At 37.1% G+C, this 278,330-nt stretch overlaps 37 protein-coding genes and 2 non-coding genes across 59 annotated transcripts in view; 18 read left to right on the top strand and 21 right to left on the bottom strand.

Annotated features, from left to right (window-relative positions):
• The window catches only part of LOC140777436 (la-related protein 1A-like), a 9,819-nt gene extending 5,402 nt beyond the window's left edge, over positions 1–4,417 (top strand). The window contains exons 9-15 of the mRNA XM_073121547.1: positions 1,413–1,517; positions 1,716–2,059; positions 2,162–2,305; positions 2,424–2,487; positions 2,973–3,118; positions 3,255–3,359; positions 3,954–4,417. Coding sequence (XP_072977648.1) covers positions 1,413–1,517; positions 1,716–2,059; positions 2,162–2,305; positions 2,424–2,487; positions 2,973–3,118; positions 3,255–3,359; positions 3,954–4,104 — 1,059 coding nt within the window. The 3' untranslated portion in view covers positions 4,105–4,417. The remainder of the gene's footprint in view (positions 1–1,412; positions 1,518–1,715; positions 2,060–2,161; positions 2,306–2,423; positions 2,488–2,972; positions 3,119–3,254; positions 3,360–3,953) is intronic.
• A 7,929-nt stretch (positions 4,418–12,346) lies between these two features.
• LOC140778360 (octanoyltransferase LIP2, mitochondrial) lies at positions 12,347–14,952 on the top strand. Of its 2 annotated transcripts, none has more exons than XM_073123033.1 (2): positions 12,347–12,513; positions 13,969–14,952. In XM_073123033.1, exon 2 carries the CDS (start codon positions 13,998–14,000, stop codon positions 14,691–14,693), a length of 696 nt encoding a protein of 231 aa, XP_072979134.1. In that variant the 5' UTR covers positions 12,347–12,513; positions 13,969–13,997; the 3' UTR covers positions 14,694–14,952. The 2 variants fall into 2 exon arrangements, with proteins under 2 accessions (XP_072979134.1, XP_072979133.1); XM_073123032.1 differs by having other exon boundaries at positions 12,349–12,513; positions 13,975–14,952.
• A 3,186-nt stretch (positions 14,953–18,138) lies between these two features.
• Positions 18,139–20,004, bottom strand: LOC140779762 (F-box protein At4g18380-like). The gene is made up of 2 exons (XM_073125010.1): positions 19,789–20,004; positions 18,139–19,510 (listed from the first exon to the last, which is right to left on the bottom strand). The coding sequence occupies exon 2, from the start codon at positions 19,432–19,434 to the stop codon at positions 18,367–18,369; it is 1,068 nt and encodes a 355-aa protein (XP_072981111.1). The 5' UTR covers positions 19,435–19,510; positions 19,789–20,004; the 3' UTR covers positions 18,139–18,366.
• A 5,256-nt stretch (positions 20,005–25,260) lies between these two features.
• Positions 25,261–25,332, bottom strand: TRNAP-UGG (transfer RNA proline (anticodon UGG)). Its single transcript has one exon. It is a non-coding gene; the product is annotated as a tRNA-Pro (tRNA).
• A 350-nt stretch (positions 25,333–25,682) lies between these two features.
• LOC140778413 (uncharacterized) lies at positions 25,683–37,901 on the bottom strand. The gene is made up of 14 exons (XM_073123112.1): positions 37,854–37,901; positions 37,655–37,749; positions 37,464–37,530; positions 36,761–36,871; positions 35,037–35,232; positions 33,709–33,794; positions 33,195–33,390; positions 31,925–32,036; positions 30,938–31,062; positions 30,599–30,805; positions 30,400–30,509; positions 27,791–27,920; positions 26,533–26,682; positions 25,683–26,268 (listed from the first exon to the last, which is right to left on the bottom strand). Exons 2-14 carry the CDS (start codon positions 37,743–37,745, stop codon positions 26,047–26,049), a joined length of 1,803 nt encoding a protein of 600 aa, XP_072979213.1. The 5' UTR covers positions 37,746–37,749; positions 37,854–37,901; the 3' UTR covers positions 25,683–26,046.
• Positions 37,902–41,683: 3,782 nt separating this feature from the next.
• Positions 41,684–45,327, top strand: LOC140777923 (E3 ubiquitin-protein ligase At4g11680-like). The gene is made up of 4 exons (XM_073122348.1): positions 41,684–42,218; positions 42,530–42,649; positions 43,515–43,800; positions 44,611–45,327. The coding sequence occupies exons 1-4, from the start codon at positions 41,773–41,775 to the stop codon at positions 44,770–44,772; spliced, it is 1,014 nt and encodes a 337-aa protein (XP_072978449.1). The 5' UTR covers positions 41,684–41,772; the 3' UTR covers positions 44,773–45,327.
• Positions 45,328–45,478: 151 nt separating this feature from the next.
• On the bottom strand, positions 45,479–47,883 carry LOC140777924 (calmodulin-7). The gene is made up of 2 exons (XM_073122349.1): positions 47,683–47,883; positions 45,479–46,141 (listed from the first exon to the last, which is right to left on the bottom strand). The coding sequence occupies exons 1-2, from the start codon at positions 47,756–47,758 to the stop codon at positions 45,768–45,770; spliced, it is 450 nt and encodes a 149-aa protein (XP_072978450.1). The 5' UTR covers positions 47,759–47,883; the 3' UTR covers positions 45,479–45,767.
• Positions 47,884–49,236: 1,353 nt separating this feature from the next.
• Positions 49,237–57,553, bottom strand: LOC140778282 (probable peptide/nitrate transporter At3g43790). Of its 2 annotated transcripts, XM_073122921.1 has the most exons (18): positions 57,155–57,553; positions 56,748–56,788; positions 55,678–55,738; positions 55,467–55,569; positions 55,241–55,343; positions 55,099–55,152; positions 54,931–54,993; positions 54,625–54,674; positions 54,458–54,533; positions 52,441–52,650; positions 52,000–52,087; positions 51,540–51,625; positions 51,343–51,450; positions 51,211–51,255; positions 50,781–50,869; positions 50,086–50,129; positions 49,576–49,671; positions 49,237–49,457 (listed from the first exon to the last, which is right to left on the bottom strand). In XM_073122921.1, the coding sequence occupies exons 1-17, from the start codon at positions 57,297–57,299 to the stop codon at positions 49,580–49,582; spliced, it is 1,458 nt and encodes a 485-aa protein (XP_072979022.1). In that variant the 5' UTR covers positions 57,300–57,553; the 3' UTR covers positions 49,237–49,457; positions 49,576–49,579. The 2 variants fall into 2 exon arrangements, with proteins under 2 accessions (XP_072979022.1, XP_072979021.1); XM_073122920.1 differs by lacking the exon at positions 49,237–49,457 and having other exon boundaries at positions 49,553–49,671; positions 57,155–57,552.
• A 2,463-nt stretch (positions 57,554–60,016) lies between these two features.
• Positions 60,017–64,808, bottom strand: LOC140778431 (uncharacterized). Of its 2 annotated transcripts, none has more exons than XM_073123136.1 (2): positions 63,314–64,808; positions 60,017–60,398 (listed from the first exon to the last, which is right to left on the bottom strand). In XM_073123136.1, the coding sequence occupies exon 1, from the start codon at positions 64,689–64,691 to the stop codon at positions 63,321–63,323; it is 1,371 nt and encodes a 456-aa protein (XP_072979237.1). In that variant the 5' UTR covers positions 64,692–64,808; the 3' UTR covers positions 60,017–60,398; positions 63,314–63,320. The 2 variants fall into 2 exon arrangements, with proteins under 2 accessions (XP_072979237.1, XP_072979238.1); XM_073123137.1 differs by having other exon boundaries at positions 60,017–60,355.
• Positions 64,809–66,868: 2,060 nt separating this feature from the next.
• Positions 66,869–76,215, top strand: LOC140779785 (uncharacterized). The gene is made up of 12 exons (XM_073125043.1): positions 66,869–67,047; positions 67,136–67,176; positions 67,260–67,360; positions 67,445–67,519; positions 68,330–68,412; positions 69,834–69,885; positions 71,650–71,742; positions 72,499–72,567; positions 72,660–72,761; positions 72,993–73,061; positions 74,028–74,084; positions 75,691–76,215. Exons 1-12 carry the CDS (start codon positions 66,977–66,979, stop codon positions 75,775–75,777), a joined length of 900 nt encoding a protein of 299 aa, XP_072981144.1. The 5' UTR covers positions 66,869–66,976; the 3' UTR covers positions 75,778–76,215.
• Positions 76,216–77,315: 1,100 nt separating this feature from the next.
• LOC140777710 (uncharacterized) lies at positions 77,316–81,198 on the bottom strand. The gene is made up of 6 exons (XM_073122012.1): positions 81,007–81,198; positions 80,858–80,914; positions 79,249–79,402; positions 78,921–79,018; positions 78,760–78,825; positions 77,316–77,644 (listed from the first exon to the last, which is right to left on the bottom strand). Exons 1-6 carry the CDS (start codon positions 81,124–81,126, stop codon positions 77,606–77,608), a joined length of 534 nt encoding a protein of 177 aa, XP_072978113.1. The 5' UTR covers positions 81,127–81,198; the 3' UTR covers positions 77,316–77,605.
• Positions 81,199–81,422: 224 nt separating this feature from the next.
• On the top strand, positions 81,423–86,237 carry LOC140777709 (uncharacterized). Its single transcript, XM_073122011.1, has 2 exons — positions 81,423–81,572; positions 84,192–86,237. The coding sequence occupies exon 2, from the start codon at positions 84,215–84,217 to the stop codon at positions 85,859–85,861; it is 1,647 nt and encodes a 548-aa protein (XP_072978112.1). The 5' UTR covers positions 81,423–81,572; positions 84,192–84,214; the 3' UTR covers positions 85,862–86,237.
• Positions 86,238–89,697: 3,460 nt separating this feature from the next.
• Positions 89,698–91,812, top strand: LOC140779246 (putative E3 ubiquitin-protein ligase RF298). The gene is made up of 2 exons (XM_073124252.1): positions 89,698–91,029; positions 91,339–91,812. Exons 1-2 carry the CDS (start codon positions 89,698–89,700, stop codon positions 91,810–91,812), a joined length of 1,806 nt encoding a protein of 601 aa, XP_072980353.1.
• A 733-nt stretch (positions 91,813–92,545) lies between these two features.
• Positions 92,546–97,483, top strand: LOC140779129 (probable prolyl 4-hydroxylase 4). Its single transcript, XM_073124109.1, has 7 exons — positions 92,546–92,776; positions 92,859–92,916; positions 93,021–93,125; positions 94,249–94,306; positions 96,505–96,680; positions 96,881–96,950; positions 97,037–97,483. The coding sequence occupies exons 1-7, from the start codon at positions 92,622–92,624 to the stop codon at positions 97,330–97,332; spliced, it is 918 nt and encodes a 305-aa protein (XP_072980210.1). The 5' UTR covers positions 92,546–92,621; the 3' UTR covers positions 97,333–97,483.
• Positions 97,484–98,891: 1,408 nt separating this feature from the next.
• Positions 98,892–107,619, bottom strand: LOC140779219 (nucleoside hydrolase 3-like). Its single transcript, XM_073124216.1, has 12 exons — positions 107,410–107,619; positions 106,392–106,571; positions 106,044–106,154; positions 104,884–105,216; positions 103,558–103,734; positions 103,134–103,421; positions 102,703–102,825; positions 101,821–102,018; positions 101,278–101,513; positions 99,970–100,174; positions 99,539–99,844; positions 98,892–99,386 (listed from the first exon to the last, which is right to left on the bottom strand). Exons 1-12 carry the CDS (start codon positions 107,593–107,595, stop codon positions 99,090–99,092), a joined length of 2,640 nt encoding a protein of 879 aa, XP_072980317.1. The 5' UTR covers positions 107,596–107,619; the 3' UTR covers positions 98,892–99,089.
• Positions 107,620–113,690: 6,071 nt separating this feature from the next.
• LOC140778369 (uncharacterized) lies at positions 113,691–115,441 on the top strand. Its single transcript, XM_073123043.1, has one exon. The coding sequence runs from the start codon at positions 114,002–114,004 to the stop codon at positions 115,211–115,213; it is 1,212 nt and encodes a 403-aa protein (XP_072979144.1). The 5' UTR covers positions 113,691–114,001; the 3' UTR covers positions 115,214–115,441.
• A 1,317-nt stretch (positions 115,442–116,758) lies between these two features.
• On the top strand, positions 116,759–123,859 carry LOC140777263 (serine/arginine-rich SC35-like splicing factor SCL28). Of its 5 annotated transcripts, XM_073121260.1 has the most exons (8): positions 116,820–116,838; positions 116,871–117,064; positions 118,341–118,418; positions 119,369–119,533; positions 119,633–119,700; positions 119,824–119,863; positions 123,291–123,464; positions 123,539–123,859. In XM_073121260.1, exons 2-8 carry the CDS (start codon positions 116,883–116,885, stop codon positions 123,546–123,548), a joined length of 717 nt encoding a protein of 238 aa, XP_072977361.1. In that variant the 5' UTR covers positions 116,820–116,838; positions 116,871–116,882; the 3' UTR covers positions 123,549–123,859. The 5 variants fall into 5 exon arrangements, 3 of the variants coding, with proteins under 3 accessions (XP_072977362.1, XP_072977363.1, XP_072977361.1); XR_012106991.1 differs by lacking the exon at positions 123,539–123,859 and adding an exon at positions 122,383–122,545 and having other exon boundaries at positions 116,759–117,064; positions 122,728–123,398; XR_012106992.1 differs by lacking the exon at positions 123,539–123,859 and adding an exon at positions 122,383–123,184 and having other exon boundaries at positions 116,759–117,064; positions 123,291–123,398.
• Positions 123,860–123,995: 136 nt separating this feature from the next.
• On the top strand, positions 123,996–127,032 carry LOC140777262 (phosphatidylinositol 4-kinase gamma 1-like). The gene is made up of 2 exons (XM_073121259.1): positions 123,996–124,831; positions 125,068–127,032. The coding sequence occupies exon 2, from the start codon at positions 125,201–125,203 to the stop codon at positions 126,776–126,778; it is 1,578 nt and encodes a 525-aa protein (XP_072977360.1). The 5' UTR covers positions 123,996–124,831; positions 125,068–125,200; the 3' UTR covers positions 126,779–127,032.
• A 370-nt stretch (positions 127,033–127,402) lies between these two features.
• LOC140777573 (uncharacterized) lies at positions 127,403–132,536 on the bottom strand. Of its 2 annotated transcripts, none has more exons than XM_073121778.1 (2): positions 132,379–132,536; positions 127,403–129,427 (listed from the first exon to the last, which is right to left on the bottom strand). In XM_073121778.1, the coding sequence occupies exon 2, from the start codon at positions 129,396–129,398 to the stop codon at positions 127,503–127,505; it is 1,896 nt and encodes a 631-aa protein (XP_072977879.1). In that variant the 5' UTR covers positions 129,399–129,427; positions 132,379–132,536; the 3' UTR covers positions 127,403–127,502. The 2 variants fall into 2 exon arrangements, with proteins under 2 accessions (XP_072977879.1, XP_072977880.1); XM_073121779.1 differs by lacking the exon at positions 132,379–132,536 and adding an exon at positions 131,361–132,371.
• A 3,088-nt stretch (positions 132,537–135,624) lies between these two features.
• LOC140779566 (cysteine proteinase inhibitor 12-like) lies at positions 135,625–140,644 on the top strand. The gene is made up of 4 exons (XM_073124686.1): positions 135,625–135,848; positions 135,931–136,153; positions 139,955–140,100; positions 140,271–140,644. Exons 1-4 carry the CDS (start codon positions 135,663–135,665, stop codon positions 140,424–140,426), a joined length of 711 nt encoding a protein of 236 aa, XP_072980787.1. The 5' UTR covers positions 135,625–135,662; the 3' UTR covers positions 140,427–140,644.
• A 5,106-nt stretch (positions 140,645–145,750) lies between these two features.
• On the top strand, positions 145,751–147,033 carry LOC140777743 (strigolactones hydrolase CXE15-like). Its single transcript, XM_073122073.1, has one exon. The coding sequence runs from the start codon at positions 145,867–145,869 to the stop codon at positions 146,893–146,895; it is 1,029 nt and encodes a 342-aa protein (XP_072978174.1). The 5' UTR covers positions 145,751–145,866; the 3' UTR covers positions 146,896–147,033.
• A 396-nt stretch (positions 147,034–147,429) lies between these two features.
• LOC140777744 (transcription factor MYBC1-like) lies at positions 147,430–150,938 on the bottom strand. 3 transcript variants are annotated; one of them, XM_073122076.1, is made up of 2 exons: positions 149,821–150,938; positions 147,430–147,562 (listed from the first exon to the last, which is right to left on the bottom strand). In XM_073122076.1, exon 1 carries the CDS (start codon positions 150,711–150,713, stop codon positions 149,826–149,828), a length of 888 nt encoding a protein of 295 aa, XP_072978177.1. In that variant the 5' UTR covers positions 150,714–150,938; the 3' UTR covers positions 147,430–147,562; positions 149,821–149,825. The 3 variants fall into 3 exon arrangements, with proteins under 3 accessions (XP_072978177.1, XP_072978176.1, XP_072978175.1); XM_073122075.1 differs by lacking the exon at positions 147,430–147,562 and adding an exon at positions 147,840–148,407; XM_073122074.1 differs by lacking the exon at positions 147,430–147,562 and adding an exon at positions 148,770–149,232.
• A 1,454-nt stretch (positions 150,939–152,392) lies between these two features.
• LOC140778606 (UDP-glycosyltransferase 87A2-like) lies at positions 152,393–154,027 on the top strand. The gene is made up of 2 exons (XM_073123403.1): positions 152,393–152,876; positions 153,095–154,027. The coding sequence occupies exons 1-2, from the start codon at positions 152,414–152,416 to the stop codon at positions 153,997–153,999; spliced, it is 1,368 nt and encodes a 455-aa protein (XP_072979504.1). The 5' UTR covers positions 152,393–152,413; the 3' UTR covers positions 154,000–154,027.
• An 88-nt stretch (positions 154,028–154,115) lies between these two features.
• LOC140778607 (G2/mitotic-specific cyclin S13-7-like) lies at positions 154,116–157,100 on the bottom strand. 2 transcript variants are annotated; one of them, XM_073123404.1, is made up of 10 exons: positions 156,848–157,100; positions 156,166–156,274; positions 156,024–156,059; positions 155,882–155,945; positions 155,579–155,791; positions 155,374–155,499; positions 155,035–155,283; positions 154,774–154,932; positions 154,512–154,690; positions 154,116–154,427 (listed from the first exon to the last, which is right to left on the bottom strand). In XM_073123404.1, the coding sequence occupies exons 1-10, from the start codon at positions 156,891–156,893 to the stop codon at positions 154,268–154,270; spliced, it is 1,341 nt and encodes a 446-aa protein (XP_072979505.1). In that variant the 5' UTR covers positions 156,894–157,100; the 3' UTR covers positions 154,116–154,267. The 2 variants fall into 2 exon arrangements, with proteins under 2 accessions (XP_072979505.1, XP_072979506.1); XM_073123405.1 differs by having other exon boundaries at positions 155,579–155,788.
• Positions 157,101–158,179: 1,079 nt separating this feature from the next.
• LOC140778310 (gamma carbonic anhydrase 1, mitochondrial) lies at positions 158,180–164,689 on the top strand. The gene is made up of 5 exons (XM_073122953.1): positions 158,180–158,412; positions 161,157–161,300; positions 163,127–163,252; positions 163,563–163,714; positions 164,192–164,689. Exons 1-5 carry the CDS (start codon positions 158,298–158,300, stop codon positions 164,459–164,461), a joined length of 807 nt encoding a protein of 268 aa, XP_072979054.1. The 5' UTR covers positions 158,180–158,297; the 3' UTR covers positions 164,462–164,689.
• Positions 164,690–166,937: 2,248 nt separating this feature from the next.
• LOC140779450 (tubulin beta-5 chain) lies at positions 166,938–169,966 on the top strand. The gene is made up of 4 exons (XM_073124514.1): positions 166,938–167,092; positions 167,425–167,825; positions 168,109–168,378; positions 169,062–169,966. Exons 2-4 carry the CDS (start codon positions 167,432–167,434, stop codon positions 169,742–169,744), a joined length of 1,347 nt encoding a protein of 448 aa, XP_072980615.1. The 5' UTR covers positions 166,938–167,092; positions 167,425–167,431; the 3' UTR covers positions 169,745–169,966.
• A 1,228-nt stretch (positions 169,967–171,194) lies between these two features.
• LOC140779286 (uncharacterized) lies at positions 171,195–176,160 on the top strand. Its single transcript, XM_073124303.1, has 6 exons — positions 171,195–171,374; positions 171,944–171,994; positions 172,072–172,138; positions 174,174–174,214; positions 175,436–175,495; positions 175,576–176,160. The coding sequence occupies exons 1-6, from the start codon at positions 171,309–171,311 to the stop codon at positions 175,633–175,635; spliced, it is 345 nt and encodes a 114-aa protein (XP_072980404.1). The 5' UTR covers positions 171,195–171,308; the 3' UTR covers positions 175,636–176,160.
• Positions 176,161–176,862: 702 nt separating this feature from the next.
• LOC140779287 (10 kDa chaperonin, mitochondrial-like) lies at positions 176,863–179,211 on the bottom strand. The gene is made up of 3 exons (XM_073124304.1): positions 179,051–179,211; positions 177,696–177,835; positions 176,863–177,069 (listed from the first exon to the last, which is right to left on the bottom strand). The coding sequence occupies exons 1-3, from the start codon at positions 179,153–179,155 to the stop codon at positions 177,021–177,023; spliced, it is 294 nt and encodes a 97-aa protein (XP_072980405.1). The 5' UTR covers positions 179,156–179,211; the 3' UTR covers positions 176,863–177,020.
• A 601-nt stretch (positions 179,212–179,812) lies between these two features.
• On the bottom strand, positions 179,813–188,742 carry LOC140778852 (hydroxymethylglutaryl-CoA lyase, mitochondrial-like). Of its 6 annotated transcripts, XM_073123738.1 has the most exons (11): positions 188,713–188,728; positions 188,536–188,570; positions 188,322–188,423; positions 187,756–188,084; positions 186,484–186,658; positions 185,928–186,107; positions 185,251–185,331; positions 184,996–185,159; positions 182,423–182,559; positions 180,481–180,596; positions 179,813–180,398 (listed from the first exon to the last, which is right to left on the bottom strand). In XM_073123738.1, exons 4-11 carry the CDS (start codon positions 188,016–188,018, stop codon positions 180,150–180,152), a joined length of 1,365 nt encoding a protein of 454 aa, XP_072979839.1. In that variant the 5' UTR covers positions 188,019–188,084; positions 188,322–188,423; positions 188,536–188,570; positions 188,713–188,728; the 3' UTR covers positions 179,813–180,149. The 6 variants fall into 6 exon arrangements, with proteins under 6 accessions (XP_072979839.1, XP_072979840.1, XP_072979838.1 ...); XM_073123739.1 differs by lacking the exon at positions 188,536–188,570 and having other exon boundaries at positions 188,713–188,737; XM_073123737.1 differs by lacking the exon at positions 188,713–188,728 and having other exon boundaries at positions 188,536–188,706.
• A 68-nt stretch (positions 188,743–188,810) lies between these two features.
• TRNAA-AGC (transfer RNA alanine (anticodon AGC)) lies at positions 188,811–188,883 on the bottom strand. The gene has a single exon. It is a non-coding gene; the product is annotated as a tRNA-Ala (tRNA).
• Positions 188,884–190,167: 1,284 nt separating this feature from the next.
• LOC140779238 (protein MIZU-KUSSEI 1-like) lies at positions 190,168–190,925 on the bottom strand. The gene has a single exon (XM_073124239.1). It carries the CDS (start codon positions 190,921–190,923, stop codon positions 190,168–190,170), a length of 756 nt encoding a protein of 251 aa, XP_072980340.1. The 5' UTR covers positions 190,924–190,925.
• A 744-nt stretch (positions 190,926–191,669) lies between these two features.
• Positions 191,670–195,497, bottom strand: LOC140777170 (NADH dehydrogenase [ubiquinone] 1 alpha subcomplex subunit 6). Its single transcript, XM_073121099.1, has 2 exons — positions 195,173–195,497; positions 191,670–192,107 (listed from the first exon to the last, which is right to left on the bottom strand). The coding sequence occupies exons 1-2, from the start codon at positions 195,383–195,385 to the stop codon at positions 191,922–191,924; spliced, it is 399 nt and encodes a 132-aa protein (XP_072977200.1). The 5' UTR covers positions 195,386–195,497; the 3' UTR covers positions 191,670–191,921.
• A 1,551-nt stretch (positions 195,498–197,048) lies between these two features.
• LOC140778860 (DNA gyrase subunit B, chloroplastic/mitochondrial-like) lies at positions 197,049–219,755 on the bottom strand. The gene is made up of 21 exons (XM_073123752.1): positions 219,507–219,755; positions 219,289–219,412; positions 218,547–218,627; positions 218,321–218,434; positions 217,933–217,989; positions 217,165–217,266; positions 212,032–212,182; positions 211,866–211,942; positions 211,114–211,221; positions 209,618–209,688; positions 207,995–208,136; positions 204,534–204,632; positions 204,266–204,394; positions 203,972–204,086; positions 202,132–202,199; positions 199,547–199,660; positions 199,363–199,479; positions 199,193–199,246; positions 198,998–199,103; positions 197,821–197,951; positions 197,049–197,673 (listed from the first exon to the last, which is right to left on the bottom strand). The coding sequence occupies exons 1-21, from the start codon at positions 219,653–219,655 to the stop codon at positions 197,605–197,607; spliced, it is 2,178 nt and encodes a 725-aa protein (XP_072979853.1). The 5' UTR covers positions 219,656–219,755; the 3' UTR covers positions 197,049–197,604.
• A 946-nt stretch (positions 219,756–220,701) lies between these two features.
• On the bottom strand, positions 220,702–233,177 carry LOC140778861 (transcription factor TGA2.2-like). Its single transcript, XM_073123754.1, has 11 exons — positions 232,813–233,177; positions 230,338–230,441; positions 229,780–229,853; positions 229,489–229,683; positions 223,966–224,043; positions 223,827–223,886; positions 222,543–222,620; positions 222,376–222,427; positions 221,985–222,256; positions 221,533–221,778; positions 220,702–221,171 (listed from the first exon to the last, which is right to left on the bottom strand). The coding sequence occupies exons 2-11, from the start codon at positions 230,420–230,422 to the stop codon at positions 221,025–221,027; spliced, it is 1,287 nt and encodes a 428-aa protein (XP_072979855.1). The 5' UTR covers positions 230,423–230,441; positions 232,813–233,177; the 3' UTR covers positions 220,702–221,024.
• A 9,942-nt stretch (positions 233,178–243,119) lies between these two features.
• LOC140779752 (EID1-like F-box protein 3) lies at positions 243,120–245,738 on the top strand. Of its 2 annotated transcripts, XR_012107395.1 has the most exons (4): positions 243,120–244,264; positions 244,947–245,026; positions 245,108–245,360; positions 245,603–245,738. XR_012107395.1 is itself a non-coding variant. In XM_073124994.1 (3 exons), the coding sequence occupies exons 1-3, from the start codon at positions 243,459–243,461 to the stop codon at positions 245,146–245,148; spliced, it is 927 nt and encodes a 308-aa protein (XP_072981095.1). In that variant the 5' UTR covers positions 243,120–243,458; the 3' UTR covers positions 245,149–245,513. The 2 variants fall into 2 exon arrangements, 1 of the variants encoding a protein (XP_072981095.1); XM_073124994.1 differs by lacking the exon at positions 245,603–245,738 and having other exon boundaries at positions 245,108–245,513.
• Positions 245,739–245,772: 34 nt separating this feature from the next.
• Positions 245,773–248,924, bottom strand: LOC140779753 (uncharacterized). The gene is made up of 6 exons (XM_073124995.1): positions 248,776–248,924; positions 248,435–248,659; positions 247,460–247,768; positions 246,975–247,136; positions 246,198–246,281; positions 245,773–246,062 (listed from the first exon to the last, which is right to left on the bottom strand). The coding sequence occupies exons 1-6, from the start codon at positions 248,803–248,805 to the stop codon at positions 245,955–245,957; spliced, it is 918 nt and encodes a 305-aa protein (XP_072981096.1). The 5' UTR covers positions 248,806–248,924; the 3' UTR covers positions 245,773–245,954.
• A 725-nt stretch (positions 248,925–249,649) lies between these two features.
• On the bottom strand, positions 249,650–255,012 carry LOC140779754 (peroxiredoxin-2F, mitochondrial). 2 transcript variants are annotated; one of them, XM_073124997.1, is made up of 5 exons: positions 254,898–255,012; positions 254,648–254,867; positions 253,593–253,751; positions 253,105–253,199; positions 249,650–249,944 (listed from the first exon to the last, which is right to left on the bottom strand). In XM_073124997.1, coding segments are annotated over exons 1-5 (582 nt in total). In that variant the 5' UTR covers positions 254,900–255,012; the 3' UTR covers positions 249,650–249,838. The 2 variants fall into 2 exon arrangements, with proteins under 2 accessions (XP_072981098.1, XP_072981097.1); XM_073124996.1 differs by having other exon boundaries at positions 254,648–254,899.
• A 132-nt stretch (positions 255,013–255,144) lies between these two features.
• LOC140779751 (protein EFFECTOR OF TRANSCRIPTION 2-like) lies at positions 255,145–259,404 on the top strand. Of its 2 annotated transcripts, XM_073124992.1 has the most exons (4): positions 255,145–255,322; positions 255,445–255,544; positions 255,644–255,816; positions 258,157–259,404. In XM_073124992.1, the coding sequence occupies exons 1-4, from the start codon at positions 255,254–255,256 to the stop codon at positions 259,093–259,095; spliced, it is 1,281 nt and encodes a 426-aa protein (XP_072981093.1). In that variant the 5' UTR covers positions 255,145–255,253; the 3' UTR covers positions 259,096–259,404. The 2 variants fall into 2 exon arrangements, with proteins under 2 accessions (XP_072981093.1, XP_072981092.1); XM_073124991.1 differs by having other exon boundaries at positions 255,146–255,322; positions 255,445–255,816; positions 258,157–259,403.
• Positions 259,405–261,692: 2,288 nt separating this feature from the next.
• On the bottom strand, positions 261,693–271,949 carry LOC140777842 (SUMO-activating enzyme subunit 2-like). Of its 2 annotated transcripts, none has more exons than XM_073122227.1 (11): positions 271,771–271,948; positions 271,586–271,675; positions 270,350–270,433; positions 270,015–270,233; positions 267,431–267,532; positions 264,691–265,140; positions 264,375–264,604; positions 264,119–264,212; positions 263,852–264,034; positions 263,583–263,680; positions 261,693–262,389 (listed from the first exon to the last, which is right to left on the bottom strand). In XM_073122227.1, exons 1-11 carry the CDS (start codon positions 271,801–271,803, stop codon positions 262,005–262,007), a joined length of 1,968 nt encoding a protein of 655 aa, XP_072978328.1. In that variant the 5' UTR covers positions 271,804–271,948; the 3' UTR covers positions 261,693–262,004. The 2 variants fall into 2 exon arrangements, with proteins under 2 accessions (XP_072978328.1, XP_072978329.1); XM_073122228.1 differs by lacking the exon at positions 261,693–262,389 and adding an exon at positions 263,014–263,153 and having other exon boundaries at positions 271,771–271,949.
• Positions 271,950–278,330: the final 6,381 nt, after the last annotated feature.

The following is a 278,330-nucleotide window of genomic DNA, read 5'->3' as shown; positions in this document are numbered from 1 at the left end:
CTCAAAAATTTGGTGTGATTGTGGAGCAAGTTCATCTGAGCTATGTAATGGAAAATAGATTCTTGCTTTCTGTAAATTGATTCGCCATAATAGGACAAAACTTAATACTTTGTTATGAGTTTCATTATAGATGAAAATAAGTTAGCTATGAGAAATCTTTCAGGTCTTATGATGCATTTGATTTGATGAGACACTTCTATTGCCTTTTTGGGATGATCTGAATGAAAGATAATGAGTGGCTTTATGTAAAGAACTTAAAGAATGCTAGCTCGGGGGGGAATTCTTTATTCCTTCTCCTTTGCATCAGCAGCTTAATAGCATTGGTGGTTGCAGCAATGATCCCTTGTAAACTGCGATTTTTGTTTTACCCGTCATTATCATTGTCAGGGAATCATGTCAATGAGACTATTTTCAACAGAATGTTTTTTTAGGACCCCTTTTATATCTTCATGAAGCCATGATCAACCCATCACATGCAACATGGTCAGTCAGATAGGTTGGTGATCTTGCTTGACGGTATTCTTTGCCTCAGTATGGTTTTCTCCATTTAAATCCAACACTAATGGCTGGCACATGCTGTGCATACTGCTACGCCACATGTCTCTAGAGTTTGGTCTATTACCAGCAGAATGCACACTATACAATTTTAAAGAGATCCTACTTAAATAGAAATTATATGTTTACCATATCTTTTGAACCTCACATATGTCCTCACATTTTGAGGATCTTACATGTGCCGCTTCACAAGATGGGTGTTAGGGAGGTATGGGTGTTATAAGTACTGCTTGAGTTGGACTTTTCGTGTAAGAGAAATAGAATTATAGAGGATAGAACAATTATGCATCATTATTTAATTTTGATTCTGTTACCAAATTACTTAATGCTTCAGGGAAAGAATTAATTATTGACAAGTAGTTACTTTTAGATAATAATATTTATACGCTTCCATGGGCGGAACTACATACAAGAGAACGGGGCCATGGGCCCCCTTTACATTTCAAATTTTAGTGCTATTTTTTCAGCTAAGACCTTATACAATTTAAAATTATATATACATTATTGGGCCCCCTCTAAAAGTGAAGTCTGGCTCTGACTTTGATCAGATCCATGGACTTGAAAACAATGTCTTTGAAGGGTTATATGGGTTTCTTTTAGCCTTTTGTCCATTTCGAATTTATATTTATTCAATTATTTCTCTGGTGAATTTCTGTTATTTTATTATCTCTGTGTCAAATAATGCCATTGAGCTTGCTAGAGATTATTAAATTGTTATTTAAAACCCAGATTTCTTGGATAAGAGTGATTTTTGAATTCATTACTTATTAGGCAATGATTAGTCACACTTTAAAATATTTTATTGTTTATAAGTTTGTTTCTTAAGCTGATTATTCTTTTCATGTGAGAGCTGGCAGGATATCATGATAGAAAAAGATGATCAAACAAACTCAAGGGAATCAGGATCTATTTCCACTGAGGTTGCATCTGCTATCAATGATGGCTTGTACTTTTATGAGCAGGTGATGGCATGCTGTCATCTATAAGAAGTGTACATCTTTTGGCTTTGTCTACCTTGTGTACATTGATGCACTATTGGTGCATCTTTCCTTCGTTTATCTTCACCTTTTGCCATTTCCTTGGAAAACACTAGTTTAAGCTCATTAGAGTTATCTGATGCTTTTGTATTTAATATTTGTCTGATTCTATTCTGCTGGCAGGAGTTGCGATCCAAATACTCTAATATTGAAAGAAATAATTGTGGAACAGAGATGAGGGATAAAATTTCTAAACCGTTTACTGTAGCAAACCCCTTTGTGAGCTCCGAGAATAACACAGTATTTGCTGTAAATAATGATGGCTGTGAAGAGACTGCACAAGCTGTTTCTAGAAGGCGACAAAATAAATGCAACAGCAAGATGCATGCCATACAAAAACAGCGTCTGTTTCCAAGTAACTTTAGAAGTCATAACAATGGCCATAATTGTCATGGCATTGTATCAGAAAGTCCCCCAAGCAACTCAGTTGGTTTTTTCTTTGGGTCGACTCCGCCTGAAAATTATGGGTTAGATTAAGTTTTTATTTTTGGACTTTATTGATACATTTATCTGATTCTTCTTTTCTCAAACAAATTGTCAGTTGTTTTGTTTTTTTACTCCTTTTGCAGTATTATATCTTCGAAGTTGGGCGGTTCTCCTAATGGTACTCTTTCAGGGAGCAGCCCACCTGTGGGATCAATGCTAAAACCTTTTCCACCATTTCATAATCCAAGCCATCAGCTTTTAGAGGAAAATAAATTTAAGCAGCAGAAGTAGATAACTTTGTCACCTTTTAGAATCATACCCATAATTTAGCTTTCTTTATTGCAAGTATTCTATATTTTATTTTGACCTTGTGAACTGAACTTGTTCCATTATTCATTTATGAAGGTACCTGAAGTTTCACAAGCGATGTCTCAATGACCGCAAAAAATTAGGAATTGGTTGCAGTCAGGTAAGTTAGAAGTTACTGATACTGTACGATGCTTCTTTTTTTTCTTTCGCGGAGAAATAGTCAAAACTCAGCAATATATTTAACATATTATTGTGATAAGTTAGTGAGTTTGCTAGAAGAATAAATTTTCTGGAGAACTAGTTTATTTAAGTGCATTGTTCTGCATACTATCTTGCTAGCTTGCTACCTAAGTTATGTCTTCTCTCCCCAACATTTAGGAGTTTGTAATGCCCTTTCATTTCTAAGGTGTATTAACTTCAACCTTTTTAGGTCTTCACACTGTATATTTCTGTTTATCTTTTATTTATTTTGAAAAAGCCATACGATTCACTTTCATTTCGAAACAAAACCCTTGCATCAACCATTAGGTTGGTGTATATTTCTACTTGACCTCTTGAATACTGCACCTCGTCCTTCTGTTGAAGTGGTGGGTGTATGTCTACTTATTTTTGTGTTACTTGAAGGATTCATTGCTTGACATGCAGGAAATGAACACATTATATCATTTTTGGTCATACTTCCTGAGATTCATGTTTAACAAATCTATGTACAATGAGTTCCGTAAGCTGGCACTAGAAGATGCAGCAGCTAACTACAACTATGGACTTGAGTGTCTCTTCAGATTTTACAGGTATTCATGTCATCTTCCTTTTTTCCAACATCTGAACCCGTAAGAAGGTGCAGGAAATTTACTTTTGGTTCACTGGTTGCTTCACGCACATCTGCTTTGAACTTAATTTTTTTTTTTCTTCTATATTGTTTTCCAGTTATGGGTTAGAGAAAAAATTTAAACAAAAATTATATGAAGATTTCGAGCAGCTTACGCTGGAGTTCTACCATAAGGGCAATATTTATGGCCTTGAGAAATACTGGTAATGTCCCCTACTAAAGTTGGGTTAATTTACTTTTCCAGTTTTACATTTAGCTTTATTATAATGCTCTTGGTATGCTTTCCTTTTTCCCTGTCTTAGTCTTGGGTCAGTTATAGATCTTGGTGTCTTATACGCTGAAGATAATTGTTATATTTTTAGGCTCAAAATGAAATTATACACCAGTAAGTTTTCTACTTTTATGCTTTTTGCAACAACAATCTGCTTAATCATGTTTTTGTGCAGTATATGACAATTATTACGTAATTGCGGCAATAATGCATCCAAGAGTGCACAACTACTCCAAAATTTTCAAGTAATATTGGTTGCTTATGCCATTTAGACTTCTAGAAAGACTAGCACTTAGTAGGATGATATAGGTCTCTTACTGTTGCTTCTCACTAATATAAACATTGCAGGGCGTAGCACAATAGCTTCACCAATCAATTCATAGGCTTCTATAGCTGTCACACTCAAATTCTTTGCCAGTCTTTAATATGCTTCACCACTAGCTGATGACTAGAGTTGATACATGTTTAAGTAATGATGATACTTTTCTTCTTTACTCCTTTTTTACTCGCACTGTTTACTCTTCAGGGCATTTCATCATTTTCGAGAGATGCGGGACACCTATAAACCTCTACAGAAGCATCCGGAGTTAGAAAGGCTACTTAGGGAAGAGTATCGAAGCTTGGAGGATTTCCAGAACAAAGGAAAAGATGGACAAGGCTGCAGAGAAAGAGAATAGCCCCAGTGGCAGCAACAGTTCAAATGAAAAAATGAGATAACTCCACTGTTTGTACGATTGCAGTTCTTTGCCTGGAAAGTAGTAACGCAAATTTGTCTGCAATATCATCTTCGGATGGTTTTTACCGGAAAGAAAATTTTGTTTGGTGTAGAGGGGGGTTTGTGTATCTGTGCAGATTTTGAGTCTGCCAGTAGTAGTTGTGGCTGTCAGGAAATTTTTTTCCCACCATCTCAGATTTGTACATAACATAATAATGACTGAATCTGGAATTGTGGAAATAGACTAATAATAATGATTCAAGTTGGTTCTGCTATTATAATTTCTTACAATTTAAAGGTGAATTCTCCTTTATCATCTTGTTTCTATCTTCCATGAAATTAAGTGAGCGTATTTGTCGGCTTGGAGCTGGTTCATTCTTTGTATTAACTGTGCTTAGCAAGTGATCAATCACTTGTTTATGGGTCATCTTTCTAAGATTGTCAAGCTTGCGATGTTACTGAATTATATCTTCTTTTTAAGCTTACTCACCTGTCAGTAATTCCAAGGTTGGTTAACCACGGCCGAGTGCTTGTATTTGCTGCCTGAATTGTTGTTGAGTATGAATGTACTTATTGATCTTTAATCCTTGCTCATACATTATACCACTTTTATACTTATATTTATGTTTTTGTTACTAAATCTATTTCTGTATTTCTGACTAAAGCCAGATAGATCTTTTGTCCAATTTAATATAATTCTTATCTAAATTATTAAAATATTTCTTTATTCTTATTAGACAAACTAATTGGGAGGAAAAAGTAATTTGGGTATTTCTATAGTTTTATTTTATTTTATTTGTTATATTTTATATAAACTAGACATTTTAATAATCTGGATGTCAAATCTAGCTGTCTTGTTTTAGTCAGAAGTATCAGGACTGTTTTATTTAAAAGAAAACTTATATAGAGACTTAAGAGTGACATAAGTACAAAAAGTTGAATAGTATTTAACCCAACATTCTTCAGTAGCATTCATCAAAGTAAGCTACATAAAAGAGAAACCATCAAACCACTATTGCACACCAGTTCACCTTCATATTTAGCAACAACTTGGAGAGAAATCTTAATACATCTAACATCTCTTATTAGGACCTTGCAAGCTACAGCACCAAGATTAACATATTCCTTCTCACAGACATTGATTCTATCGATGCATCTGTTTGTTGAGCACAAAGAATTAAACAGTTCAAAGTTTCCCGCAATTAACAGCATCTGCCGCTATCCATTGCAATTCTGGAAGCAAAATGAAATTATGACAGGAACAAACAGTCATTTGTAACTCAATATTCTGGGAATCCAACACGATGCCTTTCGGAGCCTTGTGCTCCTCATTGGGTTGCCCTTCTCATCTGAATCACTATCAGAGGTTGGCTCAGAATCAGATGAATCAGATGGTGAGCTACACCTTCCATGCCGTCTCTTCTTCTGCTTCCTTCTCCTCCTCTCTTTCTGAACCTGATGAACTGTAACTTGAACGACGTTCAGACCAATAGTCCGTCCCCAGTCCTGATCAGAATCAGTACCAGATCGGTGCTTTTCTCTTATATGTAATTGCAACATATAACAACTTAGCCCACAATTGTTTATACAGGATTCCAAAGGCTCGTCTATTGAAAACTCTACTTACTGAGTAGCAGAAAACAAGGGCGTGAGCATTACAAGGAAGAAAGAAAATGAACACCTCCAAGTATAGCAAAAGAAAAAGAGTAAGTGGCTAACCCTCAATCATTGCCCCACTTGCCTGCAGATCTTAAGACCTACACCCTTTGCCTTTGTCCCTTGCACTCACTACTGTATGTAATGCACACGGAAGATCTAGAGAAGCAAATAGCGTCCATTTACGCAAGTAATCAACTTTTCTCTATCTATATTACAAGACAAAATCTCTCAAACAGCCTCTCAAGCCTCTCTCTTGCATGATCATGCTTGGGATTTCAGAATCATTTTCAGCCTCTCAAGTGTGGACTTTTTTGGGCAATAATAAATGGTTCGACATGGCAATGATTTGTATGTGATCCTACTGCAAGGGAAAGAAAGGACTACAATTACTCAAAAAAGGATAGCACAATGTCAGTGTCTTTATCAACTGAACCTTACCCATCTTTTCAAATATTTCTAACCAAATTATTCTCTGAAAAAAAGAAGGAACAATAACCAAGATCCTCGATAGATTTCTCATTGACTGGAGGCTAGACCTCTTTTCACTTACAACGAGTTAAAAGTGGTGCCTCTAAAAGGCTAACCAAGCAACGATCTTTCAAGATATTATGTTCGACGAATTTGAAGCTAAAATCGCAGATTTTTGCAGTTAGACACTAATCAAGGCATGATATTTAACTAATTTGATGCCAAAAATCGCAAACCTCTGAAGCTCGAGCACCAGGTAACTCTCAAGAAGTATCTAATACGTATTTTAAGAACCGGCCGCCAGGGGGTGGAAGGTGACGACAAAGATTTGAAGCTGAAGCTGCTGGATTACTAGTAAATCCTAGTCTTAAAAGGAACATATTCCTTCGTCTTAGATGTTATTATATGTTTATCCAATATCTGATACCAGTGCATCATCAAAGTTTCGTGAATGCTTTAGGCCTCCTACGAAGACTAGGAGTGACAATTCCTGACCAGATTCAATTACCTGATTTAAACATGAAGGTTTTAAATCGATCTGAGTTTAATACAATCAAGTTCTGGTCATAAGTGAGTTAACTAGTTCTAACTCGATTGTTAAACAATTCCTTTCATTACTTCAAACAGATTATGACCTGACTAATTTGTTTAACACGAAAAAAAGTCTACTTATTACTTCTTGTTTATTACCTAAATAATTTAAATAAATATAAATAACCTATGTAATTTGATTATCCGTTTAATGACTAATGTAACTCATTTAATATAAATGAGTATGTGTCTGCTTCTAATATTCCAATTGATAATAAATAGTTTGTGTTCTAGTTGTCTTCAACTCAGAGCCCACCCATTTGCCACCCCTAACCATGATCAATAGGTAGGGCAATTTGTATGAAGAAAGATATTATAGTTAGGGATATTAATAGTTCTGAGCTCCTCAGTTTTCGAATGACAAATTTAGACTCTTTTACGTATTTAATATTTGTTAAAAATATAGATTTAGATGCATGCCTTAATACGATTTAAATTATACATAAACACGTTGTAAAAAAAAGTACGTGAAAAGAAAATGGTAAATACTAATAAACAACGTGTGAGTAAAGAAAGAAGCATGCAAGAGGATGTAATGCATGCATTTAAAACCCCAACCCCCACCCAGTCGTACTCATATAAGCCATCAAGACCGGACCCAAATCGTTGTCGCCGTCCATGTCGGCGAGCTCCGCCGTCGCCGCCGCCGCCGCCGCCTCTGGAGCCACCAAGCAGTCGCGGCAAAGGGGACACGTCATCCCCCGGTGCTCCATCCACCTATCCAAGCATGGCCTATGAAACATATGCTTACATCTCAGCTCTCTTATCTCTTCTCCTTCCTCTATCCCGCAAAGGCAAAAGATGCACTCCGCTTGCTCCTTTCCCTCTTCCAACCCATGCTTATAGTACTTCCGATGGCCGGCGATTAATCCGGCGTCGGAACGTTTTTGTTTTTCTAAGTATCTTCTTCCGTGGCATCGGATGATCGATGTCGCTAAGCGAGTGAGGGATTCGGTTATCACAACCAGGAGGAGCAGACAAGGGACTGTGAGGGTTGAGAGGAGTAGATATAGTAACATCTTTGCTATATCCATGTCTGCATATATAAATCTAGTACCCAAGATGAGAAGAAGAAGAAGAAGAAGAAGAAGAAGAAGAAGAAGAAGAAGAAGAAGAAGAAGAAGAAGAAGAAGAAGAAGAAGAAGAAGAAGAAGAAGAAGAAGAAGAAGAAGAAGGTAGCAGTGAAGTGAAGGATGCATAACGAGTCGGGGGGGGGGAGATTTTATAGTGTTGAATTCATGTAGTAAAATAAGTGACAAAAAAATCTCATCTTTATTTTTTAATCGTAATTAATTAGCTTACCGGTTACTCTAAAATTTAAGGTTTTAATTATATTTTAATTCATCAAAATGTATCTTCTTAGCTGCTCTAAAAACTTAAGCCCATAAAATAACGTGATCTGATCCATTGGCCAACTTGGAGGATTTATTTCTTCTTCTTTTCTCTCCTTTTAATTTGCTGACTACTTGACTTTTAGCAGCCACATGAGGAGGACAGGTCAAATTTCATAAATCCATATCAATTCCATACTCGAAAACTTTAAAATATTATTAATTTGGTCCTTGTGGATATTTGCTTATGGATTCCAAAAATAAATGCATAAAGGTCACGTCCATCAGCTTTTACAAATCTATATTATATAATCACCTCAACTTGCTTGCTCAGCTGAGTGAGTGGCATACTTTGACTTCGTTGTGCTCTTCAATGAAAGGGACCCACATATAAGACTATATATATATATATATATACATGTGTGTGTGTCTGCGTGCATGTATGTATTTATTACTTGACTGGAAATTCTCTCTTGTAATGAATTCAGAAAACAAATAAGAGATGGGTGTATTAGATAGCATTTATTTAACAAATTGAGCCAATCTGTTAACATCTGTTATTTTAATGACATATAGATAATAGATCTTTTACTTACTTGATTACTTCACTCTTTTGATTACTTTCTTTATCTTTTCAACAAGATATATATACGTGTAATAATTTATTAGCAAGCAAATGTAATGTAACACTTGGGCATAGGTTAGTTTAGTGAGTGAAACATATGATTTAGCTGTGTTTCCATTTCACAAAATAATTATTAGAGTGTGGGCAAGTGTATGCCTTTCTCTTCTTCTTCTTTCTTTTTAACTTGTTAATGGAAATTTCTCATGAGGCCCCACCTAACTGTAACAATAAAAGCAGGCCAAGTAGTCAATCCTAACATAATGGCAGCCCATGCGAAAGGGTTATATAGAGAAGGAAGTTGGCTGTTGCACCACTCGAAGAGCCAAAGAGTAGTTCTTTTGTTTGTTTGTTTATTATTATTTTACTTTATAAATTAATTCACGGTAGAGGAGTATTTTTGTAGTTTAAGTATAATCTTATAAGTCAAAAAGTTAGTCAAACATAATTGAAAGATATTGGCTGCACTTTGGTCCAAAGCACACCAGAGTTTAGTATTTGTTCTCCTTTTTTTATATATATATTGTGGCACATGAGGACTTTAGTCAGGGTGATGGCATATCTAAAATATGGTCAACTGCATTGCTCTTTCAGCATTCACCATGATGAGAAGAAGTTTGACCTCATTTACCTCAGAGATGTAGATATGTTCATGGCATGAGAGAGAGGGACCCACCCTTGTATCCTCCACCAGTTGACCAACATAAATATAGACATAAATGCAATGTGAGAAAAAAGAGGTCTTGATAAGATTGGAGTAATTCCCTCTTCGAGTTTTGGACAAAATCAGGTAGGGAGATGAGATGGGTGACAAGTCTGAAGTTGATAATTATTGCAAAAGAATTGCAACTTAGCAACACCCACCCTTGATAGCTTTTTGGATACTTTTCCCTTGTCTGTTGGAGGAGGGGAGCTTAGTTGTGACTAGTTGATGGGTCTTTAAAAATAATGCAACTTGGTCATGGCATTTAATATTGCCAACTGACAAAGGCCATGATAGGAGAAGCTCCACACTAACAGAATGCGGAAATCTATCTCTCCACGAGAGAGAGAGAGAGAGAGAGAGAGAGAGAGAGAGAGAGAGAGAGAGAGAGAGAGAGAGAGAGAGAGAGAGAGAGAGAGAGAGAGAGAGAGAGAGATTTAATGATTTTAATGGTCTATGTTCAGCACTAGAGCTCAAATTAAACGGAGCCAGAGTTGCATATCAAATAACTCTACTTAATAAGTGCATGCATGACTTCAAATATTAAAATTCTGATCCTTGGAGTTAACACTACTAAGCATTTTGTTTTTTCTTTCTGAAAAATACTGTAGACAGATAATTCATTGAGCTTCACTGAAAGATTACAACATGATAAATAATAAAAGAAGGGGAGATAGGATAGCATTTTGAAATGAGTTTCGCTCTTGGCTGAATTACAGACTGACCAACAATTAATCCAATGTATTAGTATGTATACTAGTACTTATGCAAAAAAATAAAACGGAGGGGATATGACATCGACCGTAGAACAAGCCTCCCTCTTGGTTTACTAAGATTGCCCTGTAAAGAAGACCCAGCTGCATGAGGCTAGGATTCAGAGCATTTCTCAACAAAGGGTCGGCGTCATATGACTTTCACTAGCTAAAATAGACCCAACATGCACACAGGCTGATCAAACCATTCGAACAACTTCGATCATGACACCAAATCAGATTTGACCTCTAATGGAACCTTACTTGACAACGGCTGGCACTGTAGTAGGGCCCAATATGGCATGACTACCACCTAACAACTACCATGGTGGATCCATATAGGTGAAAACGGGTCGGATTAACTCTGACCCGACCCGCTATCCGACCCGACTCGGATCGGATTCGGATAAAAAATTTCTATCCGATTCGGATACGGATAGAATTTTTGAAAAAAATTTCGATACGGGTCGGATATATTTTTCGGATTCGGATACGGATATTGGATATCCGTTTACCCGCATATTTTTTTAAATGATTTACAGTTTTTAGTTTGCTTATTTAAATAGTAAATATTAATATTGTTACTAATAATATTTTATATATTATTTATAGAGATTAATTTTTCTAATTTTATATATTTGACATACAAAAAAATTATTTGTTGTAAAACTCTTAATAATTTTGTGTTAATTATATCTAAATAAAATATTATAATTATTTTAAATTTAATTAATATTCGTTTAAAATCTGATCCTTTATCCGAAAATTATCCGTATCTGTTTAGTTAGGATATTGTTTTAAATTTTACTATCCGTCCAATATCCGTATCTGGACTAAAAATATGAATCCGGATATAGGTTGAGCAATATCCGATCCATATCCGATCCGTTTTCACCCCTATGGATCCACCACCGACAGCAATCGCAGCAAAGGAGGCTCGACAAAGGGTGTGGCATGGCAGGGCGGGGCGGGGTGGGGATGGTGACGGTGGAGGGAGACCGACTAGGTCGCGGCCTTAAGCTTCGACAAGCTAGAGGCGGCAGCAACCATCTCGGCACGAGGGAGGCAACAGAGATGGAGCAGGGGCCAGGGACTGCCATTAGCAAAACCAGAGGGGGAACGACTGGAAAGGAGGTTGTGCCATTGAGTACGAGCTTCCGGTGGATGGGGCGAGCAAAGGGCCAAGGGAGCTTTCATCGAAGATGGGCGAGAAGAGGGCAACGCTGGAGATTAGCAAAGTTAGGGACTGTAGAGGTCCGAAGTAGGAGAAGGAGGAGGTGTTTGGCTTGGCCTAGGTAGTTCGGCTCCGCCACCCACTCATTCTACTAGCTTCTAACCCGACAAGGAAGGGGAGAAAAGAAGTGGAGGGGCCGGCGTAGAAAGAATTTGAGGTTAACATTACGAAGTAGCAAGGTACTTTTTGTGTTAGAAGAACTTATGATACATTTGAATTTAGATTCACTCAAAACCTTTTAGATGTCTATAATGTTTGAGGAAAGAGTAAGAAAAAAAAAACATTCTCATCCTGTCCTGATAGTTTTGCCACAGAAAGAATTGTTCATTAGGAATTCTTGTAATACTTCCAGGCAAATTTAATCAAGTTACTACCTCATCCAAGAATATCTAACAAGGACTAAACGCAAATTAATTCATGATAGATACTCCATTAGATGACTCCTGTAAAATTGCTTACATTCCATGGCATAGCAGACGCAAAAACCCATTTATTGAACCACCAAAATATGTAGTTTTTAATCCATTAATTATTGAGCATACTTTCTAGAAAGGCTTTCCACTCATATCACCAGCTACACTTACTTTAGTCTTAGTGCTGACAACTTCCTCTTTAAACATTTTTATTATTAATTTTTTTGGTGATAAAAAGTCTGCGGACTAGATGATTGCTTTGACGATGTTCTAACTCGCCTACCAACTCACTCTCACGGTGATCCAACGACAATGATTTCCTTGACCAAAACTAAGTCCGCATGTATAGCTCAAAGGTTTGAATTAATTTAGACTTAGAAATTCAAAATTAACTTTAAAATTAATTCGTTTGATTTTATAATTTGGCTTCGATCAATTCAAGCTTGATTCCGGTCGATAAGCTCGGTCAACTCGGCCACACACCCACGCATACACATTCCCTCTTCTTCTCCTCTGCTCTGCGACGCCGCCCCCGCCCCCGCCTCCATCAACCCTGGGTCGAGATGCCGCTGGCGAACGCTACCCTCCCCTCTCTGCGGTGCGTTCTCTCTCTTTACTTCTCTATCTTTTCTCTTAGCCAAGTTTCGCCACCGTCGATGCCTCTTTCTTCCCCACCCCGACCGCCTCGGCTCTAATGGTCTCCGCCGCCACCCTCAGCTGCCGCCTGTCCCCTGCGTTTACCTCTTCTCCCCTCTTCGCCCTTCTCTGTCAGCGAGAGAAATTAGAATCTAGAGGCCGATTTGTTGTTTTAGTCCGATTCACGTGATTCGCAGTAAAGTTCTGAAAACTTGCTAAAAGATCGGATTTTCTTTTTCGTCACACAGTTCTCATATGCACAAATCCGTATGTCGAGTTCTCTTTGTACATTTTAGGTTGGTATGAGAATAATTTGGATCACGCATTCAAGTACTGTTTCTAAATTGAAATCTTTATATATGGAATATGGTAGTAAGTTTGATGGGATTGATAAATCTGGTTAGCATCTGAAGACTCTTCACTATTTATTTTGAGCTTTCTTCCTTCTCATGGACAATTTTGGTAATCAGTACTTATAGGAGTGCTTCCGCCGCAATGAATTGAATTGGGTGTTCCAATTTCCAAGGAATGAGGCTACCTCCAATTCTTGGATCTTGATGGATCATTACATGCAGTCTTAACTCTATTGATCAAGAAGCATAACTCAAACCTCTGACTATGTCTTTCATGTTACATTAGGTACTATCTTAGTAAATAGTAATGCATGGAAAGATTAGTCCTTTAATTCCGTTTTGATAAAAATGTTGGTAGCAAGTTCAGTTGTTCTGAGCTTGATACTGTGAGTTACTTTGATGTCTCTCTCATGATAGTGGATGAAAGTAGTTAAATGATTTTCCTTCGTTCCTTACAAAGAAGTTACATTGTTTACTCTATTAGTTGTGTTTAATCCAACGTTTTTAACTGCCTTGTCTATTTATTTGTATATACATGCTATGCCTAGTTTAATAATGATACAAAATGACAGGGTGTTTTCTTATCCTATTCTTTTTCTTCCTATGAGAGGTTACACAGTATATATAGATAAAATAGACATTGCATCTTGGTGTATCTTAGCATATATGTTAATAAGCATTTATTTTGAGGGACATGTATAAGTAAATATCCTTCTTTTCTTTTAATTTATGCTTTTGGCATTATCATGGATTATATGATGGTCGAATCTTTTGATTAATGTTTCCTTTCCCGCATGTGATTGTTTAAAAGATCTAGCCCGACTAATTGTGGAAGATGGAGTTTGGTTTGATTTAAATCTCTCCATATGCAATTTCATATATATATATATATTCTAGCTATTCTTGATAACATTACTTTACACCATGTTCCTCCCCACTTTATCTGAAATAAATGTTTTGCTCAGCCACTGTGAAATTGTGTTCTTGTGTACAGATTAATGCATTGCACCAGATACAACATGATGCAGCACTTAATTAATATTGCTTGAAATTCTTGTGACAAGGAACAGGTGCATGGACTAAATCGCAAGAAATGACAATAAAAAGGAGCCTTGAGGTCTGGAAGATGGGAATTGTCAATTACTTAGATGCGCTCAAGCTCCAGGAAAGGCTTTTTGCTGATAGAAAAGCTGGTAAAATAGCAGATATGGTATTATCTCTTCAACATCCTCCTACTTACACACTCGGGAAACGGCGAACATATCACAACTTGTTAGTAGCCGAAGCAGACCTCAAGTCCATGGGTGCTGAGCTTCACTATACAGAGAGAGGAGGAGACATAACATATCACGGTCCAAGACAAGCTATCCTTTATCCCATTTTTAATCTTAGGGACATTGGATTTGGTGCACGGAAGTATGTTGAAGGCCTTGAATCTGTGATGATCAATGTAGCCTCTTTATATGGTGTGAAAGCTCATCCAGGTAAGACAGGTGAAACTGGTGTCTGGGTTGGAGATAGAAAGATTGGTGCTATTGGTGTAAGAATATCTTCAGGCATCACTTGTCATGGATTGGCTTTTAATATTGATCCTGACCTGGACTATTTTAAGCACATTGTTCCTTGTGGTATCGCGGACAAAGGGGTAACATCATTGAGACGTGAAACAGACACAGAACTTCCATCTGATGAAGTGATCCATGAACAGCTCATTCAGTCCTTCCTCGAAATTTTTCGTTTCAGCGACATCAAATGGAAACATGATTCATCATGTTTAAACACTAACTAGGTTAAGTGAGATCGCAGGCATTGGCATTATTTTGCCAGTCTATAATCGCAATTGCTTTTACCCCTTGTGATTGTTATTCACTTTGATAATAAAATATTGAAGATTTTCTTGTACTACTTCTTTAAGGACTTCAAACTTTTTCCATCTCTGTAGTGAAACAACTTGGTTCTTTGGTACTAATTTGACCACAATGGTCATGAATTGTACTTTCTAAGACATTGTTACTTCCTCACAGAATTTACAGACAACTTCCACGCTCTGGCTTTGGCGTGTACTGCTAAATGGAAGAATTTGCTAGAGCTTGTTCAATGCTGGAGACCGCAATGGTCTTCAAATCAGTTTAATTTGGTTTGATTGGGCAGAGAAGATTAGTATCATGTGCTGCTACTACTAATTGCATTGAATGGTTAGCAAGTGAATTCAGCAGGGTTCTCTTGGGAATGTTATGGGAATATAGAGTTGAACTATGGACAGCTCAATTTCTATGGCATTTCTGAAATCAAATGAATTATTTCAGTTGCTAAAAATTCATTTCATCAATTTGTCTGATTATACCTAATTTACAATGAGAATTTTTTATTTTAGGTCTGCCTCTACTGGTTATTCGACTCTTTTTTTTTTCTTTTCTTTTCTTTTATGCAAGAAACCACCTTATGTTCATATCACAAGAAATATACTTAGTATATTACTTTTTACAACTTAATTGACTGTATATGGTACTTTCTCTTAAAAAATAGAATGCCTTTAGTTGGATCTTCTTCTCCTCAAAAAGACAGGGCATTTATCGGTATCTAGAAAAAGATCACATCGATTACACTTCCATCATAAAATTTATGAGAGGTAGTTTTTGTTCAGTTATAGGTGAGAAAGGAGTCATTTTTCTCTCAGGTAACCTTTTACATAGTTGGCAATATGCTTGACTTAGATGCACACTTTTAACTCCTACCCTGCTCCAGATCTTTAACTGCTACTGCTCTAGAAAAGCCTGAGGGAGTAGGTAAATTCTGGAATGAACTGAAAGTCTTTTGGTCATGCCAACCAGAATGGCGACTTTTTCCTGGCTTTTGGAAAAGTTGCTTGTGGGACTCTAAATTAATGTGCCTAGTATTGGGGCAAGAAAGGGATGGACAATTAGGTTTTCACCTGAAGAAGGAAAGCATGTAAGGCTTGAAAGGCTTATTACAATATCAAACACTAAGAACTTGGGTTTATGCTATAAAATTCTTAATAGAAAAACAAAAATCACAGGATCATCATCATATTACACCTCTTGAGTTGTTGAGGGTTCACATTTCTAGTCTATGCAGTAATTCTCTGAATCCTGATATAAAAAAAGTTTGATGTTTGATGACTACTTTTAGTACATTAAGGGCCTTATTATCCATCATAATGATTGTTCTTAGCAGACCAGATAAAAGAAAATGAATATTCTAAACAATCTCCTTTTTCTTTCTAATTACATCTGCTTTCTTATAGTATACTTGTTCTTCCAACCCCAGTTTGATAACCTGGATTCTTACACAATCATGGCAAGAATTATAATACATAGAAAGATATCTGGTACTAGTGTGGCCACCTTTAAAAGCCACTTCTTTCTTTACTACATTATGACAACAAATTGAACTCTAATAATATCAGCAAATGGGTCATTGGATAAAAGGCCTACCCATAATGAAGAAAAGTAACTTGCCTCATCTGAAACTTCCAAATGCACCCCAACATCCTATACTCTTCATTGAGGTGGGGTATGGAATGCCTGCTAAAGGAAAGACATCACTTCTCCACTTAGAACTTTGGTGGCATCCCCATCCATAAAGAAGCAGAGACAAAAAAAGGGAGTGGCAAGTGCCATAAAACTGATGCTAAAGGTTGTCTGGTCACCAACCTGAATGAGGACCATAAACTTTTTCTGGTAATCTACTTGAGAAAGAAAGGTGATCCTCTGAAGTGCACTTGTGTGGGCTGTTGCCTTCTTCCTATCCTACTTATAACTTTCTCCTTTGTCCTCTGCACTGCTAGGCGCTAGCTTTTGCTTTTGCTTTTGCTATGCTCTGATGAGTCCCCACAAGCCGCCATAGTCCCTAAACTTTGTAATGAAACTGTTGATGGGCCTATGGAGAATAGTTAAGTTGGCCTTCTGAATTACTGCCTTAGCCTAAATTTCATATATAAGGAGTCTTCAGTAGACTATTCTAAAAATTTAAGCTGTTATATATCTTCTATATATATAGTGATAAGGTTTGGAGAGTTAATTACTCTACAATGGTTTCTTTTAAATATTTTCTTCCCCAATTTTTCTACAGAAAGGATGCACTACTACATGAATATATTTCCTTTTTTGTCCTCTTGTGAGTTGTGAGGAAGATAAGATAGACTACATCAGCATCAGATTACTATTGAAGAAAGCCTTGCTAACTTTGATCAATTCAATCTCCTGGCCCACATTCTAGAATAGTAGTAAGACCAATAGAGGAATTCATAAATTATAGGCAAACATAGCTGTTAACTGTAGTCTTTGCCTTAAAAAAGATCCATTCAAATAAGTAGTCTGAATCCTTCCAATAAAAGTATCCATTGATAGGAACAAAGGAAAAATATAATTGCCAAATTACCCACAATTTCTTTTTAAACACTGTGATCCAAATCCTTTGAAATAATCCAATAGCACATATGTTTTTCCATTAAATGTCACATTCGATCGTATCAGCCATGACACGAGCTCTGCTGCATTAAAGATCCCCACATTGCAACCTAATCGGCCTTATCTTAGCTGTCTCTGTAGCTATCACATGTATAATCTGCTTAATAAATCACATTTGCACGTTCATTAGTCCCCTAAACTTTCAATATTAGTCATCCATATCACCAAGTGATATAGTCTCATTAATTGTGGTTCTAGCTGTTTCTCATTATACTACCATATTAGTTGTTAGCAACTTAATTTATTGTTGCTTATAGCCCGTTACATGAAATGCAGTTTAAGATAATGTCATTACGCGTGGATTAGCACGCACACAGAGGAATCAAACCATGTGTAATTGTCTTAATTTTGTCATTGCCAGAGCAAACAAGGTCCAGATAGAGAGATTAAATTTCGTAATCAGTATCTTAAAAGGAATTAAGGGGAGGTCAAAATGTTCTAAATGCTAAATCTGTAAATGTTCCAGCAGCCGAACTGAGTTCTTTGAAGCCTGATAAATGTCATCTGTGCCAATTGCAAATAAAGAATAAGAATAGCATAGATCAGAAGGAATTCTATTCCAGCAGAGATGAGAGATTGTTTTCAGTGCTCCAGAGTTACAATTCAAGGATGTTATAACCTTTATGATATCTACTGGGTTGGCTAATGTTAAACATTGAAAAGAAATGAGATTGGAGATATGCAAGATCCATGATTATTGCAGCTACTATTTGCAACCAAATAGGAAAAACCAAAGACATATCATGGGAGATGGAGAAGTATTCCATCCATGCGTGATATATATATAAAATTGAAACTATCCATATTACTTCTGTACAGAATACTAGAAAGTAACAAAAGATAAAACAGACTACAACATCACAGACCTCAAGTGTTGCAGAAGTTGGATTCTGCTGCAGGTTCCAGAAATGAGAGCAAAACAGGAACCCTGCTAGCTAAACTAGAGAGATCTGCATCAAGAAGCTACATGATCTAGAATCCATTCATCTCTAAGAGGTAGGTCCGCCGCTTGACCAGTGCCTTCACAGCTGCTCTGAATGGGCCGTCAAAGGCTCCAGTAACAAGAGTTTCTACCTCCTTCTTGCTACTATTGCCACCACTACCACCCTCACCTGCGGGCTTGATCGCAACAAGTGTAGCACCCTGCATTTTCATCCCCTCAGGCAGCTCCAAGTATGGAGCATACCTAAGCTTCATGTTGGAAGCTGGCACTTGAGTCCTATTGGATGATGCCGAAGCTGCCAATGGTTTCTCTCTGAATTCCTTCAGCTGCTCCGCCCCCATGGTCAGGGTTCCTTGCCCATCGGCGTCCGTCAAAATCAAGCTCCTCAACGTCGGATGCTCCTTAATTATCTGCCGGAGAAGATAGTGCCTTGTGGAAGCAGCAATTAAGGAGCTAATGGTCCAGACTACGCGCAACTTTAGCCCTCCATTCGTGTAGAACGACTCCGGGATGCTCCCGTTATTATCTTCCCCAGGAGAAGGTTCCTGATGGGAAGGAGCCGGTTTTCGATCGACAGGAGTACCACCCAAAACGATGCAGCTCTGAAGGGTGCTTCCGAACTCTGCCCTCCATTTCAAGAAGACCCCATCCTCCGTTCCAACATCACCGGCCGGGAGCTCGATCCTCAGATTGCGGACATGAGTGAAGTTCTTCAGGACTTGGGCCGGGGAGTGGTGCGAAAGTTGGGGGAGGAGTGCTTTGTTACCCCCATTGGTGCTCTGGAGTTGGCTGAAGGGTTTCAACAGGGTGGAGAGCATGAACTTGAGGAAATTGGAGATGAGGCTCCTCGGCTTCGGCGCCAGGTTCAGGGCATCATCCGGGTCGCCGTCGGTAGCGACGACGCGGTCGATCTTGACATAGACGTCGTGGACGAGTGGGACGAGGGAATTGAAGCGCTTGGAGACGGCGGAGCAGCGGCCGAGCGACCGGACATCGGTGAGCTTGTTAAAGATGACGAGAACTATGGAATCCGGAATCCGGTCAAATTGGTCTTGGAAAAGAAACGGGTCTGCGTGTATTCTGGATTTCGATTGCATTTTGGGTAGTAAAATTCCCGAACAGTAGATCTTACTTCCAGATGCCGACACAAGGTGGAAACTTTCCAGGAGATAACTGCAAACGCACACCATAAGCTAAAGGTAAACAACACTGATCAATTGTAACAAAATTTTAAACTCGTATCCACAACCAACAAACCAAAACCGAAAAAGAAGAAAACTTTCCGCACAAATCAAGAGAGTGAACAGACAAAGAACCATTTTTTTAACCGATACTATTCGTAAACTCGATCTTTTCACCCCGAAAAGAATCTCACGAAGCAACAAGTAGACATAACAACACCATCCCAGCACAAAGAAACAGCAAATTAGCACAGGATTCAGACTATTTACCTACGAAATCGCCCTCAAAATCTCAAGATCCTTCGGCAGAGGATCCTCCGAATCGGATCCTGGAGCTCCCAAAGCACGCAAAAAGAAGAACTTTGAACTAGGGTTTCTGCACTTCAATTGATCGAGAAGAGGGAATTTAGGGTTTTCGACAACAGATCTCCTGATCTCTTTATAAATCTCCAAAGATATGTTGGGAAACGGAGAGAGAGAGAGATAGAGAGAGAGAGAGAGACCGGTACGCAGCTCTAAATATACCATTTCTTCGTCTACTTTAGGACATTAACGGCGCCGTCAGATTTAAGTCCAATAAGGACGGCAACAGATTGACGTCGTTCCGTCAGCCGTTAAGGTTGGCCGAATACGACAGGTGGCGACTTGTCGGAGAGACTTGGTTTCGGCGGTGTATACGTATTCGATGTGTACACGAGAAAAATGGACTCCAAATGTGACTCGGTCCAAGATCGATTCCTCCCTGTTCTTTTTTTATTTATTTAATCTTCGTTATATTTTATCTAGACTTAAAGAGTCATGCTAGGTCCAACTACTGCTAATTGCATGCATACATACATACATACATACATACATACATACATACACACACACATACATAAAAATATAAGAAAATTATTTAATATCGGTTACTACCAGATCTAACATTAGCTTCAATTATTTAACAACGTCACTAACAACTCTTAATTTTTTTTTAATGATGATAATACTTCCGTACCAACTACTCTCTCTCTCTCTCTTCAGTGATTACTTCAACACAAGGTTAGCATAATATATGGTTTGTGAATGCATGCATGATGCATGCACACCACCAAGAAGATGATCAACTTGTGGGGAAATTTAGCTAAGTTGAATCCAATTCCAGTTTGGCTTCCAATAAGATATCTTATCCAATTCAGATCCAGGTCAGATGGCAATCAAAAGATCGAGGTAGGTAGGTAGGTTCAGTTTCATGCAATGCTGTTTTGAGTCCAGTTTCTTCCTCACAGAACTGGAACTCTGGAATAGTGGTAGGAAACAATGACTCAGTGAGCCAGACATGAGCTTTGATATCCTCCATTTCCTTATTAAGATTCTTCTGATGTAAGGGAAGCCTGGAAAGAGGTTGACCAAACCTTAGTCTATTAATTTGCACACGAATTCTGAAGGTAAGCTCTTTCTTAATCTGTCGATTCTAAGGAATATCAGATCGAAGGCATCAACTTCTGAAGAAAAACAAGATTTGAAAGATTGAAAAACTCTTAAAATTTTCATTAAGAAGATAAACTAAATTAAACTGAACAACTCTTTGGCCACATGCCTAGGTAACTATTTATAGACTAATAAATGACTCAAAAGTACCCTAATCCGAGGTAAAGACGAACTTTGCATTTATGAATAGTTTCTAACTAGGCTCATAAAATTATAGTTTAACTAAGCATACTAGAATAAGGGAATCAAATTCCAAGTTCTAGACAAATAATATAAGCAAAACAAAATTTTCCTTAAAGAAATAAAATTATTAATTACGAGGCCTAAACGATAGAATTTGGTCGAGATATTTCTCGAATCATAACAATCTTTTTTTTGCTTCCATTTGGAGTACAAAATCTTGTTCAAATTCGAATTCATGATAATTTGCATTCATACTAAGAGTAAAATTTAATGTTTGATTTCTGATCAATATCTCTTAAATAAATGAGTAGACTAGATTTTTAATCTTGAATCCTTTTGCATAGACTAAAATGTCTATTTTCCATCCTCCATCAGAATCTCAATAACAGTTTTGCAGTGCCGATGGATGGTAGTTACACTGTTTAATTTAACAGTCGAAGCTATTGGATGGCATAGATTAAAATTATAAAAAAAAATTATACTGTATCAAGAACAGTTTACTCTTAGTCTATTCTATGAGTAGCTTACGGACTGATAGAAAGAAAAGAAAAAAACAAGAGGCAGACAAGTATTACACGCCATAGAAGGCCTACCAATTATATAACAAATTCAACGACAATGATGGGAGAGAAGAGTTTTATACTTAACAAATCCTACAATATCGTAGATCATACATCAGCAGCTGCATTTTAGAAAGAAATATATATATATAGTTTTTAGTTTACAAATTCTACAAAATTAAAAGTCTTCTCAAAGGTTAAGACGAAGTCATATAAGAGCTTTGTTTACAGTATTAATTTCTCCTTTAATCCTATAAATATTGTATATATATATATATATCTTATAACACATAAAACTACACTGCCCCTCATCAGTACCTCAATATACAGAGAGGATGATATATATACTATGACCAATTTGTAGGCACATTATTTGATCCGAAAGGTTCCAAACTGTTGTCGGTGTTAAACTTTCTTTTCACTCAGACCAGATGCGTGCTTATCTCCTTGGGGAGAGGGGGTTTTGACACTGTCGTCAGAATGGAAATTTCTTTGTCGCCAACTTGATATATAGGTAACATGAATTGACCCATGCAAGGAATCTGGCGTGCAAGTGCAAGGAATGTCTACCCAGCAATTAGTAGCATAACGACACAGTGGTGTTGATCACCATCCCAGTCAGCAGCGATGTATATTTCCATTGCATTGCATTGCTTTGCATTACATAGGGCCCTACGGGGACAACTAACACACGCTTTCGGCTTTTGTCGATGGAATATATATGATTTTTATCGACTTCTTATAGGGTATGGTTGCAGAAGCTGAGGAGAGCAAGTTTTGGCTTCTCGAATGCACTCATGAACGATCGATGATCAATTGAATGGTTGATTCTAATAAATGCAAAAGTTTTGGCGGAGAATGGGTCTACATGTATAGGTTATTATTGTGTTAATTGATACACATCTATCAGAATTTGTTATGTTAAAATATATGTTAGATTTTTATCTTGTAAATATGAGGGGGAAATGTATTATATAAACTACAATATTAAGCTGTAAAGTTAGTTTTACTGAAATTGTTTTTATTGAATTGGCAGCCCTTAATGTGATGCTAAAAAATAATGGCTGCATGAAATTCATGCATACGAGGCTACTGATGATCTCCCATTTTGAAGAAATTGATTATAGTAATTGAAACATTTGACACTTTGAGTTGCACCGACCCTAACTTTGCTAGGGTTTTGGTAGCCAGATTAGTCTGAAGCTTATAGCGATCAAGGCAGTGTATTTTATTGTGGAGTACAATGAAAGAGACAATCTTGAGAGAGAGCCAAGTAGACCGACAAAAGATACAAAGTGGGTGCCACCTCCGGTGGGACGAATCAAGATCAACACAGATGAGGTGTTCTCTGATAGTGAATAGTAAGGTGGTGCAGGTGCAGTCATTAGGAATGCAGAGGGCCAGCAAGTGAAGGTGATTGCCAAAGTTACAGCTAAAGATTTCCAACTCTTTAGTAAAGCCTAAGCTGTGTTGCTGGGTCTCGGAGAAGGCTAGGGCATTGGAGCGAGAGCCATTATTAGAACATATGTAAAAGCATTGGTTAAGATTTTGAAAGGTGAAAAAAAGGTCCTTTTGAGACTTTGGAGAATAATAGTGGACCACAGATACCTGATAAGGGGCAGGCACACAAGATGTGAGGGCAATAGAGCAGTGGACTGGATAAGCCTAATTAGGATGTCAAATTGTCAATAGTATAGACCCAAGTAATAATGCTCCTCCGCCAAAGGAGTTTGAGGCCATTCTCTATCATGATAAAGGAGAGTTAAATGTGGTCTCAAAATTTTGTGACCTCTAGTTGATTCTCAGCTCATCTAATGGAAAAAAAAAAAAAGAAGAGGATTTTAGTTTTGTTTTTATTTTCTTAGGTTATGTCTTTATTGCATATTTGTGGTGTGGAGTCTACTGTGGTATTGTAGGAACCAGAGGATGTGGATCCTCTTATTGGTGCAGGAAAGCCTTGAAGCCATAAGAAGATAGATCAAATCTCAATCAATTGATTCTTTTTCTTTATATTTTTTTAAAAAAAAACTCATCTAGTTGTTGTATTTCTGTATGGGCATGTCAGTTTCTATCTATTTAGATGCTATTCAGTGAAGCGTGGGCTTTAAGGATGGGACTGCAGAAGGTGTGGTTTCCAGGAGACATCATAGTCAGAAAGTTTGATATGCCAGGGATCATCATTCACTCTATTAGTTATTGAAGATATTTACACCATTGTACCTCATTTTGATGAAATTTCTTTTATTCAAATTTATACAGAGGCTAATCAGTAGATTGGCTATCTAATCATGCTTATAATCTTAATCAAACCAATTTTCTGGGTGTATACTTCGCTGACCATCCTGACAGCATCTTCTCCTAGAATAGGTTGGGGGTGTTCTTTTGAGAGGGTTTTGTAATGGCTACTTAGCTATCTTTATCTAAATACTAATCTAAAAAAGACAGGCATTTCATATAATCAATCTTAGACACTCACCTAATTAGCTAATTAACCTTCTTGGATTGCAAAGATTATGTCAAATAATCTTCGTTTTGTCAATTGTTTGGCATTTTTCTCCTGATTAACTTTTAAGAAAGAAGGTTTTCCAGGCTGGGAAAGAAAAAGAAAACCCACCTTTAGAGCATCTTTAACCATATACTAAATCTCTAAAATATGGAGCCCAATTGTTTCAATGGAGCTCTATATTGGGTTCTAAGCCCAATCAGAGTTTTTAGAGCCTATAAAGTTCTACACCATTTGTTGTTAATTATATTTATTTTAATACACTAATTAATTATTTAAACATTCAAACTAAACCTACTATTAAATTATTCTAGAAAATTTTAAATGTTAAATTAAATACTAAATATATTTTTAGTCTTATTTTAAATATCTCAATGGGAGCTCTCCAACCAAATATTTTTTGTTAAAAATTAAATTAATATCACTAACATGATTAAATTTATATATTTATATTATTTAAATAATAATAATAAAAGATGGCGGCTTTTGTTCTTTTCTTGGACAAGCCATGTGAGAACACCTACATGCATTAAACCACGGCGTGGGAACAAAGGTGGCAACTGGGAGTTGGGATTGATATTGATGTTCTTAGTAAATGGCACTTCAAGCTGTCTCTCTCTCCCTGCAATCATACTCCTCTGTAGAGTTTTAGTGGCAGACAAAGCATTAAAGGAAAGAAACATAGGAGCAGTGCATACTAATTAATGGTGAACTAACTGTACATGCAAACCATGATATAGATGCTTTCCTCTCTTTTCTTGTACAAGAACACATTGAGTTGGGTGTGCTGGTGCTCTTTTTGCTCTGCTATAGATGTGGGTCATATATAAAGAGAGAGAAAAGAAAAAGGTTGTATTGATGTAGGTCGCATTATCCTTTTTTATTCTTGTTGAGAGGTTATTTAGTAGCTTGTGTTGACTCTGGAAAAGAAGAACGATAATAGACTTTGTTCAAAAATAAATTACCCTCAATTTGTAGGATGTAATTAAAAAATAAAGGACAATGTTAACGGGAGTTTTTCAAAATGGGGTGTTGCGAGAATCGAACTCGCGACCTCTTGCACCCAAAGCAAGAATCATACCACTAGACCAAACACCCTATTTATTCAAATTTTGGATTATTTAGATATAATAATATAAATTAAGTTTATGTTTAATTTCTTGATAGAGGAATTATCAATGGATAAGTTTTCAGACTTTTTAGTAGAAAGTTTAAAACGCTGTTGATGAAAACGAATGACTCATCGAAAGTTGTTTCTTGCTTGCACTTGTACCCTTCCAATTAGATTACATATTTTTTCTATTAACTTCCGAAAGAATAAAGTCAATTTGCAGACAAGTTCAGGAATGAGATGCACACTGTCTCGGGTGTAACCACCACCGATATAAAGTGAGATGACTTGACGAGATCGATGGGCATTTCAGATGAAAGGCATCAATAAAGCAGAGTCAACTCCAATTATAGAACGCATTAAGAGATATTTTTCGACAAAGTTCGCAAGGTTCAGTTAAAATTTAGAAGAAGCTAACACAGAAGAAAAAAGAAACATTCCCGCAGATTCACGATTGTTTACATGTGCAAAGTTCCTTTAATGCCTCACTTTCTCATATTCAAGTATATGACAGGACTTCAGTTCTGAAAAATAAACTGGCATCAATCTTATCCCTTCACTAGCAAAATCAGAAAAGGAATAGAAGCAGGAGAGGCAACATGAGCAAAGCCCATAAATTATCATGCCAAACTAGTGATGAAATTGAACAGCAAGGAGTGAGGAGATAATCTTTTCCATCCCGTACCAAAATCAATGGACATCTATCGCCATAATCTGCTAAATAAGCCCTTCTTGTCTTTCTTCATTCTATTCTCCAAAGACGGAAACTCGATAGAGTTGTAGGCGATGTCAAGTACAATAGGATTGCAAGGAACTGACTGGAATAAAGGAGGGAAGCGATCTATATATGGAGTGCTCTTTGAGTTTGGATCACCCAGAACTGATTCATAAACATCAAGTCTTTCCAAGAGGAACTTCTCTTCCTGAAAAATGAGCCAGCCACAAATGTAAATAGAAGTTGTAAACACCTGATGTACAGATAACCTGAACATCATATGCAATTTTCAGTACTAAAATGAAATTCTGCACTTGGGTAACTGATCAAGTTTGGTCAGAAAAATTTCGTTGCCATCACATATGACCATCCAGATAGAATCAATAGCTTGTTTGCAGTCACCACAATAAAAAAAGAACATCTTCACTAATATATTTGCTATATTAGTTGTTTGTGCATCCTAGGTAAGTACCTTCTTTCCTTCTCCATTCAACGATAAAGTTGAGACTCCTTTAGAAAGTCTTTCAGGAATCTTCTCCTCCTCCATAATCCCTGCTGCGTGTTCTATACAACTGTTGGCTCTACAATTGTCAGATAGAGCCTTAAGCTCTTTGAGTAATGCCTGCAAAGATAAGGTTAGAAACTTCTTTAACTATGAGAAATTCTTAGGTGATGTGAACAGAAAAGTGAAAGGTAACCTACCTGTATCAGGAATTAATGACGTATGCGTTGAACACCAAAAAAAGAAAAAGATCTATTCAGCTTGTTTATACTTTATATTATGCATCAAACAATCCCTTCTGCTATTGAAATAGCCACATAGTTTTAAGCACTGAGCCTCTTATTTATAACTATGGCATCAACCCTTTATTTATTCTTTCATTGTTATAATTAATTGAGAAAAGAAAAGGAACCAACAACCAGAAGTCAGAATGATTATACTCATTCAATGTTGTAAGAGATCTCCGTTGTTTTCTTAAAAGATGAAAGTGCAATTAAAAATATTGAGTGCTGGTATATGCAGTAAGCTGAAAACTTAATAAATGCAAAGACTAAAAGATAACAATCATTTTCTTGTAAAAGAGAACTGGACAGACTAGCTAGAATTGTCGAAAACTCATTATGCCTCCAAAATCAAGCAATGGATCTTGGAAAATGCTCTTTACTTTCTACTAAACGTCAAAACACTACGCCTCCAAATGTTAAGTAAAACATTCTAGCCTTGTATCCACTTTATAAGCCTCAATAAAAAAATAATTTGCTTTTGATGGACAAGGTCATGATCTTTTAACAGATGAACCATTTAGAAAGCTGAATGCCTCAATAACTTATCTGTCAATGGAGAAAGAACAAAAGGAATAATAATTAAAGGCAAAGGTGTAAGTCAATCAGTGTAGACAAAAATTAACAAAGCTGAAGTAATTTTCTAGAACCACATTTCCATGTTACCCAATAAAAAAAAATCTCGTCAGCTTTGTCAAGCATGCTACAGTGGCCTTGCATAGCAAGTGTTCCATCATGCCATCCCAATAACTTACATTTAGGAAAAGGGAACTTCTTTTTCTACCTTTCTCTGACTTATACATGTTGCTTTTTAAGCCCTTTTTATCATTGTATCATCTATCATACTGATGAAAGTAATTATTTTCTATCTAGGTCATGTGTCAACAGAATAAACACGTATAGCACAACAGATTGCATGACAAATTAGCAGTTAGTATATAACATACCTTATCAGGATTATTTGTCATCTGAAGTTTTTTAGAAGCAATGTCCACAAGAGAGTGAGCATGGCAAAATAAGGCATATGCTTCAGTTCTTTTTCCAGCAGAACTATAGGATTTAGCAACATAGAAGCACCTACAACATTTTCAAAGATAAGTCTAACGCCAATCATATGTCATGAATTGTGATGAGGTTTTGCATACAATGTTGGACCAAGCACGACATAATAGGAAAGGAAAAACAATGATCAAGATAATTATAGAGCTTGGATAAAAATGCAACGGGTCTCTTTATGAGTTAAACATGAGCATGATGTCCATTGTATCCTAATTGTCCATGCAAGGTTTTGCTACTAATTTTTCCTCCATATTTACGATGTATTATAACTAACTATATGCTGAAAGACTAGTAATTGCAGATGAAAACTTGCTAAGCACTGCATCCTTTTTATAATGGTTATTGTTCTTGATACTTCAAAAAAGATATATAAGAGAAAATTTAAGCGACGCATTTGAAAGTTCATGCAATAAAGCATTTTAAGATAATCCTCATCTTATGTCAGATTATGATCCATGGCATATCAAGTATATAAAAAGAAGAGAGCATTTTTTTTAAAGTTGATATTTCAGCAAATATAAGATAAATAACTCTGAAGTGAATTAGATTTCACCAATGTATTGAAAAGCGGAAAAGGCGGCCGCCATGGCAAGGCGGCGCACCGGCCGCCCCGCCACTCCGCCTGGCACTCGTAGAAGGCGGTTTGCCGCATTGGCGGGCCGCCTGAGCGCCAAAAGGCGCTAGCAGGCCGCGCGGCCCGATAAGGCGGGTTGGCGCTTCGGCCCGCCAAACCCGCCTTAGCGGGTTTTTCTATAGTGGATCGGATTATCCAATATCCACTAAAAAAACTTAACCAATACCATTAACCATTAATATTTCTTCTCTCTCTCGCTGCTCGCTGCGCCCTCTCTCTCTCTCACTAAAATCCCTAAATCCCTAATCTCTCTCTCGTTGCGCCCTCTCTCTCTCTCGTTGTGCCCTCTCTCTCTCGCTGCGCCCTCTCTCTCACTGCGCCCACTCTCGCTGCGTCCGCTCTCGCTGCGCCTGCTCTCGTTGCAGAGGTATGGGCCCCTCTCTCTCTCTTTCACACACAATCTCACTCTCTCCTTCTCTCTCTATCTCTCACTCCTCTCTCACAGTTTCACTGTCTCACACCGAAGTAGTTAATTTTTTTTTTAATTTTCAATTCTGTCTAAAGTAGGTAAATCTTAATCTATTAGTTACTTAGTGATTATCTGATAATAATGATAATATGTTCGTTAATTAGTTAATCACTTCATCTGTTAATGATGGTTAATTACTTAATTCAGAAATTAATTTAGTAATTATCTGATAATATATTTTTTAGTTTTTCTTCTAATCTTCTTCACAATTATCTTCTAATCTTCTTCACAATTAGAAGAAGATTAGAAGATGGCCTTTATGTTATAATTGTGAACTTGTTATGAACTTGATAATTTTGAATTTTTGATTATATGTTATTTGTTATGGACCTTATAATTTTGATATGTTTTATCATATTATTTTGTTATGATTGTGAACTTGTTGCTAGGAACTTATGGTTGTGATAATTTTGAATTTTGAATCTTTGATTATGTATTTATAGTTGTGAATTGTGGTAATGTTATTGTGGTTGTGAATTGTGATTATGTTATTATGGTTTAGAACTTGTTGCTATTTATGTATTTATGTTATTATGGTTGTGAATTTGTGATTATGTATATTATATATGTTTATTTATTTATTTATAATTTTTTATATTAAAAATGCTAGACCGCCTTGTCACCCGCCTTGTCGCCCGCCTTCCGCCTAGGCGCTAGGCGGTGGGGTGACCGCCCGCCATCCGCGGCCACCTTTCAAAACATTGGATTTCACAAAGTAGAAGTATGATATCTCAGGACTCAAAATAAATCACAGCATTATATAGATATTACCAGTCAAATCATAAAAAGGGAGAGAAAAAATAAGGCCAACTCAGGTAAACACTAATCAGATCAATTTCAGAACGAAGTGAATATTGAATAAGATACTTATCAATTCATCTGTCGATAGGAGAAAGAATTTCATGAGCTTAAAAGATAAAGGAAAACAAGAAACAAACACCCTTTCATGCCAATCCTAAACAAAGAAGGAAATTTTGCTTCAGGAACCTGTCTGACGGTTGTAACTAACACATGCACACATGCATTCATGCATATCACATTATCACCCATAGATGACAGCAGTAATCAGAGACTCAGAGTAAGAGCAGAAAAGGAAAAATTGTTCTTTCAGAGATCTTGTTCTCTAACAAAGTGTAGTTATCTATTATCAATAATGAACTACTCAAATTCAATGCAGTCATAGTGGTGGATGGGGGCAGAGATGACGGAGCACAAGTAGCAAACAGTTATTAGAGGGTAAAGCTAATAAGTATAAAAACGGATGATGTCATGACTATTACACATTTACACTTACGATGATATGCAGAGAAAAGATAAAGAGACTTAATCATTGGGTAATGGTAAGTAGCAAGTCCTAAAATGAATCAAAATTTCCAAGAGCAAAGATAACAAACCTTTCTGCTCGAAATATCAAGCCCTTAAGAATGTATTCTTCAGCAAATGCGACTTCTTCAGCATTCCTATCCCTACCTGAGCTAACCAAATCGGAAAGATCTGTTGTATTCTGCCAATATTAAAGATGTAAAATAAAACAATGCATGCAGAAGGGGAACAAGTACTAGATGAACAGATCTCAAATGCATAGAAGAATACCTGTATTAAAAGATCATATAAACGGACAAGCTCTTCTGGCTTCGTAATCTTTTCACCCTTATCATCTCGATTCTTTGTGGATTTACTTTTAGCAATAGTAACTAGCAACTGATTACGCTCTATTGTTCTTTGTCCTAGTACAGCACTAACAGCCTTATCAAGGCCATTGAGATCATCCTTTACATTCTCATTATTGCTTGCAGCAACCTAAAATTGCAAACAACATTGGCAAGAAAATTGTATAAGATATTGTCCTCATCGATTCCTTTGTAAAAAATAATTACTGCACCAACAATCATGTTTAACACAAAATTTTCCTGTTTCATAACAGTCGCATACCAAGTCATTACGAATGCAGGTCCTAGCATCATGATATGCAGAAAAAATTTTGTCAAACATGACAAGTTTTTTCTCTGCTGGAAGCGAATCTGCTGAACCATGTAGATCTTTCTCCAGCTCCTGAGCTGATCATATTTCCCAAGTAAGCAAAAAATTATAAAAGAAATAGATATTATGAAAGCCAAGTGCAATGTTAAAAAAGTAAAAGGTATAATAACAGACTAAATAATGTATTCTGATTCAAACAATAACCAAATTATTTACAACCCAATTGCAATCCTATGCCCATAGGTAATCAGATCATTGCAAAATATGGCTGAACCATTGATAAAATTCATGCTTATCAGTAGCCTGAAAGGAAGTCACCTCAAAGATGCCAATGAGTGCATACAACCCTACAAGGATGAATGAACATGGATGCATGATATCCGACAATATGAGTGCACAATTGAGTGGACCTATATGTGTTAAGTGCATGTACATACAGATATATTCACAAAGCAAGCACAGAGAACTATAAAAAGGTAGTTTACACCACATAAAACAAAAGGTCGAGAAAGAATGAACATCCTGAAAATCATAAGATTCTAGACAACTTAATACTTTTGAGATAAATATACTCCATTCTATTATGAATGTGTCACTAAATATCAGAAACAAAATGACTAGTATCCAACCATCGATAAAGAAATAGATCTGCAATTCTGCATGGATCAATGATCAATTTAATATTCACAACAAAGTTAAAGCTGAAAAAAAATCTCCAATTATTCAGACCTAACATGAAGCACAGAAATCCTTGGCATCTTGCAAATCGTCAGATCAAAAGTGACTATCTTTTTAAGAATACCAATGGTGTCATGAACAAAAACATTCCAAATCTTTGTAAGTAGTATGCTAGTAGCATTAAGATCTGAACATGAAAGGTCTACATTACACTCTTCTTTTCATAAAAACTCCATCAAATTATGAATAAAAAACACAAACCTTTCAGAATGGAGACACGTGTCTTGGCATTATTGATAGGAAAACTATGACCAAGCCAGTAAAACTCTGTCATGGATGCTGCCTGGTGTGATCTTGCCTCAGCCATAACTGCCTGAAATTTACAATAAAGATAACTTCAAAATATAATATCTTAAGATCACGATGACATCTTTCAAGCACCCTTGATTTTAATTCAAAAGCACTTTAAAATATCATTTTGTCATGTGTACGGACACTTTTAAAATATCCTTATGTCATGGAATATTGAGAGCAATGTTTTAAAAGGCGGTCGCGAATTGCCAACGGTCACACCAGCGCATAACGTCTAGGTGGAAGGCAAGCGCCAAGGTGTATGCCAAAGTGGTCCAACATTTTTTAATATATAAGCTGTCCAATTGTTCTCTCATGTCACATCATATCTCATCACTCTTTTTTTTTCACCAGTGATAAGAGAGGGTGACACCCCCCTTTATAATCTTATTTCTTTCACTTCCATACTATATTACACTTCCCAATCTCTCATACCTCCCCATCTCCCTCAACTACAACAAATCTCTCTCACTTCCTCTCCTCAACTTCCATGTTGCTCTCTCCGTCTCTCGCCCACCTCAACATCTCCCAAAATGGGTCGGGCGCTTGCCATCGCTCAAGAGAGAAAGAAAGGAGACAACACACTCCAACACCATAGTAGGCCACCCGGCCTGCTAGGTGACAAGGTGGACCGCCAAGACATCCCCGTCAAACATTTTCCAACCATATTCCAAGTTTGTTGGGTGGCTGGTGAGCTACCCAGTCAGAGCAGCCGCCTCCAGCACCTTCCAAAATACTAACTGAGAGTGTCCACATGCATGTGTATATGCATCTCTCTCTCTCTCTCTCACACACACACACACACACATGCATGTGGACACTAGTGTCTCTCATTAGGGCCTGCCTGAAGCTAAACTAGAGGCTTTCTAGTGTTGGAAGGTTAAGCCCTCAATAAGCAAAACCCCAGAGCCATGTGTTGGCCCTGTCTGTAAATGATGAAGTATGCAAAATCATAATTTCATAAATTTGTGCAAAACGCACCATAATCCCTAAAAGTGTTCACCTAAGAACAAGTGAAACATATAGGAGTCCAAATGCACAAGCAGTAAGATGTTACCTAGCCTAAATGTGAAGATCATTATCCTATATACTTGGAGTTTTATTTAAGATAAAACTCATTTATGAGATAACATCTTTTGGCTAAACAGGTAGAGCTTTTAGTACCAGGAAAAGAAAATACCTCCAATTTTGCTTTGAAAAGGTCCAAGGCAGGCCCCTCCATTTCTCCAATGTCTAGAAGTTCAGAAGCTTGTAATTTTGACTCACCAGCTTTGTGTAAACAGTACCTGATGCTTGGTTCGAGTTCTTCAACACGCTCGCGGCATAAAACTTGATTTTCTATTGTGCCATACTTCCCAAGCTCTTCATAGACAGCCCTGTGAACAAAAATATGTAAGTCAACAGTAGATTTACCTGCAGAAGACATGCAGTGAGAAAATGATTTTTGGGGCTAATGGTGAAAATTTTCCACAAACAATAGGAGAATTCTAGAGACCAACTATGCTAATGTCCAAATAAACAGAAAAAAGAAGAAGAAAAAGAAACAGCACACTCTGATTGAGGACTTCGTCATCAAAGGGTTCTCTAGAGGGCAACAGCTCTCAGTATCAACAGTAACATAAAGTGCAGACATACTTAGATGCAAAATAAGTTAAGCATCCATGTGAAGCAAGTATGCGAGGCCAAAAATATACCTGGCATTCTTGAAATTCATTAATGCCATTCCCCAGTTCTGATCTTGCTCAAATAACAAAGTTCCTTTCATATAGGAAGCATATGCCTGCACATCAAAAGCCATAGTTTGCTTAGGAAAATTTTATTTCTTAAAATTAGATCCAAGATAAAAGAAAGAGAAATTAAGTAGAACCAAATTCTATGACATATCGTATCAGTCAAAATCTGCTAAGACTAAATTTATACAACAAAATATGATGAATTAATAATAGGATTACAATAACAGAAGAAAAAAAAATCACAGAAGGTTCAAGTAGATACATGCACAGGCATAAAAACATATCCACATGATTCTTGCATGACTAACACTCTAACAGTCTAACACTTGTGGCTAAACTAAACCACAGTGGAATTTACCACTATATATGATGGACGAAAATCCAAAATATTCGTCCATGATCTGCGGCAAAACTCATTAATCTCCTATTTGAGATATCTATTAATAAGTTCATAAAAATATTCACTTCCATTTGCTCCTTAGCATAGAATATGAGTATGGAACTTTGTCCTATAAAGATTTCATAGATATAACCGAAACGCAAGTTCCTTAAAACAGTTATTTATTTTCACTATGGAAACGAGCACAGTAGATCCTTAAGAACCAATCACCACAGCAAACATAATGGCTTACGAAAAGCAATGTATTGCCAGTAAACTTGTCAAGTGAATAATCGGTTATAGCCATGTTAGCAATCTGAACTTGTTCAGACACTTAGAAGTACCAAACCAACTAAGGGTAGTTTGATCACTTTAAATCTTAACCTCTAAGCATGCTGAACATTTGGAATCTGGGACATTTCTTTGCACCTGAAAATTTGTAACTAAACCATGCCCTTGCTTAAGACACACAAAGGGTGAGACTTCAACCAATATCAAGCTCATCACATGAATCTTTGGGCTCTTTGATGACACACAATATCCTAAGTAGAGACAAAAATGAAAAGAAAAAAAAAACTCGTTTTACCGGTGATAAGGTCTCCAAGTACTTGAGCACTACATTTAATAGTTTATTATGTTGTATTCCATGCGCTCAGACACAATAAACTAGTAAGTGCTCCATGAGAAACAACTTAGACATTCTGTCTAAACCTAACAGAGTTACATATGCAAGAACATAATCTAATTTAGAACCATCAATTAGCCTTTTCTAAAAAAAATAAGGAAAGGACATCATTACAATATCATATCAAACAATGAAAATATTTCAAAAATGTCAGCAAAGTTGTTTGATACAGAGAGACAGATGCAACAATGAAGGTAGACACAATTGAGTAGTTAAAATAAATACCTCTGCTTCTAGAGAAGTTCTGGAGTCTCCTTTGGCAGCACATAACTGGGAAAAGAGTGTAGCCCACTTAACTGCCTTCCTCAATCTACCAAGCAAGTAGATGCGTTGCCGTGCATTTGGTCCATCAGCTAATTGTCTCTTTTCCATGGCATGGCTCCATGCTCTTTCAGCCATATAAAGAACTATATGGAGAAACCTGCGCCAATACATGATGCATGAGCAAGAATATTTGTATCTCTCCATCAGCACTTAACTAGTGTACTACTATATTGGCAAATAAACAGCTTCTGATAGATCAGATCCTATGATAACAATTTACAACTAAAATTTCTTAGCAGTTATATTGGACAGAGACTGAGTATACTTTGCCAAGTTAATACTTAGTAGTGCAAAAATGAGATCTGCCCCAAGCATCTGAAAAAAAAAAAAGCAAGCAAACGAAACTATAAATGGACAATTTTTCTTGTCTAGCATAAGTTCTTCAATTTTATGATGCAAAATGAGCTACATTGCATCACAAGAATCTAACATTCTTTACCTTGCAGTAGATTGCAGGTAGACAATACATTTTTTATAAAAACTAATGATCGTAGCCTGAAATAAGGAAATAATTGGTAGATAAGTGCTCTTGAAAGTTTTAGAACCAGAGCTGTAAATATGCTTTAAATATATAATCTGAAGCAGCAGGACTGCTAACAATCTTTTATAGAGAAGGTAGACTGATTTATGGGTTCAGCAAGATGATAATTTAGAGTGGGCTACTCCTCGAAAGCCAATAGCAACAGAAGTTTCTCTTATTCCATTTAATTCTATTTCCTTCACAAAGTTTATTGGTTCTAAGAACCTACCTTCTGGCTAAAGTTGTTAGTACAGGCTTTACACTTCTGCACAATTTTACTTGATTTCATTTATTAATCCAGTTTATTAGAGAAAAAAAAAACAGAAAAGAGTGCCAAGTCAAGACAAAATCAGTTTATGGAGCAATTCCCTATCATGTCAGACAAAAGTTAACATTTTGCATATCCAAAAACAAACCAAAGACAAAGTTAGTTAGATCGTAATAGAGTTCTTTTTCTTCATTTGCAAATAAAACCATACCATTTTTTAAAGTCTACAGAACACAAAATAGACAAAGGTCATTATTGAAGTATCAAAATCTGGATAAGCAAATCATGAAGCATAGATACCCAAACAAACTAAAAGAAATTTTTTCTTCCGATCAAGAAGTAATGTCTTGCAGCAAAAATTTGCACCTTAGGCTTAAACTTTAAAGGGGAAAAGAAAAATAAGAGAAGAATTACTTTTGTTTCTTGGAGAGAAAGTCAAAGAACAGACATTTCTTAAAAAACACCTATCTAAATACAGCTAGATTCTTAAAGAATGATTGGTGCTACATCCTGCACTGGAGAAGCTAGAATTATCCTTTGTCTGGAATCAGCATATGTATACTCAGGCACACATAGTCATACAGGATCTCTGTGACAACGTAAATATCAAGACAATTTCAGAGGATTCCAGTTAAAAATCAATTAACATAAGCATAGGATTCCCATGCTACTTTAATCATCTTTATTCATGTATCTTATGGCAGTTCTTTTGAGGGTTTTAGCATACATTAATCAGAGAATAATCATACAGGAGTTACAAAACAACTTAGGCATCACAAAGTACAGTTACAGAACATGACCAGCTGAAAATGTTGGGCCTTTGAAAGTGATACATACCTCACTTCTGTGATGGTTGACTCAGTAATGGCCTTCCGAGTAAATTTACCACGACCATGAGTAAACTTCAGTGACTTGTACAGCCTTCTCAATCTCGCAGTACAGTATCTCCTGAAAGCAATCAGATGCTTTAAGAGAAAGTTGCACATATAAGAAGTGCCACAGAGTCCATAGTAAGGGAATAAGAGGATATAAGTGGTTTGAAGTTTCACCTTAGAGGCTTAGACATATCAGTAACAGCTGAAACTCATTGGTTAAGGCCAAAACTATTAAAATTTTTTGTTTTGACATTTATTTCATATGACAATAGGCTAAAACCATTCTATTTCGGACTAATTATTCTTTTAGGGGTCAAAACTGAAACTTTGAACCATTATAACAAAATTAAAACTAGCAATGCGTTGTCCAGACACCTATCCAGATGCAACCCATATATCCTCAAAATGTATTAATTACTGTCGCAAATGTAATATGTGTGTGTGTATATATATATATATATATATATATATATATATTCACATTGCGAGCAGGATATCTTAGTGTAATCCAGACCAACAAATCAAGGTAGACACAAAGGCTTCTGATCCAGACTAATAGAGAGTTATAGACTTATAGTTAAAGAGACGAGATGGCAAATCTGTATAGACCATATACGCAACCGAAAACTTCTCCTAACATTACATGTAATAAGAGGGAGAGATACCTATATCTCGTATAATCTCGATGCCTCAATCCGTGCTGCATCTGCGCTGACTTGAGAAGCTGCAACACTGCGAAATCCACAAGAATCAAGGCCAATTTACGGAACTACATAAGCAAGCTATGCCTTAAATTCGATTAAAATAACAAGAAAAAAACAAAATCACGAAGACACGAAAAGTAATAGGAAATAACCATTGATCGAGAATTTGGGAGCGATCTGCTCGACAGCGACGGACTTGGCATCGTCAATCTCCATCCCCGATGGACCGTTTCCTTTCGACATTGATCTTTAGATCGATCGAAAGAGGCCGGCGAAAGAAATCAAAAGAAAGCTCGAATTAAAGCAGATCTAGAGTGGAAATCTAGGGTTTTAGCGGAGCAAGAGCCTTACCCGTTATGCCAGGAGATGCCGATTGCCGAGCGAGAAAGAGAGCGATATATGAGAGCTCGTTTAGGATTGTCAGATATAAGATCGTGCGGCTATGACTCTTCAGAGCCTCGAGATTCACGAATGAGCATGATCTGTTAATTTGTAATAATAATTTATTTAGGAGCTATTTGGTTAAAGAGTTTTTCTATACACTGTATTTAATCTAAAAATTATTGTTTAATTAGGTGCACCAAATTCTTTTCTCTACTCTCCTCTAATTAAATACTTGTTTACTAAATACGTCGTTATAAAATATAACTAATGAACATGTGTTTAGCAAGTACAATGTTATGAAATACAACCAGATGACCCCTTAGTGCACTTAAAACGTAAAGCAATACTAAATATCAAACCGAAGCATATACAAATTATAATTGTTTACTCGAAGGTGTTAGATCAGAGATAACTCCTCCTTTTCTTTAGATTGGGATGCTAATTTTTGCCTTTGAATTTTGATAAACTATTTTTGTATTGGCTAGCTAACTGGGTAAATACAAAAAAAGAGTCATAATTACACTTAGTCCCCCGAATTATTATATTTTCATGCATATTATACACTCCCTAAACTTTTTTTATTAATTCATATAAAATCTCTGAAATAAGAAAAACATCCATATAGACCTATTGGAATAAGAAAAGAAAGTAATTATATGAACTCTTTGAATTAAGAATTTTTTTAGGTCAATATGTCGATATGGTTAAAATAAAGTTAAGATGTGTACATGAAAAATAGTTATAGTTTAAGAGAAATATATGTAATTACATCTAAAAAAAATTTCCTCTTGCACCTGGGCCATGTTGGTTGACTCGAATCAAGGCAAGCTTGGCTTAAGTCTGCATCCAACTTGGCTTAGATTGAGCACAATGCTTTGAGCCAAATTAGAAGTAATCATTGGAGCGACAATCTACTCATGAGTGAGTCAAGTCGGGCCGAGCTAGAATAGTCTAACTCGTTACCGTCCATCGGCTCGTGAGAACACAGGTTAGTCGGGCCAGGCTGGGTTTAATGGGCAATTTGGGTGAGATGCTAAATAATCCATCATTATTCCTCCATGGCTCCATCATCATCTTAGTTTTTGACTTTATCTCCGAATTATTGGCCACTAAGACCAAGCATGGAAATGGGCTAGACAACAATGGCAATAAATCCAAATCAGTGGTCGAAGGTCGCAACGGCAGCTAGGATTTGGGTGATTGTCGTTGATGGAGATAAAAAAAATTAGGAAGAAGTAGAGAGAGAAAGGAGTAGAGAGAGAAAATATGGAAGGAGTAGGGAGCCGTGAGTGATATCTGGAGCAGCGAAAGTGGAGGTGCTTTTTTGTTGCAGTTTTCGCCCTTATGTTCTGCTCACTTCTTGTCCCCTCAGCTAGCTAGCCGTGATCTGTGGCGGGACATGGAGAGATCTAAAGAGATCTGTGGCGGTATCTATGAAGACTTGTTGATTTGTTTTAGGTTTTGGAGTTGCTCTTTATGGAGATTTGTGAGGACGTCAATGAGAATGGAAAGAATGATTTGGTTGGAAAGAAGAAAAGGATTCTTCTCTTCTATTTTTCCCCCATTAGCCCTCTACACTATGCAGTCAACAGACCCAACTTCCTTTATTTTTATTGATTATATAGTAATGGATTGTGGACCTGTGGGCTGTGGCCTAGCTATGGTTTCGGGTTAGGCCGATCGGCGGTGTACCGGGTAGGGCCAACGAGCAAGCGACTAGGCTAGGCCGGGCGAGCAAATGGCTAGCCCGTGCTGCTTACGGACAATTGGAGCTTAGGCTGGGTCGAATTAGGCTCAAAATGGGTCCGGACTAGGCTTAGCAGGTCCAAACCGAGATAGGCCAGGTTGGGCATGGGCAAGTTGGGCCATATGATCACTTCTAAGCCAAAAGTAAGGATTGATTTAGCAAATAGAAATGATGAACTCGGGCTCTCTATGGACCGCATTATCTCTATCATAATTCCTATGTTAACTCTTCAAAACATCTACGAGGGAATAGACACAAAAGGCAATGATAGTTAACTACTAACAACTAAAATAGTAAATGGACTAGTCTTCTTTAAATGTCGGTGTTTTGTGTTTTCTTCCTCCTCTCTAGTAGATGTATTTCTCTTGTCGCCTCTAACAAACTCCTACTCTCCTCTCTAGTAGAGGTATTTCTTCATTGCCGTCCTCTCCCTCCTTAATCACTAATTCTTTTGCTTGTGAACCCTTACTATGTGCTATCCTTTCATGATAAAAAAAACTAGAGAAGATTAAGATGCCCAACCCGATTACTTATTTGGGTTAGGCTAAGCTTGACTCAAGCCTAACTTTGGCCTGTTAAGCTCAAGTCTAATATGAAAATACGCAACATAGGAAAGACCCTACCTTCATACACATATGCTTGTCCTAAATATTAAGCCACACATATATAAGTATGAACTAAAATCATAATTCAATGGGCTTTTGCCCACTCATCCCAACTTCGACAAGTCCAGTAGGCCTTTGCCCACTTATCCCAACTTCCATAAGTTATCTTTTAACGGGTTTCTTACAAGTCTAAGCCAGACATGCTCGTCTTGTGTTTCCCATATTAATTCTCTCTTATCTAAGTAGAGATCCGCCAAACAAGCCTATAGACATGTTTGAAAGTTAACAAACGATCTCATCTCATCTACCTAATTGTTAATTTATTTTATATGCTTAAAAACAGCTTCCCAACAACTCCCCAATCACCTTCCATAGACTTTGAATTTAGAATTCTAGTACGTGGTGGAAGTTGTTTGTGTAGATGTTAAGTTAATTTTTTTCCTTTTAAGTTAATAATTATTGAACTAAAAACATTTGCATGGCTGTCACCAGACCTCCTTGCAAGAAGAAGATATCTCCTGCTACAAGGCTAAACATCATGCAAGATTTCAAACTACCCTCGATTCGTTGGCGACCACGTCTAGGGATATAATTGGGTCAAATTCAATCGGTTGTATAAAATAAAATCGAGTCAAAAGAATATTTAAAAATAAATAAATTAATTTGGAGCACATTGTATTTAGACTGCCTCTATTTCATAAATTCTTCTATAAGCAAAGTATCAAATGGAGAGTTTTAAACATGCATAAATTACATTGTTTCGTAATTTACATACAATAGAAAAACAAAATTAAATAAATTTTTATATACATAGAAGCGAGATGTAAGTTAAATAAAATTAAATAAAGAAATCTCTCTTTCTGACATAACTTGAGTGAATACCAACTCATGATTTGAAGTTTCGTCCAATAATATCAATTAGAACCACTCTAATTTTCGTCCAAAATTTATATTTGATAATGAAAAATGATTGTCATGAAAAGAAAATTTAAAATAAGTTAAAAATTAATAAAACTCTTGAGATTAATTGAGAAATTAATTTTAGTTAGGGTAATCAAGGATCCAAATAATCTTCTCGAAATAATATCATACTAACAAGATACTCCTAAATAAAAAATAAAAAAAATTAAAAATCCAACCTCAAATATTATTGCCAACTTTCTTTCTATGAAGCTGGCGATGCCAGCTAAAACTAATCCGCGTTTGAAGAACTCTCCCTTATTAGAAAACTGACATTTGTCCATACGTCATTAACCAAGAAGTCGTATGCTCGAAATCCAGGGTACAGGACACCCGACATTCGTACCTGAAGGAGATTTCTACTTAAAAAACTAATGAGAAGCTGCCAGGTACCGGTGCGACGAGTTTTTCTACGTTTCGCTTTGCAGAGAATCCGCTCCCCCGAAACCAAATCCCAGCCCCTAGTACCTCTCTTTCTCTGAAAACCCCTCCTAATTTAACGATATACAAACTCCAAACAAGTGAACGATCCTCTCCTTCGTCCTCCTTCCGCAATCCTCCATTCCCAGCTCTAATGGAGGATTCCAGTTCCGATCCCTCTCCTAGAACACCGCGGCGTTTGTTAGCCGCCACTGCCCCTCTCCTCCTCAACCACCACCTCCACCTCTTCCGCGGCGGTGGCGCCGGAGCTAGGTCATGGCTGCGGCCGGCGGATACACCGGCGGAGGAGAGGCACTACGACTGGGGATACTCGAAGCCGGTCGTCGTCCTCGACCTCGCGTGGAATTTGGTGTTCGTGCTCGTGGCGGTGTCGGTGCTGCTCTCGACGGCGAGGGAGAAGCCCTCGACGCCGATTAGGGCTTGGGTGTTTGGGTACACGATCCAGTGCTTGATGCACGCGGGGTTTGTTTGCTTTGAGTATAGGAGAAGGGAGAGGCGGAGGAGAGCGAGGATGGGGAGTACAATGGAGGTGGATGTGGACGTGGAAGAGGATGAATTGGAGGATTGCCACGAGAGCAGGTAGTCTCATTTCCTAAAGTTTTCGTTTTTACCATCTATGTTTTAGCCTTAGTGCGAGAGAAAAAGAAACCTATCTTTTTTGTGTGTATATTTACGTCTGACGACTCCTTTTTCAAGTATATTTACAGAAGAGGGGTGGGATGGGAATCCTCCACTGGGGAGGGTTATAGAGGATTGGATATGGGAGAGGAGGAATTGAGCTGGGATTGGATTGTTGGCTTTGTCATTTGTTAAATTAGGGTGGGTTGTCAGATGAATATTATATATTTTTAATGGAACTGACCTTTTGTACATATTGGTCCCCATTGCAGATCCCTGAAGAAATTGGAATCTCTGAATGCCATGATATCATTCCTCTGGTGGCTTCTGGGGTTTTATTGGATTGTTCTTGGCGGGCAAGCACTTCTACAAGATGCCCCACATCTCTACTGGTATGTCAGTAACAATTCCAGGGAGTTGTATAACTAAAATTAATACGAGTGACGTTGAATAAATGGACTGCCTGAATATTGAGAAAAACCTAGAGAGGATATAAATTGATAAATAGAAACCGACAATCCAACCATGCACTGATCAGAACTTTTGGACTATGACATCAACTTACAAAAGGATTACTTTCATAGTAATGTATTTTGTCCAAAAGCATGATGTTTTGGTTAATTTGAGCTTTCCACGATATATCCACAATATATAGTTTATACACAATGCAACAAGGTGGGAAAGAGGGAACAAATTGAGCAAGGGAAGAAGGAACCTTCTCTTAATTCAAAGTTGCACAGGTGATATGAGTCATGTGACATATAATGGAACAGTAAAACAGAAGCCTTGATTCTCCTAGCCCCAAAAATTAATGATTAACCACACTGGGATGAAATCGATTATCCACAATGCATAAAGAAGATAGCAACCAAAAATCATGTGTTTTTGGAGATTCTTTACTTATGTGTATATCTAAATTAGAAAATTTGAAGGTATCATGCATTTTCTTATGCTTGTCTGTCAAAAGGGATTTTGCTATTGAACAGTTAGGTATTTTAGATTGTTTTCAGCCAACTGGTGCTCCATTATAAAGATACAAACTCAACTCTCTCTCTGGTGTGTGCGTGTGTGTGTGTGTAGAAACGCTGACTTTCTCTTAAAAGGGTATTCATGAAATTGTTTGCTGGATATTCCTTTTACAGAAAGAGTACTTGCTCCTATCCCGTTGTTACAGATTAATAAATATGTCCTTTTTACTTGTTTGTCCATATGGCTTCTCTTGATATTTTAGAGAGCTCTCTTTTGGGCAATGCGCAGGTTAGCAGTGGTGTTCTTGGCATTTGATGTGTTCTTTGCAATATTTTGCGTCATCCTGGCTTGCATAGTCGGTATAGCTCTATGCTGTTGCTTGCCATGTATCCTACTATTTTTGTCAGCTGTGACCAGCCAAGGAGCATCAGATGTTGATCTCAGCTCTCTTCCTAGATTCCGATTCCACCAGGACAACCAACCAGGAAACTTTGCTCTGAGGGAGCATGAGATTGTAGTAACATTAGATAACCAGGAAACTGCCGATGATCTTGCACTTCCTCTTGAAGATTCGGTACATTTTACTCTATACTCAGTAAATTCTGTTAGAATGCAGTCTTTTATTTGCAGGTTTCTTCTGCTTTATTTCTTTTTTCTTCATTATATGGAATTGGTTTACTTTGAAATTTCATACGGATTTAACCCCATGCAGAGAACTTGAGAGAGCGCGAAATTGACCATTAATATAGGCTATGGATGGTTAACTTTTTCTGGTCATATATAAGCTGATAATATATTTTATTTATCCAGTAATGGCCGAGCAAATACCAGAAAATATAACTATAAGCTCATCTCAAGCTAACTATCAGAAAAGATAACTATATGCTCACCTTATCCACAATCATTTGACCACTGTGCTCTATCTTGTAATATAATTATGTGCTTATATTATCTGTAGTCTTTCACATAATTGTTTGGTCATCTGACCACCTAAATTAAACCAATCAGCCATTTAGTATTGTCAAAGCACATAGATAATGCAATGGCTACTATTTATCGAAAAAAAGAAAATTGCAATGACTACTAAATAAGTTCCTAAAGTGGCAAAATATCTATAGCTCTAACCAACAATGACATGATGTTATTGCTGTTATCTTGTTCAACTGTTGTTCAGGTGAACCGTTTGTCACCAGTAGAGTTGACGTTGAAGCTTATGATGTATGTTGCTGCATCATTTTGCCCAGTTCTTTACCCTCTGTGCAGTCACTCGCAATTGCTGTTATGACAACTTCAATTGCGTATTTGTGAATTGAAGTTATTGAGAGATAAAATAGCTTCTGTTATATGCTGGTAGATTTTCCAACCCTTTAATCTGCTTTTGTAGGAATGCTGCATTTGCCTTAACCAGTATGAAGATGATGCAGAGTTGCACGTACTACCCTGCAACCACCATTTCCACTCAAGATGCATCGTCAAATGGCTCCGGATCAACGCAACATGCCCGCTCTGCAAATACAATATTCTTGAAGGCGATGAACTTGTCTAGTGTGGGATTTATGGTCTGAACCCAGTGGCAGCTTACTTAATAGTTTCTCGCATTCTTTCTGACTACAAATCTCATGATCCCTCAAGTGCATCACAGTCAGACACCTGGGAGTTTTGTATATTCCTCTTCTTTTCTTTTCTTTCTTTTTTCTGACAGCCCAACTTGGGATTCACACGTTTTGATCTTTATAAAAGAGGGATTTCGGGAAATTTTCTGCAAACATCTTTGGAACAAAACTCTCTTCAGCCCCTCAATGTTGGTGTACATTGGTTCATTTTCTTAGGAGAGTCGTGGATCCTTCTCAGCAATCAATTGGGCAATTTTCGCAACCAACACATACCAGAATTGCCTGACTACAAGGAGTGGTAAGATCCAATTGTCTATATGGTCTGCCGGAGAAGCCCAACTAAGTCGGAACTTTGGGCTCGAATTATGAAATTTAAGAAGGCTATTTTCATATGCCAAGATTTGACAACATAATATAATATGCAATCGACTAAACATTGACCATGCCATCCGCCAGCCGCTTTTGACCACCTGGCAAGTAAAATCTAAACTAGAAAAGGTAGAAGAATCTTGGAAGGCAAACCTACCTGTATCAGAGAATAAATGGAGAAAATGAACGGTCCATAGAACCACATGATAGCATTTCAATCATATGATACAAAAGCAGATAGCAGCAGAAATATATTGTAAGCACTATAAAGAAAAGAAGTGATCCACCGAATTTGAAGTCAAGCAGGACGTTCATTGTTCAATGGTAGCACGAAAGAACAAAAGAGATAGGACAACAGATAGATCCAAGCAAAAAACCAAACATCAACAAGGAAAACAAGCATGACAGATACACAAAGGATGGATGAACAGTGTGATTTAACACAGAATAGAGATAACAAGGCGACGTCATCCTTTCTTTTATCTTCCAGAAGAGGAAATAGATATGCAGTTTGTAGATCAGCCATGAGATTTCCTCGTTTTTAAAGTTACATGGTGGCTCACTTGGCCATCATGACTTTAACAAACTCCTCATAGTTGATCTGGCCATCGCCATCGACGTCGGCTTCACGGATCATCTCATCAACCTCCTCGTCTGTCAGCTTCTCACCAAGGTTGGTCATGACATGGCGAAGTTCAGCAGCAGAGATGAAGCCATTCTGATCCTTGTCGAACACTCGGAAGGCCTCTTTTAGCTCTTCTTCTGAGTCAGTATCTTTCATCTTGCGGGCCATCAGGTTGAGGAACTCCGGGAAGTCGATAGTTCCATTTCCATCAGCATCCACCTCATTTATCATATCCTGAAGTTCCGCCTCCGTTGGATTCTGACCCAGCGAGCGCATCACAGTTCCCAGCTCCTTAGTTGTGATGCAACCTGTTGATGGAACACATTTTAATTTCCAAAGGCAAGTGCATACCTCATGATTTTGGTCAGTTCACAGATCAAATATTAATCTACTGTTCCTAATAGTCAACAAATGACTCAGGCATAACAAATGAAGGTTCATGGAATTTAAAAGTTGTTATGTTAGTGTGTGTGTGTGTGTTTTGGGGCTGGAACGAATTCCTGCAGTGATAGTTTCTCCAAAACAAGACTTTTTTTTCATCCTGGCAGGCCAAGCAGACAGAAAGTCAATCATCCCCAGAGACAATCTAACAGTTGCTGCAAACCATGTACAGTGAGGAATCCCCTCTGCAAATACTACTCTATTAAAAATATGCAGAACTTATCTCAGGTCGAAGAAAATTAACTGACAACTGGATGATCATAAAGTGCCCCTTAAGGAAAGAATCAAGAAGCACTAAATTGTTGCAAGTAAACAGCTAAACTTTGAAGCACTCAACACATTTATGCAAACACCTAAATAAATGGCATCCAGATTCCAGAATTAATAATTAGCTTCCTGCAAACAATGCTTCTTGAGTATGCTGTTATGCTAAGATCACCCTATTAGCCAGATTCCACTGCCTTCTCCCCCTCTCAGGGTTATAAAATCCTTGATATTGTGTCTTACAAATTCTCTATTTCCTTAAATCTGCTACCACATTCCGATTCACTAAACTAAACCTTTCCTTTTGGACAAAGTTACAAACATTTCGCTGGTCCAAAATATTGTGAGAACCCTTAAACATCACCTATTACATCTGATTGTCACTGCAAGGTATCCTACTCTTGTATATACACCAAAGGTAGCAGATATGCAACATGTTGCATAAAAACAACAACCGGAAAGCATTAAGACTCTTTTAGTAGTTTCTTGACAAAAGTTCAACAATAACTATTAAATACCTCATGCAGCCCTCCTCCTTTCTTGTCTCGAAATATTGAGCATAAAAAGGAAACTTGGAAAAGCATTACAAACATTGATTAATATTTAACGATAGAAATGACTATAATGGAAACTTTAAAAAAGTAAACAACAGAAAATACCCAATCATTATGGAATGCAACATTATCATGACTCATATGGCATTTGACCATGATCTATAGAACAATGAGATCCCTGCTATATGTGACTATATCATCAAAGAAGATGAAATAGATAGAGTAATAGATCGAGCATGAGTATACGAATCACCTATCATGATCTGCCATTTTCCGCAAATATCTCTAATCAACAGCCTAAAACATATTAAAAAAAAGAACTTTGCAGAAAACAACTAAACTTAATCGGAAAGAGAAAGGAGAACAAGAATGCTATAGAATCTAACAGCACGACCCAAAGTTGACACATTCAAGCATGAACAATCCGATCCATAAGATCCGTCGGATCATCCACTACATCGCAATCAACGGTATGTACGCGAAATTAGATCAACGACCAGATCGGGTCACAAAGGTCAAACGGTACCCCAAGAGATGCACGATAGAGATCTAGATCTAGAAACAGAGGAGTTAAATCGAGAGATCCTGACCGTCTCCGTCCTTGTCGAACAAGCTGAAAGCCTCCTTGAACTCGGAGATCTGGTCATCTGTGAGCTGATCCACCATGGCGCCTCGGAGATCGTGCAAGAGAAGGAGCGAAAGGAGAAGAAGAAGAAGAATAAGAGAGGAATAGAGAACAAAGGGAGGAGAGGAGTGATTTGTGCCCCCGGGTCCGGGAATTCCACAACCGCTTTATAGGGACGATCGCGTTTTTAACGGCGCCCATCGCGATCACACGCTGCGGTTTAATCGCCATCTTTTATCCGGATTGTCGAATTTACCCCCTTACTATTTCCATAATGACCGTTAAGGACGGGAAAAATGGAATAATAAGCAAGATAATTTCGGCTTTAATAAATAAATTTTGGTTCATGTTTCTCAATAGATGATTATATCCGTGTTTTAAATATAGATAAATATTTTGTCATAATAAAATACACATAATTTACATATGCAATACATATTATAATTTATTATTATAAATTAAAAATTAAATATAATTAAATTCTAAATGCAGCTGTTATTAGTTTTCGTATCTCTACGCTGTAAGAAAATTTATCAAGTTAATTATATTTTATTTTTTTTACTTTGGATTAAAATTACTTTAGTTATACATTTTATTTCGTATTACTTTGCTCCGTGCACTTTTAACTATTAGGTCTTCATTTACTAATTTAAATAAATAAATATCACTTTTGACTCTTTATACTTTTATTTTGTATTACCAAGTCACTAACTTTCTAATTGAGAGTATATATGTTTATTTAACAAAAGTAGGGCCATTTAAATCATATTGCCATCTTTCCCAGGTAAGTAGATCACAATTTTTAAAACGCTAATTAGTTCAGAATTTTTTTATCACTAGATAATAAATTTTTTATTATTGAAAGATTAAATTAAAAATATATATATATATATAAAACGTTGATCAGTTTAGTATTTTAGGACTAGATAAAAATTCTAATTAATCAGCATTTTTACTTAGAGATAAATATTAATTAGTTCAGTATTTTTTATTAAGACTACATAAATTAAACCCTAATTAATAATAATTTTGAGGAATAATTTATTTTAATAAAAATAAATTAGAACGGGGCTAATTTGGTCAAAAACTCCCATGATTTCTCCCTGTATATAGAAGGAATGGGTAAGGTAATGAATCCTTGTCCTTGGTAAAGAGACTTAAATAAAGAGGATATATATGCGGCAAATCCTGGCCAAGTCTCTGTCATGCAGCTTCCAGTTGTACTTAGGACCACAAAGATACTTTGTCTTGTCTAGTGATCGATCGATCTGGTCGGCGGAAAAAGTATAACTTTATCTTATTTACTTTTATAGGATAATTAGACAACTTGAATAATGTAATCAATTTAATTGGGACACTATTAAATTTTTAGTCTTCTCCAAAACAAAACAAGTCCCAATGTAGAAAAGAAAAGGACTCTTTTTTTGGAAATGTCATTGCCACAAGTAGGCAGTCTTACCATGCCAAGTAGTGGAATACCAGAGAAGAAGGCTGAAGCTACTCTGAGCACTCACCAGAAAAGGGCAAAAAGAAAAAGAAAAGAGAATATGAATCTAATTCTTTTGATAACAAAGTTAAAGATAAAGAGAAAGTATTGTGGAACAGGAGGAATGTTCATAGAAGTGGTACATTGTAGAAAACCAACAGAGCTGATGTTAAGGGCTGCTGGCTGGCTTGAGTTGTGTAAGTTGATATTTCTAGCTTGTGATAAGCCTTCAAATGCATCCATCCTAATTGCATCTGAAGTTTCGAGGCAAAAGAAAAGCAAAATAAGAAGGAAAAAAAAAAAACCTCAGATGAAAGGAGAAGATACAATCAAGCAACTACACTTGAGCTGAGCAGCAGATCTGCGTATTACTAGTTCAGAAGGCGGGTTTAGTCAGAAATTGTTTGCAGGTCAATAAAAGGGCGAATAGCCCGACAACGTTTAAGACGAAGAAAACCATATGATCGCCTGCATAAATAATATTGAGAAGATATCAGTCAAAGTTACCAAAGAAATTCAAACATTTTCAGAAATATGTTAGGTTTGAAAAGAAAAGGAGAGTTCAATTCAAACATTTTCTGAGTAAAATTCCAAACCAGAATTTGAATCCAAAATTTCTATCAAGTTATAACATCTAGTATCAGGTATCAAGACTATATCATATTGCAAGGATCAAAATAGAGTTGGAAACTCCCCTATCAACTTTGGTGAGTAAAAGTATTTCTTGTTAGCCTGTAATTGTATGGTTGATGAGGTTCCTTACCAATTAACATCACTTGCAAATTTATGAGATACTACATTCAACTACAGTCATTACGCTCACCAATAACTAACATCAAAAGGTACAGTATTCTCGAATAAGCAGAGTTGTCCGTAAAATACCTGGTAAAACAGAAGCTTTTTGACGCTTTTGAGCCCATGAAAATCTGCAAGAACATGTAAAGTAATAAAGAGCATAATCAACCAGAATATCTAGTGTGCAGGAAACGTCCCATGAAAAAATTTGAAAATATTTCATTAAGAGAAATAACTGTTTCGTGATGTAGTGTGCATTGGCAACTCAAGGTTCCAAAAATACAGAATAAAAGTTCAGGATAAAACATGTCCACATACTAACATTTCTCCATAAAATACAAAATGAATCATAATGAGTGATTTGTAGATCATTTCAATGTGTTCTTCTTTAGTTCTCGACAAGGTAATATAATGTTGGTGTCATAACTTTAGTTGGATGTCTAAATTGTACAGACGACTTTGAATCTTCAAAAAGAATATCTTGCTTGTAGTTTGACTTAAAAAGGTATAAAGATTTTAGTGCATGCAAATGAGTGAGATACTGCTAAAAGCTAAAGAACACTGGAATTAAAGAACATTGGAATTCAAGTTTGACAATAAGACTACAATGTATCAGCAAATAAAAGCTAAAGAACACTGGAATTTATTGCGTGGTATGCTGGAAACCTTGACTATACACCCTGAATTATTGATAATAACAAAATTATATGATGTGTCACCACTATTATCATGTACTAGAAACATGTCGTACTTCAAATAATATAGATTGCTTATTTACTTACAGTGCCCCTCCACCTGCTGGAGCAGCAGCTTTAAAAAGAGACATTGCAGTTATGGAGATACCATTAGCAGCGCCTCTTTGGTCCTGAGGCTGTTAACGTCTTAAATGGTTAGAGAATAAAATTGTCTGTAATAATGTAATATACAGAAACGAATAAGAAGAGAAAGGGCATGTGTGCTAAGCACAATGCAAGTAGCTAGTATTGGCACTTCCTGGTGAGCCAAAAAAGAGCCCAAAAGGAAGCCAAAGAAGTAAGCAAATAGTAATAAAGGAAGAGCCGTCTAGGTGAGCTATCAAAGGATAGGTGTGTCTATCGCTTCTCAACTGCACAACCCTTCCCTGATCACTCTAATAAAGATCCCCGGGTGAAATGAGACACCCATATCATATTAAATAACATAATATTGATATAAGAACAGGAAGATAAGTACCACAGCATTGTTCTGCAGAATATTGCATCCCGTGATGATGGTTACCTGGTCATATTTAAAACCACATGCCTATTCAATTATATTTAAATCCAGTGTTGGAAAAACAAAGTGTGGAGATGAACTTGCACTCACAGAGAAAACATTCTTCATAAAAGATGCAATGTTCACTACCAATTGAAGTGTAAACCCAGAAAGTTCAGCCATAAATGGATAACTGACAAGAAGTGGTATAGTTAAGACCTGCATATCAAAATATGCAATATATGAAAGAATTCATTTTTCATATTTAAGTTGAACGAGAGAAATTACGAAGAGAAATTGATGCCTACCGCTGCCAGGCGGATTGATGCAATGGGTCCTAGGCATTTTGCAACAGGTGGATAAAGAAAAATCTGATAAAGTAGAAGACTAAAACCTAACAATGAATATCAAGTTAGAATAACAATGTCACTCACATGGAAAGATTTCACCAGAACATCCTTTGATCTTGTGAATATGATATTACAGCATTATAATATATATGCTAATGATAGAAAGCTTGTGATTCTTTGTTGATTCAATTGTCAAAGTGAAATTATGCAACCCATATCCAGTTCTACCACTAGACTAGGTTCAACTTGATAGCTAGTGCTCAGTTTGATCAGAAAAAGACTAAGCACAATCCAGTCACATACACACACGCGCGCACACGCACATGCACACACACACACACACACACAATAAGCATTCTCCGATGCAGGTATCAACTTGAATTTAGCTATGAACAGATGCGAGTATCATCTGGAATACCTGAGATAGCAAGAACCTCTCCAACATCCTCAGATGAAAAGCTTAATCCTCCATATCTTTTACTGCTCACAGCCCACAGAGAGAATATCTGTATTAATTAGCTGATTGTAAGTAGTAGAAAAAAAATGACAGTATCAATGTTTTTTTTTAAAGAAAAAAGATCATCAAATGACTATAATTGTAGTTTTGAGGGAATTAAGGTTCTCATGAATATCTATAAGATAATCAGATTCAAGAAACTAATTACTTTTCAAAGAAAGATTTTTATTAATTATTCAATATTTAAAATTATAGAAAACAATTCCTCGTTATTGCTATGGTGTTGCAACATGGTAAACATAGAGACCATCATAAAGGGGGCACAAATGCACCTAAGAATCCAGGTGGATCAATTCAAGGAGAAGATCATGAGAAAACATACTTAGAACAAAGTAATACTACCTCAGAATAAGCCATTTCGTGAAGAGAGAAAACACAGTAAACAATGATCGCTGACATTAATGTCCAATTTGTTAATAAGTGCTTCTTAGAAACAGATTTGGTTTCACCAGATAATTTGTCATTTTCTTTAAATTTTGGGCCACTTAATGATGCCTCGAGAGACTCGATTGACCTATCTCGCAATTCATTAGGGTGCATGTGCAAAGTCTCCTGCAAAATTGATAAAGATAGTTATTAACATATAATGGTTGAGCAATGAAAAAAGAATTCTTCAGTCCATGAAGTTAGAATATTAAGAAAATATAACTACTATTAATGCATGATATACATTGTTGGTTTGCCATCCAACAACTTAAGCTTTTGAGCCAATTAGTTATATGACATTACATGAGAGCTAGAATTTGTGAGTTCAATATTATCAAAGCCCATTTAGTCACTGTTTTCTAGAATACATTCTGGTGCAATGCGGAGCCGTGCATTCCCCTATTTAGCATTTGTCCACGTGCAATATATAGAGGCAAAATGAGAGGGGCCATGTTCAGGCATGATATGCATTATTGTTCATCATCTAACAATTGAAGTTTTTAGATCAACTAGTTATTTAACAACAGTATAATAGAAAAGGTGATAAAAGGAGAGTCTGGAGAAGAATTTTTTGCTTCAACTTTTGGATTTTTGAATCATGCAGAATCAATGGAGTTGAGTAGAGATAGTTATGCAAGTTAACAGATATTTAGCATCCCTTGTATCACAGGATATGGCTACTATATGAGCACACGTTCATTTTGGCCATAGACGCCTGCATATCCTGTGAATGGAGTAAGGATCTATTACCTCTACATCCTTACCCGTGTCATGATTTCTCTTCCTCTCACTCTCAAAAGCACCTTCTACCTCAGTAAAATCACTAATCCATAACAATTCACAAGGACTCATTAGTAATAAAAAAGAATATATATCATAGAGAAGATATTGATCATTCTGTCAAAAGAGTCCTCACAATTTGTCTTCGCATATGGAAGAGTCGACACTTCTTGACATTCAATTGTACATGGCAAGGCATGGTAACAAAGTCCCCCAAAAAACAAAGTGTCATACCTGAACTAAACAAATCGCTACTCCACAATCACAAGCGACTGTCCTTTGTAGGAAGTCTCTAATTTCTATATAATGATTGGCCCTTATTGGAAGAGATAGGAGATTTTCCACCTTCCTTGATTGGTATTCTAATCATTATCTGTTAGAGTCTTACAGTAAACTTCATTTGAATGTCTTGACATATCCATATGTGGAAGGAGATGTGGTAACACAACTGGTCTCGCTTTGAATTGGCAACTGTTATTTCTTTCTGACTTTATACCACATGCAGCTTCACATGCTTATTCCAAATACCTTGATTTGATTTATGCTAACTCGGTACATTTAACTGGTTTCTTTGTGCCATATTTGATGACCAACAAACAGGTCAGGAAAAAATTCATTTACAGTAGAAGCTGAGAATGTCATTCTTGGTAGTGACAAACAATTGAGGGGGATCCATAAAGAAGAGATCTTATAGGATAACTGTGATTTACTTCTTTCTTTTTTTACTGAGTAGATATTCCTCTCCTCTTGTGTAATATGCTAAAGGAAGATATGCCAAAGGAAAACCAATCATTTTTTTCCTTTCTGATAATAAATACAAATATGTCTACGTGAAAGGACTTTGGTATGCACGATTCAAGTGTACCAACAGTCCTTTCTAAGTATTTTCTCATCAGAAGCTCATTAAGCAAATGGAACACTCTTAAAAAGTTGTGAAGGGCAGTTAATCAAACACCTAGACAGAGACATCCCCCAAGACTTGCCTGGTTAAGAAATGTTCAAACCCCTTTACAAGGGATTCCTATATAGAAGCTCATATAAATAAGTATATACAAGAATTCCATACCTCTTGATATGAAATGGCAGGGGTATCAATTTTGATAAAAGAAATGAACAAACATTATAAAATAATACAAGGATAATCTATACTCACCGGAAGCCAAAAACAGGCTATGAAAGCACCAACTGCAAATATTGATATACAAAGGCACGGTAGAAAGTATGGAAACCTACAATGGATTGCAACAAGATATCTCAGCACAACGACTGATTAATTGATCAGAAAATTGAATTAGCAAACAAAAAAAAAGCATACTTTACCTCCCAAACAATGACTTCTCAGAAAATAAATCTGGGTATTTCTCTGCAGGCTACTACAAAAAAGAACATTAATTAAGCTTATGCAATTAATTGAAGATAAATATGGATATACAAAAGCTCCTTTCCAAATATATACATATATAATTTTCTAATATCTTCTTTCAGGAAATCCTTTGTTCGTCACATAGAAACTCATTTCAGACTATAAAGAATAACATATAAGAAAGAAGGAAAATTGCAATTTTTTACATGTCTGATAGTGCAATTATGTAAGCTTCCTGTAAAATAGGTCAAAATGATCATCACCTGTGCAAGAAAACCACCAATAGCTGGACCAACAATCAAGCCTATGCCACGTGATGAACTAACCTAAAATAATTTTATTCAACAATTTTGCTTGTTAATATATGAAACTGCATAAAAGAAAAAAGTTGTGCACAGAAATGAGGAATAGCAATGAAGTAAGCTTCTTACAAGTGACAATCCTAGAGCCTGGTGTTCTTTTCGGCATACTTCTGAAGCATAAGCCTGAAATCAATAGAAAAGGCCTACCATAAGGCACTTGAAAGTGAAAAGCTGTAACAATCTTTCGTTATCTACATTCAGTAGCAATTACCTTTATTGGTCCAAGTATGCCACATAAAAACCCCAGGAGTGCTCTTGTGGTGATTGCCATCCAATAACTTGTACTAAGCCCAAAGAGACTATTGAAAATAATTCTGAAACATCATCCCCAAAATCATTAAATTAGGGAAAGCAACACAGCATATAACTAACTTATTACCCTCTATGAAAAGCATCCATATGTTATAATTAGCAAACATTGTGTCAGACAGACTTACACAGAAAGAATACTAATCACTATAACTGGTTTCCTTCCATATTTATCAGCAACCATTCCCCAGAATACAGAAGATAATGCTCTCCCAAACATATATGAAGATCCTTGGATAGGATGGAGATGATATTAGTATGTGATATAGGTGAAAGAAGAGAAATTCATAATATACGGAGAGAAGAATAAATGTACTCAATCAAATGCAAGAAACTTACCCACAAAGCCTGCATAAAATCCAATGTCTTCTTCTTGTTTAGCAATATGCAAGTCGCGTATCTGTTTCATCATTGCAAACAGCCGATGTTATCAACCCAACATTAGCATAAGAACTTAACTGTTTTCTATCAATTATATAAATATCAGGTAAGTACATGCTATTGCTATTAGAAAGCTATATCACTTCATAACATTTTTCAATTCCTTTTGAGAAATACTGGAAACTTATGGTATCCCAATTAGATCATAAATCTCCACTAAGGTTTGTTGAACTCTCAATCTCACAGTGAAGAACCCGGTGTCTCAATGACCGGTATCCTGTCAAGAGACCTCTATCACTTCACATCTTATCCAATCTGCATCATCAATATCATTTTCAGGAGCCCATTACCTCCACCTATGATCACCAAAAGCGTCCTACTACCTCAACTGTCACCTCATTCATCAACTCATCTAGGCAATGTCATTGACATGAGAGGCTATGCAGAAACAAGTGTCATAAATTATTTTTTCAGACTCCAAGATTTGGTGGTAGTAATCAATGGGAAACACATTGGAGGAGCAACATGAAAGGTAAACGGTGTAGAAAGTGGTACTCATGCTGGAATGAATAGGAGATGCAATTTTATTTATTTAGTTATTTTGCTTAGGCACAAAAAAGAATAGATAACATTGTTTGGTTTATTATTAACTCAAATAGAATTAGGGATCTCAATTTCTCAGCTTAAATGCCGTAGAGATGCAAAAGTGGTCCTTTTGACAAATACATGTACTAGAGGCTAGAACTACTCTCATCAAGGTGAAAAAAGTGTGCTCTATCACACTATCACATTCATTATCTAATCATTACAACACTGTAAAGATTTGCTTGATTATTACTTTTTAAATAGAGAAGAAGAGAAGTCAACTAGGACAACCATTTTTACTCCGATCAGCCACTCTACTAAAGATAAAATAAAATACCAACTTCACATCAGTCCAACATCTTTAATTGTACTAACTACTAAGTAAATCCAAAATAGCAATAAAATACGAATTGTAAAACTTAGTTGACTGGAATTGCACGTACCATGAAATACAAGAACGGGAACAATGATTGGATTGGTAACGCTGACAAAAAAAAAAAACAAGCAGACAAATAACCCTACGTTAGTAATAATGTGACAGAAACTGTACCGGGAAAGTAGTCAAACAAAAGCATAACAACAACAAGCATAGCAGTGAAAACTTTTTGCAAAAAGGTCTAATATTTTCCGTGTGCACAAAAGAGGAAGGACGAAAACATTTGTGTATCGATTTAAAACACCCTCTCTGTCCCATATGTTGCTCTAGTTCTTCAACAATCTTGCTCTAGCGAAGCACAGGTAGTATTTGTAACAATGTCACGCAGACCGACCACCCATAAAACCAGGCAAAACGCATTAAAATCGATGAAACAAAACAAACCCAGGTGAGAAATGATAAGAGTTCTCTCACTAGAACAAAGAGTGACGAGCCATATGTAGAAGAACTCCTTGTAAGGTGTCCCAGTATGGGTCTCGTTCCTCTTATCCTGCTTGCAACCTGGGCAATTCTCATAGTACACCTTCTTCAACAGCAAAGGACTCGAATCTGCCGCCATTGCAACCAAAGACCCAGGTGGAGCTTGGGTATGAAACTATCAAATAAGCCTCGATTTGGAGACAAATGGGTCATAGGAAGAAGAACTCAATTCGATTCTCTTCTTTACTTTGCAAGTTGAAACAGACCCGAGTTCGGCGACGTCACTCCGTGCGTCACGGAAGGTGGAAAGAAGTGTCGTGCTCCTGCCGCTTCGCGATCCAAGGAATGCGGAGTGTTTTCCTTTCGCTTTCGCTCTGTCTTTTTTCGATGAAATTTTGCTTTCGCTTTCCCTTTGTCCTCCTCCTTACGTTTAATAGAGACAAAAGGAGACCTTTCCGGATCCTCTCCAGCACCGATTGCAGCAAATTGCTGCATCATTAGTACTAAGTTATAATAAGAAATTTACCCGTAACAACCCCACATTTGAGAGTTTTCGACCAAAATAGCCTCATTTTTAGAAAATTTTACCGAAATAGACTACCCTCAAACTTATTTATCAAATGGGATCTAATTCACCGTAGCCCTAATAAAAACGCTGAACTAATCAATGTTTTTAAAAAAGCTATTATCGCCGGATAATTTATTCGCTAAATTGCTAAAAGACTAAGTTAAAAGAATTTATATACATAAAATGATAAACAGATCAACGTTTTAGGACCAGATAAAAATGCTAAACTGATCAGCGTTTTTACCCAAGAATAAAAATGCTAAACTGATCAGTGTTTTTATTACGGCTACAATAAATTAGACCTCATTTAGTAAATAAGTTTGATGGTAGTCTATTCTGGTAAAAAAGTTTTGAAAGAGGGCTAGTTCGGTCAAAAATTCCACATTTGACAAAGTCCATGTTTTAGGATTAGGATTCAGTGCCCACCCTATTCGCACTAAATAATGATACACCTGTGATCTAAATTATCATATGCATGCATATCTAATGGTGTGCTCGATCAATTTTACAAATTTATAATAAGGAGAATCGGTAAACACATCAATCATGAGCATCTAATTATTATTATTCCCCGGAACATAGGATGCATAACGAATAATGATTGTGCAATATACATTAGCGCATGATAGAACCTTTGAGTTTATTATATTATATCGGTAAAAGATATTCCATAATTTAGATATTTACTATAATGTTTATTATGTGTGATGCATATCTCCCGTTGTTATTTCTTTCTCGAAAGAAAATAAAAAGTCAAGTTAATATAGGCGTGACTCTTTATTAAAAAGATAACTGTTATGCGTATAAACACTTCATAAATATTCTACAAATAAGATGATACCACGGTAATCATCGTAAATTATTTGTAATCATAGCATTAGATTGGTTGGATTAATGAATCATTGCGATCTGAAACCATATACATACAGCGGTCTAGTGAAAAATTCACAAAATACTAATCTTAATATCAGAGGGAAATTCATACTTGGGCAAAGCGGCACTTCCTTGTCTTATTAGGGGCTCATTTTCAAAAGAATTGATACAATTTAAAGAGCTTCAGTAGCATCAAACCCACCTTTATAATTATCTCGTCTTTTTTCATGTACCCTTTAGAATGATGGGATTTTGTTTGACATGGCTGATGCAGTATGCTCTTCTACAATAGAGGTAAATTCACAGTTTAAAATCTACAGAAAAAGAATGAGGAAACATTAAATTTCTCTAGCATAAGAATTGATATAAAAAAACATGGAGATAATTACAATTTAGATGACTTAATTTTGAGGGTGGTAGGTGATTTGACCCAAGTACGCGGTGTTAGGTAGCCATGATATAATGCTAGTGAATTTCCCCGAATCTGCCACTCCCACTCTCGCCCGTCTACATCTTGAATAACAACAACAAGCAATCACCAAACTTAAAACAGAAATGCAACTGTTGTGCAATCATTACTTACAGAAAGTCATATTGACCACCAATCTCTTGGAGATAATCTCTTCTGCTTGTGTTGAATAAGAATAAACTTATTTCCATAGAAATAATCATTTAGGTCTGTACTAGTCTACTCCTCTCTTCCATTTAATATTTTTATATGTATTAATTACGATTTTACTATTAAAAGACACAACTTCAATTAAGCTATCAATCTTAATCACCAACTTTTGACTTATTCTAGTACCTTCGTTATAAATAATATTTTTATTTATTTATTAAACTATTATTTTAATTTTATATCACATCAAATATAATTATTCGTTTATTACACACTGTACTAATATATAACTAAACACTAAAATAATTTGCACTGATATAAACTCTCTCATATTAATATAAAGAATTAAAATAACAATACTAATATTGTGTATTCTAAGTATAAAGACTAATAAATGAAAAGCTTTTTGACTCCCCGCTGGGTCAGTGCCGGTGGCTTCTCTAGAGAGAGCGAAACTAGGTGAGGCTATGTAAAGACTAATAATCATCCTCCTTTCAGCGATAGCCACTTTCTTCACTTTATTATACCTTTATAATTTTTTAGTAAAAATATAACCAGGTCCGGCCTACTTCTCTTTTTTAATAAAAAGAAAAGGTTCCCTCAGTCAAAAGTATATCTCCCCTTTTTGACCTCTTGCAAAGTAACTGCTATCAAAATGCTCGTAAAAGATGGTGCTGACTCTAGAAAATATTCACTGGATGGCTATAGATTTCCCGCATTAGCACCAAGAACACGTATAACTCATGAGCATCATTCAACACCACTAGAGTTATTATACAAATAGCAAAAGATCACGAGACAGCAAATTTAAATATAAGAACCTTCAAACTAACATATTCTATCATGAAGTAGAAGAAGATAGTTTGAATCTTTGTAATAAAATGAATCCAATGTGCAAACATAGAATGCTTCAATCTACAATGGCAAACCTACTCTCAGATTTCGTGCTTTTCCAGAGTCTTCTGTGTTCTGTGCATATACTTTGATATCATAGGCTTCCATCTTTCCGATGAGATAAAAATGAGTAAGATAGTTTTACTAGCATAGCCTTATCAAGTGTAGAGCCCGGTACCTTTTTAATTCTTAAGTACTTGCAAAGAAGGGAGAATCTTGCCTCATGCGCACTGTCCTTTTTCTGATACCAACAGTAAGACATGAAACTATCTTCATGGGTCGAACTGCCAATCAAAAATAGTATTGACTTGTAGTTTGTTTTCATACAAAGTGGACTGGTAAGCTGATGATCATGATGAGGTACAATACAATAGAAGAATAATAAAGACTAAAGCCAAGTAGAACAGTTTATGTTAAGAGCCCATTCAAATTTAAGGTCTCAACAACCAACGGAGATGGACATTGTAACAAGTACACCTGAACTGATAAACTTGGTCCTCTATGAGACAACTAAGTTCAACAGGAATCACACAAGAGTAGATTAATAGAAACCTCTAGTGAAATACCCACCAGTATCCATAACCCAACAGATAAAGTATATTACATAGTCCGTTTTAGGATTTGGCGACTTACCCATTCAGTGACTTTGGCACTGGACGTCCCCAAAATGGGTACTATCAGGACGGGTGAATTAGAGACAAACGTCTATTGGCATTCTCTATGCAAATAACACGGTACAAATTGTAAACTTTTCACATCAGTTTGACCAGCCATCATCTAGTCCAACAAGTAAAGAATTGTCACCAAGCATAATTACTAACATGCCGATCTTTAAATACTGAAAAATCGATTTCCTTGTGTAGAATTGACATTTTTAGGTCAAATATATAATTAGAATTTACATGCATGATGTTAATATCATTTTCATCGAAGATTGTGACTCACAATCTAAGATCATTCAATCAGAATCAAAATGACCCTAAGGCTATAGATCCTATTCTCGAGTCTGTACAGAAAGTAGAGTAGATTTTAATTGTTTTCTCTTCATAATTTGGTACACCTGTTGATCAAAAGGTCTAACTTGGCCATGTCTACAAGTATGATGCTCATGACTCATGCTTTCATGTGATAACTCATTATTGAGAAATCACCAATTATATAAATTACAAGGTCCTTTATGCCTTGTGGAATCCTTCATTATTTTGATACTATAAGCTAATCAAAAAGAGTTCCATAGCCTTAAACCCCGGACCTGATTGAATCGAGCAGGCAGTTGCCATCTATTCTTATTGTCACTGTTTGACAATATAAAAACCGAAAGCTCTGCCCTCACTCTCTACCCATCCAAGAGATGAAAGAGCAGAGGCCATTGGTATACCTTCCACTCATGACTTGGGGTCTCATGATCACTAGCTAGTATGCTTATTTCTCATGCCTTTCTTTGTTCACAATCCATCGCAAACATGGTGACCATCAAAGATTTACAACCCCACTCAATCTTAACAAAATTACTAACTAGAAGTGGTGATGCCAATACTAAAATTTAATGATTAAATCAGTCAAATTGAAGGCATATATCACCAGTTTACTACTAGCATATTCAACTTTCAGAAGATGACATCATAGCTAGGAAAATATCACAAGATTTCAAGATATCACATAGCATGGCCCACTCACCCTCATGTTCGAAACTCTACCACACCAATTCCTTTGTGCTTAATAAATACTTTGCTAACTCAAAAAGTATTATTCTTCCAGTGCTTTAACATGTTCTTACCTCTGGAAATCATCAGGTTATTCTCCAAAACCTAACCCCTTCCTTCCCAACAAACACCACCATGCACAAATGTAGCATGCTGGCTGACTCAACCGCAGGCCCGTAGACCTCAAGGTCATAAAGTGATAAAAGTACTCATCTGCGGGCTCACAGTAGAGGCAGACAGCTCATAGGATGCAGCAAGTGTCAACACGGCTTCTAACAGTGTCCTCCCTCACCGCGTCCCTCCTTACGTACTCTCTCGCCCACCTTCCTCCCTCTTTTCACTCCACAATTCCTAAATTTCCAAACATAAAACACCTAAACTCACGTAACCACTTTAGAAAAAACACCTAGAGTAATCACTTGGATGCCATCCAAAATTTATGAATTTTGAATGCCTCGGATTCTAAATCTAAAGCATCCAAACAAGCGCTTCACAGATTTAGGTGAAGCACCCCAAATGGCCAAAATATAACCTATCACAGGGGAGTGAAAGAAAGGGAAATAGGGACCCCCTCTAAAAGGTTTGATCCATCTTCTGTTCTTTTAGGCATGCCATGGGCTCAATTTAATTGAAAGATAAAAAAAAGCTATGTGATAAACTGCTACACCAGCAGTAACTTACTAAAGATAAATAATGGATTCAATATAATCTCAGTCATACACTCATGTAAAACAAGTGAAAGATTTAAATTGAACCATTCTCAGAAAACACGTCTATCGTTATTTGGATGACCTGGAACACAATTCTACTGCCTCAGTACCTTGTTAGCCAACCAGGCTTTCCTCCGGTTTGACTCAGAACCAATGGTGCATCATGACATGAAAGACCGAGAAAAGTAAAACACTAGCTTGTAATATCAACATTTGTGATTTGTCCAACCCAATAAGAAAAAACAAACAGTAGTATCTAAATATGATATCCACCTTAGTAACCCATTTTATTCTAACAAAATCCAACTTTACAAGTTCCAATAAAATCTCTAAAGAATCTCAAGAATTAGTATTATACAAGATAGAACGGAGAAATCACCTAGTCAAGAAAATAATAGCTCTTGCAACTTTATATGCAATATTAAAGCCTAAACATATTATATACATACTTGGGATAAGTGGAGCTAACATCATAGCTGCATAATTTCTAGATGAAGAAAATTTCGAAAAGGCGAACAATTAAAAGTTTGAAATATCTAGCTATCCCATGATAAAAGTAACAACCACATATCAAATATAGGCATAGAATACAATCATATTAAGCATCATAAATTCAGGGATAATTGAACAAGGAGACACATGGAACTTGAATATGTCAATCTCTACAGTTTTAATATTCACATTAAAGAGCAGCATTACGAAAGCAACTTTTATTGGCAATGCAGCACTCACTCACAAAAGAAACAGAAAATAATGTTTAACGTGCAATAACCAAAGTCTTCATACCATCAATTCAAGGCTTAGCAGGCTCATCATCGTCTTCAATATCCCAACTCAGATCCTCATCATCTTCAGTGACACTCAGTCGTTTGCTCAGATCCACCCTAACAGGAGGGCTCAAACTCGAAACACCTTCTTTCTTTTCATCATTTTCCCCGAGATCCTCAATCTCATCCCATTCGAGATCTTCTTCCTCTGGCATAGGAGATTGGCTAGACACCACAGGAATATCACTACCCTTTCTTGACTTTCCGTCATCTGCACTCCCTTCCTGCATTGCAGTATCACCCGACTTGGAGGTCAACTCCTCAGAATTTGACTCAATAGTCTCAGCTTTCCCTGTTGATGATGGTACTGCTTTATCAGCTGTTGCCTCTGAAATTTGTAAGTTTTCAAATTGAGACACCTCAGCAGGTTTCTTATCCTCCTCTGTAGGCTCAGAATTTGTAACAAGTTCCCTCTTTATTACTTCTATCTTTTCTGTTTCTTCTGTCTCCACTTCCTTCTTCACATCACCCTCCTCATCATCATCAACCTCCCAGCTCAAATCCTCCTCATCCTCCTCCCTTGAAATCACCCGTCTAACAAGCTTTTCCCGAGCATCCTCTGCCAGCTTGAGCTTATGAACCTTATAAAAATACCGAGTCCAGAAGGTATCATAATCCACCACGCTGGGCACAAATTTCTCCACAAACCCCTCCACTGTCCCATTCTCGTAGCACAAGATCTCGATCTCCTCCTCCTTCTCCGCCAATTCGAAACCAGATCTCCACTTCTTGAAATCCTCGGCGTCCTCCGGATCCTCTGTGAAGGTGACCGGATCGGACTGGAGCGCGAGGACCTGTGCCTCAAACCGGGTGTACCGCCTCCCGGGGGCATGTGGCTGCGATGAGGGATCGGAATCCGAGGCAGCGTCGGGAGAGTCAATGGATAAAAGGGCTTCCTTTCCATGCGAGATGACCTCCGCAGTGCCGCGCCACACTGTGCTGCCGAGATCGTCAATGGCCTGGCCAACGGATTCGAGGGACTCCTGGGCCGCTGAGGCGCCGGCCTCGAGGGAAACGGGAAGGTCGCGGACGGCGCGGGTGGCAACTTCCTTGATCGCCGCCGTCTCTTTCTTCAGGCCCGATCCGAACTCCTCGAGATCGCGGCGATAGGTCTGGATCACCGACTCAGACTTGGACGCGACCGTCTTGATGAGTCCACCCAAGCTCCACCCTATGCCAGTGCTAACGCCGGAGGACGAAGGCTTAGGACTGTCCGTCGCGGTAGGGGCTTCTCCCTCCGATCCACCGTCTTCTTCTTCTTCTTCTTCTTCCGGTGGATAGTTATGGCTGGGATCGGGAGCTTCTTCCGCCGAGAAGACGGACTTGAAGAAGTCCATGGAGAAGAAATCAGGGATAGCGATAGGGTTAGGGTTTGAGGATGCGAGGGGAGAGGAGGAAGAAGAGAGAAGCGAGGATAGTCGGGAACGATAAACGATTAATTATAACACTCTTTATCGAGTAAACAATGGGGCTCGAAATAGCAACTGCTTTGGGTCTCGTTTGCGGGTTCAGATTCAAGGTGACAATAGCTAATTGAGAAGGAAGTACGAAATGGACGGTGATGATGACTGTATAGGTTAATTGACCCAATGTCTGTTCACGGATCCTCTTCTCTGGCCAATACGGATCGGGTTCACAGGATCCATTTAGTGAGTAATTGTATTTATGGCTTAACCCTACCTATTGTGTTATATGTTGTTAAACATAGATAAACATTCTCCTTTTGACTTACATTAGTCAATTGAAAAAAATAATCCTTTGTTTTTAGAAATTTCTCCTATTTATGAAGTTTGATATATTACGTATATCTAAAAAAAATTAGATAACAATCAAAATATGAAAAGTTTAAAACGGTTGCATAATTAAATTGAGTAATATTATGTAGACTATAATCATCGTTTTTGTACATATACCTCATAAATTTCTTTTTAGGTTAATTACACTAACACTCCCTCTTTGAAACTATACTTGATTTTCACGGATACCCCTAAACATTTTTAGGTTATAATGTCCTTTTCAAACTTTGAAAAAATTTCAATATCATCCGACCGTTACTCTACTGTCAAGAAAATTGGGCGAATCGATTTACGTGGTAGTTATATTAGAATACATCAACTACAAAATAACCCAGATACCCTCATTGGTGGGAAAGAACTTAATGTCATTTTGATCCAATAATAATAGACGAATATACCCTCCCTTTCTCTTCTTCATCTTCCCTCCATGTTATCTCACTCTTTCCTTCCCTCCCTTCTTCTCTTCCTCTCTTTTTCTCGACAATGCTATTGCCCACAACGATGACGACACATGAGTAGGAGGCGATAGTTCGGTGGAGCAGTGATCGGGTGCCACGGAGTGACGCTCTATTCACGACAGTGGCAACCCCTCTTCGTTCTCTCCCTCCCTCCTTTCCCTTTTTCTGACGATGCTACCACCCACGACAACGACGACGCATGCAGGATAACCACAACGGGGAGGTGGCGATGCGGTGGAGCAACGATCAGGTGCCACGAGACGACACTCTATTAACTAGTGGTGATCCATTTCAACAACATCAACGGGTCAAAGGATGATGAGGACAACGGTAGCAATGCTCTACTCTCCCTCCTCGACAACGCTACCACCCACAACGACGGCACACGGTGAAGCAGCAATCGGTGCCATGGTAGTGGCGCTCTATTCACGGCACCTCCCTCTATGTCCACACCACCATGTCCACTTTGCCACGGAGTAGGTGCCTTTACATGACCCGAGTAGATCCAACACGGCAATCCTTCTAGAGAATTGCACTGTCGCCGTGGCCCTCCTCTAGGTTCTAGCGTTGGCCTTGCCCCAAAACTACTTGAGCTCATTGTCGATTGGAAAACCGTGGCATCCTTGGTGCACTTGTTGGAGTCATGACGACTTGATCTGAGGATGAGAGAGAGTGGGAGGCGGATGGTTGGGTTTGCTAAAGGAGGATAATAGGGCGTTAAAAAAAACTATAAGTTAGTTAAGGGTATTTAAGTAATTTCATAATTATATATTTTTTTGTTGGCTAAATCGATGAGCTTGTTAACTTATTAGGGGTATAGTTGGTCATTACGCGTTTTTTGTCACCGTCATTACTTGTTTAATTTTATTCTAAAGTTTAAGGGTGAAACTGTAACTCACAAAAATTTAGGAGGTCTTTGTAAAAACCGGATATAGTTGAGGAGTTGTTCTTAACCCATTCTTTTTATTAGGAACATTTTATGACCCAATTTTTTTAAATTTTGTTTAGGAGTCCAAATACATTTTTTTTTAAAATTTAAAAGATATATGTGAATATATATTTTTTTAGTCTATGAGAGTCTAAATGAGTAATAATAAAAAAAAAATCCTATCCTGATTAAAATTACAAGAACATTAAATATCACAAATAAATTTTTTTTTTGGCTCACAAATATAACTTTTGTGGGCATTTTAATTTTAGCCGAACAAAACCAAAAATATTCTTGCCATAATTAAATAAGTAAAACCCTTCGTCGCCAGCTCTCAGCAGTCATCTCCATTTCCATTCGAGGGTTTTAGGTTTACTTCCAAAGCTTTTAATTCCAACAAACACGCTTCCCTTAACCGTGTGAATCGAAGAACCACACCAATGGCGTTCTCTCGCTTCGGATCTCTTCCGCGTCTCCATCGGGTTTTCCAACCTCGACCTCTCCCATCCATGTAAACGGTTTCTCTCTTCCAACTCTCTGATTAAATCAACCAAATTTGTTAACTTATTTGATCGCTAACTTCTTTTGAGTTGCTTTAGATCTGGTCATTCTTCAATATTTCTGGACTCGGGTCTCAAAGGTCAAGCATCAATCAAGGTTTAGTTCATTTGCTATTAGATTACTCTTTTCTTCTTTTGATGAAGAAATTATGTTATCCCAAAGGATTCTGTCACCAACGAGGCGGCATGAATTCCCCCTGTGGTATCAGCAGCATCTTTTGTAGGAGTGCGAACGATTCGTTGACTTTAGTGCATTCCGTGAAGGTAATGTCATTTCATTGGTTTGATTGCATGATTTGGATCATGGAGGATTCGACTATGTAATTAAGTGTGGTTCTTGGTTTTCAGGTCTTGGAACTGGCAATTCATTTGAGTGGCGCTAGGTCGATGTCAACTTCGAAAGTGCCAGTTGGGGCACGGAAGGTGAGTCCCATAGTCATGTCGTTTGGGAGAATGAAACTGACATTTTTTTTAGGTGTGGATATAATTCACATCATGGTTAGTGAAGTATGCTTAATTTTTGGGAAGGAATGTAAACGACACAGAATCAGTACTAGCTAAAGTAAAGTGAAGCTCAGGCCATGCATCCAGCGTATCTTAGTTTGTACTTAGTCTGCTACTGTATGATCCATATATTATGGTTCATGGTTGTTGATGCCCTGCATATTCCAATGGTTAGGTCTTTTGTTTTCAACTAGTGATTGCCTTCCTTTATGGGCCGTCTTATTTTGTCGCCTTCTAGTTGAGTTCTCCTTCTCAATCACCTGGTTGTGTTGATTTATTGTATTTCCTTTTCTTTCTTTTTTTAAATTTGTGAACTATCAATTACCAATCTGTCAACAGCTGTTCTATACATTTTGTCTTTGCTGGTTTACTTAGTTGCTAAGAAATTTGATGGGGGAGTTATGGATCATAAAATCAGCATTTTTTATTTTCAATTTGTCATTGTATAATTGATGAACAAAGATTGGCAACTTATATGCAATTTAAAATAATAAGTACATAATCCTCTTCTTTAGGCACTATATAGTATATATATATATATCATGTTATGATAAATTAGGGTAAAACTGTTATTAGGATTGAGGGGACATTTATGTTAGTTGCAATATCTTGGCCTTTTCATCAGCTTATTTATTTGATGAAATCTGTTTGTAATGATCAAAGTCTGTGTAAATCTATAATTTTGAATGATTAGCTCAGCCAGAATATTGTACTTGTTGATATATGTAGGTGGGTTTGAAAGTGACTATGCTGAGCCCAGGATTTGTCTATGAGCCATATAAGCCTCGTGAATCTATTCCATTTTGGAAAAGGTAGATCACCAATCTTTTACTCCTTTGATGAAATATATCCAATCTGATGTTAGATCGTCTTGCAAAAGATTTAATAACCAATTTTGAAGACTTTTTCAAAATAAGGTGTCAAATTCTCTTAATAACCATTAAATGTAATGCTTACCTAGTTGGCCTAATGAGTTCAATGAAGAGCTTGACAGGCATCATAGAGGTGTGTCAAGGCTTGTACAATTCCATGCACCTTGAGGATTGTTGTACAAGTGCTATCACAAGAGTCTAGCCACTATTCTTATGAAAATTGTGAACAACTACAGGTATCACATAGAATGGCAGGAGATCTAGGCTCCTTTTATATTTATTTGTTTCTTATTTAGAGAAAAATGAAAATGAAATGGAACACAATGCTTGTGTGTATATAATCTGCACAGGTTTCTACTTCTGAGAGAAGAAACTTAATAGATAGAATAATTTAGGCCCCGCTTGGATTGCGGTTAAGGGAAAATCTAGAGTAGTTGTTCTAATTTCTTATTCTTAAAATTGCATCTCTAATCTAGAGTAGGTAGTTTGATGTTTGATTGTAAACTAGAATAATAGTGTAAGAAATACTTTTGATATGACATAAAGTTAAGATAAAAGTACAAATAAGAAGTGAAAATTGATTCAAATACCTTTGACTTGACATATAAATTTAAATTAAAGTGCTCTTATTTTTTGTAGGTATACAATGCATACTTGAGTGAGAAATGAATTGTGGGTGGTAGGAGAGAGGAGATGGGTGAAAAAATTGAGTGAGAATTTTTGGTTTATAAAATGAGATAGGTGGATAGTAGAAGTGAGAAGAGAGTATTTTTGTAATTATGTTAGTCAAATCAAGTGTAAAACTGTAAGTAATTGAGTTTATGTGGAATAATTTGAATATATTTCTAATCTATAGTAGGGATAATTTGGTGTTTGATTACAATTTAGTTCCTTAATCTATAATAGTAAAAAAGATGACCTAGAACCAAATGGGGGCCTTAGGCTCATTTCTCCGGGTAGATAGAATAGAGCCATTTTTTGGTTTTATGCTCATTTTAATGCTTAAACATAATATTTAGTTGTCTACAGACTTCTCTCTCTCTCTCAATCTGAAGTCTATTAGTTCTGATATGGTAAACTAAAAACAGAGATTGGATCCTTTGTGGAAATAATAATCATTAGGTGCTCCTATATGCTCGAAAACACTTTTCCGTTGCATTCTCTTTTCTTGATTTTACTAACGCATCCATATCGTCATTATTAAAAGAAAATAGTTTTTATTTTTAATATGTGATGTAGTGAGCTGAGTCTGTCTTTAATTAGATAGCTCCCCTAAAATATTTATTTCTATGCTTTCCTCTTTGTTGAACTCATTTCTTCTAATATAATTGTCATTATATTAATTGTTTTGTTCTAATCAGATGGTTTACACCAAGTGGTTGGAGGAGAACTAAGGAGGATATTATACTGGAGGTACTTATTTGTTTGTTGAGTGAAAGATTAGTGCACCCAGAATGCAGGTTTTGTTATATATTCCCTCTCGACATTGATAATTTACTTATTCCAACCATTCTTTACATTTTTCAACTGTGTTGAGTCTAGTGATTGTTGATTGTATTATTTACTATTCTGTGAGGCCAAGCTTCTTTAGATAAATTTCTATTCGTATTGAAAGTTTTATGTATTATTACAAGATGGCATTGTCCACACCTGTAGTGGTGCTTTTGGCTATGTTGTTATTTCTGAATTTTGCTGTCCATTCACACAAGTAGTTCTATACTTATGACTTCTATCTAACTAGTGTTTATGAAATAGCAAGACAATTATAACAACTTCCTTCATACAAATTTCTATTTTTCATATTCATTTTCATATTCAAGTTTGAGACTGGAGCCTTATCTCTCCAGCATGAGGGCTGGGTATCTAGTAATGATATATAAGGCTGCGTACATTTTGTTTTCCTAGACCTGCATTGGAAGGAAATCTTGTGCATTGGACAAGGGCACATGGCTAAGGATGCGTAACATATTATTTGGCTCTACCTTTTCCAATGAATTGCTAGGCATTAACAAAGAAATAAATGTATAGATAAATACAAGGTGTTATTTCATTCCCTCAGGCAACCACTTTTGCTTATTTCATTCCTTCTTAACAGTAAGGCAGTGATTTGATAAACTTTTCCGAAGATCTAAAGTTCTGTTAGCTGGTTCTAACTTTAAGTATATAAGAAAAGTTCTACTCGCTTCTCCCTCCGCTGATTTAGCTCATTGGAATGGTAAGCAATTGTTTTCTTATCTGTAAGTTGAGGGAGGCAACCCTTGTAATAGAGTGCTTGGTTGTGGTCTAGTCCTAACCTGTCAGTAAAATGTTTGGCCTGAGAATCCCACATGACCAGATGTCCACATCAACCCTCAATAATAAACCAAGTAAGATCCCCATAATCCTTCGTGATAATTCTGGAGGTGCAAAGGACTCTCGGTTCATATTCGAATCTGAGGTGACGATGAAAGGAATATTTTTTGATGTAGTTCGAGGTAAGTGGTTCCTGAAAAAGAATCTTATGGTGCAATGTTTAGGGCAGAGAAGGGTCACTGTCAAGGATTCATAAGAATTACTAGCAAAGTAAGATGCTGGCCTGGAACAAGGGGTTGTTTGTTTCTTTCTCTCCACTCTATTTTTTCATCAGCTGACCTTTATTGCCAAGTTATTTCAAGCCCTAAAGCTGTTAAAAGCTAAAGTGTGAAAAAATATCAATCTGTCTCCAACATGTGCTTATCTACAACACTGCTACCAATGCCAAAGTTCTTTGAAGTTGCCCTTAAAAATTTAAAACCCTTTTAATGTTGTGGCAGAGTAAGGAGTCATTTTCTTGTGAATTAGTAATTAACCCTACTTTTCAACCCTATTAATTGGCATGGAAAAATATTCTATTTGCAAATCCTAAAATTTGATTTTTGCTAATTTGCAATACAATATATAGTGTCTGTATTAGATGTTACTTGAATTATTAAGTCTGAAGTTTGACTATGAAGAATTTGCTATGAGACAAACAACTATAGTCATCACATGTGATTTCCGGAGTTTGAACAAGTACTTTAATGTATAGGGTGAGTTATGTATGATTCAATTGCCAACGGATGCTTATATCCAGTCTCAAATGATAGGATAATTGTACTTATTGCGGCTGGCTCTGATATCAGCATTGAGCAGCTTGTTAAGCTTTCATCTTTCTTGCAGATGAAGAGTGCGTATGCCATTACAAGGTTGAGGAAAGTAACTGGCTATACGAAAAAGCTATTCTACCAACACGCTATCAGGATGTATAAGGAGGTATGACTCAACATATTGTTGCTGAAGTACATGAAATATTTATCTACAGTTGTTTGAAATATAACCTATTATGATCTTTTATCCTGATAGTTAACGTCATCTTGAGCTTTTGATTCCTTGTGTAGTGATGTATATATTGGATTCGGTAAAGATCTTGCTTCTTACCTTATTCACTCTCTTGTAATTGGTTGTGGTGTTAATTCTGGAAAGATTGCCTCTACCGAAACATTCCTGTGTCTTCGTGACTGTCCAGTCCAGCAGTCCACTGTTTCTCTTGGGTCCATGTGATTTCACACATATGACGTTTCTTTGAAGGACCTTCGGATGTGTTTACTAGGTGACTATCATTGCTTAGTTCCTGTCATGCTAAAGATGGGCCATTGCTCAGTCTGTAGTCACTTTGCAGTTGGATAACTGGTAACTAAGATAGCTGGTTCTTATCATGCTTCAGCTTCCTTTATGTGTCAACTAGACTAACATCAAGCCACCATCATTTTCATCTGGTGTTGCACTATTGCCTTGCTTTGGGGTGCTATCTCTCCAAAAATTGTGAATATACTATTTATATGCGGATAATGTGCTCCTTTAGATATCTCGACAAATTAGTTCGAAGTATTGCCCTGAACATTTGCATTCTTCCTACTGTAGATATATTATTGTCATCCACTATCTTGTTATGATTGATCCAATATCTGATTTTGTGCTCAAAACACTTCTATGTTGGATGATTCTATTTTTCGTTCCATATCTTTTCAGATCAACACTCTAATGGCCAATGGAGATGTGTCACCTCTTAGGAAAGTTGCTACAGAGAGGATGTATTCCGTAAGCTTTATTCTCTCTTATAGTAATCTGTATTCATTGGAATTTCGCTCTTCATTTCTCATTCTTTTCCATCGTCTATAATTTGATGAAAGACCCTCAAGAATGAAATAAAGCGAAGGGAATCAATGTGGAGCTCGGTTTATTGGGAACTAGTTGAACCTGTTGTGAGTATTCGGACATTGCGTGCACGCATGGTAAGAAGTCTTTTTAAGTAATTTGTATACAAATTACCTGCAACTATACAAATTTTAAATTTGTAAAAGGAAAAGCCCCATAAAACATATGATACAGACAAGTAAATGGATTATGTATGAATGTGGTTCATACTGAACATCTAAAATGTTATCAAAGAGTGGATTAGTTCTTTCCTGCTTGCTCTCTCAGTCAGTTGATTTATTTATTTATCATTGTTTCCTTTCTGGCAGATTGGCATAGATAAGAACAATCTTGATAAAGCTTTTGTACAGCTTACAATTGAATTTACTACGAAGCAGGTATGATCTGCAGTACTTTTGGCACTGTAAGACTTTTCTTTTTTGTGTGCACAATGATACAACATAGTACACACAATCATGTTATATTAGGTGCATGAGATGAGCTTTGTGCCATTATTTTAGATCTGGTATTCTTTCTTGTTCTTTGTTTTAATCATTTTGCTCCTAATGAGGTCCATACACTCTATCCTCTGTGGTGAAAGGACAATCACCTTCCTTTACCTAGTTGTAGAAGCTGGTTTTGAGATATGAACTAGGAATCACCATGGCAAGTATGCTAACACGTGCTAGTCGGCGTGCACCATGCTAGAGCCTTCATGGCACCAATTCCAGGGACTGGCAATATAAGGTTATAAAATTGTTTTTTTTAAGGCTAGTCATGAAGATTGCATGTCCATCTTTGTTTTGCACATGCTAATCACGCCAATTACAGATTTTTCTGGTATCCTACCATACCATAAACCAGTAAAGCCATACACAAAAAGCAAAATTCAAGCTAGCTAGCTCTCAGTAAGCATTGCATCTAATCAATCTTCTTATTCTCTGTTGTTGAGCACTCCATCTTGAGTTGAGTTATCCTGTGGCTACGAGCTATGCTAATTTGCTCAGCCTGCTTTGAGGCTCTGTCATGGTTGTTGATTCTTGCAGCTACTTGACTCTAGAATTCTAGATAAGGGATCACATTACCTTGAAATTTTGACCTACTCAAGGGGAATATGAACTATTAGGCTGTCTGTGTTATTAGCAAATATTTGATACAGTTTCTTAATTTAGATCAGCTCACCTGGCATTATTTAGGATATATTCAAAAACTGACAAAAGTCAGTCTTGCTGTTTTAATTTTCTTTTCTCCTTTATCTGTTAGCATTGATTTGATCAAGTTGCTAATAATAGAATAAGCCTTTTAGCCCTTCATATTAGATGTTACTCATTGGAACACTAATTAGCTGCACATTTTCTCTGCAGAAGTTTGAAGCCTACGATGCAAAAGGGTCTGTTGTCTCAGGAGATAAAACGAAAGAGGTTCATATATACTCTTCCTATGTTTCGAGTCAAATTAATGTTTTACAAGTTTGTTCTTGTGGATACTTTACTTTTTCACTTTTGTAAACTATAGAGAGTTCCACATCTTATTTTTCTGGCAATTGCTTAGGTATAAGCTTAGGTTACTTTACTATTTTGCTGTTTGACAGTACCTTCATTAATGCTAAAATTGTTGATCTAGTCTAGCTCTCATTATTTGCTGGTTTTAACTCTGCATCTGGAACAAGATACCATTGTTAAAATTGAAACAATGCTTAGGGAGGAAGCACTGGTTTGGAGATTATATTTCTCTATGTAGCATTTTGTAGAAAGTCATGCAATGAGATGATAGCTTGTAGTTGTAACTTGTTTTCATCATATTCATAGTGTAATAATAATAAATCATGTCAATGAGCAGAATTCTGATATGTGGAAGTAGAAAGATATTCTTGGACTTGTGAGAAGAATTACTGCAAGTCAATTTCTGTCGCTCTTCCTTAATCTAAACATTTGCATACTCTTCTTGGATTATTCACTCCGTCTCTTTTTCCCAAAGATCTTGCTTAAAAATTGTGGGACCTTCCAGCATGATAATGCTGGAATCCATTTTAAAATAATACAAAGTTAAGGTTATGTAGCACTGTAGCCATCTTGATTTTAGACTATCATTGAAAAGTAATAGTTTGCCTGTATATTCTTTGATTTTTGTTCTCTTTTTTCTATTTTAAATATCTATCCTTTTATCTTTTATTTGTTCTACTGTAAATTGAATTCCACCTATGTGTTTCTCTTATCCCTTATCTAGATTGGACCCATTTTATCCTAAAATCTTATCCCAACTGAACTGGAATTAACTGAAAGTGATGAGCCCCTCAGAATGTGGTTCCTATTGGTGTAGGATTTGAGTTAGTATTACTCTCATTTTTATTTTTTATTTTTATTTATACCTTTTCTTCATGGAACACAGTAAACATTCGATCATGAAACATAGTAAACATTCAAGGTCATTTTGCTTTTGAATCCCAACCTCCTTAATTTATATTTCCTACAACTTTGTTCTACTCTTACAAGGTGCAGGAAAAGCTATCCAAATCTTATTAGTTTTACTGATTAATGTTGTCCACCAGCCCAGACTAACATCCTTCAATGCTGGACACAGCTTGCCACTCCTGTTCCAACTACTTTCCACTGTTGCTATGTGCTGACCCGTTATGTGTGGTCTCAAATCTTTTAAACTATTTCAAAGTATGATTGCTATAACTTCTTTTGCATCCAGAGGCTACGGATCATTTCCGCATAAGAAACTTTTTGGAATTTGGTTGCTTGATTTTTGTGATACAGGACAAAGCTTTGCATGTGTGACAAATCTTCAGAACTGGTTCTTTTCAATTCTTCGCTTCTCTGATGGCATTGTGGCATCTGTTTAGCTTACGTGTGTTTTGAATGAGATTTGCGCACCCATTATTTCCTCTTTCAATTGTAATTTGGCATAATGTTTAGGACATATTTCTATAAGTAACTTGGCACAGAACATTTTTGCAACATCATGCACCTAATAAAGTTCTGATTATGTGTCTAACTGGATAAGACAATATTTTATATGCAGGTACTTGTAAAAGACATTTGGGTGTTTGAGAGATCTCTCTTTCATCCTGGAGCAGACTGGCGTCTTTGCGCAAGGATTTTGTTATAGCCTTATAGGTTCTCTGCAGGCATATGCCACTGATTTATCTAAAAGGCAAATTGATGCTCATATCTGCAAGTCGCAACGTCACATGGATGCGGGGAGTTATACTGGAGGATGACAGCAACTTTTTTCATGCCAATTTATAGAAACCTCTTTAAAAACTGCAGGCAATAAGGAGAAAGATGATTTTAATGAACAATTATAGAGTTTCTGTTCAATGTATTTGTCATATCCTTCCTTCTCTCCAATGATAAAGTAGGTTTGCTGTAAATTTTTGTTTTGGACAGCAGCTCATTTTCTTTACGCATTAATGAGCATGAGCAAGACACAGGTCAATTGTTTCTTAGGAAATTCTTGATTAATTTATGCTGTATGAACATGATCAGAAGATGCTACTGCGTCAGTGCCCTTTTTTCTCTGAAACAAATTGATGCGTCTATTTTAATTTATGATGCAATCATTACATAATATTGAGATTTATTTTCTATTGGCATTGATGTCATAGTTCTTATTTTAGATTAAGAAAAAAGTTGATCCAGGCTCCTACTGAATACGTATGAAGAACAAGACTTGCAATAACGCTTCCAACTGCTTTGAAGTTACTGGATTCCGGAGAAACTCAAAAGAAGTTAAAGGTGGCATTTGGATGTGGTATGGTGTTTGAATGTTCATTTTTAAAGTTAAATAAGTTAGCTTAAATTAGTTTAGTCTAATACAGTGTTTGAATGTAAATCAGTATAGTTGTGTATTAATTATTAAAATGATGTATTTTCAAGTGTGAAATAATACTTGTATTGTGTTGTTTAAATAATGGATGAAAGATGAGAAAGAGAAGGATTACTGAACTGCTGCGCTCAGTGTATATCAAACGGATTAATGTTCATGTACAGTACTTTTACCTGGCGTTACCTCTGGGTAGGTTAAATTTGCAGAATGTGAAGCAGCACATATATTTGAGTGAACATTCTTTTAATGTGAAGTGAAGCAGCACATAGTGCGGTATGAGATTTCTTGTAACGAAATTTGTCCCTCCAGATTGGTAATTATAGCTTTATTTCAAAGGGATTTATCAGATTATTCGTTCACCTTACGGAACAATAAGCACGTAACAGTTTTCTGAGATCTACTTTTTAATTTATTCACCTAAAATAGATAATATCTAAATTAAAAAATATTTAATGGGTCTATTTTATTTTGATTATAGTCCTAACTAAAAATACTTAACTTGTAAGCGTTTTTATTGAGACGATGCACCAAACAAGCTATCAACCATCAGATTTCGATGCACCAAACAAGCTCGATCTTTTCCGGGGAAAAAGGAGATCAATTTAATCATGGGAAAATGATGTTCTCAAAATGTGTCAGCTCTTGTTAACATGATTCCCGAAATCATGCATCACTACCATTGACGGTTTAAAATTTTGGCCTTTCAATTCAAATAGACATTAGGAATCTTCGGAATTATGATACCGGCAATACATTTGTGCCTGCAATCAATAGATTTCCACTGTGGTAGAAAAGAAATCACAACGTATAAATTAAACTGGAAATAAAAATCACTCCCAACTTGACCTTCATTGTAGCTATATATGGAACTGAAATGGTTTACAAAGATGCATAACAACTTTGCTATCAGAAGAAATACAGTAAAAAGGTTTAGTAGATTGTCTACCTGTCTCTGAATAATCTAAAATATATGGACTGTATAAATAGGGCATAAGATAAGCATAAACTCTGTTAAATTATCTGATATGAAGTACTCTTAATGTTTAAGCACCAGCAATAGCCCCCAAGTTCCAAAATTTCAAACAATTTGAACATGCCAATGGTGACATCAGCGGATTGGAAGACCCCCACCAGAATACTCCACTTCCTGAAAAAGGTAGCACACGTTCATAAGCTAGGTATCCAAATCTATCAAATGCAGCAGTGTCATCACAAAAGGTTCATAAATTTATCCAAATGCATGGAACATAGCTCAATAAGATTATCAGGCAGATACATATGTATGAATACCAACATGTTTGACAGCATGCTACAAGTGATACTGAGTAGTCGCTGCTTTTCTATTCTTTTATTACATACATAAAAAGATTTACTTGCTTACAGTGACATTATATCTCCAACATTTAATGCAGTAAAATAAAGAATGCTTTTACATAGTCAGGTGAGGAAATGTGGGAGGAGTGTGATTTGAACTGCACATCTTATTTTGGTTAGTAGAGACTATTGCCTTTTAGTGAGACATGTTAACTGATGATATTTGTGGGTTTTATGACACTTGGATATCAATGTCAACCTATGATTTAGTGAGAAAACGGAGTGCCCAAACTATTTTGTGTGCATGGTAGATACTCTTAGATGCTGATGTAATTTTACACTTTATATATGACAGCTAGGACTCTCCTTCTCACACCTCTTGGGATTCTATGATATTCCCTTGCCAGGATATCAGACTAGAGGATCCATATAACTTTCTAGATATCAAGAGTGTTGCCAGCTTGTATTAGGGAGACACACTAAAGGAGACTTAGTGGCCCCTTATCAAGAAAATGAGAAGCTCAAAGTGATAGTTGTTTTGCACATCATCTCTGCGATGATCTGTAGTAAAATGAAGGAAGGCTTTTATCTTAATATTTAGTTAATCTCTTTCATTTTTGAGCAGCCTTGGTTATCAACATATCTTATTAAAAGTTAACACAAGATACATACAATGAATAAATTAATGCAAAACATTACTCTCAGCATGCTAATGCAATTAGAAATAACAAATCTGTTCTAATCTTGTAAGAAACAGATGATATTACTTTTCCCATATTCTTCAAAAACAACACAACAGATAAATGCAATAATTTAGAATATTAGCTGACTTCTCATTATGTTGAATGATGAATATATATTTTCTTATTTTAACTTCAGAAAGAGCAACATAAAAGCTAAAATATATGGGAGAAACAGAAATAGGCCTGCTAATAAACCGAGTCATACTTGAGCAGGAGCTAGAGAGGAAACCCAATCTGATGCATGAGTTGGGAGAAGACCCAAAGTGTTCAGCTATCAAACAAAGCAAGAATTTGTTAAGAAGAAAAAGGTTAACAAAATTTAAAGAAAGTGAGTAGTCAATTCATTTTTTATTTAGCATAGCTTACCTTCCACACACCTAAAGTCAGCGCAGCCAAGTTAAGGGCAATAAAGAGCAGCTTAGGTGCAAGGGTATCAACCTTTGAATCCTTGTACGGTTCAAAAACTGCCAGAAACATAAAAAGGAAAGACATGATAACACTACCTACATAAGGAGCATAAAACAACACTCCATAACATCATAGACGACCAATTATTAGAAAAAAAAGGCACAAAAAATATTAAATGTGGTTAAAGAAATGTATGCACATAAAAGAATAGCACTGGAAAGGTAAATCTACTGTTTCTGATGCATGAATTACCAACAATAATTGACATAGAAGTGTGGTACCATACCCTTTCCAACACCTTGAAGGGCACTTATTGGTTGCCAAAGTGCTGAGAATGTGATGCCAATACTGAATAAATGCACCGTACTTCCAGCCATCCACATCATGAAGCCCATCATCAGCAGGTTCTTAAAAGGAGCTTGTGCCACTTCCCAGGCTTTCTTCATATGGACAAAATATGGGGAGATTTATCAACATGATGAATGTAGATAATGCAAATCAATTCAATGGAAATGCAATTAGCACTTGAAAAGATCGAAAGAGTGCCACTAAATTGATACTAAAAACACTCAGAGGAGATTACCTCGGAGTATGTACCTATGCCGTTCAAATTTTAACAACAGAAACTGCAAACATTTTAATATGTAGGCATGCTCAAGGTGATCAGTGAAAGTTGAAAAGAATTCAAGGTGACAAAAGAAAAAAGTCATTGTACTAACTCTATTATCCACTTCAAGCTAAATAATTTTCCTCAACCCTTGTGGCACCAAATTTTCAGTATCATCTTTAACATATCAGAGGAAAGATACAAATATATGCTAACACAAATGAGCTGTTACCATCTTCCACAATTTCTACTGTCCACCCACCCAATAGACTGGCTCTGAATGGATAACAAACCATGAATGAAGTACAATTTTCACATTTGGTCTTCAATCTAGTTGCAACCGTCTAGAACTTGTACTAGATTATTAGCCAAGACAACTCTAGGCCATAGAGGAATTCATCATGAAATCAACAGCACAAATTGGCTAGTATGGTGATTTACCAAATTGGTTGCACCGTTGCAATTCATTATTTGTCTTATGATTCTTATCTCTAAGGTGTAGCTAGCTCAAAGAGCAAAATGACCGAACAATAGGATAGACAATGGAAAAGGACAGTAGGAAAAATCTTAGATTAGGTCCTGGAATACCAGGAAGTTTCTGAATGTGGATTCAATTTTGATGGCTTTCCACTATATCACGCTGGGTATAGAATCATAATTTACATTTAATATAGACACAGTGTCTAATATGATTTTAAGCGAGCAAAACATATACCAGGGGACTATCTATATATCTAATGGAACTCCTAGTGAAGCTAAATTTATTGCAAAGAATTAAATTTCATTTTAAATCATTATCTGAGGAAAGTAAACAATGTCGCACAACTATGTTTCGGCGGACAAAGTGAAACCAATTTTTCTTTTTATATAATGCAAGATCAAATACTTCATCTTAACCTTCAAAATCCCAAAGAAAATTTATAAAACATTTATTATTCAATCAAATATCATAGTTATCCGTTTGCAAAATCATAAACCAAGAATAGAAATCATTGTTTAATTGCAAATATGAAATGTAAATCTATTCTTTTAAGCTATATTTATGGAGCTTTGTAGCATGTATCCATCTTAACCTCTTCTTAAGTAATATTATACTTCGATCACGTCCCTCTGAGGCTCTGACCCGACGGCCTAGGCATTCACATAACAATTACTTAAAATTACTTAATCAGTACATAAAATGAGACGAAAAAAATCGCATAATAAATTCTACATAATAAAATGGAAAAGAAAAAGAAGATTTTTGAACCAAATCAACCATTAAGAAGGTGCTCAAAAGCTCTAGTACCTGCGATTTCCACGCCGCCTCCGCGTCCTTCCTCTGACGGCTCGTACTTGCGTCATCCTACAAGTTGAAGAAAAGGATCTACATTCTTCGTATAAATCCTTAGAAAGAGATCGAGATCGACATAGAGAGAGAAGAGAGGAGAAGAGTACGAGATCGAGGGCGGATCGATTGAAACCAAGTGGATCGGGGATGTCAGAATTGTTGTTGGAGGAGGAGTTCTCGCCGAATTCCACTGCCCATCGCCGTGCCAAACCCTTGCCCTTCTCCATCGCTTCGAGAGGAGGAGGTTTCGTCACTTCCGATCGAGCGAAAAAGGTCTTTAGATCTTTCCTAGTATATAATATAATTACCATTATGGGCTATGGCGTATAAATAGGCGTCAAACACCATCCGGCTCGATAACCCAAACCCGACCCGGATCCAAAATGGATCGTTAGTTTTTGGGCCCACTCTGGCCCAAATCCAATAGGCTCTGATTGGAGTCAATCCCCACCATCCACTTCATCCTCACGGATCTTGGCGCTCGAGAGGTACTGTGGCATTAATTATTTGGGCCATTTCACCATCGTGGTACTAATCGGACGGTCTGTACTCTCTCCTGTTCTAACCCTAACCAATCCTTTCGTTGGTAAATTCGAACTCCGCCTCCATTCTCCCGCTCCTCTCCCACACGGCGACGACCCCTCTTTCGCTCTCTCTCTCTCTGTTAATCCCGGTAAGTTTCTCTCTTTTATCTTGTTCTTGCTTCGTAGAGTAGGAAGTTTGATTCGGTGGAATAGATTTGCTAGATAAGATAATGTGGAGTAAAGGAGCAACCTTCACTTGCAGAATAGGTTCCTAGATAACTTCCAGTTTGTCGGTAGTGATGCTACTCTTGATCTGCACTTTAAATTTCAAAATTTGTGTAGTGCCTTTCGAGGCAATCACCGTCAGATTTGACATGATATTACAGCGTGTTCACAATGCAACACTGTGGATCTGGCAAAATTCTTGGCATAGAAATATCAGGGAAGAGAGAATGAAACAGAGTTCCTTATGGAGTGGATTTTGAGATTTAAAAGCTATCCTTAAAGTTGGGGAATGTTATAGAGTACTTCAGGAAAGGTGTTTTGCTAATGGTTGTCTCAAGTCCTCATTTCTTGAAGACGTCCGAGGTTTTGTGGAAAATTTGCAATATTTGGGGCAATGTGTTAGACAACTGAGAAATGATGCTAAGGAAGTTGTGGTTTTACAAAGAGAGAATTTAATTATTAGAGTGGAGTTTGAAGAAAAAGGTGTAATGTCATTTTATAATTTGCTATTGTCTGGACTCCGGAGTGACTGTATATCACAAGGTTGATAGTAATATGAAACTAAAGTTATTTATATGCCATCTTATTGTGTTAAATAAATTACCAAATAAAATGGATTTTGCAATACTGATCCTTATGTTGTTTCTGATTAGCTAATTATTATTATTATTATTATTATTATTATTATTATTATTATTATTATTATTATTAATTTTTAATTATAGAATTCTCAAGCACTATATTTGTATTTTTCTTGATATAATCTTTATGTTGTTTTTCAAGCTACCTCTCGCATTCCTCATTTATCATGGATCGGAATGGCTGTTAAAAAATATAATAGTATGTGTGTAGAGGCGGAGTTTGATTTTGGCTATTTGGTTGCCCCCAAAAAGATGGTACTAGTTGCTCATTGTTGTTGGCATGCTGACTACGGATGAATTATACTATTATATTCGTTTTTAGGATTAGGCTAGCTAATTGTGCTTATGCGTCATACTGGATGCTACCTGATGCAAGAAATTTATATTAGAACTACTGGACATTGAAACTTTTAACTAGTATCCTTGAATACAGACTTGTAAGTATCTTGAATACTGTGTCTTTGAATTCTGATGGCCTAATAGGATCTGCTAATTTTGTTGGTTGGATTGTTATTATCATGTTCCTGTTATGATGCTTTGTCTCCATTTTGTTGCTTATAATTGCCAAGTCCTGGTTTTCTTGCTTACCCCTCTTATATTTTTTCAGTGATCTTTATCATTCTTTATAAGAGATTATTTCTTTTTCCCAGTTTTGTCATTTTCAGAATTTCAGCAAAATAGATTATGCTGTTTGAAATGCCAGTTACTCATATTTAATATGTTCTGTTATCTTTCTTGCACTACCCTGTTCTTGCATTCATCACCCTCATGTTAGCTTGGTGATTGAAGATCCATCGCGCAAAGGCTTCAAGAATTTATTTAACACTTTTGTGGTGGCCTTGGTTTATTTGATCCACCATCTTATGCACAAGATCATCTTATATTTTCTTATTTGCAATTTTTGACTGTGTAGTTCATTTTAGAGGTTTGTACATGCAAAGGTTATCCCATTGTTGGGCTCTCTTGTATATTTAAATCTCTTGAATTTTTCAAATATAAGGTACTACAATCATTAGACCTCAAACATTTAGTTGCAATTATATGCCCATTTATTCTCACCCTATTGACTTGTCATTCTGTCGTAATGGCGGAGTATGTGTTATTTACTTACTTTATATGCTCTAGCATCATTTTACCTTTGTCTGTAACCCTAAAACCTAAAACAAAGTTGAAAATTCAATGTCTGAGCAACTTCTCTATTCATTAGTCATTACAAACATGACGGAAATAGGTATAGGTAGACTTCTTCATTAGAAAGGAAGGTTCAAACTTGGAATGGGTAGGTGTGAACCCTGTAAAATTCAGTTGAGAGTATCAATGTTGAAAATTTTATGCTTATTCATAAATCATATTTTGAGTTTTTGGCTAATATAAACTTTCAAGATATATCAGTTTACAGTTGACCTTATATAGTCACTAGAATGAGGTATAATTCATAATAGAAGGTGCCTTTGATGTTGTATTGCTTGGGGTTTATATTTGCACAACCATCTTATACACCTGATTCGTGATCTTGGGTTTGCCTCATTGAAAAGATTAGTGTTGTGTAGACATTGTTTCTTTTATGTTCACTAACTCCTTAGATATTCTTCATTTAATAGTTAATACAATGTTGATTAGTTGATAATAATACCATATTGACCACATATTCTAAAAGAGAGAGACAAAGTGAAATTCAAGTGGAATAGATTTCTTTTCCTTTTCTATTTTCCATTTAGTTATTACAGATTTGGTGTCCAGGATTTGCTGCTTTCTATTTGCTTGCATATATTAAAAACTTGTGCTAGTTCTGCATAAGCTTTTCTTTTACTTATATATTTCCGTAACTAGTGTAATGGCTTCTGTTTTCACATTATCATCCGGTATCATATGTTTTCTAATAGTAATTATGCAACTCTGCAGGATAAGAATTATCGATATTTAATATGGAAACTGCTACTCAAAAATTTCAACCCCGCACATTCTCAATCAAATTGTGGCCTCCTAGTGAGACGACAAGATTGATGCTTGTGGAGAGGATGACTAAAAACCTTTCATCGGAGTCGATATTTTCTAGGAAATATGGCCTTTTGAGTGAGGAAGAGGCTACTGAGAATGCTAAACGGATTGAGGAAGCATGCTTTGATTCTGCAAATGAACATTTCATGAAAGAGCCTGATGGGGATGGGAGTTCTGCTGTTCAGCTGTATGCCAAGGAAACCAGCAAGCTCATTCTGGAAGTGCTAAAGAGAGGTCCAAGGCCTAGAGAGGATACAGAAGCAAGTGTAGTCAATAAGTCCGTTGTCCTTGGTAAAACTGTTTTTGATATTTCTGGTGGTCGTCGGGCTTTTATTGATGCTGAGGAAGCCAAGGAAGTACTTGCTCCACTTACGGAAGAAGGGAACTCATATTCAAAGATTTGTCTTAGCAACAGGAGCTTCGGTATTGATGCAGCTCGTGTTGCTGCACCTGTCCTTGCATCTCTTAGAAAGCAGCTGACAGAGGTAGACCTCTCAGATTTTATTGCAGGAAGGGCTGAAGATGAAGCTCTTGAAGTTATGCGGATATTCTCATTAGCTCTGGAAGGGTGTGTACTGAAGTACCTCAACCTCTCTGACAATGCATTAGGTGAGAAAGGTGTCAGGGCATTCGAGGCACTCCTAAGGTCACAGAATAGCTTGGAAGAGCTTTACTTGATAAATGATGGTATATCTGAGGAAGCTGCAAAAGCTTTATGCGAACTTATCCCATCAACAGATAAGCTTAAGACCCTCCATTTCCATAACAATATGACAGGAGATGAGGGTGCAACTGCAATTGCTGAGGTACTTAAGCACTCTCCTCTACTAGAAAACTTCAGGTGTTCGTCAACAAGGGTGGGCTCCGATGGTGGAACTGCTCTGGCCCAGGCATTGGGGATCTGTACTCACATGAAGAAGCTTGATCTTCGAGACAACTTGTTTGGCGTGGAAGCTGGGATTGCCCTGAGTAGATCTCTTGAAAATCTTGTTGGTATTACTGAAATTTATCTTAGCTATCTTAATTTAGAAGATGAGGGGGCCATAGCAATTATCAATGCTCTCAAACAGTCTGTTCCTTCACTGGAAGTCCTTGAGATTGCTGGAAATGAGATAACAACTAAAGCTGCTCCAGCACTGTCCGAGTGCGTGGCTGCCAAGAAGTCCCTTACGAAGCTTATCCTGTCTGAGAATGAACTGAAGGATGATGGTGCAATTATAATTGGCAAAGCTCTTGAGAGTCACACACAACTCAAGGAATTTGATTTCAGCAACAATATGATAAGGAGGGTTGGAGCTAGGTGCTTGGCTCAGGCGGTCTCAAATAAGCCCAATTTTGTGCTCTTGAACATCAATGGGAACGCCATATCTGATGAAGGCATTGATGAGGTAAAGGAGATTCTGAAGGCTGGTAAGAACTCATTGGATGTGCTTGGGCCGTTGGACGAGAATGATGTTGAAGGTGAAGGTGAAGAGGAGGAAGAAGAGGCTGAAGGGGGGGAGGAAGGCAGTGCTGAAGAGGATGGTGGTGAATTAGAGTCAAAACTTCAGCATCTCAATGTTGAGCAGGACTAATGGATTAATTAGGTTCAAGTATTTGAATCTGTTTCAGCTTTTTCTTAGGGTAACACTTGTAACACATATCTGGCTCTGCTATTTACTGAGCTGTGAGTCAAGCTGCTGGTGGAGCTTGGCAATCTATCTCTGTACTTGGTAACCTCTGTTACTACTATTTCGTGCCTGTCCTTTATTGTTGGCTTATAACTTTGCTCCTGCCCCTATGATTCTTAGATTTGTATCATTGGGAAAACATTTGGGTAGAACCTGTTGCTCTCCTTGTACGCTTGTTGATGAATGCTTTGTTTGCAAATTACCAGATTAGGGTTAGTTTCTCCTTTTGATAGGGGCACCATGTTGCCAGTTATTATAATAGCAAGCTTAAACTCAACAGATGGCTTTTTACATTATTATCGCATGATTAACATTGTTGGTCCATTAGCTGCAACTAGAGTTATCTGTTCATATCTATCATCCATCTGTATGCCAATGTTACTGCTGTTTCTAGAGTTTTACTCTAAGAGCAGTTCCTTCAAAAGAAAGACTAATATATTGTTAAATCTATCTACAAGTGGGAAAGGTGCTTGAAGCATAAGAGATCTATCACGTAAAAAAGTTCATATGTGCTACAGACAAGCAAAAGTAGTATACTGCACTGAAGAATCTTACATGTTCTCATACATATGAGTGCATTACTTCTTTTATTGGTATATTCAGTACATGTCAGCATGTAGACTTGCATAACATATACATATACAAAAATCCTTACAAAAAACTGCCTACTATGGTGTGTCCTCATTATCTGCACTGGGATTATAAAGGATCTCTAAAACTAGTCAAGACTTGCAATCCTTCAATCCCTGATTATATAATGACTATTCTATTATGGCATACCATTACTAGAAGCAAAATAGGTTAATTGCAAGCAATATTGTAGCTTAATCCGTATAAACTTGTAGGACTTTTGATCTATTTCAGTAACAATAGCTTTGCTATCCCACGACATTAAATATTCATTATATCTATATCAACTATAACATGAAAAGGTTTCCCACATTGGGTGATCATCAGTATCAATAGCGAGCTAAATGCAGGCAGAGAAATGGCCTTCAAGGACAATGGATGTCTGACATGTTTGCCACATGGTTGAAGTGCATCAAGGCGACAAATTGTCGGTCATTATCTCCGCAAAATCCAGTACTACTGAACTAGATAGTCTTATAATCATTACAAGTATAACACACTTCAATTACTATATCCCAAGTGTGCGGAGGCGACAAATTTGTCGGTCGCTATCACTACAAAATCTAATACTACTGGACTAGATGCTCTCATAATTTTTACAAGTATAACAAACTTCAATTACTATTATTCCCATGAATGTGAAGGCGACAAAATTATCGGTTGTTATCGCCACAAAATCTAATACTACTAAACTAGATGCTATCATAATATTTGCAAGTATAACAAACTTGAATTACTATTATCCCATGAATGCGAAGGTGACAAAATTGTTGGTTGTTATGGGCACAAAATCTAATACTAGTGAACTAGATACTCTCATACTTTTTGCCAAGTATAACAAACTGGAATTACTATTATCCCATGAATGCGAAGGCAACAAAATTGTCGGTTGTTATCGCCACAAAACCTAATACTACTGAACTAGATGTTCTCATAATTTTTGCAAGTATAACAAACTTCAATTACTACTATCCCATGAATGCGAAGGCGACAAAATTATCGATTGTTATCGCCACAAAATCTAATACTATTAGACTAGATGCTCACATAATATTTGCAAGTATAACAAACTTGATTTACTATTAACCTATGAATTTGAAAGCGACAAAATTGTCGGTTGTTATCGCCACAAAATCTAATACTACTGAACTAGATACTCTCATAATTTTTGCTAAGTATAACAAACTTCAATTACTATTATCCCATGAATGCAAAGGCAACAAAATTGTCAATTGTTATCGTCACAAAACCTAATACTACTGAACTAGATGCTCTCATAACTTTTGCAAGTATAACAAACTTCAATTACTATTATCCCATGAATGCGAAGGCGACAAAACTTTCGATTGTTATCGCCACAAAATCTAATACTATTGAATTAGATACTCTCATGATTTTTGCTAAGTATAACAAACTTGAATTACTATTATCCCATGAATGCGAAGGTGACAAAATTGTCGGTTGTTATTGCCACAAAATCTAATACTACTGAACTAGATGCTCTCATAATTTTTGCAACTATAACAAACTTCAATTACTATTATGCCATGAATGCGAAGGCAGCAAAATTGCTGGTTGTTATTGCCACAAAATCTAGCACAAAAGGTACAATAATAGCATTTTACTTTAATAAGATCTTGCACCACTGATCTAGGAAAGCTCATAATCTTTGCAACTACAACAAGCTTCAATCACTTTTATCACAATTTGAACAAAGATCTGAAGATCTAAGTGTCCATTGAGGTGTATTCCTCTAATCAAAACTGACAGATAGTACCCGAAGTGTTACATACATAGGGAAAGACTGAGCCAAAGGGTGCAGGTAATTTTTTGCTTGTGTAACTGCCTAAAGAAGGATGGACTGCCACCAAATTGTGAAGGTGTAACTCCAACCTTGGACGTATCAATGCTATCTTGGAATTTTCCCACCAACGAATGCCATTAGTCAGTAGAAAGATAGAAGCAACGGCACAGCGTTGCATGGAAGAAATGCTACAAGACCTTTTCAGGAGAGGATAACTGAAGTTAATTCAAATATGTCTCACGCTCCTCACACTCACTGCCTCACTAGTAACGCACATAGAGCTCAGACAAGAAAAGAAATTAAAGTGCCACAGCACTTACCTCATATATATCCCATACATTGAAGAAAATTAGAAACAACTTGGCTAACAACCTTCTGTATTTCTTTGAATAATAGGCAGTAAGATAAGATGGCATTAAATGTAGTTAGTAAGCTTTTTCGCACTGCACTGAAGATTCTATTTACTGCTTTGCGCATAAAGTTTTTCCTAACTTAACTTTGGCTTTTACTAGGAAACAGTGGTCATATACATTGGTTGTTGTGCCCCCAGGTTCTATATAAATCCCTCCATGTCTTGCACCAGAACTCCACAGCCAAATTGAGGGAGAGAAAAATAGATAGTGAGGGAAGTGAGAGACCCAATTTATCAAAAAAAAAAAAAAAAGAAGTGAGAGACCCAAGTGTGTTCTTCTCTAGTGCTTCTTCTGATCTTGTCTTGGTGGCCTTCTTATAGCTATAGTAAGCACTAGATCTACCTGGTAAACCCTAATATGTGATTTTCTATCAAGCAGGGAGGAAGAGGAAGCCCACTTCTTTCTGATACTGATCACCTTCTTTTGTTCTTTCTTTTCATATCTGGTCTCTTTCAAAAAAAACATTTTTTTTATTTATTTTTTTCTCCCTGTTTTAGATTGAAAGGCAGTCATGAGTACTGATCATCAATTTTGGTGATCTAGAATTTGAGATATATACATATCTTGTCTTGTTTATGTATTCATGTGGTTCTTCATGCTAGTAGAATTTCTGTAACTTTACCCTCCCTCTTTCTATATTTTCTTCTCCTGTTTTAGAGCTGAGATGTTCGTTGGAGTGTTAATCTTTCTTCTTCTCTTTTCACCGAGGATTTAATTTTTCGTTTAGCGTCTTTACCGCGTTAGAAGTACTGATATGTTTTTTTTTATAATAAACCTTTGCTGATTAGTCATGCTGATCTAATATGTTTTTTTTTTAACCCCTCAATGCATGATATATATGTAGGTCGATATATTTATCATAAATCTTCAGGAAGTTGTAGCAGCTTGTACTAATGGATGCTACAAGTGGCAACTCACCATCTTCACCTATCCCTACTGAAGAAAATAAGAACAAGAACAAGGGTAAGATGGAAGATGATCCACCTTCCCAAGACGTGAATGGTCCTAATTCCATAACCGATACACTCGACGGATGTCCCTTTTGCGAGTCGCGCCCGATTGAAGAGTTGCTCAACAAATATAACATCAATGCATATGCAAGAGTCTGCCGTGACTGCAGGTCTGTCATCAATAGACTTAAGAAGGAACTCAATTTGGAGGACATATTGGACTACCAGTGGTACGGCAACACAAGAACCGAGCTCGAGAAGATCATCCTGATTCACTTGCATTATATATACTCGAGCGCCATCAAAAGGATTACTTCTTATGGCTACACCCAAGTAGTGGCGACGAATGCTGTATTGGTAACTTGCAATTCTTCCGATTGCGAGGACCCCGGTTCAAGCGTCGCGGAGAAGGCGCTGCGGTATCTGGCAAGCGGGCAAAAAGTTGATACATCTGAGCGAGAGAATGCTGCTGAAGAATTGAAGGTTCTGGTCAAGGAGGTGTTGGATAACATGGTTAGCGAGGTTAAGGAGCTGCAGCCTTTCCTTGGCACTGGAGATGCAATGTGGTTGTTGCTACTCCATGACATGAATCTTTCCAAGACAAGGTCGGCCTGCCTCTATCCTGCTGAAGATCATGTTAGTGCCAAATTGAGGCAAGAACTGAAGAAGAGGCTTCCTCAACTCTATGCTGCTGCGTCGATACCTAGTACTAATCCATCATATAGTACAGATGAAGAGGAGGATAGGGAGGAGGATAGGGAGAAGAAAGCTAAGGTACTATTAGAGATGCAGGAATTGCGAGATCAGGTGCAAGATTCAATGGACTGGCTCTGGGAGAAGATTATCCAGGTGACGCAAAGGCTTAGGGAGGACAAACCGGAGCTCCACACACTAAGGAAACAAAGAGAGGAAGCGCAACGTCAAAATGAGAAGGAAAACTTCTTTGAAGATTCCAAAAATTGGAGCTCCGCCGAGCTTGAGAAGGCAAGACGCATGTGCTACGCCGAAGAAGAACGTCTTCGAGGCGTCATGCGCTGGATCGAGGCAGAGAGGAGTAAGATGAAGAAGGAACTCATCTCGGCCAAAGAACGCGACGCAGGATTTGCAGCAGGCTGTCAGGAAGCTTTGTTGAAGGAGATGAAGTATACCAAGGCGATAGAGTCTTTGGAGAGGTACAATGGGAAGCTGCAGGAGGAGCTAAGTGATCTAAAGCTCAAATCTTCAGAGCTGCTGCCACAACTCTCGTCGTTTAGGAAGTGCCAAATCAAACTTGAGGTACAATTTGCATGCCATTACTTTTCTTTTGTTATTCGCAGATTATATAATATGGATCATATATCATGTGCTAAATTAGTGAAGAGGGAACAAAAGAAGACACTCCTATATGGCACAATATATAATCTAACTTTTTTTTATAAGTCCTATGTCATTATTCTCATTTTACTTCATATTATTTTTATTATTGTTATTACATCATTTCATAATCACCTTCCCTTTCCAATCTTTGGATCTTCTATATGCATATAAATATGGAAAATATGAGTTGTTAGATAAAGTATATTTAATTTGAGTGTCTGTTTACAGGCTAAATGGAAGAAGGAGAACAAACTTAAGGAGTCTGCACTACTGCAAGCTGATGCTAAAAGAAAAGAACATGACAAGATACTAGTCTCAGCGCAACTGAAAGAAGAAGCTTTCAGGTTACAGAATGAAGCTAACTGGAAAAAATACCGCGACGACACCGAGAAGCTCGAAGCCCAAATCTGGAGCTCACTGGTGAACTTATGGAAAAATACTACACTTGAATGGGAGGCAGGAGATGCTAGTGTCGATAGTGAGATCATCGATTCTCAAGAACTGGGAAACAAGACTACCGCGCGCGATCTGGAGTGCGTGATGTGCTTGGCTGAGGAGGTCTCAGTTGTCTTCCTCCCTTGCGCTCACCAAGTCGTTTGCATTACATGCAATGAACAGCATGAGAAGAATGGTTTGAGGGAGTGCCCCTCTTGCAGGACTCCAATCCAGCGAAGGATAATAGCAAGGTCTGCAAGTACTTAATTACTATCAAGAAACCTATGCCTAGTTTGTGTGGAGGTTTGCAGTAGTCCATGTTTCAGTTGGAGTGCGTCTAAATTTTATGTTTCAGTAAGTCATGTAGAAAAACTATGCTCAGTTTAGTGTGCAAATTTGCAGTCTAAAGTCTTTATGTTTCAGTGACAATGGGTAAGTTCTAGTCTATGTAATAAAGGTGTCGGAGTTTGTAATATGTATTTCTAGTTTGAAGTACAAGTATGTGTTATGTTTGGTCAATTATATGCATAATAGACTCCAAGCTTTGTGTGCAGCAGGTGCATATGTTCATTCTAAACTATAGAGGGGAGAATTAATGCACATTCAAAACTAAAAAATTATATATAGTGTTTATAGGAATAACATTAGTTATGCATGTTTTTCTATCTCGAGTGAGAGTGAGAGTGAGACTGAGAGAAAGAGTGAGAGTAAGAGTAAGAGGGATGATAAAATTATTAGAACTACTTTCCTTATGAGAATGTACATAAACCCTGTATTTGTATTTAATACCTATCCACTAAACAAAAGAGACATAATTTTCACATTCATCACAAATAAAAAATAAATAAATAAAAATTATTGCATCCCTTCTCTAATCTCTTATTTCTCAAATTGTATTGGGCCGGGTCTGGCCCAACTGGGCCCATGGATCCGAACCAATCGTCCCCTTCTTTGAACAACCTTTTGCTGGCACGCTCTTTGTCTGTTCTTTTCTGTGTTCTTTTATCGGCCATTTAGAAGTTTCTCTTTCTACGCCCTCCCGGATAGGGATCTACCGCGACTTCAAGAGAGAACAAATGGTAATTCATATGCTCCAACCTAGGGTTGGGGTTTCGATTCGTCTGCTTCTTCTCTTCTCCTCCCTCCTTGGAGAAACCTTTATCTCGATTGCTGACTCTTCCGTCGCCGTCGTCTACCCCAACAGATCGAAGCAGCTCTCCTCGAAACCAAGGTGTCGTCTTTCTCCTCCACCTCCTCCCAAATCCGATTCGTTGCTTATTTCTTCTTTGTTTGGATCTGAAACGTTGACGCAGAGCTTTCGTCTACGAAGGTTTCCTTACGGAGGAAGAGTGCGATCATTTGATATCCCTTGTGAGTATAAGTCTCTGCGAGATGGATCCCTTTTTCTTTTTTGGTTCGTCTTTGGATATGGATCGAGTTTCTTGATTATTCTTGAGGGAACTCAATGTTGATAGGCTAAATCGGAGCTGAAGAGATCGGCGGTGGCTGATAATTTGTCAGGGAAAAGCACGCTGAGCGATGTCCGGACTAGCTCCGGGATGTTCATCAGGAAAGGGAAGGTGTGATCTTGCCCTTCAATGTTGGTTCTTTTTTATAATCTTGTAGCGTTATTAGGTTTATAAAGTATATAATTTTGGGTACTCCAAATTGAAGAGGATTTGCAACGGCACAATTTGGAGAAACTTTTTTCTTACAGTGATTAATGGTTTTTGTGCTGATGGGTATATCCTTTATTCCGGTAAGCTAGGCATAGCATCACTTATTTCATCACATTGAAGAAGCATGCTCATTTTAATGAGCATGACATCTAATGTGAGATGATAACCATTCTCATAGCAAAATCTATGATCTTTCTCACTAGTCTAGCCTGTCTAGAGTATAGACTGTAAAGACCTTTAAGTTTTGCTCATGGTCTATGAGCTTAAACTGCAACTATTAACAATTTAACATAGAGACTCTACTGGCTGATTAACCTTAATGGTTTTCATGGGAAGCCTCTTTCTTGCTGATTTTCCAACCATCATAAATTTGCACCAATCTTTCTAGAGAATTGATGTTAGGTCAAGTGAGCACAAAAGTTCATGTAGGCAACCTTTTTAAACTAGGTTGTGCTCCAAGTGAATCTATATAGTTGAGAATAAACTTGATTGATGATGTAATGATCATCATCTTTTCTTTATCTGATGATATTTCTATAATTCCCAAAGAGGCTTTTCTCAAATTTGTATTACCAATAATAAGTATCTAGAGTGTATAATCAGTGGGTAGAAAATCAAGAAACAGTATGGGTCTTTATGCGTGGAGGTGGGAAGAGAAGTAAAGATATGGGTAGGGAATAATTACATAGGAGAATGCAATTACTGGTTAACTTCTCAGTATGTTATCATTTTTCTTGCAAAATGTTGGTGCTTCAAAAGTATAATTTTGCAATGATGAATCTGCATTGGTACTGTGTAACCTTCTCTTGAAACATTTTATGTGCTTCACTTTTCCAATTTCCACATAAGGATGCTTAAAAATACTAGAGGAGATTGAGTAGGCCTAAGCATTTCAATGTGAATAGCAATTTACATTTATTTACTTTATATATATATATATATATATCCTCCAGTTGTTAGTTTCTTTAAGCCTTTTCTAACAGATGATTCCTTTGTTTAACATTCTCTATGTCAAATGTTGTAGGACCCAATTGTTGCTGCTATAGAGGACAAGATAGCTGCATGGACATTTCTTCCAAAAGGTGTTCTACTAACATTTTGAAAATTAAGGATATGATTTGAGTAAAAGCAAGTGTACATTTAGGAAAGTCAACACTTTCTTCTCAGCAAATTTAGGTTGTAATATTAGTCTATTATTCTTTCCAAGTACTTTCTTGATGGTTTTATTTTCTCTTGGTGGTATTACTGTTAATTTTCATTAATCTAACGAAAAGAACATTTGGAATAACAAATCATCGACTGCTATAGTACTATAGATAATACCTACAGTACTGTGTTATGCCATTGGGGTTTGGCATAGTATGACAAATTGTGTCAAGCTGATGCATGCTGTAATATGGAAAGGAACATGAATACCAACAAGGTCCGTGAGGACAGGGAGAATGATCATTTGTCCAAAAAGACTTTTAGTTGTATTGTAATGAGGGTTAATTAGGATGCATGTTTTGAATACGCAATTGGCTACCTATGTTAACTTTTCTACAAATAAGATCCTTAGTCTTATTAGAGATACACTCATGTATTGATATAAAGATTACAGACTCTAGACTTGTCTGCGGCACTCTCTCGACAAAATTTACCATTATTTACATTTTTTTAGCTTGTTACAATGGTTTGATATTGAGATGAGCAAAATTGAAGATAAAATATCCGACGAATATCATCGTAAATCATAGTGGCAGGTGGATTACTGAGATGTCTAACCAATGTTTGTGGGAAAAACAAGAGTGAAAGATGTCCAACAAGTGTACAAACTGACATAATAACTCTATGTACAACACTGCATTTTTAAGAAAATAGTTTGTTTAACATCATACTATAACCATTATTGCGTTGGTTCATCAGCATAGCTTGTGGATAAGGTTTTCTCCTTCTTGCTGATTAGTTCTCCAGCCCACTAATTTTTTCATGCATCTGATATTTAAATAGAATATGCTTGCACTTATCAGAGATTACAATGAGTTATACTGTTTTTGCCAGAGAGGCCAACAGTAGATACACGCTTCTTATCCTAATTTTATTGCTTCAAAATTTTCTTTCTGCGACTGTTTTATAGAGTCTGATTACTTGGAAATTATTATGAGCATATATCTCTGGTTTGTGATGAATTGAAAGAAAGTATACCTTTAAGATTTTGAGAAACTCTTTTGAATTTTGATGATTCTGATAGATTGACAAACTGAAGAGAAAAAGACAGTTCTAGTACAATTGTGGAACATTGCTTGTGCACTCTTAGTTGCATTAGTTTCATAGCTATCCCATGCCCGGATAGAAGTAAACACTTGTATCAGGTTGCTATAATGGCGAATGTGGAACCTTTTTTTGTCAGAAATATGAGAAAAATCTTTAGAGAGTACGCTTTGCTAGGCTCCCAGTTTATCTAACATTATATCCTGACTGGTAGAAGATGGCTCCTATAGCAAATCAGTTTGATTTGTTATACACTTATATGCTCTCGGCTTAACTACACAGAATTACATGTATATGAAAATCTATTGTTATCTGGTGGACTTTCATTTTCGTTTCTGGACTTTCATTTTCGTTTCTGTTTAAACACCTAGGACTAAGTGCTTAGGTTTGTACCATCTTTGCAATGTATAAGTATGAAGCTTTTCTAAATTATTTTCTCATTCTATTGTTTTTTATCTGCCCATCCCTTTTCTTAACTTCTCTTCATTTTTTTGATGCTATATTTGACACCTCAGGCATGTTTTTCCCCTATATTAGCATACATATTTAGTATTCAAAATAAGTCGGCTTAATGACGATCACTTTCACTATAAGAACTTGTGCTTTAACTTCTTATTCTTTCCAGAATCTTTTTCAGTATCCTTTCTTGTCTGATATTCAATCCACAACATATCCCAAAGATTCTGAATAAAATTTAGCTGTCCCTATCTCAATATGTACGAAAAGGAGCTGGGTGGCAGGAGTTTTTCTTCTTTAATCATATCATTACTACCGACATAAGCAATACTGAAGGTGAGACATAAGATTGTAAAAGTAACTCTACTGGAGCCTGTAGTACTGTATAGCAAGATTCTAAAATAAATTGGATGATCTCAAGTGCTTTTGTTGATATGAGTTCCAATATATGATCATATTACATTATATTTTTCTATTTGATGCCTTAATACACTTGAAAATTGGCAAGGTCTGATATTGTACTAGCTGTACAAAAGCTTTTTCTAATGATTTCATGTGTTTTAATAATTTTCAGAAAATGGTGAAGATATCCAAGTCCTAAGATATGAGCATGGACAGAAATATGATCCCCACTACGATTACTTCTCGGACAAGGTTAATACTGTTCGTGGTGGTCATCGTATTGCTACAGTACTTTTGTACCTAAGTGATGTGGCAAAAGGTGGTGAAACTGTGTTTCCTTCAGCTGAGGTTAGTATAACTAGGAGAATATCATTCAAACGTGATACACTATTCATATTTGCCATGTCAAATTGTAAGATCGCAGTCCTTGTTTTTGGTTCTTCTATTGATCAAGGACATGCCTTTTCTCTTAGTTTTCCTTTTCAGTTCCCTTTTTGCCCTGGGGTTTCACTACTTAACAATTGTCAATTTTGACATGTCATAAATAGGAATCCTCACGTCATAGAAAGCATGCCAAAGATGATACTTTGTCGGAATGCGGTCAGCATGGAATTGCAGGTGACTAGGAATAATCAGATCCTCTCCCATATGATACATTAATATAATTGAATAGATTGCTCATTCTCTCCAACTGGCTATTTCAGTAAAACCACGCAAAGGTGATGCACTTCTTTTCTTCAGCCTTCACCCAGATGCTACAACAGACCCAAAAAGCCTTCATGCGGGATGCCCTGTCATAGAGGGTGAGAAGTGGTCTGCTACAAAGTGGATCAGAGTGGCATCATTTGACAAGGTATATCAAAGCCCGGGCAATTGCACAGATAACAATGAAAGTTGTGCAAGGTGGGCTGCTGCTGGAGAGTGCACAAAGAATCCGGAGTATATGGTGGGAACTGCAGACTTGCATGGTTTCTGTCGGAGGAGCTGTAATGTGTGCTAGTAGTCGAATTCTTCCGGACTGGAACACCCTACTGTTGCATAGAATCTGATGCGGTTCTTTGCTGCATGTTATGTATTTTCTTGTAGTGCCTTGGCACAACCAGAGTATACCAGGTTTCTCATATCTTAACATATTGCTGGTCTTATCTTCATCAATTTGTCTCCTGCAAATTTTTTGCCTCCCTTTCAACTTGGTGATGTAACAGCGTTGAAATCCACAAAGGGCTTTTGTTGAATTGACACGGAAGAGGGATTTCTCTTTCTCTTTTTTTTCTTGACAAATGATGCATGTTAAGAGGATCCATCCACAGTTGTTTATGTAATTTGTCTATGTTGCACTTGTAAGAGGATGGCCTATGCCTTAATTTTTGGAATTCATACTGGGGCTTATAATATCTTCATTTTGATGTATTCATGCAAATTGATGCATCTGATATTTACTGGGGCTCTTTTTTTTCTTTTCTTACTTTAAAAAAAACCACCTACGTATACTGTATGCTGAGATTTAAGCTCCCTTTCACTTCGAGTAGGAATAGTGTTTTTTTTTTGTGGTTTTTTGAATAAGCTTGGGAAGTAGCAATAGGTTTTATTTAGAATAAGCTTCATGTTATTGTGCAGTAATTAAACAACAATTTAATTTCGTCTGGTATACTAATTTATTATTCTCTTTCATACAAATTTTAAAAATTAATTTAATAACAATATGAAATTACTATTTCTTCATATTAAACAACACCTAAGGGTGTTTTTATCATTTGATTTAAAATATCACCTTCTCAATATAAATTCACTATGTTTTATTATTTTATTATTAATTTTATATTATATTAAATATAATTATTACTCTTTATACTAATATCAACTAAACAATATAATAGCTTATATTAGTATTAGTTCTTTTCTTTTGATATTAAAATTTGAAATACTTTTTTTAGACTTGACCTTATTTCACAATTGAACGAAGTCTTAAGTTTTTATTTTTGTTTCAAAATAAAGAATAAAAAATAAAAGATCATGTTTGAATGTCCATTTGATTCATCAATCCGCCACCTGCTGCTAGTTTACTAAAATATTGTGAACCATTTTTCCTGTCAAACAAACCTATATCATAGAAATCAACTCATAATAGGCTTTATACCAATAATTGCCACCCAAAGTTATCCTTAATACACCTGTAGTACAATGTTAAACTATCAGAACACCTCAAGTCTTCTTTCAGTCTGATCTTGATCAAACCTTGAAACTATGGTTTTAAAGATTTGGTTGCTGTAATCTAATGGAGGAGCATGGTAAAGTTATAGACCACAATGCATGGTGAAGTGCGAAAACTTACTAGTCTTTACGCCTGACCTGGTATGGATCTTTCAGGGACTGATCCCAAGTAGATTCCTCAGAAAACCAAGATCAAATTGCAAACAGATTGATGAGCTTCAATCACATGATAAAGAAATGATCTCGTCATCTGCAATGACAGCTTATTTGGATAGCAAGAATTATCATACAACTGGATATGTTCATATATATCCCTTTGGCAAACCAAATGCCCATGAAGGAAGAAGATAACTGAAAACTTCACCAGAACACTGGTTTATTTTCTTCTTATTGATTTTGATGCATCTGTACAGGTAGGTATGTTTAAGTAATTGATTGGTAAATGAAGATAACATTATAGGAGACAATTATATGATTCTCTTCTGACATTACAGGTCATAACCTGTTGATGTTGACAAAGAATCCATTATTTCTTTTCTGTATTTTTCACTGAGAATATTTGCGACGCTCCTTATTCCACATCTTTATCTGTTCATCGAAACTTCCAATCACAGCGGACTGCTTCTCATCACCTAATAAAGTTGCAAATTGAGTGTAATATTCTTGGCTATCAAAAGAATCCAATATCTTCACTAATTTTCCATGACTGCTGTCAATTATGATCTGTCCATCCTTGTCCATGCCATTGATCACAACACTAATCGGCTGTACTAACACCGTTGCATTTAGGTTTGAACTTTTGACCAAGAAAACTGCACCAAGGAGCTCCCCCAGGAATACATCCTGGAGATGCACCAAAATATGGATAGTTAGTAAACTTAACACTATAAACCAAAGGAGAAAACATGCATTTAGGGAAATGTCTTTTATCTTCTGAAAAGAAAATAATAAAATGATTGTGCATTTATATAAATAATCAGAATTTGGTCATTTACCATATTTTGGTAGGCTTGGCTCTTTTGCTGAAGGTCATGCATCAATGACAGCAAGCGATTTGCAAACAGTGATTCAGGAGTGTTATCGTTAATCTGTAAAGTTTGAAGCATTGTACTAAATGAAGTCACTTTTCTCTGAGCAGCAAGGGGAACAAGTGTGATATCTAGACCTGACTCTATTACGGTCTTCGCAGCTAGGGGATCAAGAAAGAAGTTAAACTCAGAATATTTGTTTGATGGAACAGTAAACACATTCCCTTCTTCGCTACTTCCATTTATGATATGGCCACCAACTATGTAAACATTCTGCATATAAGGTAATAAGACAAATAAGGTGATGAAATCCATTCACTGATTCCTATAGAATCCATTACAACAAATATTACACGTTTATAACATATGAACTGCATGGAACCCAAAGAGTAACTGACCTTTATTATAGAACTTGCAGTATTATCTGAGAGAATAATATTGGCCAAATTAGTTAAAGGTCCATTTGTTAAGACAGTTATCTTGTCACTTGGAGTAAGTTTGCTTGTAATGGATTTCCAAACTTCAAAAGCCAAGGGCTGCCTAAGTTTAGGACGAGCAGTATTCCTTGGGGCTCCAAATTTCATCAAATTTTCAGCTGTATACCTGGTCACAAGTCAAAATAGTTACAATGATAGCACAGGGTTTGTTATATAAACATTGTCATATTGTCTGTTAATGTATTCTTTTGTTAACCATGTAACAAGAGGAAAAACTCTCAACTCTTTCTCATAGAGAAGATTTATATATACATGTATAATGTGGTAGATTACCCCTCAGGTATAACATTAAGAATAAATTAACATTGTTAAAGAGTAATCTTTCATGATGAATATGTAAGAGAAAGCAGCTCATCTCAGAGCAAAAACACCTTAGAGAAAATCAACTTCCCCTAAATGTGAAATACCCTATGCACAAAGCCATGAAGGAATATAATTTGAAAAAGAGTATGATTTCAAGAATTTCAGAAACCAGGAAGAGTTCACAACAAGAATGTTGTATTGATGTAAATTTTTGCAGATAAGTTGATTAATCATTAATGTCATTTTGTTGAGCTACCAATGATATGCAAAGTCTAGCACAGTTTGTTTAGAGGTTGAAATTCCAATCTTGAAGCCACAATCACCCAAATTTATTTTCACTCTATGAAGTAGCTATCAATATGAAATTTGGCCAGAGAGTGCAACCTTAGCCCAACAAAGCACAGCAACAAAACTGGGCAGATTTTGAGGACTTATCTGGTTGACAGTAATATCAGTTATATGACAGAAACTAGGCCGAAAAGCAATTAAATAAGCAAATAGTCCCTCCTTGAATCACCATGAACATTCTGTGCTTGAAATTCAACTGTATTATAGGAAAATAAGGTAAGACAAATTTAGAGGAACAGCCAGAAATGTCCTAATAATTAAATAAACTTCTTAATAGGGGCTTGCCATTGAACCTGTAGTCATTACCACTTATATCCCACCTTTGCCACCTTTAAGCTCATGCAAGCAGGTGTCAAGTAAATATGTTTATTTACCAAGTATTACAGAAAATAATCAAAATTATTATGTGAAGAACAAGATAGAAATATATTAGTGCTCTTTGATAAAAGGATTTCACTTTATGGATGAAGCAGTTAATTAATGTTATTTAGTCCATTATTTTCATTAACTAACCAAGAGTCAGTAAATAGAATACAATAGATATTATTAAAGCTATACCTTCTGGGGCTTCTTGGCAGGTCTCGAGCGAGTCCATAAAGTGTATCTGAGTCAATAAGTCCGCCACTACCCTGAGGAATAGCTTTAACATACTCGCAGCCAAGGTGTGGAGTGCCCAGTGCAGTAACATTACCAAGACCAACAGGAATGTCATCACGGCCCATCATATGTAGAACATCATAAACTATGTCTATAGTTGCAGCATTTGCCCAACCATTGCCACTGACCAGTATTCCCTGCAGGAGAATCACATATGGATACCTATGAAGGAAAAGTAAAAACTACAGAAAGAAAATGGGAAACACAAATTTGTGCATGCAAAGGGAGTAGATGCCCTGTCAAAGATTCTAGTAGCATGATGGGGCTTTGATTTCATTAGCCTCCACACTGCTCAGAACTCCATTCATGTGTAGGCGAATGCGGCATCCATGAAAAAGGTGCTATCTACCTGACCTATAAACTAGCTTCGCACACCACATTGCTCTTACATGAGGTAATACCATAATAGGATTGTCAAACAAGCATAAGAATGTAGCAATCTACCTTGAGATCTATACTTTCCACAGGTGCTTTCAGGAGGTACATAAGGGCAAGAAAGTCTCCAGCACTCATATCCATGTCAAACACAACAGGAATTCCTCTAGTTTGATTTGTAAAATCAGGTTCATAGAAGATCTCAGTGTAATGCCGAAACTGCTTAGCAAAATTAAAACGCCCAGAGTGCTGTGGGAGATTTAAAACCTGCATCCATTATTGGTAATATTCATTATTTTAAATAAGAGTTAACAAAATCCTTCGAGAAAAGAAATGCAGAAAGCCAGAAACCTAATATATGTTTGGTAAACACTTAAAAACAAATAATAAGAATATTTTTAAGATCAAATTAAACAAAAAGAATGGGAAATTTTGACTCATAGATTTCTTAAGGATAAAGCATCATAATATACTTTCTTCTACACTCTACCAAGAAGCTAGATATACATGAATATCATAAGATGCTACCAGTGAATAACAACTAGATAATGTCATTCATCGTCAACTATACAGACCATATAAAGGAACATTTTTCCATATTCAAGTAACTTAGGAAAACTGGAAAAGGATAAGATCTGGGTTGCAAAAGAGCAACTTTACCAACACTAGGAAAGCTAGTACTAAGTGGGTGCCAAGCAAAATACTTGGAATCAAGCAGTATATGCCTGGATCTTGCCCAGAACCTGCTTAGTATTGAGCGGCACGCCCAATACTGAGTTCTACAGAAGGGTGCCTTTGGCACCTCAAATATTGGTCAGGCATGTGCATGTGTTAACTTGCACAACCATCCTTAGCGCATGGCCTCCATTAGATAAAAAGAAAAGTAAACCTTACTTGTAATTGTATACTACTCATACTATAAGGAATAAAAACAGGAAGCAAAATGCTTACCTCCAGAAAACTATTGAAAAATTCTCTATCCAGTGGGCTGTCAACATCTTCATTAGGTTTTGCTTTGCTTGCAACAAGAACTCTGACCGAGTCCAGACCTGTTAGTTCCTTGGTGTATCCATCCTGATTGCATACATAGATCTCTCGAATTATTACAGAGGATAGATTATTCCAAGATTAAGACGAAAAGGTAGATATTATCAGAATCAAGCAAACAAATATTTTCTCCTACTAAAAGGGCAATTTTACTTACATTGTTCACTACAGTATCTAATAAAAAATATATATTTCTTACAATTTTTCTGTCATTATGTATTATTGTAGTTTAACTTGTTTCCACTTGGTTTAAAAATCGTTTGTGCGATCTAATAAATACTTTCAAACAGTAGCTGCAGCTGTGAAATGTAAGGTTAAACTAACTATTGTGATACCTCACATTGCCCTTTCACACTTCCATTCACAAAGCAAAATGGGTCTTGAACTCCAGTCTGAACATGACCACTATGTATGCTGCCCTTTTGTAAATTGAACTTTGGAATTGAACGTCCATCAAAAAATGGATTCGAGCCATCATTTATACCGTATGGTTTATTTGAGGTAACTACAGTTATGTTCAAGTAATGCATCTCAGCAAATTCATTATCACCAAGAGGTTTATCACCGTTGCGTATGATTGAGAGGGCTACACCAGCAAGAAAAGAGTCCCACATAAAATAGCTCTGCATTTGATCAAAAGAAGAGAATTTATTAATAACAGAAGGATATCATGAGAGTTACATTGAAGTTGGTAATGCGCTGTACTTGTGATTAGTCACCCTTAGGAAAAAAAATTGGACATCATGCTGTCATACTTACCGTGTAGAAGTCATCATTGAACCACGTGTCACGAATAATTTTCAATGACTGGAAGCAGTATTGTGCCTCATATGTATGCTGATGTTGTTCGAATGACAGAAAGAACTGTTCATTTATTGGGATTGTATTGGTTGCATCAAGGGGGACAAGGGTTATTGGAAGGTCAGAATGAAAAACCTACAGAAAAAAAAAGATAGAGCTCAGACAACTCGAGATGGATCCTTCAGCAAGTAAAACACATAAACACAACAATCTAAGAAACCTATAAAATGCTCTGGCATCACAGCAAGCAATTGAGTATCTTTAGATATGTCAGCTAGTTATGCAAAAAGAATGTGACCTTTTCTACCATCCTGTCTGGAACCTCATTCCAATTAACTGGGTTGTTTACATGAACTATTTGTCTTCTTTCACATTTCAATCCATATCGATTTCATCTTCAGTTCTTCAAGTGCATATGTAACAACCAATTTATAACAAAAGAAAGAAGCGGTGTCACAGCACAAGGCTCCTACTGAATGGATTCCAGGGAGGGTATGATGTATGCAGCCTTACTACCATCTAAGGAGCCGTTATTTCCCTGACTTGAGCCTTATAGCAGGAGGCAAATCTCAAGTCTTAAACATCACACTAAGTGAATATGACATGGAAAATCTGTGATTACATGGAGATCTACATTTCATTCTCAAGTAATGTTTGCAGATGATTAGCTTGAGATTGCATAGCATATAACTATCTTGTTATAGCATGGATATGATAAGCTTAAATCCAGAATAGGTGCATAAGTAAATTACAGGAACTGGATATCATGGTATAAAATATTCATGAGATTTTTCTAGGGCACCCCTAAAACACAATACAGCTTCTATAAGTTTAACTGGAGATTCGTGTAATAACCTAAAGCACAATATTCATGTGAAAACTATTCTTCAATTAAGTACTTGATTAAGTAGCATGTGAAAATTGTTCTATCAAATTCTCATCAAAATACAGATTTAGCATAGAAGTTAGATCTACTGAGTTTGCTTCGACAATGTATATTTGTCTACTGAACGTGAAAAGTAAACAGCACTGTCACTGTCATACATATAATCATATATACATGCATGCAGACCTAACCTGTTGGGAAACAGCCAAACACAAATACATATATGATAAAGGGAGAAAAGGAGATAAAGAAGATAAAAGTCAATTAGGAACTTGAGAACATATATAACCCAGCAAGTGAACAGCACTAGGAAAAGCTCCTGTGTGGTTTCATACACAAATGGTGAAGAAGACTATATGTTCAAATATAGTTATGCAGTTTATTCGTATGCAATATACCTGATATGCAGCAAAAGGATCTGAAAATATGTTGAATTCAGCATATGGGTTGCTGGTGTATCCAGTAAACAAGTTACCCTTGTCACCGCATTGTTGAGGCTGGCAAGTGGTGCTGTTCTTGGGGCAACAACCTGTGGGATTTTCTGACCTAATCCCGCCACCCATAATATAGATGTGCTCAACATTTCTCTTCAATTGCGGATTAGTCATGAGAAAAAGAGCGAAATTTGTATGTGATCCAGTTAGAAAAACAGTAGTAGGGCCTTTTGATATTGTATCTTTCATTACTTGCTGCACTGTGGGTTGTAGAAGTGGGATATATCTCCTTCTACCCTGTTTTCAGAACATAAATATGCAGCTGAATAGATGATGATAAATAGATAAAATCAACAGGTGAAAAACACAGTTCACCTAAAGTGCCAGATTTCAAGCTTGATTCACAAATCTACTCATGATGCAAAAAAGAAGAAAAGTCTAAATAGTCAATTTGGATGGAAAGCAATGAGACCACCAAAAAAGATAATCAGTCAGACACTTAGCATTGTAAGGAATAAATGGCCCTAATTTGAAGTATATACTTGTTAACTTATTTCAGAGATCTAATTCTATGCAACCAAATGGTGCACCATAAACAAAACTAGGTGGAAAAGAACAAAACTGACAGCCATCCACTAATCCACCCAAAGTATTTTTGTTGACAGTATAGCATCAGTAGGAAAAATGTTTCTAATCTGGGAACTGTTGTTCTAAATGAACACACTCATATCTCGCACAATAGTGTAAGCTATGGATTTCTGAGAGGATATGCAGATCCATATCTCAGTTCTCTGTAGTTATATGACATGAAAGCTGTTTTGATGCCTTTATTAGAAGGAAAGGATATTTGCCATAGCCTATCTGGCATTCACCAGTATTTTTAATTCTTATAGCACCAGAGTTGGTCTAATAAGTGAAGATAGAATACCAATTACCAAAATATTTACCCCTACAAATTAATCAAATATATATGTGGAAGAAAACTCGTTCCATTGGCATAGGACCTATTGACAGTCATATACTCATATTATGTTTACTTCCAATAGGCAGCATGGGGATTGGTCTAATATTTGAACATACAAGACCAAACTACTTATCTCTACAAATTAATCAGAACAGTATACCTGTGGAAGAAAGGTCCTTCGGATTCCATAATTTGTGTCGATGTCCAATCGCCCAAATCTTCCTTTTGGAATAGCTTGTCTATAACGACAGTTGCCAGTTGTTGACATGCCCTAAGAAACATCTTAATGTTAGCATGCAGATTTCTAAACAGAAAGTTATACGACTAGATAAAATATAGTGCAACTAAAACAAGTATGATCAGTGGTATTTAAAGTGTTATTATGTACATACATGAATTCAAAATTCAGACAGAGTGTAATGGAACAAGAAAACCTATACGAGCGAACTGTATAAAATTGCAAACATATGTAGAACTCCTATAACAGAAGAGGGATGGTTCTCTTGACCTGCTCAATTAGAGGGAGATATCCACCAACATCTGGAAATATAGTACCATCATCTGATATACCACCATCACCTCCAACTCCAACAAGAATGTCATCACGATTCATCATGTATAGCATATCATATATGTGATTAACAGCATGCCCAGCATCAGACCATGAATTTGCACTAATAGTAATTGCCTGTTATGAAGAGAAATAGGATAAAGTGAAATATATTTACAAATTCAAGGAAAATAAGAACTAACTAATAAAGTAGTTAATCAGCAGTTGAGTTCGTAACACATGTAACCATACTATCCTAGGTACGCAATCATTTCAGTTAGCAGATTTTGTAATAGGTCCACTATTTGTTTTAGCAATGCTTTTCGTTGAACAGAATTTGTGATGGGCCTCTTACTCCTTTTGGAAATTCTTTTTCTTAATTCTATCAATACAATCAGAGAAATAACCATGTAATTCTTTATGGAATTCTCCGTTGTGTTACATCTTTCCTTGTATGTATAGATAGACAATTAGACATACTATTAGTTCTTCCCTATACCATACGAGTACTTGGAGACAGCTTGTAAGTTTCTTCAGTGGGAAAATATCATAATATATTATGCATCCAGAACTGCTAGAACAATGCTTCATTCTTTGACATTCATGCAGTATGCTATTAAATAATTTAATACTATATTGTATGAAATCTTCTAGCACAAACTACGGGACAAGAAGAAGTCAAGGAAAAAAGGCAAGGAATTTTCGGCACCACCTCCATAAAGGGAAAAAAGAATTCAACCATTAACCAAACAAAGCGATGTTAAAAGTTGGCAAAAGCTATAAGATATCATTATGATTGCCCCCACGTTTCCAAGTGCCAACATTGAATAAGACAGGGAAGTCGAAAGCAGCCAAAGCCCAATGAAGAATCCAAACAGGAAAAAAAGACGCACAACAAAATCCAGAGTTGATATTAGTTTCTGAAACCAACCATCTGTACTGAACTCAAGATAGAGATAGAAATAAAAACTCAAACCTGGAGGTCGAAATCCGACCGGTTGTGCTTCAACAGATAGAGAATAGCAAAGAAATCATCCGTATCCACGTCGGTGTCAAAAAGAAGCTTTCGCGGCTTAGCCGCAACACCACCAATCAAACCTAACAAGGCCAACGTCACAAGAATCCACCAGAGAACTCTCCCGCCCATTCTAAAGGATTCCATCTTCCTCCAAAGATCAACTTCTACTGCAACAAATCAGAAACTCGAACTCTAGATATAGGCATTTTGATCACAAGAGGAACACTCCATTGCAAAGTCAACTTCTTTGAGTAGATATGCCCACTTGGGTATCTGCTTAGAGACTCAGAAATTTCAACCAAAAATGGAAGCGTGAGGAAGAGGATGACTTGCAAATAGACAAAAGATGGGATGGGATGGAATGGGATACAGTTATCTGCGTGTGAATTCGTATGATTCGCTTCCCAAGATTGCTCTTTTCTCTTTCGAAGGAAACAAGAAGGAAGAACAAACATTCGAAAGTAAAGGAGGGTTTGTTTGCATATTACACCACCTATATTTTAACGTCATTATAAAACCTCCTCTTTTACAATTGCAACCTCCTCATTTTATCAGGTATATTTCCGCAAGTTCATCTTCTGACCAATAATAGAAACTTTTATTCTTTATTCGAACAAAATCTATTAGAACACTGCTAAGCTCGCAAATACTTTATTAAAAATATTCTATAAAAAAATGACAACGTGGCATCTCATTAATCTTTAATGACACATTATGTTTATCCGGTTTAAAATTTAGACTTTTTAATACTCTTTTTAAGCATATTGAGTCATGCAAAATCTTCTCTCAATATGCCTTTTATTATAGTTTGAGAGTTGTTAGAATTAATGATAAAATAGTTATTTATACTTTCTATCTATATAGTTAAAGAGATTAAAATATTAGAAATAATAAATAAATAAAAGGAGTTTTACATTGTTGCTACTAAAAACTATCATAATTACCACTCCAATCATCCTGCTCTTTTAAAATATTATTTTGTTAGTTAAATACAACTGATCATAATTAAAATTAAATTTAAATTTAAAAAATCATTTTGCCCTTGTAAAAATTATTTTAAATAGTTTCAAAGCTACTTAATATTATAACAAAATAAAGAATATCTTTTTAACGCAAGGCACTTTAAATTTTAAGAAAAAGAATTATATTTTAGTTAATTTGAACAACAATTAATTAGGAAAGAGTCAAAATATTTTAATGATAATTAAAACCCATATGAAATAGTCTATGTGAAACTCGATTTATGAATTATGAATATGTAAAGAGGGAGGAGGAGTTAAATGCAATAAAGTAAAGCTACAGGCGGTGATCCGCAAAAAGAGCACCAAAAAAATGTATTCTGTGTGGGGGCGGGGGGGGGGGGGGGGGAAGAGAGGTGGGTGGGGGGAGGAGTGAGAGGAGACAAAGATTACGCAAGCAAACACAGTGGCGGCGATCGAATGCAACGCCGCCGATGTTGTCGGTGTCTGCGATTCGGATTCTTGGTGGGTGTGTCTGCCGACCATTTCCCCGGCGGTCCTCCGGGTGGAGATCCCATGTGCTGCTGCCGTACGATATCGTCCACTTTGTTCTGTGAGTTCCTCCTCCTCCTCTCACGTATCTGGAGCTCTCTCATGGTCGCCTTCTTTTAATCATATCTTAAAAATGATTAATCTTACCAGTAGACTCCTAAACAAGGAATTTATGTAGATAATATATATATATATAACTTTGTTTTGGGGGGGTTACATTCTCGTTCAATATTATAACTGAGGCTGGACCACATGAATGATTGAAATGATAGTTGGTTAGCATAAAATAGCTTTGAAATAACTGTTATTTAGTTATTAAGCTAATTTAGTGATTAATAAACTGATTTAAAGTTATCTGGAGTAGAATAGTTAACAGCTGCTGCATGCTTAACGCTTTTAAAAGTAAAAATGAACAGTTGACTTGGAATCACCCACTTGAACATCTGGATCATGCATCAAGCTTCTGAAATGATTAAATAGATTATTTACTTTGAGATCAGAGTCATCTCTCTGTATAAATAAATTAGATAGCAAGATATAATATGGGATTAGTAACTTTAAGGAAACTTTTGAGCTAACCCAATTGGAGGAATGGAGAAAAAGAAAATACTCTTTACATTATTCTGCATGAGTCTTTTCTTTTTTTCAATCTTAGGATATATAAAAACTATAAAGAAAAAAAAATTATTATCAAAAATAATATACATCTTGTCTATATTTTGTTTAGAATATATTAAAATTATAAAATGCAGGATTCGAATAATAAATATCTATATATAGTAGGTTGTGAAAGATAATAATAACAAAATGCATATTGTTTTTGATGAAGTTTTCAAGTTAAATGAGATCCAATGAGAACTTTATAATGTCATAATCTATGTATTCTTGTTTCTCAAAACAACATGATCCAATAGACAAGGGAGGGGAATCGGCAATCTTTTCTTTCTTCGGATGTGTCTAAAAATTAAAGCAATAGATATTTAGCCATACTTTTACACACATTGTTGTCCAAGATAAAAGGTTTTATCTCCAAAAAGCACAAGAATATCCCTATTTTTATTAAAAAAAAGAAAAAAGAAAAATAGTTAGTTAGATTTGGACAAGATAAAAGGTTATAATAAGTCTCACACTTGGTTGAAATCCAGACGGATCAACAAAAAAAGCTTAGTATCAAATACAATATTAGTCACTATGTAAAGAGATCTTACACTATATTGTGCCAGAGAGATAGTGGAGAGAGTTATGAATGACAAATCTTCTCATCTCTCGGTGATCTCTTTCATAGCTCCTTCTATCAATAGACCATTTCATCTCCTTGACATATCATTACTACTTAGTGGCTAGTGAAGTCAGTGTTGAGCCAACCATTAAGGTCTCTACTACTGTTTTGTTGCCCACTGGGCCTAACTTTTTAAAGCCTCTCTGGCATCTTCACAAGCTTCTTACTTACCATTGGAGCATATGTCTATTTTACAAAGGATCCAAAATGCATCGACCTCCAAAGTGAGCATCAACTTTGAAAGGGTGGAGGAGAGTCGCTAGGAATGACAGTTCAGCTTTATTGTTAAGTTACTTGGTTGACTACCACCCTTGGAGGTAGAAGTCAATAGGTAGGTTATAGATATGGTAATTTTTTTTTTTTTTACTTTTAAGTTCTCTTTAGAAAGTGATATGATCAAGGTTCTAATTAGTGGTCTATGGGCTTTCTCAGCTAATCCTCAATCTCATCTGGGTTCAACTGACAGGGCTGCCCAGAGAATATTGCCCTCAAAATCTACTCCTTGATGTGGTTTCTGATCTATGCATACCCTTGACGATTGATGGTTATACTCTTGCCCGAACTAGGACTCGCTTTGCGCGTGAATATAGATTTTCTAACTTAAATGAATGTAAAATTTATGCTCATTTAAGCTATGATGTTTAGTTATAAACTAATATAGTGCTAACCACACATCGTAAACTAGAAAATTTATAATCAAACATCACCTTAAAGTAAGCAATAATTTGTTAAAATATCACACATACTAGTTTATAACCAAACATCATATTAGATTACATGAGTATAAATTTCTTTACAAATTTAAGAAGTATGTATATATATAGCTAATCTAGTTTACAAATTATTCTGGAACCAGACATCACCTTAAATTACTGGGTCAAAATCAGTAGGCCCAGTCTTACTAAGTTTGGATGTCAACTTTGCTCTAGAGAGAATCCATTAGCCACCACCATGTTATTGACTTATTGTTGACCATGAATGATCTCAAGTCTACATAAATTATTCTTCTCCAATAAAGCAATCATATGCTCTAGTTTATTAAACCTAAATCTTGAATTCATTGGCAATGCAATGATTATATTGAATAGAAAAGAGTTGTAGCTGCTGATCCCTAATTAGTATTTTATTTAGTTTAGAAGATGAATTATACATTTAATAGGTACAGGTAAAAAGTTAGAGAAATTTAAATAACTCTTTTACTAATCCATTTGGTAGTGAAATAAGCATAAACTTATTTTAAAATAGTGAGGTTTATACTAATATATTAACTAAATAACATTATATTTCAATATTAGTTAATTAATACATACTTCTTGCTTCTCCCGTCGTCCATCAAATATTTTATATTTACCAACAAAATATAATTAGTATCTTACTTTTAAAAAACATTGCTTCTTTAGTGTTCCTCTTTTTATCCATCTACTATAAGTATTTTAGCTATTCCTACAATTTTATTTTTCTCGCATCAAATATAATTATTATACTTATATTACGACTAAACACACTAGATAATCTAAACCTATATATTATGCCAATAGATTGATGACACAAATGAGCCACCAGTGGGGATTTCAAGCAAGGCAATAGCATGCCAATAGATTGATTGTATGCATGCAATGATCCTTATCACCCTTAGAAATGATTACATAGAGGCTGTAAGTTTATTTGGCACCTAAGATCTATTGTTAAAAGCACAACCACCACACCAAAGGCATAAGAAGACTTATCTATAGATTAGTCTGTGGTATATGATGCTCATCCTTCAATATATGTAGGAAGTACTCTAGTAGCTTACTAATATAATACTTTTGTCTCATTCCTCTATTATTTTATTATTCACCACCAAGTTGCTTTAATTCCTTGCTCATCCTATCATTGGTCCATGCAAACCTATCTATCATGAATCAGAACACTTGCCCTACCATGAATCAGAAGATTCACAACCTCTGGGCTCTGGGCTCTGGGTAAGGAGTGAAGAATAAATATTGAGGTGAGAAAGAGAGAGAGAGAAAAGAAGGGAGCCTGGGTCAAAAAGGATGCTTAGCTTTGTCAACACTCCCCCTTTAATTTTAAAGATTTTATTAAATAGCAATGATTCGATACTAATAAATTAGTTATTAAAAATAGTTTTTATCTGTTGATAAATTAAAGGGTATATAAGATATTTTACATGTGTGACTAGATTAATCGATAACAAAATTAGAATTTAAGTATTTTCTTATTATTTATCCTTATAACCGTTTTCTTCAACTTCTACCAATTTATTATTATTTTTATTTTTGATAAAAATAATAAATAGCTAAGAGAGAGAAATAAAATATAACCAATTTACTCTTATAATTTAGAAAAATGATTAGTACTTTTTATTCAGATACAGGCTAATTTTATTTAGTATCATTTAATTTTAACTCTTCGATTAGGAGAAAAAAATTAATAGTTCTTATTGAATAATTTGCTTTTATTAAATGGGCGACATTAGGCAATGTTACTAATTTTTTTTATTAAGTTAATTATAGACGAAACCATACACACGGCGGCAAGCCCAGCTACTTATTGGGCCTAACTTAAAATAATTGGGCTCAAATAAGGCCCATTTAAGTTAAGATCCGGGCCACATTGGGGTGTCTCCAAATACCTTATTATCCAACCGTACATTATATTTAAAACAAATTTATCTGTGTCATTAGTATCATTATAATCATTTTTAAGTAATAACCAGCCAAACTTAGCTCTCCTCCCCCAAAGTGGCGACAACGCCAAAGTAAACGATACGTTCCCATGGGTGCAATCGAGTTCCGCAAACCCATTAGCTCATCCCGTGCTCGGGATTAGGCAACCATTGGCCATTTGCCGGCCGTACTTCTAAGCTGCTCTGTTTCACGTGCAAAAAGGAGGACGAAGAACAAAAAAGAAAAGAAAAATAATCGAACAAAGTGGAAAAGAGACCGTTACTTCCCCGGCCCCACCCCTTCCGTTCCATTGGGTCAAATCGCAATTAGATATCGTATCACGAAGCTAAATTATTGCCACGTAATCAACTACCCCCTCGTTAAAGAAAATAACCTAAAGAAAAAGCCAAAAACGAAGCCCAATATAATAATATTGCCATGATATCCGTCACCAAATACCATTAAAATAAATAAAAGAAAAAGGTTACCGCTTAACCAGAGAGCCCGTTTCCCTAGATATGGACACGACAAAACTCTTTTGACGGCCACGTGCCAGTCCACCCTCCTAAACGTAATGCATTGCATACATGTCGCGTGGCAAAACACGCTGACGTGTCGGTTGGCTCACGCGGGGCTCGCTGCCTGAGCTGTAATCCGAGCCTCCTTTCGCCCTTAGGCTCGGACAGCCGTTTGCAACTCCAAACCTACCTCCCATTAATATATAAAGAATAATAAATAAGATAAAGCTTTAGGAAAATACTGGTTAATAATAATAATAATACCAAGAGGCGATATGCCTACTAGTCGGTAGTTTGCACTCCAGTGGTGGTATTCATTTCGCCTTCTTCCCCAAGCTAAAATCATGAGCGATTAAACCATACACAAAGGAAGCGAAGATTGCAGAGAAAGAAGAAGTAAAGAGAAAGCCGAAGCTTCTCTTCCAAGCCTCTCTCTCTCTCTCTACACTCTCTCCGCCATTAAAGCGTTCACGCCCTTCGCCTTCACGAGAAAGCGAGCAATTAGTCTTCACGGAGAAAGCCCAAAAAGCTCTATACCCCCTTCTTTATAAACCCCACAGAGCTCTGGATACGATGTGTAGAAGAAGGAGAAGAGAAATGGAGCTTTGGGTGCCTCTCGTTGCTTTGTTGTTGCTCTTGTCTCGCTCGCCGCTGGCGTCGTCGATTCTTGACCCGGTGGATTTCTTGGCATTGCAAGCCATCCGGAAGTCGCTCGATGATATGCCTGGCTCGGCGTTCTTCTCCAGTTGGGACTTCACCGCCGACCCATGCGGTTTCCCCGGCGTCTTCTGCTCCGGCGACCGCGTCATGGCGCTCAACCTCGGCGACCCACGTGCGGGATCGCCGGGACTCACCGGTCGGCTCGACCCGGCCGTCGGACGCCTTTCCGCCCTCGCCGAGCTCTCCCTCGTCCCCGGCCGGGTCGTCGGTCCCATCCCCGCCTCCCTCGGGCTCTGCTCCAACCTCCGCTTCTTGGCTCTCAGCAAGAACTTCCTCTGGGGTTCGATTCCGACCTCGCTCTCTTCTCTCCCCCATCTCCGTACGCTCGATCTTAGCTTCAACCAGCTCTCCGGCGCCATTCCCCCATCTCTCCCTTCCCTCCCTTCCCTCTCCAACCTAATCCTTTGCCACAACCAGCTCTCCAGCTCCATCCCCTCCTTCCCCGATTCCTCCCCCCTCCTACGCCTGGACCTCAAGCACAACTCCCTCTCGGGTTCAATCCCCAACCTCCCCTTCACCCTCCAATACCTGTCCCTCTCCTCCAACAACCTCACCGGCCGCGTCGATGCCGTCCTCCCCAAGCTCTCCCGGCTCGCCTACTTGGATCTCAGCTCGAATCGCCTAAACGGCCCCATCCCCAACTGCGTCTTCTCCTTCCCCTTGACCTCCTTGCAACTCCAAAGGAACGCCTTTTACGGCCCCGTGGTGCCGGAAGTGGAGGTGGGAGTGGAGTTAGTGGATTTGAGCTACAACCGGCTCTGGGGCCCGGTTTCGCCGCTGCTGGCAGCGGTGGGCCGGCTTTATCTTAACAACAACAGGTTCACCGGCGAAGTCCCGGCGAGGTTAGTCCAGGGGCTGATGGGCTCCAGCGGGCTGCAGGTGTTGTACTTGCAGCACAACTTCTTGACCGGGGTGGAGATTGGGCCGGCGGCGGCGCTGCCGATGGGTTCGTCGCTGTGCTTGCAGTACAACTGCATGGTGCCGCCGGTGGAGGCGCCGTGCCCGCTCAAGGCCGGGACGCAGAAGACGCGGCCGGCCGACCAGTGCCCGGAGTGGAGGGGATGAACCTGGCCCCGGGAGGCGGGGCAAAATGGTATAACGGCGGATAGAAACACGAAAAATCGATAATATGCCTTTGTTATTGTAATATTCTTTTAATGGTTATTAATTTGTTGTTAATGGTGGTAATTCTTTTTTGTGTAGTGGGGGGTGTGGGATATGAATAAGGCCATAATGGGGGAGTGAAGTGAACATTTTGGGGGTGTTGGGTTGGGGTTGGTTCTTGGATTTTGATCAGATGTTGTTATATATATATTTATATGTATTTGTTAATTTATCTAATTAGTAATGTATAGTGGTGTTATGCTTTTGGATAATGGAATGGAGGATTGGATTTTACTCATCAATTTTATTATTTGTATTTATCCATTAATATTCTTTATTTTTCTAATGGAGCCTTGCCACATAACTCTAATTATATATTGCTCAACGGAGAAAGTGACTTGGTTTAATAGCTCGACTGCATAGTTGATTTAAAATGTGCCAATATATTAAGCTAAATTTTGGTACTTTTTTATACAATGAGAATTAGTATTTTATCTAATTCATATATCTTATATATATATATATATTGTTTGATTAACATTTGTCATCTTTGCATGTATTTCACTTTAATTTCTAGTGCTAACTACTAATTTTTAATATTAAACTATTGTCTTGCTAATTAGGATATTTCATCTATATTTTTATTATAGTACTTATTTCTAACCAAGTGTCCGAATTATGTTTAGAATCATTGCCATGTGTATCAAGTTGCAATCAAATGATTATTTCAATGTTATTCCTACGTTCATCTTCCTACAAATTAGGAGGGAATTTATGAGAATTTTTTGAGACAGAAATTATATAAAAAGGTTCATATATATTCGGTTTGATATATAAGTTTTATCGACTATATTTATAATTTTATATGTTCTGAGATATGAAAACTAAAAACTATTTATTATTTTAGAAAAATTGAGTATGTGTTATGCAAATAATACTAAAATTAAATCTATAAAATATAATTGTAAGTTAGCCATTTTAAACTCATATTAAATAATAATATTTTTTTAATTCGTGTGTATGAATATATATTTTTTTTCCATTGTTATTTTTTGTGGTTACGATAAAAGAGGAGCCCATTTTAATAAAAGAAATTATTTATTTTTTGAAAAAGAGTGGAGAAAGGATGGGATCATTTTACTTGTTTCTAAAAAAATACTTCAGTTTGAAGTCCCTTCATTTTTTAAAGGATCAGAGTTTGTTAGTTAAATTGATAAATTTTAATCATGTATGATAAAATTAAAATTAATTTGAAAGAGTATTTAAATTTTTATATTATTAATCTATTTATTTATTGGGACTGGTTAAAAATGTGTCTAGTCAGGCTATGACATGGGTCCTGAGTGAGTCCTGAGTCCTGACCCCTGAACTCAAAACAAATAGGTCATATCTGTACCCGAAATCCGACCCGACCCGACCCGGTTTCACGCTCAATAGCTATCCTTGTTTGTTATCGGGCACGGATACCCCACGCTTCTATTTTATTTAAGTTTCTTAACTCGTAAAAGCGCTTTATCTCTCGTCTTCCCTCTTACTCCGTCTAGGGTTTCTCTCTCTCCATCTCTTTCTCTCTCTCTCTCTCTCTCTCTCTCTCTCTCTCTCTCTCTCTCTCTCTCTCCCCTAGGGTTTTATGGGGAGGTACCGGAGCCGGAGCCGGAGTTACAGCCCTCGCCGGGTCAGTCGTAGCCCGCCTCGTCGGAAGCGCTACGACGACCCTCGCGAGCGTTCCCGCGGCGGGGGCGGCGGCCGTAGTTACCGCCGCTCTTCTCCGCCATCCGGCCTTCTCATTAGAAACATCGCTCTCGACGCGAGGTATTATCCTTTGACCCCTCCTCCTCCTCCTCCTCCTCCTAGGGTTTGATTTATCTTCTGTCTTTGATATGTTCTCACTTTATATCTCATTACCTCTCCTAGTGTTTCGTTTTTTTTTTAGGTTTATTTGTTGTTTCTTATATTTTGTTGATGCTGTTGACTACTATATTAAGAAGTTTGGGGCATCCTTTCACCAATCTACAGTTTCGTATGTAAATAACTACTCATTTTACTTGTTTGAGAAGAAGAGAAACTTCTTCAGTTTGAAGTCCCTTCATCATTAGAAAGGATCAGAGTTTGTTACAGAATAAGAGCCTTTGTTCTACAAATCACCTCATAAAAAGCAGTATAATAAAGCAACGGTTATAATACTTTGCATTTATATGAAATTTTATACATAAAAACAATCAAAAGAAATGCGAAATATTATACATAAGAACAATCAAAAGAAGTCAATTGGTAAGTTCTATATTATACATCAGATATGGTATTTCCAATTGAAGACAAAGAGGACAATAAGAACCTCAGCTCTGCTCCCTAGAGTGGAGATATTTTGCCTGATATTCTATTTTCAGAGCATTTGTATTGTTATCCTTTCATGCTTGCTACTGTTCACTTTGAAAGAGAGAACACTAATTTCCTTTGCTTCATGCAAGTTTTTATTTTTTATTTTTTCAAGTTAACTACTTCTCTTCTTAGTACCACTTGAAAGAGTTAAACAGAATGGCTTTATGAATTTGAAAAATAAATGAATTCACCAATAAATTATTGGTTTTCTAGAAGAATTAAATCATTTGACATGTTGATCCAAAATGAGTTTTGGCATATACCTAGAACTGCTGGATTCAGATGAATTCTCATTGGTTATTGCATCTCCTAACCTTTATGCTTTTGCAACAGAAACATGGAAAATACACCTTTTGCTTTAAGTTCTCCTTTATTATTAACTGTGTTAAATCTGATCACATTTCGAAAATACTAGAAAAGAATTTTTGACATGGAGTACAAGCATCTGTCTTTGTTCCTCCCATGCAATCAAAATGATAGTTGCAAACTTTATTCTTTCAGAGAAACCTTTTATTGCTATTTACTTGGTGAAACTTGACTATCTCCCCCCCTTTCTTGTGCTGTTGCTATTTCATTTTACTTGTTGATTTTGTCCATTGTGTTATGCTCTTTTGGAATGCCTGATTTAAGGCTAGGAGAACATTTTTCTCATTCTATTTGCTATCTTATGATTTCGTTTTAATTTTGATGTGGTTTTCTCCATATGCAGGTCTGACGATCTTCGTATTCCATTTGAACGCTTTGGTCCTGTGAAGGATGTATATCTTCCGAAGAATTATTATACGGGGTAATTATTTAGTTTGATGTCAATTGTGTGAGACAATGTAAAATTGACCAACCATTCTAGATTGGCTTTTGGTTGCTCTATAGTAAATCGATGCATCTACATGGCAGTAAGGGTGGCAATCAAGTTGGGTTACCCAGGTTTGGGTTAGGTCATTATAATGCAAATACGAACATGACTCATAATTAAATGGGTCAGAATTCTTAAACACGGATATAACCCTGTTTATTAAATAGATTACATGGGTCAATTTCTAAACACGGATACGACCTTGTTTATTAAATAGATTACACGGGTCATAATTGAGTTATTGGGTGACAATTTTATTCAAATTTATATAAGTTATTTGGGTTATAAACAAATTTTTTTTATGTTATAAGTGGGTTATCGTATCATAAACATGTTGAAGGGTCGGGTTATTAATGAGTTAAACAGATTGAGATAATAAACACAAACATGACCCGTTTAATGATCGGTTTAGATGGATTTTCTTGTTTACGAGCTGAATCTGATTAGATTGAACCTAAACCCGTTTAAAATCCGGGTTGCCGTGTCGGATTATTAGATCAAGTTAAGTTTTGCCATCTCTACATGGCAGACATGTTCACTTTAATGACATGGTTGTTATATATGTATACACACACACACTACTGTTTGCTTCTAAAATTCAGAACTGTAAAGATAAGTTAGACAATTATACCTGTTAAATGACCTATAGACTTTATTGAGAGTTGTTCTTTTGGTAGTTGGTAGTTTTGCTATTGGTCGGTAATCTGGCCTCCATCTTTTAGCAGGCTGGTATGAGTTTTTTAGCATTGTTCTGGATGTACGGTGGACATTGCTATAGGCACCTCTTTTAGAGTGATCATCACCATTATGCTTTGAGTTTATAGGAGTTACCAGAATCATAAGGACTTCTTAATGATCCATGGACTTGGGTGCTATTCTTATAGGGAGCCACGAGGCTTTGGCTTTGTGAAGTTTCGTAATGCTGAAGATGCAGCAGTTGCCAAGCAGGAAATGAATCATCAAGTTATAGGCGGGCGTGAGATTTCAATTGTATTTGCTGATGAAAATAGAAAAACCCCCAAAGAAATGCGTCTGAATGCAAGAACAAGGTACTCTCTAGCTGACTTTCAGTTCCAATCTCCAGATATTTGGTGGATGAAGCTGACCTTTTAAGTAGCTAGTTGGTTAAATTATTGTTGCTTGTGCAGTGATAGACACAATGGAGGAGACCACAGAAGGCGATCCCCACCAAGATCACCTCGGCGACGTCACCGTTGTTAGTATTTTGATTCGTCTTAGTTTGGTTTGCTGGGGTAGAACTCAGATTAATTGATAGAGTTAATGACTTGTGATTTTGTTCCTTTGAACTTATCCTCTGTTATTCTTTCTCCTTTGGCAGCATATTCACGTTCACCTTCTCCGACGAGGCGTGACTTAAGGTTTGATGTTATGTTCTGCCTTTTGTTATTTGCTTACCACTGAATATCAGATTTACCTGCAGCTAATAGTTACAAGCCAAATCTGTTGTCCCAATATTATTATTAGGGAAAATTTTTATTTCTCTCTGCTCCCTCCTTTTTACGTTATTTTTGTTTCAACCCCTCATTAGACCTATGATAAAAGGTACGATTGATTTAGTCAGGTTTAAAAAAGAGGGGGCGAAACAGAAATAACACAAAAAGGAGGGGGCAAAATAAAATTTTCCCTAATTATTATTATTATTATTGTTGTTATTATTATTATTATTATTATTATTATCGTTTAGTACCTTTTTCTGCTAGTAATGTGTTATTTGAAATTGAAGATGGAATTGTATTTCCTCTAGTTGCTGAGTTACAAAAGCATTTCATTTCTAGTGATTATGATAGAGTTTCAGACTTTGTTATTATCTTGGCCTTGTGAGCTGAATTGAACTACATTTTGAGCAGCTAAGAAGATTTCTATCTCTATGCAAGAAAATTACCATGATGATTTCATCTTGGGCCTTTGACAACTGAGTGCCCTCATTTATTCTGTAAATGAGGACTTGTGTATTTTCAGTCTTTATATGTTATATTGATATGTGGTTGGTGCCTTTACGTGTACATGAATGCGTTTCATATATTTGCTGGACGAGCAGAGTTTGGGACTGACATCCTTATGTATGTTGCAAGTTCTGAAGTAGGTATATTGATTTTGATGTTCTTTTAAGAAAGTTGAAGGATTTATGACCTTTTGAGCTTGCAGATAAATTTTATATGTTTAAGGAGCCTCTATAGGGTTACTTTTTTGTGTTATCTTTGGCAGGGCTGATTATTCTTCTGTCTACCATCTTGTTGTGTTATCCTTTACGTTGCTGTCTTCACCATTATTTTCTTAATTTCATTGACTGCTTTCATATAAAGGATCATCAAAAGATACTTCCTTATTTGTTGTTTATGGATGTACAACCGGTGCTAAGTGTGCATGCTTATGAGGATTTAATTTGGGGTGTCAAACTAGACAAGCAGCTTGTGCTCGACTTAGTTGACTTGAGTTGAGTTGAGCCAAAGCCGGCCCATCTAGGCTTAGCTTAAATATAATATTTATTAATATTATATATATTAGTATATTATATATATATATTTATAATCATTAGATATTTGATCCAATGGCTCCGGTGGTCGTATTTCTATCTAACCCTTACCCTAGGTCTAATAAATTATTTTTTCCAACAAACCCAACCTCCTCCATCGACTGCGAGGATCGACTCATCCGCCTCTTTTGGTGGCCTCCTCCATTTTCGTTGACTCGGCCTCATCCTCTTCCTCTGCTCCTCATCCAGCCTCCTCCATTGGCAAACTATCATTGCCTCCTCCGGTGGCCTCCTCATCCATTGAAAAGCTGCCGCCGCCTCCTCCTTCATGAACCGCTGTCCCTATCACCGCCTCCTTCTCTTTCTCCTCCAATCAAGCTTGGGCTTGGTCTGGCTTGGCTCGAGTTTAGCTCAAGTTGACCTGGGCTGAGCCTAAAAATCAAACTTAGCTCGAAATTAATTTCGAGCCAGCTAAAGCTGGCTCGCTCAAGTTCATCTCATTTACACCCCTAGATTTAATTATGTACCGGTGGGTATTTGTGGATCATAATTAACTGCATAAGCTGGAATGAAGAGTTTAGGACTGTTCAGATGACTGAACCCCTTATCTTTTGGGTATGGTTGGGCAATCATTTTAGAAAGAGAATGGGCCTCTTGGTATTTGTGAGATTTTCAGAGCATTTCATAATGAAATGAATTTTCTTATTGTTAACATTCTAGAATTAGATTTAAAGCTGACTACGACCTCTAACTTACAAGTTAAGATATGCTTTATTAGTAAAACTAAAAACTATTAGCCTTGTTAGTAAGGTATCAGTGGAAGTTTTTTACTAAAGGGCTGTTTGGTATCATGTATATGAAAAACTGTATTTACACATATATAGTGCAATATAAAAATCAGTTTTTAATTTATGGATCTCATAGCATATCCTTCCCAAGAGCCAAGTGAGGTTCTAATGCACTAAGGCACCATCTTGACAAACACTTCAATTAAATGAATGTCAAAATACAGTCTCTCAACCTATATAATGAGAAGGAAAAAAGGGAAACCTGAGGTTTTTTTGCTTATGTTTTTTCCTCATTTAACACTATAATTGTAGCACCTTGAAAAACACAAAACCAAATGACCCATAGATATTTTCCCATTTGCATATTTTTTTTAAGAATGCTGCTTATGGTTTGTGGTACTGTAACTCAACTTACCCATATTTTTGAAAGTGAGTTACTGATATATCTGCTGGTTTTGTTCTTTGACATTACATGCGAAAGTGCTTTTGTTTTTAGTTGCTCCTGCATACTGGAAATTATCTAAATATGCTTTAAATCTTTTGTAGAAATATGGAAAGGTAATATGAATGGAGTTCTTTTGTAATCTGTTATTTGCTTCTTAATCATTCTGGACAGTATCCTGAGCCCAGGAGACGTGAATGACTTGGTGGTGTTGCTCATTCAGATCATTAAAGTGAAAAGAGTTCCTAAAGAAAATTGAATCATAGTAAAGACCAAATATAAAGTGACCCAAAAAGATATGGCTAGTTGCTCTCTTACTGACCCGAAAAGATGATTGGTCAGTTGCTTTTCTTATCTTAAAACTATTCAAGAAGCTTTTATTAGTCCAACTTCAAGAACTGATTATATAGATTGTTAAATTAATTGCTTTCCATAGTGATTTTCTTTTCTTAACAAGTAGGAAAACTGTTTCATTCTAGTGTTCTGAATCTTATTGGTTTGGTTTTGTATACTATCCAGTTAAGAAAGAATCTAGAGATTAAAAAGTCAAAAGAGAATCTTGATCTCCAGAGAGACAAAAGAGAAAGTATCATGATCTCCAGAGAGTTGGAGCCCTTTCAAAGGCCTCCATTGCTAAAGATAGTGGATATTCTTGACCAGTTCATGCTACAATCGGATAAAGATAATGTTGCCTAAGAAAGTTTGAGCAAAGAGTTGTGAAGTGAGCAGATGCTGTTGAATCACCAACTACCCCCATTTAGAGCATTATTCATGCATGTTTCAATCGAAGTACCATAAAATTATTGGAGTTAAAGATGGGATGGTGCAGGTAAAAGTATGCTTTCATCATCTATTTTCTGAGTTGGATAGTCTCCAGACAACAAGGCCTTTGCACAAATTTGACTTGTTGATACGATTCTTTAACTATTTGCTACCTTGAAAGTGCAACATATATTCAGTGTAGGAGCTAATTGCTGTAAGTTTACCCAATTTGCAGAATCTGGCAATAAATATGTATATACTTGCTTTAGAGAATCTTCACATTTTGAATGACTTTGTGTTCATCCTTATGTTATATGCAGAGACAGGGACAGGAGCTCACGTGATGAGTACTTATCTCCTCCAAGATCTATCTCACCTGCACGGGATGAGAGGGATTATCGATCAAACCATCGATCTCAAAGTCCTTCCAGAGATCGCCGTGGCCCCCCTCTGCAGGAAGATGGCCGGAGCCCTTCTCGTTCTCGTTCCTACAGGTTCCTATCTTTTCTTTAACACATTCTCTGTCTGGCATCAGAGATACTCATTGTTTTATTTTACTGTCATGCAGTCCCAGGTGAAGGACTTGTTCAGATTGCGCGGAAAAGCTGCTGCGCACTGGTTGGAGGCATGTTTTCATTGGATGGTCATGAAAACTTCAATGTTTCAATAGAAGGGCTAGAGAATTGGTTTTGGCAAGGTGAACTTGAGATACTTAAAAATTCTGCATCTTAGGTGGATCTTGTAATGCTTCAATGTGATAGTTTGTTTGAATGGTATACTATTTTCTTTTTAGTGGTTTAATGTAATCATATCTGTGGAGTGTTTTAATGATACCCTCCTTTGCTGCTTCCAAATAGTGATGCATGCTGGTTTAATAACTCTTTTATCAGATCCAAGTATTTTACATGTTTACACTTCTGCAGGGTTTTTATCAGATCCAAGTATCTTATATTTTATAAAACTGTTTAAAATTAATAGCATTCATTTGATTGAGAGCAACTTTATAATGAAAGTGATTTACTTGATTAATAAATTACGTGGCTGGTTATTAGACAAAACCTATTGTAGTGTATAGTAAATAAATAAATAAATTTGGTAAGAATAATTGATCGGCCAAAATCTCTCAAAACTTTTCTTTCAATTTTTAGAGCAACTGCCTTCATTTTTCAGCGCAGATATCGGACTGCAACTGGCTCTCCGTTCTGTGCGGTTGACAGAGACCAATTACGGGTAACCTTTTTTTATTTATTTTTTGAAATGATTTCTGCGGATAACCATTTGACTCGAGAAAGTATATCACCACCCATGCCATAAAGCAGGTCTTCTGCAGCCCCCCAATGTAGGAATACCAGGTAAAATCAGTCAAGGGGCCGGCAAGTACCCATGTATAGCTTAATTAATACGTAGACCTATGTCCTGTTCTAATCATTTGTTGTAGATTGACATCTCCCAACCCAAATATATAATACAGACTTGCCATATATAGGTGGGGAGTTGAGGAATTCTCCCACACTCTCTCCTCCTCTCTTTTGGGTGGGTGGTTAAATTGGGAAGAGGGCCAAAAGGAACGAGGAGTTAATAGAGGAAGAGAGAAAGAGAGGAAGGAAAAGAGGGGTGGGCCCCTATCTTGGCAAAGGAAAGAGAGGGGGGGTTTGAGGAGGAAGACGACCAACATCGTAACATATCTCTTCTCACTGCTCCATTTTGTTAGATTCATCCAATTTGTTTTCGTTTTCGTTTTCGTCTTCTTTTTATTCCAATCCCATGCCTTCTCTTCTTTCTCGTCGTCGCTAGCGGTTCCTCCCGACGTTTGCTTCTACAGTTCACGATCAAGCGTTAAAGTCCAAACTAACAAATTAAGGTTTGCTTTTATCTCTTATTATATTATATATATATACATAATTTATACTAAGACCTTCTAAATTATTACTCTTTTATTTTTTTGTATATCGTGGGGCCGTAGGTATGAGATTTTTTATAGTTTAAAAGGTCAATTATACGTTGAAAAAGATGGGCAATCTTAGTATAAATTATCTCTATGTCAATTTTCTAATTATAATCTAGCCTTTGTATATTTTTATCCTTCTTTCTTTGCAGATGATGATGATGATGATGATGATGATGATGATGATGATGATGATGATGATGAGAAATTACTTAGCCATGAAAAATAGCAACTACTTAAACCCCTCTAAGTTAAAAAATACTTCAAGGTAATACTACCACATGCATGCCTGCCAACTCCCACCACCACCACCACTACCACCTATACCCATCTCCGATGGCCGTCGCCATCGATCAAAGTCATAGCTTTAAACCCCCTCTCTGGACCCGCCATTGCCGTCTCCGCTCTTTAACTCACCCCGACCACTCCTTCCTTGACTCCTCCTCCTCGTCCCCTGTCCACCGTAGCTTTTCTACCCCATGCTTCTCCTCCTCCTCCTCCTCCTCCTCCAAGCCCGACGACCGCCCGACCGACCAAATCGCCCGCGTCGAGATCGTCTGCGGCCGCCGGGCCACCGGCATCCACGCGCTCGTCGTCGAGGCCGCCATCGCCCTGGCCTCCGGAGCGCAGCCTGTCCCTGCCGCTGCCAGTCTCAGCAGCACGTTCTACCTCCGCAACCGCCACGGCGAGAGCTTCGCCGTGGTCAAACCAGTCGATGACGAGTCCGGGACGCTATCCCGACAAGGCTCCCGTCACTCCGGCTTGCGTGAAGTCGCCGCGTACATCCTCGACCACGGCGGCTTCGCCGGCGTCCCGCCGACCGCCCTCATCAAGATACCTCCTCGCGCGTTCTCCGACGCGCCGCAGATGAAGAGCATGGCCTCCATCCAGCGCTTCGTGCCGCACGAGTTCGACGCCGGCGAGCTCGGCCCGTCGCGGTTCTCGGTGTCGTCGGTGCACCGGATCGGCATTCTCGACGTCCGGCTCCTCAACATCGACCGCCACGCCGGCAACATACTCGTCAAGAAGCACCCCGCCGTCGATGGGTACGGCCACGATTCGGCGGCGGAGCTCGTACCGATCGACCACGGGCTCTGCTTGCCGGAGTTCCTCGACGACCCGTACTTCGAGTGGCTCCACTGGCCGCAGTCCTCCGTGCCGTTCTCCGAATCCGAGTTAGCATATATATCGGCGTTGGATCCATACAAAGACGCCGACTTACTAAGATCGGAGCTCCCATGGCTAAAAGAGTCATCTATAAGGATACTAATCCTCTGCACCATATTCTTGAAGACGGCGGCTACGGTGGGGCTTTGCTTGGCCGACATCGCCGACATGATGACGCGAGAATTCTCGGCGCTCGAGGAAGGTCCGAGCGTGCTGGACACGCTCTGCAAGAAGGCGGAAGACGCCGTCACCAAAACAGAGCACCACTTGCTAGGATCATCGCCGCCGTCAGACAGGGATAGCGACGGCGGTGAGGATGGTAAGGAACTCCAGTTCGAGATGGAGGAGTTGTCGGAGCCCGACGCCGATGATGCGTTGGATATAATCCCATTGCTACTGGGGAGAAAGGGTTTAGAAGACGAGGTTTTGGTGAGTAGGTTGGGCGAAGAGGGATGTGGCGGGAAGGAGGAGGGTAAGGTTGGAGGGATGAGTAAAAGTGTGAGCTTTTCGGCGGCTGAGTTGAGCTACCAGGTTGGGGGAGGAGGAGGAGGGAGCGGGAGGATGTCGTTTAAGGGGTTGAGTGAGGAGGAGTGGAGGGAGTTCTTGGAGAGGTTTCAGCAGCTCTTGCCGGAAGCGTTTGAGGCAAGGAAGTGTGTGGGGTTGAAGCAGAGGTTGGGGACTTCATGCAAGTTTTAGGAGAGGAGAGGGAGAGAGAGACTCCTTGGTGTTGAAGTGTGGCATACATATATATATATAATTCGGTGTTAGGTCTTGTTGTACTATATGACCTGAAGAAAGCCAAGAAGAGATAGGCTTGGGCAGCCAGGTTGTGGAAATTATTTATGTATTTATTTATTATATATTAGTTCTTCTTAAGACTGTCCGGGTTCGTTTTGTAACGTGGTAAATTGTAAACTAACTCACCAGCGAAAGCTTATCTGTGTTTAATGGTGGAGAATAAGCTTTTGGAAATTGCATTTGGTGTATAATGTGTTTTTAGCTCTTTTAACTTGGGTGATGAGATGTCTTAACTTCTTCTTGTGTTTGTTGATGATTCATTTTGATCTTAGGAACGCCTTCATTTCCAATATCGTGAGATTAGTTTGTTCAAGACTCTACCTCTTTCTCTCTCTCGCCTGCAAGTATGTATTCGATTACCATCATCAGTTTATGATAACGATTTCCTATGGTCGTGATGCCCGATACTGCATCTCATCTCTGGAGAGATTCATAGGGCCCTCCTGTAAGGTCACAAACTCGGCCCGGCAAAGGTTAGAAGGATATAGCAATGCATTCCACATTGCTATATCGTTCTCATGATGAACAGCAAGAAGGCCAATTTTCCACTGAAACCCAGAGATAATGAACTTTTCAACAGGATATGAAAGAAAAACAAAGAAATCAACCGTGACCAGCTCCCCTACAGGGGAGGGTGGGTCACAAAGTTCCTAGAAGCCCTAAAGAGATCCTTCTCAGAGAAGGGAGAAGTCCATTCATGAGACCCAGCTGAGAATGAGGAATCTATAGCAAGGTTGCTATTCCGCAACCCTGCAATATTGACATCACCTGCATTCATTGCATGCCTCACGGCTTTCCCTCCCATAAACATGGTTGACCATGTGTCTGATAACAGATCACTCTTTATTGACGGCATCAACAGCTTCGTGTCTAGGCTCCAGTCAATGGAAGTGTAGTCGCATGGCGTCAATCCACCGGTACTCCAATCAACAGGTGCTGAAGCTGATCCTGACCTGGTGAAGAGTCCAAGTGATGACGGCACAACAAGTGGAGACGGTGATGTTCCTGCATGAAGTCCGCCACCCCAACCGGATGTAGCCAACTCTATAGGGTCTGAGTTAAAATTTCGGAGATGGTTTTGGTGGGCAAACTGCTGATTAGTAGAACTGTATAAACCTTGATTTGGTAAGCTGTGCCCCAAAACCCCATTAGGCACTTTTATCTGACTAGACATTCCATTCGAATACCATCCGGCGGAAGCTGGTGGTGATGCACTGATACTGAGGCTTGGTGACGGGACTCGCTGATTGGCATTTATCGACTGCGGACGTTGCATTACAATGACGGGCTCTCTCAATGCATTAGTCTTAACTCCATTTCTTTCCATCATAGACCATGCATCTGACTTCATTGGAGGCACTGCAATGGATGGAGATGATGAGTATGAAACCAATGATGTAGAATTGGCGCTCAACCACCTCTTCTCTAATGGAGCAGCAACTTGCTGTCTTCCCCCTTCTGGTTTAGGAGGCATCCTCCTTAAAGAATGCAAGTTTATGTTTGCCAGTTCCTGAGGGACAGCTCTATTTATCTGAGCCGTTGCATGGTAGAACTCTCGTTCATCTCTCCGTAGTTGACGGGTTTCCGTAGAAGCAACCTTCAATTGAGCTCCAGCAGATGGGTTTGGAGCAGACATGACCGACTTATTGTTCAAACTACTCAGATTGAAACAACTTGGATCACTTAATTCTTCCAACTTTGTTGGCGCAGTCGCTGATTCTTGCTTTTGTACCTTCAACACCTCTTCCACCTTCGTCAAATCACCCTCACAAGCAACTACAGCCCTTTCAATCTCCTGTTTTGTGCACTTATATTTTACCTCCATGTCAGCCATCTTTGCAAGCTCGTCAGTTATATCAATTTTTAAGTTGGTACCACAGTGCACATTTTCCTCAACTAGTTGTTTACTTTCCTCAACCACTTCAAACAGCCATGAAATGGACTCCTCAAGTCGACCCTCATTCTGCATAAGAGCCATAGTTGCCTGCTCCGAGGAGAAACCCATTGATACAAGCTGCTGAGAAAGTGTCTCCAGTTTCCTAGACATGAGATAACCACTGCAACGATCATGCAACTCCTGTATGCGCTTCTCCTTCTGCCTTTGGTGCTTCCTCTCATTCTTTTGCCGAATCTTATCCCGCTTGTCAGTGTCACATCCAGGAATAGACTCAACTCTGTGTGCACTACTTGTCTTTTCCTTCTGATCTTCAGACTCTCCAGAGCAGCTACCATTGTTGGAAGCAGAGTCAAATTCCACTGTAGTACCAAGTGAACTCACAGAATGCTCCTCTGATTCATCAATAGTTCTAAACCTGCCATTATTCTGGGTCACCAGCAAAGAGACAGGTCTTTCTTCAAGGGTGTGGAATGTACCAGAAATTGGATTATATTCACTTGCAGGTACACCATTTCCACTGCTAGCTGATGCTGGTGACGGTTTTGAAGAAACCCTAGGTTGTTCTTTACCTTCCCTAGCAGCTGAACGATCCTTAGACTTGGATTTGACTACTGGAGACATCTTTACAGTAGGCAATCACAGGAACACACCTGCAATAGTTTGGGAAAAGATGCTTATAATCTATGACAACCATCCAAGTTACTTAGCAGATATGGTATATTCAACTAATGTAAATCCATAGTCCATATAGATCAATTAAGAGCACACACATGTTAAACAAATATTTATGCAGAAAAAAAATACAAATAACAAAAAAAGAAAAGGAATGCAAAATGACCAGTAAAATAAGAAAGCACAAAGCAGCCTGCAGAATACAAAGCTTACAGAAGATTAATGTGCAATTGTGCATGTTCATCCAATTCTCTTCTTTCTCCCTTAATAGAAATTGCACATATTTGTTATGAACTGAGGTAAAATAAGAAACTTATGGAGGAATAAAAAAATATCAGAATAAGGTCATCCAGAAATAACTTAATGGGACACAAGTTCAATTAACCAGGCAAATATCGGATATTGTACCAAATACACATGACACGCTACAAGGGGTAACATCTACATCTTCAAAATAACCCATGCCCACCGTAGTTCATGACAAAACCCATGCCTATTCAGAATCCCAAGTAATTTGTCGGATTGTTTTCCTAATTGTTTTAGAACTAAGACGCAACCCTCCCTTCTCTTGAAAAAAAGGAGGGGGACAAAAAAGGAAACTAATAGCATCCTTCCCCATTTCTTTTAGGGAACAAAAAGATTGTTGTCGAGGATCACTCAAGGTGGGCACCATGAGAGAGAAGGAAATTATATGGAAGTTGCTTGAGGATTCACAAGCAAAGGGAGTGAAGGGAAGATTATTGTCGAGGATCGCTCAAGTTGAACACCCTGGAAGAAGGAAAGATTATGGAGGTCGCTTGTGGTTTCACAAGCAAATGTAGGAATTTATACTTGTTAAATGACACCTTAAGCATGGTTTTAATAATTTTAACACCTACAAAGACGAGTTTGTCTATATCATCTAGGAAGGCCAGCTTGTTTTAGTTGTCTATATTGATGCATGAGTCGTATTTTGGGAGTACTACTTGTAGTGATCACGTATATGTAGTGTTGCTTCTGAAATTTAGTAGTAGTACAGTTATGCAAAAAATTTAGTATCATATTTATGGTTAAGTAGAAAATAATAAATAATAAGTTACATTAATTTCTTTCTGTTTAGAATTTTTGGACGTACTAATTAGTTACACCATAAGTATATATGCTTGCCTTGTAATAAATGACTTGTAGCCTTGAACTTCTATTGGCATGAGTAAAGGAGTTACCTCAAGTGAGTAGTACAGTAATGCAAAAAATTTAGTATCATCTTTATGGTTAAGTAGAAAATAATAAATAATAATCTGAGTTACAATAATTTCTTTATGCTTAGAAATTTTGGACGTAATAATTAGTTGCACTATAAGTATATATGCTTGTCTTGTAATAAATGAGCCTTGAACTTCTACTGGCATGAGAAAAGGAGTTACCTCAAGTGCATGTGAGGTACTACCATAGATATATCACTGGGATATTTGCCGATAGAGCCAAGTTAACAAGTTTATTATTTTACTAGCTCTAACAATAGGGTATAAGTAGCATCAAGTTCTAATATTATCTCTCAATCAGCATGCCCTATAGAAGATATCGTTTAGTTAATGTTCTATAGTAACTGATGTAAATTGTCATTTCACTCATGTTGATTTGCTACTTCACCACAAATATAATTTTCCTACCGAGTTGTGAGCTCATTAGGCACGTTTGTGTCAACATTTTCATATATCAAAAGATTTGTATATGTTGGTGACACAAGAAAGATAGAATCATAACAGAATTCTTTTTGGATATTGTTTTTAGAGATATGTAAGAGTTAAGGACTTCATTTTTAGGCATGAAAGAGTTATTCACTAGAATCAGTATATATTTATGAAGTTGTTATGGAGCAAATGAGCAATAACTGATTTATGTGAAAAATGTTTAGACAGAGGTTATGCTCACCTCATGGATCATGGTTAGAGGATGCAGATTCCCTCTCCAGGTGTAGGCATGACAGGAGTTCAATTAATAAGGCAATTAACAGGATAAGGTATCAAACATAAAGGAAAAGCTAAAAGGATACATAACCTAAAACTAATAATTTCAGTTTGTTTAGAACAAAATTTTACAGATATAACACACAAAATTAGCACAATTGACAACCCCAAACAAGTTAGCTGATATAGATTGATACAAAGCACTAAGAAGGAGAATGAAGCTAAGGCCATTTATGGAGGGAAATCTACGAAAAAAATCACCACTACAGTTAGAAAAGGAAGCAAATACCATTCATTTTCCTTCCTCCTATTAATTGTAAATTCTACTCGAATACAAGAAATTTGTTTGCTTTACCTGTGAGCTCACCTGATTTGATTGCTAGACTTGATCCTCAGTTTCTCAACTATAGAACAGGAATGCAAGTAATAACAGAAACTATTGCAACAAAAGTTGATTACTATCAAAAGACAGTAACGGCATAATTTAGCAAAAATAAACGACACCCATGATTAATTAAGCAAATAGACCTTACAAACAATAATGATTGAAGATGACCTTAAGCTTAAGGAATCAATACATCGGTGATAAAATTAAATCTAACAGCCCCTCCGCCCATTCAACTTCCTTAATGAAGAAAGATTCCGACTTAGACAGGGCAAAGTGCTTATGGAGTCGAGACAAGGCTAATGAGGTAGCGCCTACTTGTTGATCTAATGTTGCTTCAATCCTAAACAAAACAAATTTCAGGAATCCGTTCTCGAATTTTATCCAACAATCGAAATTCCCAAGATTAGAAGCTCGATAGAGAGAAGCAAACAACTCAACAGATCAGACAGCGAGATCAACTGCCCGAATTCAGATTGAAACCAACGCGGAGATCACGAAATCAAGAGACAAATCTCAAATTGACCCTACAAACAACCGAACGCAACGAGAGACCGCGAGATCAAAGGAGGAGTGAAGCTGCGACGCGAAGACAAACCTGAGTGGAGCCGAAATCGATCGGAATCCGAGAAATTTATCGGGCGAATCGAAGTCGTACGGGTGGATTTGGAGGCTGGGGTGAAAGAAATGAGCTACGCCGCGATGTTTCTCTACGGGCACGAGGGGGAGTATCGAATTGGAGTTAAGAGGAGGAGTTCGAGTCCGATGTCTCTATACCATGAATGGGGATTTGATCCCGGATCACCCGATGTGGCAGGTCCACGTCGACAATTTCACTGAATGGGGATCTAGTAAGTTCCAGATGTTTCGTGGCCATTCCAGCTCACTATGATAAATATTTGTCTAACCGATGCTCAGTAAATGTCACACATACTATTTATCTTCTGGGACGTTTTTAACTTAATATTATTATACTAAAGAAACCTATTTTAATATTGAATTCAAGCATGCTGACCAACTTTAGTAGAATAATATCTCAGTGATATTTAGTTTAAAATAATAATTTAACGATGCACACGGTTAAACTAGATAATTTATAATATCAACTAAAATTTAATAGAGTGACTTTATATTTTGGAAAGAATAACTTTTAAATTAATATATATTTAGCAGACTCTTAAATAATAATAAAAACTTTCTATAATTTTAGGTTTATCAGTCTCTATGTAGGAGAGAGGATGCACTCAAATAGCATGTTGGGTAACACAAAATTACTGGTTCTAGATCACTTATACTCAATCAAACAATTCCTTCATTAGAGAGTGGTTAGAAAGTTAAAGAAAATAAGCTATCCAAAGTATTTGGATTAGAAAGCTCTCAGCAAGCTCTTCTCCACTCCTTGCTATAAATTATATTATAAAGATATTTCTATCTGTCCTTCTCTCCCTCCTTTTCTTTTCTCCTCATGTCTCCATCTCTCTTTTATCATTTTAGAATAAATTATAGTATATGGTTACTTGGGCAGAGTAAGTTATGATTGTAGGTGGATTTGATTATTAAATAAGTTGTGATATATTTGGTTTTTTTTTTGGTATCATCTCAATTTTGCATCCAAATTTTGCACTTAAGGTACAAATATAAATGATCACTCTTTAATTTCAGTGTGTACTGTGTAAAGAGTAATAATTAAATTTGATGTGATATAAAATAAATATTAAAATAATAAAGAATAAGAATTTGTATCGAGAACTAGTAATATTTTAAACCAAATGATAGAAATATTCTTGATTAGATGTAAATTAGAAAAGTAGTAGTAATTAAGTGTTATCTAATCTAAATAATAAAAATACTCTTGATTAGATGTAAAGTAGTAGTAATTATTAATTAAGTCTTATCTAATCTAGAAGTAAAATAATAATTTTTTAGTTATTATTAAATTAATTTTTAATATTGTATAGAATAGGAGAAGAGAAAACGATGAATTAATATATCAGAAGAAGAAGTTAAGATATTGTTTAGTTATTATACCCTAATAAAAATGCTTATTCCTTTAAAAAGTTATCCGTCTATTCTTCTTCCACAAATGATTAAATTTAAAATTTGAAAATAAATAGTGATTTAACATAGTAGATGCGTAGTGTTTTATATTTAAATTCATATTGTGATCGTGCTAACAGCTAAAACATATAATATTCCGCTGTTCAATATCTAACAATAAATTAATGATCATTGAGAGGATCATGGATACATAGATATTTCACATGTAAGTTCATCTATAATTATGCTACTTTGTATATTATTCTATACATTAATTAGAGCAACTCCAAACGGGCTTCAAATAGAGTTATGAATAGTAAGGCTCCAAATTTGGAGCCTCACCGTAAAAATGAAGCTGGGCTCCATTTGTCATTTCAACCTTTCAAAATACCAAAATTGCCCAATAATTATTATATTTAATAATTTAATTCTATTTGTATTCTTTATTAAATAATTTAGTTAATTAAACTAAGTATATAATTAGTTTTACTAATCGATTTTTAACAAAAATAATATCATTGAAAAGGACCATCGAGACCTTTAAAATGAGTTTAATATTAAATTTATTTTTGAGTTAATTTAAATTTTAAATTTTTTATTATTTATAAAAATAAGTCTAATATTAAATTATTTTTTAGTTAATTTAAATTTAAATTTTAAATCTAATATAGAAAGATCTTGTCAATTGATTTAAATAAAATTGAAGATCCGGATGAACGTGCTTTCTTTTAAAGAAAAAGACAGAAAATTTGTAGAAGAAACAATGTTCATTTTCAAGTCGGAGATTAATCGCAAGAAGGTGGATACAGTCAAGAAATAGAAGGTGGCTATGGAACCGGAACCGGAACCAGTGGCTATAGAGATGATTTACCAGAATATTAAACATCTATTACCTTTATTATGTTTGGTTAATTTCTGCTTATTTTATGTAATGTAATTTTGATATTTTAGTTAATGACATGTAATGCTTATTTCGATGTTTATTTCATGTAATGTAATTTCGATGCGTTTAATTCAAAAATTAGTAATTTAAAATTACTTATGAAACTATTAATTATTAGTCTTACTTTAAAAATCTCGATGAAAGTTTTCTGACCGTATATTTTTTATTAAAAAATAATAACGCTAAGATGACCTATTGAGTAATTTAAAATAGCTAATATAATAATATATATTATATTCTAACGCACCGATCCTTGCTCTATTTTTGGCTCCATATTACATCGAGATGGTTCATTTTCTAAAATTTTTACCATTGAATTCTTAAATTGGATTTAAAGATATACAGTAATCTTGGTATAATAACATCACTTTTATTTTGAAATAAACTTATATTATGATAAAATATTGATGCAAAAATATATTTCACTTGATAAAAATTCGAATAACTCGCTCAATTTTCATTTGTGCTAGTTAATCTTCTTATAGTACAGATTTATCTCTAATTGCCTAACAATCATTAATGTTAATATAAAAAAAATTAAAATGCCCTTTTTATTTTACGATAATTAAAAAGTTTTTATAAAATCCTATGGGTTTTTAAATAAAAGAAACGTTTTTATATTTTTAATTTAATTTTTTTTTTAAAAGTGTCCACTGTTTTCTTCATCTCGAAGGGTCGCACCTCCTTTGGCGAAGCAAAGCAACGAGTCAGAAGTCAGAGCCTTCACCGTCTCCCAGCTTAGACACTAAGCAACCCCAGCAGCCGTTAGATCTTCCACGTGTCCTCCACGTGTATTCCTCTAGGCGTGGAGATGCATTCGAGCGACACAAAAATAATAACCGAGTGAGTGAGTGAGAGACAGAGAGGTGGTTTCAGTTTCATCCATAAAAGGGGATCGATCGATGGATTGCATCATCACCACTTCGTACTTCCTCGTTCTCTCTCTCATCCTCCTCCTCCTGTGTTCTTCGTCAATTGCGACAGCCATGGCCGCCTTGGGAGCGCCTCGAGATTCGGAGGGTTGCGAGAACAGCCTCGAGATCGATGCCCTCGCCCGCTTCGCCGTGGAGGAGCACAACAAGAAGGAGGTGATTCCCCTTCCCGATCCGATTTCTTATCTTTAACTTTGGGGATTCATTTTGTCTGTCTGTCTGTCTGTTCTTCGATCAGAATGCTCTCCTCGAGTTCGCGCGCGTGGTGAAGGCGAAGGAGCAGGTGGTGGCAGGAACCCTCCACCATCTGACCTTGGAGGCGATGGAAGCGGGGAAGAAGAAGGTCTACGAGGCCAAGGTTTGGGTTAAACCGTGGCTCAACTTTAAGGAGCTCCAGGAGTTTAAGCATGTGGGAGAGGACTCCGCTTCTTTTACTGCCTCGGATCTTGGCGCCAAGAGAGGTAACGCTAAGTTGCAATCTATTGATTTCCTTAATCTTTCTGGTGAGATGCAACAACAGTGGATGCACATCAACTGTTTGTGTGAATGCCCATTGCTTTGGTCAGCTATTCGGAAGGAATTTTATAAGGATCTTTCTTGGAACTGAGGAGGTAGAGCGAGCATGAAAGAAATTATGTTGGTAATTTCATGATTTTGACATGAATATTTTATTAATTTTGAGCTAAGTTTTAAGTGGGGCCCACACATTATTAATAATGGTTTAATGGTGGAATCAATTTAGCTCAAAGTATACTTTATTGTCATATATTCACTTAATCAAATTCATGAAGAGAAGTGAATGATAATTGGCTCTAAAGTGGGTATCATGGCAATGGGAAATAAAGGAAAGTAAGTTTAGTACCATATTGGATATTTGAGAAATGTTAGTATGGTATATAAGCAACAAACTTCCTATGGGCTTTGGGCCCCAAAAGGGGTACCTATTTTGTGGGTAAAGGTTACTATGCAACCTAACACACACACACGCGCGCCGCCCGGCTCGGTTCGGTTCGCACGCACGGGTCAAAGTCCAATTTTATTTTTTGCCTGATACGGGTTCGGGTTCAGTCTGATTTGATTCGGGATCGAAGTGGTGTGTCCCTTCGATAAACAGTTAATCAATTCAGTTAGTTGGTTGAACTCGACCCAAATGGTGCATCCCTTCACAGTGTAACTATAAATTAGTTACTGACCCGAATTGGTGCATCCATTCGGTGATTTTGCATCTTTTCGTCGAGCCTGTTTACCTCTATAAATAGGCTGTCAGTCTGCATAATTAAATAACATCAGAGAGTTTATTCCTTCTTAAAGTCGAGTCTTTTAAGTTTGAGTCTACTGTCGAGAGAGAGTACAACACGGTTCAGGTCTAATCAAGGCATTAGAAAGCTGCTTCATTTCCAGTGCAAGGCAGTCGTTGTATCCTGGGAGACCGACGTCCACTGTTCCAGAAGCAATCGGTGGAGGGCGAATTGGTCTTAAGGAGATAGTGTCCAACACTAGACTCGACTATTCAGAATTTATATTCTGAAATCTGTAAGTTTTTTTTATTTATTTATTTATTTTGATCGGATTTTTGGAATCAGATTGTTATCGCCAACAAATTATAGCTCTCTATTTGACGTGGACACTTTAGTTGGGGGTAGAGCGAGCATTTGACTGTTGTTGTCGTTCGTGATGGTTGGTGGTGGTGATCGAGTTTAATTAGGTCGTAGAAAAGTACATAAAGTTTGAGTAGTCGAAGACTTTAAGGAAATTGAATTATCTATCTACGATTTTGGGCCTTTGTTGCATCCGATTGCCACGCTTTAGTATACTTCATCTCACAACTGAGGGCTATGAAACTTTTAGGAGTAAAATGGAGTTATTTTTCTATGATGCAAAAGCGTTTAGGAGACCGAGGGTTTTTAGAAACTACAGAAATATAGAAATTGTGGTGGCAAACTCGCGGTACTACTTACATGTTTCTCCTTTTCCCCTTAAGAACTGTTTGTCAATTAGTCCTCTGTTAGGACCGTGTATATCAAGTCCTGAAAGCGGTTGATCCACTGAATTAGAATTTTTTGAGGGGTTGTTAGTGGTCCTCGTTTATGACTGTGTCCCGATTCCTGAAAGAAGCTGATCTACTGAGTTAGAATGTTTTTTGGGAGTAGTTCCGTGTAGTTGCCTGCATGATTGATTTATTTTTTTTCTAACTCTTCTTTTTATTATATCTTAGTCAACCCCTTCATATTTCTGTAAATATTTAGATAACATGATGATGTTGGTTTGGCCTATAAATTTGTTACTCATGTTTTTTATTTTTTATGTTATATTTCTTTATAACTTGGACAATACTTATAGTGTTGCCAGGTGCCCCAATTCTCAGTTTTTGATAGTTTTTTAGGCATTGTTATTGGTAAGATATAAAAAATTGGGATCAAGATTGACCTTCTAAAAAACGATACATATCAGCTGAATCGACAATATTAGTATCCTACAAGGATTGACGGTGTCTGAGGCATGAACTTAGCTTGGCATGGCACGTATTGTTAGAATGTGTTGTGTCGAGCTGTTCGCCATAGACACTGAATAGTTTTTATATGTTAGAGAATAATCTCTAAAATTTTTTAGGCCCTTAAAATAGGTTCTAAGGGCTAAATGAAAGTCCTTCAATTTTATATATTAGTGTGACATATCTATTTATATTCTGATCTCATGTTTTCTTAATTTTTCTTGGTCCCTCCTTTTAGGGGCAAATAATTAGGGGAAAGTCAACTTTTTCTTTGTTTCAAAAATTTGAAATATAATTTATAAAGATCACACCAAAATGCCATACTAGAAGGGATGAAAGAGGCCATATTACGTTTTATTAAAGTAAGATGCTTAATTATAGTGTCACATCGATGAATAGCTATGAAGTAGTATCAAGATATGCCCCTCGTATAGGTGCTGAATTCGTTGACACAATACATATTGACCCATGCTGGTGCGGCATTCCATGCACAATAGTATTCTTCCCATTGTTCACTACATGGAGATTGAAGCCGGACTATTATCTTTAAGTTCAACACCTTGATTTTCTATTACCACATCTCCACCGAGGTTATTGTCATTTAAATATTTGATTTTGTTGGTATAGGTATGTTTTCTCTAGTGATCAAAATTATATGGTGATCTCTAATTTTCTATTATCCTCTTGGATTATCAAGATAAAATGCTACCTATTGTTTGCATTGCTGATCATCAGCTAAAACAAACCTTTTGTAAGATAGCTCTGCCTTTATATATCAACAGTTAAGTCTGTCTGCTTAGGCTTTCATAGAGGTTCATAACTTAGTGGGTTTCATTGTCAAAATTCTTTATCATCTGAGGTTTGCCTTTGTCTTGAATTCTTGAATATAGAAGATTCTTGTGAATTCATATCTTTGTCCTCTTTGATACTCTAGTTGCACAGGAAATATCACAAATTATCATGTTACTTTGCGTTTGCATATTGCAAAACAGTTTCAAGGTCCCTCCCTAACTGGAAATGTTGTCATCTGCACTGGGTGTTTCCATCATTAGGCGTTAAACAATCTTTGACCCATTCATTTCTCAATGTTGTTTGTGGCCTACACTGAATCCCCGTTCAATTTTTAATATTATGAGCTCTTTATGGATTAGATGTTTTAGGGAATTGCTGTAATTTTGTGTTCCAGAAGTTTACTAACACGCCTTCGCCCAGCAATCAGAGCAAGCATCCAAATTGATTGTTTGCAACACGAAGGATCCTATCAATTAATGAATACCTATGTATATTTACCTATTCAGGCCATGCACAAGCAGTGCTTATGGGATCTAATATATCTATGCCTATAGAGCTGGCCTCTTATAGTGGAGAGAAACGCAGTGCATACAAGATAAATCTTTTCAAGCTTAATCAAGCAGATAACTTGTGAGACAGATAAAGCATACGGAGCTGCTTGCCGACACCCTTGATTAATCTACTTACTATTTACGAATCCGCATATGTCCACCAATTGGGTACTATTATTATTATTATTATTATTATTATTATTATTATTATTATTATTATTATTATTATTACAGCAATAAATTGGGAAAACATTGCAGCTCCTCTGAACCTTTTGGAAAGAAAGTATCATGAGCTTGTTGTTATCAATAATGCTTTCTTTAATTAGTCGTGGGCTGAATTGCAGCATTGTTAGATCTCCTTAGGTTCACAATGTTGTGAATTTCACAACTACCCTGATGATGGTTATAACGAGTTAGTAATCTTCCAGATGGGCATGAACCTGGTTGGCGTGTTGTGCCTGCACATGACCCTGTGGTAAAAGATGCAGCAGATCATGCCGTGAAGACCATCCAGCAGAAATCCAATTCCCTGTTCCCCTACGAGCTGCTCGAGATCCTCCATGCAAAGGCGGAGGTTGGCTCTTCTTATCAATTGCTTCTTCTTGCCTTTGTTTTCCTTTCTGCTTAATATCACCCTATTATTATTGAAGTTGTAGTCGAGTTGTTATGTCCATTTCTACTTGCCTTCAAAATTGGTTGAATGCTCAAGAGTAGTCTTTTATGAAATCTTCTTCTTATTGATAGGTGATCGAAGACGCTGCTAAGTTTGACATGCTTCTTAAACTAAAGAGAGGAGCCAAGGAGGAGAGGTACAAGGTTGAGGTACACAAGAATCTGGAAGGTACTTTTATGTTGAACCACATGCAGCAGCAGGAGCATCTAGACTCTTGCAGTCAATAGATGTGGGGTTGGGGGGTTTTTTTTACCGGTGACTGCTTTGGTAAATGCTTTTGACGTTCGGCGTCTTATTTAACATATAGAGCCATGAAAGCATCGTCTGTGATGTGATCTTTAGCAATAATTAGGTGAATTCTCAGTGGGCATTTATGCTTGTCTTCCAAATGTCATCACGACTCACGTAATATATCAATTTTATCTATATATTGTGATAGGTGTCAGCACGTGTCGAAATTTTTGGTTTGGTCAGTGTCATCACCTACCCCTTTCTGAAGCCCTTAGCCTCTAAGAATAGGCATAAATATTTTAACTTCTAAATATCAGAAGATGAGGACTAATCGATAGTAATATAAGCTATTCTAATATTTAGTTTAATATTAATGTAAGAAGTAATAATTATATTTAATATAAGCTATTCTAATATTTAGTTTAATATTAATATAAGAAGTAATAATTATATTTAATACGTTATAAGGTTGATATTAAAGTATCGAAGACTAATAAATTTGTATTAGAAATTGATGATGTTTTATATTAAATAATAAAAATAGTTTTGAAAATATTTTTGACTATATGTTAAAATAGTAGTAGTTCATAAATTTATTTTTTAATAAAATTTTTTATTAAAATTGTGGACTTAAAATGTTATATATATTTAATAATTATGTATTTCGAGTAATATATGATTATAAGTTTGTATTGTAGGAAAATAACTTCGCATTTTTTATGTACTAGATAAAGAAGCATTGTGTGTTAATAAATATTATAAGTCCGTACTGTTGTGTAACGCAAAAAATTGTAAGTTCGCACTGTGATGTGATGTAAGGTTATAAGTCTGCACTTATTGTAAAATAACTATGCACTATAAGAAATATGAGTTAATATAAGATTATAAGTCTGCACTATGGTGTAATGAAAGGTTTATAAAATTGCACTATGGTGTATTACGAGGTTATAAGTTCATATTATGGAAAAAATGTACGGATTTAATATTTTTATTTTATTTTTGCATAATTTACAAGTTCGAAAAAAAATAAAAACTCAACCGTAGAAGAGATGATTAGTATTTAAAAGAAGAGATAGATGATAGTGAAAATCTAAATTGTAACTGAGATGATCAGTATTTAACAGAAGAGATAATCTTAACTATAGTTGAGATAATGTGTAATTAAATATTATCTAATTTAGGGTTAAAATAGGTCAAAAGTTGTATAGAATGAGACGAGAGAACGATGGATTACTTAAGATGTTTAATTATAACACCTGAGTAAGAAAACTTATTTTATAATAAGTTTATTCTCATTCCGAACGAACGGGGAGTAAAGCTTACTTTTCTTTGTGCTTTGTAAAGGGTTAATGTCCTTTCGGTATGGTGGGATGTCCCTCTCTTATTTAATAAAAATTGGAGCCATTCCCCTGATACAGATGGTGGATCATACTCTTGGTACAAGTTGGGGGGCGTTTGCAATTTAATTAGTCATATTCAACTGTAAATCATTCCTCATCACAAACCTGTAGCCTTCTGGGAGTTTCATCCCCATTTTGCCTTTTATCTCTTTATTTTGGGCTCTACTATTGGATATGGTTCTTTACTGAGGTCAAACCTGCTACGAGTAGTGTTCATACCCTTCCCCACCATCTCTACTCTTATTACTTGGTAAAGCCACAACTAAAGTGATTTCTGCAACATAAAGAATCTTATTGATCTCTCAGTCATCCACTTTAATTGATATGCTGATCCTACTTTGTCTTAAAAGGTTAACCTGATGGAAGCAGGGAGTTATTTGTAACCTGCTTTATCTCCCCAGAATAAAGACTGAAGCCTTTGAATTAGTCTTTCACAAAGTTCAATCCATATTGGCAGAGTGGAAAGCTAAGATCCCTGCCTAGAAAATCAACCTTAAATCTGCAACAATATTTCATAAGAACCTAATGGGTAAGCTAAACATTTTGTTCTGAGATTTTTAGTAGGGTCTTTGAGGGTAATAAGAGGCATGTCTATCTTAGGAGATGGGAGGATTGGGCATTTGACAATTGCTCCTTGTGAACAAAACTGTGGTCCTGAAGCTTGCTTGGAAGCAGGCTCATTGAAAATCCCTCGAGTCCTTTAGGCAACTATGCTTGTGGAGTGGCACACCGGGAAAAAAAAAATTAATTGGGAGTTGGCGCCTACATTATAGGTAGGTCTGCACCTCGCCCTTCAAATCGAATTTTATTCTAAAGGCAAGATACTTTCCATCCACCTTATTCTGAGAAGCTAGAGCCAAACCTAAATCTTGGATCTTGTCTTCCTAAAGGATTCTTTTGTGAGAAATGTTCATTAGCTTCCTCAAGTTGAGACGTCAGGAGTCTTCGTCCTCAAGACATAAATAATTGTTGTTCAGTCTGAAATATAGTTACGTGTGTGTCGTTTTGTCTTTGGAGCTCTTGTCTTATTTCTCCTCTCTTCTATTGTGTCACTTTGTAATTGGTTGCCTATTTTATAGTCAATTGCCTGAAATAAATAAAAATGATTGGTCTACGTACTTTCTTTGAAAAAATATCCCCCGAATAAATACAATGGCCACCAATATTTTCAGAATTGCTTAAAAAATTCAAAGTCTTTCTCTCTCTCTCTCTCTCTCTCTCATTTTGACTTCTTAATTTGGAGTTTTTCTTGCATTTAAGTCAGTTAAGAGATTCGTATTTGTAGCTCTACCTCTTAAGAGTTAACTCATTTTTCTTTCATAATTAACGTCAAACTAACTAACTACACTCCCATTTACTCAGCTTTTACTTAAATATCCCTCCAGAGTACAATTTGCTTAACCAAGGATTTCAAGTTTTATAGAGGATTACATGCACACAAAAAAGAGAGAGAGAACAATTAATTAGTCAACAGTGGATTAGTATAAGATCACAACGGTGACATATGCTATGTTTTGAATATAAATTCATTTCAAACCCTATTGATAACGTGGGAAAGGAACACAGCAATTGTCAGGCAAGATCTAAGAAAGACTTCAAACTTCTTAAAAAAAGATTGCCTAAAGATCTAATTTTCCCATTATTATAATGACACTCGAGAAACTCCTGCATCATTTCATACTCTTTCTGTCTCTGTCTCTCTCTCTCTCTCTCTCGTTTGTTGACAGCCAGAGTCCCTTTCGTTCCTACTCTGACTAAATCAACAAGTTCCCATTAATTTAACAAGGTGGACTCAACCATTAAAATTTCCAAGTAATGCCTTATGTTTTAGTAATTTTATAATTAACACTCTCTCATTGTGCTACTTGTAATTTGATTCTAGTCCTTTTCTTTTTGCCTATAATTTTTATGTTACACCTTGAGTTAGAGTAAAACCTACATCCAGATGGGAATATTATGTTAAGGAGACTGAGTTTCCCTTTGGGAATTATCAAAAACATCCTTGTCTTCTCTTTCTTTTATTTATCTTCTGAAATATTCTTAATCTTATCTAAGGTATTTTTAGCAAAAATTTAATTATTATAGAGTTAGGTCAGGAAGTTTCTTAGGGATTTTCTTTTTTTTTTGTAGTTTTGTTTGTAGAATTAAATATCTAGAATCAAAGTTAGTCAACAAGGAGGGTATAGATTACAAACAGCTCAAAATTATTAAAATATAGCCTTGTTCACTTCATAACAGGAAGTTTTTTTTATCTATTACAAATCTCCTTATACTAGTACAATAAGTAAACAATCACTTATCTATGTGAATAATAGTTTACTAATATCTACTTCTCTCTCATCTCCTCTTTCATCCAATATTTTTATATTTATCAAATAACTATTTTACTCTTAAAAAAATACTTTAATTAACTATCATTTCAATCTCTCTCGTTACTCTTTTTCTTCTCTCTCCTCTCTTCATCCATTCATCGTAAAAGTCATGAATAAGTATAGATATATAAATCTACGGGTGTCAAAATAAACAAACAGCTCAGATTACTCTCGGCTGAAGCTTGGGCTTGTCTCGGCTTGAATTGAGTTGAGCTTCAGTTTTATTTTTAGGCTAAGTTTGAATGGTTATTGGCTCATTTTAAGGCTTGACATCTTGGGATCAATTCGAGTTGACTTAAATAATAGAGTTCAATCCGGCTTGAAAATAGTCTAGTTTCAGATTTGGGCTCGATTCGGCTTGACTTAAATTCTACTCATAAATATGCTTAATTCAAGCTCAAGGTCGATCTAACTCAGCTTGGGGGCTCAAAATTAATTTCGAGCCGAGCCTAAGCTGTAGCCGGCTCGCTCATACTCTCGGCTCGCTTCCACCCCTAGTCAGATATATCTCTCACTCAGGCTTAGCTCATTTACACTTGTATAGTCAAATATACTTGTATAAATTTATGGGTTAATTATGCTAACAACCTCTAAACTGTACATGGTCTTCACGGAGACCACTTAAACTTTTTCAAGTTATAATGTTACCTCTAAACTTTGCGGCAAAGTGAAACGGGTAATGGATGTGACAGAAAATGCATAATGACTAACTATACCCTTAATAAGTTAACGAGGTCATCAAAGCCATAACTAGCAAAATAAACTAAAATAATTAAATTACAAACCACCATATCCTCTCCCAAACCCACTGTCATTCCTTCTCCCCTAAACCCCGATCCTCCTCGCCAGCACACATGGTCCTCTTGATGGCGCAGCGACTGAGGGCCTTCACAAGTCGCAAGACTGTGAACCCGTCTCCTCGGCCCTCACCCTCGTTGCACTCGCCTTTAGTGTTGTCACCCTCACTCTCACCCTTATGACCCTCGCACTCACCGCTCATGCTGCCGTACTCTGCCACCGTCCTCTTCTGTCCGATTCGTTCCTCTATTGCATGTGACCTCGCCTGCGCCATGTCGTTGTCCTCGACCAAACTCGCCCTCATCGCTTGTGGCTGCCCACGCCCGCGGAAGCTCCTCCTCAAGGCCAACGAACGATGCTTCGACATTGCCCCCTCGATATCTTGGCCGGCTCGCGCTTGAAGTTGCGGAACGTGAGGAGGCAGGGAAAGAGGAGGGGAGCATAATTAAATCTAAATTGATTATCCTAACTTAATTAAAAGGTTAAAATAAAATTGCATTTAAATCTCTGTTAATTTAATTAAAATACATAAAATTAATCTCTATTAATTTAAATGAAATACATAAAAAGGGCATTTAGGTTATTTCGGTGAAATATGACTGCAACGACTCATTCAATTTTTCTCGCGGCATAATGGTGATATTGAAATTTCTTTAAAATTTAGGGTGTTAGCGTAATTAATCCTAAATTTATTTCGTACGTGAACGCGCACCCATATTCATATTATACACCCCAGAAACTGCCGTCCAGTTGCCCCAGAAGCTAACTCGATCCCACTCCGCTTCTATAAATCCACCCCAATTCCCATATCTTTTCTTTCATCCACTCATCAACTCCACCAAAAACTATAGCAAGACGAAATAAAGATGTCGGCAGTTACGACAAAAGAGCAGCAGCAGCCGTCGAATCCACCGGTGGTCGTCGACGAGGTCAGCGGCTGGCTCCGGGTGTTTGATGACGGCACGGTCGACCGCACGTGGACGGGGCCACCCGAAGCGCTCTTCTTGATGGCCCCCGTCGCTCCCTACTCCGAACCCCGCGACGGCATCACCCTCCACGACCTCCCCGGCGATCCTCATCTCCGCCTCTACCTCCCCCAGCGGGAGGAAGATTCTAACGGCGAGCGCATCCCCATCCTCTTCCACTTCCACGGCGGCGGCTTCTGCATCAGCCACTCCTCGTGGCGCATGTACCATGAGTTTTACTCCCGCCTCGCCGCCGCCGTCCCCGCCGCAGTAGTCTCCGTCGAGCTCCCCCTCGCCCCCGAGCACCGCCTCCCCGCCCACATCGACGCCGGGCTCGCCGGGCTCCTCCGCCTCCGCTCGCTCGCCTCCCACCCCCTCCTTCTCTCCGCCGACCCCTCCCGCGTCTTCCTCATCGGCGACAGCTCCGGCGGCAACCTCGTCCACCACGTCGCCGCGCGCGCCTTGAGCCAGCCCGAGGATGTCCTCTCTCCTGTCAGAGTCGCCGGCGGGATCCCAATCCACCCCGGCTTCGTCCGGTCGAGCCGGAGCCGGTCGGAGCTGGAGCTGAAGCCCGACTCCCTCTTCTTCACCCTGGAGATGTTGGACAAATTCTTGGCGTTGGCGCTACCGGTAGGCGCGACGAAGGACCACCCGTACACGTGCCCGATGGGGGCGGCGGCTCCGCCCCTGGACGAGGTGAGGCTGCCGCCTTTTCTGGTGGCCGTGGCGGAGGGGGATCTGATCCGCGACACGAATCTGGAGTACTACGAGGCGATGCGGAAGGCGGGAAAGGAGGTGGAGCTGTTGGTGAGCGACGGGGTAAGCCACAGCTTCTACCTCAACAAGCCGGCGGTGGAGTTGGATCCCGTCACGGGAAAGAGGACCAAGGAGCTCATCCAAGCCATCGCCGACTTCGTCCGACGCCACTGATCATGACGAATATTATACTATGATTTGCTTCTAAACTTTTAATATTTGTGTGACGTTGCTCTTGATTACATGTATCTCAAGTTGTAGTATCCAGAATAATACTTTGATTGCGAATATATTATGGAAAGTTCTAACGTACGGTAATTTCCAAAGAAAGTTTATCCAAGCCGAGGGAAAGACGTATTGGTATTGGTACCTTGGTCATAACTTTTAAGGATGAATGCCAATTCAAATATAATAAATGCGTCGGAACTCAAATGAAAGCAATTCTTGTCTCTCTCTCTCTCTCTCTTCTCAATCAAAAGGAATAGGTAGCTGCTATTCCAGCTGGGTATTAGAAACGAAACCTCTTTATGTGTCAAAAGGAAGGATATAAGTCAATCGATAGTCAGATTATATATAGTTTGCGGAGACACAAACAAAAGTATAATAGCTTGTAAAAGAAGAAGAAAACATTTCGCACTGGCGTATAAGATCTCTGATACTCCATGGAGGGTCATCATATCTGCATCTTAGGCCGCCGGGAGGACTGGCTCTCTGAGTGCAAAGGCCTCATCTTCCATTGGGGGTTGGAACACAGGAACAGTGACTGGGGGACTTCCACTTGATAAGCCAGCCCCCATCCCATTTTCCAAAGACTAGCATTTTGAAGGTGACAATTTTTTTTCTAGCATTTTAATTAACCCTTAGTTATTATATAGCAAAGAATACCCATTACATAGCAATGCCGTGTATTATAAGCCAATAGATACTACTTTATGGAAAATGGGAGCATTTAAGCTAAAAATGCAATAAGTTTTCGAAACAAAAAAAGTAATATTAAACCTTTGTTTGTATTTTCTATGTGAATTGTGTCTGACTTTCTTATAATACTTTTTTTAAAGAGCTCAATCTTACTATTACCAAAAAAACACTTTTTTTTTTAACAAATAGCCCTGAAAATAGCATAAAGCTTTATCTAATTTCCAACATATTTTGAAAAGATAGATCACAATCGGCAGAATGAGTTGTTCCTACTATTCCACAATGGCAGAGTTTTCTTTACCAGATGTCATTTAACTTTCTTAAGGTGCCCCTTCACAAGACACAACTCTTTGGACTTCTATAAGTCTGACAATAAGATACAGATCACATAGTGATGGACAATAATAGAAGGAAATAGGCTTTATAATTAGCTAATAAAATACTAAAATATAAGAGAGGAGAGTCCACTAGGTCAAATCTTTAAATAGAAAAATCAAGGGAACGACAAACATAGTTGTTGGTCCTAGCAAAGGAACGACTTCCATAACTTTTTCTTTGTCAACAGAGAATGAAACTTCCAAGATCTTGGTCACCAGAATCAATAGAAATAAAAGGAGGCCAACTCAATGCCGGTCTTGAGGAAATAAAGAGTCTATGCAAAAGTCGTTGATAACGTTCCATCTAAGGCAGAATATACCAGCAGTGCTACTTTGATGTAGAAGAAAAGCTCCTTCTCACAATTAATACACTTGGACAGTGTAGCACCAACTGCAAGCAGGTTTAGGAGAAAAATAAGCCAGAATATACCACAGCATAGAGCTCCTCATGATGTAAAACATTTTTTGAAGCAGGTTTAAGGGTAACTCTGTTGCACTCAAAAGTGGGAAGTGGAATAACTAAAAATCAAGGTCTGTTGGTTAAGTACAATCTTTTGTCACGGAAATCCGAGTCAGGGGGACCAGAAGGATGCATGGATGTGGAATCAAGAGTATAGATTCCTATACCCATTAATCTGATCAAAGACAGGTCAAAGATATGCCTAACCATTTTCTGGACATGATTCGCAGTCAAAGCTAATAGGCAACTGCAAATTGACTGGATAATCAAGCTAGAAAAGCGTCATGGAAGTATTACTTCCCAGATATCAGCTAGGTTATAAAAACATTTTGGACATCCTGGTTAATAGCTTATTAAGTTCTGAATCAGCAGCATGCACATGAAAACTGGCAGAATCTATATTTATAATCAGCAGAAACTATGCCAGACATTACCCAGTACCTTTAAGCAGTCAGGAAAGGAAAAAAAGAAAGCAAATGAACTCTAGCTAAATGTATCGATTGTTGTCAGATTTGATATAAGAGCGCCTATTTGATCATTCTTTAAGAGCAAATAGCAATTTGATAGAACTTCAGAAATTTCAGGCAGATTTGAGTTTCAACAAAGTTTTGATATACATAAACATTTCGACGACCAACATAGTGTTCTGACAACTGCATTCATCTACAAGCAACCAAAGTTTCAACCCATTGTAATTTACATCGACCACCACCTGAAGGAGCTCACCCTTAATCAAGTTGATCTTCACAACGCAGACTGAAGATAAACTCAGACCTATCAGACTCAACCTTGGAGGGGGGAAAATAACAGACTAAATATTAAGTAAACAATTTCTCATACATGGCTTCCTTAGTGCCAATACAAAGACAGAATTTGAAGAAATGCAACATGAACAAGTTATTCCTTGTGATCCATTCAGTCCAGAATTCCCTCTTCTTTTATTGCATTCTTCCCATGATAATACCAAATAGGCTGACCACTTCCTTTTACTCACCCACTAATCAACACCAATTGTCACCATTTCACATCAATACTAATCTAGCTCAAATGAACACAAGACATTAAACATTAGGAAATATGATAATATGAGGGCTTTGAGCTAATCTCAGGCCTAATTACCTAACATGGAATCCAAGTCCTAAGAGCTTCTGCAGCAACACAACATGTAATCCTAACTACTACTAGGAACAATACCACAGCATAGGCAACAAGGACAACATTGATGATGGATGAGAACATTTTAAGAGAGAGAAGACCTAACTTTGGATTACTTAGAAACCCAATCTTCCCGTGGAAATTTAAATAATTAGAAGAACTAGGGGGATATAAGAAAAAGATTTATACCGGAATCAATCCTCACCGGTCGGGAAAAGAGTCAGCACCCTCCTTGCACTCCCGCCTCCTCCTCCCCTGCTTCCCGACTCGAAATCATCCGTATAGGATGGCTGCATCTGCAACAACTGAGACTGCATCATTCCAACCCCCGGGGATCCAACCATTCGATGCGTTCCGACCGGCAGCACGGCCTGATTTAAAAAACCATTATCAAACCCCGCGCCACTTCTGGCCGGCGGCGATCCCCCAAATTGCCCAAATTGCCTCTGCTGCTGGTAAAACTGCTGCGCATGGACCGGCACGAACGGCACATATGGCTCGGCCGGGCGCGGGCGCCCGGGGAGGAAGTGGTGAGGCACCGGGCCGGAGGCGAAGAGCTGTTCGGTGGCGGCGTCGGCGGCGGAGATGGGTCCGGCGCCGGCGCCACCGGAGGAGGCGAGGCCCTGCATGCGCTTGAGGTAAAGGCGGTACTTTTGGAGGTGGCTGGCGACGTTCTCGCGCGTGAGGCCGTCAACGCTCATCAGCTGCATTATGGTCTTCGGCACGGCGTTCTTAATCCCGAGGTGGGCGACGGCGTCGACGAAGCGCTTGTGGAGCTGCGGCGTCCATACCAGCCGCGGCCGCTTCAAAGTTCGCGCCGGCTCATCTCCGGCGGCGCCGCCGGAGACGGATCCGGCGGGGTTGTCGCCGGAGAGGTGGAAGTGGTGGTGGTTGGGAGAGGGGGAGGTGTCGTTAGGGTTAGGGTTATTAGGGTTGGCGCTTGGGTTTTGGGTGGGAATGTCGAAGGCGAGGGCGAGGTCAGGGGTGATTAGGGTCTGGGAAAGTGGAGTCAGCTCTTCTGGAGAAGGGAGCTGCTCCTCCCAGTGAGAAAACCAATTGGGTTCCTCCGCCTCCTCTCTCATTTCTATTCCCCCCACTTATTCCGGCTTTTGTGTGTGTGTGTGTCTCACTCTCTAGAATAACTTTATCCTCCTCTCCTCCCCCTATTCCTCCTGCTGGTACAAATCAGGAAGTAATAGAAGAATTTTTGAGATGGCGAAGATTAGAGGGCGAAGGGGAGGAGAGGAGAGGAGTTCGAGGTGGATCTTTCTCTTTTGTTCTTTGGTGATCACTGCTGATGCTCTTCTCTTTTTCTCTCTCTCTCTCTCTATAATCAATTACTATACTTATGATGTGGGGACCTACCAATACATTTGTTTGTTTGTTTGTCTGTTTGCTTGCTCGCCGTCGATATCTTTTCCTACTGTAGGGCTACTATTCCTCCTCTTCTCCTGTAATATTTTTAATTAGATATATGGATATTGACGTTGGATTATACTTATAATTCGTAAATATAATTTTGAAATATATAAATTAACTGTAAATTATAGTAAAAGAAAGTGTGCTCATCAAACTTTTAAATACTTATTTCTTCATTATTAATACGCAAATTTACTTCAATTAGTTACGATTTAAAATCTTGTATGTTTAAAAAGTAGGATGATAGTAATTAAATTAAAAAAAAAAAAATAGGAGAGTTAATATATCAGATAGATAAATTTAAGAAGAGATGTAATAAAATACAATGCATATGATAACATTTTTCTCATATGAGAGATTTACATTTTTTTAGATTATATTAACAAATAAAAAAATGATTAAATATTAAATATTATAATTTGTGCTGGATATGTTATTATATATATATATTTTTTATCAAACCTGTATTTATTTAAAAATAATCTTATGGATTTTATAACTTGTGGTGATTTATTTCAATAACTAAATATTAGATAAAGCATATAAGGATAGATATGTTATTTTTATTTCTTTTCACTCCTTAAATTAAATAAAGTAAGCTTTTTTTTCACTTCATTTCATTACATCCAAACAAAACGAGAGAGCTATTTTTTCTATTTTTCTTGTTCTCTGATAATTCTATGTGTAAACAAATGTTAGTTAACATGTAAGAGAAGAGAAAACTTAGAAAAGAAGAAATACAATTTAAAACGGGCTTAAGTGAGAAAAATAAACTAAATATTTTTTAGTGTAAATTTTCATAATATTCTAAAATATGTAGGATTATAATTATTTAAAAAATTTATGGCAAGTATGTACAGAATAATAAAATAAAAAAAAGACAGAAAATCCTTCATAATATCTTCTTATTTTATTTATTTTTTATAAAAAAAAGGACAAGATGAAAAATGTGTCACACGGAAATAAAAAATTTGAGAAGCAAACAGTCATACCAATGAATTCTTAAAAAGGAAAATGAGTTTTTTTTTTTAAAAAACCACTTGATTTTCCCTACTATAAATTAAACTTATTTTCAGTTTTATAAATTTTTTTAATTTCTTATAGTTTTGTACTACTATCATTATCATTGCTTAATATAAGAGAAATGATTTGTACCACCTTATAATAAACTAATAATCGAAGCAATACAAAAGAATCTTTGAGTAGTCGCGGATTAGAGAGTTTCAAATTTGAAAGTAGTAACAGGACAAACTCATACCAATAAATGCTACTCGATAATGATCCGCGCAAATACTATATACTTAAAAAACACCCGAAGCGACGCTAACCTTGCTGCGGCATAACAACCGGTGTGCAACCCAAAATGGACTCACCCCGCTCCACCGCCGCTCGCCACGTGGTCGTCATCCCCTACCCCGGCCGTGGCCACATCAACCCCATGCTCCCCCTCTGCCGTCGCCTCGCCTCTCGCCGCGGCCTCCTCGTCACCGTCGTCGTCACAGACGAGTGGCTCGACCTCCTCTCGTCCTCTTCTCCGGCGTCGGCGCCGGTGCCAGGCGTCCGGTTCCGGTCGATCCCCAACGTGCTCCCGTCAGAAAGGACGCGCGCGTCGGAGTACAGCGTGTTTCTCGAGGCAGTGATGACCAAGATGGAGCGGCACGTGGAGGAAATCGTGGAGGGGATCGAGCCAAAGGTTGATCTAATCTTGGTGGATCTGTTGCTTCCGTGGGCGGAGGAGATAGGGAGGAGAAGAGGGATTCCGGTGGCGGCGCTGTTTACGGAGTTGGCATCTCATGAGCTAAAGAGACTAGGAGAAGATAGCGAAGGTGATTGATTATTTTTTTCAACACCGCAGTTATATAAAAAGCCTCCGCCGAGATTCTTCATATTGTTTCTATTATTTCTATTATTTCTAGTTTTGTTAAAATTAACTTGAATTGAAATTCTTTCGATAGTGTTTGGTTTTATTAAAAGAATAAATATATAACATCAACTTTTATTTATATTAGAAGCTAACTGAAGTGTAAGCTATTTTCTTGGGCAGTTCCTAAGGAGGATCATGAAATCCTGAGATACCTACCAAAGGCCTCTAGTGATCTCCCGGACTTCACATCCAAGTTCTCTGGCAAAAGCTTGCTGACCATCTTCACTGAAATGAATTCTTGGTACCCCAGGGCTCAATGCCTCCTCTTCAACTCCATCCATGAGATAGAGACCCACACCTTGAACGCTCTCAAGTCCAAGATCTCAGTTCCTATATACTCCATTGGCCCTTCCATCCCTCACCATGCACTTGAGGAGGAGACACCTGCAGACACCCACTACTTCAAGTGGTTGGACTCCCAGCCTAACAACTCTGTGCTTTATGTCTCACTGGGGAGCTTCCTTCCCCTCTCATCTGCAGAGATGGAGGAGATGACCATGGGGCTTAAGATAAGCGGGCATCGCGTCTTATGGACAGTTCGTGGAGACTCCGCGGGCATCAGAGACCTCATTAATGGAGATATGGGGGTGGTGGTTTCTTGGTGTGATCAGCTGAGAGTGTTATGCCATCCTTCTGTTGGAGGATTCTTGACTCACTGTGGCTGGAACTCAACACTGGAAGCCTTGTATTCTGGTGTGCCAATGCTTACATATCCTTTGATGTGGGATCAATATCCAAACAGCAAGTTGGTCGTGGATGAATGGGGAGTTGGTTTCAGATTGAAGGATGAGAAGAAGGATGATGAGAGTGTTCCACGCGAGGTTATAGCCAAGTTTGTTCGAGTCCTAATGGATTTGGAAGCAGATGAGAGCTTGAAGATGAGGAGAAGGGCACAAGAGCTTAAGGAAATATGCCACAGAGCTATCGATGATCAGAAAGGGTCTTCGAACGCAAGTATCGACTCTTTTATTCGTGATATTGCATGTGGAACACAGAAGGTTGGCGAACGAAGTGTTACTGTGTAAGGGATGATCCTGAATTATCCACGTCAATCCATTCCCGATGTGTATATTCTATTTGCTAATCATTCCTGAGCTAATTCTATTTAGTTTTTGTGCCAAGAGAAAAAATGCATATACTTGGTAGAAATCTGCAAATTTGTATAAGTCTACCACTCCATGATGGTACTAGAGATGACCCAAAAAAATAAAAGAAAGAAAGAAAAAGATACATCATCGACAGGATGATACCTCAACACACCCAAACAACATGTAATAAGATAAACACAACCTTTCATGTTGAAGAGGCCTTCAGTTCCTCAACTAGAAGTTTTGCTGCTGGAGGATGCAATGCAACAGCTCCAAATTGAGGGCTTTTATACTTGTTGTACACCACCTTCAGCTTACTTTCTGCTGCTGAGGAGTGGAAGCTTATCAGATGCTGTGCACAGTCCCTGTGATTTCAGACAAGAGAATTGGTTCAGTGATCATAGCATGTCAATCAATATATGTTCTTTATAGGCCTATTCAACACGTACAGCAGCTGCGGCTCAGAAAATCCAGTATGTCGCTCCAGTGTCGTGCTCCAAAGGGGATCCTTCTTCAGGGTCTGCCTAGCTGCGTAGACCGCAGAGGCAGCAACCATGGATGGGAAATACTTGATCATGGAGTAGTGCATCAAACCCAACTCTGCGAAGAAGAAGACCATCTGTTCCAGCTGCAGTTAGGATAAAAGAACTAGTGAGATTGGCTATGTAACAGCAGATGGAATGAAGGAAAAGGACAACAAATTGTATTCACCTCCTTATCAGCCATGGATGCCTTCAAAAAACGCACGAGAAATACGTATGGGGTCGGCACAGTTAAGTTCCATTCAAGCTTGTTCAGGATTGCCTTTTCCTTAGCCAGTATAAGCTCCCTGCTATATGCTTTGTCTGATATGCATATGAAGTCATTCACCTAAACACAACCACAACAACCAAGTTCCAGAATCTCAACTACTTGAAAAGAAATAGAGGATAAGAACAATGTTTACTAATGGAGGAGGGCATTGTAAGTTACTTCTGGAGCCCATATCTCCTCATATTTGCAGGCAATTAGCATTGCGCTCATGCCTACGAGCTGCAACTCCTTTCTTAAAACTGTCTCCACGGAAAGGTACTGATCAACTATGTAGATTGTGAGGTAAAGGGTCTCAGGCATCAACTCAAGCTTGTGATGCACTTCAATCAGCCAGTCAGCCAGAATAGCCCTCATCTTTGCATTGATCTCAACCTGGGACTCCATGTATTCACAAGGCCTGCAAGAGCTCTGGCATATGCAATTCAGATACTCATATCAGCAAAGGTTTGGCACCTAATAAATAGCTGTCATGAAATTGAGGTTGGAAAAGTTATAAACCTCAGCAAGTTTGTAAAACTCGTAAATATCCTCAACATAATCCACCACGGCCAGTTGGTTCTCGGCATCCAACGCATCGATATCATGCACCGGATCTTTTAGCTTGTCAGTAACTCCACAGGCAGCCTGAATTCAGACAAGAACTAAGGACCTCGACCTCGACATGGCAGTACTAAATCTATTTGGTTTGCAAACAAGGACAAACCTTGCTTCGAGCAGTAAGCACGGAAGTAAGCGTATGAATCTTCTTCTTCCTTAAAGAGGCATTCCGCAAACCCTTCTGACCCACTTGCTTCATTTCGTTAGTGTCGGGACTTATCTCGATAACTTCCGGTTCGGGCTTGATCGGAGCCTTCTGTTTAACGGCTTTACCGCCTTTACCGGCTGCGACATCAGCTGCTGCAACTACTACTGGCTTCTATAAAGATAACAGAGATTGAATAATACAATACCACACTAGTCGTCCTAAGCTATGAACAATGTATGTACAGGGCACAACAAAAGATACCTTATTAACAGCCGCAGTATTATTATTAGCTTGAGCTTTTGAGAGGAACTGAGAACCAGTGTTTCTATGAAAGTAAGGAATATTAAGCTAGAGATAGAAAGAAATGGAAGAACAGTACGAAGGATAAGAGATAAGAACCAACCTAGTGACAGGGCGGCCAGCTTGAGGCTGTGCTTTTCTGAAACAAGCAACAGAGTAATAGCTAAATACTTCTTTCTTATTGAGCTTTTAACTAGAGAAAAATTATGTGAAAAAGTTCAGGTGACAAAAGAGTTCTTTCTTACCCCTCAACAGCTCGTACATTGACGAGATTTCCAATGTCTTCGAGGGCTCGTCGGTTCTTCGCATCTCCTCCAGCAGCTGGTTTCTGCTTGCCTATTGGTCCGGCAGCACCTAATTGATTCATAACAAGATTCACTGGTATCAGAAAGTATCAGCGGCCCATAAATGGCACATAGAGCATCATCAAATGTCGAAATGAAACCTACATTAGGAAATTTAAGGGAAAAAAGGAACCAAATCGAGGGAAAAATAGTTGATCAAAGATCAGAAACCCACATCATATATGATCTATAAAAGAGTAGATAAGCTCTGTTGCTTCTGACAGAGGAGAGGAAGATATAGAAACCATCGGAGAAGATAACATTAATATTCTTTTATGAAGCAAGAGAAAGTCTAATAATATTATTATGAAAGATAAAAAGAACAAACAAGATGACCAAAAAGTCACATCAATAATGATCTGAAGAAAGTTAACAAAAGATTTAACTCCTGTTGGAAGTAATTGCTCTGGAAAGATAGGCAAAAACCATTCAAACACTAAGAAGAGCTAATCGAGAGAAACAAACCAGAGAAGGAAAAGAATCCAAGAAAAAAGATTTATCAAAGGTGATAACCCAAGAAACCCATCCAGCAGCGGGAAACGAAACGCAGGTTCTTATCATGTGGGTTTCTTCTACCTACTACCTTTTGGCTGCTGAGGAACTACGGCTTCATGATGCCTCGAGGCCATGTCTCCTTCACCTCCCTTTTCTTGGTTCGGCCCAAAGAGACTCGAGAGCACCGACGAGAAGAACGAGCTCAGGTTCGCCACCGTGCACGGTTTCCGATGCGGCCGCAAGCGAGAGATGAAGCAGTGTGAGGTATTCTCTTCTGTCTCTCTCTCTCTCTTAACTTCTTCTTGTTCTCTTTTCTCTCTCTCTTTCCTGTTCTCTTTGAAAGGGAAAGGGTAGGGGGGCTTCCTTTGTAAGCGAGGGGGTGCCCCTTCAACGGTCGAATTATTTTAAGATCGCAACGGACAAATCACGGGAGATCTGACGGTCAGGAGAGGATCTGGGTCGGCTCCCACTTCCCAGTAAGCCAGTAGTAGCCGTTGTGGTCAGGAGAGGATCCGACGGTCAGTAGAGGATCTTGGAGTTGGGAGTGGGATCAACGAAACGAATAAAAGCAAGGCGAAGAGGCGGTTTCGGAGTTCGGATCATCCATACTGAAACCGATAACCCTCTATAAAATTCACAGCAGACTAATGTCAAGAAATACCTCTTATTTAATCTTAAAAATAATAAAAATAAAATCTAAAATACCTCTTATTTAATTTTTAAGATAATTATTTTAATTCAAAATTAATTTAACTTATATATACGGTAATCACTAGTTACGCAAACTAATGTCAACAAGTTTTTAGGACATTAATAATAAAATACAGAGTTTGAATATACATAATAATAGAGTGTGAATAATAATAAGTCAAAATTTAGGATAATAGAGTGTGATAAATTTCTTTTGCATTTAAAGTTAAATGTATTTTGTACTAAAATTAGTTTACCCCTTTTAAATTTGTTTTGTGCCACTATACTTCTATGCACTTTTAATTAAATTATAAATACAACTATTGCTAATAAAAATAATAAAATAATTTAAATAATTTTGCTTTCGTTAAACAAATGTGTATTTAGAGAGAAAGTTTGAGGGGTATATAAAAGTTCATGAAATCAAAATAATTTTAGTTCAAACTGATAATAATTTTTAATAAAAAATATATTCGGACATTTTAAATTTTGGATATAAACTTTAAATTTTGGATATCTAAAATTTAAAAATAAATTTTGGATATAAAATTTTAAATGAGTAGTATAGTCAAAAGGTGGACGGAGACGTAGAGAATTAGAGATAGAGAACTACAGAAGTACAAAGGCTTGTGGGCTTGTGGGCTTGCGGCCGATGAAAGTTGCGTGTGTTTTATCACCGTTCATTTCAAGATCAGACCAGTGGCATTCTTGTTATTTCTACCCGAACCCGGGACCCCGAACCCTTCCAAGCCCTTGAGCTTCTTCGAGATCTTCTTCCTCCTCGATCTCTTTCCCTATATCTCTGTATCTCCATCTCGCTCGCTCTCTCTCTCTTCGCCGCCGATAGAATGGGGACTCTGGGGAAAGCGATATACACCGTCGGATTCTGGATCCGCGAGACCGGCCAAGCCATGGATCGCCTCGGATGCCGCCTCCAGGGCAACTACTACTTCCAAGAGCAGCGTGAGCACTCCGATCCCCAAAATTTAGATCGCTCCCTGATATTAGTTCTTAAATGGGAATATGATTAGGCTTCAGATTCCTTCTTGCCAATTTTAGCTGCATCGACTCGATTTGACCATTAATGATATGGCGATAGAGGGACATGTCAAGACGTATTATTAGGAAATGGAGTGGGGGTACAACTTGGCACTTGCAAGGCGTAAAATTTGTGTCTTTTTTATTGTGGTATTAGTGTTATGATTTAGAAATGAGTGTCTTTCTCAGGAGCATGGGGCATCTAGTAGGATTTATAAGCATGTTGTTGCTAAAATTGATAGTCTTGTCTATACAGTCGCTTAGCAGTGAAACTCCAAGTTGTTGATTGAGATTTTGGCAGCATATCGTTGTTATTACTACCAACTATGCCAATCTGTTAAGTACTAGGTAGGTAAGGAAAGCGAGGACTTGCCCTTATATCGTGCAAATCCAAACATTTTGATATTCTGGATCTTGCACCTGCACTAACTGATATTTAGCTATGTAGTTTTGAGTTACATGGTATCCTAGATCTTCCTTTTTTGGTCTATTTCAAGTTTTCAACCTATAAGACTAAGAGAGTGAAAGATGTCCCACTAATGTGATTTTCTTTCCATCCATAAAATCCTTCTGTTTGTTGAAAATGAAATGTGGATACTTCGCTAAAGCTTAATATTTCCACATTTGAACTCTATAAGGCATATTATACACATTTCATCCTTCATAGATATGTGTCAATTCTCCTTGCTTTATTCTTTTAAATAGAAAAATGATGGAAGTAGGCTTGGATTCTTATATGTTATTTCTTGAATAATATGTGAAATCTTCTGAGTGAGACACTGAGAGTCCTACAAGGATACATCTAATCGAATGACAGCATTTTCTTTTCCTTCTTGTATGATACATCTTGGATAACTTGAACTGAAAATTTGTGATATTAACTTTACATGTTCTTTAGGCACAATAATTAGATTTGGAGGTAGCCTGAATTTGGATCTCAAGATGTAATGTCAACTTCTAGGGTTTATATATCGAGTTATTTTACCTATTTGTGTGCCACAGCAGCTAACATCTTATCTAGAATTTTGAAGTTTGTTATGAACTTTTGAACAATTTGTGTGAACTTTTACTTTTCATTGATGAATAAAGAGGAGATGCTTGAGACACAGAAGCATATATTTTGTATTCCTTGAGAGTATTTTTTTGCTCAACTTTGTGCACTACAGCACTAGTAGGTGTCACGCATGATATTGCTTATATTGCATCAAGTAGTAGCTAGAATACTTCAGACCAGTTTGATATAGTATCAGGTTGACTTTGATTCCCTTCTAAGGATTAAGCTTGTTCTATAATATATAGAGAGCATAGGGGGAAGTCTATAGAGAGCATAGGGGGAAGTCTCTTTAATGCAATTGAATCTATGGATTTCGGTGATTCATACTTATTCTAGATGAAAAGATGTTCCATCAATTTGAGGTTATTAAGATTATGGTGAATAACTAAGCTATACAAAGTTGAACTTGAATAAGACTCTTTGTAGTCTAACTTTGCATATCAATTTTATGGACTTAACACTTGTGCGACCCATATCATCCTTGCAACTATTTTACTAGATGCTTTGTGAACAACAGAAAATATTATCTCGTATTAAGACCAGCCATCAGGAGTCTGTCTTTTATTGAATGAGGTTCCCTCAGCCTTAATAGATTTTTTCTCTTCATGTGATTTATAAGCAAGTATATCATAAATTTATTATTATTATTATTATTATTATTATTATTATTAGTAGTAGTAGTAGTAGTATTAGTATTATTTATATATATACATATATAGTGCACTCATTTTGGAGTTGCAATATCTGCTGATGAGGAGCAGGGTCTGGTATTGCACATTGCAAGATGCAAAGCTGGGCTATCCCAAGATTGGATCAGTCCCTGACATCACACAATGATGTTATATGCGATGGGCTACCCCTTGATGCAGCAGCTGAACTGTCCTCGAATGAAGCAAGCTGTTGCATTTAACACAATCATATAATTATAAGTTACTGAATAGAGGCAATTTTTAAATTTTTCCTATTGGATATTCATACACTGCCCTTGTCTGCCTTTTTGTTTCTTTATCCACTTTAGGTACTGATTTAGGATTTAGGTTTGAATTTTATATATCAAAAATTTTCCTATTATATCTGTTTTGTGTAATAGCTACTTGTGGAATATGGCCCTTCTCTTGGGTGCTTAATTATTTGATAAAGTTTTAATTCTTCTTGTGTTAAAATTTGTTCTAAGACAAGTCAATGACCAGATTTTCAGTTTTAGATGTATATTATTAGATAGATTTATATGTTTATGACAGATCGTTATTCTCCGGTGATTGCCACATCAACACCTGCTTTCTTCATTTAATATTAGGTTTTAAATTTTATTGCTCTTTTCTTTATCTCCACTGATGAGTGTTTCTTTTATTTAATTCAATGTTCCTTCACCTTGTAAGGACACAAAGTCAAATGCAAGATAGACACCTCTTCAGTTATAGTTTAAAATCCATACTGCTCTAAGTTGGTAATGGTAGGTATATGTAACTAACCACATTTGGCGCTCTCATGACATACAGTTCTTTCAGTTTCATAATTTTTATGCTTGCAACTACCTTTTTCTGGTCACATCTGCTCCAAATGAACTCAAAATGTTAGCTCACTTGGCTAACTCCTTCTTTTTGAGATTTATCAGTGTCAAGGCATCGCACACTCATGAACGTCTTTGACAAAGTTCCCAATGTTCACAAAGATACATTTGTGGCTCCTAGTGCATCCGTCATTGGAGATGTCCAAATTGGTCAGAGATCATCAATTTGGTATGGATGCGTTTTGAGGGGTATACTTCTTACTTGGCTACTGAACATGATTCAAAGTCTGGTCCATATGTTGATATATGATGTTTGTTCTATTAATATACACTGAACTACTGCAGTGATAGCTTTGTATTGAATTTCCTAATGTGCTATATATATTAGTGTTCATGCTATGTAATTTAGCAACTTCACATGTATTTCACATTTTTATTTGGCATTGTTGCATCCATAGAAAGATGGTAGTGCTGTAGTTGCCTGGGGAATCTTTTAGAACACTTCTAAGTACTAATCATGGGCAAGTTAGCTTTCTGTAGAGGCTTTCAATGTTTTAGGAATAACAGCAGTCTTTCCTTTTCCTTGTGAATAAGAATTATGCCTCCCCAAGGTATAGGGCATACTTGCTATTTTCTTTTCTTTTCTTTTTTCTATCCTCCTTCAGAAATGTTATGCTCTATGTGCAATCCTCTAAATGTTCATACACCTTTACTTCTTATTGTGGATTCTGGTTTGAGTAATAACCCTACTGCCTTTGTAGAAAGTTACTTTATATGCATCTTAAGCAGCCAAATAGGAAACGGAAGTCTGTTCATATTCCTTGGCAAGCTCTTGTAAGGAGAACTTATTTTTTCCTAGAGAACTTTCTCCACTTATTTTGGGTTTTTTTTTTAATTCTCATGAGTGGAAGGCCCCCTCAATTTTGATATTTGATAATCTGATATACTGTAAAACATAAAGGTCAAGCTGAAGACCTTAATGGCAGTATAGTTTGGACTTCTATCTCCGTAAATCTGAAATAAGAAAGCTGAAAAGTGATGTTTGCATTTTGGATTGGTTTGTAGGACGATTCTAGAACTGATGTTCTTATTGCTCATGATCTTGAACAATTCTTCTTAGAATTAGCTACTGAATCCAAGAGGTAAAAGAGTGTTCTCTGTATAATCCTGGTTGTTAATCCAAATGGAATTTCTTCTTCATTCCGCATCATGTTTCAAAAAGCGGGAAATTCTTCCGATGGTATAACAATGTGGTGGAAATACAATATGTACATGACACATGATTTGCTGAATTTTCTGCTTAGTTTGATTTGGGAAATTGGTGTTATTGATTTTAGGCTATCCCATGGTATACTTATTACTTATTAGTTGATTTCTATTTATATACTCACTCAGATGTTAAAATACATGTATTTAGCTTACATCTTTATGTGGTTAGAGCACAACTCATGTACGAGTCAAAAAAGATCACTCACATAGTCACATGTCTGTTCATCTTCAGCCCACCCAAATAATTATGCAGCTTGAAGTTTTAGGCTATTACGAGAGAACCATGTATCTTGCATATAAATGAGTTTAGCATAGCTCTATGTGGGACCACATTTACTCATATATCCTCCTGCTTGCTAATCCACATAGACTGGATAAGCACCATCTAAGACTGCAGACTCCATATGTAATAGTTATGTACCCATCCTTGTAAAGAGATAGCATACACATATGTTATGCAGATTGGATAGTGCATCAACATACATAAAGTTTTTCGTGAAATGTTTATGTTATGTCCTTTGACTCAACTGGATTAGAAATTGCTTGTTGAGGTAGCTCAACTTATCGAATTAGGGGACTACTACACACGTGAATTATGTATCATGCAATTTTATGGAAATTATTTATCTTCTGGAGATTCTTTTCTTAAGTGTAAGATCCCTTAAAATGAACAAAACGAAACAAAACATTGAATTTATTTTCTCACAAATTGCATCATATTGTTCTTATCTGTTCCTCATTTCTTTTGCCTACTTCTATATAGCTTTTTCTTTGATAAATGTTCTTTTCTATAATTTATTCTTTAGGTGATGTGAACAGCATTAGCATTGGATCTGGGACCAATATACAAGATAATTCTCTTGTGCATGTAGCAAAGTCCAATTTAAGTGGCAAAGTCTTACCAACAATAATTGGCGACAATGTTACAGTAGGTAAGTGTGCTTTGAAGTTTACATATTACTTCCACACTGACCCATCAATCCGATTTCCTAGAAATTGTCATGCTTTTGATCTTATATTTCCCACTTATTATTGATATAAAAGATACTTATACTGTTCAAAGTAAATTTGTTGGATCATATCTTTCGGAAGATAAGTTATCTAGCTCTACAATTGAGTACCTAATACCTTGAACCAGGAAATATAGCTCTAAAAGCTCTACATATCTCTTGACTACACAAGGAAAAGCTAGCCTGCTGATCACATATTTCTGCTTAAAATTTATGAGCTTAAATTTGATAGGTCACAGCGCCGTCTTACATGGATGTACTGTTGAGGATGAAGCTTTTGTTGGTATGGGTGCAACACTGCTGGATGGTGTCTTTGTGGAGAAACATGGCATGGTTGCTGCTGGAGCACTCGTAAGACAAAACACAAGAATCCCTTCTGGAGAGGTTGTAAACCGCTTCTTTCTTCAAACTTTTTCTCTTCTTTGAACTATATAAGTATATGACTTAGTATCCTTACAGCTTAGTCACCTTAGTGTTTTAGGAGGCGATGAATCCTTGATGCTCCGTAAATGATGTGTCCATGAATTTTCTGTGATTAACATGGGTTATAGGTCCCTTTAAGGTTCTTTTTTTTTTTTTTTGTAATTTATCTTCTTATACCTTTTCTAGTGGTGGTAGTTTCCTGAGTTAGTTACACAATGGTCTTCATGCATGATTTTCCGGCATTTTTGATTTGTTAGAAATGTTCCTATTTTCCAGTCTTCTCATCATCTGAATTCCTAGGAATTTTCTAACCCCACACCATTTGAGACCAAAAAAAGAATAAGAAAAAGAAAAAGAAATAAAAAAAGGTTGATAGTATATATTCCTATTACAATTATGTGTTTTTAATTGGTTAGTGAATTTTTGTGATAAAATCAGGTGTGGGCAGGTAATCCTGCGAAGTTCCTGAGGAAGCTCACTGAAGAAGAGATTGCTTTTATATCCCAGTCTGCCACCAACTATTCTAATTTGGCTGAAGTGCATGCTGCTGAGAACGCCAAAACTTTCGATGAGATCGAATTTGAGAAGGTGTTGCGCAAGAAGTTTGCTCACAGGGACGAGGAATATGACTCGATGCTTGGGGTGGTTCGTGAGGTCCCCCCTGAGTTGATTCTCCCTGATAACATCCTCCCAGACAAGTCTAAGTGACTAAGTTTGGTCTGATGTACTCAACCCTCTTTGGTAGACCAATTTGGGATATTGTTTCAGGGCGATGCTCAGGAGTTTGCTTATTTATGTTTCTTCTGCCATCCCAATAATTTTGGGTCGAGATTTGCTTTAGGATCGGCCATGTACTTGTTAGATTATCAGATATTCCTCTTGTTTCTTTCTTTTGTTTTCAGTATAAAATGTTTCCATCTTTTCTTTTGGGGGCTATGTATGCCTTGCTTCTCTCTTTCCAAATGCTTCCAGTGGAATCAAGTGGCATTATCTTACCATTGTTACCTTCATTAGTTTTCCCAAGTACTTTTCACTCCAGGAAACTACTAGAGGTTCGAATAACTTATTGGGCTATATATAATTACTGTCAAAAGCTGCTTAGCTATTCTTCTGTGTTAAATACCAATGTATGTTTATTGAAGTAAAAAGATAAGGAATTTTACATCTTGTAAGACCTATAATGCCAACCCAAACTCTTCCAGCAGCAATCCTTCCAATCCTAAACGTCAGATCCACCAGGCCCACCATTACTTTTTACCCGTCTCACTCCTGTTAATTTGTAATAAATCATCTACTATTACTTAGGTAAATAGTCCTATCAAATTTTCAAGTAATATTTATTTGTTGATCACATGATCACGAGCTAACATTATGCAAGTCTCCTTTGTGATCAAAATCAAGCTAATTTTGATCACATGAACACAATAAATTAGGAAAGACAGGTAATACATATACATTTCTTTCTCTCTTTCTCTCTCTGCTTCATTGGCATCCATGTGATATGTGGACTCAAACTGGAACTGGCAAGGAAGCAATGAAGGCTACAAGCCAACAGCCTTAAAAGCCAGATTTGTCTTTAGATTGGAAAAAGGCATGCAATAACTGCATCAAAGTTGAATGGGGGATGGAAGAGTTCAGAAGTTTGGTGGATGTAATACTGGCAGCCTTTACCCATTAAAGAAGCAAAGGACACAGTTTATTGTGCAAATCTATAAAGAAACATCTTATACTGGACCATAGTAGATAAATAAAACTACTTACCTTTCCAGAGTAGTACATCTAACTGTAACTACCATTAGCTAGTATGAAGCAAAATAGAAGTGGAGTCTTATAATGTTGACCTTTTTTTGAAGATTTGTGTTCTTGTAAATGCTATCAACAAGTAGAATACTTTACAATAACAGAGGAGGATATATGGGAAGATGGTGAGATTAATTTCAACTACTCAAAATCCAACTAGCATTAGAGATACAAAGCTACTGTATAACAACATGTGCTTGCTTGTCACCTTGATATAGATCTAAATCTTATAGACTTTTGAGTGTTTTTTTTTTACTCCTCCTTCCTTTTCATGGTATTATGATATGTATGTCTTCTTATTCAAGATTAGAGTATGTTAACAACAAGCTAACTAGGATTGATGATTACTTAACCAAATGGTTGGTGGCCTTTCAGTGAGACCCTACTTGTAAAGAAAGTAGGCGATTTGTTGATAGATCAACTTAAAGTGTATCCCATTTGAAAGAGAAAATAAAAAAGTATGGGTTAGTTACATTTTCACAATCTGCACTATGTCATAATTGTAACATTACACCCTTAAAAGAATCATGATTAGATCTACCATCTATTAAATATCACATACAATATTACTGTATAAGAATAATGGAGCTCCTCATCATTTATCCATCAGCAAAGAAGCAGCAGTGTGAGAGACTTGAGTTCTTGACCCTACTTACTAAGTAATTCTAAACTTAAAAGAGTTATCCAGTCAACGAATTCTATAAAGATTAAGTTTGTGAATTAAACTGCAGATTTAAAGATAGTCTAAACCTTTGAGAGAAAGAGATCTAAGGATGGGTGGCAAGTGCCAAGTGGTAAGTCACATGGGATGTGAGGGGCGATGTCATGTGAGTCTGCCGCTGCGAAGTTGGCCGCTTTCTTCGTCTTCTTTGTTCCCACTTCCCACTTCCCACTTCCCAGTCGGGTATCTTATGAACAGCCCATGAGGACACCCACCTTTTTACCTTGGAAATCGGGGATATTATCTCCCTCTAAAATACCATAATGCCCCTCCCCCTCTCATGCTTTACTTGGACATAGTAGGTTGCTTTGAGATTACGCAAATACCCCCTTCTTCCAAAATTAGTCGTCCACTTTATTATGCTCAAAATATTATGAATGGTTCAAAACTATACTAGATTCTATACTTTATATATATTAGTCAGTACTTGGTGCAACCAAAAGCTCACACTTTCAAACCCAACTCTCTGGTCTTTCTTTATATATATTAGTCGTTCCTTTGCACCGTTGGATTGGAGATCCAACGGAAAGGGGTAATTTGGTAACTTTACTATTTGCTACGTAGGGGTAGTCCCGTCATTTGGCTCCCAAATTAAATTCAAAACCCAAACAAGCAGCGGTTCGGCCTTTACGAAACCGACACATCCATTGGCCGTCCGATCTTTTCGTCCGACGGCCAAGTAAAGATCTTAGCCGTCCGATCACTCTCTTCCCCCATTTCGTCATCTATATATGCACACCTCTCTTGGCTTCCTAACCCCATTTACTTCTCCGATCGACTCGCTTTCTTCTACCCCTCGATCTCCGATCTCTTTTTGAGTAAGTCTGTCTTCTCTTTTGGATTATGTGGAGTGTTGTTCAAAAAGTTTGATTTGAAGTATGTGACGAGAGAGTGATCTCAGTATTCTCACAGATCTCTCGATTTTTGAATTGCACTCAATCTTTCTTGCGATTTCGGGAGATTATAGAAATCAGTACTTTTGTTCTTAGATTTTGGCTTGACTAAGGAATTCAGTATTATGATTAGTACCGTATTCCTTGATTCCGTGTGATGACGTTGATAGATTCGTCATTTTCCTTAGATTTCTTCTCATTTTAGAGTAACCATGAGTTGATCTAGTGTTCTTACCTCGACTTCTCTTCGATTTCAGGTAAAAGATGAGAGAAATCCTCCACATCCAAGGTGGACAATGCGGGAACCAGATCGGTTCCAAGTTCTGGGAAGTAGTTTGCGATGAGCATGGGATCGATCCCACGGGGAGGTACGTCGGCACTTCCGATCTTCAACTGGAGCGTGTGAATGTGTACTACAACGAGGCCTCGTGCGGGAGATTCGTCCCCAGGGCTGTTCTCATGGATCTGGAGCCTGGAACAATGGATAGTGTTCGCACTGGGCCTTACGGCCAAATCTTTCGCCCGGATAACTTTGTATTTGGCCAGTCTGGTGCTGGAAACAACTGGGCGAAAGGGCATTACACCGAGGGGGCCGAGCTCATCGACTCGGTTCTCGATGTGGTGAGGAAGGAGGCCGAAAACTGTGACTGCCTCCAAGGTTAATTGCCTTTCCTTTCTTCCTTATTTCTTGTAATTTTCAAAGTGAAATTTCAAATTTGTATCCGATGCAATTATAGATAGAATAAGGGACCTAGTGGGAGAGAATAAGGTATTTGGGAATATGTTCAGATGATTTTTACATCTAATAACTGGGGCTATTGTTGTTCAAAGTGTCAAAGAGAGCACCTTTCTTTTGATTAACTAAATTAACTCGCACTACACATTGTATTCTCTTATTCTTCTTTGTAAATTAACTTGTATAGTTGTTTTGTATTTCTCAGGGTTTCAAGTATGCCACTCTCTTGGAGGTGGGACTGGATCTGGGATGGGCACACTTCTGATTTCAAAGATCAGAGAGGAGTACCCTGATCGCATGATGCTCACCTTTTCTGTCTTTCCTTCCCCGAAGGTGTCTGACACTGTCGTCGAGCCCTATAATGCAACTCTTTCGGTGCACCAATTGGTGGAGAACGCAGATGAATGCATGGTGTTGGATAATGAGGCTCTCTATGATATTTGCTTCCGCACTCTAAAGCTGACCACTCCTAGCTGTAAGTAATTTCATACATAACAACCTATTCATGCTAGGGAAAGCCTGGGTTCTTTATAATCTAATCTTATGGCTTCTATTTTTCTTGCTGATTTAGGGGTTCTAATAATGCACTGTTGGCTAAAATGTTCCATTGACTATATTTATGTTTTAGGATTCATTATACATATGTGTTGAACCAAAAAATGAGGTTTTTCTGCTATACTAATTCTTTTAGGTTAGCTGGTTTATTATTAACCTAATGGGATTGATATCTTGGATGTTCTGTAACATAGTGCTTGACATAGATGGAAAGTTGGAAACCACTATTTTAGAGCTTTTACAGAATTTGATAAAATGATAAGACTTACCAGATTGCAAAAGTTGTGAGAGAGGTTTTCAGATCACATGTATTTGCTTGAGTCTGGTGTGGATCCACACTGAAAGTGATGCTACATCAACTCTTGTTTGTCATTAGAGGCAATTTATGGAATATAATAAGTAATAAGTTTGATAGTTGGCTGGATAATAGTGTCATTACGCACCTAACATGATCTTGGTCATTATCATATTAGATTTTGATATCACCTACTTGAATTTAATAGGCATACTATATCTTTATTTGACCCCATCCCAGCCGACAGAGAGAGACTCAGTATGAATTCACACAATTGCCCCTTGTAATTTTTTTTTTTTCCCAAACAGTTGGAGACCTGAACCACTTGATATCTGCAACTATGAGTGGAGTCACCTGCTGTCTTCGGTTCCCTGGCCAGCTGAATTCTGATCTCCGCAAACTGGCAGTTAACCTGATCCCTTTCCCCCGGCTCCACTTCTTCATGGTTGGTTTTGCCCCCCTGACTTCACGTGGATCACAGCAATACCGCGCCCTCACTGTCCCTGAGCTGACCCAGCAGATGTGGGATTCTAAGAACATGATGTGCGCCGCAGATCCCCGCCACGGTCGCTACCTCACAGCCTCGGCCATGTTCCGTGGCAAGATGAGCACAAAAGAAGTTGACGAACAAATGATCAATGTCCAGAACAAGAACTCTTCCTACTTCGTGGAGTGGATTCCGAACAATGTGAAGTCCAGTGTCTGTGACATCCCTCCTAAAGGTCTGTCCATGGCCTCGACCTTCATAGGCAATTCTACGTCGATCCAGGAGATGTTTAGAAGGGTGAGTGAGCAGTTCACTGCAATGTTTAGGCGGAAGGCTTTCTTGCACTGGTACACAGGTGAGGGCATGGATGAGATGGAGTTCACTGAGGCTGAAAGCAACATGAATGACCTTGTCTCTGAGTACCAGCAGTACCAGGATGCCACTGCTGACGAGGAAGGAGATTACGAGGATGAGGAGGATGAGGAAGTTGCTCAGGAAATTTGAGTCCATCCGAGTTGCAATTTAAAGGAAGAAAGCAAGATTAATCCCATCTCATGTTGTCCTTGAACTAGCTAGAAATATCCATATGTTTGCTTAATACTATATGGAGCTTTTCAGTGTTGTATGTTGGTATTTGCTACCTGCCAGTATTATTACCTGGTTGTTGCTATATGACTCGTTGGTTTTATATGCTATTCCGCTCAGGAAATGACATTCCTTCTGTTAGCAGTATATTTTAGAAGAAATCTCTTCTCCTTGCTATCAGATGATTCTGGTAACTATGATATCCTGAAGAAAAATTTATATCTTGCAATGCTAATTATATTACCTTGTTTTTATGAGCTTTCATGTATATTGTTTTATTATCTCTTGTTCAAACGATCCATCAGTACAAACTACCGCATATTTTTGCAAGTAATGCTTGAAACTACTTTTAAAACCACTACTGCAAAGGTGAGCAATCCAAGAAATCAAGTTATTTTAACAAGAAAAGAAGAAATCAAATGAATACATGCAAAACTAAATATTACTACTTATTTATCGAATCACTACAGTGGCTGTCAGTTCCAGTCTCGATCCAATGTCAAAGCCAACATAAAACTGTAGTGCACTTGGTGCAATTCAACCCCTTTGTTGGAGAACTGGGTTAATTTAATCTTTATACAAGCTCGAGTTTTATTCACATTTGGAATATGGTGGGGAAAACATAGCAGCTCGCTCCCTTTTTAATACCTACTATCAAGATTATTCTGAATATTATTTTGGTCTCTCTTCATGGGCTTACCTTAAAAATCTTATGGAATGTTGTTCTTCATCAATAGAACCCTTCAAGCTGATTAAAGAGTCCTGCTCCATTATTTTATGGTCTATCATCTATTAGAAGAACGTAAATAACATCATCTTTTCTCAAACTCATAAACCTCCCAGCATAGTCTGAGATCATTGTACTTTATTATTCTCACAAGACTTCTTCTCCCTTATTTTTCGGAGTTCAATAAATTAAACATTGACGGTTTCTTTACTACTCCATTTGAACTTACTCGACAAGGGTTCATTTGACATTCTCCTACTGGTGTCCCTCCTCTTGCTAGTAATCGCTTTAATAACACCATGGCCTTGCGTGAGACCCTTCGATGATGCCTATAAGACTATGTTTTGCTTAAATTTACTAAATGAATCTGATTCACTACTTGTTATTAACGCGCTTAACTAACTTCACAAATCACCTGACTTCATTGAGCTCCTTGTACAGGACTGCTTACTACTTCTCTCTTCTATACCAGATATACTATTCCTCATATCTTTTTGTGAAACTTAGTTAAGCAAAAAATTAATGAATTTTAGTTTTATTTTAAAAAAATTATCTGTATTTTATTTTTCTCGAAAGGACTTATTTGGCCGAACAGTAGAGGAGACGTCCGATAAGGGAAAAATAAAAACCGATAAATCCTTTATCCTTCGTGGTTATTCGCAGTAACGAGGTTTCTTGTCTGCGAAGTTACGGCTTTCTATTTGCCCTGGCTTCTCTTTCTCCTCAGCCCCTACAGCCTCAAGGACCCGAGAAACCATGGATGAGCGCGAATTCCGACGTCTTCTTGATCTCTTCCCCGTCGTCCGATCTCGAAATTACTGCGTAAGCTCTCCTTCTCCCTCTAAAAGTTTTCTTCTTTACTTATGGTACTACTGGGATTGATCTCCGCATACCAATTTCCTAGTTTTTTTTTTTTTTTGGTTTGCATATTCTTTCTTCAGATTACGAGAGTGTGTCCCAATCCTAAGTTTTTTCGTACTTTTAGGGCATAAATTAGGTTTCTTTTTTCCTCCCCAGAACAATGAAGTGAGCAAAGCGAAACCGAAGACGCCCATCTCTTATTTTTGCAGTTAATTGAGATCGGATCTGTTTTTTTTTTTTTTTTTTTTTTTTTTTTTTTTTTTTTTTTTTGCGAATGCTCTTGGCATCAAAATCGTTTCTTGTTTCTGTTATTGTTTGGATATATTTGGATCCTCTCGATTGAAAGATTTCCTAAGTGAATCGGTTTGTCCAATCCATACTCCCTTGCAGAAGTTGTTGACACTCTTACTAATTCTTGAGAAAATTAGCTAACGCTACTTGATTGCGATTCATTCTGGGAGCTACTTTTTTGCATTCCTATTCGTTGGACGATGTTTCAAATTTACCAAAATTTTCTTGTCGTTTGGCAGGCTGAATCTGGTTCAACAAGTGGATCTTCGTCACGGCCAACACAAAACAATGTATAGTGAATAAAGTTAATGTTTGTTGCCAAATCATCTGACTTCTTACTGAGTTTGTTGAAATAAATGATTGGCAGCTAGCAGATCCGAATAATGCTCCGAAAGAGGCAGATGAGAAAGATGTTAGAGAAATTGATAAGGAAGGTACATTCATATATGCATGATATTCATACTTAATCTGTAGCTTCGGATAAGGATACAAACGATATAACTACATGACAAGTTAAGAGCATCTATCAAGTTTGCTGATTGATTAGTTCCAACACTTGTTCTTCCATGTTGCACTTTTGTAGAAATTCCTCACTTGGAATACCTCCTAAGTAACTACCTTAAGTCTAGACCTATACTTCATGCTTATCATGTCTACATGCGAATGAGAAGACTATTTTTACTAGTGAAGCTTTTTTCTTTTTTCTTTTTTCTTTTAACAGCAGCCATAAGAAATGAGTATAACAAGCAGTGATCCTCCTTATGCTCTATCACCAGGTTCACCCTCCATATGCTGCAATTTGCCATACCTCTATGCCTCTGCTTACAATAATTACTTGGTTGCCTAACCATTGTTAACTAATCCATGCTTCTCTTACATTTCTATATCTCCATTTCTTCTGTCTACTTTTCTTTTCGGCAAACTCTTGCTACCCTCTCTCACCCTGCTCGCTATTTATTAATATATTCCATTGTCACCTTGAACGTATCTGTCGCCATTACTATTTCTTAATACATTCCCATTCTTTCTTCTTCTTTCTTTTTTGTTGTTGTCATATTATCAGAAGTTGGTTTGAAAATATTTTTGCATCTTAATTCTTAAGTCATGCTATAAACAAGAAAGTATGTTTTGCATGCATTACATGCCTGTCAAAATTTTATTATTTCCTTCACCTTCCAATTTTTGTTTCCTCTGGTGTAGTAGTAGGATATTAGTGTTGTAGATTTTCTTTTTTTGTGGTGGAAATAAATACAGTGAAGCATTATAAAGGGTTCTTTAAAAGTTTAAATTGAAATGAGTTGGAGAATTCAGTCGGACTGGCAAACCTTAAGGCATTATGCAATCTTATTAAGAGTTTTTGATCAAATTACTGCTGCAGTAAATAATTTTTACCAAACTTCTATATTGTTCAAACTTAAATTAAAACTTCAACAACTTTTGTTAGCTTAGCACCGTGTAGAAAATCATTGTTGTAAACAACAATTCTTAATAGGATTATCCGAAAAGAAAATGTCTTTTGAAAAAAAATGAAAACTAAATCACTAAGGGAAAGCATTTTAACTTAGCACGATATCTTCTTATCTCGCCTTGTTTCGAAGTGCCCACCTCCATAACCTTTCTCTTCTCTCTCTCTCATCTCTTCTATTGTCCGAAAACTTGGCCAAGGTGGGAACTTTAATGGAGTCGTAGCTTGAAGTTTAGAGGAGTCAGAAAAGAAAAGAGGAGGTTTGTTTGCTTCCTCTTTCTCTTCCAAAAACTGGAGGAAGTGGTGGCATCAAGCTCTTTCTTTGGTTTGGCATGGGTATATGGGTGACCAAACTTGGAGGAAGAGAAAGAGAAGCCAGAAGGATGGTGATGAAGGTATACAGGTTTCTATTTGACCAAACTTGGGCAAGGGTATTAATTAAGCAAAAGGATGGTGAGGAAGGTATACAGATTTCCTTTTGACCATTCCAAGGTTGGTTGGGATGCTCTAATGGCAGTAATCAGGAGAAAGTAGCTTGTGTAGGATAAAGCTTTATAAATCGCTTTCTGAACAAAAACGATTTATAAATAGGTATTCAGCTATAAGAATTGTTGCTTGAGATAGCTGCGATTTTCACCTGACATTGAGCTAAGTTGTAATTTTGGAATAAGCTTGACTAGTGTAGTACTTTGGTAAATATGTTTTCCTATAGCAGTAATTTGGTCAAAAACTCAGCTTACTAATGCTTGCTGCAGAATGCAAAATGCTGTAACTATTATGCAATTTTATAGAATGGGTGTATCTTTCAGAAAAATCCTTCTTGTATACTAATGGATGTCTTTATGTTGTTTCTCAACCACTTATTTTTAACCTTTTAACTAGTGGTGAAAAGAGACCTTGGGTTACATACTTCTAAATATGAATATGTGGGCTAAGTAGTAATTTTCTTCCTCTTTTATTGCTGAGAGAAAGCATCATGACTTGTTTATTTTTCTTCTTGACAGATATATTTTGGCAGAAACTAAGGATTGCTGCTGAAAGAAAGGTATGTTGTATATCTGTTAGTATGTGAAGGCCTTGCTCAAGCTGAATATTATATTTTAACCCAAATCTTAATGTCTCCATATGCCGTCACACCAAAATTGACTCTACTATCAGTGCTTGGAGGACCATGTAATATGGTTACATGCAATTTATATACTTTAGTTTTCATGCTATGAAGAGTAGAAGAGAGTGAAAGAACATGCAATCTGGCCACTTCCTCTCCAACCTCTTTTTGCTCCATACTCTTTTTTAAGGTCAACTTCAATTTCTAGGTTGGCTTCATGGTATTAAAGACTAGTCAAGTAGATCGTTTGATCAGTTGATTGTCCACTAAAGGTCAGGCTCACGCAAGTCAAAGTTTCAACCAAACTAGTGGATTGTCAAGGACCATCTTCTTATTATACCATGGGTTTTCAGTGGTACAGCCCCATGTGCCCTTCATGCTTGCTTTTTCATTCGAAACCTTTGACTTTTTTTTATTTGATCAGTGACTATATTCACTTGCTTGCTTTATAAGAGTCTTAGGCTGCTTAGACTTAGGAGTCCAAAACCTAGTAGATGGCCCTAAACCGGAGGTTCATGGGATATAGCAAGCCTCAGTTACATTCTATGCCTTGATGCTATCTACCAAAATGGGTCAAAACCTGCATGCCAGGGAACATCAAATTTGTTTCCTGACACTTAAATTCCTGTTAGATTGCTGCTTTGACAATTAAAATCAGAGGGTGCAACCACAGCACTAGTAACACTCTAAAAGAAATAAAATTGAATTCCTAATATAGAAATTGCTTCTTGTCAGATTTTCTTTTATCATGGGTCTCAGCTTTGAAATATTACACCAACCAGTCAAAGCGACTGACACCTAAAAATTGTACCATCTTGTGTTAGACAAATCATTGAGTACATGCAAATCCAAGGAAAACAAGACCTACTCAGAACCACCATATTTTCTACCAAGCTATGGTGCTTACATTCTTGACCAATCACTCAATCAGTAAACTCTTTTTTTGGCGCCAAGTTGTACTTTTGGTGCATTAATGTCAGTCAAGATTTAACAGAACTTAATTCTAATTTGGTTTCTTTGAGCTGAGAAACCCTAATGCTGAAAAGTTATTTCTGCATATCATCTATTTACGAATACTACCCTCTTCTGGTTTTGTGTAAGTGATATGACTCAATACTATATTTTGAGTGACGATGGAAAACCTTCTTCATATGTCAGGTGGGGCCAATGAAGGCAGAGCAGTTCTGCAAAGCATTTCAAAAGGCTCATGAGATACTTGTAGGAACTCTTGTGCCTTATCTAATTTACCTTTAATCTCTATTTCTATGTTTTGACTTCAATAATGGCTTTTCTTGCAGGTGCACAAAGAACTGAGTTTGGAAGCTGCGCAAAGGTTCATCAATGCAGAGGGAAACTGATGTACTAGATCTGAGGACACCATCATAAGCAACTACTTCCAAACCCTCTGCTATTTTTCTTACGTTATTTCTTCTCTAACTTAACAATAAGAATATTTTATTTCAAGTGAGAATTAGTGTTCTGTATCATGTTGCTAAGCAAGTATTCAAGGTTTTGCAAAGTTTTGATGTACATCCCCTATCCTATGCTTTAGTGCAAGCTGGAAAAAGAAAAGAAATTTGTTTGCTCTTTTTACCCTACATTCAGGATAGCATTTTTGACTCATTTGATTGATGCCAGCTTTGGCCGCTCCAAGACATCATATCCAGTGATGTCCGAAAAGAAATACAATATGCTACCTCCCAAGAAAGAATTGCTACAGATGGCTAGTGATTTGAAGTCAAACCTAATGCTCAAATCTCCTTTTAGTTTGTAACAAATCAAATAATGGTTTGGCTGAGATGAGTTGGATGTATTTAGTAATAACCGTGTGCACACTAGGTAACAGTTGTTGGAAGCTATATATAATCATCCTTTACACTTCATTGTTGTTCTTACTGATTGGTAGTTTTGTCTCCTCATTTCCAAGGGTTTTTTTGGCATGAATTACCTCAAAAGTTAGGTACAGTCAATGATATTTCTATTATACACCTTGAGAGTTCCTATACAAAAATACGCCTACAGGGTATTCGCCCCCACCACCCGCTATGGGCTGCAAGCCAGTGAGCAGCTTTATTCGTCTCACAAGGGGAGTGCCTGAATGTGATATTGACAAAGGAGGACTCTGATGTAGGGGATCAGCCGTGGCAAAATCTCTCCGTGATATTACTTGCATTTCCAAGTCTTTGCAAATGTAATGGAAGGAGGCAATTGAACAGCTCTCTCTCTCTCTCTCTGTCAACTGCATTCCAATGGAAGTCTTTATCTGAGATAGTGAGATGGCAAAATGTTACGAACTGCCATGCAACTACTATCGAGTATCACTGCCATGCAACTACTATCGAGTATCGACAACCCTTCGAGCCTTTCAAATGAAATCCGCATTGAAGCTACCAAAAGGTTCGAATTAAAAACCAGACTCATGAATTATAACTACACTTTTCCGAACATAATAATACATAAAACTTGGGACAACTTAGAGCGAATCCAAACAGTGAAAAGGAAGGTTTCTCCCAGAAATTTGAATCCACTATTGGTACAAAAACATTGACCTACCGATTTGGTGATTGGGCAGACCACAATAAATATTTCTCAACGAGTCTGGATTTGATCAACCAGTTCTACAGCAAAATCACAACATAACATGATCGGCCTGATAACATTAAGTCAAACATTGTTGGGCACCCAATCAAAGAGTCATAGAAGAATAAGCCAAAAAGATCAAACTGTTCTTTCATGTCTTCTATCAGTCATGAAGAGTGCCCAATATGTCATCATCCCTGAACAAGTGATACCTGAAAAGATCAAAATAATTGATACATTATAACCAGAATGCAGAATCATCAAATGTTGTTGCATATCACACCTCTGCTGAAAAGCAAGTATCTCCACACCTCACATAAAATAAAACATAAGAAAAATCACTGCCCAACACAAGACAAGGATATTAATCAGAATCCAGATAATTTTTGCCAAGCTCCAAACTATTCACATTCAACAATAAGACAACCAATGTAATCCTTCAAGTAATAATACATGTATTACATATTACACTTACTTAGTATATTTTTCACAGGCCAGATGCTTATCAACATTTTGAATTTTTAAACAATTGTACTAAAATTCTGTTTCTTTTTTTCTTCCAAGTTCTCAGGGTAAAGAACAGCAAATGATAGAATTTACAAATTTATAAGGAGGGATTACAATCTCATGATGACCACAATCCTTGTTATAATATCAAAAAGTAGTGCTATTCATCATAGAAGATAAAAGAAGGAATCCTTAAATCTACTAATAACAATACCAGTCAGAACATTCCAAAGATACTAATACAAATAAGTCTGCATAATTATGTGAACACATTGTAGAGAACTTAAACAGTTAAAGAGAAGGATGGAAACTAAAGAGAAATCAAACATACTCTTTATCTCCAAGTTTTACTTCAGTCCCTCCATAGTCAGGTAAAAGAACGACATCCCCTTCCTTAACAGAAACAGGAATCAGCTTCCCATCTCTATCACGTGCACCAGCACCCACTGCTACAACTTTCCCAGAGTTTAGCTAGAGGCAACAAGACAGAAAATGTAAATTTGATAGTTACAGAAAAGAAACATCAATAGGATTTCACTTGAAACAAAAGGAGAAGATCTCTCTACCCATTCTATCCAGTGAATTATAAAACCAAAACAAACATTTCAGCAAACATAGTCCAATAGTGGAAGATAAAAAAAAATGTCCAAGGATGAACCACAAGACCATGATAAACCTACCATGATACAGAAAAAGCACAGTTTTCTTAAGTATTAAAAAATGTGAAAAACTATCAGTCTTCTCCATTGAAAGCCAAAAGGAATAGCAGATAGCCTACAAAGCTTGATTTTATGTTGACTATTGACAAATTTCCCATGAGCAATTGTCAATGAAATATGGATACTTTCATACTCTCACCATATCCGTATCAGATACAGTACTCGTCGGATACTTCCAAATATATACTGAATGCTTAATTTATTTTTATAAAAAAAATAATGTTTTGAGCACTTATGAGATTCTCCTATCAATATGAGTCAAATTGAGGAAAACTATTACCTTTTATTGATTATCGGATCTAGATGGTTTCTTCTCATGAAAATATTGAGTTCACTTGTTTATTTTTATGATTTATATTAGGAAATCACGTTGCGATAGTTAATTTTATTTTGATTTATAGATTGAATTCGCTTGTTTATCTTACATTTTAGTTAGTACTATACTAAATAATATGCTGGAAGTTTGTTGTGAATTATAGTTCTTTTAAAATAAATTAGATGTCTCCTCATATAAATATATAATTCCTCAATTAAGAAATGCAGTACATAAGTTCACTAACATATATGTGTAGACATAAACATATACATATACCAACTACGTAACTAAGATTATTGTGTCCTTATTTTTAAAAAGTTGCCATATCAACGTATCTGTATCGTTCGTATAAATATCTTGTATCCATATTCATGCTTCGTAGGCAACTGTTGACAATCCAAAATTGTCTTCTGTACAAAACCCTAGCAATTCTCCTCTTTCCCTCACGCCGTCACTTCTCTAGCAATAAAACCAAGAAGCTCAAAATGCAACCAATTAACGACAACCCACCAAGTCTAAATGCGGAGAGTTACCATCACCATCATCACCCCCAACAACAACCAATTCCAAAACCCAATCGAAATTTGAACTACATTTAACTATCTGAGACCACAATTAAGAAGGAAAAGAGCAATCTTTGGCTAACCAAACCTTAGTGGTCTTCTCGGGGAGCAAGATCCCAGTATTGGTTTTCGAGGGAGGAACTATTTTCTCCACCAGAACTCTGTTCAAGAGAGGAATCAGACGCTTCGCCATGAGAGTTTGAGCGTTATGGGGGAAATCACACAGGAAAGCGACTGGGTGTGGGAGGGGGGTAGGGTTTAAGCTTTAAGGAGAGTTTTTGGAGGAGCCTAAAATTACAGAAGTACCCCTATCTTTTGCTGCACTCCTGTGGTTGGTGTAAATGAACAGAAGTAACCTCCTTGATAACTTTAGCCCATGTCTGGTTTGATCTAATTGGTGAACTAAGTTCAGTGAGCTTGGCTGGGGATGTCCAGGAATCAGGAATGGTGTTGCAAATAGAAATTGTGACAGTACTCAGGTACTAATGTTGTATTAAAAAATTTAAATTTTATATTCCGGCAATATAGGTATTTAGTAAGACACTGTTGGAATTTATTTTATTCATTCAAAGATAAATAAAATGGGATTCAGATCGACATAGTAATGGCTGATAAGCTAATGGGCTTGACAAGAGCAATCCCTTCGTATAAAATTAAGGTTCTAAGTATCAGTTTTAAGGTCGATATTATATACTTTAAAAAATAATACTTATCGATCGTATCAGCATTCAGATCGGGGATGCATATACTTTGATCCATGTACAAAAGGAAATGAGCACATTCACCACTAGGTACTATAGCAACAGGACCCACAAGTACCATCAAATCTTTAGGGAAGATAGAAATAATCAATGTGAAGATCAGAATAGTATTCAAAGAATGGGGGTTTCATCAGTCTGATCAGTGTTTCATACCATATCCAGCTTTATCTTCAACTTCGTCAAGTAACTATAATAACAGGTCAATGCATGCGATCCTTTTAAAGTAACTGGCTTTAAACATTATTTATACATGCAGAGCACTGTTTTTGAACTTATTTGAATACATAACACTTTAGGAGGCAAAATGCCTGTGAGAAGCTGCGGAAACTGAGCACTAATGAGAACCTTTTAATGCCCATGGACTACTCCACCTTCTGTACACTTAAAGGGTCCAATTCAGCAAATCAGCTTTTTTGTTGTCTTGCCTCAGAGCTTAGATGCATTTGCAGTAATCGTGCTTAAAGCAATCGCAGCTTTAGACCCAGATTGGCGCCCCATATGCTTGCAGATGAAGTCTCCAGCTGCCATAAGCTTGCCAATATCAACATTAGTCCTTATGCCTAGTCCATTTAGCATATAAACAACATCCTCAGTTGCCACATTTCCTGAAGCGCCCTTAGCATAGGGGCACCCACCAAGCCCTGCAACTGATGAGTCCACAGTATTTATCCCCATCTGTTAAAAATGAGATAAATAATTAGATTCAGTTATTTGGACAAGTAAAGTTTTGATTAAAGGTCTTCTTGATGTAGGTTACTTGAAGGGAGACTAGAATATTTGAAAGAGATTGCCCGTAAGTATCGTGAAAATGGACTGCAAGTTTCTCCACAGGTACAACAGATATAACAGCTTGAAGCATTGGAATGACAGTGCCTGTATCACATAAAGAGGAAGGATAATCAATGTGATAGTGGCCGTAAAAGATAATATATATACAACTTCCATTAAATTGCACATTGCCAGATTACCTAGCAGTCCATTATACCTCTAATTCTGTTCTGTAATTTAGTCAAAAAGCTCAAACAAAAATGCATACAGTAGATATTCAATTCAATTAGCTTCTTAGGTGAAAAGACTATAGCCCTGAAGTAATACAAGCAAATTTAAGACGCGCCATCATAAATGAAGCCTTCTTTCCAACAATATGGGGTCCGCTAGAGTACAACTTACAGCTGAGAAAGCTCCAAAGGAGTTGGCAGATTTTTATGACTGCCTATCAATTTGTCATCAAACTTTTACGATTTGTTGCTGAACTCCCAATCATAAGCAAAATCATTCAGTGGAAAGATTTGCATTACAGCTACAAGGGCAAGTGGCGAGCAGAGTAGAGAACATTCTTGGTCGCAATTCAGGACCATACAATCCAGGAGGAGCCCATTTGTGACTAGATACGGTGAACATGATTATCAGGTCCTAGATTGAACCCAGAAATGCAGATTTCTTTCATGACCTTAATAAAGAAGAAGCAGCATATTTGCTTCCACTCAATCATTTGCACTATACCATATATATATAGAACTTGGATGGAGGATGAAGACATTATGTTTCAGAAGCTTTAGAAATGAAACTGAAACCTATACAGTTCAGTGATGGCAATAGCAAAAATTTTGGTCTTCAATGATCAGTTCCACAATAGTTTTTCCAATGCCATTATTCAACTATCCTTTGACGCCATGACTAACTATTCTTAACTGTCTGAGTTCATCTTAGCTCGACAACAGGATTCACAAGGTTAAATGGATAATAAAATAGTGAAATTGGTTATTTGGAGGGCAAAAGGGTATAGCATGTAATTTAAGGTTATTCTAAGCAATACGACAGGTTGTGGTTGGAAATCTTCAAAGAAATGTGCTAATACCAAGGTTGTAAACTGAACTTGCATATTACTCACTAGGCATAGAGGTACTCATGGTTGTGATTCTGAGAATGCATGTTGTTACGATTGTTGACAAATAAAGTGATAAACAAGTTAGTTTGTAATATAATAGGATTTTTTATGTGTATGCTGTTAAAAATCTTTTTCTTTACTTGTATGAAAAGTTGATTTGCATGTATACCCTTCAAAACATATGATATTGCATAGATACCTCCATGGTTATTTTTTAAGTTAAGTTTAAAATTTTAATAAGAAAACAAAATATCCTTAACTAAGAGAAATACTTAAAAACTAGAATAAGGATATTTTTATCCTTTTACATTTAAATTGTTTAAATTTAACGATTTGTTAACTTTAAGGGAAATTCAACCGAAAACAAAGATTTTAAAGAGTATATATGCAAAAACCGTATGTTTAAGAGATATATATGCAAATATCAACTTTAGAAGTGCATACAAGTAAATAAGAGATTTTTGAAGGATATATATGCAAAAAAGCATATGATAACAGTGCGAGACTGCAATACTCTAATAAATGAAGATAGATCTAGCCTGAGATATGTTTCTAAACTAATTTCTGGATAATGAATGTAAAATCAAAAGCAACTTTTTTTCAACAAATATTCTCGTCTTTGATATTTATTGGATAACGAATGCAAAGTCAAAAGTAATGCTCTGGTTTAACAAAAATCATCATCTTTTAAACAGGTTTGTCCTTGTTTCTCATATAAGAAAGAACAAAGTAAATTACTCTAAATGGAGTTCTTCAAACAATACAAGAACATACATGTAAAAGAGAACATTAGAAATTGATTTAACTTTACCTGGAGTACCGACCCCAATAGTATCACCAAGTGAAATTTCAGAGCATCCCATGTCATAGAGCTCTTTTGCTACAAATGCCACATTTGAAGGAGGCACTGGCCCTTCTACAGGGCATCCAACAACACAAGATACGTACCTGTAAGAGTTGATTGACGATTATTTCATATCAATGTGTGTGCAAGAATTCTCATATCAGATTAATTCCATGTAATAAGGATCTTAAATATGAAGTTAAAATATGGACACCAGTTACTAAAAAACTTCAAATATTCAGCATTAAATATTCTCACATATTACAAGATAAAAAATAGCATACAACCCAAGACAATTAAATTATATTCAACATGTTGAACCGCAGTAAGTATAAGCTCAAATATTGTGGGATAAAATGCGCCCCCACTGATGAAGTTGTAATTTCTCCAGACTCCAATACAATGCTCATCTTAAAATCACCACAAAAGATGCTTTAGAAGAAGCTTTTGCTAGAAAACAAATAAAGTACTGGTTTTCTTTCCTTTCATCCACCCAAACGCTAACATAATGGAATAGTTCAGTGTGGCATTCCTGAAACCAAATAGAATTGCATGATTATTGCTTCCTCCAGCCCATGTTTACATTTCAGTGAGAATGCAGTGTGCACTAGGTATGGTTTGTTTCATTACTGTCAGCGTCTCCTAAGAAAAGATTGCTAAATGCTAAGGGACTAAGGTATCTATGTTGTTATGCACCTTGGTGACCATAGTCAGTTGAATGTTAGAGAAGAAGCTTCTCAAAGAAGGGTTAATTATTTCACTTTCAGCTCCTTCTACTGTGACCCTTCCAGCAATAAATAAGTAGTTCTGACAAACATGTCATCTTACATCATAGCATTTGCTGTATATCATGACCTCATGTCAGTTCAATTACCATATTGTTCTCTTTTGTGTTTCTTTTTCCCCTTTTGTACACTTGCAGAAAGCAGCCATTGATCAATTCACCAAGCACTACTTGGAAATGCTTCATCCGTATGAGGAAGTTGTAAGCTCTCAGCCCTTCAAGGAGTACCACTTGGTGTGATGGAGTATCTACTTTTATGTAGTTATTCTGTTATTGCATCTCAAATTCTCAATTCTTAATGCTCTTCTTACTTTGTAAGAGCATTTTGTTACTGATTTGCTTTTACCCTCTTTTGCAGACTTCAGGATCCTAAGGGTTTTCGGCCATATAATTCTTCTCCTCTGAATCTTCTCTATTCAGCATCCCAAAATAACTCAATTCTTACTATTGATTTGTGTGGACTCTATTTTACAATGTCCAAATCGTCCTTTTGCTGTCTTGGACAAGATCTCTACTAAATAAATGCTATCATTTCACATTTTTTGCAACTAGCACAGAAGTCAAATTTAGTCCCTCTTTTCATCCAGAGTAGCTATTTAGCTTGAAGAAAACAAGTTCCTTTTAGCTTCAGTAGATTTATGAGGGAGGACAACGTGATAGAACGTAATAACAGGAGATCTATTCTTGTTAAATGTACATCTAACAGCCTGTTCTGAAACCAAAGGTCTAGCATAAGCACATCTTCACCGAAATCATACAAATAAAAGACTGATCAATAATGGTTTCAGCCATATGGCTTTCATCTGCAAGACTTCATCCACAACTTCTTGATGTAGGTTGCAAAACAGACCCAGCTCTGATCAGATGAACTTTAACCTTATATTGATAAGAAAAAGTTATTACCATTTTAATCACCTCCTAACATCTTCACATTCTTCCAAGACAGCACTAAGTAAATAAAAAAGAAAACTCATCCTTCTCATCCAAACTCTTCGTGTTCTCCTTTTATTTTCATTAAATACCCTTCTTTCTGCGATTAGTTTTGGCCTCTGCAGAATAACATGCAATGAACAACCAGCTAAACAAGGATTGTTGTGCCTAAGACATGAGCCATATCAATCTTAACTCGCAAAATGTGTATATTTGGTACATGCCATGCTGAGCCGGTGTGCTGTTGGCACAATAAATAGTTTTGATATATCAAAAAGAAAAGTTAATCTTTCAAGAATCTTGAAATAGAATTTAAGGGCTAATGTAAAGTCCTTTAACACTAGATATTAGTGCAACATATGCAATTAGATTCTAGTCTCGTAAATTTTCTAACTTTTCCTAGATCTTCCAAATCGGGGCAAATAACTTAGGGAAATCAAAATTTCTCTTTGATTTCTAAACTTGAAAGTATAATCTATACTACAATACCAAAAAAATATCAAAAGGGATAAAAGAAACCCCAAATTGTATTTATTTAAAGTAAAAGATGCTCAATTCCTAGTGGCATACATTGGTACGTGTAGCCACGAGGGAGTATTGAGATACTCCCCTGTATCAATGTCAATAGTTTATTGGCACGATACATCCACATTGACCATACTGATGGGCACAACAATCCATGAAAAAAAATGTTTTATTCAATTGAAGCATAGTCAATCTTTGTGTCAATGAAGTTAAAGGTACTCACATTTTTCATTACAACATCCAATATTCAGTTAAATTCAGCCGACACAATAGTTTGGCTAAAATTACTCAAGAAACTTACCCACGGACGGGAATTGAAACCTTTTTAGCAGCAAGCGCAACATCACGATAACGTGCAAAGCTCTCAGTAATGCTGCAATTTATGTTTGACTTGGAAAAGGATTCTGATGCTGATGCAAATACTGCAACTTCCTTTGCACCAGCTGCAACAGCTGCATCAAATCCCTGAAGAACATGATGGAGGTAGATAGTGCTTGTATAATTAAATCATTCGAAGCAGGATGTAGATGAGAATTTAAAAAAAAAGTTAACTCACTTTGAGATTAGGGGTTAAAACAGGAAATTTTACGCCTTCTATATTGCGAATTGCTTCCATGACATCCTTTGCATCAGCTAGCTATAATTTCACAAAAACAAGAACACTCAGAGAGCAACTCAAAATAAGGTTATAATCAGAGTCTGATCTATATAGGGTCATGATGCAGGGAATGTGACAAAATATTACAAGGGAAAGAGCTCAAGTCCATTATTTACACATAAAATAATTAAACACTGTACCAAGTGAGAACTAAACCTGAAATATACTCAGACTTCTATGCTGACCCACAGTACCAACTACCAAGTACCAACTGCTGCAATCTTGGTTCTTTCATATCCTAATCCCTCTCAGCAAACAAATTTGATTTATTCCGTAATCTTTCTGCTGCTTTTATACATTAGCTTTGAGGATGTGTACTTAATCAACTTTGATATGAGATACACTTGTTGTCCTTTAATGCACTCATTGTGATTAAATCACCTTACCCAACTTTTATTTGCATTACTGCATTATACAAGCACTGCCCAAGTTCTATGATGAAAGACAACTATCATTACACAAATAACAGTAGCTAGATCCTCTTAAGCTCATGAAAGGCATAGATAAGTAGCAAAGTAGATTAACATTGTAAACACTTTGTTATCAGAACAAGAAACCTAAAGAAAGGATAATACCTGGGGTACCCATTTTGGAGAGACAAAACTTGTTGCCTCTACGACGGGCAATCCAGAAGAGACCAACTTCCGTATTAACTCAATCTTTACAGCTGTTGGTACAATGTTCTTCTCATTTTGTAATCCATCTCTCGGTCCAACTTCCACTATCTTTACGAACCTTGGCAAGCCCCTTAAGAACTGCAAGTGCCGCATGAATCTCTCATTTGTCAATAACTTGAATGATAGTAGGTACCTAAAGAAACATGAGAATGAATTTAAGAAGCAAAAGCGAAAAAAAACATAAGCAGGTGGTTGACTTCCGGTGACAAACCCTCCTGCAAAAAGATTTTGCTCTCTTTTAAGTTTGTCTAGTTACAGGTAAATCTAATTTTTTCATCATTTAAATTAGAATGTTCAAAACAGTTTATTACATGAATTCAAACAAGGTTGTCATTACCCAGCACAGTGTAGAAAAGTTAAAACACATAGACAGGACTGATATGTTAAAAAAAGGTCTCCAACAGGAGTTATATATTAAAATCATGAAAAAAATATGGTCAGAAAATGTATCCACCTGGTCTGCTAGACCACTTATGTCTTTGCCACTGCAACTTGAACTATAGCTACAATTTTGCAGATACCATGAGCCATAAGGAAGAACCCGGTGATTCCTGCCAAGTGATAAGGTACTCCGAAATGGCTTCTTTTGGTGCTTCATATGTGGTAAACTTCTCCAAGCATATTCTTCCCTGCAAAAGAGTAGAGAATACAGTTAAGCATGTCCCGCTCATGGTGGATTCCTCATACTCAATAATGAAAACTAAAAGCAAGGACAAGAAGCAACAAGAATAAGAAAGCATTTGAACCCAAGATTTTGTGCTCAGTTAATGCTCAATATTGGAAATAAATGAAGAAATAGTATGATAAAAAATGAAAAGCAAGTCATAGAAGGTCAGTAGAAAAATAGCTGGGTAGTTTGCATCTTGGATTTCCTTTAAATACTAAAATATCCCTTTAAGTTGTCCATGCTAGTAATCTATTCATGATCACCTTTGCTATAATGTACAGTATAATAGCACTTGAATGTTCAAAACTGTCTTGTCCTGGTGAAAGAGAAACAAAAGTAGATTTCCTTTCCAATATTAAATTTGTATAGAACCTTATATGTGTACCTTGGTTTATCCTTCGTCACCTCATGTTCCTTTACAAGTCAGAACATGGAGTGATATAGTAATATGTTAATAGCATTTAATGTGCCTCAGAAGCTATATATTTCATTTCAATGGAGTGGGCTCGTCTGAGACAATATGCTTGCAGTCCATGCAAGATCCAACGGTGCATCCATAATACTTGATGACAGAAATCTGCCTATCAAGCTGCCTATGCTTCCTTGCAATCCAAGTTGCAAGCTGGAAATCTAAACACAGTAGACTTGAATTAACAAAAGATGGAAGATTCAGGCAAATCTCCTAAGTTGCATATCAGCTTATCAGATTCTGGGAGATCCACATACATATAAGTTTCTACAACACTATACCTAACTTCCATTGGATGCAAACAAACATAAGGAAAAAGATTCATGTAGATGATGTCAATCAGTATGCAAAAAGTTAATTCTTTTTCTTGAGAAACTTCCTGCTTATAATTTTTTGTTCACAAAAAAATAGCTTGAATGTACAAGCCCAATAATCTTTATTTGACTACCATCCTGAAAGCAGAAACTATATGCCAAAGAAAAATATTTAGACAGGAGGCATGATTTGACTATGTAGAAATTTGAAAACAGAACTTCATACGAAAATGAAACTCTCTCAACAACAGATATCAGTAGAGCAGTAACACATACTTGCAACTGTTAGGAGAACTGCAATGCCTTTCTTCAAGTGTGCACTCCCCTGTTTCAGTATCTTCAGGCCTTGGCCTGGCGGCTGTAGAGGTAAATTTCTGACTCCTTGGTAAACTCAAGCTTGGCAAATTGTCGAGACTCAATGCCCCCTCTACGCTTGCCATTGTGGAACTTAGTGCGGAACAAGAATCTGAAGAAAATATACGGGGCAAAGAAGAAGTCCACCTCACACTTGTGGAAAAAACTTTTTCTGTCAGCATCATTTCAATAGCAGTTGCAAGATGGTTTGGCGCATACCGCAGCAGGAAGCAGAATTTCAAATTATCCACCTAATATCCAATCGAAAAAAAATGTGTTAAGAGAGCAGATGGATACATTTCGATTAATACACAGAAAATAATCGTTTGAATCATTAAATACCATAGAAAGATCTAATAAAGTAAGTCTAGGTATCTAGGCCACATGACTCTAACTATCAGTATCGGCTGCAGGAACGACAGAGTGGGAAAGAGGGAACGAGATGGAGAAGGGGAAAATAAAACCAGCCAAAGAAAAAAGAGACTCACGGAGGTCTCGTCACCGGAATCCCCTCCCGGAGGTCGCCTTAGTGGGAAATCCGCTCGTCGGAAATAACAGGTATTGGAGGTAATCTCTTATGGACTAATGATCTGAAAAAAAAAAACGAAAAACAAGAAAAATTGGTTGACCTTATAGGCTTCAATTAGATCAGAAATAACAATGGTGAATTAGAAACGAATTCAAGAATCCCCGCTCCACTACCTAAAGATTCCAAAAGCAACCGCAGCAGATGTTTCCTGATCAATTATATCATCAAATTCAAGTAAATTAATCGCACGGACGGACTTATCAGGATAAGTTCGATCGGGGCAAACGCACGAGTTAAGATATCTATCGTAATCCCTAATAATAAATCGAAGAGGAAGAAACAAGCATCACCTAGCGGTCGGCTCACGAAACCTCTTTACGCACGACGACACTCCTTATGTATATCCAAATATATAAATATCCAAAAAATAAAAAATAAAAAAATCGAGTGGAGATGCGGGGTATCGATCCCCGTACCTCTCGCATGCTAAGCGAGCGCTCTACCATCTGAGCTACATCCCCAGTTTGAAAAACGGAGGACTAAAGTCAAATTACTTCTTTTAATTTTCATCTTCCCCCTTGGATTTAAACTAATATGAATTTCATAACATTATCATCCAAACTTAAAAGAAAAATTAAAATTATCATAATAGTCATGTGATATTAATAATTTCATTGTTTGAGTAAATATGAATATTCTACTTATACTTTTAAAATGATTGATATTTTTTATACCACGTTATTTAAAAGAATATACATTGTGATAATTAGGTAATAACTAAGATACGAGGCTTGTTTTATCGATTGCTCGTAGTAGAATGTTAGATAGACAAAGAGATTAGTCTTTCTTAATAAATAAGACAACTTTGCTTCTTTTTATTATGAAATGAGACCAAACTATACTCTTATAGTGGTCTAAAAAGAAATTCACTAAATAGTAGTTTCAATACTTGTTGGAGAATCAAATCTACAATCTCGGTCACTTATTATTAAGATCGAGTAGATCTCTTATTCATTTCCCTTAATCTATTATTGCATGTTGATCTGATCCACTTTATTTAGAGCATCTTCAATAGAACTCTAAATCTCTAAATACGAAAAGCCAGATTGACTCCAATGGATATCAAATCAAGCTCTAAATTTAAAGTTTACTATAGTATAACTCTAAATTTGGAGCTTAAGAGGGATTTTTGGAGCTTAGCTCTAACACAAAATTACTCTCTAATAAAATACACCATCTTTTTGAATCACCTCTATATCATTCTCTTTTATTCATTAATTATTTAAAGTTAGATTATGTTTAGTTTCACTAATTAATTTTTAACAAAAAATACTATTGTTGGGAAGATCTCATCGAGACGTTCAAAATAAGTATATATTATATTATGTTTATAGTTGATTTAAAATTTTAATTTTTATATGAAAGAAGAAATATATTTTATTATTTAAATAACATATACTTTTTATTATTTATTATTTAGAATTAGTAGGTATCCTAAAATATCATATGATTTAGTAATAAACAATTAAAAATAGAGCCCGGATGTATATGAGTGCACTGGCTCTAAAATGAGATTTGCTCCATAATAGAAGCCTTTTAGCCTTTGGGCTCTAAATATAAAGCTATCAATAGGAGATGCTTCAAGGCACTATATCTTCTTGTATAAATCTTTCTTAGCCTCTCATATCGATTAAACCATGCACTAATCTCTCAGTCCAAGTCATTGCAAGGCCTAGTAATTACCAAGAAATTTTTTCTAAAAAAAGACTAGAATTGAACGAATTAAATTTGGAATGTAATTTAGATTAGATCCTAACAAAGAAGACGGTGAGCTCCGGGCCACTATTCCCTTCGGGATTCAGCATGTAGAACGTCTCGGAGTCTTTGGACCCCACCACCCTATCGAAGTACGCCCTCATGTACGTCAGCTCGCCGTCCACGGGGTCCGTCAAGTCCGCCGGCAGCACGCCGGCCCCCATCGACACCGCGTGCAGCAGCTGCATGACCTTCACGTCGACGTCGGTGGGTTCGCGGCGCGACGAGTACCCGATGCTCCTGCCGTTGATGAATGCCGACCAGAGCGGCTCATCGAGGAGTCGGGTCTTGGCGGCGGAGGAGGCGGCGGCGGGGGTCTTCTTCTCGCACTCGAGGGCTACGCGGAGGAGGCCGGAGGCGCCCATCTCTTGGATGAACTTGGCGGTAGGAGTGTTGAGGTCGAGGAGGAGGAGGGGGACGCTACGTGGGTGGTCTTGGAGGGAGAAGGTGATGCGGGACTTGCGGTAGCCGAAGAGGGTGCCGGTGGTGCGTGTGGCGCCGTGGATGTGGCCGTCGCGTGTGGGACGGGGGACGAGGAGGGAGGAAGGGGAGGGGAGCCGGCAGGACGGGGCCGGGAGGATCGGGAAGGAGCGGAAGGCAGAGCGGACGGTGCGGAACAGGCGGGCGGGGCGTGACGGCGTGCGGCGGTGGGACGGAGGAAGGAGGGCGATAGGAGAGTCCGAGGTGGAGGTGGAGGAGGTGGTGGTGGTGGTGGTTGATGAGGAGGTGGTGAATGACTCAGTCATGAGGAAAGGGAAAGGTGGCGTTTGGTTTAAGATGGATGTCACGGCGGTTACGGATGGAGGGAATAAGATGGTTGAGGGAGAGGGAGGGAGAGGGAATGATGGTTGAGCATGTCTTTAGGCAAGCGGAGAGGGGGGAAGAAAAAATATAATAATAATAATAATAATAACTGATGGTTTAATTAATTGGTTGGCAAATATAGCAGAGGTTGCGGCTTAACAAGGTAGCATCGGCTTCCACCTTATTATCCATTGGAAGAGAGAGAGAGAGAGAGAGGTACATGCTAATGCTTACCATCATTATTAATTTGACTGACATGCTTTGAGAGGTTTTATTATTAGCGAAACCCAGACAACATCTAAAGAGACATCTAAATTTATGATCAATATAAGCATGGGAAGTTTTTCTTGATGTCTCACTAAATTCTCTTTCTACAACATCAGTTTCTTTTAACTAATTAAGAAGTAGTACTACTAATCCATCACAATTCACTTTGAGAACTTGATGAAGGACAATCATCCAGCAGGACATCTAGCTAATAAGGTTGTGTGTCTAAAAGAGTTGGAAGCACAAAATTTGGTGGAAATATGGAACCAGCAAGACTCCCCAAAAGAAAATAGTATAAATTGGAGAGAAAAGATGCACACTGACCTCTCTCCTTTTACAATGACTGGTGAAGAATTGAACTTCAACTAGGTGAACAACTTGCTGAGAATTGAGATAGCCTTCCCTAGTACCATAATATAAATTTATGTGAACATGACAGCAAAGCTTAATTTACAACATCATTGTTCATAAACAACCTAATAGTAGGATTATTCAATATAAAATGCACATAAGTATATCAGTTCATCATTAAAAAAGATTGGTAAACACCCTCCAACAAAGAAACAACTGAATTTTGGAGTTCTGGGATCTTATTTTTCAGTCTACAGCTGAAGTTCAGAAATCCATTAGGAAAATAAAATTGGAAGCATCTTTGAAGAACTCTCAACATGATTCAAGAGTAGTTGCTGGCATAGAACTTCTTTAGAAAATCAGAAACCCCTTGGTCTTTTGAGTCCAAGTCCTGCACAAGGGCTTCACGTCCAAGCACATATTGACCAATCACATGATGACGTTGCTTTGCATGCTCGACAATGTTGTTAAGCTCCTCCATTCCTTTGAACAGAAGCATGTCAATAACCTGTTTGTATAATAAGCAAATCAAATTAGCAGGATTTCTCATAAATTTCATTACAATTAAACATATTCATTTTCAGTTGGGACATTTCTGATAATATTAGGTTATTGTTTATCCATGCGGAGCATTACATTAATGGCCAAAGAAGGGTACTTATCTTTGAGATAATCCAGCTGATAGACAATCTTTTTGGAAAATGAGATCAGCCAGAAATTAAATTCATCAAATGCTTCTAAGTGGAAATAAATATGATGGGCTTCATACAAGTAAACAATGATGGGATCTCCGAGGCCTAACATTCACATCCTTCCTTGTTTGACCTTACCTAGTGCGTCTTTCCCCGCACTGGTTCAAACATCACACCTGCTCCTTCTGCCTCAAGAATCTAATGTAGACGAGATTCAATTAGAGATAGCATGGATTCCACCAGGAAAAAGAACATATACAAAGCATGCCAATGTTTGCTCTTGTATGAGATGAAGGATTAGTACAGAATCCAGCATCCTGAGATGGTTTGGACAATTCCAAAATCCTTAATTGCCTACATAGTACATACCCTTTGTCCTTTGAAGACTAGAAATTGCACAGATGTACCCCTCAAAACAATTAATCATTTATACACATGAACAAAACTTCCCCACTTGCATACATACATATGTATGTAGCTCTTATCCCCCTGTTTTATGGCATCATTCTAGATGAACAATAGGGGGCATGCTGCAATAGCTAATATGACAAAAATACAAACAAACCCTTTGCGCAGGGTATAGAACAAGAATTCATAAAGCGAGTCAGTTTATGATTTTTGAGCAAGAATGATGCCCAAAAATACCGTAAAAGAAGAAAGGGCTAATTAACTACACAACATGAAGACTAATTTGTTAACCTGAAGAAGCTAAGTGCTACTCCCATGGAGGTAGAAGATGGAAAACATAAAAAGCAAGGTTCCAAAAATCGGTATCGGGATCGGGATCGGCCGTCCGAAAAAACGATACGTATCGGCTGTATCGGCCGTATCGGCCGTATCGGCTGCCTGTATCGGATCGGATTATTTTAATTAAATAAAATTCTAAATATTATTAAAAAATGTTAGAGAAATTTCTAAAAATTTAGAAAAAATTATAAGAAAATAAGAAATAATAATTACTCACATATAAAGCCTAAAAAGTAAAAATATCTTTTTCTCATTCTCTTCTTTTCTATTCATTCTCTCCCACATTCTTTTTTTTATCTTTTTCTCTCTTTCTTTCTCACCTTTTTTTTTAATCTTTCCCTCTCCCACACTCTCTCTTCCATTTTCTCTCTCTCATGCCCAATTTTTTTTAATCTTTCCTCTCTCTCTCACTCTCTCTCTTGCTCTTTCCCTCTCTCTCTCTCCTTTTCTCTCCCTTCCTCTCTCTCCCTCACTCTCTCTCTCCCTCTCTCTCTACTGTTGCTGACAGCAGCAGTTGTCAGCAGACAGCTGTCTGCTGCCTGCTGCAGCCACCTGCAGCAGGCCAGGCCGAAACCGAGTGGTTTCGGCCTGGATCGGGATCGGCTATAGCCGATCCCGATCTGTTTCCCGAAACTCAAATCCTTGATAAAAAGGATCAGCATTGCACTACTTTAAGTATTCAGGATTTCAGGGTATGAACGAGATGAAGCGGGGAAAACATTAAAAATTAGCAGAAGTATTGACCATGTGCTAAAAGAAGGAAGTGTAGCATGACATTTCTTCCACCAAGACAGAGTCCAACCAAAACATAGTGAACCACATACAAGAAAGGCATGATAGATCCGTACAAAAATATAAACCTGGGCTTAGGACGTACAAAGGATAAGGCTTGAAAATTGATAAGGACTACGAGAATGACCAAACCTAAAGGAACATTGGGAGCAAGAGAGAAGAAAGTTTGCACCTTCCAGAGTCAATAACCCCCAAGGCCTTAAGTATAATAAGGTACAAAGATTAAAAAAAGTCAAAAGGTGTTCACCATATGATCAGCTGATGAATGAACTCAATGAAGGTTGAATAGAGAAATTAGAAAGAAAAAGTAGATGACTCATTGGAACCAATAGGAACAAAATCAATATGTTAACACAACTTCAGTCTGATAATAAGAAAATACCAGACATTAAACAAGGTGTAGGCTTGTAACTCTATAGAAAGAGAAACCTAAAATATTCGGAGTTGTTAGTCTCCCTCATCAGACTATCTCATACATTCTTTATTTACCTTTTGAAGCTGATGGGAATATATTGAAGACAATATAAATTCAATAAGTTTTAGCCAGTCCATATGAATATACAACCCAATATTTCCTAGAGCAGAGAAAGAGAAAGGCATACATTCTTGTGCATAAGAATTTTGCCGAAGTTTCACAGAATTGCTTCCTATACATATAGCCACTTACTGATCATAACAACGAAGCCAAGAGAGAAGAAAGGAGTACATAAGAATGACGAAACTACTAAAAATAATAGGTTCCCACCAGCCTAAAAAACTACTCAACACATCAAAAAAAAAAAACAATATCCAGGATAAAGGTACAGAAGGTCAAAACATTCTTTTGCCTCATAACTATTCTAACAATATGTTTGGAACCGATTCTATATAGATTTCAATCGATTTCATTTGGACAGGATTGAAGTTTAAGTAGCACATCGAGAAGAAAAAGATAAAAGAAAAAGGAGGAACTAGATTAGATATGAAGAGAGTGCCGAGGCAAATGGAGCCCTCAAGATTGAAAGATGTAACTGAGATTAACATCTAAAATCAAAGGTCTTCGCATCAAGTACAAACTTTCTTTCAATCTTTAATTTCGACATTAAAACTTTAATAGTCAGCATCCTACCATCAAAGACCTCTTCTCCCCAGTGCAATAAATTCATGAAATCCTTAAATATTTACAACAATCTTCTTCCGAAGTACAGAAATCGAAATCTCTCCCAGGTTGCAAGATTCAAACTTAACCAAAAGCTTCAAAACTAAACATACAAATCTACCAGTAACATTTAAGGCCCTTTTAAGGCCTCTATAGATCAGGACAAGAATAACGAAATGGAGGGGGTAGGGTTTCGTTTATGACCTTGGAGTTGGTGATGTGGGCGTTCTTGCGGATCTCGGAGGTGATAGTGGAGCGAAGTTGGGACACGGTGACGATGTCGTGGAGGTTGTAGATGTCCATGATGGTCGGGATCGATCGGCACGCCGTCTTGAAGAAGTCGAAGGTTCGGCGCCGGGCCTCCTCGAGGGTCGCCGAGTTCGGCGGCACCTTCACTGCCCTCATCGTGAACGCCATCTCGCGGCCTTCTCTCTCCGCTTCGACTTCAACCTCTTCAGGAGCTCCTCCTACTGGGTGGTGAATCGGAAGGGCTAAACAAGATTCAGGCCCCGGTCCAAGAATTCTTGTAAGAAATCTCGGTCTATAGCCGAACACTTATATCAAATTTAGTATAATTAATATCATAATTAACAGTTTATTCTAATTTTGAGTTGAAATAAGAGAGATAACTCTCTATAACACTATCTATTAAAAATAAAAAATCTCCAAACTATGAATGAAAAATAAGTATAACACTATCTATGAATTATCATCAAATGAGATAAGAAAAAAAAAATTAGGGTTGGGATTGGGATATTGAGATATCTTTCCCAGCTCTTAGATTAAAAAAATTTACATAATTTAGAGGTCTCATCTATTTATCGCAACTTCTAATATCGAGTTACTCCACCGGGAAAGTCAATTACATAATTGTAATATGATATATTTGATCCATATTGACTCCATGCGTAACATTGGATTCATAGAAATGAGCCTATTTATTTAGTTGAGTAAGTAGAAGCAATAAAGTTAATTTTTGCTAGGGTGCGTTCGAACGTAAGGACCGCGTTCGAACAGGGTGGTTCGAACGCCTATATCACGTTCGCATTGATAAAGAACGGAATTGGCGCGTTCAAACGCGGTTGTTGGAATGCCTGCATCATATTCGCATCGGCAAATAACGAAAATTCCGCGTTGGAACACAATCGAGCGTATTCGAACACACCACTGCGAAAGTGTGGGTTTAGGTAGAAATTATTAGGGTTGTTTGGAATGTTTTTATATTAATTAAGAAGTTCTTAAATTGAGCATCTATATTTATATGTGTGGAGAAAACCCTAATTAAGAGATCATCTTGTTATTGGAATTGACTTTAGTCTTATCTCATTCTCTCTTATCTCTAGCCATTGACGCCCTCCCCCTCTTCCCTTCTTCCACCACCCAAGTATTTTTGATCAACCTCTTTCAACGAGGGCTATCAAACTAAGATCTAAGTTTTAAAACTGTTGCAGATCGGATTAAGCCGATTTGTAACTAAATATTGTATAAATTATAATGAATTCAACTAAATTACTTTTTGGCCAGAAATTTCAAAAATATATAAATAATTATTTTACAATTCCTATTTAAATTGCACATATTTCTTATCTTTCTCCACAAATATATATATATATATGTTAAACACTATACTAGGAAAAGGGTAATAAAATTAATTTGATCATTTTTCCCTTATTCCAACTATTACAATCAAATATTATCTTATCCCATATAAATTATCGCTAATATCTAGTAACTCCTAACTCACCTAGTCTTCACAATCATATTATAGTATCACATAAATACAAAGCATGACAACCACAACCTTGATGCATGTCAACTGCTCAATATTCAGTACATGTCTGAAACGATAGAATCAATATTTTTTTTTAATATCTCAATAGTTAATCTCAATTCTCAATCCACACTCACATATTTAGTCTTGCAATTCTGTCCAAATGCTCAAAATATACTTCGTTATTCAAAGTATAATTCACAGTATAATATATATATATATATATATGCCAAGGAAAAGGAATTCATTTTCTTCTGGTAGACCAACTAAAAAAGAGACGATCTCCAAAAATGAGAAACAAATGACACGAGAAGGTAAATGATGGGAGCATTAAGCCATTTGAAACTATACTGGCCAACTTCTTAACCAGCCATTAAACAATATACATACACAAATTATACGGAGATAATCCATAAACTTTTAAAATGCAATCGTTGAAGGGCTTTGTTATCCCAAAAACACCTAGAGAGTAACTATGCCACATCGATAGCAATTCATTGCTGTTGTGAGAGTTACTGGAAGCAGAATGTTGCTCGACCTTCTGCAAGTTGCAATGCTGTAGAACGTAACCAGAAAGACGCTGCTGACTTGCTTCATTACCCTCCATTTTCGCAATACAATCTGCTGAAGATCAATAACTGGCAGCAAAAAGGCGGGCCAAATCCAAGTACCAACTTGGGGAATTTACAACAAGCTACACAAATCCCCAGAAAAGGTAGTTGAGAATCTGCATTGGCTTCTTCATTTTACACCAAAAGTGGTGCTATCTGATTTTTTTTCCGGTGGTTTACGGAAACTAGCTGGTTAGCATTTCTTGTGAGGCGCAATATCATAAGTGCTACATGTTGGACCCACTGTAACGCTCTTAAATGTCGAGATGCTCCAGCTTGATCATGCTTGCAGAGTTCTGAATCAATTCCTTCCTAAAATCAACCTAAACATAGAGCAAGTAGTGCCATATATGATATATCAGAATCTAGGACACTGATTAAGGATCAAGGAAATGCCTTAACTGATGAAATATTCATCACGTAAACATGATATCAAACAGAAAGCTACAAAATTCTCCTTTTTCACTTACGCGAGTTCCCATTAAAGAAGAGAAAACAACATTTGCTTCAGCAGCATCTTCTACCATTAATTGCTTCAATAGCCTTCGTTCTGGATCCATTGTAGTTTCCCAAAGCTGTACTGGCATCATTTCTCCCAAGCCTATTTAATCAATGGTTAGGTTGGAACAGCTAGAATTTCTATATCCAAGAGAACATAATGGAAGGCAAAAAAGTGGAACAAAGAACTATGAGGCACTGTCCTACAAGTGTGTAAAAACAAAATGCCCATGACTTGACATTGTCCATTAGGACTGAAGTTTTTTCTTACGGGTATACACACGTTTGACGGGGCTTTTATAATTTAATTGCAGTTTCTTTTTTAATTAGAAAGATTGGGTTTTTAAAAAATGAGTGCAAATATTTTTCATAGTCAATACATATTTTGATATAATGAAGTGTACATAATTTATATATGCAGTACGTGCTAAAACTCATTATTGTCAATCAAAAAATAAAATGCAATTAAGTTGCAAAACGCCCACATGTGACATTGTGACACAAAAGTAAAATCTATAAATGGCCATGATACCTTCAAGAAAATTTTCACAATGTAATGGATGTTTTCAGTCTTATCACCTCGAGAATCGGATAGTAGAAAATAACTAGACATAATATTTGATGCACATGCATGTGGAAATGCCATCACTGACCCTTTTCACTTCTAAACCAAGAGTGCATGACTTTTACTAGCATGCACAGGATTATTGCGGCTAAATATGTTTGCCACATTATTATAAATTAGAAATCTAGGAGTACTGTGCAGAACTTCCACAAACATTTTAAAGAAAATAAACTAAGCATTAAGAAGATACCAGGCAAAAGATATATTGTTATGGTACAAATTGTCCATGAAACAAAAAATTACAACTTATTAATTGAAACAAATTAAATGGATTCAACAAGAAATAGCAGGCAATCGATCCAAGAATACTATCTAGCCTAATGTCTCCCTTGAAAAATTCATGCACAAGAGCTCAGTTATCTTGATCATCAAGTAAAGCCATTAGAGGAAAATGGCATTACCAATGATTTCTTTTCCCTCTAGTCTAATAATTCTGCCTATGTTGTTCGTAAGGTTTGTATGTCATTGACTTGCTAACCACTAAAAATGTACAAATTGATAACATTATTTTCTTCTATCTTTACCTTTGAACCTTTGAATGTTGTATGAAGCATTTGTAGGGAAAGTGTTCTGCAGAAGTTTAAGCTCTGAATCATCATAGCAGTAGTGTATATGCTTTCCACGCTCAACCTGATACCCACGAACATATTAGGTCATATACACATTAAGTTATTAACATAAATTGCTGATTCAAGCAAAATTAGCACTGGAGGGTGGACCTTGTAGAGAGGGGGAACACCTACATAAATGCAGCCTTCTTCGAAGAGTGCTTTCTACAGTAGACAAAACCATGGCAGTGATATAGCACTATTCATATAAAAGATTTTAAATAGACATGATTCATGAGGATGATTCCAGTCATGGGGAAAGAAAATTCTCCCTCATTTACCTGGTATCTAAAGAAAAATGTAAGAAGAAGTGTTCGAATATGAGCACCATCCACATCAGCATCGGTCAGGATTATGATCTTATGATATCTAAGGGCTTCTTTTCTAAAATCCTCCCCCTGAAAGAAGAAATTAGTCCAATAATGATGCCAGAAATCAAAAAAATCTACTGTTAGGATCTCCAACCTTTACTCCAAGTCCAAGACCAAGAATAAGATTCTGAATTTCTTCATTTTTGTACATAGCTGCTTCATCCTTCCTTTCAATGTTTAGAATCTTCCCCCTCAAAGGCAAAATAGCCTGCATCAAGTTGTTAAGACAAATTAAATCATCAAATACATTTAATGTGAACTTAATACATATAACCATAGGCTACAAATTCCAGACAGAATTCCTAGGCATAATTAGAATCTTTATATGCAATATTCATACAGTGCATTTCCGTACGTCATCATTCAGAAATGAGGAAAGTAATCCAAATTCTCTTAGGTAAGTAAATCTCCTAAGAGTTCCATAGAGCTAATGGGTCAACATAAGAATGGATATGCATATACCTGGGTGCACATATATATATATATATGTGTGTGTTACCATATGCATATAAATATGCTGCTTTGTGGAAACACTAATTAAATTTTCTTATGGTGTCATAGTTATGAAACAAATAGTTTGTTATGGCACAACAAAGATGGGTCCAGGTGTGCCATAGCCATATCTCCATGAGTCACGTTAATCTATACCCTTATCAACACAATTTCTAGACAAAAAGTTCCCCCAAAAAAGGGAAAAAATGATGTTAAAATGTGATAGAACATTTCTTGCAAGATCAAATATTTACAGACTGTCATTTAACATGATAAAAGGTTTGCCCCATGCACCATGTTTATAGCAGGTTCGCTTCATAAAAGAGATTCCTTCTAATAAGTGAAATGAGGTAGGGATATGCTTTGCACTTCCAGACCAGCATAGGTGGAAGCGCCATTTAGGGCCCATATGGTTGCAAAATTTAAAAAAAAAAGGAATTGGAATAAAATAATGACTTATTCCAAATAAAGAGTTGTTTTTTATTATAATTCCAATTTAATGTTTAGTTGTATAAAGAAAGATAAGTGCTGGAATAAAAAATATAAGATAAGATAGTATTTCATTGTGATAATTGGACTAAAGGATAAAAAATAACCAAATCAACCTTATTGCTCTTATTCTAGTTTAATGCAAATAAATAATTGGTATTTCTTCTCTTTTTATTGGAGAAAAATAGGAAATAAGTTTAAAATTAAGTATAGATTATAATTTTATTTTACAACTATTATATTATCTTCTCATGGTTATTTTTACAATCTTGTCCAAATATTAATTTAATTTAGTTCACAATTTACACAATATAAATAGCATCACAAATGGACATCAAATATCAAAACATTTTTCACTACAAGCATATTCTAAAATAGTGGGTTTAGTATTGAAGAAGGCAAATTGGTCATTTGCATTTTGGAGTCAGTGGGTGATTTCTTTCAAAAAAATTTATCCCAACCAAAACCTAGAATAAAGATATTTGAAATAAGGGGATTCATTCTAATTTCCTATTCTAAAGTCTTATCTCAGGTTTGGCATGATTTTTTTAGATTAAAGGGAGTTTATTTTGCAATAACACACTTTTTCCACCTAAACAAATGAGGTCTTACCAGGACAACACCCTCTTTTAGGGCATCACTTGGTATGCTGGTCAAGGCTTTACCTCATATACTCAAGGGTAGGCTGCATATTGCTAATTTGTTCTCATCAGGGATTCCTTGTGTCGAATAGGTAGAGTACTCACCAAATTTAGAGGGGGCACAAAGCAACATTATTCCGAGATGGCTGATAAAGCTGAATCATTTCCCCATTGCATAGAGGACAAAAAGTATAGTATTGTGCAGAGTAATGTCTTTCATTATTTTGTTGCAAAAATCATACTTGTACTTAAGAAAATTGTGAATCAGTATACCCCCATGCTAGGAAACTCTCTGAAAGATAGAGGCAATATGGCAAACATCCTGGTGAAGGGAAAGAGGGAGAGAGAAAGAGGAGAGAGAGAGAGAGAGAGAAAAGTATACTTGTGAGAGGCATCGACGTAATCATCACTGTAAGAGAGGAGAGAGGGAAAAGGACTGAACAGGGTGAAGAAGACTAATTGGCGTGATGCAAGGAGTAAGGTTGTCTCAACTTAAACATTTTAATGAGTGAAACTTGCTTCCTTTAAACTTTAAGTTATGTGAAACAGTAATTAACAAACCCTACTGTGCTCCACATCACACGCGATGAATGGTACCCGTCTCCCTCATCCTCTCTGTTCCTCTCTCCTCTTTGATGATGTTCAACAAAGACAGAAATAGAGAATGCAGATGCTGAAATGGCCCATTCTTCTTAATATTATGATAAAACTAAAGAAAATAGTTTATTCTTAACCCCCACATTACCAAATAGTATACAACCTCTTTCAATATTTAATAAGGATGACAGTGAGAGGGATTAAAGGTGAAGGAAAACGAAGAATAGCATGCATCTTTTTGGTACTTCTGAAGAAAACAGCAATTATCAAATCTTTTTGGTACTTCTGAAGAAAACAGCAATTATCAAATCTAAGTCAAATATACACAGCATACAAGTGGTGGTCCAGTAGGTATAACAAAATGAATGATCTGTTATTCCTATCGCTTCTAATAAGGTCACGAATCACTGTTAACTCACATTTCTCAAAAACATTGCACATAATAAAGCTGAAACTTCACCTGAAATCTCCTATCACGACCTTGCTTTGCACTACCCCCTGCTGAATCGCCTTCAACTATGAAAATCTCTGGAAATTTTGACAGGTAGAATCAATAAACAAAAAGTTAAGTACCAGACAGTATAGAATAACAGAATATGCTATTGTCAACATATCAACTATAGAATCAGTACAAGCATAAATAAAACTGGATGCATCAGACAATAGATGCATGGCATTCTAAACCATATTTGTCCTTAAAAGTTTCTTTTTATCATGTCTGTAATAAATATAAGACTGCCACAACATGAATGTACTTACCAACAAAAATCTGAGTTTAAAGGTTAAAAGTTAAAACGATCAATACATTTAAAAGGCAAATCAGGTCAAAGCAAAAGAAGAAAAGGAAATTTTCTTCAGAAGGTGGATGAATCCCCACATACATGGATGATCAAAGCTCCCAAAATTGCAAGACACTTAGCCTCTTTCCTTCTAAGATTTATCACTTTTTCCAGGTGAGCACTTTGATGATATAAAGTGTCATGCTTGGTGTGTGCTGAACATTTTGGTTCTTTTCCAAATATTTGACAAAAAAAAATATTATAATTCATGATTGACCTTGTTCTCCAGAGGCGAAATTTTATTTCATCAGTCAAGGTTCATTTGTTTAATAAAATATTATTGACAACATGAACTTTGATCAGCTTTATTATCAATCTTTTATCTGGAAGAGAAAGGATGCCAACTTGAAGCTCCACAGAGCACAAGTGACATTATGAATTATACAAGATCAATCTGTAGCACTGATCACTTGCTTGTCCACAATTCCCTCAAACAAATGTTCAGCACTTTGAATTCCTTTCCAAACTATCAAATATAAAATAAATAATCACCAACAGTGGGGTGTTAATGGCCTAAAGCTACTTGGCCGTCGATCTTGCTGACATGGTAGCAACACGTAGTCTGTCCTCTAAATGCAAATGTTATCAAAGAGTAAGTATGCAGCTCAGGGAACTGTTAAACCATTTTCTCCTCCTCCTGTACTGTGATGTAACGAACTAAGATTTTCCAGCCAGGAGCAACATTGATTGTCCAAGAGATCTGATTTTCTGTGCAACTATGAATGTTTATGCATCCTTATAGGTGCAAAGGTTCTGATTGAGTTCTTGGTGTTTGAAATGTCCATGTTTCAAGGCATTGAGCAATGGCATCGAAACCAATTAACAAAAGAACCTTTTGAAGCTTTTATCAACTATAAGAATCATCCTACATTCTCATGCTCCCAGTATTTTATAATCAGGATTGAGTGAGACTGTGGGAGAACATATAATCAAGGCAGAAAAAGAAACTTCGCAGACCATGCTCACTGTGACTAATTCATGTAGAGGCACCTTGAGTTAAATTGCATCGTCCATGATGTTACGGAATATGTTTGAACTGAGCCCAGTGCTCTGACCTAAAATCACTCAGATAAGCATATGTTTGTGGCCAATATGCATTAATGATGTTGCATAACAAATAATACGATGAACAGGTTCCAGATCTTAGATCCTGCTCATCTGACATACCTCAGTCAATCACCTAGGAAACAAGACAAGAAGCTAGTTGGCACTTAATAGTCTAGATATGGAAACACAAATAAGTTGGAGAAGCAAGATATTTGGGCATTGACACATCTGATGGAGTACTACAGCATGACCGTTCTTCTTGACTTCTTCGAGCACACTTAACATTTGATATGAAATGCCATAAAGGCATAATGGATACTGTTAAGAATTAAGTTGCATCATCACATGGCAAGGTATCCTTATATGAATATAGAAGTTTCAAGCTGAAAGGAGACACAAGATAGGAAGAGTCACCAGATTCTTCAGGATTAGTGGATGAACAATCAGCTAACTTCCCAGGAAGAGAAGAAGATTTTAGGACACTTTTTGTTCTCACCAGTTCTCTAGCCCGCTTAGCCGCCATTGCAGCCTATAATTTAAAAAAAAAATTGCAGAGTAAAAAAATCTTGGAGAAGGCATCAACTTAGTTTAACATCTAAAGCTTCAGTACATATTAAGCCAGAATGTTGATTCCTCTAACTAATACCAGATAAGAAATAACTGTTTCCTATTTGCCAGTCAGCTTCACGATAGAATAAGAAAGTATACCTTGAGGGCATTAAGAGATTTTGAGAGAATTGAATCTAACGCATCAGGATGCAACTCTAAATACTCAGTAATATGTTCTTGAACGCACTGTTCAACCACTCTTCGTACTTCTGGATTTCCCAACCTTGTCTGTTGCAAAAGAATATAAAAATAAATATCAGGAAATGAAATGTAGAAAGTATTTGAACTTTCTACAACCAAGACAGCTGATCCAGATCATTATATGGAGAAAATCATTTACTTCCATAAATTAGAAAGCAAATATCACCTTTGTTTGCCCTTCAAATTCTGGGTTTGGAACCTTCACAGCAATAATACATGTCAATCCTTCTCTAACATGTTCCCCACTCAAGTTAATATCCTTCTCCTAATAAAAAGAAAATTAGCCCATTGAGAGAACGACAATTTATAGCCAATCAATAAATTAAATTTTCTAATTTGCTAATCAAGACCCCGAAGCATAGGCATGCCATCAGAGACATTTATCAATTAGCACACATAATTTAAACAAAGAAAATTGTCTCAAAGACATAGAACAATACCTATTATGCAAAGACTGCACTACTATAGGACCATTAATGCGTCACCTTCAACAAGTGGACAGCTGAAGGATGTCTAATGATGAGTCCAATTGAAGGCATGTTCGGTTGTAGGGAATTGAAGTGAGTAGTTTCAGAAACTAACACACTTTCTCTTATGATGTGAGTTAGAAAGTGACTTGTTTGACTGTGTTTGGTTATTAGAAATAAAGTTCAATAAGGTGACTAAACTTCAGTGAAGTGACTCTTTCCTCTCAAAGAAGAAGTCCAGAAAAAATTGACCTACTTTTGATAGGTAAAAAAATCACTCTGAATTATTTTATATAACTACTAACCAAAACATAGAAAAGTTTCAAAAAGTGACTACTTTTTTCTCTCACTTTTAAGCAACTAAACACCACCTAAATAATAGAACTTTTAGCCGAATTCACTTGCCCTTTAGAGGAGGAAGAGTATACTTCTAATTCTATTCCTAGTCACGTACGAAGCATCTGATCACTAAATTTTTAGAAGACCTCATCCAAAATTATATTATTTCAAGTTCTTTTTCCTATATATATACCCTTCTAAAATCTCTTATTTATATGTATACACCTATAAAATTGATATTTATATTTCAAGGTTTTTACATGGATACATTTTTTTTTCAAAAAAATCTTTTGAATATTCCTCAAACCTAACTATTAAAATTTCATCAATTTGACTAAAAAGGACAAGTATATTCTTATTTTTATGAGTTAATTACGCTAACACACCATTAACTATACCTGGTTTTCACGCAAACCTCTTAAACTTTTTTAGATTACAATATTACCCCTAAACTTTAGGACAAACTAAAACGGGTAATGACGGTAACGAAAAACGTATAATGATCAATTATACCCCTAATAAAATAATGAGGTCATCAATTTAGCCATAGTCATTAAAATAAAATAAAAAAAATTAAATTACAAAAACCACCATCTCATCCCAAACCCACTACCATTCCTCTCACCAAACCACCCGGCCTCCTTGTCGACACACCTAGCCTTCTCAGCGACACAGCGATCAAGGGCGCCGCGAGACGAGCCTGGCTTGCCGGAAGGCGAATCCACTACAAGACAATGAGCCTGGCTCGCCAAAAGGCGAACCCGCCGCCTTGGCCCTCGACCTCACTGCCCTCCTCCCCATCGTGTTTACCCTCACCGCCCTCACCCTCGGCCCTCACCATCACAGCAGTTGCCCTCACCGCTCGCGCCACCGTCCTCATCGTCTTCCTTGGCCACCTTCATCCTCTATTCGATCTGATTCCTCCACCATGCATGACCTCACCCGCACTCGGCCACCCTCGCTCTCACCGCCAATCTTCAACCACCCTCGTCCACACCGCACCACACTGCCCTCACCCTTAGCCCTCGCCCTCATCGCAGGTGCCCTCACAGCCCATGCCACCGTCCTCGTCGCCCTCCTTGGCCACCCTTATCCTCTATCCGATTTAATTCCTCCACCATGCGTGACCTCGCTCGCGCTGCACCGCCGTCCTCGGGCACCCTCGTCCTCACCGCCCTCGACGTTGGCTGCCCTCACCTTCACTACCCGTGGCTACTCGTGACCTTGCCCTCCTCGGCCGCTGCAGAAAGAAGCTCTTCCTTAAGGCCGACAAACAGTGCTCAGGTGCTGCCCCTTGATATCTTGGCCGACTCGCGCCAGGTGCTACCGACGGTGAGCCGAGGGAAGGGGAGGAGGGGAGCATAATTAAATCTCATCTAATTATCCTAATTTAATTAAATGATTGAAACAAAACTATAATTAAATCTATTGATTTAATTAAAATACATAACGAGTGTATCAAGGTCATTTAAGGAGAATATGACTGTCATATAAGCTGACTCGCCCAATTTTTGTCACGACACACAAACAAAAGGGTGACACTAAAATTTTCCTAAAGTTTAAGGGCGACATTATAATCTAAAAAAGTTTAGGGAGTCTCAGTAAAAACGAGGTATAGTTCAGGAGGTGTTAGCGTAATTAACCTTATTTTTATTTACGCAACCTTTTCAGTTAATGATACTTATGCCTTTTATATTTTAAGTACTAATGCTTTGAACTTATATTTGTTAAAAATTAATTTAAAGGGTACTTATGCAAAAACTATTACTTTTAAAGAATATATACACAAACATAAAATTTAACAGGATACGCATACAAATAAAGAACTAAAAAGCAGTATAGATGTAAAATAATCTTTTTATTTTTATTTTGAAGTTATAAGTTCTATGTTTATTTTTTTCTCAACCAAACAATAGAAAATAAAAAATTCACAATTCCAAACTCACCTTATCTATGTCACCCAAACATTAGGAAGTGATAAAATTTTATTTGGAGTAAGTTCATTAGGGACTCTCACTTCCCTCACTTTCTAAGAACCAAACACGTCCTAACTAAATCCATACAATTGAAGGCATACTGTTAAATAAATTATGAAATAAAAAGAGTAACATTTTAAACCAACTATTATAGGCATCCAGTTGCTTATGAGCTTTACAAAGTTCTGAGCAATATTATAGTTCATTTTTAAGGTATACAACTAAACAATACAAACAATAGAAATTGGAGTTCACTTGATCTAATCAAACAGGTCAACTTCTGAGTGAATATGAAACCAATAGCAAAGATTGTCATAACAATAGATGACAATTAATTGATCTGAAAATTGCCTCATTAACCACTAACATCGATATAACAAGAAGAAAAAAATATTGTTTGAAGATGGATTAGCATAGTAGTATAAATAAATAAATAAATAATAAATAAAAAAAGATCATCCCCTTGTTCTGGGAATCAGGTTCCTAAAGGAACAAACAGCTTTCGACATAATAAAGCGAACAATACAGATGGACCAAATTACAGAAACAATGCAAGAAATAATAAATCATCTGTAACAAAACATGCCTTACAAATTTTTCTTCATTTCCTTTAAGAAGTTCAATAATTACATGACAGATATTCATTTTTAATCAGTCAATGGCTACTTCAATACAATGCCTTATAACATCTAAAAATTTTCAAAAAAAATAATGAGCACTTGCGAGGTTCTTCATGAAAAATTTGAAAACTATTGATGATCTACAGAGTCAATATTAATTAAACAACAAGCTGATACTGCAAATTCAACAAGCAATAATAATGATCGCCATAGGAAATATATTACCTTAATAACCTTGGATTTCTTTCCCAAGTTATTGATAGTTCTTGTTAATGAAGCCTTCATCCCATCAATATGGGTACCACCATCTACAGTGCGGATGCTATTAGCATATCCTAGCATCGTATCAGTATATGAATCAGAACACCTGTAAGAGATGACATCTATTACTTAAAAAGTAGAACAGAAAATCGTCATCATGCTGAAGCATTAAGTTAAACAGAACTTCCGATAATAAAGAGATAATTACCTAACTCTGAGTGCTAATCATGATTAAAGACTGAAAGTGCAATAAGGGTTTCACAAATACTCTATACACCAATGAAAGCATGTGTTTTGTGCCTAGATTATTGGTTGAACAGTGTGACAGCCGCCACTAAAGTAATCAGCATATCAATGATTCCCACTATCACTTACTCATGTTCCAGATTAGATAAAATGCCATTTGAACAAATTCCCAATCTTGGGAAGCCCTTACGCTTCATTCAATATGCAATAATTAGGTTAGGATGTGACTGATATTCCCTACTTGAGCAATTATGCAGACAATCCTCTTTGTAAACAGGAAATCAAGTCTGGGCTGGATTAACTCATAGTTCTCCCAGTTGCATAATCAAGATGTACATGGGTCTAATCTCAGACAATCTAATCTGCTTGAAATTCAATCAACCAAATGTTCAGCAACATCTAGCTCGGTAGTATTCAGTAAGGACAATGGTTTCATGATACCTCAAGAGTAGTTATACCTTAGGATTCTCTTGGATAAGCCTGCACTGTTCTATCTCAATCAGTTGATCCATAGATAACAAAATTTGACCAACTGAATGATGTAAGCCAACTAACCTGATGATCGGAATTTACTTTGGATCCAAGGCAAACATATTGGTATATATAGCTAGATAAATCTTTAGGACTCTTGCAAAAGAATTGCTCTAAAACCATCCTATTAGTTTCCACGTAGTAGATCGAGATACACAGCTCTAAAACCACCATTCAAATTTGCCTTCACCATTCTTGATTGGGTAGTTCAAGTAGTCTGTAGATTTGAGTGGCCTTGACATTAACTCATGAAGGTGTTCTGGTCCATACTTCATGAGAGTTGATAGAAAGGAGGAACTGTCAATTGGAGGTAACAGATGTATATTGTATAAGGCAACTCAGGGTAAGGAGGATGCTTCCTTGGAAACTAGACAACTTCATATCATCCTTCTATCCTGTGATTGGTATTATTTATCTGTTCTAAATGAGGTGTCTGTATATTTCCTTTCTTCGTTTATCCATATTAAAATTTCTTGTGCTTCATGTAAATAATTGCTTTTCTTTTCTAAGCTCGTGTTGTTATGCTTAAATACTCAAATGCAAAATCTGAGATGTCTGTGAATGCATAATCATAATCTATAATATGTTCAATGTCAAGACATTATCTTTGAGAAGAGGTATCATGCTTAGATTGAGATTTGATATATAATTGCTACTGTTTGTTGTGCCTGTGACTTACTATTACTCCTAAAGCAACAAAAAATAAAGAAAGTTGAGATATGTAATGCAGTAAGAGATTTCACTCAGAATCTGAGAGTAAGAATATAAAGGTCTTATTTGATGAATTAGCAAGCGAGGAAAACAATTTACCATTGAAGAGCTACATCAACTATAATTCCATCTGCTTCTTTTCTAAATGCTAGTATGTCATGAAGTGGTTTCTGGCATGAGAAAGCAATTTAAAAAACAATGTTAATAAGTAAAGAGAGAATGGTTGCCACACTATATGAACTGCATATTTCATAAAATAAAAGGTAAAAATTTCTCATCTTTTGCCTTTTCCATGTTAATAAAAGAAGAAAGGATATAACACTAGATAGTTAAAACTTAAAAGTGAATAAAATAAAAGTTCTAACAGGAATCAGAAACTAAATTATGCTAGAAGTGAAAGAATAAGATTGTCATAGCTACAACAGTTTATGGTCTTACAGTGATTATGAGTAGGCGAGGTGGAATGACTAGCAACAACTCTGAATACACGGGGGAGAAACATAGCAACAGAATGGTACTACTAAAAATAATCATATTCTCATAAAAAGTATTGCTAATATGGAGGCAGGTTATAAAAAGTTCCTATTTTCAAACTTCAGTAAGAACTAAGAAGGATATAGGATTGGCTGAAGAGAAATTTGGTGGAACTGTGAAGATTTCCGGAACCAAGAAATGCACTTCAAGCCAGTAATACTATGTTGAGAAGATTTTCATGAGATATAGTTACATGGCTAGCAAGTCTATCTCCAACAGTAAGTCCCTCTGCAACTAATAGCAGGTTAAAGGCCAATAACGGTCATGTGGTCAAGCAGGTCTACTGTGGGGTCCTTGGCAGTTTTGATGTATACAATTAGCTATACCTAGTGGTAAATATGCAGCTGGCCAGCTGCAACACAGTCAATCTGGGAATATTTAATGGGTGCCAACTAATAAACAACTGACATATTAAAGGCACTCTGACATGGTGTTGCATTATACAAGGCTACAAGCTACCCATGCATCTTCGAAAGTAGAATGACACCAGCAGAGATTCCAAATCAAAGACAACCAATGCTTTGTCTTCAGCATTGGTCAAATCCTAATGTCATGGTAAGTAAAGAAGGAAAGATGCACTTCAAAAGCTAAACTCTGCAATGGACTCAAAGTTTGTTGCATTGTTAACTGCAGGGAAAGAAGTAGATTGGCTATCTAAAGTAACATATTGATGGACCTGCCAATCTCGCAACATCACTATGGTTGTAAGATAGCAAGGGTCATAGGGTGTTGTTAGGATCTTAACCACTTATACCATTATATTAATAAAATATTGAGAAGGGCTTAAGGGTAAGGCCAGCACTTAAGACCATTTAGCTCACTCATGTATTTAACTGGATATTGGCCAAGTAGGTCGACTGCGGAGTTTGTGAATCCTTGGATTAGTGAATAAAGTCAATCACCAACAAATATAGCATCTCTAGATGCAATTAGTTTCTTACACAGTGCACACTACCATCATGGATGATAGAAAGAAAAAAATTGTTGTCACAAAAAGTGCTGCATAATAAAAGGAAATACATGATTGTGATTACTGCATGACATAGCTACAAAGTGCAAACCTTATCAGTATTTAACCATTTAACATACTCAGACAAGCCACCCGCAAAGCAATACTCATTATGCTGCATCTTTGACTCCCCTTCTTCCTTGGTCAAAGTTATTGTGAGCTATAATAAAGAGAAAGTGCAAAACAGCAGTTTAGTTAATACCAGATTAATCAATCAATAAGCAAATTCAGCACATCTAGAAGGTCAGAAAGTAGTAACAGAAGATTAACTTTCCTAAAAAACTAAAATAAGTAGTACTTCTAACCTTTAGGTTTAGTCAACTCATTTACAAACAGATGCACAAGATCAGACAAGGACCCTACAATATAATGCTATCCAATTTTTCTTTCATTCATATACAATCTTTGAGCACAGGCTAGAGATCCAAAAATATGGACCAAGAACAATAGACAAACTGACAAAGGAGGATTTTGTACATCTATGGTATGTACACTGTGGATGGGGCCAATTAGGATGTGAAAAATGTGAAACACATGCCATCTTTATATCCTGCATACCAGCCCCATATCCACATGTATAGATATCGCATACACAATATGCATTCTTCATGTATAACACTCTAATCTATTGTAACAGTGCTAAAATGTTGGTAAATGTTTAAAGTCCATGAAATAATGTAGATGGCACAACAGAGTACAGTGAGGTTGGTATTTCTTAATAGTACATCACAAAAATTTTATCCGGCAAAAACAGATTATATCTTGAAATTTTAACAGTGTAAAAACTGGCAAGGATAACCATACCTCAGGATTCAAGAAAGCAAGTTCCCGAATACGACCAGAAATAGTGTTGAAGTCGAAGTCAATGGAAGTGGTGAATACTACATTATAAGAGAAGTGTTAATCACAGAGGAACATATTTTAAGATCTCCATACAAGAAAATATTCAATGATTGAACATGAAGCTAACCTTCTCTGTCAGGCCAAAATCTTATACATGTACCCTGGTTAGCAATTGACTCAGGTGGCAGTATCTGACATGTTAAAGCTGTCACTGGTTTTCCACGGGCGTAATTTTGTTGGTATTCCTTCCCATCACGCCAAACAGTAACTTCTAGTGCCTAAAAGTTGAATCAAACCAGAGAATCGAAATCAATTGGAGAAAATTCGCACAAAAACAACAAAAGTACCAGACATCAGAGTGGCATTAAGCCAATGAACAGTATAACAAAACTAACTGTCATCCTAACAGTCAAATTAAGAATAAAAGAATAATAAGTATAATACACCATAATATAGATAAATCAGGCAGTTTTTCCAAGTTGGCTATCAGTGTTTAATCTCAAAAGGCTTATAGGATGAAAAGAGGATTTTTCAGGGACTTGTTAAATAGGATCATAGGAGAATACTATTTTCAATGCTGATAACATATTCAGAACTTCAAAACAAGTATTTATAAGTTTAGTTTTAGAATTATCCATTTATTGTCTATTCTTCACACCTTTATAAAAAAAAATGTTGTAATGATGTGCCATCCAGCCACTTTTTAGTTGTTTTTGTTAATTTTTCAATGATTACTTCTCCATAACTTTATCCTTCAACCAAAGCACTGCATAAATTTCCAACCATCAATTTTATCAAACTAAAACCAAGGTTCGAAAAATCTAGACTGAGATTAGCCTTCTGAAAAAACAATATGTATTAACCGTATCAGTTGCCAATATCAGATCAAACTTTTTTTAATTATATCAGATTCTAAATATTATTTAAAAGTGCAGAAATATTTCTAAAAAATTTGAAAAAAAATAAATACTCACATATGAAACCTAAAAATTTATATATAAAATTTGCTGATAGTGAAAAGATGAATTCTCCCCGTTTTTTAAAATTCAATGGTGGGCTAAATTCTCCCCATTTCTAATTTTTTATGAACAAAAATATCCTTTCCTTCTTATATAAGCAATTATTTCTCTTCAAAAAATATTCACATATTTTTTCTCTTACTTTCTAGATTGGTTTCAGCAATGTATCAGTCGGATTGGCCAATACCTGATCCGTATTGGATCTGAATCAATTGAAACGATTGATCCCATCCGATACGGGTCCACCCTTTTGAAACGAGTAATATGATCCGACTCAAATATATCCCCATTCTCTTTCTTCTCTCATTCTCTCCCTCTCTATTGGCAACACCCGACACAAATCCCAGCGACCTCAACATTCAATGACGTCCTTAATCTGGCTATCCCGACCTCCGGCGACCTCAGATTAGTATTTTTTTTTCATTTTCCTTTGATCTCTCTTTAAAGCCCGTCTCTCTTTTTCTCCCTCTCTACTCACTTTCACTCTGGCAGACCCCCTCTCTACTCTCTCTCGCCCCCTACCCTCTACCTCTCTTTCCTTGGATCTCTTCCTTCCTCTCAATCTCTCTCTTTTAGTCTATGCTATTTTCTATTGTAATAACCGAGAGTGAAATAAAGAGGCAAGTCTTGTGATCGGTGCTGTTGGGGGCTGGTAAGGGTGAGCTCGACTCATAGTGAATCGGGTTGGTGTGGGCTATGGTGAGGAAGAGGACGATTGGAGAAGCTTGCGGGTGAGCTAGGCTTGCGGTGGAGGCTAAGGGAGCTTGCTACAGTGGTTGTGGCTCGAGCTGGGTCCGCTGTTGCGATGGGTAGGTAATGGAGAGAAGGAAATAGTTAGAGAGCTGCGAGAAGGAGATAACGAGAGTGGGTTAGCCGATGGGGAAAGCTGCAACTAGTGGTGGCCTCGAAAGGCACGCCACTAGTTGTGAGGGAGGTTTTGGGACAGAGTAAGAAAATTAGGATAATTCTCGTTTATGTCTTTGGGGAGCTCATCACACTTCTTTTATAGTAGCTACCCCATTAATGTGACTTGCCCTCTAGGGAATCCTAGAGTAAACTCAACTCGACTGGACCAACCAACCAAGTAAGTTCATGACTCGACTAGACCAACTCCAAGCTCACAATCCACTACACTTTCGCCACCTTGTCCTTAAAATGTGAAATTAGGGACACGTTCGACAATCTCGAACTCAAGCTCTCACGTAGTGTCATCGAAGTGTCGACCCAATCACTCCACTAAAATCTCCGTCTACAGTATCCCACATCTGCGTCATCGCCTCCAAGCTAGAATCCTAACTGGCTTCACTGGGTGTCTCCTCCATGAGATCGGATATGTCCATGTCCACGATCTTATCTACCCCGACTCGAGCCTTCTGGACTGAAACATGAAATATTGGATGGACATGAGATCCATCTGGCAATGTCAATCTATATGTTACAAGACCTACTCACTCGATAACTCAGAACGGCCCAAAGTACTGATGCGCTAGTTTTTGGTAGCACACTAATCTCAGTCACTTGTCGATATGACTGCACATAGACACTAGATCACCAATAGTGAACTCCTACTCATAATGCTTGCGATCATAGATCTGCTTCATGCGGTTCTACACCTCTGCAATGTGGGTTCTCAACCTCCTCAGGGTGGCATCTCTATTAGTCAGCTCTAGGTTCATCTCTGTCCGTGCTACAGATGCTGCAGGATCAAAGGTCCGCAAAGTCAGTAGTGGTCTACCATACACTGCCGTCCCCAATAGTCACCTCAAATCTGATGGTAGGCTCGGCCTCCAAACAAGCCACTCCTCCAAAAGATTATGCATACTCTCGATGTCAATAAGTATGTGTACGATGTGCTTCTTTATCACCTCATCTACCTATAGGGTAATCAGGCACTCATCTCCAAGTAAGCATGCATGAAGAGGCCCTCATCTATTATCTTTGCCAAATCCTCGATGGCCACGTCATCCTCCATCACCTCCTCACCCATATCATCATGGTCGTCAATCACCAACACACTCCCAGTGGCTTTAACGCAACGGTAGCCCGAAGTGAACCGCTCGTCACACCGAAAAACAACCCTTTAGCCTGTCACTCCACCTGTGCAGGTGTGAGAGTATGGACTACGGATCGTGCCCCTCCCTCTTTGAGACCAACAGCTAGCCTCAGTGTTGTCCTCGTACCAAACGGGGCAGGAGTAATCCTCAGAGCAGGTGTCGACCCACCACCCTATCCTAGTGCACATGGTGTAATCCTGCCATCCTGACTAGGACATGAAGTCTTTAAAGCACTCCTTAAAGTTGTATGCTTCTACTCCATCTGCATGGCGTCCTCGAAGGCCTCGTTCAAGGTCTAAGGTCATAATGAAAGGACGTGGGCCTTAACCTCCTCGTGCAGCCCAAAAATGAATGTGCCGATCAACTGCTGCTGCTGCCAAACTTTGGCAGCACCAACTACTCACGCACTCAAACTCTTCTTAGTACGCAACAGATATCCGTTGAACTAATTTGGAAAGCGTACCATAGTAGTCCTCAAAACTTGAGGTATTACACTGTCTTGAGAGCCCCTCAATGAACTCAGTCCACGTCCTGAGCAACTAGTAGGCACTCACCGACTAGTACCAATATAAAGGTGTTTTTTTCTAAATGAAAACTTGCCATTAACGCCTTGACATCTTCCTTTGTGCCCTAGTACTCAAAAACTACTCAGCTCAAAAAATCCAATCTAATGGGTTACCTCCTTGAAACTTTGAAAAATCGAGCCATGCCGTACGCCAGAATGCCATTGTCATGGTTGGAGTCATACATCACTTTCAGTCAGATCATGGGTGGGTGAAAGATCTGCACCTCCGGGTCATAACGCCTAAAACCAACTCTGATACCACTGTTGCAATCGGTGTTGTTGCAGGCTAGTACAGGTGAGCCCAGCTCATAGTGAATCGGGTTGGTGTGGGTTGAGGTGAAAAATAAGACAATTAGAGAAGCTTGCAAGTCAGATAGGTTTGTGGTGGAGGTTAGGGGAGCTTGTTGCAGTGGTTGCGGCTAGAGTTGAATCTACAGCTGCAATGGGTAGGTAGTGGAGCGGAGATAGTTAGAGAGGTGGAGGAAGGAGATAGTGAGAGTGGGTTAGTTGATGAGCAAAGTTGTAGCTAGTGGTGGCCTCGAAAGGTGCATCACTAGTTGTGAGGGAAATTAGAGTAGAAAGAGGGGAAGAGAGAGAGAGAAAATTAGGATGATTCTCATTGATGCCTTTAAGGTGCGCACCACACCTCCTTTATAGCGGCTACTCCATTTAGGTGACTTGCCCTTCAAGCAATTCTAGACTATACTCAACTCAACTAGACCAACCCACAAAGTGAATTCATAAATCGACTAGACCAATTAGCTTTGGATTAGTTCACAACAACGAGAGAGAGAGTGGAGAGTGAAAGAGAGGGAGGAAGAAAGAGCTAAAGAAAAGGGAGGAAAAATAAATGATAAAAAAATTAGAGAAAAAAATTGCCTTGCTATAGCTACCATAAGAAAAAGGGAAGAGAAAGGAGAGTAAAAATAAAAAGAAATAAAATCAGAAAAAAATAAAATTTTCCTTGTGACAGTAAGAGAGAGATGGAAAGATGATGGCGAGAGAGAATAAAGAAAAAAAATTAGAATAATTATTATTTTTTGAGTAAGTAAATATATTTTTTAGTTTTTAGACTTCATATGTAAGTAATAATTATTTTTTATTATTTTTTCAGCTTTTAAAAATTTTTATATTTTAAATAATATTTAGAATTTTATGTAATTAAAAAGTAGTCTGATCCGATACGACGGATACATATCATTTTTTTAGATGGCCGATCCTAGATAATCCTACATATAGATGAATAATTAGCTATTAATAACATAACTTTCTATCACACTACATAGAAAATAGGATTTCATGGAGAAAATGAAAATCCTAAAGAAAATGACCTGACATACTTTATAAGCTTAACTATATAAAAATTACAAAAGTATTGAACAATATATAGCTAAAATAATCAACACAGATAAGGGGAAGAAATATATCAAATAAAGTTCCTATGAGTTTTTAAATGTTGATCCATCTCTTGTAAAGTCAACTATTGCATCAATATTGCAAATATTTACTTTAGATAGACATAGTCTATCAAGGAAATAAGGAAAGAAATAGACAGGAGAAGAGTCATAATGAGACTCATATTGACTTACGCAACAAATTAGAATTTAAGAAGCAAGAAATACCTCAGATAAAGCATTTACAACAGACAAACCCACACCATGCAATCCTCCAGAAACACTATATCCACTGCTTGAACCACCAAACTTGCCTCCTGCATGTAAAACCTGCACAACTTTTTATCAGTCCAGGAAAATTAGTAAATATTTAAATTTTCATCGATTTAACTGAATGAAGATTTCTCGCCAATAAGAAAATTTTTGCCACAACCTTAGATTTATTGACTGATAACCATAAAACTCTACCATGGCAACATCAATTGCAGTGAGACTAATCAACTCCTAGTATTCGTCTTTTCCAAATGCATTAGAGCATTACACATTAGTAACACACAGAGATAGGTACATATGTAATGGCTAGTACCTAAATATATGAGTTCAAAATCATGCATAAGGCACAGAACTACATGTTACATCTACTAGGAGATAAGAAAATGTAGCACGAGTTTTGCCCCCCTTTTACTAGATTTTATGAGATAACAGCTTAAAATATGACAACAGTATGAAATAAAAGGATTGTAACATTTTAGAGAACTAGAAAATAAAAAGGTTGTACTTTCTCTTTAGCAGTTTATATGCATACCTTTAGTAAGCCAATGATAAGTTGCTAACAAAAAGATACACTATCATGGAATGCATTGTGTTTATAATGAAGCATATTGTGTTTAACAATAAGTAAATAATGGCATGGAACATAACGGATAAGACAAAATAATCTCATCTATATCTGTAGGTAAAGTTATAGTAGACAAAAGAGAAGAGTCAAGATAATACCGTCAAAACAGTCTCTAAAGAGGATTTATTTGTGACAGGATGTAAATCTGTAGGAATCTGCAAAAGATAATAAAAAATTACTGATTGCCACCAGTATCTCAAAAAAGATAAGAGTTATGGACCACTGACAAAAATCGAAACAAAAAAGTGCAAAGTAGCTTCAAGATATGACACAGTTATGTTTCTCTTGGGTTCCTTGTTATCATTTAATGAAGCTAAATGCCACATATATCTTTGTTTTCCTGCTCAGAACATCATAGTATTACCAATAACATAAAGAACTACGCTCCTCATTATCAGGAATAGGAGCAAAAACCTCCTTTACAAAAATTGATGAACAATTGAGATTTGAGAAAATAGACATGCACATAAGAAAAATAGTCCATACCCCACGTCCATTGTCAGTAATACTGACAGAATTATCCTCATGTAGAACTACATCTACCCTTGAGGCATATCCTGCTTGAGCTTCATCAATAGCATTGTCCAATATTTCATACACCTAGAATCAAGAGTAGCAGTTAAAAAGACAAGAGAAGGAATATAGGGTAGATACTAGACTCCACTCTAATTTCTACATAAGTAGGAAAGCAGAAAAAACAGAACTTCAATACCAAATGATGTAATCCACGAGGACCCGTGCTTCCAATATACATTCCAGGTCTCTTTCGAACTGGATCTAATCCTTCCAATACCTGGATTATAGTAGATGAACAATATGTAAGTTTAAAATATCAGAAGGAAAATGCAAATGTCCAGCTTCTATAGGAAAAGAAAACAAGATAACAGAGCATCCCAGTCTGAACGGCATAAAATTAACTTCAATCACCATTTGTATGCATAGATTATCAGGTAGGAGTTCTAACTGTAATAGGGACTATATTTCTCTTCCAAGAATTAACTTTGAATTAGAAGTAACCAAAAATATCCATGCAATGGAAATGACAAATTGACAATCATAATACAAGTCTACAACTATATAAATTCATTGAAGAACGCCATGTATGGTGCACTAAACAAAGGAAACAACCAAAACTATCAAGATAGAACTCTGAAGAGATTTAAGCATCATGCACCCTCTCCTTTAACCACTCTTTGAGTCAAATTGAAAAAGATTACACAGTAAGAAACACCAACAAATTATAACATCGAATTTAAATCATTTATCTATTAATATGATCTCCTCAAGAACCCCATAATTACATAAAGCCCTAAACTTGTACCAAAAAAGGTACCACCTTTCTCTCCCTGAAGGTCAATCCACCCTGAAACTTCGAATAGTAATCACAAATCGCCGAAAGCACCAAAGAATGCAAGAACTATCAAGAGACAATATAAGAAACCCAGCAGACCGACCTGAATCTGCTCCGAACCGTAGGCTTGCGAGCCCGCCTTCTCCTGCAGCGCTTCCGAAGCCATGGTCGACGACATGAAAGCTCTCACTCCCATTCCACTCCTCTGAGGCCGAAAACTCGAACCGCTGCTTAAAAACCCAGAAAAAATAACTCATAAATGAAAAGAAGAAGAAAAAAAAATAAAAGATTGGGATAAGACAATAATAATAAGAAGAAGACCTTGGTTTCAGCAAGAGGCGGGAACGAGAGCGAGGGAAGGAGGAGAAGGAGAATGATAAGGGCCGGAAGCGAAGGGAAGGAGAAGAGAAGAGGCGGCAGAGGAGGAAGCGGAGGTGGAGAGGAGGAGGGGGAGGCCTCAGAAGCGCCATTGGCGTCCAAGAGTAGAGTTCCCCCCTTCTTGGTCTTTTGTTTGGTTCCTTGGTGGTTTCTTGAGGTGGAGAATTTGGAGATAGAAGAAGGAAGGGAAACGTCGCTGCCTGTGTGTTTTTCCCTCTTAAACCCTAAAAACCTTAAGACGTACGGCTACTAATTTAGGCTATATACATAATTCTCCTTTTCATTTACTTGACTTACATATATATATATATATATATATATATATAACCATTTTATCCACACAAAAGAAAAACATATATATAAGAATATAATGCCCCATTTATTTCAATATATATTGAGTTTGGGTTCTTTTTCTTTTTCTTCTGAAAACCCATGATAAACAAAGGGTGATTCATAGTTACTTTTTGATATTTTGTTAGAACTATATAAATCAAAAATTAAAAATAGAAAAAGGCCTAATGTAAATCACAATAAACACATAATATAAGCTAAAAAAAATAGCACTTGATTGGTCAAATTGACTCGTATTATATAAGTATTTTTGAGTTTAAATTTTAGTGGCATTGATTTATGAGTTATTTGCCTTGAAAAAGTCCTCCAGTTATAATATTAACAGTTATGGGCTCCTTTATTTTGGAATAACAAATTTAGACTCGTTTACTCATTTAGCCCAATGTCGAAAAAAAAATATATATATATATATATATATTTTGTGTACTCTTTACGTATAATTTTTATAGATAATATTGTACTTATTTTTTTACTAAATTTGGATGCATATCTCAGTAAAATTAAAAAAAAATATCTTTTGCGTAGTCTTTATGTATAGTTTTACGAGGGACAGTCTTTTTTAAATAGGTAAAAGAGGTTCGAAAATGTAATTTGAAATTAAAAACCTATTTCATACAAATTACCCTTGATTTACCTAGGCCACTCCTAAAATTTCAGTTTCTAAAAAAAAATAGAATAATATAAACATATAGTGTAATTCAAAAAAAAAAACTTCATATTCCTCCCAACTGATGGTAACAAGTACAGAAAAGCAATAGTTAATCATGAAGTACATTCTGTTTGCTCATTTGCAGCAAGATTTGGATCAAAGAGATACTAAGCAACAAATATGGATCCATAATTACAATGATAATTAACCAAGTATCAAGATTTACAAGCATATGTTACACCAAAGTTATTCTTACAGCAGTTAATGGTACAGTATGTGCCAGAAACCATTTCCAACTGTATATAACTAACTGATCTGGAGACCTGCAACACCTACATAATTGCAATTAAGCCAGCTCTCTCACAGTGTGAACAATGTGATTGCCAGTCATCTAACTGGTAAGACTACAATGAACCGTTCCGAAGGTCTCGAGAAGCATTCCAACTGAATAAATTTGGCTTCTACTCCCGTGGCCGGGCAAGCCATAGAGAGCTCAATGCTCGAAGTCTTGAGAAGTAATCATGTATTGCGAGGAGGGCACGAGCGGATTGACGAGTAGTCAATACTTGCTGCATTCGATGGAGGGTCTGCTGCCGCAAGTTGTCAGCCTGGAAGAGAAAGAAGTATGAAGAGGTGAATGTGCAATCCAAATAGAAGAGAGCGAAGTCTATTAGATGGAACAGCATTGGCAAATGGGAGTGTCCAATTTCAGTAAATTTGAAATTTAAACACACATCATAACCCAATATCCAACCGAAGAGGCGACTCAGTAGTCTACATCAATCTGTTTATTTATGCTCTCTTTTGGTCTTTTCCATGTGATATTTTTCTCCTTACATGACTCAACAAATGATATGACCAAATAACAGTTATTAAAATAATGAATCAGATCGACTACTGGAACTATCTCAAATATCCAATTTAGTTGGATAATTTCGTGGCATCCGAGACTTGCAGCAGAAAAGTTACCTGGCGAAGAAAATTTTCAAGGGTCCCAAGTTTCCCCATAGCCATGGCCATCTGACCCATGTAGTTTGCAACATTTCCTGAAGATCCTGAAGGACCAAGAGACCCAGCCAATGTTTCTGCCAGTGATTGTTGCAATGCTTCCATCCCTTGAGAGAGAGCATCCTCAGCCTGTTGAGAAGATTGCTGAAGGTTGCATATTTCCATCAACTGTTGCTCTGTGAGAGGCTCCAGCTGATTTGCAAGAAGCTGTAACAGCATAGCACATGACAAACATAAGAATGCACAGGGAAAGACGTTTAAAAGAAAACTATCATCCTCCTTGCAGCAATATTGTGTTCATTAGTTAATTTATTTTAGTTCTACAGATTAATTCACTTTGGCGTTCATTGCCCCACGCCTCTTTTCTCTGCGAGAAGAAACTTGGAACATGTACAAGGAGTGAACATCTGCACCTTTAAAAGCTCAGATGAACGGAAACCACCAAGCCACAGGAAGCACCTCTCTGCAGGTGTCTTCCACATGCCTGATAACATATGAAAGACATCTGCCTTAGCAGCAACACCCTTGAGCCTGAATATTTCATCATAGTGCGCCATGACACCTTCGACAATAAGACGAAGGTCGCTGTCACTTGCATGAGCATTTACTGCAGTCCTTAGCTCATTTATCTGTCGATTATGATCTTCCAACCACCGCCCATACTCTATGTCAAAAGCCAAAGCCCCTGCAAAAGTAATTTCCACTTATTTGATAAATGCAATCTCACTTCGGATAGAAGGCGTACAAATTCTTAGGTCAATTCCTTACTAATTAAAAATCAAAAGCAAGAAATCTTGGAATTACCATTCCCACTCATAGCATGAGATTGATCTCCTGAGCTAGAAATAAATATGCCCTGCAAGAGTAATTTGTAGATAAATAAACCTACAATACATTTTCTTTATCACAACTACAAAATGACATGTAGACATGAATAATGTGGAGAAAACGAAGCAGTAATAAAAAGTTACCTGCTGGCGAGCACGTTGAAGCTCCTGCTCCAGTTGTGTAAGTTTCAGCCTACTATTCTCTAATTGTTGAACATATGCCTTGTAATACAAAGAACACAATTAGCATGATACCTTAGAACAAAGAGCACTGTTATAACAACCCTGAAACATCCCATAAACCGAAGTTATTGCGGTGGCACCTCATGTCGCCGGTGCAAAACTTAACTCACATTATACACAAAGACCGGTGGCAATAGGTAGGCTGGGTTTATCTTGCGCCCTTGCCACATCAAAAGCCCCAAATCAACAATGGGTTCTTGGGATGCATTTGGAGGATGTGAAACATTTCTAATAAATTAGCAAGTCAATGAACAAAGGCCTACAACTATGTACTAGCATCAACTGGCTAGTCGTATAAGAAAACCCAGTGAAAGGAACTGCAAATCCTATTGAATATTGATATTAGAGGTAGGATTCATATGAATTGACAGCACATAACTATTTTCTTTCCACCAGTAAAGAAAAAAGCATACTAAGCACAGCACCTTTAATACTTATATGATTATATCTTCACCATATTATGGCCCAAGGAACAAATGTGAAGACTGAAGACAATATTAATATGCAGAAACTGCAAGACGTAAACTTGGTTTTTTCTGACCTTTCTTCAAATACAGTAGTTCAGATTCTGTGACACTCATTTAGACATGAAAACAGACTGTCATGTCTCTTGCATGCTTGATCATATATGGTCCCTGTTGTTTCAGACAATCCCTTGAGACTTATTAAGCCCAGTAAGCTGCTTGTTTAATCTAAAGCCTCAGTATAGGGAGCAAAAAAAAATTGTCTGAATAGAAGTAGGAATTATGTGTTCAGTATGCAGTCATTTCCACCAGGTATAGAAGAACATTTGGAACTAACTAGCTAAACAATAATAGAGAAACTATCAGTATTGCATATGATGCCTACACCAAATCAAATTCCTTTTCCATCCTTAATCTTGTCACATAATAATTGAACAGCAATTACTATTCGGCAAAGAAAAGATCATAAATTTATGAAATAAAATTAGTTCTTGTGAAAAATATAGCCTGTGAAAGTCTTTATATACCTCATCTATGGATTATAAGTACTCCCACTAGTGGAACCAAATCCAGTAGTGTTTACATAATACCGGCCAAGTACATATATGATTACATCAACAACTATTTGGAACATTACACATTCTTCTTCAGATCAGAGGGCCTGAAAAAAAAAGTCGAACTTACAACTGCAATGGGTTAATAGCACCAAACTTGTGTATACCTTTTTCCTCAATCGACTCTTCCTTGCAGCTTCACGATTTTGAGCGAGCCGACGAAGTGTCTGCCAAAAACAAATGATTAATTATATTACAACCATTGAATGTATCCTCTAGATCTCAGGAGTTACGGTGATTTATTACTTTTTGGTCCCCAGATTTGTCCTTTGATCTGTCACTAGAATCAGAAGCTGCTAGGGCAGCAATTTGTCCTTGTTCTAACTGCACAAAAAGATAAGCATAAAATTAAGAAACAGATCCAACAATTTATCAAAATTCATCTAAAGCATAGTCAATCAGGAGAGACATTCAGCAAGAACAAATATGCAACATCCAGTGCTTTAGAATAAGCAGTTGATTTCTCCTTGAGTTGGGGAAGAATAGAAACCAGGGATACAAGAAAGAACAAAAGAAAAATGGAAGGTATAACTGGTAAGGCCATGACTCTAAGGGTGAACAACAGAACATAAAGAAAAGCATAGCTTGGGTGAAAAGTCCAGATGCAAGAGCTTAAAGCACATATCTTTTGATTCTGTGAACAAAATCAACAACTAATTGACATGTAGATTTAACAGGCATAAAACTTACCAGACAGTCACCTTGGAGGATTGAAAGTCAATTTGCATGGAAGTCACACTATCAGACCCAAACATCACATTCGAAGCACAAACACAACTGTAGATAGTAAACCTTTTAAACCATTCATAGCATAGCATGTTTACCCATTTCTTATGAGGTCATCTGATTTGCAAGGACATATATTAATGACACATCAACCAAAATCTTAAGATTCCATTGGTCAAAAATAGATAAATAAAAAACTGCTCTGGAGCACAAGGCATGCAACGTCTAAGGAGGGAAGCACATGCAGCCTTATCCTGGTTACAGAGGGCTGATAAGGTAGTTTCCATGACTTGAACCATGAACTCTTTGGATGCAATAGTCAAGTCTGACCATCACACCACGTGACGCCCTTATTAACAAACAATGAGATACATTCATATAAAATAAGTTTTCAAGAAGATGGCATAATAGTTTCTTGGTTTATGTCTTTCCGTACATCAACAGAAGTTGAGAATCAAGAACAGACAAACTGACAGTAGCCAAAAACTTTTCAAAGAGTACAAGTACAGAATAGAGTTGTTATTCGAAAACTAGATAAAAAAGAAAAACAAAACATCAAAATGAAAAAAACGAATATTCCCACAATCGCAAATGTTGATATGCTGAGAATATAGGCAAATGTGCAAACCTGCTGCTAGGATTGATCTGCACATTTTAATTCCTCAACCACAGTCTAGAGAAAAAAGTTCACTTAGGCCTTGTCGACATGTGGAATAGAACTGAAATAGGAGTAGCAATTCTTATTTGTTATTATCAAAATGAGGGATTTATTCTAAGAAAATTTATTCCTATATTCACCGGTATTATGAAATAAGTGTAATAATTATATTTGATTTAATATAAAGTGAAGGAAAATATGGAAAAGAAGTATTTTATTTTTTATGAAATTATGATAAATACCATTTGAGTTGATATATAATAGATCGATGGAACAGATATCAAGGGTAAATTAGTAATTGGGATAGTGTGCGGCGTACTGTATAATTGTAATGAATAGTATTTGTATTCTTCAAGATCCCAAGTATTGGAATCGGCCGTCTGAAAAAACAATACGTATCGACGGTATCGACGGTATCGACCTGTATTTTAAAATAATTTTTAAATGACAGAAAAATTCTTAATTTTTTAGAAAAATAATAATAAGATATAAATATAAATTATTTATATATAAAGTCTAAAAACTAAAAAATAAATATTATTTTCTCAATTTCTATTTCTCCCGCTTTTTACTACTCACACTCTCCCTCTCTCACCCACACAAATTAAAAACAATTCTTACTCTCTCCCACTAATTCTCTCTCTTATCAAACTCTCTCTCTCTAACTCTCTCATATCAAAAACTCTCCCTAATTAACTCTCTCTCCCACTAACTCTCTCTCTCCCACTAACTCTCTCTCTCTCTCCTACTAACTCTCTCCCTTAAAAAAACTCTCCCTCTTCCTCACCGACTACCACCTCTTTCCCTCTTTAACATTGTTTTTTAATTTTTGCTTTTTCTCCACGTCTCTCTTCTCTCCCCCCTCTCTCTTCTTCCCTCTCCCTCTTACTGCTGCAACCCACAAACTCTTGATTTTTCTCCCTCTTTCTCTCTTTCCCCCTCTCTCTTTTTCCCTCTCTTTCCCTCTCTTTCTTCCCCCATCTTTCCCCTTTCTTTCTCTCTTACCCATGCTCGTCTCAGGCGGGATCGGCCGATCCCACTCGGGATCAGCCGAAACTAGGAACCATAGTATTCTTGAATAAAGATATTTTGATATTCAATTATTATTCTAAAACAAGAAAAAAGTTATTCCTGAAGTGAACAACGGGGTTTAGCAACCTTGTCTAGGCTGATGCTTTAGATGTGTGACTGCAGGGCCAATCTACACAATGAGTCATGACAAGGTTTTCATCTCCGAACTAGGATAAGAGCAAATACCCTAGAAGTTCCCCAAAATCTACCTAAATTTCAACCTCCACTTTAAGTGCGTACCCGGTATCCACTATCCACAACTCTCTTATTGATCAACAAAAGATATCACTAATGCCAATCTATGAAACATAGATATAGATAGACAAATGCATATAGAGATGCATGCACAACAAATCATGGAAGGAATTTTTTTCACAAGCTTCTTCGCTTGAGTAGGCAAAAACACGTTTATTAGTTTGAATAATTTGTAATCTAAAGAAAAAGAACATATTAAGTTCACTCATCATTCTCATCTCAAACTAACCTTGCACAAGCGAAGCAAATTCATGCGCCATGTTCTCACTTGTTGCCCGAAATAATATCATTAGCATAAATTTGTGCAACAAGAATACATGTAGCATGACTTGGGGTATGCATGTTTTGACGAATTATATATGTAGCTTATTATAGTAAATAACCTAGAAAGCACATCATGTTATTCATAAACAAAGCAATTAATCATAGAAAAATACCTAAGACATGCATACAAACATTAATAATCTAAGATGCAACAAGAAAGTAGAGAAAAGGCTCCCGCTATTCAACATAATTATTACTGAAAAGTATGTGAAAGCAGTGATAAGATATAGACTAGCTTCAATGCTCTATCACAGAGGCACTGGTAATAGCATCGATGCCAGCAACACCTAAGATTGATTAGAAAGAAGTAAGACATGAGACATAGATACCCCCTTGGCTCTTAAAATCACAAGTACAGTTGCAATTAGCAAGAAAACAGCCAGTTACAAGAGTTTCTACTCATAGATGATCGTTAATTAGATGATGGCTAGAACTTCCACATTAGAGACTGCGGAAGAAGTACAACTTGACGAACAGAAATTACAAATAGCTATGTGGCTTGAACCGTATTTGTCAGAATCAAAAAAAAAAATTTGGGTTGAGAGAGGAGGGTGCACGTGCTCTGCACGTGCAGCCCCTCCCCTCACACTCTCCGGCACGCGACGAGGCGCAGGGCAAAATCGTGCCTAATCCGGATCGGAGTAGATTAGGATTTTTTTCCCTAATCTATAAATTAAAACCTTAATCTCTTCTCTCTCTCTCTCTCTCTCTGCTTAACCATCTCAGCCCTCTTCTCTCTCTTCTTCCTCCCTTCTTTCGCTTCCTCACCGTTGGAGTCGTCGCCGTGGAATCGGCCTGTCGGAGCGCCGCCGGAGCCAGCGGAGACCACCACACTCCTCCCCGGTGGTGATTTCTAGTACGTGAGCTAGAGATTTGAGATTTCGATTATCTTACCTAGACTCAGTTGAGTGGGTTCACTCACATGTTTATTTTATTGTATTTCGTATTTTTGTCAGATCATGTAAATTTTCTGTGTGCAATTTATTTATTTCACCCTTATGTGTAAAAATTAAATTGTTGCAATTTCTATGTGAAAATCTATTTATTTCATCCGTACGTGCGAAAATTTAATTGTTTTATTTTCTGTGTGCATTTAATTATTATATTCAGTGCATCACCATACTTCGTGCAAATATTGAAATTTGTGAAGAGAAAAATGAGATTAGTATTGATACGACTTAGAGAACAGTCCCGGTATAAATCGTTTGCAATTTTCCGTGGTGACTCAAGTCTATCTGGAAGTCCAATGGAAAGTCTTAAATTGGATCACTGCGATGACTTTCTTAGGTGACTCTGACGGGGTTAGAGAACAGTCCTAAAATGAATGAGAAAATTTTCTAGATGACTCTAACTTCTCTCAATGGTTAGAGAAAAAGACAGAGTGTGTTGATCACAGGGTGATACCCTCTGATGACCCTAACCGGATCAGCTATAAAGAAAAGTCCCGAGCGTCATCTCGAGGTGACTTCTAGTTGATGTGGATCCACAGGATTTAGACCCATTGAGACATATGACAGTATAAAGATCAAAAGTTGTTAATATGTTGAAAACGTGCAAAGTCACAAGTTGTGACATCTCTCTATTATTATCGTTGTTATTATTTAGAGAGCATGCCTATTGCATATTGTTATGGATATTATTGCTTTTAGTTTAATTTATTCAGCATTAATATGATTTAAAATTTATTTGGTTTTCGAGTGGATTCCACTCACTGAGCTATAGTTGTTGGCTCATGGGTTCTATTGTTTTTTTGTATTTGTTTATTTATTTCAGGTAATAGTCAGCGGGACGACTGAGCGAGATGTACCCGGACTCCACCTCCACTTAGGATTCACCTATTTACCTTTTCACTCTTTTAGATTTTATGCTTTAGATTAGAAGTTTTATTTATTTAATTTAGAGACTCAAAAACATTAACATTGTTTTTTTTTATTGCAATTAGTTATAAAATTTAATAAAGCACATTCTCATTTTATTTATTTATTTTGCCATCGTACACGTAGAGAGTATTAATAAGGCTTCGTGCATCTCAAGCATATTGAGATACATGGCCGGTCATGATTCCTATTTTGGGTCGTGACAATATTGCTTTCTTGGAATAAACAGAAAATAGGAAAACTACAAAACATTTCTGCAGTATGACTGGAGTCCTCAAGAGAAATCAAAATTGAGCTGACTTTTCGACAATGGTTCCAATGCAAATTTGAGATTCTTCACACTTGGGCAAGTCTTTTCGGATCAAGCAATCAGCTAATCCTCTGCAAGCGTTAAGCACACCTTAAACCTCAATTATTATTCTTAACTAAGAGTAAGAACCATTTGTAGATTGCTTGCCTAACCTTCTTAAAGAGTTCAAATCATTTTATATCTCCCAGCAATTGCTTTCTAAACACTCTTTCAACTAATTCATTTATCTAGCCTCTCAAATTTCCATTATCAACCTTTTGCCGTCCATTCATCTTTTCATTGTGTATGTGCATGTCAATTTGTCTCCATAGACAAAAGTAAGCAGTCATTATGACAGCTCAAAGTGCATTCTAAACATTCTTCCAACAAATTCATTTATTTATCCTCTAAAATTCCCACTATCAACTTTCTGCCAAGAATTCATCTTTCCATTGTGTGTGTGTGTATGCATGTTCATTTTGTTTTTATATAAAAATGTAAGCAATCATTACAACAACTCAAAGCATATTCATTTGAAAAAGGGGTGGGGGGAGGGTTGTGGAGATTACCCTGTTGTTTTTGTCATCAGTATCAATATCTGTTGATGTATCAGTCCTAGGACTAGTATCTGCCATTGTGGACTCTCCCCAGTTCTCAAAGTGACCACTAGAAAGTGATACCAGATTAGGTTGTTGTTCCTTTTGTGGGGGCAAAGTTCCAGATACAGCTCTAGCTGCTGAAGTGATATCAGTTGAAGCGAGAGCCTGTTTATGGAAAAAAAAAATATATAGATAAAAGAGACATAGGAGGCACATCAATATATATAAGAACATACAGCACACTGAGAAAAGCTGACTCACCTTACTAAAAGCACCAAAGTGAGAAGGACTAGAAGTAACAGCTTGTCCAGTTGATTTTATATTAAATGCAGGATCTGCAAAATATGAAAAAAGAAAAGATGATTCCCAAACAAACAAATTGAAAGCACGATAGAATAAGGACAGGAAATTCTTCAGAAGCAATTATTCAATTTACTTCAAGATAGAAGGTATGGAACCATCTCCTCTCAACAATAGGATGAAACTATGAGACTACCAATAGTTGTGATGACTAACAATATGCAAATATGAACAATATACCCACCTTTCTGTATTGCCATTTGTCACAAATATGAGTTTCTCATAAGGTAACCATATTCAATTTGCAATGGAGGAATTAAAATACAGATGAACATAAGCACAAGATGTTATCATAAAGAAAAATTCTACAAAACTACCATATTCTTAGAGAAGTATAATCCAACAAAATTCAATGAAGATATAAGAATTATATTATATACAATTATATTAATATACTTACAATATGGTAAGTTTAGAGTTTAGACAAATGAATGTTGAACCAGAAAAGCCAATACATACTTCTGCTTAGTCCAGAAGAATCCTCTACTCGAAATCCAATAGACTGTTCAATCCCACCAAAATCTGAAATTCTAGAGGGAAGCATTCTATTTCCCTTTGCGCCACTAACAAAGGCAATGAGAACCATCAGAGATTATTTATTAAAAAAAAAGTACGTATCAGAGATGACATTAAATTATAGATCCCACAAAATGTCAATCAGTAAGTAGTGAAAATTAAATCAATAATGCATAGTGAATTCATCTAAGAAATGATGAAATCTACTATAAAAAATGCAATCTTTTATGCTAAGATAACTATCCAAACATTATCTGAACCATCCTTCCCTATATGAGAGAAAACAGACTTTGCCCATCAGGGATAGATCATAATAAATACAACTACAATATCTTTTTCAATATTTTCAGTTTTTTTTTCTGTATAAGTTAAGTCCTAAACTTAAATAAGGTAGCTCTCTTTGCCGGCCAAGAAGCTGATCAATTTGCATTGTACTCGTTGCTTAATCTCTATTGTACAATATATGCAAGACAAAAGAAAAACAATGAGATTGATGAAACCTACGTGACCGTTTGATGGATCTAGCTAAGAATATCAACAGGACCATCAAGGTGATCATATGACCTATTACACTCCATATCAAATTTAAAAGCATAACCATTCTCATATTTGTGAGTATTAGAACCTCTCAGAAATTGCAGTTAAATATGTTATCCATGTCGGAAATCACCAAATAGTCAAATAACTATTGTGTTATAAAGAGAAAAAACCCCAGATGTGTGCCTAGATTTCAACTTCCATGACTACTTTTCTCATCCTCTCCCAGAAGAAACAATGTCACAGAACCACTACTGAACAAGAATTAATTAATTAATATGTATAATTTGCTAACTAAGCCATAAGAGAAAAGCCAAAACCATGTGAAGTAATTAACAACTATCTAGTAATCTAGTCTATGTCCTGCATGAAGTCAATTTTCAATATCAGTTTTAAGGATGAGCACACATGATGATACTTTTAAGTTTTAATATACCTTTATTACAATTAAATTCTTGAATTTAGAACTCAACTTTACATGGTCAAACTGTACTAGTTAGTTTTAAAAAAAAGTACGTATCTAGCTACACCTACTTTGCATTATCATTACTTAAGAAATGATTACATATCACTATTAAGCCACTGACAAAGTGACAAAATGTATTTAAAATTTATAATCACTGCAGGATGAGTTTATCTATGAAATTCCTCTTCTGTCAATAAGGTCATAGCTGATTATAGAAATCTGTTCGCTGTTGATATTTATGCAGAATTCTTCAAATATAAACTGATATAGTGATATGATGCACCAAACGTCAAGATGTCCTTGTGAAAGGAATTGAAGCACTCAGTATTGCATTTTCCTACAAAAGTTTTGCAGTACGAAACAAATATACCTCCGACAGGTCAATTTGACATTGGTGGAACATGATACAAGTCACTGTTTGAATAGGACAAGAGTTGTGGTGACGGCGTTCTCGTAACTGAACTAGGCTTCGTAGGCTGAAGGAAGACTTATGGTGACCCTAGATCACTATGACTAATGGTACCTTTTAGTTTTAAGCTTTTAGATACTCAAACAAGTAGTCCTGCTATCGACAGAGAGATGATTTGTAAATGACTCTCTTTGTGAAGTCAGAATTTTGAGCCCTTACGCTACATAGCATGATTACGTTTTTCTAAATTTGGGCCAACATTCTCTATTTTTGGAAAGTTTATACTTTTCGCGAATCAGGGTTTTAGTCCTAAATTTCTCTATAGATACCCTTGTAGGTCTGTGCATTTCTTTTCCTCTCATTCCTAATTTTTATTCTTTCAGCTGTTGATGGTTCGATGCCTTTCATCTGGCATTATCAACGAATCAAGGAACTATTTTGTATCTAATGTCAGGAGTGTGGTGCTTATTCATGTTTCCTTGCATCACCAACATGTATTAAATGACAAATGTAGTTGTATACATTCCATTAATTCAAATATGAAGAGAATAACTATAACTCCCGTGCTAAAAACAAACAAAAGCCAATATTTGTGGAATAACACAAAATTTTCCCATTCTGCATAATTACTTCTTGCAGTATGAACTTAGGTTTAAGCAGCCCGAAAGAAAATCAATAATCAATTTTTTTGCATCATGAAAATTCAGTTTCTCAAACCAAAGACAGAGACCACACCCCTCCCCCCCCCCCCCCCCCCCCCGGATTTAAGAGTAGACTCCAGATATACTTGAACCACTACAACAGAAGAAGCAAAGTGCGAGAAACCAGCATCCTATTTCCCATCAATAACCAACTAATATATACACCACCACTTTCCACCCAAAAAACCTATACACCTCAACGAAGCCGACACCAATTCATCTAGGAAGAAATACCCAGACCGAATCTCAATCGAAAAACCAAAAGCCGATTCAGAAAAAGACCCAAGCAAATTAATATATAGTACCTTTCAAGCTCTAGAAGAGAACTCCAGAACTCTCAAGCAGCAACTTTCAGCAAGAACGACAAGCCCCAAAGCCTTATCAGATTAACCTTACAGCTGAAGCAAGCTCAAGTCAAGAGCACAATTTCCAACGCGAGGAAACGAGAATGGCGAGCTTCTACGCGAATCCCAACAGAAGCGCATAAAATAGCAGCCGAAGGGCACTAATATGCCCGTCCATCCAGCGGAAAGGAGCCGACTTGGACCAGCTTAGCGCGTTTAGCGCCCCCAATTCGGCTTCCCCGGAAACCCTAGATTTTGGGGAGAGGTCTCCGAGCTCGGAAGGATTGGAACTTGGAAGACGTTGACGGGGAGGTAACGTTACCGCCACTCCCTTCCTACTCCTTCCCTTTTGACTCTCCTCTCTCTCTCTCTCTCTCTCTCTCTCTTTTCTTTGTTTTGTTTTCTTCCTAATTAATAATTGTGTGATAATTACGGGGAGAGGAATGGATGATGTCAAGATCCATTTAATCTTTTAAATAAATAAATAAAAAATATATCCATCAAATCTTGGTCAGAAATTTCAGATAACAAATTGCACCTTGTAATTAATTATCCCTAAAATTAAACTACTCTCTCAACTCAATCGATAGTCTACTTCAAAATTATAACAAAAGTCATAACCAACCGTTTCATCACATTTCCGAATGATTTCATTAATCCCTAATTGATCTGGCTTCACCAAAGGTCGCAACATCCTTTATAATTTTACTGTGATCTTATGAATTGATTCATTAGATCTAAATATCTAACATAATCATCAAGCTTGATTTCAACAAGGCTTTTAACCGTGTCAACCACTCTCTTTTGTTAAATCCGACTGAGCTCAATAACTTTTTCGAAGCATGATAGCCACCGAAGAATATTTTTATCATTCAATTTGCAAATGAGACGACCATATGTGTAAAGCAGATACCACATCGATTTCTAACGTCAAAAAGTATATTAACCTCTTTGAATTTATTTCGAATCTTAAGATTAACTTCTTAAGAAATCAACTATGCTATTCATCTTAGACGGCCTTATTATTCATCCGTGGGCTGTCATTATCAGTTCTCTTCTCTAGACTCCTTCTCAATTAAGTATTTGAGACTTTCTATAAGACCTAGATCTCAGTGATCACCAAGGTAGATAAGAGACTCGGAGATCAGAGTAACAATACTCTTTATTTTACTTCATCGAGATAACATTTTATATTTTATGGACCATTTGCATAGGAGCTAAATTATTTTTGAAAATTTTACTTTGGTTTCTTCCAGAATATTATTTCTATTATTAATTTCCCGAGGGAGAGAAGAAATTGTTATTAAAAAAAAAAAAAAGGAGTCCGTATTACTTTCTCGTCCATCTATGTGTTTTTAATTACCTAGTTGCCATTTGGAATCTTTGACAATCTTGGTTCTTGATTAGGCGAGGCGACCTAACCATCGATGGAATCTTGACCGTTAGGGTATATTCTCCGATCTTCTCGTTTTTCCAACCGAGTGACGAAATTGTTTCGTGAAATAGGTGTACTGCTAAGATTTCTCGGTGGTAGGGGTGAAATGGACCAAATCAACTCCGTCCCCACTCCTTATCCGGTCAGATTCGAATTGAATTTGGATAAGAGAATTTATTCAATCTGAATACGGATAGAATTTCTAGAAAAACCCGGAGGCATGTAAGATTCTTTTAAAACTCTTAATATTTTTATATTAATTATCTCTAAATAAAATATTATAATTTATTTAAAATTTAATTTGCATTTGTTTAATATTTAAAAATTATTTGTATCTATTTATTTAAATTAGATTTTAAATTTTGTTATCTGTCCAATATCTGTGTCCGAACTAAAAATATGAATTTAGACCTGAGTTGATCGATATTATATTAATAAAAATATAATATAATTTATTATATCTTTGTTATCTATAACGATTGATATTATTTTAGATACATTAAAAAATTTATCAAAATTTTAAAACTTTATCATCCACAAAAATTACTTCTAATTTAATCAAACATATATTAGAAAAAAAAATAAAGTTATACTTTACAATGGGACAAAATATAATTACTCTCGTAATAAAACTGAATCTCGTTGATGATGGCTCATTAATCACCAAACTACGCTCACATATTTCCATGAAATAAAATTTGAAACTCTCCAAGTTAGAAAAAGAAAAATTATTTTTGCAATAAGATAAAAAATATTGAAATTTTACAAATCACACCTTATATATATTATAACTATTTTGTGATTCACACAGTGTCTTCAAGGATTTTATAACCCGACCTCTTATTTTTCTCTATCATTTTTATTTAACATCCTGGGTTAGCCTAGACAATACTAGAAAAGAAATATTCCGTTATAATATGCAAATAATTTATAAATAACTAAATTACTCATGTCTCCTTCATCTCTTTTTTTCTTTTCCTAAGAAGAAAATGAGGATAAGGAGAGAGAGAGGGGAATATGAGGAAAGGTGATGGCGATGGCACCGACAATGATGGCGAAGGAGGTATTGGGAAGGATGGTGGAGGAATATAGAAAATGAAAAGGAATAGTATAAGTATTTTAATAATCTGATCGATATTAGTTACTCAAAATAACATCAAAGTGTTAAACGAGAAGTATAAAAAAAAGTGAGGAATCGGATTACAAAATCCTCAAAGACAAGATTTGAATAATAAAATAGATAACATGTAAGGTATGATTTATAAAAATCTCATAAAAAGATAAATAAAAGCTCCACCTAGTGTGTGTGTATATATATATATATCCTTTTGAATTTACTGCAATAAGAAAGCTTCTCATGGATCTTTACTTTGTTACACTTCATCCTTTGCAGTGTCAAACACTCTTTGCAAATTTTAGATTTTCTATCCAACATTGTTGTGTAAAATAATTCGACGAGCAAAATTTGTAATAAAAACTCATAGGATTAAATTAACTTGCCTTCCTCTGCATATTAGACAGTAATCCCTTTTAATTTGAGGCTCACAGGCCAAAGCCCTACTTGGAACATTGATTAGTTTAGGGCTTAAACAGAGTTGGGCTCGGTGGTGGCCCAAAAAAATGAGGCCCAACCCTAAAAGTAGGTTTTGCCCAATAACTTTTAAAAATAGATTGTCGTTTTCTTTCTTTCTTTCTTCCTGAAATTCCTTATTTCGGTTCATTTTGTTTCATGTTCATAATTTTCGTTCCTCTTTTCTTTTCAATACATTTATGCATTTGATATGTCCGATTAGGGCTGGCGACCAATGATCGTTCTCGGGCCTCAAGTCGGACTTAGCTTGCATAGCGGCACATCAAGCTTTTTGACCAGCTCTGACCTTAGAATTAAGTGCAATTTCAAAGGATGGATAAGAAATTAATGGAGAATTGACAAACTCCATATTATAATTTAGTCAAGGTAGTATCCAATAACACATAGTTCTTGGCTGACTCTTTCCTTACCTGAAATGGATAGTCTAGAAATTGGACCAGAAAGGTATATATTCAAGTTTGAATTCATCTTTGTTTGAATCTTTCACTGGTAGACTTGAACATTAAGGATAGGGGTGGAAATGGAGAGAGAGAGAGAGATTGAGAGAGAGTTAAGATTTGTTAAGAATTTTAAATCCAATCACTAAGCATGTTTCAGAATTAGGTTTATCAACATAATAAGCTACTCGAGTTTGAATTAAACTCAAACGAGCCAGCCAAGCTTCAATTTCAAACTTATTTGCCAAAATTAATGCCAATAAACGCTACATAGGATTTCATACTGAAAATAATTTGAGAAAATTAAATATTAAACACGAAGGCAAAAAATAAAAAAAGACAACTACTTCTCACTCTCACTCTCGTATTTAAGCACTTAACTAAGTCTTACCAAGTTACAACAATTAGTTAGCTTATTGATAGAGATATAATAATATTCATTACTCTTATAAAATACAAGCTAATATAAGGATGACATAAATAATATAGTTATTTACCAACTTAATTATAATAAAAAACATTATTGTCAATGAACTATATTTAAATTTAAGCATTCGTTTCTTATAAAGAAAAATCTTAATAGAGTGTCATCTCCGTTACTGGCATTTACATATATCGTTTGGTTGAAATCGAAAAAGTCAAAGTTATTTTGATCAAATATATTTAATCCTCTACTAAAAAAGAAAGAAATAAATAAATCTTGCTCTACCCATTGTTATAGAAGAGCTGCTGGTATTCGAAACGATCGAGTCGTCTCTTACTGACGTCTCGGAGGGCGACAGCGTTGACTAATCCTTTCTTCTTCTTCTGGAAGAGAAGAGACGTGGCTCTCTCCATCAACTTCCCAACAAATTAAAGAGAAATTTAATAGTCACATGAGTTTATTAAATCCAATACAAGAGGAAAAGTCCTCCAAAATAGCTGAGAGAAGGAAAAAAGAAGTAGGCCGCCGGCAGCCGGTGATGGGGAAGGGAACCGTAGCAGTAGTTCCCGGGTAGGTTGATCCAAGGATTTAGGGGAATAGAAAGTGAAATACTGTGGCTTGACTAAGCCCAAATACTATTATAAAATGAATTTGGCGTAGAAATTTGATTATATGACCCTTAGGAATCCAATACTTTTCTGGAACATCGTCCACCAAATACTAAAGAATATAGATATCTTTTTGTTTCTTTCTCCTTTTCCCCCTTGCCATTAATTATATCTTCCACCTGCATGCCTTCCAGGAAGCAACACCAAAGAATTATAGACAAACTGCACGACAACTCCAACCATTAATATATGACGATGTATAAGAGTCTCATGCCATGCAAACTTCTCCTTCCCATGTCCTCCTAACTCCTCTCCATAATTTGGTATCTAATTGATAACAATTAATGTTACAGATGGAGACTCCAGCTAAGCCTAAGAAGGAGCCCATCAAGGTGGTGTACATCTCCACTCCCTTGATGCTCACCGCCAGCAGCGCCGCCGAGTTCCGGTCTCTCGTGCAACGGTTCACCGGCCAAGATTCTGACGTCGCTGATCAAACGAACCCGACGAGGTCGCCGGTGGTCGCCGGCAAGGATTGTTCTTTTAAGAGCGTGTATGATGGAAGAAGATTTTGAGATGCTTGAGGAGGACTTGATCACCTCACAGTTTTATAAGCATGAGTTGTGGGATTAATGAGTAGTAGTTGTAGGGTTTGGTGAAGTATGAAGCTTCTTATGGTTAATATTGATCATTTAACTTTTATATTGTTAATATATATATATATATATATATGCTTATATATGTTGGTAGCTAATGATACACTTGGGTTTTTTTATTAATGGTGATAGATGCATGCATGGCTTCTATATATCATAGCCAAGAGGCCCAAGATGCATGATAAGTTTATGGACATACATAACATATTTCAAGGTCTGATTACATGCATCGCATTAATATATATATATATATATATAGAGAGAGAGAGAGAGAGAGAGAGAGAGAGAGAGAGAACCTAGATCTATGTAAAAGATAAAAAGGATTCCTTTGAATTTGAGTTCACTATATATACATTTTTTTAGAATAAGTGGGCTGAGCCTGGTTGTATTATTTTTTTAGAAATAGAGAATAAGAGAGAGACTCACAAGGAGGTGATGCAAATTAAGTTCACTATATTATTCAGTTAAAGTATAATTAGCAACTATAACATTAACTTACTTTTCTAATCCGAAACGGCCTAAGTAGCTGGGCCTCTAGATGGATCATTTGATTTGGGGTCATGACTTTTAGAATATAAGAGATAAATATCATTATTCTATAACAACTTGAGGTTTTTAAAGTAGATAGTGAATTAATATAGTATCAGAACTTATGTCATCGGTTTTATAATAGTTTAAGTATTGTTTGATTAGTGTATAAATTTTAAACGAGAATAAAAAATAGTTTATGTATATTTTGGTTAGGAAAGATGTGTGAGAATTAATTTTATCACATGACCCTCTCACACATAATTTAAAGTCATTAATGTTGAAACACACACATAAGCATATTTATAGAGAGAGTGATGTTTAAGTGTAATTTATAAATATAAAATAGTTAATTTATAAATAAGAGAGACTTATTCACTAATTAAGTACCGTCTTAAATTTTTAAAGTAGTTACTGAGTTAATAATAATCGTATAAAAAGGTATTATATCTCGTATTGTAAATGAAATATTTGTGGGTTGCATTAAGGAGAAGAAAGATGAATAGCAAGTATAGAGAAATTATTATAATCAATTTGGACTTCTTCTTTAATGGCCAATTTGTTAGGTACTGTACTTAGGACCAGGTTGAAGGGACTTCCAGCAAACTAGGTAGGTTTATGACCCTAATTGTTTGGTTAAGTAGTAATTAAACCCTAAAATGAGTTCTTGGGCTTGGCCCAGTTTGCTATTTGTCAAAAGTAATGTTGTTGTAGTGGTAATCTATAGATTGGATTAATTAATCAAGTGACAGCAAATGCAAATACCATCAGACCTTTGATTGAGACAAGATTAATGCTGACCAGTAACTTGAGAATGATATAAACCTAAACTACATATATTTATAAAAAAACCCTCTAATATATAATATCATTAACATGAAGAAAGTACTGTATATACCTTTTAGAATAAATGAAAAAAGAGATATTTTATCTCATTGGCAGCTATATCACAATTCAATATGTAGGATAAATATTTTCCATCCAAAAAAACTTGGAAAATCTAATCTCTGTTTTATATAAAGTCACTATGCTCTTTTAAAAATACCATTTCATTAGTTAAATCTAATTAATCATAATTAAAACATAATTATTCTGCTCTTGCATGCATTAATAAAAATAATTTGAAAGCTGCCCAATAATTCACCCTGTACTAGTAGTGTACTACCACAGCCAACCTGCCAGTTGTTTCCCTCTGCCAGATGTCTGTCCCCTTCCTACTGGGGGGAGGGGGAGGGGGAGGGGGAGGGGGAGGGGGAAGATTGCAAGTTTTAAGGCCCTAGAGACATTGGTTTTAGACACATTATACAATATAAAAAAGTTTTGTCTTGTAAAGCACTCTTTAGATCTTTGTTCTAGAGCCAGGATATTTCTGCAAGTGGACCATTTAACAAATCATTTCAAACTAGTCTATTAAATAAAAACGTTGTACTTATAAGACTATGAATCAATCAGTATTTTATTTACTTATAAGATAAATTATTAAGACATTTGTTTTAACGATACGCCGCCGAAACATGCTCGAAGCCATCTCGCTACTTTTCAAATCAATTGTACCATTGAGTCATCAACCGAGCTGAGCTATTAAGGGAACCAAATTTTTTTTTCATAATAATTATTTAGAGTTAGAGTCGATCTTATGACCTCCTTAGTAATAGGTACTATAATAATTAGCTAGGTATAAGGTAATCACATTTTCTTTCGAACTAAATACCGTCGAGATATACTCAAAATCGTATTGCTGCTCTTTAAGTCAATCGTACCTTCGAATCATCAATCGAGCCGAGTTGTTAAACCAAATTACTAAACCACCAAATATTTTTTTCCCTAATAATTATTCAATATTAGAGTTGATCTCGGGATCTCCTTAGTCATATATACTATAACAATTAGCTAGGTATAAAATAACCACACCCTTCCTTGAACTAAATACCGTTGAGATATGCTCAAAATCGAGTCATCAACCGAACCGAACGGTTAAATCAAGCTATTAAGCCACAAAATATTTTTTTTAAATAATTATTTAGGTGCGCCGTAGGACTAAGACATGGATCAATTTTAGTACTAATTTACTGACGTAAAGTTTTTTGGCATTTAATTTGGAGTGCGAGTAAGTCAGAGGAGCAGCAGCAGCAGAGTGGTCCAAAAACTTAAAAGCTGTCTCTTACCCTTTCTTTCACTTTCCCCCTCCACCTTATTTCTTTCTTAATATGGTGCTATATGGCTCAAATATGGCAAGCTAAGGTCACACAGCTCCAAGAATATTATAAGCTAGCTCATCGCAGGCTGACACGTACCACCTTTTACTGCCCACTAGCTTAGGGGTCTAGTCCTACTGCAAGGAGACAAAGAGTCCTTGCTAATACTATCGACGATTCTAGTGCCATTTACAGATTCCCTGCAGCCACTATATGTTGGTGTCTGTCCGACCGCCTTCAAATTAAGACAAAGTACATGAAAGATTACGAGAATACCTTCGATAATCACGTCTAGAAGTAGATGGAAACTAAGGATATTTTATTTTTATTTATTTTTCGTCATCTTCCCCCAGATGGTTTTATAGTACAAATCTAACCTCGGATATTTTTTTACACATAATCACTAAAATAAATTAGTTAAAAATCAAGGTGTTAAATACAAATTTTTATTAAAAAATTAAATACACACTCACTCACATAATGACTCTATTAGACATAATCTCTTTCAAGATCTAATCCTGTATAAAGATAAAAGTTACATAAAGATTTTACTCTGTCGTACAGTCGTACTCTCTCAGTTCATATCCTTGATGGAGTAGGATAACTATTCGTTGCCCCATCAAAATATATCCCGTTTCGTATCTCTTAGATATGCTTTTGGTGCGTTGCATGTGCACATCGAGCATTTAACAAATAAAATCATAGTTCGTATATATATATTATTGCTCGAAGATCTGGCTCATCGTAGGCTGACACGTACCACCTTTAAAAATTAAATTTCTTTTTTATCAAGACTAAATAAGCCCCGACTCTTTCTTGATACTGAGCCATTTAACCTCACTAAGTTCATCCAAGCCAACCGCACTACGTATTCATCAACTGAATTGAGCTGTTGAGCCAAATTACTTCTATGGCCTCTTTGATCATAGAAAAAAGTACTTGCCAACTCTATTAAAAAATTGTGATAATTTAGCAGGGAGATACTTATAATCAACTCTAACAAATAATGTTGTAACACTAATTACTATAATTTAAACTAATTATATATTAGAAAGCATAATCAGACAACAACAATAAAAGGCATCATAGTAAGGGGGAAGTTTTGACTACTACTCTCCCAGATCGACTAGCAAACATCCCCATAAAAAACTAAAGATAAAAATAATACGTGGAACTGGGGTTATACGATTTTCCACCAATCAGAGAGGGGGAATTTCTTCACGCCAATCATTTAGTCGGTTCGGACGTGGAACAGGACGTGCGTCCGTACACCATTTTAATTATACTTGAATCGAATACGAGAAAAACTTAGGTTTAGAGCTGACATGGGCATTATATATATATATATATATGCTCTTTCTAATATAATCTCATTATTCTATTCCAGTATCTAATTGCCTAATTAGCATTCATTTCAGACTATTTATAAAGATTGTGCTCCTTTGATGAAGCTCAGCGATGTGCTCTATAGATATGGAACTCAAAATACCAATAAAATTTTTATTAAGAAGTTAAATAATATATCTTCTGGATGTTTTTATTACCTATAACTCTTAAACCGAGAAGAATATTCATATAGTTTTTTGAACAAAAAAATATTATACAAACCCGTAAATAAATAAAAAATTTAGTTCACAAAGGTGTGTGTAATATGATTATGTGGTGTATATCATCATCCTTTGTTTGCCATTGTGATCATGTAAAAGTTCAAGTCATCAATTCTTCCTCAGAACACTACTGTCAAAGAATTATAGTTGCTTTGTAATATTAATCAATATCATTTACTTTTTCGCACCACTACTTATGACGGCATAGAGATAAAGTTAATACTTATATTTTTAGCTAAGATTTTTATTAAAAAGATAAAATAAAAAAACTATGTGAATAGTAATTTATTTCGCACACATTTCTTTCATCTCTTTATATTTAGGCTCTAACGTTGAGTATATTGTTAAATAATAAATATTATAAGTGATGTTAACATTGCCCCCGCTTAGATAGGCATGAGAATATTATAATTATCATACAACTAAAAATAGATACGGTTACAAAGATATGTTGCTAGAAGTAATAAATTGTATTAGTTTAAGGTGCAAATGGACAAAAGTACATATTGTTTTTGAGAACGCGTAAAAACCAAAGCAAATGTGAAACCATGTAATGAGGTACACGTGTACGACTTTGATGGGCCCTCGTTGTTTTCCATCACCGCAGTTCACCTACATCATCAAATCTCGGCAGAGTAAGGCTAGCTGACACGTGTCCTAAACCCATTCGTAAGGTGACACGTATCCGCGAGATATTTTCCGACGAGCGAGATATTTTGGCTTCGTCCTAATGGAATACACGTGTCGTGTTGTGGACCAATCTAGCAGCATCTGACGCACGAGAAGCGATTTCTGGATCAAAGGGAACAAGGGAACGGGATCACGACACGTGTCCTCCATGGAGGGAAATTGTGACACGTGTTAGATTAGAGGACGGTATAAGGTAGAGAAAAGTAATATCCGGTGTCCCCTCGTCTTCGTTTCACCCGGGTAAAGCGGAAGCCGGTTTTGGAGAGTCGCGAGACAGATCCCAGCGTCCATTCCGACCCCCGTAAAACTGTTCCGGCAGAACACGGGACGCGGATACGGCTATATAAATCCTTAAAACCCCCAAACTTTTCGTCTTCGCTTCGGACATAGCCCATAGGAGAGAAACAGAGAAAGAGAGAGAGAGAGAGAGAGTAGGATGATTGAAGGAAATCATCGGAACAACAGCAACAACAGCAGCAGCAATGGCGAGAACTTTGGGATCATGGACGAGCAAGTGTTGATGCTGGTCTTCCGCCGTCTCAATTGGGACCCACATGCTCTCTCCGTGGCCGCCTGCGTCAGCCGCCGCCTCCGTGCCGTCGCCGAGCGTTTGCTCTGGCGGGAGCTCTGCATCTCCCGCTCCCCCCGCATGGTGTCCGCCCTCACGGCCGGGTTCTCCCCCCCGGGCCGCGTCGGCGGCGGTTGGCACGCGCTCGCCAAGCTCCTCCTCTTCTGCTGCGGCGGGCAAAGTTCTCGCCTTTTTACTCTCAGTGCACCCACCACGGGCCATTTTGTTCCCGTCTCCCGGTTCTCGAAGACGTCGGGGCGCAGCTTCCTCCCCAGGCGTTGCTGGGGCGACCTGCTTTACGTCAGCGACCCGTGTGAGCATTCCGTCATGGGCGAAGACAACGATCTCGGGTCATTCCGCGGAGTGTTCGCCGGGTTCATACGGTCCCGCACCCGAGCCTGCCTCGTCGGCCGGCAGGCCGAGTTGGAAGCCCGGGTACGCTGCCCCTATTGCGGGGCGAGGGTCTGGAGCATGACCGCGGCCGGACTCGTCCCCAAGAGCGCGGCGCGGCGCCTCGGTTCCCACGATGGGGGTCTCGAGTATTTCGTATGCGTCAAGGGGCATCTTCATGGCAGCTGCTGGCTCGCACATCTCTCGAGCGATGACGGCGACGGCAACGGCGACGGCGATGAAGATGACGTCGATGAAGACGATGATGATTGTAGCGTTGAATGGTAAGTCAAGAGGAGAGACTCTGTCGTGTTGTCTACTTGTGTTGTATTGTATTTTTACTGTATAATTGTATTGTATTGTGTTGTATTGTACTGCTTGAAATACTACTCCGGGAATTGGCTTGTGTTTAATTTTGCCCCCCCCCCCCCCCCCCCCCCCCCCCTTGTTTGTACACACCGTTGCAGTTGCTACTAGTTTTAAATAAATCTAATTAATGAGCCTTATCTGCTAACCATTTGATCCTAAACTCGATAGTTTATGATTTAATTATACTAACCTGGAACGAGTTTGATTATAAATTTGGCTCTATCCTGTTTTGGAGACTGACTCGTTTGCCAAATTTTATCTCCCATCCCCCCTCTTTACAGCCGCTAGTTATTAGTCTCCCTTTTCCTTCTCCTTATCCATATCCTTATCCTCGTACTCATCGATACTTTTGTTAGAAATTTTGGATCCGAAGGTGCTTCCTTTATTGGTGCAATGTTGCAGGTACTGTCACTCTCCATGTCTGAAGGGTAGGTACTTAGTGAGAAGATCTTTCATTTTTTTATTTTATTTTTTATTTTTTTGTTGAGTTTGGAGTTGTTAGGTGAGATGTTACTTATTTATTTGTCATTACTCAAAGCTATTTGTTTCCTCCCTGGTATATTGTACTTCATAAGCATTAATTGTTTTAATAAACAGTCGGCTGGGGTTTGAGTATGTTTGGTTTGCCTGTGAACAAGATGCCTTGTTTGATGGTCATAGAGGAGATGAATGGGAAGGTACCTTTTTTCTCTAGTAATTTTTTTTAATCTATTATTTCTAGTTATTTTGATTATTAATCTTGGATATTTGTCTGTTAGTTTTGCAATGGTGGCAAAGCCTGAATCCTCCTCAAAAGTAAGAAACATGAGGTACAAGTTTTGACCTATTCATTTACCTGGGACTTCACCTGAAACTTGTGAAGCTGAATTCTGAAGATTGAAGACCAATTTCGGAATAAGAATTCTCTCAACTGGGAGAGTAGGCAAAATTTGGGAAACTTTGGAGAGTTCATTGCTTGGGCTTAAGTGGAACTGATTCAGAGCATTGATTCTGTCCTGTAGAACTTTTCTGGTGAGAGGAATGTAGCATATAATCTTTGGTTTTCACTATCTTGCAAACTGAGAAGGATGTAAAATATTCTGTTCCTGGATAAAGTTTATCATATGATATCTTACTGATGTGATCTGGGCTGAGTCTGAGCCTCAGTTAGCCCGGATCGGCGAGTTGGTTGAGTCTATCTAATTTTTTTTTAATTCAAAAGACAAAAGGAAAAAGAAAAGAAAGAGATAAATCTAACCCTCACTTTTGCTCAGGGCTCATGGATTCACCGTCTACAGGGCGAGACACGGCACTAGCTGCATTAACCCTGCATAAGATTTCAGACCTGAGCCAGGATTCTCTTAGTGGGTCGATCTTGACCTAGTCTATTCCAGCGAGCCCGAAGCACCTGGTTTGCATCACATACTTCTCTAATGTGAAAGATACACATCAAAGTTACCATAAATTAATTGCAAAGTCCTGAGTTGCCTCTGCGAGTTTTTGAACTACAGTATTATGTTTACTACAAATATTTCAGTCACACAACAAGAGGAGGGAGTGAAAGAGTATTATTTCACCAGAGAACTGGAACGTGAGATTTGCGAATTTTAAATTGAATGGTTGATACTAGACTAGCAAGGTTCCAACCATAATTGTTACGGCTTCTCCCTGAATCCGTACCCTCTGAGTCTTCTCTTCCAATTGTAAGTGCAATACTCCACCTCTTGGAGAAGCCTGAAGGGATGAAAAGAATAATGTGAAAAAAATTACAGCAGATGTAGCAATAGGAGATGAGAAATAAAGACAAATATTCTGTTTCCTGGAGTGAATTTACTTGAAGTTGGCACAAAGCAGGACGAGAGACCACACCTGGTAAGCTACAAGGGTTTTTTTTTCCAGCTTTTTACTCCAATAGGGTGTCAAGGCACAATGCGCGCTACCACACACAGGATCCTACCAGAAGAGCATACATAAGAGAGAGAAATACTTGTTTTATATCTATGCTAATATACATTGATAAGAAGAATCTTTCCACGAACATAAGACAAGATAATCTATTTTGCTGTCATCTAAAGTAAACCAATAAATGAGATAGAAGAGTGTTAACTCTGGCATTGACGTTCTTCTCCTGATTATTTTCTCTCCAATGAGTTTAAACCTGTTAAGGCAGTGGCATAACAAAAGGAAAAGCCAACAGTCCAGTTATACCTCTCTTTTGCTGTTTTATGTTGTCTGAAATGGCGTTAATAGCTCTTATCTTTGACGATATGGAAAGGAGTATCTTAAGGCAAGGTTCCACCAATGGCATTTCATTTTTAGTTTCACATCTCGTAAGACAATCATAATTATCTGAAAAAAAATTGGATAGTTGCATGCAGTAGAATTTGTACATGAGAGCACAAAATGGACAGTGCCAATAGAGCAAAAGTACCAAAAGTATATTTGCAAACTGACAGACTCATTGATCCGGTCCTAGACATTTTTGTTTGATGATGTTTTTACACCATAGATGAATCAATCCATGACATCTGCTGTAAAATTTAACAGGCATGTCCTGTAGATATAAAGTAACAATACGTCCACAACAAAGCACTCCTAAAATGTAAACCAACTTTGGAAGAGGCACAAAATGGATTATGGGAATACCTCGTTGACTCCTAACTTTGGGCAGAAGAAACGAGTGAAAAAATCAAATCCAGATCCAGCAGGAGCTAGTCCTGTAAAAATAACTCCTCGTCCAGGACATTTTTCTAGCTCAGCAAAGTTTGGATGTATATCGGCAACTTCTTTTCCTGAAGAAAGTTCTACCTGAAGAGCAATAAAAGCAGCTTCTTCAGTTTAGTTAAATGAGAATCCCTATAAATGTCCAGAGAAAAACTAATTGAAGAAGCAACTGGAGATAAGAAAAGAGGTACTCAAATGACAACCTTATTTTTTATTATGACATGAGCTCCCCGTTAATATGTGATAGTTCTAATTCGGCAAATCATGTATATTCAAGTAAAAGGCATAAAAATTATAGACTTTCTGCTTTTCTTTCTGACTGGAAGTAGAATACTAGGAATGTTACAAGTACATATCATCAATCTAACCAACTAATGAAGATTGGAGATTATGAGAAGAGAATGTACAATGAGATCAGCAGCAGTAGCTGTTTTCTGGATGCTTATGACAGAAGCACCATTCAGAGTTTCAGGAACTGATAGAATCTCAGTGGAGTTGCATTCTACAACTGGAATCATAGGAAAATCCAACTCAATGGAGAATTTCTCCTCGCCGTCTGCTGCAAAGTCTGAGGTTTCTAGATGATTTACTCCAAGGATCTTTTTAGCTATTAGAACTCCAGATAGCGTAACAAACTCAATTTTGTCACTTTTAACAAGACCAGATGTGAGAAGAAAATGTGCTGCTGCTATTGTTCCATGCCCACAAAGATTCACCTGTAACAGTAGATAATATGCACGTCAAAACACTTTCTCCACACATTGAAGGTGCAGGAATCAATCAAAATCAGTATGCACTGATAAATCAATAAAAGAGTAGTGTTATAAGTTTATAATTGTAAGTCTTTTTTTTACTGAAGTACGAACGGTACAATATAAATAGATAAACAAAAATCTATGTAATAGCAATTACGCCAATCAGGATCCGGCCGATAGACCTATAGCCATTCTTCCCATACATATCTGCAGGTATTGATCCAATGAGCCATTTGCTTATACCAATTGTACTACTAATTGCGCAAGAATTTAATCAAATCTAAGTTTAAGAATGAGTCAATTACTCTAATAATACTATATCAGAATAAAGAATCGGCAATTGGCACATAACAGGCTAAAATTTACCAAACTTAAGCTACTGCTTAGAACATATGAATGGCTAGGATATTAGATATGCGGAAATGTGTATATAACACCCTAAATTAAGTGATTTTGTGGTTCAAAAACCCCACGTTTTTACTATCTTCAAATCACTATTTGTCTTCTCCATCAAATATGAAAAAAAAAACCACAATCAGGGTAAATTTAAGCTTAATATAGGGTCATATGTGCAAATTCTCCTTAGAAGTAAAGGCAACCATCAAATGGGCAAATAGAATAACTAACCTCAGCAACGGGGGTGAACCATCGAAGATGGAACCTTGCGCTAGAATCACCACCGCCGGGATCCGAATCGACGGGCGAGATCGCACGAGCCAGGAAAGCGGTCTCGGAGATGTTGAACTCCTTGGCAACCGATTGCATCCATTGCTCATCCACTCCCCCCTCGTCTTCCAAGTAGCAGACGGCGGCCGGATTGCCCTTGAAAGGCGTGTCCGTGAATGCATCTATCTGAGCTCCAGAAGAAAAGAAGAAGAAAAAGAAACCGCTTACATCAAATCAAAAGATATTTCAAGGATCTTTTCACCAAAAAAAAAAGAGATCGGAAAGGAGAAGAGTCCTCTGACCACGGCGTACTTGACTGCTCGTTTTGCCATTAATGGGACGAATGAAGCCGCGAGAGTGGGGAAGAGCAGTCGGAGCTAAGAAAGAAGATAGTAGAAATTTGAGGAGAGTTTGACTATTTTAAGTCAATCACGTCTCTAATTCATCCCGAATCTAGTAGTGTCGTAGAACTGCTAAATTATAATATCACTTTTCGTTCAACGACTTTGGTAAAAATTAGAAACTATTTTTATATAAATTATTAAACTAGATTTTTAATTTAATAATTTACGTGAAAATTTCTTCCCCTAAAACTTAGTAGTATAATTAATGATTTTTAATCTTATCACATAAGTCTTGCAACTCACCTAATCTTAGACATTAAGTTTTAAAGTGTATTAGAAGTATAAAAAATAAAAAAAAATTAATTAAATTTTGACTCCAATAATGCATCACTAGGCCGGGCCCCCTACTCCATTAGATATGTTGGAAAAAAGAAATTAAAATTTTAACTAACTAATTAGATTAAGTTTAAAGAAATTAAATCGGTTTAGAATCTAATATTTAAAAGAATTATCGTAGAGATTTATTTAAGGAGATGAAAGGATAGAGAAGGAAAAGGGATACGTTTTTGTCTATCAATTAAGTTAATCAAACGTTAAAATTTATATATATATATATATATATATATATATATGTTTGCTCTCAGATACTTAAAGGAGACCACATATTGTATATAGGTTCGAAAATCCTACTTTTCTCTTCCGAACAAGGAGCCAAATTATTATTTGAATGCAGGAAAGCAATCTATTGAGTAGCACATCAGGTGTAAAAAGAAAGCAAAAAAAAAAAAAATGTCATCTAAGGCATTTTTCTGAAGCCTAAACAGGTAGGTAGTTCACTGAAAATAGAAGTGCATTTATTAATTTATATGAGCAGAGTCTACACAGTCTCCCTGATGATTCTATCAAACAAGATGGAATCAAAAGAAGGGTATAAGTAAGCAAAATACTAGTCCACAAATCCATAGCTCAGCCACTGTGAAGGTGGCGCAACAATACAAAAGATGCACTCTCATCAGAGGGTTCAGATTTGGTCCAAAATCACCTCACCACCAGAAACTTTGAACTCAGAAGGGACCTTCTCAACATTAAGAACCTTTATCTGACCATCAACAACATATGCCGACCATCTGCAGCACAGGCGTAAAGTTTCAGCATATCATTTACCTAAAGGATATCAAGAAATTATAACTAAGATACCATCATGTCACAGTTTGTTACTTGGAAAAAAGAATACTACTCACATTGTCAGTGCATTTCAAATAAAGGTTGTGCTGTTAATGAAAAAAAAAAAAAACTACCATTTTATCGCCTGAGCCACCACATTCGAACAAGTATGCCTAGGCTAAGTTTACACACCCCTCTCAATATTTTTTTTTTCATGTTTCAGTATATAGGTTAATCATATCATCCAAACTTGTCGGTGGTGTTGCTAGATTTCTGGATTCTGGCTACTGTAGTTCTCAGTCTATAGTATAAACTTAACATATAGTGAAGCAATATGTGAAGGGAAGGAAATAGAAGAGAAAACAAGAAGATAGGAGAGGAACGGAGCTTCACACCTTCACCCTCATCAATGATTTCACACCTTTTTCACTAAAGATTGCAATAAAAAAACTTCATACTTCTATCTTCTTGCTTTCTCTTCCATCTCCTTCCCTCCACTACATTTTGCATCATATAATTCTTTTATTTGTTTATGTTGAATAGTCTGCATTTCTAGCTTCAGTGAGGCAACTATCTAGCATCTGGCTATAACTTCCCTCATCACGCACAAATATTGTAACAATCTTTTAAAACCTTGATCGAATGCCTAACCCAGCAGCCATACCTGCCTATTTAATTCACATAATTGGTACTGCACAACCTCAACAACCCACTGCAGACAAGCAACTTTATATAACATTGACATGTAGATCTGAATGATCTTAAAAGTTGACACTAAAAAGTTTTCGAGCGTATTGGTGAAATCCAACATTTCCCTGATATCAGCCAAAATTTGATTCTAAAATTTGTTAATTTCTATTACATGAACCGCTGAAGGCAGATCAACATGCTCCTTTTCACATGAACCACTGAAGGCAGATCAACATGCTCCTCCTTTCAACTGATCGTCCATTTCATAAAATTGTTAGAAGCTTTTCCTCATTTTAGGGTGCCCTAAAACAATGGTAAATCCAAATTCCCCAAAATTAGCTAAATTTAATACTGGAAACTACAGAAATATTTTCAGATGAATCTTCAAATTTAGATTATTTCCCTTAAAATAGTCCACATATTCAGAAATTTCCTTAAGTTCTTCAAAAAATGTTCTTTGGGTTTAAAATTGACAAAAAATTATATATTTTTCTACACTTAGGTAACATTTGATTGCCGTTTAAGGAAAAAAAAATCTAATTAGTAATTCTCATTTCTTATTTTTAAAATTGTACCTCTAATCTGATTTTGGGTAATAGGGTGTTTGGTTATAAACTAGAATAGTTGTGCAATAATTATTTTTGACGTGACATAAAGTTGAGCTAAAAGTAGAAATAAGAAGTGAGAATAGCTTTTGCCTTATGTGAATTGATGGAAATACCTTTAGTAGTGAGAATTACTTTTGATTTGACATATAAATTCAAATTCAAAGTGTTTCTTATTCTAATTTTTGAGGAATCTCATAAATTGATCAAAATACCTTTCAGATAAGGATGTAGTACATCAAAATAATATTCTATAATTAATCTTCACATCAAAAAATGTCTATTGTATGAGCTTTGATTTGCAATGCGGACGTATACATATGCGATGCTTGCTTATAGGTACCTAATGCCTATATATATGTCAGCAATGCATATATATAAAATATCAATACTTGTCTATATGGTTGTAATACTTACCTCTATGTAAGCAGTGCAACTTCGTAGATACGAAATGCCTATTTTGTCATTACTTAACGTGTTAGGTACAAAATAATAAGCTTCTAGTAATGAAATGATAGGTCCCATTGTTTGGCCTTATCAAGAGTAAAATAGGTAAAGCCAATTTGAGCCTAAACTCATTCTAAATAGGGCAAAAAACTAGTTTAGCCCAAATTTCCGCTCAATAAAAGTCCCTGCTCAATTTTAATCATATTTTTGGAATAAGATAGACAGGTGAGAGGAAAGAAGAAAATAAATTTTAACACGACATGTGAAATAATTTTACTCAAATCAAGGGTAAAATAGTAATGGGGCTTACGTATGGAATAAGATTCAAAACAGATGCTAGAATGTATCTAATCTAATTTAGGGATAATCATATGTTGTGGTAACAAATCTAGAATAATGTTAATTAATCCATATTAACTATTAAGAGGTCCCCTAACCAGCAATATAATGGGGCCTTAGAGCTATCTGAAATTTGCAACAAAATTTTCATGAAAATCGGTGAAAGGTGCAAAATACTATATTTTAACCCTCTGCCTGAAGACATAAATATAGTAATTCTTTTGGTATGTTTTGTTGACAGTGAGGGTTAATGCATGTAATCCCCATTAATGGTGTTCCACCTCATCTGCATGGCATGTGCCATGACATGCTGACTAGAATGGGACAGCAACAAAAAGAAAAACCATCCTTGGGTTCCCTGTTTCTTGCTTTGTTCCACAGCTTCAACCTAGTATATAAGAATGAACCACCTAAGTTCATAGATCTACTCATGTGACTTATTGCCAATAACCAGACAAACAACCTAAACCCTAAAGCGAGACAATTATAAGATACATGTTTACACAATCCCATTTCAAATGTTCAATTCATTAGTTAATTAGAAAAGAGGTCTTGAGAGATCATATTTATCCATCTCAACTGCGACAGAGAAAAGTATGGTCAAACAGTGATGCGTAAGATGTCACCAAAGAAAGCAGAGATGTTCAAAGCAATAAAGAACATAATATTATTTCATCAGAAATAAAGCAATTAAGGGCGTAACGCAGTTGGTAAACTAGGACCCCATTAAATAATGAATATCTATTTGTATGTAACTTCAATACTGAAACTATGATCAAATTAAGGTTAGCATAAGAAAGTGATAATATACATACTATACTCATTGCTAATGTCAACTTAATTTGTATCAAGGAGCATAAATAGTACGCTATCAAAAATTGAGAAGTTTCCTATAAGAATCACTAGTGACTTAATATTAATAACATTACTAAATGAATAATTGCTGATATATAATAATGGCATGTCCATGCATAACTTTAAAAAAACATGCTGAATAGAGAGGGAAAAGCAATACAAAAGGATACAAGTGAACTGCATTAACCTTTGAGAACGATGCCCAAGCAAAGCAGCCGAGAGATCCAAATCCAATTCCAAGCTCTTGTGGAAACTTGCATCAAAGTCGCCATAAAATTCAATCTAAATAGGTCAAGTACAAGGTTATTGTGTGAGTTTGCTTGGAACAAGTATTGTTCAAGATGGCATCAAAATACAAAGTTGTTCAGAAAAATAAACCACATGCATATACAATGTGAGCTCTGGAGAAAGTTAAACTATAAATGCTTCAAACTATAATTCAAGGATTGTTGTGCCGGTCACTCGTTGGCACAATACGGCGTGGTACGTACTAGCAGTGCCGGCTCCATGCCACGTGGGATGTGCGCATGGCAATCTTTGCTATGATTCACTACCTAACTAGTATCCTCACAAGAGTACATGGTAGATAATCGTTCTTTAGAAACAGTAAAACTTGGATCTTATGGCACGTAGCTATATGTATGGCATGCTATAAGGAAAAGAATAAGTCCTCACAGATTCCTTAGCCTGTAGTTTCTCTGCCCATCCATTCATAACATATGGATCATTTACAGAGACACAGATAACAGAATCTATCCCTTTCGCTTTGAACTTATCAATGTTGTTCTTGTAGCTAGGCACATGCTGTGCTGAACAAACGCCAGTAAAGGCACCCTGAAACAGTTATTAGAGTAAAAATAGTTAAACCAAAAGATTAACTGAGAGAAAATAAGAACACTAAAACTCAAGTCCATATGAAAAAAGAAGACTACAATGTGAAAAAAAAACTCTTGAGACTCTTTTTGAGAAGATAGATGAAGGAAAAAAGTGGAAACAGATAATCCTCATCACTTGATAGAGAGTTCACCTACAACTAAGGTGCACTGCGGAATATGGAAGATTGTTCCTGGTATAGATTAGGAGCATGAACCAAGTAAAAGAACCAACTATAATTAAGCCTCCACTGATATCAGGGGCCATCTCTTTTTTGCTTTGGCTTCTTGGTGGTGAATCCATCTAATGCTTCTAAGTTATATGCCTCCATGTGATTCATACTTTAAGTGTGCTTCCTCGACGTTCTAATCTTCCTCAGGTAAACATCATTATGAATACATGATATGATCACATTCCTACCATATAGGTGGTAGACGCCATTAGCTCGGTTTTCCAAATCATCAGCATCATAGCACTTCAACTCACTAATATAAAAAAAAAGAAAACTAAGAGACCATGTGCCATAATCTACTGGATGAACACAAATTTTGGAGGCTGATTCAACTAAGACAATCCAAACCCGGAAACTGGAGGCTATAAATTTAGCTCCAATCAAATCCCAAGCCTTGATAATACCAGACTAGCAACTAAACATTTATCAAAACTTAAAATTCCAGAATTCTACATATATAAAAAAAAATCAGGTACTAGAACTCATTTATTAGTCAATAAATATAACAAAAAAAAAAGAAGAACCTTGAACTCAGTTTCTGGTCAAAAATATCTACATATGGGTGCTGACATATTCCCAGAAATCACCGAACAAAGATATCATTTTATCCAACTGATGAACTTACGGGCAAACCAAAGATGACGACTTTTTTCCCGTGGAAGATATCTTTGAGCGGCGTGGTGGAGAACTTGGAAGCGACGCCTTCATCCCAGCTGCGCGCCTTCTGGAGCGCGACTCCCGAGGCAGACGAGACGATGTCAGACCCCACCGTCAACGATGCGAAGGCCCTCCGGAGAGCCATCGCCGCCGACGCCGAACCCTTCGCCCTCATTAACGCCGACGCCGAACCCTTCGCCCTCATTAACGCCGACGCCATCACTTCTTTTTACTCTTCTCTTTCCTTGTCCTGGGGTTTCGAGAGTTCGAGAGCGGTCTGCCAGATCCCTATCCAAGATAATAGGGGTAAAAGTGCAAATGGGCCGAGCCATAGTCCATAGATGGGGCCTTGTATGGACCGGTGGTGCAAATATGGGTAGTGCTTTAATCATTTAAGCCCTGAAACTTTCTTTTATTACCTTGAAAACACCTCAATTTCACACTAGCAACCCTAGCTTTGCCTCCCTCCCTCTCCTTGTAATAAAGACTAGCTTCGACCCCGTCGTTAGTCCACTCCAACTCCAACGGTCTTCTAAAAGACCAAAACAAGAGCAAGCGAAGGAGATGAGGCAAGATGCCTTCGAGATTGAAGAGGGAGGACTGCCCTCGCACCAAGCACGACTCCATCTTCTCCGCCTGGAAGGTTCTCTTATCCCTTTTGGATTAAATTGTCACTTAATCCTACTGTTTCATAGTGTTTTCCTAGTTCGCTTGCTCATACAAATTCTATCTCACAAAAGTTTCAACTTTTTTTTTTGGGCATAGATTCTTGTTGGGCCATCTGATTGGGAGGACCACGCCACCGGGAAGGAAGGAGTGCAAAGGTATAGAGTCCATAATCTTCCTGCAAATAGTTCTTGCCCAGGTATCTACGAATTAGGCGTTGCCTTAACATTCGCCGATGAATGTCGTAAAGCTCGTAAACATGATCTGGATGACATTGTTGTGGTTTACATTGGGCAAGCCGACAACGTTAAATCGAGGCTCCAGCACTACGGTCGGACGGGATCGCATTTGGATTGCGGGAGTTCATTTGTTTTTTCTGGTGAAAATAAAAATACCTGTTTTAAGACAGGATTCGGGTTATTTAGAGAGATTTTTGCAAAGGGTTACTCGCTCGCGTTCAGATGGGCTCCGGTAAGTCCTATTTTTAACCTTGAATATCTTCTTTGACTACGGTGTGACAATTGAATGCTGTGAAATAACAATGTTTTGTACTTATGGGTGACGAGGCATAGGTATTATCTTCTAGGAATGAAACATATTACAAGAACAATGGCAGAACACAAGTAAAGAACGAAACATCTGAGCTCTTCTTGGTTGTAGTTTAAGTCTAAGTTTGAGTATCAACAATTTTAGTTTGACCTGATCATGAGATCCTTGGGCACTTCAATAATTATTAATTTTCTTACAGCAATAAGACACCCAATCTTTCTTATTCATCAACGTCTTGTTGACCCTCCCTTGCTGAATCTTAAGGAAAAACTTCGCTACATTCTTCATGATGTAAAAGGACCAAATGTTCTAATGAATACCCCAGTTGCAATTTTGGCTTGCCTGCTATTGAGCTAATTGAGAAGCATTATATTGATAGAAAGATGAGACGTACTCCACAAATGAAAATTAGCTGGTTTTAAGAATTAGAACACTTCCTTTTGAATTTGATTTGAACAATAAATACTAGTTACTTAGGAACACATCTACAAATTCTATGGGAAGATTTTCTGGCTAACAGGTCATGACGAACTTGTATCAGTTTGCAAAAGCATAGTTCTAATACTTCAGTTCCTTATCATGCCTCATGACATGTCTATCTGTTTACATATGCATATAGGTATTTTTAATTTACATATATATTTCTGTATGTATGTAAATTCATATCTAGGTGATTATGTGCATTTTATATAAGCAGAAACTTAATGTTTCTATTTTCTAAGAAATAACTAATGAAGTTGTTCTAGTATATGAAGTTATGAACGACAAGATGGGGCCCTAAGATGTTGGTTTCACAATTTTGGTCACCTTCTATTTATAGAAAACACTATGGTACTATAATTCAGATCAAGAACTTCTACACCACAAGTCAGGAGCAGGTTATTGTTCTATACTTGTATTATGGATAATGTGGTAATATGACTAGTACTTTCATTTTGTTGAACAATATTATATGCTAATATTGGTTCTAACCTTTTGATCTCCTTCCCGTGTCCAAAGAGAACTACATATGCTTATTGCTGGTCTTTAGTGTAAAGTTGTCTGCATAAATTGTCCTGTTTTACAGTCTTATTGAGGATTTCTTCCTTGCAACTCCCTTACATAGCTGTCAACTCAGTCTCAACTATGACAACTTTTTCTTTATGATGCCACCATTTTTCTTTATTGCCCATATATTTAGCTTGTCAAAATAGGTTTTGCCTTAGTTATTCACTTATTTGGCTTATCAATTTGATGGCAGTTTTCTTCTTTTTTTGATGGATTTCAATATTATATATATTAGTGTGGTCTATGTCACCACCTAATGGTCTCTCCACTCTTTATCATTTTGGAAGATGTATTATACGTATGCATTCCTAGCATTGTTAAGTACTTTCTAGTTTATATATTTGAATCTTTTAAGGGGCCTTGTTTTGTCTTATGTTGATCAAATTTATGTATTTGTGTTTTCTACATTTTTCAATGAGATTAGATAATCAATTCAACACTAGTCTTGTAAGATTCATCAATTAATATATGGAACAACACTATAATTGACACTAAATCGCTAGGAGAAAAATTGCATATATTTTGCACTTTTGCTTTGTCGCCTTAAATGTATTAATATCTTTCGTAATCAAATTATGAGAATCATACTACTAGTACGCACACAATCTTTGATTTTGTAAGATTTTGGTAACATGCAATGTTTTGAAAGACGGTCACAAGTTACGGGTGGTCACCCACTGCATAGTGTCTAGGTTGAAAATAGGTGCTAAGACGGTCTATCATATTTAATATATAAAAAATTAAAAATAATTATATATGATATATAATATATACTAATATAGCTAAAAATCACTAGAGCAACAAAATTAATACCAAGATTACACGTAGCTAATAATTTGGAATCATAACTAATTATTTTTCTGCTTTAACAATTACGAAAATCATAACAGACAAAGAAAATTGGAAAATCCCCAGACTACCCTTCTACTACTCCATCTCAGCTACCTACTTACCATCTATTTACGACAACATAGAGGGGGCCAAAAGTCAAAACATTGGGAAAACAAGAAAAATAGGGGTGTGTAGAGAGCGAGAGATGAGAGGCGAGAGGAGTGCGTACTCATTATGTAGGGCGGCGGGTGCTCCGCCCGCCTTTCAATACTTGGGCAACATGACATCTTTAACGTTGCTTTATTTATTTTTAAGCATGTCTATTTTTATAGGTTTTTGTCGTTCTTAATTTTAAAATCTCATAGAACTAATAAACATCAACAGATGAGTGACAAAAAAGAAGCTGTAAAGGCAGAGACTCAGCTGCTCGGAGTTTTTGATTATGCATGGAATAGATTGCAAAATGGTTATTGTCGCCGTGAAGAAATTATCCTAAGGTTAGATAATGCAGTCACCAGCCGAAAAACATCTTTACTTGGCAAACTACACCGGTGGAAGCATATAACATTTGGTGGAAAAGTAGGAATCAAAATCAGTGGAAATGGATCACACAGCACATCAGGATCATCTAATGGCATGCAGAATTTTCTTCCTCGAGTTCGCAAATTTATTAACTACAGGCCTCAGTTAGTTCAAGCGGGTAATAAGCACAATGGGGATCATGATATGTGTGGAATACCCACTGACAGCCTAAGTGTCTGCAAAAATAGATCGGTCTGTGGAGATCATAGAGATGAAAAAATTACATTAAATGACTCAACAATTCACGAAGCAACTGCAAAAGAATCTTCCGCTGCATGTGGTGTAACCTTGGAAGACGGTTCATCTTGTTTGGCAATCCCAGTTCAGGGAAGGAAGAGATGTGAGTTGCACAAAGGTAGAAGAAAAGTCAAACCTAAACCGAAAGTGTTGTCTGATAGTAAACCATTCAATGGATTGGAGAATTCAAGTATACGATCTCAATGCCAAGTAATGGAGAAGACAGAAGAAATGCATGGCTTTGATAACAAACTCAATATATGTGGAGTTGAAACAACCTATGGAATATGCAGAAGAAGGCCTGTTGCAGAAAGAAAAAGGTGTGAGGAGCATAAGGGAATGAGGACCACAGGTTCTAGATTTACACAAGGAAGTGGAAGCCCGAGAGCTGCAGCTTCACCATCTATTTGCGGCGCTGCTACACTCGACGGTTCACTTTGCATGAACGCAGCAGTCACAGGAAGGAAGAGATGTGCCCAGCATAAAGGTAGAAGGGCTGGATAGCTTCCTTGCACACCTAGAAAATGGTACATCAGAGAAGGATTCTAATCTTCAACGACCAAGTTCAGTGTGCCAGTACTCCAGTTGTATATCGTCTATTAGTTGAGCTATTTAATCTGTAACCTGTGTTTGTTGAAATAAAAGATAGTAATGTTTGCTATGAGATTAATGTTCTCCGTATGCTAGATAGCATCCAAGACCCATTATTACTCATCAAGTTTGAATGCTTTGGCAAGTGTTTTCTAGGCAAATTCTTTATGCTCGATTGTAGTAACAACGTTCCAGTGTGCCGTCTTAAGAAAATTCTGTGTCTCAACATGTGCATTTTCTTATTCTGTGTCATATGAACAGGTTACTGTTTGAAGCCCGTAAATATTTTGATTGTAAAATTAATGAGTGAAAAAGTTTCTTGGTTGCACATGCAGGACCAAGAACATGAGTATAATGTTGCTTTATAAGTCTACTAGCCAATGTCTGACTTTTAAAGACTAGAGAAGTTCTGAAGAGTTTGCACTGGCAATTTGCAGATGCTTGGTGGACAAATTTATGGATAATTTTGGCATAATTCTCTTGAAAGTGATTATGGTTGGTTTAGAAAGAACAAGCAGGATTTTTTTTTTAGCACTACACCTCTATGTGGTTTGACTCAATTGCATGAATCTCTTTGTGCATTTAAACTTAAGCACTTAGCTTTCTGTGGTTTTGATTAAAACAAAGTTGTTACCTTTTCTATTATATTTGATTATATCACATGTTTACTTTAAAAAATTTTATTAGATAAAATTTTAAGTATTAGATAAGCTTTCCAACACAGTTAAGATAATATTAATTAAATTTTAGATGACAAAAGTATAATAAAAATATATATTTATTAGATATATTTATCATATTTTTATCATCTAAAATCATATTAGCATTATTTTAGATATTTTAAAAAATGTATATAATTCTCTACAACATTATCTCTAAAGAAAATTTAACCTCTTTCTTCAACCATCATCTTCCCTCCTAGTCCTAGGGGATCAAACGCTTCATTTAAAGCATAGGGGTGAAAATGTAATTAAAAAAAAACCAACGGTCGTCGATTGCATAGATATATATATATAAGACCTCAACGGATATTTCCTTCTTCTCAATCCCCGATTCCCTAATCAAACCACATGAACATTTCCCTTCTCCACCAGCAATCCCTTCCCATCGCTCTCGGAGCAAGGAAACGGAGAAGAGCCTCCATTTTCCCGTCGAAATCGCCATTTTTAAAGCTCGCTTCCTCCCTCGCAGCGATTTCTCTCCGCGACCTCTCTCCTCCGCCGCCGCTTGACCTCCTCCTCGACCACTGCTGCCGCCGTTTGATCTCCTTCTCCGGCGAGAGAAGGAGACGGCGGCCGTGGAATCGCGGCGGATTGGTCGGGCTTCTCGTCTCTTTGGCGGCGGCTTTGGGGGTCTCGCTGCTAAGGGAAAGCTCGGAGAAGGGTTTGCGGATTAGGGTTCTGGCGGCGGGGATGCTAGGGTTGAAAAATGGGGCTTGGAGAAGAGGGGATTTGGGGGCTTTTCTTTTGGGTTTTGCTTGCTGCCTCTTGATCTGGAACTGGAAGGGGATGTTCCGGAAGAGAGCTCGCTGCTGGAGATTGCGTTTTTGGTAAATTAAATTTCTTTGGAATTTTTTTTTTTTTGAATCCATTTCTGGTGCAGAATTATGCAACAAAAAAGAAAAAATTATTAGTTAAATTATAAATTGTGCCCCATTTATTTACGTCTAAAATCAAATAATCTCCAACTTTTATTTGTATCACATGTTAACTTTTCCATCCATTAACTGAGAGAGCATAATCTTTTCTTCTTCTTTTTTCAAATTAGTACAGAGAATATAGTAAATATTATAATATCAGAGATAAATTATCTATATCTTATTCTTTAAATTTAAAAGAAAGTACACTTTTAAAAATATCAAATCTTAGCTATAAATCTCTTTAAATATATGATCATAGAAGAAGATTTTCGATCATCTTTAAAATATGAGTAGAAGTTTCTATTTACTCAAATGATTACTAATATCATAGAAATATTGTGGTAATTTAAATATAAAAATTTAGGAGTAGTTTGATTTTAGTAGTACTACTAATTTGAAATTTACCCTTTTTATATTTTAAGAGGTGGGAAATTTGAGATTGGAACCTAAAATTACTTATACAACCTGATCGAGTTTTTGACTTTTTAAAGTCTACGAAATTTGTTTTATCATGTGTTTAATTTATTTTGAAACATAAATACGAAACCATATAAATTATAAAATTATTAGTTGGAGTGAGATTTTTAACAATAAGTCGCTGATCTACAACTTATATAGAAACTAAAAATTTTGATCCAATCAGTACAACTTTTATTTAAAATCACTATCTCCTAAAGACATATTTAATTCTTTATTTAAATTTTAAAGTGTATTAGACACGTAAAGAAAAAGTTTGAGATGGGCTAGTTTGGTCAAACACTCTAATTTGAGCCTCTTTGATCGTAAATTTTGCAACTACTATGTGTGAAATACCTGCATTGAGGCCGCCTAAATAAGATAACAAATAGCTATGGCAACAAAAGAAATCTACTTCACCAAGCAACAACGGGAAGAGTAACACTATTCCTGGCTAATGTAGTTACAAAGTTTCAGTGGCAGTGAGCCATCACTCGTACAGAATATGGAACCAGTATTCTCGATTACGTACAAAATGATAAATTATCCGATGAGCCGAAAAAATTCGAACTAGGGCAAAGCCTACTAAATCCCCTTAATTAAACCTACAGGGAGCAATTTCCTCCAACATTTGTCAACACCATAAATTACAAGAGGTTACACCGGATCAATGTGTTAGTAGTGATGACAGAATTGAAGCCACGAGTAAGCTCTTGGAGATTGGATGTTATTGTAAACTGGAAGTTGACCCTGAGTGTAGGTGCAATTGGGTTCTCTTTTTCTTGGTTGTTTCTGGGTTCTCGTCAAGCATGACGACATCATCATCGTTGTCCTCAACTTCTTGAGGATTCGCTTGATTGGCAGCATTGAAGTTTAGATTACTCCGAGAGACTTCGTGGTTTGCCGTTGTTTCTAACATTTCAGAAAGCTTCCTCTTGGTCCCAGGTTTCTCTGGAGCTATCTCAACCTCATAGGACTTACCTTTAGCTTCTAATACATCAGGCGAAGTAGTTGATCTGCTCTCACCATTAACCTGTTTGGATTTGTCAGTGACACTGGTCCATCCAGATAGGATCATGCCATCTGGTTCTTTCTCATCATCAAACTCCTCCCTGCATGTATCAGAACAACTTGTGATGTTCATGCTATAATAACAAACTAAGAAGTAGCTAATTCAGTATATATTGTGCATCAAACAAGGAAAAGAAATCTCTACTGAAAACTTGCACCAGTGTTTAACAGCTTGTGATAATATAAATTGGAAATATCTCTCAGAATCAAGATTAAGGTCCGATTCTGCAGATTAATTTTAATGGAGAACAAGAAGCCATCATATTACAAATTTTTACTCAATCTTTATTCATGTCAATAAGCTTAAAGCTTGTCAAAACATAAGTTGCGCGACAACTCAGCATTTACAATTTAAATGCCGACTCTACAGGACTACAGGATATAAATCATTGGATAACAAAAAGGCATCAAATAATAATATTTCCCCACATATACCAATCTATGTGAATTTGGCATCACTTCCAATATTCTGATTTCCATATTAGATATCAATCCTCATTCTGATTTTTCCTCAATATCCTGACATAGACAAAAGCCATGGGACGTGATGCAGGTCGCAGGTCATTGACCTACAGCCAATAGGTCAATATCCAGTAACTTGAACATCAGTGTCACGTGACCTGAGGATGTACCTGTGATACCATGACGTGCAAATGTAGGTCAACTCCATGCAGCACGAGACTCCACAACAGCCAATTAGGTCAGTGTTGGCATGGTGATGCCGCCGGCATTTAGAACCTTGATTAGGACTTAGGGCATACTCAATGATGACACAGATTGACTTGCTTGCAGCTCAAAGTGCTAACTTAAAGAGGAAGAGTAGAAAAGGACATGGACATGAGCGATCGCAAAATGATAAAATAACTGTTAAATAAATTAACTCAACATTGAATTTCATCATAAAAAGCCATTCATATTCTCCACCAATGTTTCCCGTCGTTCTGAAATACTCAGATGGCAGAATGCTTTTACCACCCAATTGTACATCAAGATGAAATCAAGTAACCAAGCAACTCAAATAGAATTAAAAGGAATATGATATGAAACAAAGATTCAAAGAAAACCAACATATGAAACTTAAAATACAAAACTGGAAGAACAAAAAAATACCAGCAACTGCATTACAAAATAAACTTAGCTTAAAATACTCAAATGACATAATATACATTTACATACATATATATATATATATATGTTAGAAAAATATGGAAGGAAGCAAGCATCGGATGTAAACCTGTGTTTGATGTTAATGTTGCATGATAGTTCTTGTTGAAGATCCTCAACTGTAAGCATAGTCCCGCTAGTAACTGGAACAGGAAGTTCGGCTAATACCTGTATAATTTGATAGCTCAATTAACGCAAGGAAAGTAATACAACATCAACTACAGGGAAAATATAGCATCGTGGCTATGATAAGTAAGCAACATCACATGAAAATGACAATCATGTGCTACTTCTACAAATCACATGTTAATGGTATGATAAATGCAGAGAAGTCCTAACCTTATCAAGATTCTTGGCATAATTGGCAGCAACATCTTCCTCCAAATCATCACCATCCTCAAAGATGAGTGTCGAACCATGCATTATCAAAGGAAGGTTCATGCCGAGTTTTGCATTTACTATCTTCTCGACAACATCTCGTAGCTTTGTACTACAAGTGTTAACTTCCAATAGCAGTGGAGTCTGTCTCAATTTTAAGTTGTAGTCAGTGTTGTCACATAACTAAGAAAAACCATAATTAATGAAAATTGAATGGCCAAAAAGTACCTCAGAACAGACATAACATGATTTATTAGGCTCAAATGGCTCCACTGGCATTAAAAGCATCTTTCTTGATGGATGTTCAAGACAATATGTCATCCTGTGAAGGTTAATACAACAGTGATCGAGTATTTTTTGGAAGTACCAAATACAACATCTTGCTACACAAAACAGACTTGATACCAAGCAATTTTTAAACTAAGTGGCAAATAATATGGCATTGGACAGAGAAATTACTATGAGAAAGTTCATCCGAAAGTACCTATTCTTCTGAAAATCACCCTGCAGCACTTTAACTGCTTCAACAACAATTAAACCAGCTATAATAGCATTTGTTGTTGCAACCGCATGCACAATGTTGCCAGCAATACCTTTCGCTTCAAACAGACTATGCAGAGGAATTCCAAACGAATAGGCCCTGATATTCGCAGCAGCAGTAACAAACTCTACTGCTAACTGATCATCTTTGTCAAAGGTCAAGTTCCCAATATCCTGAAAACAAAAATCAATAGATCCATCACAAGTTCCGCAATTCAAAAAGTTACATAGACATGCTATCACATAGTACAAAAATGGACCTTCTCTCTTTTTTCAATAAATAATCTCAAAGCCTCCAAAAAGATTCTTGAATTTTCAGCAATACTCCATATATCTTGTGGATTCTTGAGACCAACAGATAACATAGCAGAGAGGGCTGACTGCCCATTATCACGGTCCTCTGAATTACCATTTTGCTGGATCAGTTTGTCTGGCAAAACATCAGTAACATATACAGGCCTAGGTCTTTTTCTGTTCTTCCATGTTTCCTCATTAGCTAATGCAACTTCGATGTTATATCCAAAAACATGATCATAAATTTTCCGACCATACTGCTCAGGATCTTCTTCTGGGCTTCGCTCAAACACATCTACAGGCTTTGATGAATTACTCCCATCATTAGATCGCACATTAAGATCATTGTCCTGATTTCTATCACCAAATAACTTTGCAAAAAGCAGGTCCTTTGCCCAAACAACGCAGTGAACAAACTGCAAGGGATAGAAGATGCACTTCATAATCACACCAAGCTAGAATATTATCTTGTGATAAAATCCATACAAGTAGTAAATATCTGAATTTTGACTAAGATATTGTAGAACATCATGTAACAACTAAAGCATGCTCGTTCTCATATAAATTTTAACCACTGAAAAACAATGACTTTATTCATGCAAAATTCTAAAGTTCGAATTGACTAGTACCTCAAATAACAGGAGGAATCAGACATTTTACACGCATTTTTGAAAATTCACCATATGTAGACAAGCCTCTATAATGAGCATCTCTTTCCAAAATGTTAAACAAATGTTAGCTAACTCATACTGAGGAATTGACCCTTAATACATGGTACTTTCACCAGCTAGAGGTGCACATGAAACATAAGCATTACAGATAGAAAATGGCATATCCTTTTCACTTTTACCATATCCTTTTCACTTTTACCGTTCAATTTTAAAGTATCTCTTATTACAGATAAGAGGAGCCAGCTCTGTTTCACTGGTCAAATTGCTGGAAGAAATGCCTGTAAAATTATTAGTGCTTTGTACCAAAGAATACATGTTTACTAAGTTACACACAAGGGGAATTTTAATTTTTTTTAAAATAAAGCACATAGTTGTAGATTGTCTTTAGCATTTTGCAATATTCTATCTTTGATTCATTCTGACATCCGACGCCAGATGATCCATAGAATCCTGAGAAGAAAAAGGCTTGGTGTAGCAAGACAAATGAGTGCATCAAGTATCAACATGTAAAGGCCATGTCACTGTGATGTGGCTGATCCACGGTAGTAAAAGATATAAGTATCAATACAAGGATTCCCATAATTTGACAGCCATTTCGGCTATATCCTTTTGTCTGTTGACCAATCATACAAATCCATTTGATTTTCTGCAGCATCTGCCTAGTCATGTACTCCACTCTAAATCTTAACATCACTAGCTTGTTCCAATGTACTTCCAATATAGATTTCCTTATGTCAGCTGGATATCCCTCATTGGCTGTCATGAATTAGAAATTTGTATTAGAGAAACTAGAAGAACTGGTTACTTTCCAAGTCCTCTCTTGGCCAACAACTTGGAATTAAAATTGAAGAATAATAATACAAGGATACAATGTTCTGAGTGCTATTATGGACCCAAGCCATCTACTTAAAATAAGATCTAATCCTTATCAACCAAATGCAAAAACCCAACAGAAAAGGTCCCAACGTACTCTATTTCATTACCCTCCGGCAGCACAGGAAAGATGAATGAGTCCTTGATAATAATTCTTAAGAGGTTTGTTCCAAGCCAACCTACTCTCTATTCTGGCAGTGTGGCCTTCATCTGATGCCACTTCTTCTCTTCCTCTCAACCTGTCCTCTCTCTCCCCTCTCTTCTGAACTCTTTCTCCCTCTTCTATTCTATCTCTCCTACTTTTCTCTTCTTGATTGCTACATCCATATGCTTCTTTGCTGGACTTCCAGTATCCATATTTCTCTATCAGTCTGTGCTGAAATTACTATGTTGGTGTTACTAATTACTGCAGCTGACATTATTATTGACTACTGAAGCTGACTGGCTATTGTGATTACTGCACTCGTTTCCTTTACTATTAATAACTGATGTTGTATGGCAGAATATCTGCTTAAACCAAGAATGTTGATCTCAGAGTGAAGATGATAGCCAAGGTTTCATCAGATACAACAGGCCATTCTGAACATGAAACTTTTTTCGCTGATCCCTTTTTCATGTATAGTTCTTAAGTTACTATGTTTGAAACATACTTCATTGATTTCTAGGCCTAACCATAAACTCAAATTTTAACCTAATCTTTAATCGGTAGACTATGGACTGCTCCCTTATAGCTTGTCGTACAAACATTATTTCTTTTCTTCTATTTGTTAAACAGTATTTGAGGTTGCATCAAGTTTTAAAATGAGATATTCTCCATTGGCTTCGACTTTATAGTTTGTTTTGGTCTTAGTTTAGTCTTCTATTACGAGCTAATTAAATTATTTCTTAATCTCTTTGGATAAGTGTTCTCCAAAATAAGATGTAACAACTCTAACCCATCGGTTGAGCATTGGAGCTTAAATTCTTGCAATTTATTTGCATCACTAGACATGTTCAAATGTATCATCAGTTGTTAGAAAGAAAGATAACAGAGAAAGCAACAATAGAGAAGAGTTATCAAATTGTGGCACTATCTTTTCATAGTATAGCTCTTAAATATCATGCATATACATATTATATAGTTATAAATAACACAAAAAAAAGAAGAAGCTGAAAATGAAACCTTTGATGGTGTGCTAGTGATTGTGCAGACAGGATAGGTCTTCGGAGTTGGTTTTGGTTGACATTCATAGCACTCTGTTTTACCCTTGACATGTATAGTAACCTGCTCCAATCATTCACCTATTAGAGGCTTTAGAGGAACTTGATACAAAACAGATGCAGAATAAACGTAAGCAAACAAATGGTTAAATAGACAAAAATATTAAGTTTGTGTTATAATACTATATGCAGCATGCAATAACATATAATCAGATGCTTTAGAAAACCAGAGATAGTTGCACCAAAGTAGCACTTGAATATACAGTAACAACTACAACCATCAATAAATCTAAATGAGTACAGAATAAGTGAATAACAAAACATATATAATATTGTAAACCTTATATAACTAGGCATGGCAGATGCAACATGGCTATTAATTAACTGGAACATCATAGATTTCCAAGTAAACAAATTACAAACAAGTGGGTAGGCAAGGGATTAGAGAAGTACTATCCTTTTGCATAAAATTTGAAAAATCTAGTGGAATCATACATATCCAAAAATTAGGCAAGTCTAATGGGCAAGAACAGCACCAAACTTTGGTCTTTTTTCTTTTTCTTTTTCTTTTTCTTTATTTGAAAGAATGACCAAACTTTGGTTAATACATAATATATTGAACTTCTTACGTCACAGTCTATAAATAATAATAACAAATTCATGCATGACCCTCTGACATATTACATCCAAGATGTACGTAGAATTTGCTAGGAATAACTTAGTTTGATTATCTTATATGACAAGATGCATTAGCATGGGATCATATTATCCAGGACATAGTGAGGCCTGAATTAAGAAGAGTGAAACACCAAATAGACTTGAGGAAACATAATTTACCAAAACAACTCAGTTTAATTATTTTTACATGACATAATTATGTATTTGCATGGCATATATAATCCTGTATAACATTAAGTAGAATGGTGAGACACCAAAATGTTTTACAGACCCGATAAAATATAAGTAAAACAGAATACAAAGATTTTATCAGCATTTTCAAAAACATCTAGAACAAAACAATGATAGAGCTTAGACATTTATATTATTCTAAGCAAATAAACTACAACATGGAGTTTGTATTTATCAGCATTTTCAAAAAAAATCTAGAATAGAACAATGATAGGGCTTTGACATTTTAATTCTAAGAGAATAAACTACAACATGGAGCTTGTATTTATCAGCATTTTCAAAAAAATCTAGAATAAAACAAGGATAGGGTTTGACATTTCTGTTATTCTCAGAGAATAAACTGCAACATGGAGCTTGCATTTATCAGCATTTTCAAAAAAATCTAGAAGAAAAAATTGACAGGGCTTTGACATTTCTATTATTCTAAGAGAATAAACTATAACATGGATCAATTAAGAGAACTAGGGAATTTCCTTTTTGTAATAGACATGAAGATGCTTGACTAGAAAATTTAGTATTCATTAATTTGCTATTAAGATGAAACAACTGATCAAACATGATAAGTGAGTAAAATTTTAGTATTGCAAAAGATGCTAGATTAGCTGTTGAATTGCATAAATCAGCTTGGAGTCTCCAGGTTGATTACTATTTCCTAACCAAAACAAATTTGAGGCGAGAGGTGATTGCCATGAAAAAACCGATAAGACCAATCAAATGGTACGAAGACCTCAAAAACTAGTTGAAATTCAAGATCATGCTACATTAGAAAAAACCTTGAAGAAGGGCAATACATAAATCTACGATTTCAGAACAATGCACAACTTAAGCCACATATAACCAGAAAAGACGATACAAAAAATTTCCTAACTTCTTTAATCTCTTATTGCATTATTCAAAACATGTAGACATGTAAATCCTTGTATCTTTGGCTCTTTGCATTTGCACCTTTGCCCTTTATGACATGGCATAAGAGAGAAAAAAAAATCATTATAATGGTCATTCTGGCATTTCTACAAAGAGCACACACAGTTTTAAGACCATGAATTGCCATGCTAGCAGCATATGCCATGCCGGCACAGACAGGAGAAAACTCTCAAATTTTTTTAAAATTTTTTTTTTGAAATTTTCTTATTTCTGCATAAGAATCCATATCTTGTAGAAGGTTATAAAAAACATTTAGAAGATATTAGCAACAAAGTATCTGTAAAGATCATAAACAAAAAATATCAAGGCCAGCAGTAGTATTTTCCTGGAATAAACTAAGTCATGTGCAACAAAGCAAGCACCCGACGAATATCAGGACATAAGGTATTCCCAAAAGCACCATTCCCACTTCAAATGAACAGCCTTAGATATTGTGTTTTTTTGAATGAGACTGGAAGTTGGGAAATAAAATTTTATATAGTGATTAATTTCGTTCAACCTATAGCTATTAAGCTTTTTTTTTTTTTTTCTATTTCAACAGTATTGACATAACCAAGAAGTAGCAGTCAACAAGTTCTCACTAAAAGAATATCACACAGAAGAAACAGAAAGAGGACGTGCTTCAGGTAAACCTTTATATGAACTACAGTACCACTCTAAAACATTAGCATATACAAATCAAATAACTTGTACGGAAATATTTGATACATTACCTGCCCCAAAAACCCTGTTGTTCCACTTTCAACCAAAGGGACTTCAGCAGCAAGGCAAAGTCGGTTAACATGTCGCCTGGCATCTAAGTTATCAAGACCATTTAGGACAACACTAAATTGTTTAAAGAACTCAACATTAAATTGGGGATCCTTGACATTTGCATGATATGATGTTATGTTGATGCCCGGTCTAAATTTTAAGACAGCGTCTCGAGCAACCTGATAAGGGAGCAAATATGAAAGAAGTCAGGATATTACTAAAAACATTTAATGAAAAAAGGGGGCAAGAAAAGATAACTGCACTCGACATAAATCATATGGTAAAAGCTACCTACTTTAGCTTTAGATTGCCCCACATGACACTGTCGAAATAAAAATTGCCTATTTAGGTTGCTGACTTCTATTGTATCCATATCAATCTGCAAATACAAACAACTATTATGAATATAACCAAGCAAGGGTAAAGATTATTGTCAACTGACATACAGTCTAAGAAAATGGATGAAGCTCAAGGCGTATGGACCTGTCAGAATATAACTTCCAGTCAGGCCAATAGTGTAAGTTACAATAGATTCACAAAAATGGAGTACTAACAGGCTGTGTAAAGATTGTTCTGTCACTATGTTCTGCAGCCAAGGGATTGCAGACTGATAAGAGACTATAATGTGGATGCGGTGCTGAGACAACCTTATAGAGTAGTGTGTACTGCGTAACCGAATACCTTTGAAAGCATAAAAATAATCTCAAGAACAAATAATTATCATTTTAATGCGTTAGTTGTGTATATCAATTTCTTCTCCTATGTGACAACTCAAACTCCTCCAAATATTCATTTCTTGGGTAATTTTCAGTCTATGTACATCCCCACTGCCACCCTAGATAGCCTGAAAGGTTTTCTTAATATACCACTGTTGAAGCACTCGCCTGGAGGAGAGCATACAGAAGCTTTTCTAGTACAGAATTTTAGCATCACAAGCATCTCATGGACCATAAACCTAGTCACAAACAATATGAAACCTAACTGGAACACAAAATGCATAGGAAGAATACCAAAACAACCATCTCCACATGGAGTCCAGTCCTTTTCATCTCCCTAATAATCAAGAAGGCAGACTTAACTTTCAGCAAGATTGCCTTCTTTTTATAGTTTTGTACTTTATTTCTGAATCCAATATAAAGAACAGAAAGTCTGACTCACATCTACTTTAACCCTGCATATTACTTTTGAAATACACAAACCGTCACATATAGTAGGTTTCTAACATAAATATCTATTTCTTGCAAAGAGCTAAAAATATTAAAAGAGGTACCGCACCAAGATCTCCCAAACTTCAACATAAGCATCTAAGTACTAAAAACACTAAAAACAATTCTTTTAACAAATCATAAGGTGTAAGACCCTTTCCCTATTGCCAATTGACCTACCAAAATGTTCTTTCCAAACTACTACTACTACTACTAAGAGAGTTTGTCACTAACTAGAACCCTAGAACACCGAAAATCCATTAGGGCCAGAAGAATTACAAACCCTAGAGTAACAAAGTGCGAAATCAAAGTAACTCTCCGCTTACTATATGAATATCTTGGAACCCGGAGAGCGCGAGGGTTTTGAGTAGCTCGCAGCCGATTCCCCCAGCCCCCACCATGAGCACTTTCGCGGCCTGCAACCACCCAATTCGAAATGGCTCCCTGAGACACGAAGCCGCAAGCGAGAAGAAGAAGAGAAGAAAACAACGGGAAACCACGCGAAGAGTACCTTGATTGCCTCCTCCTGCGAACTCGGATCCATGGGGAGGGGTGAGCTTGGAGGGGAAGAGGAGGAGGAGGGGGCTTTCTTTTTTAGTTTTTGCGGGGTTTGGGGGAATCGAAGGTGGGTCAGAACTGGGAAGACTCGAGGAAAAGGGAGGGAGAGGGGTCTTCTTGCGTCTTGTTCCAAAAAAATAATTTACTTGTAGGATTTCAATTGGAATTTTGCTTCTTTAATCACCTCACCATTTTTTTTTTATTTTTTATTTTTTATTTTTTTATTTTTCGGCCCCCTTTTTTCTTCTTCTGGGCTCATGACATCCAATACACTGGAATTTGGAGATTCGACTTGAACGTTGGTCAACTCTCTTGTGATAATTATTACATTACTATTTACTAACCTCCCTAAACGATGAATTGGCTAACCAAATCACCTGGGAGTCATTAAAACGATTCAATTTCTTTCATGCTCATTACCGAACTCCAGAAATTCATAAAGGCATCGAGTTTTTTTGTTTTCTTTTTAGAGGCGAATTTAGGCAGGATTTTGGTGGGCCCATCCGAAACAAAACAGTGGTTTAAAACGGGCTGGGGCTACTCAAGACCTGGCCCAATCTCAGTGCATTGAGGATGTACTTCCTTTCCTCTTTGGCCTGCTCTGCCTCTCTCTCTCTCTCTCTCTCTCGGTCTCAGTAGGTTCGGTTACTAAAGCTCTTGACCCAAGAAAGAACGCACATTGGATGGCATTCGAACCAACCATCTGTGTACAAAAGCTTAGATATGAGAACTATTTTTATTCTTTTTCTATTTTATTATTCAGGAGCTAGACAAATAATCATTCATTCTTAAAAACGGAGTTACTTAGGCCCCGTTAAGCTCTAGTCAACATATTAAGCTGCTTAGTCTGTACTTTAAATTGTGTGTGTCGTCGATATATTACTTTGAACTAAATGTCGTTAAAATATTGCTCTAAGCTATGGTACCGTCGAGTTATCAATAGAGCTGAACTATTAAGTCAAGTCTTTAAATCACTAAATAATTTTCTCCACCTTAATTATATAATATTAGAGTCAATCGTAAGGAAGATACCTACTAATTCATTCTTACTACTTTTTATCTCCTTCCATTTTTAAAACAATTACCATCCACAAGTAAAAAAAAAAAAATCTATAACCCAAACCGTAAGTGGGTGGAAAGTTAATGGAGAGACAAAGGGAAGAAGTAGAAGGATATGTGAAGAGTATGATTACTAATTTACTTACACCGTGTCGATCGTTTGGAGAAAACTTATTAACTTTATGAGAGTTGGTTTATGAGAATTAGTCTATGTAACTGTAACACCCCAAATTAAAAAAAAAAAAAAAAATTTTCCTGACCGACGCACGTGCCGAGCACGTGCGTCGGCCTGCCACCCTGCCACCCTCCCTCTTTTCTTCTTTTCTTCTCTTCCCTTCCTTGCCGTGCACGCCACCCTCCCCCCATCTCCCTCATCTCTTCTTTCCCTCACCGCAGCCCTCCCACCTCCAGCCCCTCACCTTCCCCTCCATTGGCTATCTCTCTCTCTCTCTCTCTCTCTCTCTCGCTCTCTCTCTCTCGTAGTTGCCGACAGCCGCCGGAGCCGCCGAGCTCGCCGACCCCCCCTTCCGGTAAGCCCTCCTCCCCTCCTTCCTTTCTCCTCTTTTCCTTCCCCTCCTCGGCCTCGTGCTGTGCCGGACCCATGCCGCCGCCGTCCCCGCGCTGCGCCGCCGGCCTCGTGCCGCGCCGCCGCAGCCCCGCAGCCTCGTGGGCTTCTCTCCGCCTCACCCTCCTTCCATCGGGAGTGGAAGGGGATGGGGTGGAGGGGTGGGGTTTAACCCCCCACCCATTTTCCCCCCTTAGTGGGCTGTAGTGGTCTGCAGCCCACTAATCTGTTGGGGGTGGGCTGCAGACCGCAGCCCACCAGCCCGATCTGGGTGGGCTGCGGGCCGCAGCCCACCTAGACTTGGGTGGGCTGCGGGCCGCAGCCCACCTAGCCTTGGATCCAGGTGGGCTGCGGGCTGCAGCCCATTAGCCCATTGTGGAGTGGGCTGCAGTCTGCAGCCCACTATTCCAACCTTGGTGGGCTGTGGCTGGGCCCCAGCCCACCAAGGCCCTATTTGCTTTGTGGGTTGGGTTTGGGCCTACCTATTGCCTCTAGCCTAGCTCATTTGGGTCCATTTGGATCCTATAACCCTGTTTACCATTTTCACCTAATTTGTTTTGCTTGATCCTTAATTTTGGGATAATATAAGATTCCTAGGATACCCTTGACTCGTACCAAACATAAATGTGCTAATAAGATAATTAATTCTATTAGTTCGCTAATGACTTTACTTGCGTGAATTAATAGGATTGACACCGCGTGAGGAAGATTTTGGGATCCCGGACTAGCTGACGAGTTTTACCTTACCGTGGAGACCCCCCAGGCGAGTAGAGTTATACAAATCTAGAATATCATGATACAGTAGGAAATGTCAGTATTAATGCATGCAGTTGGTACCCCCTGTTATATCTTTTGCATATGTAGTTATTTATAATCTGTTCATCATAGTATCATGAGAATGTTAATGTGTATGATAATGCTTTACATGTGTCCTGTATGATATACCGTTGCATAGATGTAGGATTGCTGTGAATATGGACTGTAATGATCATGATGACTATAACATGCTTTATACACGCATAAACACTGCACCACTTCCACCTATTATTAGTAGTCGAATTCTGACTAGACAGTACCCCTACTCACTCAGCCCAGGGTTAAGGGCAGAGTGTATCATATATGTCTATACTATTAGCGGCCTACACCTGAGGTCGGGAAGCCTGTGTGGCATTCAGGTAGTTATACTGCATAGTTAGGACTAGATTATGATGATAGAAGAACATGATTGTGAGGCGGGGATATAACTCTAGCGGTACCCGACGACGCAGGGTTAGGGCGTCTGTTGATGAGCCGAGGGCTCCTGATTCTCCCGCCGAGGGCGGTGATGATTTAGAGAGAGTGAGATATGGGCTTACGACCGGAGTCCTGAGTCTGATGGCCACAGACAACCGGTCACATGTAGTGTCGCCATACACGTGTAGGTGACATTACCGCTAGATGTGTATATATCCCCCCTCGATGTATGTGATGATGGATGATTATTTCGTAAGAGTATTTACCCTGTGTGGTGAATAGCTCGGTGAGCGATGATAAGTATGATTATTGTTTTGGTAGACATGAGATGACTGAACTGCTATTTTATTGCTGTGCATAACACGTAAACCTATGATTGAGATGTGTACGAATAAGAGATTGTCTCAAACTTTATATCTGTGTGAACTGATCATAATATGTTTGGTAAACTAGCATGTTCCAAGATAGTGATTGGTAATCTTTATCAACTGCATTGACTTAGTAAATTGTGGTAAGTCATTTTTAATAAGCATGTCATTATCGTTAGTAAATTTAGGCATACATTGGATATACACATGTGATGTCATTATTTTAGATTGTATGGATCCTACTCGCTGGGCTGTAAGCTCACCTTTCGTGGCGTATTATTTCAGAGCTAGAGGACGCGGGTGCGGGTAGCGAGGAGTAGCCGCTTTCTTTCTTTCTAGTACGTATGTTAGTTGTATTAAGCCCCTGCGAGGGTATGATGATGATGTATCTTTTTGGACTTTAACTTAGTATTTTGGATGTATATTTGGAAGGCTTGTTGTGGCCTGTGGACTTGTATCCGGACTCTTATAATTGAGTTTATTTATGGTGAAATTGTGCTGTTGTGTGCCTTGTGAAATCCTTATACTGACAGGTCATGTGATACACCGCGTGGGAGAATTTACCCACGCGGTTTCCACGTGTATTTGGAGGTCTGGGTGTTTCAACTTGGTATCAGAGCCTAGGTTCACCATAAATCCGGCAAGTCTTCCTAAATATCATTCAAATACATAGGAAATGAATTATAATAATGAATACCTAGGAGAAATGAATAATATAATCACTCACGACTTGTGCTATACTTGTGAATTAAGAGCTAAACTGCTTTGAACTTAGCAGGAATGCCGCCTAGACGTGCTCGGTCTGTTCGTGCGACTGGTCGTGGACGGGCTCCAGCCCCTGTCGACGAACCAGCAGCCGGTGCTTCAGCTAGCATTGGGGCCCTGGGACAGCTTGTCAGACAGCAAGAGAGGCTCATCGAGGAGTTAGTGCGAGAGCGCACAGCAGCCATGTCTGGGATGCACATACCGAGGGAGCCGCCAGGGCATTTTACCCCAACTGAGCAGACTGGAGGTGGGTCCGCCTGGTCGCTGAACCGGTTCATGCAACTTAGCCCCCCTTTGTTCAGCGGCACGACAGACCCCATGGAGGCTAATAGGTGGATGGTGGATGTACGGAAGATCCTGACTGCGTTTGAGTGCCCGGAGAGCCGTCAGGTGACCTTTGCCACCTTCCTTCTCCGTGGGGAGGCGGAAGAGTGGTGGAGAGCCACAGAGCGCCTGATGCCAGATCGCCTGGCTGGGGAGTACATCACTTGGAGGGCATTTTCGGACTCCTTCGACCAGAAATATTTCCCTGCATCCCTGCGTTTCGAGCTGACGAGGGAGTTTACCCAGTTGAGGCAGGGAGATATGTCGGTGGCTCAGTATGAGGACAGATTCAATGCCTTGTCCCGCTTCTGCCCTAGAGTTATACCGGATGATACTGCTAGGGCCGACCAGTTCAAGATGGGCCTCCGAATCGAGATTCGCAAGCAGGTGAACATGGTGAAAAACCTGACATATGCAGAACTGGTAGAGAATGCGGGGATAGCGGAGAGGGACTTACTCGAGGAGCGCTCACAGCATCAGGAGCGGGCAGCGGGTCGTACGGGCCGCCTTGATGGGCGTCCACGTGGAGGCCATTCTGGTGGGACCTTCCTACGACCGAGGTGTCACCCTTATGCGGGTGGCGCAGGATCTAGTGCTACCCCGAGTAGACCCAGCCTTCAGGGTTTAGGCGGGCCGAGTAGGGCCCGACCTTCAGTTGGTGGCGGGAGGTCAGCAGCAGTCTTGAGTAGTGCGGGCAGTGGTGGTTTTGCACGGCCGTCTACTCCTGAGGGTCGGGTTTGTTTTGCTTGCGGCAAGAGGGGTCACATATCTCGTGACTGCCTCGGGGCTCGAGTTACCTGCTTCCAGTGTGGAGAGTCCGGGCATATCCGCACGCAGTGTCCCCTGTTGGGCAGAGCGCCAGCCACTCCTACCACGCCTGCTATATCTGGAGCATCGGGAGCCAGTACTGCCGCGAGTAGGGGTCGTGGGGGCGCGCGATCGGAACCTCCTAGCAGAGGGCGGGGCGGACGTACCGGCCGGGTTTTTGCTATGACCCTGCGGGATGCCGAAGCATCCAATGACGTGGCCACAGGTAACCGAGTAAATTAAGCATGTTTTAAGTTTTACGTATGTCCTATTCATACATAATATTAGATCCTCCTTCCTAACCATATGCAAATTTACATATAGCGAAAACTGTGTTTCCTAATTTTCTTTAGTTAAGGCTTATATACTTAATGGCAGGTACTATGATTTTATTTGCACACACCGCTAGGATTTTATTTGACCCCGGGGCCACCCATTCCTTTATTTCTACATCCTTCCTGGAAAATGCGGATGTGGCGCCGGGACCTCTTGTGGAGCCCTTAGTCATAGCCACCCCACTTGGAGATTTCCTGGAAGTCCGCCATGTTTATCGCTCTTGCACCTTGACTTTTGGCGAGTGGGACTTTAAGGCGGACCTCCTACCTCTCGAGATGCAGGACTTTGACCTAATCCTGGGGATGGATTGGTTAGCCGCCTACCATGCCAGTATCAACTGCTACAACAAGGAGGTCATCTTACAGCTTAATGATGGCATGGAGTGTCGATTGCGTAAGGATCGACAGGTGGACCGATCACAGTTGGTGGCAATCTTGTCTATCGAGTCAGCTGGGACCCAAGCCCTGACTGACTTACCGGTGGTGCAGGAGTTCCCAGATGTTTTTCCTGAGGACATTCTGGGGCTTCCCCCAGACAGAGGAGTTGAGTTCATCATTGACCTGATCCCGGGGGCGGGACCAGTCTCCAAGGCACCCTACCGTATGGCTCCGAAGGAGATGGAAGAACTGAGAGAACAGATTGATGACCTACTGAGTAGGGGACTTATCCGGCCTAGCTCATCTCCTTGGGGCGCTCCAGTCTTGTTTGTGAAGAAGAAGGATGGTACCCTCCGCCTTTGCATTGATTATCGACAACTGAACCAGCTGACTGTGAAGAACAAGTACCCATTGCCTCGCATTGAGGACTTGTTTGATCAATTACGTGGAGCTCGCGTCTTCTCGAAGATCGATCTGAGATCTGGGTATCATCAGTTGAGGATTAGGGAAGCGGATATCCCAAAAACCGCTTTCCGTACCCGGTACGGGCTGTATGAGTTTTTGGTTATGCCTTTCGGCTTGACCAATGCACCAGCTATCTTTATGGACTTGATGAACCGAGTCTTCCGCCCTTTCTTGGATCGGTTCGTGGTGGTATTCATTGATGACATCTTGATTT

This window comes from Typha angustifolia, chromosome 15, assembly GCF_048772165.1.
Source record: "Typha angustifolia cultivar Huaian chromosome 15, ASM4877216v1, whole genome shotgun sequence".
Taxonomy (NCBI): domain Eukaryota; kingdom Viridiplantae; phylum Streptophyta; class Magnoliopsida; order Poales; family Typhaceae; genus Typha; species Typha angustifolia.
Note: the sequence above shows the minus strand (reverse complement) of the source record. Positions and strands in the feature narration are given on the sequence as shown.

Bases quoted from the DNA above. Each gene is read 5' to 3' on its own strand.
- LOC140778360 (XM_073123033.1), top strand. From the start codon at position 13,998: ATGACAATAAAAAGGAGCCTTGAGGTCTGGAAGATGGGAATTGTCAAT.
- LOC140779762 (XM_073125010.1), bottom strand. From the start codon at position 19,434: ATGCAATCGAAATCCAGAATACACGCAGACCCGTTTCTTTTCCAAGAC.
- LOC140778413 (XM_073123112.1), bottom strand. From the start codon at position 37,745: ATGTCGAAAGGAAACGGTCCATCGGGGATGGAGATTGACGATGCCAAG. The intron at 33,391-33,708 runs GTATATTTTTGG...TTTTGTTCACAG, and splicing joins ATGAATTTCAAGAATGCCAG to GGCTGTCTATGAAGAGCTTG. The intron at 27,921-30,399 runs GTTTGTTATCTT...AAAATGTTGTAG, and splicing joins TTGATATTTCGAGCAGAAAG to GTGCTTCTATGTTGCTAAAT.
- LOC140777923 (XM_073122348.1), top strand. From the start codon at position 41,773: ATGGAGGATTCCAGTTCCGATCCCTCTCCTAGAACACCGCGGCGTTTG. The intron at 42,219-42,529 runs GTAGTCTCATTT...TCCCCATTGCAG, and splicing joins GAGGATTGCCACGAGAGCAG to ATCCCTGAAGAAATTGGAAT. The intron at 43,801-44,610 runs GTACATTTTACT...CTGCTTTTGTAG, and splicing joins CACTTCCTCTTGAAGATTCG to GAATGCTGCATTTGCCTTAA.
- LOC140777924 (XM_073122349.1), bottom strand. From the start codon at position 47,758: ATGGTGGATCAGCTCACAGATGACCAGATCTCCGAGTTCAAGGAGGCT. The intron at 46,142-47,682 runs GTCAGGATCTCT...TTCCATCAACAG, and splicing joins GTTCGACAAGGACGGAGACG to GTTGCATCACAACTAAGGAG.
- LOC140778282 (XM_073122921.1), bottom strand. From the start codon at position 57,299: ATGGCGGCAGATTCGAGTCCTTTGCTGTTGAAGAAGGTGTACTATGAG. The intron at 54,534-54,624 runs GTAAAGTATGCT...AATCCATTGTAG, and splicing joins GAGAAGTCATTGTTTGGGAG to GTTTCCATACTTTCTACCGT. The intron at 51,451-51,539 runs GTAGGCATCAAT...TTTGATATGCAG, and splicing joins CATCAATCCGCCTGGCAGCG to GTCTTAACTATACCACTTCT.
- LOC140778431 (XM_073123136.1), bottom strand. From the start codon at position 64,691: ATGGACTTCTTCAAGTCCGTCTTCTCGGCGGAAGAAGCTCCCGATCCC.
- LOC140779785 (XM_073125043.1), top strand. From the start codon at position 66,977: ATGGCGTTCTCTCGCTTCGGATCTCTTCCGCGTCTCCATCGGGTTTTC. The intron at 67,048-67,135 runs GTAAACGGTTTC...GAGTTGCTTTAG, and splicing joins CCTCGACCTCTCCCATCCAT to ATCTGGTCATTCTTCAATAT. The intron at 67,177-67,259 runs GTCAAGCATCAA...GTTATCCCAAAG, and splicing joins TCTGGACTCGGGTCTCAAAG to GATTCTGTCACCAACGAGGC.
- LOC140777710 (XM_073122012.1), bottom strand. From the start codon at position 81,126: ATGGAGAAGGGCAAGGGTTTGGCACGGCGATGGGCAGTGGAATTCGGC. The intron at 80,915-81,006 runs GTACTCTTCTCC...TTCAACTTGTAG, and splicing joins ATCGATCCGCCCTCGATCTC to GATGACGCAAGTACGAGCCG. The intron at 78,826-78,920 runs GTAAGCTATGCT...TTTGTTTGATAG, and splicing joins TGACTTTAGGTGTGTGGAAG to CTGAACACTTTGGGTCTTCT.
- LOC140777709 (XM_073122011.1), top strand. From the start codon at position 84,215: ATGGAAACTGCTACTCAAAAATTTCAACCCCGCACATTCTCAATCAAA.
- LOC140779246 (XM_073124252.1), top strand. From the start codon at position 89,698: ATGGATGCTACAAGTGGCAACTCACCATCTTCACCTATCCCTACTGAA. The intron at 91,030-91,338 runs GTACAATTTGCA...GTCTGTTTACAG, and splicing joins AGTGCCAAATCAAACTTGAG to GCTAAATGGAAGAAGGAGAA.
- LOC140779129 (XM_073124109.1), top strand. From the start codon at position 92,622: ATGGTAATTCATATGCTCCAACCTAGGGTTGGGGTTTCGATTCGTCTG. The intron at 93,126-94,248 runs GTGTGATCTTGC...CAAATGTTGTAG, and splicing joins TGTTCATCAGGAAAGGGAAG to GACCCAATTGTTGCTGCTAT. The intron at 96,951-97,036 runs GTGACTAGGAAT...TGGCTATTTCAG, and splicing joins CGGTCAGCATGGAATTGCAG to TAAAACCACGCAAAGGTGAT.
- LOC140779219 (XM_073124216.1), bottom strand. From the start codon at position 107,595: ATGGAATCCTTTAGAATGGGCGGGAGAGTTCTCTGGTGGATTCTTGTG. The intron at 105,217-106,043 runs GTATACTGTTCT...TTCTGAAAACAG, and splicing joins GAAGGACCTTTCTTCCACAG to GGTAGAAGGAGATATATCCC. The intron at 101,514-101,820 runs GTAGATTGCTAC...ATTCTCCTGCAG, and splicing joins TGGAAAGTATAGATCTCAAG to GGAATACTGGTCAGTGGCAA.
- LOC140778369 (XM_073123043.1), top strand. From the start codon at position 114,002: ATGTGTAGAAGAAGGAGAAGAGAAATGGAGCTTTGGGTGCCTCTCGTT.
- LOC140777263 (XM_073121260.1), top strand. From the start codon at position 116,883: ATGGGGAGGTACCGGAGCCGGAGCCGGAGTTACAGCCCTCGCCGGGTC. The intron at 118,419-119,368 runs GTAATTATTTAG...CTATTCTTATAG, and splicing joins CCGAAGAATTATTATACGGG to GGAGCCACGAGGCTTTGGCT. The intron at 119,534-119,632 runs GTACTCTCTAGC...TTGCTTGTGCAG, and splicing joins CGTCTGAATGCAAGAACAAG to TGATAGACACAATGGAGGAG.
- LOC140777262 (XM_073121259.1), top strand. From the start codon at position 125,201: ATGCCTGCCAACTCCCACCACCACCACCACTACCACCTATACCCATCT.
- LOC140777573 (XM_073121778.1), bottom strand. From the start codon at position 129,398: ATGTCTCCAGTAGTCAAATCCAAGTCTAAGGATCGTTCAGCTGCTAGG.
- LOC140779566 (XM_073124686.1), top strand. From the start codon at position 135,663: ATGGATTGCATCATCACCACTTCGTACTTCCTCGTTCTCTCTCTCATC. The intron at 135,849-135,930 runs GTGATTCCCCTT...TTCTTCGATCAG, and splicing joins AGGAGCACAACAAGAAGGAG to AATGCTCTCCTCGAGTTCGC. The intron at 140,101-140,270 runs GTTGGCTCTTCT...TCTTATTGATAG, and splicing joins TCCTCCATGCAAAGGCGGAG to GTGATCGAAGACGCTGCTAA.
- LOC140777743 (XM_073122073.1), top strand. From the start codon at position 145,867: ATGTCGGCAGTTACGACAAAAGAGCAGCAGCAGCCGTCGAATCCACCG.
- LOC140777744 (XM_073122076.1), bottom strand. From the start codon at position 150,713: ATGAGAGAGGAGGCGGAGGAACCCAATTGGTTTTCTCACTGGGAGGAG.
- LOC140778606 (XM_073123403.1), top strand. From the start codon at position 152,414: ATGGACTCACCCCGCTCCACCGCCGCTCGCCACGTGGTCGTCATCCCC. The intron at 152,877-153,094 runs GTGATTGATTAT...TTTCTTGGGCAG, and splicing joins ACTAGGAGAAGATAGCGAAG to TTCCTAAGGAGGATCATGAA.
- LOC140778607 (XM_073123404.1), bottom strand. From the start codon at position 156,893: ATGGCCTCGAGGCATCATGAAGCCGTAGTTCCTCAGCAGCCAAAAG. The intron at 155,946-156,023 runs GTTGGTTCTTAT...TTACTTTCATAG, and splicing joins GCTGGCCGCCCTGTCACTAG to AAACACTGGTTCTCAGTTCC. The intron at 155,284-155,373 runs GTTTATAACTTT...TGCATATGCCAG, and splicing joins AGTTTTACAAACTTGCTGAG to AGCTCTTGCAGGCCTTGTGA.
- LOC140778310 (XM_073122953.1), top strand. From the start codon at position 158,298: ATGGGGACTCTGGGGAAAGCGATATACACCGTCGGATTCTGGATCCGC. The intron at 158,413-161,156 runs GTGAGCACTCCG...GAGATTTATCAG, and splicing joins CTACTACTTCCAAGAGCAGC to TGTCAAGGCATCGCACACTC. The intron at 161,301-163,126 runs GTATACTTCTTA...TTTATTCTTTAG, and splicing joins GTATGGATGCGTTTTGAGGG to GTGATGTGAACAGCATTAGC.
- LOC140779450 (XM_073124514.1), top strand. From the start codon at position 167,432: ATGAGAGAAATCCTCCACATCCAAGGTGGACAATGCGGGAACCAGATC. The intron at 167,826-168,108 runs GTTAATTGCCTT...TGTATTTCTCAG, and splicing joins AAACTGTGACTGCCTCCAAG to GGTTTCAAGTATGCCACTCT. The intron at 168,379-169,061 runs GTAAGTAATTTC...TTTCCCAAACAG, and splicing joins AAAGCTGACCACTCCTAGCT to TTGGAGACCTGAACCACTTG.
- LOC140779286 (XM_073124303.1), top strand. From the start codon at position 171,309: ATGGATGAGCGCGAATTCCGACGTCTTCTTGATCTCTTCCCCGTCGTC. The intron at 171,375-171,943 runs GTAAGCTCTCCT...GTCGTTTGGCAG, and splicing joins TCCGATCTCGAAATTACTGC to GCTGAATCTGGTTCAACAAG. The intron at 174,215-175,435 runs GTATGTTGTATA...TTCATATGTCAG, and splicing joins GGATTGCTGCTGAAAGAAAG to GTGGGGCCAATGAAGGCAGA.
- LOC140779287 (XM_073124304.1), bottom strand. From the start codon at position 179,155: ATGGCGAAGCGTCTGATTCCTCTCTTGAACAGAGTTCTGGTGGAGAAA. The intron at 177,836-179,050 runs GTTTGGTTAGCC...TGTTGCCTCTAG, and splicing joins TCCCCGAGAAGACCACTAAG to CTAAACTCTGGGAAAGTTGT. The intron at 177,070-177,695 runs GTATGTTTGATT...TGATCTTTTCAG, and splicing joins GTAAAACTTGGAGATAAAGA to GTATCACTTGTTCAGGGATG.
- LOC140778852 (XM_073123740.1), bottom strand. From the start codon at position 188,018: ATGATGCTGACAGAAAAAGTTTTTTCCACAAGTGTGAGGTGGACTTCT. The intron at 186,108-186,483 runs GTGGATACATTT...CGGCACTTGCAG, and splicing joins TAAGTGGTCTAGCAGACCAG to TTCTTAAGGGGCTTGCCAAG. The intron at 185,160-185,250 runs GTGAGTTAACTT...CATGTTCTTCAG, and splicing joins TTTTAACCCCTAATCTCAAA to GGATTTGATGCAGCTGTTGC.
- LOC140779238 (XM_073124239.1), bottom strand. From the start codon at position 190,923: ATGACTGAGTCATTCACCACCTCCTCATCAACCACCACCACCACCACC.
- LOC140777170 (XM_073121099.1), bottom strand. From the start codon at position 195,385: ATGGCGTTCACGATGAGGGCAGTGAAGGTGCCGCCGAACTCGGCGACC. The intron at 192,108-195,172 runs GTCATAAACGAA...TTATACAAACAG, and splicing joins CCCACATCACCAACTCCAAG to GTTATTGACATGCTTCTGTT.
- LOC140778860 (XM_073123752.1), bottom strand. From the start codon at position 219,655: ATGGCGCTTCTGAGGCCTCCCCCTCCTCCTCTCCACCTCCGCTTCCTC. The intron at 219,413-219,506 runs GTCTTCTTCTTA...GTTTTTAAGCAG, and splicing joins CGCCTCTTGCTGAAACCAAG to CGGTTCGAGTTTTCGGCCTC. The intron at 197,952-198,997 runs GTAAAGATAGAA...TTGATTAAATAG, and splicing joins CAACATTCAAAGGTTCAAAG to GCTTGGGAGAAATGATGCCA.
- LOC140778861 (XM_073123754.1), bottom strand. From the start codon at position 230,422: ATGCTTCCCTCTAGAATTTCAGATTTTGGTGGGATTGAACAGTCTATT. The intron at 229,684-229,779 runs GTGAGTCAGCTT...TTCCATAAACAG, and splicing joins ACTTTGGTGCTTTTAGTAAG to GCTCTCGCTTCAACTGATAT. The intron at 224,044-229,488 runs GTAATCTCCACA...CTTTTTGTGCAG, and splicing joins CTGATGACAAAAACAACAGG to TTAGAACAAGGACAAATTGC.
- LOC140779752 (XM_073124994.1), top strand. From the start codon at position 243,459: ATGATTGAAGGAAATCATCGGAACAACAGCAACAACAGCAGCAGCAAT. The intron at 244,265-244,946 runs GTAAGTCAAGAG...TTTAATAAACAG, and splicing joins GATGATTGTAGCGTTGAATG to TCGGCTGGGGTTTGAGTATG. The intron at 245,027-245,107 runs GTACCTTTTTTC...TTTGTCTGTTAG, and splicing joins TAGAGGAGATGAATGGGAAG to TTTTGCAATGGTGGCAAAGC.
- LOC140779753 (XM_073124995.1), bottom strand. From the start codon at position 248,805: ATGGCAAAACGAGCAGTCAAGTACGCCGTG. The intron at 247,769-248,434 runs GTTAGTTATTCT...CTACTGTTACAG, and splicing joins GGTTCACCCCCGTTGCTGAG to GTGAATCTTTGTGGGCATGG. The intron at 246,282-246,974 runs GTATTCCCATAA...CTCTTCTGGTAG, and splicing joins CAAAGTTAGGAGTCAACGAG to GATCCTGTGTGTGGTAGCGC.
- LOC140779754 (XM_073124996.1), bottom strand. From the start codon at position 254,899: ATGGCGTCGGCGTTAATGAGGGCGAAGGGTTCGGCGTCGGCGTTAATG. The intron at 253,752-254,647 runs GTAAGTTCATCA...TAACTGTTTCAG, and splicing joins TCGTCATCTTTGGTTTGCCC to GGTGCCTTTACTGGCGTTTG. The intron at 249,945-253,104 runs GTTAATGCAGTT...CCTGTGCTGCAG, and splicing joins CTTGGGCATCGTTCTCAAAG to ATGGTCGGCATATGTTGTTG.
- LOC140779751 (XM_073124991.1), top strand. From the start codon at position 255,254: ATGCCTTCGAGATTGAAGAGGGAGGACTGCCCTCGCACCAAGCACGAC. The intron at 255,323-255,444 runs GTTCTCTTATCC...TTTTGGGCATAG, and splicing joins CCATCTTCTCCGCCTGGAAG to ATTCTTGTTGGGCCATCTGA. The intron at 255,817-258,156 runs GTAAGTCCTATT...AAACATCAACAG, and splicing joins TCGCGTTCAGATGGGCTCCG to ATGAGTGACAAAAAAGAAGC.
- LOC140777842 (XM_073122227.1), bottom strand. From the start codon at position 271,803: ATGGATCCGAGTTCGCAGGAGGAGGCAATCAAG. The intron at 267,533-270,014 runs GTAATGTATCAA...TGATTGGAGCAG, and splicing joins CAACAGGGTTTTTGGGGCAG to GTTACTATACATGTCAAGGG. The intron at 264,605-264,690 runs GTCCATTTTTGT...TTTTGTTTTCAG, and splicing joins TTATTGAAAAAAGAGAGAAG to GATATTGGGAACTTGACCTT.